The 243,873-nt window shown below is 38.8% G+C and overlaps 2 pseudogenes; one reads left to right on the top strand and one right to left on the bottom strand.

The window, feature by feature from the left end:
- Positions 1–122,267: 122,267 nt before the first annotated feature.
- On the bottom strand, positions 122,268–230,791 carry LOC113890299 (annotated as a pseudogene).
- Positions 230,792–242,542: 11,751 nt separating this feature from the next.
- On the top strand, positions 242,543–243,288 carry LOC113890469 (annotated as a pseudogene).
- The last annotated feature ends 585 nt before the right edge of the window (positions 243,289–243,873 follow it).

Below are 243,873 nucleotides of genomic sequence, written 5' to 3' on the forward strand. Positions count from 1 at the left end.
CTTTGCTCTCCCCTGGACTGTAGTTTGCCAGGCTCCCCTGTCCATGGAATGCTCCAGGAAAGTCCCTTCACTGTTCACCTGAAACTATCACAACATTGTTATCAGCTATACCTCAATACAAAATGCTTTTAGTGTCCAAAAAAAAAAAAGTTAAATTAAAAAATATATAGACTGAAGTGGGTAGCCATTCCTTTCTCCAAGGGATCTTCCCAACCCAGGGATCAAACTTGCTTCTCCCACATTCCAGGCAGATTCTTTACAATCTGAGCTACCAGAGAAGCCCCAATTAAATACATAAGATTGTGAATTTTTAATAAGTTAATTCTTTTATTTGCTCTTCCATAGTTCTTATATATAGCATTTTAAGAATTTCTGTTTTTTTAAAATTATTTGTAAGCTGCATTTCAGTTTTATCTTTTAAGAATTTTTAAAGTAAGTTTTAATTTCTAGGTGATGTTTTTGTGTTCTGATTTGATGTTAATTTCCACTTTTATTATATTTTGCTTAGCGATTGTATTCTGTTAATGCAGGAGACCATACTTAGAGAAGGGAATGGCAACCCATCCCAGTATTCTTGCCTGGAGAATTCCATGGATGGAGGAGTCTGGCAGGCTATAGTCCATGGGGTCTCAAAGAGTTGGACACAACTGAGTGACTAACACACAATTATCTACTTAGGAAATTTTTGAAGTTTTCTTTGTAGTGTCATATTTGGTTAATTTGCTCTGTCACAGTGGAGAGTTAAATAGATGGCTTAATTAGTCTCTTAACTAGTTTGTTTCCACCCATTTCCTCTTTTTATCTTCTATGGTTTTTGCTTTAAGATATTGATGTTTTATTTATTGTAACTGTAACAGTTTTAGTTTTATAGTTAATAGAACATTTAATGTTATGAAGTACTCTTTGTATTCTAATTTTTTAAACTTGAATTTAATCGCGTTAACATTAGACCTTAGTCTTCTTTTTCTTTTTATAATTTTATTTATTTTTGACTGTGTTGGGTCTTCACCACATGGGCTTTGCTCTAGTTGCGGCCAAGTGGCGTCTACTCTCCAGCTGCGGTCGTGAGTTTTTCATTGTGGTGGCTTCCCTTGTTGCAGAGCGTGGGCTCTAGGGCGCCCCGGTTTCAGTAGTTGTGGTGCATGGGCTTAGCAGTTTTGGCTCCTGGGCTCTAGAGCAGAGACTCCGAAACTGTAGCATAATAGGCTTAGTTGTTCCACAGCATGTGGGATCTTCCTGGATCGAGGATCAAACCCGTCCCTCCTACACTGGCAGACAGATTCTTTACCACTGAGCCACCAGGGAAGTCTAATCTTTTTCTTGTTTCTAACTAGTATGTATTTATAGTTCTTTGATCATCTTTTCCAGTAACTTTATTTTAGGTGTATGCCTTGTGTTTAATATAAATATGAGTTTTGCTTTGTCATTCAGTTGGACAGACTCTTTCTTTCATTAGGTAACAACAGCGTATTACATTCACTCATTTATCTTACATGTTTACTTGTACCTATTTACGTAGCAATTTCTGAAATTTTTCCTGTTTAAATAGTTTTTAGAGTACCTTGCCTGTTTCCTTTTTTTTTGTGAATACTGCTTTTAATATTTAGGAATATTTGTTTCTGGATATACTTTATTAGCAGTCTGTAGCCATTCCATTCTCCACATACACATTTTCATGAAATGCAGAAACTAGAAACAAGACTCTCCCTCCACCAGTTTTCATTTCTCTCTTGCTGATAGTTTTGATTATAAGTAAGTTTTCTCTAGAATAAACCAGGAGGCCAGTGGCAAGAACGTGTGTAAACAGGAGAACAGTCTGGCACCAGCAAGGTGGCAAGGGAAACGGGCCATGTATAAGTGTTTCCACCTGCAAGGTTCCTATCCCAGTGGAAAACACTATTGCATGACCCTTTCCAAATGTGGTTGACTCTAAGACACAAAAATTAGACTGCAGCTTTCTCTTTCTTCTTCCACATTACTGATCTGGACTTTAGGCCCATGGGTTATTTCTGGACTAATGGTATTAAATGATGTTCTTTAAAGTCTGGGACCTCTGGCTACGACTTCTCAGACATAAAGAACTTCAATATTATATGGATTGTCAAAGCTATGGTTTTTCCAGTAGTCATGTATGGATGTGAGAGTTGGACCACGAAAAAGGCTGAGTGCCAAAAAATTGATGGTTTCAAACTATTGCTGGAGATGACTCTTGAGAGTCTCTTGGACAGCAAGACCAACCATTTCAATCCTAAAAGAAATCAACCCTGAATATTCATTGGAAGAACTGATGCAGAAGCTGAAGCTATACTCTGGCTATCTGATGTGAAGAGCTGACTCATTAGAAAAGACCCTGATGGTGGGAAAAACTGAGGGCAAGAGGAGAAGGGGCGACAGAGGATGAGATGGTTGGATAGCATCACTGACTCAATGGACATGAATTTGAAGAAACTCAGGGAGATAGTGATGGTCATAGAAGCCTGGCATGCTGGAGTTCATAGAGTCACAAAGAGTCAGACATGACTTAGCGACTGAACAACAATTATATAGATCCCTCATTAACCAGGATCCAACTGTAGTCTTACAGTCTGTCCTCAATTCTTAAACCAAGGATGATAATTCCTAACAAATAATTGAGCAGACATCCTACAGCTTGAAGAGGTTGTAGATCACTTCTAGGATGGTATCCTAAGAGAAACCAGGATATCTGACAAATTATCATAAGCTTTCACATGTAATCAGGAAGAACAAGGTGAATGTCACTGGATATTTCGAGTGCATTTTAGTGCCCAGCTTTGAATGAGAGTAATTTCACAGACTGTTGAGGGGAGAAGCAAAAAAATCAAACCAACTTAAAAGCTAAATGACAGAAGGACATAGGAGCAATAAGTATGTATAACTGTACCCCAAAGTTCGAAATAAAGGGGAAGAAAGAAATAGAGTGGTCACAAGAATAGAATGGGACAAAGGAGTTTTTTTTTTTCAACAGAAATTATTGGAATATTTTCATTCTGATGGGGAAAACTGAGTAAAAGCAAAGATAGTGAAGATATAAAAGTGAGGAGATAAGTGATAGAAATCCTCGAGGTGGATCTAGAGCATGGGTAAGATGAGGAATCTTAGGCATGAGGAGAACATTGCTTCCATCATGTTGGGGAGGTGGAATCAAATCTGGATGAAGTTGCTTAAGTCTGTACCTTTTGTGGCAGAACACTGAGTTCTTATTTGGTTGTTTCTATTTTCTTTGTGACATGGGAGACACGTTGTCAGGTGAGAGAGTAAGAAAAGCAAACTGCAGTTTGCCATCTGAAAAGCTTGGAAATAGCCCCTCCACTCCTCTGTATAATAGGAACAAAACAGATGGGCTGGTAATTTAAAAATCAAGGTTCCTAGCAATAATCCTGACCTGACCCTGGAGGCACTTAGCAAATTTTAGTACACATTATGATGTTAAAGCCTGTTCCCTTTTAAGGCTGCCCAGCCCAACTGTGAGGTCCCAACATCTGACAGATTTGCTCTTGCTTCTAAGACGCTGTCCTCCTATTTATTCAAGTTCTTTTTACTGGCCTCTTGGTTTGTTCCAAAAGCTGAGGTCTTCTGTTTACTGAATTCTTATTCCCTAGTAGTTGGATTAATCAGCCATCTGATGCCCTTGCATGTGGTGGTTTAGTCACTAAGTCGTGTTCAACTCTTGCCACCTCATGGACTATATAGCTTGCCAGGCTTCGCTAACCAAGGGACTTTCTAGGCAAGAATACTGGAGCAGGTTGCCATTTTCTTCTCCAGGGGATCTTTCTGATGCAGGGATTGAACCAGTTTCTCCTGCATTGCAGGCAGTTTCTTTACAGACTGAGCCACCAGGGAAGTCCTGCTGCTGCTGCTGCTAAGTCGCTTCAGTCGTGTCTGACTCTGTGCAACCCCATAGACAGCAGCCCATCAGGCTCCCCCATCCCTGGGATTCTCCAGGCAAGAACACTGGAGTGGGGTGCCATCGCCTTCTTCGAGGGAAGTCCTAGATACCAGTTATTTTTCATGTATAACAAACCACTCACAAACTTAGTGGCTTAAAACAATGATCATTAATTTAGCATGGAATTCTGTGTGTTGGCAATTTGGACTTGGCTTGGCTGGGTGGTTCTTCTGCTGGTTTTTACCAGGCCTATTCATGTGTTTAGACAGTCACTGATCAGTTACATGATTCTACTACTAATGCCGGGCAGAGGTATGCTGGTTTAGGATGTACATCATTCAGTGGGTTAGCCTGGGAATCTTCGAATGGTGGTGATAGTAGGGGCACCAAACACAGGAGAAAAGACAAGTCCTAGTGATTAAGTTATTTTCAAGTATCTACTTGCAACATGTTGGACAAAATAAGATAAGCAGTCAAACAGATTGACAATCAATGGATAGAGGATAGATTTGACATCTTGATGGGATGAACTGCAAAGTTCACACTGCTAAAGAGCTATATTTATAATCAACTACGCTGCACTTTCTGCCGAGTCTGGGGCACACCCTGCCCTTATCAGTCAGCCCCACATCACATGCCAGTGTCTGTGGCTAAGAGCAGTTACTTATCCATTGGCAGATCTCTAAGTTCCTACCTATCTGGACTCCACAATGTTATACACATAGGAGTCCCCATTCTTGTTTGCCCCCTACTAGTACATATCCTTTTACATTATCTTAAATACCCTCCACCACATCCCCATGTCTACTAGGTACATGTCTCCATAACATCTTATGGAAAAAACTGAATGAATTTTTGGGCTAACCCAATACGTGGTGGGTCTCTTGCCTTATATATCAGATCACATTGTTTTTATCAATGGAAGCTAGCTTTCTTAACTTCTCTCTCCATTGCTTCTGCCTCGTTCTTCCCTCAGTGTATCTTGCCAACATCCCTGCTCATTTCATATTTTCTCTCCATTTTCCCTTCTATTTAACATCTGGTCTTATAATCTGATACTCTGGGTGCTTCACTTATGTCTGAATAGCTAGTATGCCTCACCAAGTCTTTCTAAAATGATATAGAATATTAAATTGTCTAGATAATAGACTAAATTCAGTCAAGCCTTGCTAACATTTTTATAAAAACTGAACTAGCTGCTGAATAGGCAATTTTGGTGTGAAACCTTACACAATCTGTAGTTTGCTTTTAGTACAAGTAAAATTTACACCTCTAATCTTTTTGATCTTGAGGTGTATGTATATGCTTGTATGTGAAGATGAGAGGGGACAAAACAAATGAACCAAGAAGTGAAAGAAAAACCAAGAAAGGGGATTCAATGGAGAAAGTATCTGTAGACAGATGCCTCATACCAGAGGCCTGTAAATTTGTGAGCATGTGTGTAAAGTTTTCCATTATACACTTGGGTTTTATCAGTCACTCAGCATGTGTTTATTGGGTGTCTGCTATGAGACCCACACCATTCTAGAGGTTATGAAGTTAACCCCAGGAGCAAGTATTGCACTGTATATAATTCTATCACTGGCCTGGTTCAGCATTTTTAGAGTAAGATTCTGGCATAAGAAAAGGTGAAGGAGAGGAGCCAGGAGGCTCCCACATGCAACCTCAGCTTATTAAAACCATATCCTCTCCCATGAAACCCTCTGTCTGACTTTACTGTCAGGAGATAAAACGTTATTCTTCTCCCTCCTCTCCATGTGGAGATGTTTTTATAGATAATGCTGCTTTTACCAGAGAGACCTTCTCTGCAAGATGGAGTCTCTTCCCAATCCCATCAGGTCACCTGGCTGACTAGAAGAGAAGGGCCAGGAAAGGTTTGATTGGAGGTTACTAAAAATTAGTTCCATTTAAAAGTAAGGAGGCAGAAGTATTAAGTGAAAACCAGGAGATCTTGTTTCTGGTTTTATTTCTGTCACTCTCAGAGCCTAACTCTTTCAACTTCAAAACAGGATTCAGTGACCCACCTCCCATCAAGAAGAGAAGTACAGAAGTGACAAGGAGTCTAGTTCTCTTCTTCCAACTAGAAAACTGGCACTTTCCATGGAAATAGGGAGAAGAAGAAGTTATTTCACTTTCAAACTTCAGGGTTCTTCTTTCACCCAAGTTTTTTGCTTTTTTTTATTATCAAAAGTAACAATATTCAATATCTCCTGTATCACAAGCACTGTATTAGGTAGCTGACATATCATCTTATTTAATGCTCAAAGCAAGTCAACCAGATCTGTGTCTTTATTTCTACTTTGCAGATGAATATGCCGAGGTTACCAAGTGCTATTCACTGTCAAAGCCCATGAGCTGCATTTTAAGGTGATCATCATAGAATCAAAGAATATTAAGTATTTGAAGACAAGTGATAAATCAGCAAATCCAGCTTCCTCTGTAACTCAGAACTTTTTCCTACAAGAGCCCTATAAATGTCTACTGGACTTTGTTTGAATATACCTTATGGTAGAATCTGGTGAGTTGGAAATCCTGGATCTAATGTCAGAGGCTTGGATTCCAATTCCAGCTTTGCTAAGTGCTAATTAACTGTGTACCTACCCTGGCCAGTTTATTTAACATCTTTAAGCATCCATTTTTTCATCTGTAAACCAGAGAGAATACCCAAACACATTGTTACTATGATGATGAAATAAGATGACCCATTTGAACACCCCATTTCAATTATTCAACAAATTTCATTTGTTGCTTTTTCTATGCCAATTACTCTGCTACACATAGTGGATGCAGTTGTGAACAAATTTGCAGTTTAGTGGCAAGCAGATACCCAGGGTTGCTCAAGGGAGAGAGCAGTCAGGGACTTGTCTCTGGTGTCAGAAACTCAGTTATCGAGATCAATACAATTTTAATTCAATATTAAAAAGAATTAATGCAAAAACTCCATGTAGAAAAAAATCAAAACATTAAATTTCAGGATAACCATTATTATTTTTGCTTTGGTCTTAAGTTTCAGTATGGCTCAGCATGGTGCTTCAGACAACAAATGAGTAACCACCACAAATACAAAACCAAAACCAAAGTATATTTAAGAATTATAGCTAGTAAAGAATGGGAGGTAAGCCAAAGTAGAGGGAACCGTATTTGCAAAGGCCCTGAGATGGAAAAATACAATAGTCCAGGGCCTGCAAGGGCGTGGATGTTACTGGACTATAAAGGTCAATGCCTGGGTGTTAAGTTGCTTCAGTTGTGACCAACTCCGTGTGGTCCTATGGACTGCAGCCTGCCAGGCTCCTCTGTCCATGGGATTCTCCTGGCAAGCATATTGGAGTGGGTTGTCGTGACGTCCTCCAGGGGATATTCCCAACCCAGGGATTAAACCCAAATCTCCTGCATTGGCAGGCAGATTCTTTACCACTCATGCCACCTTGAAGATGACGGTCAGGGTGAATTATGCAGAGCTGGGTGGTCCTGGGAAAGGACTTGGAGTGGTGCAGTGAGAAAGCATAGTAAGGTTTTAAGCAAGGAAGTGACCTATGTTTGTTTTAAAAATAGTCTGACTGATGAGCAAAGAAGAGATGGGTAAGGGAGGAACAGAAACACAAAGACCAGCTAAGAAGCTACTGTTCCTGTCCAAGTCAGAGAGGACAGTCTTCCTATGTTAATGTGGTTATCTGTGGATCATGCCAGGTGGTAGGAATACAGTGTGGACTTCTGTCATTCTCTATGTGGCCTTCAGCAAGTTATTGTTCCTCTCTGGTCCTGGTGTCCTCATTTGTAAACTGGAAAAAATAACAGTAATTACTACACATGGTTGTTGTGAAGATTAATTTGAATAATGAGTGTAAAATGCTTAGAATCAGTATCAGTATCAGTTCAGTCGCTCAGTCGTGTCTGACTCTTTGCGACCCCATGAATCACAGCACACCGGGCCTCCCTGTCCATCACCAACTCCCAGAGTTCACCCAGACTCAAGTCCATTGAGTCAGCGATGCTATCCAGCCATCTCATCCTCTGTCGTCTCCTTCTCCTCCTGCCCCCAATCCCTCCCAGCATCAGAGTCTTTTCCAATGAGTCAACTCTTCGCATGAGGTGGCCAAAGTACTGGACTTTCAGCTTTAGCATCATTCCCTCCAAAGAAATCCCAGGGCTGATCTCCTTCAGAATGGACTGGTTGGATCTCCTTGCAGTCCAAGGGACTCTCAAGAGTCTTCTCCAACACCATAGTTCAAAAGCATCAATTCTTTGGCGCTCAGCCTTCTTCACAGTCCAACTCTCACATCCATACATGACCACAGGAAAAACCATAGCCTTGACTAGATGAACCTTTGTTGGCAAAGTAATGTCTCTGCTTTTGAATATGCTATCTAGGTTGGTCATAACTTTCCTTCCAAGGAGTAAGAGTCCTTTAATTTCATGGCTGCAGTCACCATCTGCAGTGATTTTGGAGCCCCCCAAAATAAAGTCTGACACTGTTTCCACTGTTTCCCCATCTATTTCCCATGAAGTGGTGGGACCGGATGCCATGATCTTTCTTTTCTGAATGTTGAGCTTTAAGGCAACTTTTTCACTCTCCTCTTTCACTTTCATCAAGAGGCTTTTGAGTTCCTCCTCACTTTCTGCCATAAGGGTGGTGTCATCTGCATATCTGAGGTTATTGATATTTCTCCCGGCAATCTTGATTCCAGCTTGTGTTTCCCCCAATCCAGCATTTCTCATGATGTACTCTGCATAGAAGTTAAATAAGCAGTGACAATACACAGCCTTGATGTACTCCTTTTCCTATTTGGAACCAGTCTGTTGTTCCATGTCCACTTCTAACTGTTGCTTCCTGACCTGCATATAGATTTCTCAAAAGGCAGGTCAGGTGGTCTGGTATTCCCATCTCTTTCAGAATTTTCCATAGTTGATTGTGATCCACACAGTCAAAGGCTTTGGCATAGTCAATAAAGCAGAAATAGATGTTTTTCTGGAACTCTCTTGCTTTTTCCATGATCCAGAGGATGTTGGCAATTTGATCTCTGGTTCCTCTGCCTTTTCTAAAACCAGCTTGAACATCTGGAAGTTCATGGTTCACATATTGCTGAAGCCTGGCTTTGAGAATTTTGAGCATTATTTTACTAGCGTGTGAGATGAGTGCAATTGTGTGGTAGTTTGAGCATTCTTTGGCATTGCCTTTCTTTGGGATTGGAATGAAAATTGACCTTTTCCAGTCCTGTGGCCACTGCTGAGTTTTCCAAATTTGCTGGCATATTGAGTGCAGCACTTTCACAGCATCATCTTTCAGGATTTGAAATAGCTCAACTGGAATTCCATCACCTCCAATAGCTTTGTTTGTAGTGATGCTTTCTAAGGCCCACTGACTTCACATTCCAGGATGTGTGGCTCTAGGTCAGTGATCACACCATCGTGATTATCTGGGTTGTGAAGATCTTTTTTGTACAGTTCTTCTGTGTATTCTTGCCATCTCTTCTTAATATCTTCTGTTTCTGTTAGGTCCATACCATTTCTGTCCTTTATCGAGCCCATCTTTGCATGAAATGTTCCCTTGGTATCTCTAATTTTCTTGAAGAGATCTCTAGTCTTTCCCATTCTGTTGTTTTCCTCTATTTCTTTGCATTGATCGCTGAGGAAGGCTTTCTTGGCAAATAATAAGTAATGAAAACACTTTGTTTAGAAACTCTTTCATATTTATATATACAGTATCTGTCTTCTAGTAGGTGCTCAATTAAGAGTTGAATTAAAATGTTGTTACGATGTGCTGCCAGCAGCTTTATGTATACATTTTTTTTTTTTCATTAGTTGGAATAGTCCTGTTAATGACATTTCTCAGCATTTCTTAGAGTTACTCCTAGCTCTCCAACTCTACCCTAATTCTGGCTTTCCTGATCTCTTGCATAAACTATTGCAATAACACATATAACTCCTCTTCCTGGCTCCAGACTGTTCTCTCTCCGGTCTATTCTACATATCACTACAAACTTTTGTGTTTCAAAGTATAGGCCAGTTCACATAATTCCCCTTCTCAGAAACCTTCAGGAGCCTCCTAGTAACCAAGGCTGATCTTTCCATCTTCGGCTGCTCATGCCACAGGGTCTCTATCTAGTCCGCTTGCTAGTCACCAAATACACAAACTCTCAGGCCTTTGTGATTTTGCTCAGTTTCTTCTATAAGAAATGTACTCCCACCTCCCACGAGTGTTAAAATTCATCTAACAAGATGCAGCTAAAATGCCACCACCCCTATGGCATACTTTCTAACCCTGCAATAAGAAAAACAAAAAATAAATCTCTCTCACCTGCTCCTGTTGCCATTATGCATTAGATTCCTATCATATGGTATTTTCTTCATTAGCCACGATCCACATCTTTTCTCAGGGTTAAATGAAGAAACATGGCTCCAAATGATGGAACAAATAGTTGCAGGTCATTTAGCGATGAAGAATACATGTCTATGAATCCAGCAAACTTGCCTCAAACCCCAGATATGGACTTACAAATTAATTAATCCTTCTGGAAAAGAATCTGAAAAATATTATATATACATATATGATATAGATATAGATATAGTTATAACTGAATCACTTTGCTTTATACCTGAAACTAACATAGCATTCTAAATCAACTACACTTCAATTAGAAAAATTAGAAAAACAGGATTCTAAAAAGTTGCCCCCTCAAAATGAGCTAACTCTTCTGACCCTCATTTTCCTTATCCATAAACTGGAAATACAAAATCCCAATCGATTGTACCATTGTGAAGAATACATTAAAAATATATATATTTAAAGCTCCTGGTTCAGAAGGAGTATATGATACTGGTGCTACTGTTATTAGTGTAGTATATAGAGCAAGTATGAGACTTGGAACTTACAGTGCTGGTGCTCAGTTGTGTCTGATTCTTTACGACCCCATGGACTGCAGCCCGCCAGGCTCTTCTGTCTGCGTGATTTTTCAGGTGAGAATGCTGGAGTGGATTGCCATTTCCTTCTCCAGGGGCTCTTCCCAACCCAGGCAGGGATTGAACCTGAGTCTCTTACATCTCCTGCTTAGCAGGTGGATTATATACCAGTGTGCCACCTAGGAAGCCCTAGAACTTACAGACTCAGGGTCAAATGTCAGCTTCATTGCAGTGTATTTGTCTTGGACATGCCCCTTACCCTCTCAGTTTCTTCACTGGAGATAACAATATATATTTATCAAAGGGCATAGTTAGGACCAGAAAGTGACAATAATAATTATGACAGTGAACCCATGATGAGCACTCCCCATAAATAAGAAACTTATTCTAAATGTTTTACATGTATCAATTTGTTTCATTCCCAAAATAGTTCTATAAGGCAAATGTTATTACTACCTCCTTTCTATAGGTTAGGGAACTGAGATACAGAAAAGTCAAGTAACTTCCTCAAAGTAAAACACTAAACAAATTATAATAATGCCATTTAAAGTCAAACAGTCTAGATTCAGAGACTAAGCTACAATAACAAATAGAGAATGGAATGGAGGGCTGAGCATCTGGCACACTCTTTTTTTTAAATTTTTATTTTATTTTTAAACTTTACATAATTGTATTAGTTTTGCCAAATATCAAAATGCACACTCTTGATAAATGTTTTCATAAATGTTAAGAGGCCCCTTCTTCCTTTCTCATTCCCTGTGTCAGGAGACGGACCATGTTCTACTTGTCTCTATAGCCTTGGCACACATCACCGTCTTAGCATATAGGCAGAAGTGTGCTGGACTTGGTTCAAAATGGTTTTCAAAAGTGAACTCTGCACTTTTCTTCCCAGCTTTACAATTGGTAATGTCACATTAGTAGCTTGAAATTGATTAGGAAGCAGTATTTATATCACAGGAATAAGCCAATGCCAAAATTTGTCCTGGACTTCACAACTGAGTCAATAAATTCCCTTTTTTTACTCAAGCTGCTTTGAGTCAAGTTCCCATCATTTGCAATCCAAAGAGAGCCTAAGAAACCTGTTATTTCAGATATTCCCAGGAAAGCTAAGTGTGAGAAAATATGTCATATAGCAATATCCATAAGAATTCAATGATTATTATAATAACCATTAGGCCATTTTAATTAGAGGGGAAGGTGGTATTTGTTCTATAAGCTCTGATTCACTATATTATTTATTTAAATACTCAGATATGCTGTTCCTTATGGAGAAGGCAATGGCACCCCACTCCAGTACTCTTGCCTGGAAAATCCCAGGGATGGAGGAGCCTGGAAGGCTGCAGTCCATGGGGTTGCTGAGGGTCGGACACGACTGAGCAACTTCACTTTCACTTTCACTTCATGGTTAGTACAAACTCTGAGGTAAGTAAGGGAGAACCAATCACATGGATTTTTTTTTTTTTTTTTTTGGAGTATAAACTAAGATCGTGGTATCTGGTCACATCACTTCATGGCAAGTAGATGAGGAAACAATGAAAACAGTGACAGACTTTATTTTTTAGGGCTCCAAAATCACTGCAGATGGTGACTGCAGCCATGAAATTAAAAGACGCTTGCTCCTTGGAAGAAAAATTATGACCAACCTAGTGAAGTGAAGTCACTCAGTCATGTCCAACTCTTTGTGACCCCGTGGACTGTAGCCCACCAGGCTCCTCCACCCATGGGATTCTCCAGGCAAGAATACTGGAGTGGGTTGCCATTTCCTTCTTCAGGGGATTTTCCCGACCCAGGGATCAAACCCAGGTCTCCCGCATTGCAGGCAGACGCTTTAACCTCTGAGCCACCAGGGAAGCCTAACCAAGACCAACCTAGACAACATATTAAAAAGCAGGGACATTACTTTGCTGACAAAGGTCTATCTAGTCAAAGCTATGGTTCTTCCAGATCCATAGGTATGAGAGTTGGACTCTGAAGAAAGCTGAGTGCCGAAGAATTGATTCTTTTCAACTGTGGTGTTGGAGAACACTCTTGAGAGTCCCTTGGACTGCAAGAAGATCCAACCAGTCAATTCTAAAGGAGATCAGTCCTGAATATGCATTGTAAAGACTGATGCTGAAGCTGAAACTCCAATACTTTGGCCTGGCTGATTGGAAAAGACCCTGATGCTGGGCAAGATTGAAGGCAGGAGCAGAAAGGGACAACAGAGGATGAGATAGGTGGATGGCATCACTGACTCGATAGACATGAATTTGAGTAAGCTCTGGGAGTTGGTGATGGACAGGGAAGTCTAGCGGACTGCAGTCCATGGGGTCTCAAAGAGTCAGACACAACTGAGTGATGAACTGACTGACAATCACTTTACAACGTCCTGTTAGTTTCTCCTGTATAAACAAAGTGAATCAGCTACATGTACACATATATCCCCTCCCTATTAGACTTCCCTCCCACTGCCCCCCAACTCACCCCTCTCCCTCTAGAGCATCACAGTGCACAAAGTTAGCTATACCTGTGCTGTACCACAGGCTCCCATTAGCGATCTACTTTAAACAGAGTAGTGTATATATGTCAATGCTACCCACCCTCAATTGGACCACTCTCCCCTTCCTCCCATGTCCACCTGTCTGTTCTCTACGTCTGCACCTCCTTTCCTATGCTGCAAATATGTTCATCTGTACCATTTTTCTAGATTCCATGTGCACGTGTTAACATACAATATTTGTTTTTCCCTTTCTGACTTACTTCACTCTGTGTGACAGACTCTAGGTCCATCCACACCTCTACAAATGATCCAATTTCATTCCTTTTTATGGCTGAGTAATATTCTGTTATATATACATACCACAACTTCTTTATCCATTCATCTATCAATGCACACAGGTTGTTTCCATGTCCTGGCTATTGTAAATACTGCTGCAGTGAAAATATGTCTCTCTTAAATAATGGTTTTCTCTGGTTTATGCCCACTGGTGGAATCGCAGGGTCATATGGTACTTCTATTTTTAGTTTTTTAAGGAACCTCCATACACTTATCCACAGTGGCTGTATCAATGTACATTCCCACCAACAGTGCAAGAGGGTTCCCTTTTTTCCACATCTCCAACATTTATTGTTTGTAGATTTTTTTGGATGATGGCTATTCTGACTGGTGTGAGGTACTATGTTATTATAGTTTTGATTTGCATTTCTATAAAAATTAGTGATGTTGAGTATTTTTCATGTACCTCTTGGCCATCTGTGTGTCATTTTTTGACTGCCTTTTTTAATATTGAACTGGACAGCTGTTTGCATATTTTGAAATTACCTTTGATGATTCACTTAAAAATATTTTCTCCCACTCTGAAGGTTGTGTTTTCATCTTGTTTATGGTTTCCTTTGCTGTGCAAAAGCCTTTAAATTTAATTAGATCCCATTTGTTTATTTTGGTTTTTATTTTCATTACTCTAGGAGGTGGATCAAAAAAGATCTTGCTGTAATTTATGTCAAAGAGCATTCTGCCTATATTTTTCTGTAAGAGTTTTATAGTGTCCAGTCTTACATTTAGGTCTTTAATCCATTTTGGGTTTACTTTTGTGTATGGTGTTACATAATGTTCTAATTTCATTATTTTACATGTAGCTGTCTAGTTTTTGGATCATCATTTATTGAAGAGACTATCTGTTCTCTATTGTATGTTATTGCTTCCTTTGTCATAGATAAGGTGACCAAAGGTGCATGGGTTTATCTCTGCCCTTTCTGTCTAATACCACTGATCTCTATTTCTGTTTTTGTTCCAATGCCATATTGGCTTGATTATTATAGCCTTATAGTATAATTGTAAAATTCTGTGTTCTAATTCTGTGAAAAATGCCACTGATAATTAATTTGATAGGAATTGCATTGAATCTGTAGATTGCTTTGGGTAGTACAGTCATTTTCACAGTATTGATTCTTTCATTCAAGAACATGGTATATTTCTCCACGTATTTTTGTCATCTTTGACTTCTTTCATCAGTGTTTATAGTGTTCTGAGTACAGGTTCTTTTGCCTCCTTCAGTTCAGTTCAGTTCAGTTCAGTCGTTCAGTCGTGTCCGACTCTTTGCGACCCCATGAATCACAGCATGCCAGGCTCCTTAGGTGCATTTATTCCTAGGTATTTTATTCTGTCTGTTGTGATAGTGAATGGCATTATTTCCTTAATTTCTTTCTGATCTTTCATTGTTAGAGTACAGGAATGCAAGAAATTTCTGTGTATTAATTTTATATCATGCAACTTTACCAAATTAATTGATTGGCTCTAATATCAATAGTTTTCTTATGGCATCATTAGGGTTTTCTATCATCTGCAATTAGTGACAGTTTTACTACTTCCTTTCCAATTTGCTTTCCTTTTATTTCCTTTTCTCCTCTGATTGTTATGGGTAAGATTTCCAAAACTATTTGAACAGTAGGATGTGAGAGTGGCATCCTTGTGACCCAAGATGTGATCCATCCAGGAGAATGTATCCTTGAGAAGAAACTGTATTCTGCCTCTTTCAGGTGGAATGTCCTATAAATAGAAATTAAATCTGTTTTACTGTGTCATTTAAAGTCTATGTTTCCTTATTCATTTTCTGTCTGGATGATCTGTCCATTGGTGTTAAGGAGGATTTTTTTTATGTGAGAATTTAACTGTGGGTCACTGGAGGTATTAGGTATTTTAAAGATATGGATAGCTTATTGCAAAATGAGGGCTACCGCTACTATTATTTCTTCTATTATGGCTCCAGCAGTTAGACAAGTTTTCTCTTTTACCAAAGAATGCAGCAACAAAATAAAACAAAACAAAGAACTCCTTTCCTTCCCAGGTGGCAATGTGGGTGGTCACAAGGACCGTAAGATTTCATTTTATTTGTAAGACTTCACTTTATAAGTGGGTTTCCTGGTGGCTCAGATGGTAAAGCGTCTGCCTGCAATGTGGGAGACCCGGGTTTGATCCCTGGGTGGGGAAGATCCCCTGGAGAAGGAAATGGCAACTCACTCCAGTATGCTTGCCTGGAAAATTCCATGCACTGAGGAGACTGGTAGGCTACAGTCCATGGGGTCGCAGAGTCGGACACTGAGCGACTTCACTTTCACTTTGTAAAAAGTTTGTAACAGTGCTTTATGCTTTTATTACATTTTATAATTTTCAAAGTACAATGTTTTTGAAACGTATGATTTCTTTTGAGCATCATAATACTCCTAGCTAGGCAAGTAAGGTACAGGGAGGTTAAGGGAGCTGTTCAATGTTACAGCCAGGTAATGGAATCATAACTTAAGACTACAGTGAAACCCATTGATCTTATACTACCATGAGCTGCTGGTAGATTTCAGATAGTGACCCTCTGGGTGGTCCACAGTAGTCCTCCAGGTGTTTGTTTGATAAAGTGATCAAAATAAAAAACAGATTAAACAAAACCCAGCATTTTTCTTTTGCAAATCTGAATCTATCCTAAAATGATAAGTTAGTCAGAATGGAGAAAAGGAGAAATGACAAATTAAGTATCACAAATGCCCAGTTACCTAAAGAAAAGAACTAGAAGGGTTTATTTTCTTTTTTTCCCCTATGTGGTAGAAGGAAAAATAAGAAGATGGCCTAGGAAATCTTTGGTGCTGCCAAGTGGATTTTGGAAATTAGTTAATTTGTACTTAAAAATATCAAACCAGATCAGAAAAATCGCCAGGACATATCACATGTATCTTGACTAGGTACTTGTTCCCTTATTTCAATATTTACTGAAACTGCATCTCTGTAAGGTATTACGTACAGTGCTGAGAAGAATTCAAAGGTGTATAAAATGGAAACTTTCTTCTAACAATTAACTAAGATAAAGCTACAAACAACAGGATTCTAGCTGAGTTGATCTGTTGGTAACATTCATCAAGAATTTGGAGTCTTAATTTGATTGTGAAACAGGAGAATATGAGATGTCTGCGGAGAAACAAACAACTAATTGATGTTCAGGGTTGTTTAGCAAATTTAAATTCTTTTAATTCTGCCTTAAAGGTTTTTGTCTCCATTTCTTCAATCTCCATATACCTTAAAAGCAACTAAATTTGCCTTTCCTCATCCCTGATTAAATTCACTATTTGGGGAGTAATTGATGTCCAATAATCATTAGATATGGAAGGAAAGCTGAAACGTCTAAGAAGGGGCTCCAGCCTATAACCATGCAAATCAGTGGCTTTGAGGCCTGTTGTGTGCAAGGGCACTCAGAAAGAACAAGAGCAGGTAGTGAATGGAAGTCCCTACTACATCTGGACATGTTCTGGGAGCTGAGACGACACAGCCAATTGAGTGATCCCTGGGAACTAGGATTCTCATGAAAACAACATTGGAAGTATTTTCAAGGGCACTGGCAAACATTTGCCTCTTAAAAGTGAATACAGGAAAAAAGGCCAATCAAATTAATGAAATTAAAGAGCAACATGATGAAGTATAAATCAAAGTACTGGGAAAATGTATATTCCATCTGTTGTCCTGCCTTTTATTACTGTGATAAAATATGTATAAAATAAAATTTAGCATGTTAACAATTTTTAATTTTTTTATAGTTCAATAGTAGTTAAGTGCATTTGTTTTATAACCATCACGACCATCTATTTCCAGAACTCTTCTCATCTTGCAAAACTGAAAATTATACCCATTAAAAAATAACACTTCATTCTCCCCACCCCTAGTCTCTGGCAACCACTATCCTTTCTGTTCCTGATTCTGAGTATTCTGTGTGTGTTAAGTTGCTTCAGTCATGTCCGATTCTTTGTGACCCCATGGAATGTAGCCCACCAGGCTCCTCTGTCTGTGGGATTCTCCAGATAAGAATAGTGGAGTGGGTTGCCATTTCCTCCTCCAGTGGATCTTCCCAACTCAGGAACTGAACCCAATTCTATTTGAGTCTCCTGCACTGCAGGCAGATTCTTTACCACTAGCGCCACCTGGGAAGCCCTCTGAGTATTCTAGATACCTCATATAAATGGAATTACATAGTATTTACCTTTCTGTGACTTACTTCCCTGAGTAAAATGTCCTCAAGGTTTATGCAAAATGTAGCATGTATCAGAATTTCTTTTCCTTTCTTCAACCTGAGTAATATCCCACTGTATGCAAATACCACATTTTGCTTATTAATATGTTGATGGACACTGACTGCTTTCACATTTAAAATACTGTGAATAAGGCTGTTATAAATATAGGTATACATATGTATCTTCAAAACACTGCTCTCAATTCTTTTGTGTACATACATGTAAGTGAAATCAATGGATAATATGATAAATCTATTGTTTTGTGTGTGGAACCACCATACTATTTTCCTATTTCATTTTACATTCCCACCAACAGAGCACAAGGGTCTAGTTTCTCCCCATCTTCACCAATACCTACTATTTACTTTTTGTGACAAGTAACCATCCTGATGCATGTGAGGTGATATCTCACTGTGATTTCGATATGCATCTCCCTAATAGTTAGTGACGTTGAGCATCTTTTCAATGTGCTTACTGGCTACTCATGTATATTCTTTGAAGAAGTCTGTGCAAGTCCTTTGCTTATTTTTGAATTGGTTTGTTTATTAGTTTTCACTGCTATGACATTTTAGGAGTTCTCTGTATATTCTGGATATGAATATCTCATCACATATTTGGTTTTCAAATATTTCATTCCTTGAACTCTGTTGACAGTGTCCTTTGAGCACAGAAAATTTTAATTTGCAGGATGTCTAATTTTTAATTTTTTTTGTTGCCTATGCCTTTGGTGCTATATCTATATGTAAGAAATAATTGTCAAATTCAATGTTACAAAACTTGTGTCCTATGTTTTCTTCTAAGAGCTTTAGCTTTCATAATTATTTCTCTATTTAATTTTAGTATGCAATGTGAGGTCCAACTTTATTCTTTAATGTAAGGATATCCAGTTGTCTCAGCACCAGTTGTTGAAAAGACTATCTTTTTCCCATTGAATGGTCTTGGCACTATTGTCAAAAGGCACTTGACCATATCCATGAGGGTTATATCTGAGCTCTCTATTCTATTCCATTGGTCTATATGTTTGTCTTTATGGCAAGAACACACCAACACACTCTTTTGATTACTGTAGCTTTGTTATAAGTTTTGAAATTAGAACATTGAGTTCTTCAGCTTTGTTCTTATTTTGAAAGATTATTTTCACTATTTCATGTCACTTGAGATCCATATGAATTTTAGGATGGGTTTTTCTATTTCTGCAAAGAATGTCATGGGAAGTTAAACAGGAATTGCACTGAATCTATAGATTGCTTTGACAATATAGAAAACTTAATGATACCAAGTTTTCAAAACCATGAAAATGGATATTCATCATTTAATTTATGCCTTCTTTAATATTTTCAGCAATGCTTTGAAGTTAATATTGTATATCCTTGGGAAAGTTAATTCCTAAGCATTTTATTCTTTTTTGATGCTACTGTAAATAGAATTATTTTCTTAATTTCCTTTTTAGATTATTTATTATCATGTAAAAATGCAACTGACTTTTGTATATTGATGTTTTATCCTGATACTTTACTAAGTTTATTAGATCTAGAAGACCCATCTAAAGATAATTTTTAAAATTAGTATTTATTAGAGTATAGTATATATGTATGATAATATATATGATTTACAATAATATGTATGATTTACAATATTATGTTAGTTTCAGCAAATTATACCTCTACAGACATCCACTCATTTTCAGATTATTTTCTCATATAGGTCATTACAGGGTATTGAGTAGAGTTCCCTGTGCCATACATTCACATAGATAATTTTACTTCTTTTCCTTTCTTTGTGGCTAGGATTGCTGCAGCTAGGACTTTCAATATTGTGTGGAATAAAAGTGGTGATAGTAGCCATCTGTGTTTTGTTCCCGACATTAGAGGAAATGCTTTCAGCTTTTCACCACTGAGTAGGATATTGGCTGTAAGTTTGTCATATATGGCCTTTATTACATTGAGGTATGTTCCCTCTCCACCCACTTTGTTGACCAGTTTTATCAGAAATAGATCTTTAATTTTGTCAGCATCTGCCATCTATTGAAATGACTGAATTATTTTATACTTTTTTCTTATTGTTGTGTACCATGTTGATTGACTTTTGAATACTGAAATATCCTTGCATCCTTGGAATAAATCCCACTTGATCATGATGTATGATTCCTTTGATGAATTCTTGAATTTGGAGTGCTAATATTTGTTAAAAATATCTGCATATGTTTATCAGGGATATTGATGGATATTTTCTTTTTTGGCAATATCTTTATCTGGGCTTATCAGGGCTTCCCTGATAGCTCAGTTGGTAAAGAATCTGCCTGAAATGCAGGAGACCTCAGTTCGATTCCTGGGTTGGGAAGATTCCCTGAAGAAGAGAAAGGCTACCCACTCCAGTATTCTGGCCTGGAGAATTCCATGGACTGTATAGTCCATTGGGTTGCAAAGAGTCGGACACGATTGAGTGACTTTCACTTATTTGAGTTTCATATCAGGGTTTTACTGGCCTCAAAGAAAGGAAGTGTTCTCTCCTCTTCCATTTTTTTTTTTTTTTTGGAATAGTTTAAGAAAGAAAGGTATTAACTTTCCTTTAAATGTTTGGTAGAATTCACCTGTGAAATCATCTGGCCCTAGAATTCTGTTTGTTGGGAGTTTTTAAATTACTGTGCTATATTTAGCCATTCAGCAGTGTCTGACTCTTTGTGACCCCATGGACTGTAGCCCACCAGTGTCCTCTGTCTACAGGGATTCTCCAGGCAAGAATACTAGAGTGGGTTGCCATGCCCTCCTCCAAGGGATCTCCCCAACCTAGAATTGAACCCAGTTCTCCCATATTGCAGGCAGATTTTTTTTTTACTGTGTGAGCCACCAGGGAAGACCACTGGTTCAGTTTTATTACTATTGAGCAGTCTGTGCAGATTTTCTGTTTCTCCCTGATTAAGTCTTAGAAGATTGTATGTTTCTAGGAATTTACCTGTTTCTTCCAGGTTGTCCAATTCTTTGGCATATACCTGTTCATAGTAGCCTCTTAAAATCTTTTATATTTCTGTGTCAGTTGTAACTTGTCTTTAATTTCTGATTTTATTTGGGTTGCTTTTTTTGATGAAAAGTAAGTCATGATTAATGAGGTAGAACTTCTGTCATTCTGTTTCTATATGACTTACAGTTTCTTTGTCCTCATTTCCTGTCTTACTATCTTATATTTAGCAGATATTTTTTATAACACAATATTTTTATTGTATTTCCTTTTGTGTATATTCTATAACTATTTACTTTGTGGTTAAACTTATATACTCTAAATCTGCGACCCCATGGACTGTAGCATACAAGGCTCCTCTGTCCATGGAATTTTCCAGGAAAGAGTACTGGAGTAGGTTGCCATTTCCTTCTCCAGAAATCTAATTTACACCTGACTAATTTTAATAACATAGAAACCTGAGAAGAAAACAAAATGGTGGAGTACAAAGACCCTAAGCTCACCTCCTCTCATGAACACATCAAAATCACAATGATCAGCAGAACAACCATTGATGAGAAAGAGTGGAAACTACCAGAAAATATATTTTACAACTAAAGACAAAAGAACCACAATGAGATAGGTAGGAGTGGCAGATTCATGATATAATCAAATCTCATACCTCCAGGTGAATGATCCACAAGAAAAACAACTATATTTCAGAGGTTCTCCCACAAAAAAGAGTTAAGTTCCCCAGCCTGGGAGTCCATCACCAGGGTAATGAACCCCCAGAGCATGCTGAACGCCAGCAGGGCTTAACTGTAGAAGCTCCCCTGGGGGTGAGGGAGGGAAGACCCTTCACTCTTAAAGAGTACACACAAAACCTTACAGGCACCTGGACCCTAGGCAAAAGCAGTAATTAGATAGGAGCCTGGACCAGGACTATCTGCTAGTGTTGGAGAGGCTCTTGGAGAGGTGATGGATGGGTAGCTGCAGCTCACTCAGGGGAATATAGACAATCCTGAAGCCTGAAGAACTAGTCTGACAGCACAAATCTAATGCTACCCTGGGACCAGCTGGGCCCTGGTCCTGCCCACTAGCAGCTAAATGCAACCTTTGGGACAGCCCAGACTCCAGAGGAACCAGACTCTGTCACAAAATATCAGACAGTCTTGGAAGGCGCACTGGGGAGGCAAGGGTAGGCTGTAGATCACTGTGGGGCTAAGGACACTAGTAGCAGAGATCCCAGGGAATATTGATCAGTGTGAGCTCTCCAGAAGTCAGCATATCAGCACCAAGACCTGTCCCCCTCCCCCACCCCCCAATAACTTGCAAGATCCAGTACTGGAAAACCTTAGGCCAAACAACCAGCAGCATAAGAACACACACCCACCCATCAGCAGACAGGGGGCTTAAAGCCACACTGAGCTCACAGGCACCTACAAACATACCCCTGCCTAGCAGAGGAACAAGGCCAAATTCCACCCACCAGAGGCCAGTCACCAGTCCCTCCAACCAGTATGTCTACATAGCCCCTGGACCAATCTCACTCAATAGGGAGAAGACACCAAAAGCAAGAGGAATGACAATCCTGCAGCCTGCAGAAAAAAATACCACAAACACAGAAAGTTAGACAAAACAAGATAACAGAAAAATATGGCCCAGATGAAGGAATGAGAAACACCCAAGAACAATTAAGAGAAGAAAGGCAATCTACCTGAAAAAGAATTCAGAGTAATCATAGTAAAGATGATTCAAGATCTCAGTAAAAGAATGGAGGCAAGACAAAGACAATACAGGAAATGTTTAATAAAAAGAGATAAAAGACTTAAAGAAGAGACACATGTACCCCAATGTTCATCACAGCACTGTTTATAATAGCCAGGACATGGAAGCAACCTAGATGTCCATCAGCAGATGAATGGATAAGAAAGCTGTGGTACATATACACAATGGAGTATTACTCAGCCATTAAAAAGAATACATTTGAATCAGTTCTAATGAGGTGGATGAAACTGGAGCCTATTATACAGAGTGAAGTAAGACAGAAAGAAAAACACCAATACAGTATACTAACACATATATATGGAATTTAGAAAGATGGTAACAATAACCCTGTATATGAGACAGCAAAAGAGACACTGATGTATAGAACAGTCTTTTGGATTCTGTGGGAGAGGGCGAGGGTGGGATGATTTGGGAGAATGGCATTGAAATATGTATAATATCATATATGAAATGAGTCACCAGTCCAGGTTCTATGCATGATACTGGATGCTTGGGGCTGGTGCACTGGGATGACCCAGAGGGATGGTATGGGGAGGGAGGAGGGAGGAGGGTTCAGAATGGGGAATACATGTATGCCTGTGGCGGATTCATTTCGATATATGGCAGAACCAATACAATATTGTAAAGTTTAAAAATAAAATAAAATTTAAAAAAAAAGACTTAAAGAAAAAATAGAGAGGAAAAACATAATAACTGCAATGAAAAGTTCAACCAGAGAGAATCTATAGCAGGGCCTCCCTGGTGGCTCAGATGGCAAAGAGTCTGCATGCACCACAGGAGACCTGGGTTCCATCCCTGAGTCAGGATGATTCCCTAGAGAAGGAAATGACAACCAATTCCAGTATTCTTGCCTGGAAAATCCCATGGATGGAGGAATCTGGTGGGCAAAATTCATGGGATAGCAAACAGTCAGACATGACTAAGCGACTAACACACACACAAACACAGCAGAATAATTGAGGCAGAAAAAGGAATAAGTGAGCTTGAAGACCAAGCAGTGGAAATCACTGCCACATAACAGAATAAAGAAAGAATTAAAAGAAATGAAGAGAGCCTCAGAGAACTCTGGAACAACATTAAATGCAACACCATTCATGTTATGGGAGTCCCAGAAGAAAAAGAGAAAGGGAAAAGGACTGAGAAAATAAAAAGACTATAACCAAAAATTTACCTAATATATAAAAGGAAACAGTTACCAGAGTCCAAGAAATACAGACAGGCCCATACAGAATAAACCCAAGGAGGAACAAGCCAAGACACATATTAATCAAACTGAAAAAAATTAAACCCAAATTAAAAATATTAAAAACAACAAGGGAAAAGCAACAAATAACAACCAAGGGAATTACCATAAGGTTATTAGCTGATTTTTCAGCAGAAGCTGTACATGCCAGAGGAAGAAGCACAATACATTTAAAGTCATCAAAGGGAAAAATCTACAATCAAGCATACACTACACCCACTGAGGCTCTCATTTAGATTTGACAGAGAAATCAAAAGCTTTACAGATAAGCAAAGAGAATTTAGCCCCACCAAACCAGCCTTACAACAAATGCTAAAGGAACTTATCTAGGTAGGGGAAAAAAGAAAAAGAGGTCACAATTAGAAACAAGAAAATCACTAACAGGAAAGATCACTAGTAAAGGCAAACACAAAGTAGGAAGCCATCCAGACACAAATATGATATTAAAACCAGCAAACATGAGAGTACAAATGCAGGAAATGGTATCGAATTTGATATTAAGAAATAAGTAATTTTAAAACAATGTTGTACATATACAGAGTCACGTATGCAGAGTACATCATGAGAAATGCTGGGCTGGATGAAGCACAAGCTGGAATCAAGATTGCCAGGAGAAATATCAATAACCTCAGATATGCAGATGACACCACTCTTATGGCAGAAAGTGAAGAAGAACTAAAAAGCTTCTTGATGAAAGTAAAAGAGGAGAGTGAAAAAGTTGGCTTAAAACTCAACATTCAGAAAACAAAGATCATGGCATCTGGTCCCATCACTTCATGGCAAATAGATGGGGAAATAGTGGAAACAGTGACAGACTTTATTATTTTGGGCTCCAAAATCACTGCAGATGGTGACTGCAGCCATGAAATTAAAGATGCTTGCTCCTTGGAAGAAAAATTATGACTAACCTAGATAGCATATTAAAAAGCAGAGACATTACTTTGCCAACAAAGGTCCATCTAGTCAAAGCTATGGTTTTTTCAGTAGTCATGTATGGATGTGAGAGTTGGACTATAAAGAAAGCGCAGTGCAGAAGAATTGATGCTTTTGAACTGTGGTGTTGGAGAAGACTCTTGAGAGTCCCTTGGACTGCAAGGAGACCCAACCTGTCCATCCTAAAGGAGATCAGTCCTGAATATTCATTGAAAGGACTGATGCTCACACTGGAACTCCAATACTTTGGCCACCTGATGTGAAGAATTGACTCATTTGAAAGTACCCTGATGCTGGGAAAGATTGAAGGCAGGAGCAGAAGGGAATGACAGAGGATGAGATGTTTGGATGGCATCACCGACTCAACGGTCATGAGATTGGGTAAACTCCAGGAGCTGGCGATGGACAGAGAGGCCTGGAGTGCTGCAGTACATGGGGTCACAAAGAGTCAGACATGACTGAGTGACTGAACTGAACCGACTAAACCGTACATATACAGACTGCTATATCAAAACTTCATGGGACTCAAAATGGATTAAAGACCTAATGTAAGACCAGAAACTATTAAACTCTTAGAGGAGAACATAGGCAGAACACTTGATGACATAAATCAAAGCAAGATCTATGACCCACCTCCTACAGTAATGGAAATATAAACAAAAATAAACATGTGGGACCTAATTAAACTTAAAAGCTTCGCACAGCAAAGGAAACTACAAACAAGGTGAAAAGACAACCCTCAGAATGGGAGAAAGTAATATCAAAGGAAACAACTGATAAAGAATTAATTTCTAAAATATATAAGCAGCATATACAACTCAATACCAGAAAAGCAAACAACCCAATCAAAAAGAGGGAAAGGGACCTGAAGATACATTTCTCCAAAGAAGACATACAGATGGCTAACAAGCACATGAAAAGATGCTCAGCATCACTCACTATTAGAGAAATGCAAATCAAAACTTCAATGAGATACCACATCACACCAGTCAGAATGACTATCATCAAAAATTCTACCAACAATAAATGTTGGAAAGGGTGTGGAGAAAAGGGAACACTCTTGCATTGCTAGTGGGAATGGTAAACTGATACAGCCACTATGGAAGGTTGTATGGAGACTCCTTAAAAAGCTAGGAATAAAACCACCATATGACCCAGCAATCCCACTCCTAGGCATATACCCTGAGGAAACCAAAACTGAAAAAGACACATGTACCCCAATGTTCACTGCAGCACTATTTACAATAGCTAGAACATGGAAGCAACCTAGATGTCCATTGACAGATGAATGGATAAAGAAGCTGTGGTACATATATACAATGGAATACTACTCAGCCATAAAAGGAACACATTTGAATCTGTTCTAATGAGGTGGATGAAACTAGAGCCCATTATGCAGAATGAAGTAAGTCAGAAAGATAAATATAAATATTGTATACTGACACATTTATATATGGAATCTGAAGAGATGGCACTGATATATTTATTTTCAGGGCAGCAATGGAGAAACAGACATAGAGAACAGACCTATGGACAAGGTGGGAGGAGAGGATGGAGAAGGGGAGATGTATGGAGAGAGTAACATAGAAATTTACAATACCACGTGTAAAACAGATAGCCAATGGGAATTTTCTATATTACCCCAAGGAACTCAAACAGGGGCTCTGGGACAGGTTGAAGGGTAAGGTGGGGAGGGAGATGGGAAGGAGGTCTGGGTGGGAGGGGACATGGGTATACTTATGGCTGATTCTTGTTGATGTATGACAGAAAAGCACAAAATTCTGTAAAGCAATTATCCTTCAATTAAAAACTTGGAAAAAACAAAAACTTCATGGGAAGTGCAAAACAAAAAACTACAATAGATACACACAAAAACCCAAAAAGCAACCTAAACACACCAAAGATAGTCAAACCATAAGAGAAGAGAACAAAAGAAGGGAAGAAAGAAGACCAACAAAAACAAATCCAAAACAATTTAAGAAAATGGCAATAGGAGCATACATATCAATAACCACCTTAAATATAAGTGGATTAAATGCTCCAACCAAAAAGAATAGACTGGCTGAATGGATACAAAAAAAGGCCCATGTATATGCTATCTACAAGAGACCCACTTCAGATCTAGGGACACATACAAACTGAAAGTGATGGGATGGAAAAAGATATTTCATGCAAACAGAAATCAAAAGAAAGCTGGAGTAGCGATACTCACATCAGATAACAAAGACTTTAAAGTAATGACTTCTAGAAGAGACAAAGGACACTACATAGTGATCAAGGAGTCAATCCAAAAAGACGATGTAACTAATATAAATATATATGCCCTCAACACAGTGGCACCTCAAGATGTAAGGCAAATGCTAACAGCCATAAATGGGGAAATCAACAGCAATACAATAATACTGGGGGACTTCACACCAATGGACAGATCATTCAGACAGAAAATAAATAAGGAAACAAGGGCCTTAATGACAATTAGACCACATGGATGTGATTGACATTTATACGGCATTCCATCCAAAGGAAACAGAGTACACTTTTTTCTCAAATGCACATGGAACATTCTCCAAAATAGATCACATCTTGTGTCACAAATAAAGCCTTGGTAAATTTAAGAAAATTGATATCTTATCAAGCATCTTTTAGACCACAATGCTATGAGATTAGAGGTCAACTATAAGAAAAAAAAAAACAAACACACAAACATGTGGAGGCTAAACAGCATGCTACTAAACAATCAATGAAGAAATCAAAGAAGTAATTAAAAAATACCTGGAGGCAAATAAAAATGAAAACACAATAATCCAAAACTTATGGGGACACAACAAAAGTGGTTCTAAGAGGGAAGTTCATAGCAATATAATCGAAATTCATGAAACAAGAAAAATCCCATATAAACAACCTAACCTTACACTTTAAGCAACTAGAGAAAGAAGAACAAACAAAACACAAAGTTAGTAGAAGGAAAGTAATTATAAAGATCAGAGCAGAAATACATGAAATACAGACAAAGAAAACAACAGAAAAGATTAATGACATTGAAAGTCAATTCTTTGAAAACATAAACAAAACTAATAAACCTTATGCCAGACTCATTAAGACAAAAAAAGTGAAAGGCCCAAATCAATAAAATTAGAAATTAAAAAGAAGAACTTACAATGAACACTACAGAAATATTTACAAAGGATCAGAGACTATGGTATGAGTAACTATATAAGCCAATAAAATAGACAGCCTAGAAGAAATGTAAAAATTCTTAGAAAGGTACCATCACTCAAGACTGAACTAGAGTGAAGTAAGCCAGAAGGAAAAACACCAATACAGTATACTAACGCATATATATGGAATTTAGAAAGATGGTAACAATAACCCTGTATACGAAACAGCAAAAGAGACACTGATGTATAGAACAGTCTTATGGACTCTGTGGGAGAGGGAGAGGGTGGGAAGATTTGGGAGAATGGTATTGAAACATGTATAATATCATGTATGAAACGAGTCACCAGTCCAGGTTTGATGCAGGATACTGGATACTTGGGGCTGGTGCACTGGGACGACCAGAGGGATGGTATGGGGAGGGAGGAGGGAGGAGGGTTCAGGATGGGGAACACATGTATACCTGTGGTGGATTCATTTCGATATTTGGCAGAACCAATACAATATTGTAAAGTTTAAAAATAAAATAAAATTAAAAAAAAAAAAGACTGAACTAGGAAGAAAGGGAAAATATTAACAGATCAGTTGCCAGTATTGAAATTGAGCCTGAAACTTAAATTTTCTTCCAAAAACAAAAGTTCACAGGCAAATTCAATCAAACATTTAGAGAAGAGATAACACCTATACTTCTGACATTCTTCCGAAAATTTCAGAGTAAGGAACACCCCCAAGCTCAATCTATTAGACTACCATCACCCTGATAACCAAACCAGACGAAGGTACCACAAAAAGAAAACTAGAAGCCAATATCACTGATGAACACAGACAACAGAATACTTAACAAAATACTAGCAAGTTGAATCTAATAATACACTAAAAGGATCACACACTATGATCAAAGTGGGATTTATCCCAGGGATGCATGGATTTTTTTCAATATCTGCAAATCAATATGATATCAACAAATTGAAGAATAAAAAATATATGGTTATTTCAAGAGATGCAGAAAAAGCTTTTGATAAAATTCAACACCCATGTATGACAAAACCCTTCCCAAAAGTGGGCATTGATGGAACATATCTCAACATAATAAAGGCTATATAAAACAAACCCACAGCTAACATTATACTCATTGGTGAAAAGCTCAAAAGATTCCATCTAAGATTAGGAACAAGATAAAAATGCCCACTCTTGCCACTTTAATTCAACTTAAAAAGCAATTTTTTTTGGATCCATCTCTTAGAGTAATGGAGAAGGAAATGGCAACCCACTCCGGTATTCTTGCTTAGAGAATCCCGTGGACAGAGGAGCCTGGTGGGCTGCTCTCCATGGGGTCGCACAGAGTCGGACATGACTAAAGCAACTTAGCATACATGCATTCATTGGAGAAGGAAATGGCAACCCACTCCAGTATTCTTGCCTGGAGAATCCCAGGGACGGGGGAGCCTGGTGGGCTGCCGTCTATGGGGTCGCACAGAGTTGGACACGACTGAAGTGACTTAGCAGCAGCAGCATACTGAGCTCTTTATTTCTTCATATGGCTTTGAGTTACTTTCTGGTGTTCTTTCATTTCAACCGACAAGACTCTGCTTAGTATTAAGGACAAGTCTAATGAACTATTTTTCATTTATCTGGGAATATGTCAATTTGTTCCTTACTTTTGAAGCTGTTTTGCCAGATAAATAGTTTAAAAAAATTTTTTTCCTTTTAATTCTGAATATATTGGTCTGCTGTCTCCTAGGTACCACAGTTTCTTATGAGAAATGTTGGCAATCTTACTGAGGGTCTCTTGTATGTAAGAAGTCACTTCTCTCTTGCTGCTTTCAAGGTTCCCTTTGTCTCTGGTTATTGATAGATTGAATATAATGAGTCCTGATCTGGATATGACCAGGACTGACCCCTTAGAAGTAAACTTAAGTTTTCTGAGGCCTTTTCTGAGCCTGCACACTTCCCTAAGCATGTGCAGTGACTTTCTAATTTCTCCTGTGTATGCAGTTGCTTTTGAATATTCCTAGTCTTTAATGTCAGGCTTCCAAAGGGGGGGGGGGAAAGGTGGAAAAAATGTACTAGCCCTTTTCAATCCTCTGTAAATAACTTCATTTGGAGAGGGAGGGGCTTGTAACAAAGGCGGGGGGCGGGGCTTACAAAATAGCTGTCTGCCTCTGTGTCTCCACCTTTATGATCAGAAGCAGCACTCAGCAGTCAGAACACAGATCTTCAATATTTGGAAACAGGATCCTTATTATCTACCACGGTTCCTGCAAGTTGCGTCAGGTACACATACACAGTTGCCTGCCATGAGGCTGATGGTGCAGGGAAAGGGTGGGCAGAATGAGTAGCCTCTTCTGAGGTAAGATCTTAAACTGACGGAAACTAACGGCAATTTGCTGCCCAAGTCTTCCCCTGGAAACTACAAATGTTCAATAGGTTTCTGAGTTGCAAAACAGTTACATTAGACAAATTCTGCTAGTTCAGTTGCCTATGTGTGAAGACAGGTTTCTGGTGCTCACTCCTCATCTGTCTTCCTAGAATCTTCCCCTCTATCTGTTGCCCTTTAAAGGGGTCAGTTTAGTAGAATATACTGAATTGCCTTACCACTGAACTCAGAAATTTTGCTATTAGAAATTAGTCGTTTAGAAAATATTCACAAGCATATATTCACACACAAAGTTATACATACCAGAAAGTTCCCTGCCAGCATTATTGGTAACAATGACAAGTTGAAAATAATCTAAATGTTCATCAATAGGTGGATGATTAAATATATATATAAAAAATTGTTTTATAAGTTAATAAATATATATAAATTTTATCATATAATTATATACTTATCAGTTCAGTTCAGTTCAGTTGCTCAGTCATGTCCGACTCTTTGAGACCCCATGAATCACAGCACACCAGGCCTCCCTGTCCATCACCAACTCCCGGAGTTCACCCAAACTCATATGCGTTGAGTCCGTGATGCCATCCAGCCATCTCAGCCTCTGTCGTCCCCTTCTCCTCCTGCCCCCAATCCCTCCCAGCATCAGGGTCTTTTCCAATGAGTCAACTCTTCGCACGAGATGGCCAAAGTATTGGAGTTTCAGCCTCAGCATCAGTCCTTCCAATGAACACCCAGGACTTATAATACATTATAAATATATGATATATGCACACACTGCTTTACTAGGTACTCATGAAAAGACTGGAATAGGTAAAATAAACTGGCATAGTAGGATTCTAAATTCCAGTATTTGGTTACAAAAATCAAGTTGTAGAAAAATGTAACATGATTCCATTTGTGTATAAGAAATCCACATATATGCAATCATGAAAAAAAAGTTCTGAAAGAATAAACAAGTATTTATTAATAATTTTATATCTAGGAGAGACATGGAGAGGGTGGAAAAGAAAAATTTAACTTTTTACTCCTTATCCTTCTTTAGTATTTGATTTTTTTTAAAGCAAGGAACATGGATTCCTGTGGTAAAGACAATTTTTTTAATAATAAAGAAAATAATCCTCCATGAATATTTTCATATTTATGCATGGCCAGTACATACTACTGAAAAGAAACTTCTGGAAACTTGGGTTAAAGAATTATTGCATGCCAAAGAAGCCTTAGAGGGTGGAAAATATGTATTGTTTCAGAGGGATTTAAAGTCATCCTTACCACAGAGCAAATTATTTACATCTCAGGATGGTGAAGGGAAGCTAGAGACCTCCTTTCATCGCCCTGAGGGAGATCAGTTTATATTGTAAGCCTGGAGCAAATTTCTCTCTCTTTCTCTCTCTCTCTCAGAGGGTCATATGTGTTAACAACTCCTGTATAAACTCCAAGTTTCATAATTTCAGTATTCTTTTTCTTTGGTGCATACTCTGCTGCATATGTAAGTACATTTGACTCTCAATACATCACCACGTGACAAATTGTGGTATGAGAGACTAATGCAAGATGTTCTTTGAGCAGATAAAAGGTCTGTTTCCTGATATATGGATTTGGTGTTACTGGAAATCTGTGTATTTGTATAACTATGCAGGCTAACTTGTTAGCTTTCAAGTAGGAAAATATCTCATACTCTTCGCAGTTTTGGACTTAACATCAGGCACAGCTGAGCTTAGTTGACTTGTTTAGTGCATTCTGCTCCTCCACAAATTAAGGATGGAGAGACTCTAGTCATGGACTATTCAGTTCAGTCGCTCAGTCATATCTGACTCTTTGCGACCCCATGAATTGCAGCACGCCAGGCCTCCCTGTCCATCACCAACTCCTGGACTTCACTCAGACTCACATCCATCGAGTCAGTGATGCCATCCAGCCATCTCACCCTCTGTCATCCCCTTCTCCTCCTGCCCCCAATCCCTCCCAACATCAGAGTCTTTTCCAATGAGTCAACTCTTCCCATGAGGTGGCCAAAGTACTGGAGTTTCAGCTTTAGCATCATTCCTTCCAAAGAAATCCCAGGGCTGATCTCCTTCAGAATGGACTGGTTGGATCTCCTTGCAGTCCAAGGGACTCTCAAGAGTCTTCTCCAACACCACAGTTCAAAAGCACCAATTCTTCGGAGCTCAGCTTTCTTCACAGTCCAACTCTCACATCCATACACGACCACAGGAAAAATCATAGCCTTGACTAGATGGACCTTTGTTGGCAAAGTAATGTCTCTGTTTTTGAATATGCTATCTAGGTTGGTCATAACTTTCCTTCCAAGGAGTAAGCGTCTTTTAATTTCATGGCTGCAATCACCATCTGCAATGATTTTGCAACCCCCCAAAAATAAAGTCTGACACTGTTTCCACTGTTCCCCATCTATTTTCCATGAAGTGATGGACCAGATGCCATGATCTTCGTTTTCTGAATATTGAGCTTTAAGCCAACTTTTTCACTCTCCTCTTTCACTTTCCTCAAGAGGCTTTTTAGTTCCTCTTCACTTTCTGCCATAACGGTGGTGTCATCTGCTTATCTGAGGTTACTGATATTTCTCCCAGCAATCTTGATTCCAGCTTGTGCTTCTTCCAGCCCAGTGTTTCTCATGAGGTACTCTGCATATAAGTTAAATAAGCAGGATGACAATATACAGCCTTGATGTACTCCTTTTCCTATTTGGAACCAGTCTGTTGTTCCATGTCCAGTTCTAACTGTTGCTTCCTGACCTGCATACAAATTTCTCAAGAGGCAGATTAGATGGTCTGGTATTCCCATCTCTTTCAGAATTTTCCACAGCTTATTGTGATACACACAGTCAAAGGCTTTGGCATAGTCAATAAAGCAGAAATAGATGTTTTACTGGAACTCTCTTGCTTTTTTGATGATCCAGAGGATGTTGGCAATTTTATCTCTGGTTTCTCTGCCTTTTCTAAAATCAGCTTGAACATCTGGAATTTCACGGTTCACGTATTGCTGAAGCCTGGCTTTGAGAATTTTGAGCATTATTTTACCAGCGTGTGAGATGAGTGCAAATGTGCAGTAGTTTGAGCATTCTTTGGCATTGCCTTTCTTTGGGATTGGAATGAAAACTGACCTTTTCCAGTCCTGTGGCCACTGCTGAGTTTTCCAAACTTGCTAACATACTGAGTGCAGCACTTTCACAGCATCATCTTTCAGGATTATAAAGAACTTCACTGGAATTCCATCACCTCCACTAGCTTTGTTCATAGTGATGCTTTCTAAGGCCCACTTGACTTCACATTCCAGGATGTCTGGCTCTAGCGAGTGATCATACCATCATGATTATCTGGGTCATGAAGATCTTTTTTGTACAGTTCTTCTGTGTATTCTTGCCATCTCTTCTTAATATCTTCTGCTTCTGTTAGGTCCATACCATTTCTGTCCTTTATCGAGCCCATCTTTACATGAAATGTTCCCTTGGTATCTCTGATTTTCTTGAAGAGATCTCTAGTCTTTCCCATTCCGTTGTTTTCCTCTATTTTTTGCATTGATTGCTGAGGAAGTCTTTCTTATCTCTTCTTGCTATTCTTCGGAACTCTGCATTCAGATGCTTATATCTTTCCTTTTCTCCTTTGCTTTTCGCTTCTCTTCTTTTCACAGCTATTTGTAAGGCCTCCCCAGACAGCCATTTAGCTTTTTTGCATTTCTTTTCCATGAGGATGGTCTTGATCCCTGTGTCCTGTACAATGTCACGAACCTCCGTCCATAGTTCATCAGGCACTCTATCTATCATATCTATTCCCTTAAATCTGTTTCTCACTTCCATTGTATAATCATAAGGGATTTGATTTAGGTCATACCTGAATGGTCTAGTGGTTTTCCCTACTTTCTTCAATTTAAGTCTGAATTGGGCAATAAGGAGCTCATGATCTGAGCCACAGTCAGCTCCCTGTCTTGTTTTTGCTGGCTGTATAGAGCGTCTCCATCTTTGGCTGCAAAGAATATAATCAATGTGATTTCGGTGTTGACCATCTGGTGATATCCATGTATAGAGTCTTCTCTTGTGTTGTTGAAAGAGGGTGTTTACTATGACCAGTGCGTTCTCTTGGCAAAACTCTATTAAACTTTGCCCTGCTTCATTCCGTATTCCAAGGCCAAATTTGCCTGTTACTCCAGGTGTTTCTTGACTTCCTACTTTTGCATTCCAGTCCCCTATAATGAAAAGGACATCTTTTTTTGGGTGTTATTTCTAAAAGGTCTTGTAGGTCTTCATAGAACCGTTCAACTTCAGCTTCTTCAGCGTTACTGGTTGGGGCATAGACTTGGATTACTGTGATATTGAGTGGTTTGCCTTGGAAACGAACAGAGATCATTCTCTCGTTTTTGAGATTGCATCCAAGTACTGCATTTCAGACTCTTTTGTTGACCATGATGGCCACTCCATTTCTTCTAAGGGATTCCTGCCTGCAGTAGTAGATATAATGGTCATCTGAGTTAAATTCACCCATTGCAGTCCATTTTAATTCGCTGATTCCTAGAATGTCAATGTTCACTCTTGCCATCTCTTGTTTGACCACTTCCAATTTGCCTTGATTCATGGACCTGACATTCCAGGTTCCTATGCAATATTGCCCTTTACAGCATTGGCTCTTGCTTCTATCACCAGTCACATCCACAACTGGGTATTGTTTTTGCTTTGGCTCCATCCCTTCATTCTTTCTGGAGTTATTTCTCCACTGATCTCCAGTGGCATATTGGGTACCTACTGACCTGGGGAGTTCCTCTTTCAGTATCCTATCATTTTTCCTTTTCATAGTGTTCATGGGGTTCTCAAGGCAAGAATACTGAAGTGGTTTGCCAGTCCCTTCTCCAGTGGACCACATTCTGTCAGACCTCTCCACCATGACCCGCCCATCTTGGGTGGCCCCACAGAGCATGGCTTAGTTTTATTGAGTTAGACAAGGCTGTGGTCCTAGTGTGATTAGATTGACTAGTTTTCTGTGAGTATGGTTTCAGTGCGTCTGCCCTTTGATGCCCTCTTGCAACACCTACCGTCTTACTTGGGTTTCTCTTACCTTGGACGTGGGGTATCTCTTTACGGCTGCTCCAGCAAAGCGCAGCCGCTGCTCCTTACCTTGGACGAGGGGTATCTCCTCACCGCTGCCCCTCCTGATCTTGAACGTGGAGTAGCTCCTCTAGGACTACTAGGGATGGACTATTAGGGATGAACTATTATTAGGGATGGACAGTGCTGAGTTTGTAGTTCTGAGGCAGCTCTGGAATAAAAACCTGGATTATGTATTCTGCCGAGGGGAGAAGGTATTTCTGTTACAGTAGGGATCCCACTTACATGAAGGAGACCTGAGCTAACTGACATACAACTGGATCCCATCTGGGTCTGTAGAAGGGGATTAGTCTGATTTCTGTCTTTCCACCATCTCAGCCTTTTCCAAAAGAAAGAAAATTATTAATATCATTTTAGAAAGGAATTTGCTGCTCCGAATGTATGCACATCCAAGTGCTTACTGAGCTCTCTTCCAAGCTGCTCTTAGAACACACCCAAGTAGACACTTCCCAGCCCACCCCCTCACACCCAAAAGGAAATTACTATGCTGACATCTCACTTTTCTAGGATAGTCATCTCAAAACTTTCTATTTCTTGACCGTCTCTGTTGTCTATTAAGAATATCCCTTAAAGATTACAATCCTAGAACATTGGGTAAGGAAGGGACTACAGAAAACATCTTCACGTGACCATGATGCAACTGAGGAGTTTGAAGCCCCACTATCTTCTGATAACTATCATTCCTTTGTTATCAATTATATTGGATTTCAAGGCTTATCACATTTTTTCTGTCACATGGATTTGGTCTTAATCATTTTGCACCTCTAAGGTCACTTTTCTTTAAGATTTGTTCTGTGCTTATCATACTGGCCTTTATCTGCAGGCTCTGGTTAATAACTACATTTCCTCCAATCTTTTATTTATTCAAAGATTACGGTCTGTATTAGTATTATCAATACAATTTTCTGTAATGAAGGACATGTTTTATAATCTGCATTGTTCAGTATAATAGCCATTAGCTAAGGAGCCTAGTGGGCTACTGTCCATGGGGCTGCAAAGTCAGACACAACAGAGCACAGCTACATGTAGCTACTGAGTACTTGAAATGTGACTTGTATGACTGAGAAACGTAATTTTTAATATTATTTGATTTTAACTAATTTAACCACATATGGGTAGTGGCTACCATGTTGGAAAGCAAAGCTCTATACAATTATTAATTTCCTTCCTTCCACAGCCATTTCTAGGTTAAAAATAGTCAGTTCAGAGATAATTTGGATAATAAAACTATCTAGACAACCTGCTATCATGGCCCACACTCCAAAGACCCTGTTATATTTATTTTTCCTAAGACAGAAGTGACTTGGCAGCTTTACAGTAGGATGTAATCAGATGAAGACTAAGAACATCTGGGCCATGAAAAACATGGGAAGACCAGAACAGTGATGTAAGAGGATGCTTTTAGATGGCCGTGTTTTGCCTCATGAATATAAGAACAAGATAAAATGCTCTGGAAATAGAAGTAATTGATGAAATGCAAAGAAAAAACACACAGTAGACAGAATATCCAAATGGATACTAAGCCTAATATTTTATGAGGACTTCCTGTGCTGCAAAGAAGCTATGCACATGCACTATTTCATTTAATCTTTGCAAGTCCATGAAGTAGATATTATTATATTCCCCCTTTTATAGACAAAGAATCAAAATGTCATACAACTACTAAGTGGAGGATTCCAGACCCCAAGTCATGTATACCTGGGTCCAGAACTTTGTATATTTGCATTTATGTACTTGGAAGTGAAATTCCAACTCTATTACCACCTTCCATGAAATTAAAAGATGCTTACTCTTTGGAAGGAAAGTTATGACCAACCTAGATAGCATATTCAAAAGCAGAGACATTACTTTGCCAACAAAGGTTCTTCTAGTCAAGGCTATGGTTTTTCCTGTGGTCATGTATGGATGTGAGAGTTGGACTGTGAAGAAGGCTGAGGGCCGAAGAATTGATGCTTTTGAACTGTGGTGTTGGAGAAGACTCTTGAGAGTCCCTTGGACTGCAAGGAGATCCAACCAGTCTATTCTGAAGGTGATCAGCCCTGGGATTTCTTTGGAAGGAATGATGCTAAAGCTGAAACTCCAGTACTTTGGCCACCTCATGTGAAGCGTTGATTCATTGGAAAAGACCCTGATGCTGGGAGGGATTGGGGGCAGGAGGAGAAGGGGACGACAGAGGGTGAGATGGCTGGATGGCATCACTGACTCAATGGACGTGAGTCTCAGTGAACTCCGGGAGTTGGTGAGGGACAGGGAGGCCTGGTGTGCTGTGATTCATGGGGTCGCAAAGAGTCAGACACGACTGAGTGACTGATCTGATCTGATCTGTGGGATCTTATGCAAATAATCTCACTTCTCTGGGCTTCAGTTTGTGTGTAAAATATAGGGGTTGGACTTAATGGTTTCTAAGTTCTAATTTAGCTTTGACATCCTAACACTCTGATAATCAAATTGCCCCTAATTTCCTTGAAGATTTCAATATACCAAATGGTACTGGAAAAAAATATGATGGGCTGCTTTCTTTTGTTTTGTTTTCCCCTCTCTTTTGTTCCATGAGCCACAAAGGGATTTGATTTGGATAGCAATAACATTCCCAGATTTTCTCTGTGGGTCAAACGTTAAAAAGGATAGTTTAACATTCTTCTAAAAACGTTAAAGAGACATATTCTTTTGAAACATAATGCACACATGATCCCAGTGATAGCTTGCCAACAACATGAAATGTCATAAATTTCTCTCTTAGAGTGGGGGTTCACTACTGCAGAGGGCTCTCTGTGGTGACAGGGAGTGGTACTAGGTTCGAGGAAGGTTTTTTTGAAAAAGCACATTTGACAGTACAATAAAAGTGTGCTACTTGGAAAAGTATATGGGGAAGGGGCATTATAGTTTACTAATACTAAATAAACCACTATGAAAAATCTGCTTAGCTGATGAAGAGTATATGGATACAGAGATTATGTGGGAAGAGAGGAAGAGGCATAATACCAGAGGAGGAAGATGAAGGGTGGTCAGTATTTGGTGGACATGGTGTAAAATCAAGATTTTTTTAGAGTTAAGGTCATTATTTCCTTCCTACATTATTATTAATTACAAAAAATAATGCTTATAGTAAATAGTCAAACTATACAGAAATTTACAAAGAAAAAGGCAGATTCTTGTTCATAAAAACCCATTTGTACACACATATATTCAATTTATTATTATAAACAGCTGTATAATATTTTATAACAGGCATGCACACATTCCTATATTGGTAGGCATTCATTTTCTAAGATATTTTATGTATATTGAAAAAATATACATATCCTGCCTCAAGGATAGACAGATCACATGGCAGAAACTGAATTAAGTCATAACATCATAAAGTCAGAGGATGACATAGCTGAAAAATGAAAGTGAAAGTCACTCAGTCATGTCTGACTCTTTGCGACTCCGTGGATTGTGCAGTCCATGGAATTCTCCAGGCCAGAATACTGGAGTGGGTAGCCTTTCCCTTCTCCAGGAGATCTTCCCAACCCAGGGATTGAACCCAGGTCTCCCAAATTGCAGGCAGATTCTTTATCAGCTGAGCCATAAGGGAAGCCATAACTTTAAATAAATCTAGTCACCTAATTTAACCAATGAGGAAACTGAGGCCCAGAGAGGTTGTCTCTTCAATGTCACGTAACTTGTAAAGTGTCACAGTCATGATGAAAAATTGATGGGTCCATCCTAGCCTTAGAGAAAGAAGTTAAAAAGAAAAAGGATGTTATAAGTCCATCTATAATCAGATGCTACAATGTTTCTTTCTCAGAGTGGTTTGAGTTATATATAGTCAAGTTTTAAAGTCCTACACAGCTCAGGCCCCATCCTTCTTATATTCCAGAAACACTTTCCCATTTATTTAACACATACATATAATTCCCATATTAATGAAAGCAAAGACTGAGCCTCCTCTATTACTTGAGGAGGGAGCAGAGTGTAATGGTTTATAAGCCCAAGTTACAGTCCCTGCTCTACCTCTTACTAGTAATACAACTTTGCTAAGTTAATTGATCTAAGCTTCAGTTCAGTGAAGTGAAAGTCACTCAATCGTGTCCAACTCTTTGCGAGCCCATGGACTATACAGTCCATGGAATTCTCTAGGCCAGAATACTGGAGTGGGTAGCTGTTCCCTTCTCCAGATCCAGGGGATCTTCCAAACCCAGGGATTGAACCTAGGTCTCCCGCATTGCAGGCGGATTCTTTACCAGCTGAGGCACAAGGGAAGCCCTAAGCTTCTGTAATAGGGGAGAATAAAATTTTGCCTTATATTACCATTAGGAGAATTAAAAAAATAAAACAAGTAAAATGGCTGTTAAATAATAAGTAAATTTCAACTATCACTATAACATGTCAGACATTGTGCTAGGTCCCAAAGATAAACAATTAACAAGACACACACATTGTGCCAATTCTTAAAGGGCTGATACTTGAAATTCTCTAACTTAATATTTTCACTAGTTGGGACATTCTACAAGATTCAGTTCCTTGTTTTGGATCCTTCTTTATCTATTCAGTATTAATTTTGTGCCATCAAGACACATTTATCTTTTAAGACCCAATGGAAATCCTACTTCTACCATAAATTCCTTCCTGATTATTTCAGCAGGAAGTCATTTCTCTCTTTTTTTATACTCCTATAATCTTATAGCATATGGTTTTATAGCATTTTCACTATCTTCCCTGTGTCAGAATTAACTATGTCTTCTTTAATCTTTGTAGTCTTCATACAGATGGCCAAGAGTCACATGCAAAAATGCTCAACATCACTAATTATTTTTTTTTCTAATTTTATTTTATTTTTAAACTTTACATAATTGTATTAGTTTTGCCAAATATCAAAATGAATCCGCCACAGGTATACATGTGTTCCCCATCCTGAACCCTCCTCCCTCCTCCCTCCCCATACCATCCCTCTGGGTCGTCCCAGTGCACTAGCCCCAAGCATCCAGTATCGTGCATCGAACCTGGACTGGCAACTCGTTTCTTACATGATATTTTACATGTTTCAATGCCATTCTCCCAAATCTTCCCACCCTCTCCCTCTCCCACAGAGTCCATAAGCCTGTTCTATACATCAGTGTCACTTTTGCTGTCTCGTACACCGGGTTATTGTTACCATCTTTCTAAATTCCATATATATGCGTTAGTATACTGTATTGGTGTTTTTCCTTCTGGCTTACTTCACTCTGTATAATAGGCTCCAGTTTCATCCACCTCATTAGAACTGATTCAAATGTATTCTTTTTAATGGCTGAGTAATACTCCATTGTGTATATATACCACAGCTTTCTTATCCATTCATCTGCTGATGGACATCCAGGTTGCTTCCATGTCCTGGCTATTATAAACAGTGCTGCGATGAACATTGGGGTACACGTGTCTCTTTCCCTTCTGGTTTCTTCAGTGTGTATGCCCAGCAGTGGGATTGCTGGATCATAAGGCAGTTCTATTTCCAGTTTTTTAAGGAATCTCCACACCGTTCTCTATAGTGGCTGTACTAGTTTGCATTCCCACCAACAGTGTAAGAGGGTTCCCTTTTCTCCACACCCTCTCCAGCATTTATTATTTGTAGACTTTTGGATCACAGCCATTCTGACTGGTGTGAAATGGTACCTCATAGTGGTTTTGATTTGCATTTCTCTGATAACGAGTGATGTTGAGCATCTTTTCATGTGTTTGTTAGCCATCTGTATGTCTTCTTTGGAGAAATGTCTATTTAGTTCTTTGGCCCATTTTTTGATTGGGTCGTTTATTTTTCTGGAGTTGCGCTGTAGGAGTTGCTTGTATATTTTTCAGATTAGTTGTTTGTCGGTTGCTTCATTTGCTATTATTTTCTCCCATTCTGAAGGCTGTCTTTTCACCTTGCTAATAGTTTCCTTTGTTGTACAGAAGCTTTTAAGGTTAATTAGGTCCCATTTGTTTATTTTTGCTTTTATTTCCAATATTCTGGGAGGTGGGTCATAGAGGATCCTGCTGTGATGTATGTCGGAGAGTGTTTTGCCTATGTTCTCCTCTAGGAGTTTTATAGTTTCTGGTCTTACGTTTAGATCTTTAATCCATTTTGAGTTTATTTTTGTGTATGGTGTTAGAAAGTGGTCTAGTTTCATTCTTTTACAAGTTGTTGACCAGATTTCCCAGCACCACTTGTTAAACAGATTGTCTTTAATCCATTGTATATTCTTGCCTCCTTTGTCAAAGATAAGGTGTCCATATGTGCATGGATTTATCTCTGGGCTTTCTATTTTATTCCATTGATCAATATTTCTGTCTTTGTGCCAGTACCATACTGTCTTGATAACTGTGGCTTTGTAGTAGAGCCTGAAGTCAGGTAGGTTGATTCCTCCAGTTCCATTCTTCTTTCTCAAGATCGCTTTGGCTATTCGAGGTTTTTTGTATTTCCATGCAAATTGTGAAATTATTTGTTCTAGCTCTGTGAAGAATACTGTTGGTAGCTTGATAGGGATTGCGTTGAATCTATAAATTGCTTTGGGTAGTATACTCATTTTCACTATATTGATTCTTCCAATCCATGAACATGGTATGTTTCTCCATCTATTAGTGTCCTCTTTGATTTCTTTCACCAGTGTTTTATAGTTTTCTATATATAGGTCTTTAGTTTCTTTAGGTAGATATATTCCTAAGTATTTTATTCTTTCCGTTGCAATGGTGAATGGAATTGTTTCCTTAATTTTTCTTTCTGTTTTCTCATTATTAGTGTATAGGAATGCAAGGGATTTCTGTGTGTTGATTTTATATCCTGCAACTTTACTATAGTCATTGATTATTTCTAGTAATTTTCTGGTGGAATCTTTAGGGTTTTCTATGTAGAGGATCATGTCATCTGCAAATAGTGAGAGTTTTACTTCTTGTTTTCCAATTTGGATTCCTTTTATTTCTTTTTCTGCTCTGATTGCTGTGGCCAAAACTTCCAAAACTATGTTGAATAGTAATGGTGAAAGTGGGCACCCTTGTCTTGTTCCTGACTTTAGAGGAAATGCTTTCAATTTTTCACCATTGAGGATAATGTTTGCTGTGGGTCTGTCATATATAGCTTTTATTATGTTGAGGTATGTTCCTTCTATTCCTGCTTAAGGAAAGTTTTTATCATAAATGGGTGTTGAATTTTGTCAAAGGCTTTCTCTGCATCTATTGAGATAATCATATGGTTTTTATTTTTCAATTTGTTAATGTGGTGTATTACATTGATTGATTTGCGGATATTGAAGAATCCTTGCATCCCTGGGATAAAGCCCACTTGGTCATGGTGTATGATCTTTTTAATGTGTTGTTGGATTCTGATTGCTAGAATTTTGTTAAGGATTTTTGCATCTATGTTCATCAGTGATATTGGCCTGTAGTTTTCTTTTTTTGTGGGATCTTTGTCAGGTTTTGGTATTAGGGTGATGGTGGCCTCATAGAATGAGTTTGGAAGTTTACCCTCCTCTGCAATTTTCTGGAAGAGTTTGAGCAGGATAGGTGTTAGCTCTTCTCTAAATTTTTGGTAGAATTCAGCTGTGAAGCTGTCTGGACCGGGGCTTTTGTTTGCTGGAAGATTTTTGATTACAGTTTCAATTTCCGTGCTTGTGATGGGTCTGTTAAGATTTTCTATTTCTTCCTGGTCCAGTTTTGGAAAGTTGTACTTTTCTAAGAATTTGTCCATTTCTTCCACGTTGTCCATTTTATTGGCATATAATTGTTGATAGTAGTCTCTTATGATCCTTTGCATTTCTGTGTTGTCTGTTGTGATCTCTCCATTTTCGTTTCTAATTTTGTTGATTTGATTTTTCTCCCTTTGTTTCTTGATGAGTCTGGCTAATGGTTTGTCAATTTTATTTATCCTTTCAAAGAACCAGCTTTTGGTTTTGTTGATTTTTGCTATGGTCTCTTTTGTTTCTTTTGCATTTATTTCCGCTCTAATTTTTAAGATTTCTTTCCTTCTACTCACCCTGGGGTTCTTCATTTCTTCCTTTTCTAGTTGCTTTAGGTGTAGAGTTAGGTTATTTATTTGACTTTTTTCTTGTTTCTTGAGGTGTGCCTGTATTGCTATGAACTTTCCCCTTAGGACTGCTTTTACCGTGTCCCACAGGTTTTGGGTTGTTGTGTTTTCATTTTCATTCGTTTCTATGCAAATTTTGACTTCTTTTTTGATTTCTTCTGTGATTTGTTGGTTATTCAGCAGCGTGTTGTTCAGCCTCCATATGTTGGAGTTTTTAATAGTTTTTCTCCTGTAATTGAGATCTAATCTTACTGCATTGTGATCAGAAAAAATGCTTGGAATGATTTCTATTTTTTTGAATTTACCAAGGCTAGCTTTATGGCCCAGGATGTGATCTATCCTGGAGAAGGTTCCATGTGGGCTTGAGAAAAAGGTGAAATTCATTGTTTTGGGATGAAATGTCCTATAGATATCAATTAGGTCTAACTGGTCTATTGTATCGTTTAAAGTTTGTGTTTCCTTGTTAATTTTCTGTTTAGTTGATCTATCCATAGGTGTAAGTGGGGTATTAAAGTCTCCCACTATTATTGTGTTATTGTTAATTTCTCCTTTCATACTTGTTAGCATTTGTCTTACGTACTGTGGTGCTCCCGTGTTGGGTGCATATATATTTATAATTGTTATATCTTCTTCTTGGATTGATCCTTTGATCATTAGGTAGTGACCTTCTTTGTCTCTTTTCACAGCCTTTGTTTTAAAGTCTATTTTATCTGATATGAGTATTGCTACTCCTGCTTTCTTTTGGTCCCTGTTTGCATGGAAAATCTTTTTCCAGCCCTTCACTTTCAGTCTGTATGTGTCCCCTGTTTTGAGGTGGGTCTCTTGTAGACAACATATGTAGGGGTCTTGTTTTTGTATCCATTCAGCCAGTCTTTGTCTTTTGGTTGGGGCATTCAACCCATTTATGTTTAAGGTAATTACTGATAAGTATGATCCCGTTGCCATTTACTTTATTGTTTTGGGTTCGAGTTTATACACCGTTTTTGTGTTTCCTGTCTAGAGAATATCCTTTAGTATTTGTTGGAGAGCTGGTTTGGTGGTGCAGAATTCTCTCAGCTTTTGCTTGTCTGAAAAGCTTTTGATTTCTCCTTCATACTTGAATGAGATCCTTGCTGGGTACAATAATCTGGGCTGTAGGTTATTTTCTTTCATCACTTTAAGTATGTCTTGCCATTCCCTCCTGGCTTGAAGAGTTTCTATTGAAAGATCAGCTGTTATCCTTATGGGAATTCCCTTGTGTGTTATTTGTTGTTTTTCCCTTGCTGCTTTTAATATTTGTTCTTTGTGTTTAATCTTTGTTAATTTGATTAATATGTGTCTTGGGGTGTTTCTCCTTGGGTTTATCCTGTTTGGGACTCTCTGGGTTTCTTGGACTTGGGTGATTATTTCCTTCCCCATTTTAGGGAAGTTTTCCACTATTATCTCCTCAAGTATTTTCTCATGGTCTTTCTTTTTGTCTTCTTCTTCTGGAACCCCTATGATTCGAATGTTGTAGTGTTTAATATTGTCCTGGAGGTCTCTGAGGTTGTCCTCATTTCTTTTAATTCGTTTTTCTTTTATCCTCTCTGATTCATTTATTTCTACCATTCTATCTTCTAATTCACTAATCCTATCTTCTGCCTCTGTTATTCTACTATTTGTTGCCTCCAGAGTGTTTTTAATTTCATTTATTGCATTATTCATTATATATTGACTCTTTTTTATTTCTTCTAGGTCCTTGTTAAACCTTTCTTGCGTCTTCTCAATCCTTGTCTCCAGGCTATTTATCTGTGATTCCATTTTAATTTCAAGATTTTGGATCAATTTCACTATCATTATTCGGAATTCTTTATCAGGTAGATTCCCTATCTCTTCCTCTTTTGTTTGGTTTGGTGGGCATTTATCCTGTTCCTTTATCTGCTGAGTATTCCTCTGTCTCTTCATCTTGTTTAAATTGTTGAGTTTGGGGTGTCCTTTCTGTATTCTGGCAGTTTGTGGAGTTCTCTTTATTGTGGGTTCTCTTTATTCCTCACTGTGTGTGGGTTTGTACAGGTGGCTTGTCCAAGTTTCCTGGTTAGGGAAGCTTGTGTCGGTGTTCTGGTGGGTGGAGCTGTATTTCTTCTCTCTGGAGTGCAATGAAATGTCCAGTAATGAGTTATGAGATGTCTACAGTTTTGGGGTGACTTTTGGCAGCCTGTATCTTGATGCTCAGGGCTGTGTTCCTTTGTTGCTGGAGAATTTGCTTGGTATGTCTTGCCCTGGAACTTATTGGCCCTTGTGTGGTGCTTGGTTTCAGTGTCGGTATGGAGGCATTTGATGAACTCCTGTCAATTAATGTTCCTTGGAGTCAGGAGTTCCCTGGAGTCAGGGTTTGGACTTAAGTCTCCTGCTTCTGGTTATCGGTCTTATTTTTACAGTAGTTTCAAAACTTCTCCTTCTATACAGCACCATTGATAAAACATCTACATTAAAGATGAAAAGTTTCTCTACGATGAGGGTCACTCAGAGAGGTTCACAGGGTTACATGGAGAAGAGAAGAGGGAGGAGGGAGTTAGAGGTGACCCAAATGAGATGAGGTGAATCAACAGTGGAGAGAGTGGGCTAGCCAGTAGTCACTTCCTTATGTGCACTCCACAACTGGACCACTCAGAGATGTTCACGGAGTTATACAGAGAAGAGAAGAAGGAGGAAGGTGACAGAGGTGGCCAGAAGGATAAAAGGGGGGGATGAAAAGGAGGGAGACAGATCCAGCCAGTAATCAGTTCCCTAAGTGTTCTCCACCGTCTGGAACACACAGAAATTCACAGAGTTGGGTAGAGTAGAGAGGGGTTAGGGAGGAGACACAGGCGACCTGGTGGAGAAAAAGGAGACTCCAAAGGGAGAGAGACAGTCAAGCCAGTAATCTCGCTCCCTAGTAAAAAATGGGTCCTGAAGATTGGGTCCTTAAAGGTACAAAATTGGTAACAAATACATAAAAGCAAAAATTAAAAATCTAGAGTAGAGTTTGGAATTTCAAAAATACGATGTTAAAGAAAAGAAGAAGGAAAAGAAAGAGAGAAAAAATGAACAAACAAAAACAAACAAGGTCGCGAAAATTATAAAGAAAGTACAGGTACAAAATTGATAACTAATACCAAAAAGCAAAAATTAAAAATCTAGAGTAGAGTTTGGAATTTCAAAAATACGATGTTAAAGAAAAGAAGAAGGAAAAGAAAGAGAGAAAAAACGAACAAACAAAAACAAACAAGGTCGCGAAAATTATAAAGAAAGTACAGGTACAAAATTGATAACTAATACCAGAAAGCAAAAATTAAAAATCTAGAGTAGAGTTTGGAATTTCAAAAATACAATGTTAAAAAAAAAAAAGAAGAAGAAGAAGAAAAATAAAGAGAGAAAACAAACAAACAAATACAAACAATGTCACAAAAATTATAAAGAAAATACAGGTACAAAATTGATATCAAATACCAAAAAGCATAAATTAAAAATCTAGAGTAAAGTTTGGAATTTCAGATATACAATGTTATATAAAAGAAGAAGAGAAAGAAACAGAGCAGAAGAAGAAAAAAAAAGTCACAGAAATTATAGAAAAAAAACTATAGGTACAAAATTGATAACATATACCAAAAAGCGAAAATTAAAAATCTAGAGTAGAGTTTGGAATTTCAAAAATACAATGTTAAAGAAAAGAAGAAAAAAACAAAAACAAAAAACAAACAAACAAAAAGGTCAAAAAATTATAAAATATATATATATGAAGTTTGCTGAAGAAGAAAAAAATAGGGTCTTTTTTTTTTTTTTTTTTGAAAAGTAATAGGTTATAAAAGTGAAAATTAAAGGAACAATAGAGGACTTAAAATTTTTTTTTAATTAAAAAAAAAGAAAGAATGATCGTAAAAATAATAAAAATATATCTAGGACTTTCTTGGTTTTTTTGTGGGTGTTGTGGGTTCAGTTCATTTTTGGCTAGTTCCTTGGTCAGACTTATATTTCTCAAGATCTATAGGCCCCTTCCTATGTAGTCCGTAGTAACCACAGGGTTTTGATCTATTGCCTGTAGCTTCCAAGGCATTTCCCTCTGTTATATCTTCTTCTGTTTGCTAGTCTCTTCAGTATCTGGTTTCCGCCCTGACACAAAGAGCACGGTGGAGGACACTTTTTTTTTTTTTTTTTTTAGGCTTACTTGTTCAGTCGTGCTGTGGGGAGGGAGGGAGGGATGCTGCAAACAAATAACACTGGCGTGGGCTCGCAGTGCCTCAGCCACCCTGGGTCTGCCCCCGCTCACGGCGCGTGTAGCCTCCCTGTCCACACTGCTCGGACTCTAGGTTGTTCCGCCGGGAACAATCCGAGGCCGGCCCTGGGCTGCATGCACCTCCCAGGTCCAAGCTGCTCAGGTTCAGGCACTCGGGTAGTCCTCAGAGGCGCAGACTCAGTTGGGCCTGCGTTTTGTGCTCTTCCCAGGTCCGAGCAGCTCAGGTGATGAGGTGTTTGGCGAGCGCCAATGCTGCGACTTATCGCCTCCCCGCCACTCGGTTATCTGGGTGTAAAACTGGCGCACCTTCTCAGGCAGATGTTGACCGTCCAGACCCCCAAGAAGTTTTAGTTAGCAAAGAAGCCTGCTTACAGTTTTATAGATAATGTCTCTCTGGGGCTGCGATTGCCCCCTTCCGGCTCTGGCTGCCTGTCACCGGAGGGGGAAGGTCTGCAGCCGGCTATCTCTGTTTAGTCCTTTGTTCCATGCGCGGGCCTGGTGGTCTTAGGTTAGGGCTGGCTTTTCGCGTGGTAGATATCCCACAGTCTGGTTTGCTAGCCCAAATTATTTCGCTCAGATAGCGCTCAGGGTATTCAGGCCAGATTCTTACTCTCAGCGATGCAGCCCACACCGCGCCTCCCTGCCCAGCCCCCGCTTGCTAATGGCGGATGCAGGCATCTGCGCTGCTTCTCCACTGGGGGAGTTACCGTAGGGCTCGCAATCTGCGAGTTTTAATTGTTTATTTATTTTTTCTCCCTGTTATGTTGCCCTCTGTGCTTCCAAAGCTCGGCACAGATTCGGCAGTGAGAAGGTTTCCTGGTGTTTGGAAACTTCTCTCTTTTTAAGATTCCCTTCCCGGGACGGAACTCCGTCCCTCCCTCTTTTGTCTCTATTTTTTTGTCTTTAATATTTTTCCCTACCTCCTTTCGAAGAGTTGGGTTGCTTTTCTGGGTGTCTGATGTCCTCTGCCGGCATTCAGAAGTTGTTTTGTGGAATTTACTCGACGTTTAAATGCTCTTTTGATGAACTTGTGGGGGAGAAAGTGTTCTCCCCGTCCTACTCCTCCGCCATCTTGGCTCCTCCCAACATCACTAATTATTAGAGAAGTGCAAATCAAAACTACACTGAGGTATCGCATCACACTCTTCAGAATGGCCATCATCAAAAAATCTACAAAAAATAAATGCTGGAGAGGGTGTAGGGAAGAGATCTCTCACACTGTTGGTGGGAATGTAAACTGATACAGCCACTACTATAGAGAACAGTACGGTGGTTCCTTAAAAAACTAAAAATAGAACTATCACGTGTGTCTTAGTCACTCGGTCATGTCTAACTCTTTGAGACCCATGGACTACAGCCCAGCAGGCTCCTCTGTCCATAAGATTTCCCAGGCAATAATATCAGAGTGGGTTGCCACTGCCTCCTCCAGGGGATTTCCTGACCCAGGGATCCAACCCACATCTCCTGTGTCTCCTGCATTATTGGCAGATTATTTACCCACTGGACCATGATAGAAGCCCCTAGAACTTCTTTATGACCCAGCAATTCCACTATTTGGCATCAGATCAGATCAGATCAGTTGCTCAGTCGTGTCCAACTCTTTGCGACCTCATGAATCACAGGAAGCCAGGCCTCCCTGTCCATCACCAACTCCCGGAGTTCACTCAGACTCATGTCCATCGAGTCAGTGATGCCATCCAGCCATCTCATCCTCTGTCGTCCTCTTGCCCCCAATCCCTCCCAGCACCAGAGTCTTTTCCAATGAGTCAACTCTTCGCATGAGATGGCCAAAGTACTGGAGTTTCAGCTTTAGCATCATTCCCTCCAGAGAGATCCCAGGGCTGATCTCCTTCAGAATGGACTGGTTGGATCTCCTTGCCGTCCAAGGGACTCTCAAGGGTCTTCTCCAACACCACAGTTCAAAAGCATCAATTCTTCGGCGCTCAGCCTTCTTCACAGTCCAACTCTCACATCCATACATGACCACAGGAAAAACCATAGCATTTTTATAGCCTATTACAATTACTCTTCAAAAAAAATTTTTTTAAACAAATTCCATATATATTTTTTAATTTTTGTAATTATGTTTTGTATTTTCTATATTGTAGTTTTGAGAGTATAACCTTTATTCTAGGTTTTTAATCTTTGCTTTTGATATTTGCTATCAATTTTGTACCTCTAAGAATATAATCTTCAGTATCCATTTTCACTTAGGGATTTGATTACCAGTTTGATTGCTCTCTCTCCTTTTGACTCTGGTTTTCTCCTCCAGGTCACCTCTATCTCCTTCCTCCTTCTTCTCTTCTCTACATAACTCTGTGAATCTCTCTAGGTGTTCCAGGCTGTGGAAAGCACTTAGGGATTTGATTACTGGCTACACTGCTCTCTCCCCTTTTGACTCCTCCTTTTCTTCTCCTGATCACCCCAACTCCCTCTTCCTTCTTATCTTCTCTATATATCTCTGTGAATCTCTCTGGGTGTTCCTGGCTACGGAAAATTGTTTCACCAATAACATGGGGGTTTTATATTGGGTTTTATCTTCTATGCTGTCTTGAGAAGTCCTGAGGCATCTTGAGAATTGTTTCACCAATAACATGGGGGGTTTATCTTGGGTTTTATCTTCTATGCTGTCTTGAGAAGTCTTGAGGCTACTGTAAGAGAAGGACCTAAAGTCAGAGGCAGGAGGCTTAACTCCAAAACTTTAAAACATCAGAAAAGTCCTGACTCCAGGGAATATTAATAGACAAGAGCTCACCCAGAAGTCTCCACACCTACACTGCAACCAAGCTCCATGCAAGAGCCAACAAATTTCAGTGGAAGACACACCACACTAATTCTCCAGCAAAACAGGAACACAACCCTTAACATTAAAAGATGGGCTGATCAGAGTCATGCCAAAGCCACAGACACCCCAAAACTCACTGCTGGACACTTCACTGCACTCCAGAGAGAAGTGATCCAGCTCCACCCACCAGAACACAGACACAAACTCCCCCAAACAGAAAAGCTTGCAAGCCATTAGTCCAACCCCACCCACAGGGAGCAGACTCCACCAATTAAAAGGAACCACGAACTTCCAGCCTGCAGAAATGGCACCCCAAACACAGCAATATAAACAAAATGAAAGGGCAGAGAAATATTCAGCAGGTGAAGGAATGCGATAAAAACCCCAAAAAACAAACAAAAGAGGAGGAGATAGCCTACCTGAAAAATATTCAGAATAATGATAGTAAAAATGCCCCAAAATCTTTAACAATGGAGTTACAGATAAACAGACTAGAGACAAAGACTGAGAAGATGCAAGAAATGTTTAACAGGGACCTAGAAGAAATAACGAAGAATCAGTCAATAATGAATAATGAAATAACTGAGATCAAAAGCACTCTGGAGGTTACCAACAGTAGAATGACTGAGGCAGAAGAGAGGATAAGTGAGGTGGAAGATAAAATAGTGGAAATAAATGAAGCATAGAGGAAAAAAGAAAAAAAAATTCAAAGAAACGAGGACAACCTCAGAGACCTCTAAGACAATGTTAAGCACCTCAACATTCTAATCATAAGTGTCCCAGGAGAAGGAGACAAAAAGAAAGGGTATAAGAAAATATTTTAGGAGATAATAGTCAAAAACTTCCCTAATATGGGGAAGGAAATAGCTTCCCAAGTCCAGGAAACCCAGAGAGTCCCAAACAGGATAAACCCAAGGCAAAACACCCCAAGACACATATTAATCAAACTAACGAAGATCAAACACAAAGAACGAATATTAAAAGCCACAAGGGAAAAGCAACAAATAACAGACAAGGGTATCCCCATAAGGATAACAGCTGATCTTTGAACAGAAACTCTTCAGGCCAAAAGGGAATGGCTGGACATACTTAAAATGATGAAAGAGAAAAACCTACAACCATGATTACTCTATCCAGCACGGATTTCATTCAGATATGAAGGAGAAATCAAAAGCTTTACAAACAAGCAAAAGCTGAGAGAATTCAGCATCACCAAACCAGCTCTAGGTTTAGCAACCAGCTTTAACAACAAATGCTAAAGGATCTTCTCTAGATAGGAAACACAGTAAAGGTTTATAAAAATGAACCCAAAACAACAAAGTAAATGGTAAAGGAATCATACTTATCAATAATTACCTTAAATGTAAATGGGTTAAATGCTCCAACCAAAAGACAAAGACCAGCAGAATGGATATAAAATAAGACCCTTATATATGCTGTCTAAAAGAGACCCATCTCAAACCTAGGGACACATACAGACTGAAAGTGAAGGGCTGGAAAATGATATTTCATGCAAATGGGGACCAAAAGAAAACAGGAGTAGCAATACTCATATCAGTTAAAATAGACTTTGAAATAAAGACTGTGATAAGAGACAAAGAAAGACACTACATAATGATCAAAGGATCAATCCAAGAAGATTTAACAATTATAAATATATATGCATCCAACGTAGGAGCACCTCAATACATAAGACAAATGCTAACAGTATGAAAGGGGAAATTAACAGTAATAATAGTAGGGGACTTAAATATCCCACTCACACCTATGGATAGATCAACCAAACAGAAAATTAGCAAGGAAACACAAGCTCTAAATAATACAATGGACCAGTTAAACCTAATTAATATCTATAGGGCATTTCACCCCAAAACAATGGAATTCACCTTTTTCTCAAGTGCACATGAAACATCCTCCAGAATAGACCACATCCTGGGTCATAAATCTAGCCTGGGTAAATTTTTTAAAAGTTGAAATCACTTCAAGCATCTTTTTCAATCACAATGTAGTAAGATTAGATGTAAACTATAGTAAAAAATGAGAAGGTAATGGCACCCCACTCCAGTACTCTTGCCTGGAAAATCCCAGGGACGGAGGAGCCTGGTGGGCTGCAGTCCATGGGGTCGCTAAGAGTCGGACACGACTGAGTGACTTCACTTTCACTTTTCACTTTCATGCATTGGAGAAGGAAATGGCAACCCACTCCAGTTTTCTTGCCTGGAGAATCCCAGGGATGGGGGAGCCTGGTGGGCTGCCATCTATGGGGTCGCACAGAGTCGGACATGACTGAAGCGACTTAGCAGCAGCAGCATAGTAAAAAAAAAAAAAAAACTATTAAAAATACAAACATATAGAGGCTAAACAACACGCTTCTGAATAACGAACAGATTATGGAAGAAATAAAAAAACAAAATTAAAATATGCATAGAAACAAATGAAAATGAAAACACGACAACCCCAAACCTATGGGATTCAATAAAAGTGCTAAGAGGGAGGTTCATAGCAATACAAGCCTACTTCAACAAACAAGAGAAACATCACATAAAAACCTAACTTTACACCTAAAGCAAATAGAAAAAGAAGAAAAACAGAAACTCAAAGTTAGTAGAAGGAAGGAAATCATAAAAATCAGAGAAGAAATAAATGAAAAAGAAATGAAGGAGACTGGAGCAAAAATCAACAAAACTAAAAGCTGGTTCTTTGAGAAGATAAATAAAATAGACAAATCGTTAGCCAGACTCATCAAGAATAAAAGGGAGAACAATCAAATCAATAAAATTAGAAATGAAAATGGAGAAATCACAACAGACAACACAGAAATACAAAAGATCATAAGAGACTACTATGAGTAATTATATGCCAATAAAATGGACAACTTGAAGAAATGGACAAATTCTTACAAAAGTATAACCTTCCAAAACTGAACCAGGAATAAATAGAAAATCTTAACAGACACATCACAAGCAGAGAAATTGAAGCTATAATAAAAAATCTTCCAACAAACAAAAGCCAAGGATCCGATGACTTCACAGGTGAATTCAACCAAAAATTTAGATAACAACTAACACCTATCCTACTCAAACTCTTCCAGAAAACTGCAGAGGAAGGTAAACTCCCAAACTCATTCTATGAGGCCACCATCACCCAAATACCAAAACCAGACAAAGATGCCACAAAAAAAGAAAACTACAGAGCAATATCACCAATGAACACAGATGCAAAAATCCTAAACAAAATTCTATCAAACAGATTCCAACAACATATTAAAAGGTCATACATACTCATGACCAAGTGGGCTTTATTTCAGGGATGCAAGGACTTTTCAATATTCATAAATCAATCAACCAATGTGATACACCATATTAACACATTGAAAGATAAACACCATATGATTATCTCTATAGATGCAGAGAATGCTTTTGACAAAATTCAATACCCATTTATGATAAAAACTCTCCAGAAAGCAGGCACAGAAGGAAAATACCTCAACATAATAAAAGCCATATATGACAAACCCATGGCAAACATTATCCTCAATGGTGAAAAATTGAAAGAATTACCTCTAAAATCAGGAACAAGACAAGGGTGTCCACTCTCACCACTACTATTCAACATAGTTTTGGAAGTCATAGCCATAGCAATCAGAGGAGAAAGAGAAATAAAAGGAATCCAGATTGGAAAAGAAGAAGTAAAACTCTCATGTTTGCAGATGACATGATCCTCTACATAGAAAACCCTAAAGACACCACCAGAAAATTATGAGACCTAATCAATGAATATAGTAAAGTTTCAAGATAGAAAATTAATACACAGAAATCTCTTGCATTCCTATACACTAACAATGAGAAAACACAAAGAGAAATTAAGGAAACAAATCCCATTCACCATTGCAATGAAAATAAAATACTAAGGAATAAATTGACCTAAAGAAACAAAGACCTATATATAGAAAACTATAAAACACTGATGAAAGAAATCAAAGATGACACAAATAGATGAAGAAATACACCATGTTCATAGATTGGAAGAATCAATATAGTGAAAATGAACATACTACCCAAAGCAATCTATAGATTCAATGCAATCCCTATCAAGCAACCAATGTTATTTTTCACAGAACTAGAACAAATAATTTCACAATTTGTATGGAAATACAAAAACCTGAATAGCCAAAGCAGTCTTGAGAAAGAAGAATGGAACTGGAGGAATCAACTTGCCTGACTTCAGTCTATACTACAAAGCTATAGTCATCAAGATGGTATGGTATTGGCACAAAGAAAGATATATAAATCAATATAACAAAATAGAAAGCCCAGAGATAAACCCATGCACCTATGGACACCTTATCTTTGACAAAGAAGGCAAAAATATACAATGGAAAAAAAGGCAATCTTTTTAACTAGTGGTGCTGGGAAAACTGGTCAACCTCCTGTAAAAGAATGAAACTAGAACACTTTCTAACACCACACAAAAATAAACTCAAAATGGATTAAATATCTAAAAGTAAGACAGAAAGTATAGAACTCTTAGAGAAAAACATAGGCAGAACACTCTCTGACATAAATCACAGCAAGATCCTCTATGACCCACCTCCCAGAGTAATGGAAATATAAACAAAACAAACAAATGGGACCCAATTAAACTTAAAAGGTTTTGCACAATGAAGGAAACTATAAGCAAAATGAAAAGGCAGCCTTCAGAATGGGAGAAAATAATAGCAAATGAAACAACTGACAAAGAATCAATCTCCAAAATATATAAGCAGCTCATGCAGCTCAATACTGGAAAAATAAACTCAATCAAGAAGTGGGCCAAAGAACTAAACAGCCACTTCTGCAAAGAAGACATATAGATAGCTAACTAGCACATGAAAAGATTATCAGCATCACTCATTATCAGAGAAATGCAAATCAAAACCACAATGAGGTACCATCTCATGCGGGTAGAATGGCTGCCATCAAAAAGTCTACAAACAACAAATGCTGGACAGAGTGTGGAGAAAAGGGAACCCTCCTACACAGTTGGTAGAAATGCAAACTAGTACAGCCAATATGGAGAACAGTGTGGAGATTCCTTAAAAACCTGGAAACAGAACTGCCATATGACCCAGCAACCCCACTGCTGGGCATACACACCAAGGAAACCAGAACTGAAAGAGACACAAGTACCGCAGTGTTCATTGTAGCACTGTTTACAATAGCTTGGACATGGAAGCAACCTAGATGTCCATCGGCAGATGAATGGGTAAGGAAGTTGTGGTACATATACACAATGGAATATTATTCAGCTATAAAAAAGAACTGATTTGAGTCAGTTCTAATGAGGTGGATGAAACTGGAGCCTATTATACAGAGTGAAGTTAAGTCAAAAAGTAAAACACCAATATAGTATATGAATCCATATATGTGGAATTTAGAAAGACAGTAACGATGACCCTGCATGCAAGACAGCAAAAGAGACATAGATGTAAAGAACAGACTTTTGGACAATGTGGGAGAAAGCCAGTGTGGGACAATTTGAGAGAATAGCACTGAAACATGTATATTACAATATGTAAAACAGATGACCAGTGCAAGTCTGATGCATGAAGCAGGCACTCAAAGCTGGTGCTCTGGGACAACCCACATGGATGGGGTGAGACGGGAGGTGGCAGTGGGATTCAGGATGTGGGGACATCCTGAACTGTGGCTGATTCATGTCAACGTATGGCAAAATACAAAATATTGTGAAGTAACTAGCCTCCAATTAAAATAAATTAATTAAGTTTTTTAAAAAGCACATGTTAGCCAGGTACACTGGCATCTCAGATAAACAACAAATATGTTTTTAGTATAAGTTCTAAAAATGCATGGGGCACATTTATCCTGTAAAAAATGATTGATTGGGAATTTCCTGGCAGTCCAGCAGTTAGGACTTTGTGCTTGCACTGCCGGGGTCTAGGTTTAATCCCTGGTCAGAAAACTAAGATCCTGCAAGCTATGAGGGGTGGCCAAAAGTAATAAAATAAAAATGGTCGCTTGTCTGAGAGTACAAAAATTAAAAAAAAAAAAAAAAAGAGTCAAACACGACTGAGAGACTGAACAATAACAATTCCAGAAAGTAGGAATAGAAGGAACTTACCACACATAATAAAATCCATATATGACAAACCCACAGCTAACATCATGCTGAATGGTGAAAAGATGAAATCGTTTCCTCTAAGATTAGGAAGAGGTCAAGAATGTCCACTGTCACCACTTTTATTCAACAGAATTTTGGAAGTCATAGCCACAACAATCAGAGGAGAAAGAGAAACAAAAGGAATCCAAATTGGAAATGAAGAAGTAAAACTGTTACTATTTACAGATGATATAGTACTATACATAGAAAATACTAAAGGCTACCAGAAAACTTCTAGAGCTCATAAGTGAACTTGCTTAAGTAGCAGGATACAAAATTAATACATGGAAATTGGCAGCATAGTTCTTTACACTAACAACAAAAGATCTGAAAGAGAAATCAAGAAAATAATTCCATTTACCATTGCATCAGAAAGACTTAAAGATCTAGGAAGAAACCTACCTAAGGAGGCAAAATACATCTACTTTGAAAATTTTAAGACACCAATAAAAGAAATTGCTGATGGAAGTGTCACAAGCAGATAGAAAGATATAGCATGCTCTTGGATTGCAAGAATCAATACTGTCAAAATGACTATAGTACCCAAAGTAATTACAAATTCAATGTAATTCCTTTCATATTAAGGTCATTTTTGCAAATGTAGAACAAAAATCTCAAAATTTGTATGGAAACGCAAAAAACTTTGAATAGCCAAAGCAATCCTGAGAAAGAAAAATGTAGCTAAAACAATCAAACTCTCTAACTTTAGATTATACTATCAGGCTGCTGCTGCTACTGCTGCCAAGTCACTTCAGTCGTGTCTGACTCTGTGTGATCCCACAGACGGCAGCCACCAGGCTCCCGCGTCCCTGGGATTCTCCAGGCAAGAACACTGGAGTGGGTTGCCATTTCCTTCTCCAATGCGTGAAAATGAAAAGTGAAAGGGAAGTCACTCAGTCGTGTCCCACTCTTAGCGACCCCATGGACTGCAGCCTACCAGGCTCCTCCATCCATAGGATTTTCCAGGCAAAGTACTAGCGTGGGGTGCCACTATCAGGCTACAGTCATCAAAACAGTATGGCACTAGCACAAAAACTGACTTATAGATCAATGGAACAGAAAGGAAAACCCAGAAGTAAATTCATGCACTGATGATCAGGTAATCTACTACAAAGCAGACAAGTATACACAATGAGAAAAAGACAGTCCTTTTACCAAGTGTTAAGAAGTTGGACAGTTCAGTTCAGTTCAGTCGCTCAGCCGTGTCCAACTTTTGCGACCCCATGTATCGCAGCACGCCAGGCTTCCCTGTCCATCACCAACTCCCAGAGTTTACTCAAACTCATGTCCATAGAGTCAGTGATGCCATCCAGCCATCTCATCCTCTGTTGTCCCCTTATCCTCCTGCCCCCACCATCAGGGACTTTTCCAATGAGTCAACTCTTTGCATGAGGTGGCCAAAGTATTGGAGTCTCAGCTTTAGCATCAGTCCTTCCAGTGAACACCCAGGACTGATCTCCTTTAGAATGGACTGGTTGGATCTCCTTGCAGTCCAAGGGACTCTCAAGAGTCTTCTCCAACATCACAGTTCAAAAGCATCAATTCTTCGGCGCTCAGCCTTCTTCACAGTCCAACTCTCACATCCATACATGCATGACCACTGGAAAAACCATAGCCTTGACTAGACAGACCTTTGTTGGCAAGGTAATGTCTCTACTTTTGAATATGCTATCTAGGCTGGTCATAACTTTTCTTCCAAGGAGTAAGTGTCTTTTAATTTCATGGCTGTAATCACCATCTGCAGTGATTTTGGAGCCCAAAAAACTAAAGTCAGCCACTGTTTCCCCATCTATTTCCCATGAAGTGATGGGACCAGATGCCATGATCTTCGTTTTCTGAATGTTGAGATTTAAGCCAACTTTTTTCACTCTCCTCTTTCACTTTGAACAAATTGTGCACACACATACACACACACACAGAAGTCGCTCAGTCGTGTCCGACTCTGCAACCCCATGGACATCTGCATGTAAATCGAAGTTAGAACACACCCTCTCACCATACATAAAAATAAACTTAAAATGGGTTAGACCTAAATGTAAGACCAGATACTATAAAACTCAGAGGAAAACACAGGCAGAACACTGATATAAATCGCAGCAATATTTTTTTGGATCCACCTTCTAGAGAGATGAAAATAAAAATAAACAAATGGGATCTAATTAAACTTAAAAGCTTCTGCACAGCAAAGGAAACCATAAACAAAATGAAAAGAAAACCCACAGAACGGAAGAAAATATTTGCAAATTGTGAGACTGGCAACAGATTAATCTGGAGTACATTAGGGAGGTTCCTTAAAAATCTAAAAATAGAATTACCCTATGATACAGCAACTTCACTCTTGGGCATATATCCACAGAAAACTATACTTCAAAAAACACATGCACCCCAATGTTCATTGAAGCACTAACTACAATAGTGAAGACACAGAAGCAGTCTAAATGTCCATTAACAGGTGAATGGATAAAGAAGTTGTGCTACATATATACAATGGAATATTCAGTTCAGTTCAGTTCAGTCACTCAGTCATGTGCAACTGTTTGCTACCCCACAGACTGCAGCACTCCAGGCTTCCCTCTCCATCACCAACTCCCAGAGCTTGCTCAAACTCATGTCCATCGAGTCAGTGATGCCATCCGACCATCTCATCCTCTGTCATACCCTTCTTCTCCTGCCTTCAATCTTTCCCAGAATCAGGGTCTTTTCCAATGAGTCAGTTCTTCCCATCAGGTGGCCAAAATATTGGAGTTTCACCTTCAGTATTAGTCCTTCCAATGAATATTCAGGACAGATTTCCTTTAAGATGGACTGGTTTGATTTCCTTGCAGTCCAAGGGTCTCTCAAGAGTCTTCTCCAACACAACCATTTAAAAGCATCAATTCTTTGGTGCTCAACTCTCTTTAGAATACAACTCTCACGTCCATACAAGATTACTGGAAAAAACATAGCTTTGACTAGACAGACCTTTGTTGGCAAAGTAACGCCTCTGCTTTTTAATATGCTAAGTTTGTCATAACTTTTCTTCCAAGGAGTAAGTGTCTTTTAATTTCATGGCTACAGTCACCATCTGCAGTGATTTTGGAGCCACTAAAAATAAAATCTGTCACTGTTTCCACTGTTTCTCCATCTAGTTGCCATTGTGATGGGACCAGATGCCATGATCTTAGTTTCCTGAATGTTGAGTTTTAAGCCAACTTTTTCACTCTCCTCTTTCACTTTCATCAAGAGGCCTTTTAGTTCCTCTTCACTTTCTGCCATAAGGGTGGTATCATCTGCATATCTGAGGTTATTTATATTTCTCCTGGCAATCTTGATCCCAGCTTATGTTTCATCTGGCCTGGCATTTTGTGTGATGTACTCTGCATATAAGTTAAATAAGCAGGGTGACAATATACAGCCTTGAAGTACTCCTTTCCTGATTTGGAACCAGTTTGTTGTTCCATGTCCAGTTTTAACTGTTGCATCTTGACCTGCCTACAGATATCTAAGGAGGCAGGTAAGGTGGTTTGGTATTCCCATCTCTTGAAGAATTCTCCACAGTTTGTTGTGATTTACACAGTCAAAGGCTTTGGCATAATCAATAAAGCAGAAGTAGTTGTTTTTCTGCAATTCTCTTGCTTTTTCTATGATCCAATACACGTTGGCTGTTTGATTTCTGGTTCCTTGCCTTTTCTAAATCCAGCTTGAACATGTGGAAGTTCTTAGTTCACGTACTGTTGAGCCTGTCTTAGAGAATTTTCAGCATTACTTTGCTAGTGTGTGAGATGAGTGCAATTGTGTGGTGGTTTGAACAATGGAATATTACTCTGCTACAAAAAAGAAGGAAATAATGCCATCTACAGCAACATGGATGAACCTAGAAATTATCATATTAGGTGAAGTAAGTTACAGAAACATAAATATATATCACTCTCATGTAGAATCTGATTTTGAAAAAGAAAAGGAACAAATGAACTAATGTACAAAACAGAAACAGACTTACCGAAAACAAAAGCATGGTTACCAAAGGGGAAACATAGTTGGGAGGGATAAATCAGAAGCCTGGGGTGAACACACGCACTACTATATATAAGATATAAAATAACTGAGGACATACTATATAGCACTGGAAACTCTACTCAATATTCTGTGATAACCTACATGTAAAAAGATTCTTAAAAAAGAATATATGTATATGCATAACTAAATCACTTAGCTGTATAATTCAAACTAACAGAACATTGCGAATGAAATATACACCAATGATGAATGAATAAAATCTAAGGATATAAAAAAAAATTACACAAATACTATTTAAGGGTGTATATATCTATTTATAAGTCGATTTTTTTACTGAGCATTATACTTTTCTATCCCAGATTAATAAATATTATGCAATGTTTACATCACTTAGGCAATCATCTAATATTTCATTATATTGATATATTCAGTATCTGGGGTGACTACACAGTTTATTATCGAATGCAGGCCTCTTTTGCAAAATTAAAATAGGGTCAATTAATTACACCACAGATTGGGACAAGATGGCAGAATAAAGGACATGCACTCATCTCGTCTTGTGAGAGCACTGAAATTACAACTAGCTGTTGAAGAACCATCAACCAGAGGATGCTGGAACCCACCAAAAAAATGAACCCCATGTGCAAAGACAAAGTAGAAGCCACAATGAAACAGCAGGAGGGGCACAATCATGATAAAAATCTAATCCCATACCCACCAGATGGGCAACCCACAAACTTGAGAACAATGATACCAAAGAAGTTTTCCCACTGCTGCAAAGGTTCAGGTTTCCTGGCCTTGGGATCCAGCAAAGTGACTAAGAATCCCCAGGGAATGTGACTTTGAAGGTCAGTGGGATTTGGCTGCAGGACTTACATCAGACTAGAGGATACAGAGACTCCACTCTTGGATGGCATACACAAAATCTTGTGTGCACTAGAAGACAGGGGAAAGAAGCAGTGATCCCACAGGAGACTGAACCAGACCTACCTGCTAGTGCTGGAGAATCTCCTGTAGAGGCATGGGGTGGCAGTGGCTCATTATGGGGACAAGGAAACTGGCAGCAGCATCAGTTCTAAGAAGCTCATTGGCATGAACCCCCTGGAGGACACTATTATCCCTACCATAGAGCCTAAGGGCTCCAAGGCTAGCTCTTCTCAGGCAAAACAACTAATAAGGAGGGAGGGCAGCCCCACCCTTCAGCAGACAATTGGATTAAAAGTTTACTGAGCATGACCCTGCCCACCAGACAAAGATCCAGTTTTCCCCACCACCAGTCCCTCCCATCAGACAGCCTGCACAAGTCTCTTTTTATAGCATCATCTACCATAAGGCAGACAGAAGAAGCAAGAAGAACTACAATTCTGCAGCCTGCAGAATGAAAACGACAATCACAGAAAGTTAAACAAAAGGTAGAGGATTAAGTCCCAGATGAAGGAACAAGATAAAACCCCAGAAAAACAAGTAAATGAAGTGGAGATAGGCAACCTTCCAGAAAAAGAATTCAAAATAATGATGGTGAAGATGATCCAGGATCTCAGAAAAAGAATGGAGAAGATGCTAGAAATGTTTACCAAAGACCTGGAAGAACTAAAGAACAAACAGAGATGAATGATAAAATAACTAAAATGAACAATACACTAGAAAGAATCAATAACAACTGAGGGAGAAGAATGGATGAGTGACCTGGAAAAGAAATGAATACAGTCTAAGAGACCTCTGGTACAACAGAACACACACCAACATTTGCATTACAGGGGTCCCAAAAGGACAAGAGAGAGACAAAGGACTCAAGAAAATATTTGAAGAGAGAATGGCTCAAAACTTCCCTAACATGGGAAAAGAAATAGTCAGCCAAGTCCAGGGAAGACAAACAGTCCCAGGTAGGGTAAACCCAAGGGGGAACACACCGAGAAAGAGTAATCAAACTGACAAAAATTAAAGACAAAATATTAAAAGTAACAAGGAAAAACTGAAAAATAACATACAAGGGAACTCTCATAAAGGTATCAGCTGATTTCTCAAGAGAAATTCTCTAAGTCAGAAGGGAGTTGCATGATATATTTAAAGTGATGATAGGGAAGAATCTGCAACCAAGAATACTCTGCTTACTGAGACTCTCATTCAGATTTAATGGAGAAATCAAAAGCTTCACAGACAATTTGAAGAGAATTCAGCACCATCAAACCACCTTTACAACAAATGCTAAAGGAACTTCTCTAGGCAGGAAAAACAAGAGAGGGAAAAGACCTATAAAAATAAATCCCAAACTATTAAGAAAATGGAAGTAAGAACATACACATCCATAATTACCTTAAATGTACATGGATTAAATGCATCAACCAAAAGACAGATTGGCTGGATGGATAATAAGACAAAACCCATATGTAGGCTGTCTACAAGAGACTCACCTCAAATCTAGGGACACTTACACACTGAAAGTAAGGGGAGCAGAAGGTATTCCACTAAAATGGAAGTCAAAAACAAGCTGGAGTTGCAATACTGTTATCAGACAAAATAAGACTATAAAAGATGGTTATAAGAGACAAAGAAGGACACTACATTAATGAAAGGATCTAAACCAAGAAGAAGATATATATATATGCACTCAACATGGGACCATGCCCAATAGAAGGCCAGTACCAACAATCATAAAGGGAGAAATTGACAGCAACACAATTATCATGAGGAACTTTAACACCCCACTTTCATCAATGGACAGATCATCCAGACAGAAAGTTAATGAGGAAACACAGATCTTAAATAACACATTAGACCAGATGGACCCAACTGACATTTACAGAGCATAATATCTAAAAGCAGCAGACTACACACTATTTTCAAGTGCACAGGGAACATTCTCCAGGATTGACCACATGCTGGACCACAAGGTGAGCCTCAGTAATTTAAGAAAATTGAAGTCACATCATACATCTTTCCTGATCACAATGCTATGAGATTATAAATAAACTACAAGAGAAAAAAATTATAAAAAATACAAACATATGCTAAGTACTGAATAGATTACTGACGAAATCAAAATGGAAATAAATAAAATACCTAGAGACAAATGAAAATGAAAGTACAGTAGTCCAAAACCTGTGGGATGAAGCAAAAGCAGTTTTAAGAGGGAAGTTTACAGCAATACAACCTTATCTCAAGAAATAAGAAAAACCTCAAATAAACAACCTACCCATAAACCTAACACAACTAGAGAAAGAAGAAAAAACAAAACCTCAAGTTAGTAGAAGGAAAGAAATAAAAAAGATCAGAGTAGAAATAAATGAAATTGAGACAAAGGAAACAACTGCAAAGATCTATGAAATGAAAAACAGGTTCTTTGAAAAGATAAACAAAATTGATAAACCTTAAGCCAGATTCATCAAGAAAAAAGGTATATGACTCAAATCAATAAAATTAACAATGAAAAAAAAAGAAGTTACAACTGAATCCACAGAAATAGAAATCCGTAAGAGACTACTACATGTAACTGGATGCCAATAAAATGGTCAACCTAGAAGAAATGGACAAGTTCTTAAAAAGGTTTAGTCTCCCAAGATTGAACCAAGAAGAAACAGAAAATATTAACAGACCAATCATAAGCACTGAAATTGAAACTTTGATTTAAAAACTCTCAACAAACAAAAGTCGAGGAGTTGATGTCTTCATAGGCAAATTCTATCAAACATTTAGAAAACAGTTAACACCTATCTTTCTGAAACTGTTTCAGAATATTGCAGAGGAAGGTAAACCAAAACTCATTCTATGAGTCCACCATCATTCTGATACCAAAACCAAAGATACCATAAAAATACCACAAAAATATTACAGGCCAATATCACTGATGAATAGAGATGTAAGAATCTTCAACAAAATACTAGCAATCTGAATCTAATAAACACATTAAAAAGATCATACACAATGATCACATGGAATTCACCCCACTGATGCAAGGACTTTTTAATATCTGTAAATCAATCAATGTGGTATACCACCATGAAGAAATTGAAGAATAAAGATCATATGATCATCTCAATAGATGCAGAAAAAGCTTTGGACAAAATTCAGTACCCATTAATGATAAAAATTCTCCAGAAAGTTGGCATAGAAGGAACATGCCTCAACATAATAAAGGCTATATACAACACACCTACAGCAAACTTCATAATGGGGAAAAGCTGAAAGCATTTCCTCTAAGATCATGGACAAGATAAGGATCTCCACTCTCACCACTTTTATCCAACATAGTTTCAGTAGTCATAGCAATGGCAATAAGAGAAGAAAAAGAAATAAATGTAATCCCAATTGGAAAAGAATTTAGAATGTCACTGTTTGCAGATGACATGATACTATTTACAGAAGATGCTAAAGATGCTACTGGAAAACTACTAAAGCTAATCAGTTTGGTAAAGTTGCAAAATTAACACACAGAAAACTTGCATTTCTATACATTAACAACAGAAAATCAGAAAGAGAAATTCAAGAAACAATTTCATTTACCATCACATGAAAAAAATTAAAATACTCAGGAATGAGTCTACCTAAGGAGACAAAAACCTGTACTCTGAAAACTATAAGACACTGATGAAAGAAATCTAAGAAGACACAAACAGATGGAAAGATATACCAAGTCTGTGGGTTGGAAGAGTCAGTATTGTCAAAATGACAACACTATCCAAGGCAATCTACAGATTCAATACAATCCCTATCAAGTTACCAATGGAATTTTTCACAGAACTAGAACAAAAAAAATCTTAAAATTTGTATGGAGACACAAAAAACCCTGAATAGGGAAAGCAATGTTGAGAAACAAAAATAGAGCTGGAGGAATCTGGCGCCTTGTCTCCAAACTATACTACAAAGCTAAATTAATCAAAACAGTATGGTACTGGCACAAAAACAGAAATATAGATAAATGGATCAGAAAAGAAAACCCAGAAATAAACCCATACACCTGTGGTCAATTAATCTATGACAAAGAAGGCAAGACTACATGATGTTGGAAAGAGAATCTCTTTAATAAGTGGTGTTGGGAAAACTGGACAGCTACATGTAAGAAAATGAAATTAGATCATCCTTTAACACCATGGACAAAAGTAAACTCAAAATGGATTAAAGACCTAAATGTGTGACCAACTCTACAAAATTCCTAGAGGAAAACATAGGCAGAACACTCTCTGACATAAATTGCAGCAGTATCATTTTTGATCCACTCCCCAGAACAATGGAAATAAAAACAAAAATAAACAAATAGAAGCTACTTAAACTCAAAAGCTTTTGCACACCAAAGGAAACAATAAACAAAACAAAAAAGACAGTCCACAGATTTGGCAAAGATATTTGCAAATAATGTGACCAACAAAGGGTTAATCTCCAGAATTTACAAACAGTTCCAGATGCTTAACAGCATTATACAAACATCCCAATCGACAAATTGACAGAAGACCTAAACAGACATTTCTCCAAAGATATAGTGATGGACAAGAGGCACATGAAAAGATATTAAACATCACTTATTATTCAGTTCAGTTCAGTTCAGTCACTCAGTCGTGTCCGACTTTTTGCGACCCCATGAATCACAGCACGCCAGGCCTCCCTATCCATCACCAACTCCTGGAGTTCACTCAAACTCATGTCTATCAAGTCGGTGATGCCATCCAGCCATCTTATCCTCTGCAAATCAAAACTACGAGATATCACCTCACATTAGTCAAATGGCTATCAGCAAAAAACAGACAAACAATAAATGCTGGAGATAGTGTGGAGAGAAGGGAACCCTCCTACACTGTTGGTGGGAATGTAAATGGCTACAGAAACTATGGAGAACAGTATGGATATTCTTTTAAAAATTAAAAGTAGAGCTAACCATATGACCCTGTAATCCCACTCCTGGGGCATGTATTAAGTCCAGAGAAACACATGGTTTAAAAGGATACATGCACCCCAATGTTCACTGCAGCCCTGTTTACAACAGCCAGGACAAGGAAGCACCCTAAATGTCCATCTTCAGGGAAATGGATAAAGAAGATGTGGTACATATATACAAGGGAGTGTTACTCAGTCATTAAGAAGAATGAAATAATGCCATCTGTTGTAACATGGATGGACCTAGAGATTGTCATCCTGAGAAAGCAAGTCAGACAGAGAAGGAGAAATATCCTATGACATCCCTTATAGGTGGAACCTAAAAAGAAATGATAGAAATAAACTTACTTACAAAAGAGAAACAGTCTCATAGACTTAGAAAACAAACTTATTGTTGCCAGTGGGAAGGATGGAGGGAAGAGATAACTGTTAGTGAGTTTAGGACAGACATATACACACTGGTATATTTAAAATGGATAAGCAAAAAGTACCTATTGTACTGCACATGGAACCCTGCTTAATGTTATATGGCAGCCTGAATGGGAACGGAGATTGGGAGAGAATGGATACATGTATATGTATGGCTGGATCCCTTTGCTGTTCACCTGAAACTATCACATTGCTTGTTTGTACAACACTGTTGGTTAATTGCTATGTTCCAATATAAACTAAAAAGTTAAAAATAATCACATTAATATAATAGGCATATCCTAGGACTGCTCAAGGCAAATCAGGAGGTAGGGTCATCCTGAGTATACTAACATTTTAACTATGTGTTCTGGTACACAAGTGCAATAGTTTTCTTTAACATTATAGTATAAATTTTGAGCCTTACATGCTTATGTTCACTCTACTACATACTGACATATTTATTTGAAGTACTAGTTATCCTTAGTACTTAAATATTTCCCCTCATATCTTTACAGAAGCACTTGAGGTGGCATTTCATTATTGTCTTAGTTTGCATTTCCCTGATTAACAGTGAGATTGTACAACCTTCCAAATGTCCAACGGCCATCTGGATTTCCTCTTTTGGTAAGTATCTGTCATTTTTGTATCATTATATTTGGATTAATCTCAAGTAAACAAAATATGACTGTTAATTTTTAATCTTATTTAACAATCTCTTTTAGGTAAGTGTAGGCAACTTATATGTTCTGTGATTATAAATGTATCCCAGTATTTTCTTTCTTGATTAAACACTGCAAGGAGTTATCAATGTTATTAATATTTTAAAATAAATATGTTATTGTTCTTGTTCATTTGCCCAGTGATGTACAACTCTTTGCATCCTCATGGACTGCAGCATGCCAGGCCTCCTTGTCCCGCACCATCTCCAAAGGTTTGCCCAAGTTCATGTCCATTGCATTGGTGATACAACCCAGCCATCTCATCAACAATTATATGTTGGTTATAGACAAATTTGGTGAAAGTTGGTAACTTAAAAACATCAGTCTTTCAATTCATGAATATAGGATATCTTCCCATTTATTTTGACCTCAGTAATGTTTTGTTGATGAGGATGTCCTGAGAAATCTGTATGCAGGTCAAGAAGCAACAGTTAGAACCAGACATGGAACAATAGGCTGGTTCCAAATTGGGAAAGGAGTACATCAAGGCTGTATATTGTTGCCCTGTTTATTTAACTTATCTGCAGAGTACATAAAATGCCGAGCTAGATAAAGCATAATCCAGAATCAAGATTGCCAGGAGAAATATCAATAACCTCAGATATGCAGATGACACCACACTTATGACACAAAGCAAAAAAGAACTTAAGAGCCTCTTGATGAAAGTGAAAGAGGAGAGTGAAAACCTGGCTTCAAACTCAACATTTCAAAAACTAAGACCATGGCATTTGATACCATCACTTCATGGCAAATAGATGGAAAAACAATGGAAACAGTGACACACTTTATTTTCTTGGGCTCCAAAATCACTGCAGATGATGACTGTAGCCATAGAATTAAAAGATGCTTGGAAGAAAGCTGTAACAAAGACACATTACTTTGCCAACAAAGGTCCATCTAGTCAAAGCTATCATTTTTCCATTAGTCATGTATGAATGTGAGAGTTGGACTATAAAGAAAGCTGAGCACCGAAGAATTGATGCTTTTGAACTGTGGTGTTGGAGAAAACTCCTGAGAGTCCCTTGGACTGCAAGGAGATCAAACCATTCATTCATAAAGGAAATCCATCCTGAATTCTCATTGGAAGGACTGATGCTAAAGCTGAAACTCCAATATTTTGACCACCTGATGCGAAGAACTAACTTATTGGAAAAGACCCTGATGCTGGAGAAGATTGAAGATGGGAGGAGAAGGTGACAACAGAGGATGAGATGGTTGGATGGCATCACCAACTTGATGGACATGAGTTTGAACATGCTCTGGGAGATGGTGAAGGACAGGGAAGCCTGGCGTGATGCAGTCCATGGGGTTGCAAAGAATCAGACATGACTGAGCGACTGAACTGAATGTTTTGTTAGCTTTGTGCCCAGTATTTATTTATTTTTTATTTATTTGGCTGTGCCGGGTCTTCATTTCAGCACATGGGATGTTCATTGCAGCACGCAGGATCTAGTTCTTCAACCAGAAACCAAGCGAGGGCCCCTTGCATTTGGAGCACAGAGTTTTAACCACTGGAACACCAAGGAAGTTACCAACCCAGTGCTTATTTCTGATGCTATTGTAGATGATATTTTACAGTTTTTACCCAAATAATCACAATGGTATAATCACTCACCTAGAGCCAAACATCCTAGAATGTGAAGTCAAGTAGGCCTTAGGAAGCATCTCTACGAACAAAGCTAGTGGAGGTGATGGAATTCCAGTTGAACTATTTCAAATCCTAAAAGATGATGCTGTGAAAGTGCTGCACTCAATATGACAGCAAATTTGGAAAACTCAGCAGTGGCCACAGGACTGGAAAAGGTCAGTTTTCATTCCAATCCCAAAGAAAGGCAATACCAAAGAATGCTCAAACTACTGCACAATTGCACTCATCTCACATGCTAGTAAAGTAATGCTCAAAATTCTCCAAGCCATGCTTCAACAATAAGTGAACCATGAACTTCCAGATGTTCAAGCTGGTTTTAGAAAAGGCAGAGGAACCAGAGATCAAATTGCCAACATCCTCTGGATCATGGAAAAAGCAAGAGAGTTCCAGAAAAACATCTATTTCTGCTTTATTGACTATGCCAAAGCCTTTGACTGTGTGGATCACAATAAACTGTGGAAAATTCTTCAAGAGATGGGAATACCAGACCACCTGACCTGCCTCTTGAGAAATCTGTATGCAGGTCAGGAAGCAACAGTTAGAACTGGACATGGAACAACAGACTGGTTCCAAATAGGAAAAGGAGTACGTCAAGGCTGTACATTGTCACCGTGCTTATTTAACTTCTATGCAGAGTACATCATGAGAAACGCTGGGCTGGATGAAGCACAAACTGGAATCAGGATTTCTGGGAGAAATATCAACAACCTCAGATATGCAGATGACACCACCCTTTTGGCAGAAAGTGAAGAGGAACTAAAGAGCCTCGTGATGAAGTTGAAAGAAGAGAGTGAAAAAGTTGGCTTAAAGCTCAACATTCAGAAAACTAAGATCATGGCATCTAGTCCCATCAATTCATGGCAAATACATCGAGAAACAGTGGAAACAGTAGCAGACTTAATTTTGGGGGGCTCCAAAATCACTGCAGATGGTGATTGCAGGCATGAAATTAAAAGATGCTTGCTCCTTTGAAGAAAAGTTATGACCAACCTAGACAGCATATTAAAAAGCAGAGAAATTATTTTGCCAACAAAGGTCCCTCTAGTCAAGGCTATGGTTTTTCCAGTAGTCATGTCTGGATGTGAGAGTTGGACTATAAAGAAAGCTGAGTGCCAAAGAATTGATGCTTTTGAACTGTTATGTTGGAGAAGACTCTTGAGAGTCACTTGGACTGCAAGGAGATCCAACCAGTCCATCCTAAAGTAAATCAGTCCTGAATATTCATTGGAAGGACTGATGCTGAAGATGAAACTCCAATACTTTGGCCACTTGATGTGAAGAGCTGACTCATTTGAACAGACCCTGATGCTGGAAAGATTGAAGGTGGGAGGAGAAGGGGAAGACATAAGATAAGATGGTTGGATGGCATCACTGACTCAATGGGCATGAGTTTGAGTAAATTCCGGGAGTTGGTGATGGACAGGGAGGCCTGGTGTGATGCAGTCCATGGGGTAGCAAAAAGTTGGACATAACTGAGCGACTGAACTGAACTGAACTGAATTGCTCTTAGGAGCTAGAAGTAAGTGCAGTTGACATCTACATAGTCATCTTACAGGAATTCCTTTACTAGTAATGGCTTTCCTTAAATTAACTCATTGATTCAAACTATAGGTTTGCTAAAAATATAAAACAGCATCACTTATGAATAAAAGCAGTTTTGATTCTTTCTTTCCACCTTCATCCCTTTACTTCTTTTTCTTATTACACTGGAGTACAATGGTGAATGGTAGTAGTGAGAGATATTGTTGCTTTGTTTTTGACTTCAGGGTGAAATTCTCAAAGTCAGAACATTAAGAATACTAATTTAACATAAACATAAGTTGAGTTTTATGAAATGCTTGCATCTATTGAGATAAATAAGTCCTTACCCTTGCTTTCTTCTGTTATTAGTTGATTTTTCTGAGTATTAAGACAAGCTTGGATTAAACAAATCCCACTTGGTTATAATGTATTATGCTTCTTGTATATTGCTTTTTTACTGACTGCCTGATGAGTTTGGGCCCTAAAATACTATGTGAGATTCAGTTTTACCCTGAAGAGATTTCAAAGCTATCTTTTGAGACAGTTACCCCATGCAGTTTCAAAAGATGGCAATAATTTTGAGTCTTCCACTCTGATAGAACTTAATGTCCTAAGTCCTTAAAGACAACAGAGATTTCATTATGAAAGTTTGTAGCCCACATCCCTAGCTTCCTCTGCTGTTTCAGAACTCAAGTATCTTGCTGGAAAAACTGGTCATGTGTTTCAATCCTTTTGAAATTGTAGAGTTTAAATTTATAATTCAGGTAGGCGATTTGCAACTGAGGAGAATACATAAATTATGTGGAAAGGAATCATTCTATCAGACAGTGCAGAGATATTCCTGACCAATGTATAGCTTGTAAACTCTGTCTTTAAGCCAGAGAAATAAAAGGAGGGGCTGAAGGATGCCAATCCAGGTACTAGATTAATTTAAATGCTATTGTATCTCCAGCACTTGTTCTAACAGTCTCCTCCTAAACACTCAATACCTGCATTCATAATGGCTGGCCCTAGGGACTCAAAACAGCTCACTGTCCCCACTGAAAGGAAATGAAAAATCGACTGATGCTAAACAGACCTCCTTTAGCAACTACAGCCATCTAATAAGCACTGTATCCAGCAGTGTGATTAATGATTTTTTTCCCTTTACATTTAAGAGCAACGTGTTTCAGAAAGTAGGGGAGAGAAAAAGAATGGATAAGGGGGATGAACAAGAGAGAGGGCAGAGATGTAAAAGTGAAAAAAATAAAGAGAAAGGAAAACCAAAAGAGGCTCTGTATCAGCCTACAATACTTTTGTTTTTATCTGTTCCTAATCTCAAAAATGAATGAAGCTTCACTACTACACTTTATAATTGCACATTAATGGCTTTAAAATTTAAATTCATTGGGAGGGGCCAGGAATTGAAAGAAGTGCTATTTGGCACATTGATATTCCTCTAAGCTTTCTATTTCATATATACATACATATATTAATATATATTGCATCATATATGTTATATATATGATATATGATGCATGTATATTTATCTAGCTAGTTAGCTAGCTGTGTATAAATAGATATAAATGTATCATGAGGAATATGAGATTGTAATATCCACCTCCTCATTTATTGACATCGTTAATTTTCCAAATCTGATTGCTTAGGCCAATGTCTGCTCTCTCCTTCACTTCCTCAAATATGTCAAGTAGTTCTACAACATGGAAAAAAATTCTGCCAGGGAAGAAGTTTATGCATTATGCATTATGAAGTTTTTTTTTTTTTTAATCAACCTCAGCCTAGGTTAAAGATATAAAAGCTATTTCCCTTCTTCATTTTAAGTGCCTACTCTGGCACTGAATTCTCAACAGCTTCCCATAATGCTGTAGATATCCCATTAATATGAACTCCATACACTGGGGCCTGAGTGTTGAGTCATGTATGACGACAAGAGAACATTTTGCAGAGGAACCTGGTGGAAAGAGAGGGGGAAGCTATTTAGGGGTGTTTTGTGTAATTAAGGTTTGAAGCAGCCTGCAGCCAAGAGTCAAACACTTGTGCACATGAGAGAACAAGCCGGTTTGCTTGGCTGAGGCAAAAAGTAATTGTGGGTTAAAGATCAATCATAAATAAGAACCAGAATGCTGAGAGATGTTGATGGACAATCTTAAAGGCCCATTTGAAGCATTTGTAATTGATTTTTTAAAAAAAAAGACAAAAGAAAACCATGTAAATTTCTGAAAGCCTAACAATAGATCAAAGATAAGATTCATGCTTACCAGTCAAAGCCCTGGCGTATAACTTGATCAAAATGTTTGAGAAGGAAGAGTCTTTCTACTGTATAAATGGCAGACAGAAGGGGCAGACAGCTGGCAAGAGGGATGATTTGTAATATTCTAGGTGTCATATGATTAGAGAAGATTCAGACTAGAATATAGACTAGAATGAGTTGGAAACAATGGCTCTGAAAGGTTTTTCACATAAAGAAGCAGGAGGTCTTAGAGACACACTAGTCACGGAGGTGCTGGAGGAAGTAAGCTGTAACACTCCAGGTGATGCACCAGGAGAACAGGATGGTAGAATGCCACTGATGGGGACAGAATGTTGCGAAGGAATCAGAGTCCTGTCTAAGCTGCAGTATCAGTTTCCTTGCCACCTCTTTATTAATGCAGGTTTTATGACACAGGTGTAATAATTAATCCAAATGGCTAGCAGATGTGGCTATCCATCTTTGGGCATACTGGCCTCCAGTCCCCCAATCAGCAAATTCTCAAGCTAGGCCAAAGAAAATTAAAGAAAATAAATTCTGTTGAGATATTTATGGAGGCCACCTGGATTGAAATTTGATGGCTAAGAACTTGCCTGGGTGCCAGGCAACTAAGGAAAGGTCAGAGCCCCTGGAGCAATAGGGCTTGGGGAGCCAAAGAACAGAAATAGAAGGGGGGTGTTCAGTCACATTTCTTTCCAAAAAGATTAAAACTGGAGTTTTACTTTTCAGGAAGAAGCACTGCTAAAATCTTTCCCTGGATGCACTGCAGAAACCTGCCTCGTCGCATGACAAGGGTCCCCCCATTTTCTTGAATTGCTCTCTCTACTCTAGCTGAACCGATCAATCAGGGTTCATGTTTACATAAATGGGTTTTGTTTACATAAATAGATCTCATCACTTCTTTGATTCATGCTCTTAAATATAGTTCCTTCAATATAGTTTCTAACTAGTCTCCCTGCCTTCAATCTCTTCCTGCTCATCATAGTAATTATTCTAAATTATAGCTTTGAACATATACTTTGCCTGTTTTAAACTTTTATCACTTCCTCTTTGCCTACTGAATAAAATCTAAATCCCTTTGCCTGCTATTACAGTCTCTATATAAGTTAGATTCAGTTTATCTTTCTGGTCTCACTACATACTACCAATATCTCTTCTACTTCAGTCTTTTGCTTCCGATAAATTTATTAGTCTCTACTCTTCAAAATAATTCTTGCTCCTCCTATGCTGTTTACACAATGCTTGAATGACTGGGAACTCCTTTTTTTTCCTCTGCTGTTGCTGTTGCTGCTAAGTCGCTTCAGTCATGTCCGACTCTGTGCGACCCCATTGACGGCAGCCCACCAGGCTCCACCGTCCCTGGGTCTCCAGGCAAGAAAACTGGAGTGGGTTGCCATTTCCTTCTCCAATGTATGAAAGTGAAAAGTGAAAGGGAAGTCGCTGAGTTGTGTCCAACTCTTCGAGACCCCATGGACTGCAGCCCACCAGGCTCCTCCGTTCATGAGACTTTCCAGGCAAGAGTACTGGAGTGGGGTGCCATTGCCTCTACACAGGTTCAAAACCATAATCTCACACTTTATGGTCAACTTACAGCCTACTTCCACCCTGTCATGAAAAAAAACAGTGTAAAAGAATGAAGTTAGTGGAAGCATTCTTTGACAGAAATAGAATTAAACCAGAAACTAATACTAATTAAACAAGAAACTAAAACTAATACAAAAAGATAACAGAAAAATCCAACCACTTGAAAGCCAAACAACTTTCTTTTGAAATCTCAAAAGAAAATTTTAAATGTTGAACATAATAAAATTAAAAATCCATCATATACAAAGTTGTGGGATATAATTAAAGCAACACTTTTAGGAAAACTTATAGTATTAAAAGCTAAAAAGAAAGACTTCAAGTCACACTGAATTTCCATCTGAAAAAATTAGAAAAAAAAAAAAGTGTTAACTCAAAGCAAGCAGAAGAAAAAAATATAGACCAGAAATCCACAAAACTGTAAATATAAAAACAATGGGAAAAAAATCAATAAAAGCAAAGTCTGGTTCTTCAAAAAGAACAATAAACTGATAATGAAAGTGAAAGTCGCTCAGTCATGTCTGATTCTTTGTGGTCCCATGGACTATACAGTCTGTAAAATTCTCTAGGCCAGAATACTAGAGTGGGTAGCCTTTCCCTTCTCCAGGGGCTCTTCCTGACCCAGGAATTGAAGTGGGGTCTCCTGCATTGCAGGTGGATTCTTTACCAACTGAGCCATCAGGAAAGCCCTGATAAACTGATAAACCTCTAGCAAAAATGAGAACACAAATTATCCATATCACAAATTAAAGAGGGGATGTCTCTGTGACAGGTGGGAAGGGGGCAGCATATAACCTTTAAAGAATGACATAATGACAAAAACTGGTTAGAACCAATTAGGTCCAAGATCCTAGAAGATTCAACTTCCAGTAGATCTTGAATCTTATTATACACTCACTGTAATACATTAGGATTCTAAATAACTCACCCACAGACACCAAGACAGTTCCAAGGCTGACCAAAAAAGGCCAAAAGGGGGGTGGTGGCCCAATCCCTGAAAATCCCCACCCCTTTCTCCCAAATAACTAAAATAATCCTCACATTTGTCAGCCTATGAAATTACCCAGCCCATAAAAAACCACCTCATATTTCATGGCCACTCTCACCATAAAGCAGACACATTACTTTGTCAACAAAGGTCTGTCTAGTCAAGGCTATGGTTTTTCCAGTGGTCATGTATGGATATGAGAGTTGGACTGTGAAGAAAGCTGAGCACAGAAGAATTGATGCTTCTGAACTGTGGTGTTGGAGACGACTCTTGAGAGTCCCTTGGACTGCAAGGAGATCCAACCAGTCCATTCTAAAGGAGATCAGCCCTGGGATTTCTTTGGAAGGAATGATGCTAAAGCTGAAACTCCAGTACTTTGGCCACCTCATGTGAAGAGCTGACTCAATGGAAAAGACTCTGATGCTGGGAGGGATTGGGGGCAGGAGGAGAAGGGGATGACAGAGGATGAGATGGCTGGATGGCATCACCGACTCGATGGACGTGAGTTTGAGTGAACTCCGGGAGTTGGTGATGGACAGGGAGGCCTGGTGTGCTGCAATTCATGGGGTTGCAAAGAGTCGGACACGACTGAGTGACTGAACTGAACTGAACTGTACACTCTGTCTATGGAGTGTGTAACTCTAAATAAATCTGCTTTCCTACGTAGTTCTTAGGGCAGAGCCCCCTTACTTGCCTACTTGTTTCCCTTACAGATGTCCTATACTAATAAATCTATTTCTTTCCTATTACTTTTCCTCTTGCTGAATTCCTTCTGTACTGAGTCATGAAGAACCTGAGCTTCAGTAAGTCCTGATACCAGGTGAGTGATTTTTAACTAAAAGACAGTAGGTTCAAACCCCATCTGAGGTGTGACTGGGTTAGAGTCCTAATTCCAAGGTGTGTGGTTTCATCACCATACACTCCACAGACTTAAAAAAAAAATCCTACAAATTTATGCACATAAATTCAACAGCACAGAAGAAATGAACCAATTCCTTAAAAACTACTATATTAGTTTTCTGTCGTTTTGTAACAAATTACAGAAAAACTAGCAGCAAAAAACAATATAACATCATCTGGCTGGCTTCTCTGCTTATGGTCTCACAAGGCTACAATCGAAGTGTTTTGGGTTGGTCTCCCCTACTGATAGTCATGGTATAAGCTAGAAATGCCTGAAGGATCCTACCTGAGTCTGTACTATTTGTGATGAGTCATCACAGATACTTCCCTTTTCAGAGTAAATTTTGTGGTTGGACCAGCCCTTGAGGTCCTTATGATTGTAAGACATACTGCAGCAACAATCATCTGGGAACTTTGAAAAAACAACATTCATTACTCACAAGTCCTGGAGGGTATATGGCACACTTGGGGTCCAAGAGCAAGGTTGAGTAGAAAAAAGGATAAAGAGAGAGGACACAGACTAGAATTCTGCCTTACTGGGATCTAAGTTAGGATGCATAGAATTTCACAGGTTCACTATTTACTGGTGAATTTAAAACATTAAACGTGTGTGCTCAGTTGTATCTGACAATTTGCGACCCCACGGATTGTATTCTACCTGGCTGCTCTGTCCATGGAATCTTCCAGGCAAGAATACTGGAGTGGGTTGCCATTTCCTATTCCAGGGGATCTTCCTGACCCAGGGATCAAACCCATGTCTTTTGTGTCTCCTGCATTGGCAGGCAGATTCTTTACCAAATGTGCTACCTGGGAAGCCCAAAACATTAAGAACAGGAATTAAAGCATAGCAAAGGGAAAGCAAGCAGCCAGTCAGTTGGTCAGCTATCTAAATCTGATAACTGAGGTCCTTAAGACTGCAGAGCTATCTAAAAGGGGGAACTTTATGTGTAGAATGGCATGGCTCTTTATCTAGGTGGGTAACTGTGCAAAGTACATCATGTGAAATGCCAAGCTGGATGAGGCACAAGCTGGAATCAAGACTGCTGGGAGGAATATCAATAATCTCAGATATGCAGATGACAGCACCCTTATGGCAGAAATCAAAGAGGAACTGAAGAGCCTCTTGATGAACATGAAAGAGGAGAGTGAAAAAGTTGGCTGAAAACTCAGCATTCAAAAAATTAAGATCATGGCATCTGGTCCCATCTTCATGGCAAATAGATGGGGAAATAGTGACAGACTTTATTTTCTTGGGCTCCAAAATCACTGCAGGTAGTGACTGCAGCCATGAAATTAAAAGGATGCTTTATCCTTGAAAAAAAGGACATACCTGGACAGCATATTAAAAAGCAGATATATTACCTTGCCAACAAAGGTCCATATAGTCAAAGCTATGGTTTTCCAGTAGTCATGTATGGATGTGAAAGTTGGACTATAAAGAAAGCTGAGCCTTGAAGAATTGATGCTTCTGAACTGTGCTGTTGGGGAAGACTCTTTAGAGTCGCTTGGACTGCAAGAAGATCCAACCAGTCAATCCTAAAAGAAATCAGTCCTGAATACTCATTGGAAGGACTGATGCTGAAGCTCAAGTTCCAATACTCTGGCTACCTGGTGCAAAGAGCTGACTCATTAGAAAAGACCCCAATGCTGGGAAAGATTGAAGGCAGGAGGAGAAGGGGATGAGAGAGGATAAGCTTGCTGGACAGCATCACTGACTCAATGGACATGAGTTTAAGCAAGCCCTGGGGGCTGGTGATGGACAGGGAAGCTTGGCGAGGTTCAGTCCATGGGGTTGCAAAGAATTGGACACATTGAGCGACTGAACTGACTGAACTGTCAACGTGTTCATTTGAGATGGATGTCTTTGAAGTGGATGCCTCAGCAAATAAAAGCTTAATCAGGCCTTTAATTACAATCCAAACAGCTAATTTTCAGGCACTTACATCACACAAAATGTCAAGCGGGCATTATTCTCATCTGGATGCTTGAATAAGGAAGGAAGACTATGCTTCCATGCTCATTCAAGCTGTTGCCACAATTCATTTCCTTGTACCTAAATGACTGATGGCTCTGGGTTTTGATGACTGTTGGCTAGTGGCCACCTTTGGGTCAGACATGTCACTACAATTCCTAGGGGCTACCTGCTGTCCCATGCCACAGAGGTTTCTCCAACATGAATATGTACATAATTCAGCCCATATGGAGAATCTCTAGAAAAAGCCTACTAAGATGATGTTATATAACAATGCCATTACAGGACTGACAACCTTTGCCTCGTAAGGCAACTTAATTATGGGAGTGATACCTTATTGTGTTTACCATATTCTACTGGGTAGATGCAAGACACAGGGACTGTCCACACTTGAAGGGAGTAGATAGCCTAAAGGTGTGAACACCAGGAGGCAAGCAGAATTGGGGGCCACGTTATGGTCTGTGCATGAGTGCGTGTGTGTCTGACTCTCTGTGACCTCATGGACTGTAGCCCCCTAGGCTCTTCTGTCCATGAGATTTCTCAGGCAAGAATACCAGAGTGGGTTGCCATTTCCTCCTCCAAGAGATGTTCCGAACCCAGGGATCGAACCCCCATCTCCTGTATTGGCAGGTGGATTCTTTACCACTGCGCCACCTGGGTATGTCTTATGGTCTGTTTGACACAACAGTTACAAGTTACTAAAATTCACTGAAGAGAAAATAACCTAAATAGCCCTATAGCTGTTTTTAAAATGGACTTTGTAGTTTAAAATCTTTTAATAAAGAAACCTCCAGGTCCCCAGGCCCAGATAATTTTACTGCATTGAGTAAACATTATGAAACACTGATATTAAACATTAAAAAGAAAACTGCAGCAAACTGGGAACAGAAGAAACTTGCTCAATGTGAGAAAGAACATCTAAGAAGAAACCCCTTCAGTTAACATTAAAATTAATGGTGGAAAACAGAACGCTTTCCCCCTAAAGTCAGGAAAAAGTTTGGCATGCCTGCACTCACTACTCCTATTCAATACGTACTAGAAGTCCTAGCCATATAAAAAGGCAAGAAAAATAAATTAAGAAGACATAGAGATTGAAAATGAAAAAACAAAAATGCTCTTATTCATAGACAACATGATTGTCTTTACAGAAAAATCTTGATTCTATCAAAAACAAAACAACCTCCTAGAATCAATAAATGAGTTTAGCAAGGTGATATTTCTACATTCTAAAATAAACAAATTAGAAAACTAAATGTTTAAAAAATACCATTAACAATAGCTCTAAAAAACCTGAAATATTTATGTGTAAATCTAACATGACGTACAGGATCTGTTTGCTAAAAACTATAAAACATTAATAAGAGAGACTTTAAAAGATCTAATTAAATGGAGAGTTATATTGTTTCTGGAAGATTCACCAGAGTAAAAAAGTAAGTTCTCTCCAAATTTATCTATAATTTTAACACAATTACAACAAAAATCCTAGCAGGATTTTTGTAGATACAGACAAGTAAATCTTAAAATGTATATAGAAAGACAAAGATACTAGAATAGCTGAAACAATTTGGAGACGAAAGAATAAAGTTTGGAGAATTACACTACCTCACTTTAAGACTTAGTATAAAGCTATAGCATACAAAGAGAGTCGTGCTAGCAAAGGGATAGATACACAGATCAATGGAAGAGGGTACAACTTCTACGATTAGACTTACACAGATATGATCATTTTTTTTGAAACTAAAAAATAATTCAGTGGAGAAAGGATAGTTTTATAACAAATTGTTTAGAAACAATTGCACATCCATTGGCAAAAAATAAACCTCAGCCCATACCTCATATAAAAATTAAGACAGCTGAATGATAGATCTAAATGTAAAACTATAAGGCATTAGAAGGAAACAAAGGAGATAAGTCCAAAAGTTAGGTAAAGAATTCTTCAACATGACACCAAAACATGATACACAAAGGAAAAATTGATAAATATGAGTCCATCAAAATTTAAAACTTTTGCTCTGACAAAGTTCCTGTTACAAGCTACAAGCTAGGATAAATATTTACAAATTACATATCTGAAGAAAGGCCTTGCATTCAGAATATATAAAGGAATCTCAACATTCAGCAATAAAGAAACAAACTTGAATATATCCTTCAAAAATGAGAATATGTGGATGACAGTAATTATATACATAAAAAGATGTTCAGCATCATCAGCCATCAGGGAAATGCAAATTAAAATCATGATGAAATACGCCATCCCTCTATTTAGAATGGCTTTAAAAAAAAAACAAACTGACAATGCCAAGTCAGTACTAGTGAAGAATGCAGGGCAACTGGAACTCTCATGCGTTTCTGGTAGGAATGCAGTATTGTACAACCATTCTGGAAACAATTTGGTAGCTTCTCATAAAGTTAAACAAATGACCCAGCAATCCCCAATCCTGAGTATTTTCCTTAGAGAAATGAAGACTTATGTTCACACAAAAACCTATGCAGGATTGTTTATATCAGTTCTATTCATAATAACCAAATAAAACAATCCAAATGTCCTTCAACATATGGGTGGATAAACAAACTGCAGTATACCTGTACAGTGGAATGCTATTCAACAATTAAAATGAATGAGCTATTGATATGAACAACTTGGCTGAATCTACAAGGCATTAGGCTGAGAAGTTTCAAAAGGTTATATACTGAATGTATTATTCTATTTTATGACATTCTCTAAAAGACAGAACTATAGCTAGTTCACCGGTTGCCAGGGCATAGCAGTAGAGTGAACTTAATACTCTTTAGGAGTAACATAGGGAGCATTTTCTGGAGGTAACAGAGCCATTCGTGTCCTAATAGTGGTGATTATGGTGGGTTGCCATTTTCTACTCCAAGGGATCTTTCTGACCCAGGGATCAAACCCACATCTCTTGTGTCTCCTGCATTGGCAGGTGGATTCTTTACCAACTGTGCCACCTGGGAAGCCCATGAGCTGTACATGTATCAACATCAAGAATCAAAGAACTACCCCCCATAAAAGTTAATTTGACTACATTATCATTTTAAAAATTAAAAACACTCTGTGTTTAGAGTGTGACAGCATCTCTTTACATTGGCAATCAAGGAGAAGTTAACTTAAAAATTTGAGCAAAAGGTCTAAATAATGAAAAATGTTCAAAAAAAAGGTCTAACCATCAGCTTCACTTGAGACGTGATGTACACAGTAGCTTTCCAATAAATGTTCCTGGGATGACTAAAAACTGGATTAATGAATTCCAATAAATGAGTTTTAGAAACCGTGTCTTTGTTTACATTAATAGTATAGATGCCACACATACGGTCATTCCCTGGTGGCTCAGTGGTAAAGAATCTGCTTGCCAATGCAGGAAATGAGGGTTTGAACCCTGAGTTAGGAAGATCCCCTGGAGAAGGAAATGGCAACGCACACCAGTATTCTTGCCTGAGAAATACCATGGACAGAGGAGCGTGGTGAACTACAGTCCATGGGATCACAAAAGGGTGGACATGATTCAGCAACTAAACAGCAACATACATATTAGCAGTCCCATGAGGGAACAGAATGTACCTTTCTTATAGGTTCCTACTTCTTTATATATTCAGGTGAATCTGGCAAGGAATCATCTAGAAGAACCTTAGAATATAATCCTAGGGAACAAATGATAAACAGGAAAAAAAAAAAGTGCCTCTGTATTATACCAAGCAACAAGATAAAACCTGAAAATGTTGGATGTTTATAAACTTCCTGCAAGTATACAGTAAATATCTGCTACTCTATAGATACAGCCCAGTGCATGATGGCCGGGAAGAGACTGTATGTACAATCTTTGGACCAAAACAAGCCTAAAGGAGATTGACTGAACTGTGTTCCGTGTTCAGCTTAATAAGATAAATGTGGGTTCAACCATCACCCATGTTCCAAATCAATATTCCATTGCCCTTTCACAAGAGTTCAGAACCTAAAAATACAACTTTCTCATTTACCTAAACATGGTCTTTATTCATTCACCTATATCATCCCAATCTTGTGTTCAATAAACTAATTTGCCCCACCAGGCTGAAAGTATTCAATTCAGCTTAAGAACTTAGCTTCTATAGAACATAAATGATACAACTGCTTGGAGAAGCCATGCCTCTCTAGTAGGTGAGTCCTTGCTTTTCATGAGTAAGAATTCCTCTCTTCCTTCCTACTCAATGTTCTATTTTTTTAATTTTATTTTTTTATTTTAATTGGAAGATAATTACTTTACAATATTGTGGTGGTTTTTGCCATATATCAACAGGAATGAGCCACAGGTGCACATGTGCCCCCCATCCTGAACACCCCCCCACTTCCCTCCCCACCCCTTCCCTCTGGGTTGTCCCAGAGCACTGGCTGTGAGTGCCCTGCTTCGTGCATCGAACTTGCACTGGTCATCTATTTTACATATGATAATATACATGTTTCAATGCTATTCTCTTAAATCATCCCACCCTCGCCTTCTCCCACCGAGTCCAAAAGTCTGTTCTTTACATCAGTGTGTCATTTGCTGTCTTGGGCATTGGATCATCATTATCATCTTTCTAAATTCCATATACATAATTAAGAGAATTCATTTCAGGATCAGCCTGGTAACTTGAGATATGTAATTAGCTTTGTAGTTTAAGAGAAAAACAATGACAAAACCTGCCCTCTTCCTTAGAATATAATAAAAGATCCTAAGAGAAAAGGGGATGGAAAGGAGTGTGGACAAATAATTCTGCCTACCATTATGACTACAAACGTAAGCTATGAAATAACAGGGACACCCACAGAAGTATTCATGTGGGAATCTCTGCCATTTATTCGTTCATTAATTCCATGTGTAATTATCAAACTAGTGCTATGTACAACTATTATCAATGTTAAGTTAAATAGGCTGATGCTAAAGAACAAGTAAAATGGAATTTCAAATTCTTGACTAATATTATATACAAAAATATCTCACTCTCCTATCCATCTATCCATTAATGGATACTCTCACTGTATTTCAGAGGCACTCTCCTTTTATGGGCTCACAAGCCCACTGATGACGCTTGGGTGACAGAATCAGTAGTTCACAAAGCCAGAGTTCAGGGATCTTATAAGTACATCCTTCTCCTTTTAGGAATGAAAAATCTCGAGTTTGAGAATGGGAACTTGGTCGGGCCAAACAGCCTGTTAGTAGTAGCACCATATGAAAAACCAGGTCTCTTAAGTGACATCTATTGTTTTTTTCTCCTCTGATCCACCTTCTAGCAAAGTTCAAGGAGATGGAGAAAAATATCTCCCTGCAAATTTAGCTGTCTGAGGTCAAATTTGAGTTGATTTCTCTCTTCTTGAACTTCATCTTACTTAAAGATTTTGGTGGTCTTTTTCTTAGACTTTTTTCTTTTCAAGTCTTCAGTTACCCTGTAAGTCTCCAGGGCTTGGCCTGGCCTGACTTACGCGGATCACTATGCCTTGGTTTGCCCCTACTCAGCCTGGCCATTCCTGCCCTCTGAAACATGCCTTCCTGATAACTCCAAGGCAAACCACCTTTTCCACATCTGTGTTACCTCTGGGAAACTGCTGCTATTTATTTACCTGTCAATTATCTGGCTATATGTGTAATTCAAAATACAATTTAGAACTGGTGTGTTTGACAGTGATCTGTAAGTGGAATGGCCTAGGTGCTATTAGGTCTAGGACTACATTATTTGACTGGATTTTAGCACTCCCCTCCAAAAGAAAAAAAAGATAGTCTACACTCTCCTGAACATTCATTCAGAGTAGAGTTGAAAGGCAAATTTGAGGTTTCTAAGGGAAACAGGGAAGCCTGCAAAAACTGAAGGTTGGATGTACACCAAAATAAGGCAGCCTTGACAGGCTTTGCAAACTCCAAGACACCTACAAAGACACTTCCTAAACACTGGGTTGGCAAAAAAAATTTCATGTGGATTTTTCCATAAGAGCTTATGGAAAAACCCAAACGAACTTTTTGGCCAACTCAAAATATTTGAAGAAAGATAAATATAATGGTTATGGTGATGCTCATTAATAAAATCAAAGTGGTAAAACAACTGAATGACATCTTTATCTTAGTGTTTATTGAAAAATTTTTTAGCAAATTTACAGTCCAAATCATTTTCTGAAATGGTCATTCAGGAATACTAAATCAGAGTGCCCCCCCATGCCAGTGATCCTTGCTCATACCCCAGCCCCATCCCTCGACCATGTAACAGTGAATAAAGAGTGGGCACACAGGCCTGTTATCTGGAATTAAGAAATAAAATACAAAGCTGGAAAGGTAAAAATAATGAAGAAACTCCAACACACTATAGTAATAAAGGATATGGATAACTTTTAAGTCTAAACTTGATGAATTTTATATATAGTACTGCCCTAAAATTCACTGGACTAATTCAAATGTCTACTTACCATAATAGAGTATTGATAATTTACAGTTTGAAAGCAGCCCTCACATACCCCATTTGACATATATGTGTTTACCAAGGACTATGATGATAAACCTGCTAACCTGCTTTCCATTAAGCCCTGCATAGGCCAATTTGCTTTAATGATCATCTTGACTATAATCCCCATTACAGGATAAAGTATTACTCTTAGAGTAAAAAAAAAAAGAAAGAAAAAAACCCAACTAGTAGCTGCTGCTGCTGCTGCTGCTGCTGCTGCTAAGTCACTTCAGTCGTGTCCGACTGTGTGTGACCCCACAGATGGCAGCCCACCAGGCTCCCCCGTCCCTGGGATTCTCCAGGCAAGAACACTGGAGTGGGTTGCCATTTCCTTCTCCAATGCATGAAAGTGAAAAGTGAAAGTGAAGCCGCTCAGTTGTGTCCGACTCTTAGCAATCCCATGGACTGCAGCCTACCAGGCTCCTCCCATGGGATTTTCCAGGCAAGAGTACTGGAGTGGGGTGCCATTGCCCAACTAGTAGAGTCCACTTCAATTCAAAAGCACAAGACCACTGGATGAAAAACAAATGCTGTTATGTTTGTTACATTAAAATAACCAGCAAAATTGGTGTCAAAGTACTGTTAGAGGGTAGGGAGGAGTAGAAGCACCACTTTGGAGAGTTCAAAGAAGAGAAGCTCTATTGGAAAATGAATCAGTCTTACTCTTTCTGACATTTCCTACTTGGAGGGTGAAAATTGATTTGCTTCTCCTTGGTCTCTCCTGTCACATTTGGGCTTCTGTTCTAATTAGTTACTATTTGGCCATCCACTTGCAACCTCTCCAAAGTTTGTTAACATCTCTTATTCATTATCTCTTTTCACATTTATTCATGGTTATGAGTTTAAGCTTAAGAGAATTCTAGTATTATCTTTATACTGGGATCTCAAAAGGAAGATATATGCACCCCAATGTTCACTGCAGAACTATTTACAATAGCCAAGACATGGAAGCAACCTAAATGTCCAGCAACAGATGAATGAATAAAGAAGATGTAGTATATATAGAGAATGGAACATCAATAAGCCATAAAAAAGAATGAAATAATGCCATATGCAGGAACACAGATGGACCTACAGATTATCATAATAAGTGAAGCAAGTCAGAGAAAAGACAAATATTATATGATATCACTTATATGTGGGTTGAAACTCAACATTAAAAAACTAAGATCATGGTATCCTGTCCCATCACATCATGGCAAATAGGGGAAAATGTGGAAGAAGTGACAGATTTGATTTTCTTGGAATACAAATCACTGGGGACAGTGACTAAAGCCATAAAATTAAAAGATATTTGTTCCTTGGAAGAAAAGCTATTACAAACCTAGACCACATATTAAAAAGCAGAGACATCACCTTGCTGACAATGGTCTGTAGAGTCAAAGCTATGGTTTTTCCAGTAGTCATGTATGAATGTGAGAGATGGACCACAAAGAAGGCTGAGCACAGAAAAATCAATGTTTTCAAACGTAGTGCTGGAGAAGAAGCTTGAGAGTCCAGTGGACTGCAAGGAGATCAAACCAGTCAATCCTAAAGAAAATCAACCCTGAACATACACTGGAAGGACTGGTGCTGAAGTTCCAATACTTTGGCCATCTGATGTGAACAGCCAACTCAGAAGGGGGCAACAGAGAATGAGATAGTTGGATAGCATCACCGACTCGATGGACATGAATTTGAACAAACTCTAGGAGATAGTGAAAGACAGAGGAGCTTGGCATGCTGCAGTCCATGGGGTTGCAAAGAGTCAGAAATAACTTAGTGACTGAAAACAACCACCAAGGACACTTTTCCTTCTGATTAGCTCAAAGCTAATGATTTTTTCAAATCATCTTTACAAAGTTATATTTGCAAGTTCCTTTCACCTCTGTCATATCACTACAGGAGTGAACTACACAATATTCAAGGTGAGAGGTGTATAAATGGCACACGTACAGTGGGACAGAAATCACGGGAATCACAAATAAACTACATGACGGTTTTATAGATGTAAAGTTGTTCTACCAAACAACCAACAGTTGTTCTACCAAAACAAGAGAGCAGATATAAAGTGGATGGACATTTTTGAAGAGCTAGGAACTGATTCCTAAAAATTGGAATTTCTATTGTTAATAAGGAAAATTCTAAGTGTACCATCCAACAAGTATTCTTGAGGAGATATAACAGATTGATACCATCACACTGGACTGACACAAAAATCAATGTAATATAGGTTTGATAAGAACACAACTATAAGTCAAAATAAACTTACATCTGACTCTATTAAATTTACCACCATATAAAAGATGTCCAAAAGGCTGAAAGCAGTTCAAAGAAATACTATTAGAAAAGAAAGCAGAAAGAGTAAACAGCAGAGTAAGCTAGAACTAATCATCAACTCCTGAGAAAACAAGAAGTGGTACAAGAATGGAAATAAAATCATTGTCTTACCTTTAGCTTACTTGTGAATAATATTTCAACAGTCCCAATAGCAAACAATTAGCATTTTATGAGAATTGGAGACGGCAAATGCATTCATGTCAGGGAAAAAGATACATTAGAAGTTAAGCTTCATTTTACATTATGAAATTCAGTAGAAGACGACCAACTAAAACTGAAAAACCAACAACTAGCAGTATAAGGATGGTTATTAGTAATATGGTATCAAATACAAGCAATATGTCAAAGAGTTGCAAGTTATTGCCACTTGGTGTATACTGGGAGATAGGGTGACAAGGAATCTTCCTCTTGTAAGCTCCGTAGTGCTATTTGCTTTTTCCTTTAAATTGCATACGGATAAAAGTAAAAACTAAAGAAAAAGACTAAAGTATTTCTTAAGAGACACAGAGGCAGAAACAGGACTTTTTGAAAAGAACAGGTACTAATAGAAGGGTATGCATTATCTCACTCAATTCTTAATTCATTCTACGAGATACGGTATTTTTTACTCAAGAAATCAAAATTTCAAGAAAATAATTACCGTGGCCAAAGCCACAAAATTGCTAAGTGGAAGTCAGTTTTCAAACTGAAATCTTTAAAGTCATGACTCCTAGATAGAAAGAAGAATATAATACTGGTAGGAAAAGCTGACATTTTAGATGCAACATGAAATGTTGACAGTATTTGAACATATAAAAGCATAAAAGAATAATATTATGAGCATAGTAAATAGCTTTTAAAAACCAGAGTTGAAAAGGAAGGAAGGATTATAGCAAAGGACTCATCTGACTAAAATAGTGGGAGATGAAATTCAAGGTCAGGTCAGGATTTTTATACAATATTTATTATCATTATAGCCCACATTCATTTTTTCTGTTCTATTTATCTTTATTGAAATGTAGTTTATATACAGTATTACACTACTTTGATGTGTACTATTGAATATATAGTAAGTTGATATTTGCATACATTATGAAATGATCACCATAAGTCTAGCAACCAACTGTCCCCATACAAAGTTACAACAATATTTTTGACCACATTCCTTATTGTGTATATTACATCCACATGCCATTTATTTTATACTTCTTAACCCCCTTCACCTACTTCACTCATCCACTCTCCTCTGGCAACCATGCATTTATTCTCAGTATTTATGTCTATTTTGTTTTGTTTTGTAGATTCTACATATAAGTGAGATTACATGGTATTTGTCTGTCTGACTTATTACACATAGTACACTCTAGATCAATTCAAAGTGTTGCAAACAGTAAGATTTAATTTTTTATGGCTGAGTAATATTCAATTGTGTATGTGTATCCATCTGATAGATGTCCCTTTGACATCTATCTATCTATCTAGATATATAGACTGATTGATATTAAAGGGTGTACTGCCTGTGTTTTCTTCCAGGAATTAAATTTAAATTTTTCATACATTTTGACTTCATTTTTATAATATATAGCATGAGAAAGTTTCCAGTTTCATTCCTTCATACATAGCTGTCCAGTTTTCCCAACACCATTTACTGAAGAAACTGTCTTTTCCACATTGTATAATCTTGCTTCTCTTGTCTTCCTTAGATTAATTAATCATAGAACTGGGTTTATTTCTGAAGTCTCTATTCTGTTCCATTGATTTATGTGTCTGTTTAGCTACATACACAATACTGTTTTCTTCACTGTAGTTTTGTAGTATAGTTTGAAATTAGGGAGCACAATACTTCCAGCTTTGTTGTTTATCAATATTGCTTTGGCTATCCAGGATCTTTTGTGCCCATGTACAAATTTTCTAATTATTTTTTCTAGTTCTGTAAAAAATGACATTGGTATTTTGATAGAGATTGCACTGAAAATGTAAACCTTCATGGGTAGTATGATCTTTTTAACAATATTAATTCTTCTAAGCAATGAGCAGGATATTTCTTTCCATTTGTTTGTGTCAATTTCTTTCATCAGTGTCTAATAGTTTTCTGGGCACAAGTCTTTACCTCCTTGGTTAGATTTATTCCTAAATGTTTAATTCTTTTTGATGTAATTGTAAATGGGATTTTTCTTAATTTCTCTCATAGTTCATTTCTATTGTATAGGAAGACAACAGATTTCTGTATATTAATTATGTACACTGCAATATACAAAATTCACTTATTCTCAGTTTATTTTTTGCTGGTATTTTTAGAATTTTCTATATCATAGTCTCATGTCATTTGCAAATGAAATTTGTTTCTTCCTTTCCAATGTTGATTCCTTTTGTGACAGTGGACATCCTTCTCTTGTTCCTGACCTTAGAGGAAATAGTTTCAACTTCTTAACATTGAGTGTAATGTTGACTGTAGGCTTGTCATAAATGGCCTTTATGATGTTGAGGTACACTCCTTCGATATCCATTTGTGAGAGTCTTTTTTAAATCATAAATAGCTATTTTTTGTCAAAGGTTTCTGCAACTATTGAAATGATCATATAATTTTTATTCACCATTTTGTTAATGTGGTATATCATGCTGATTGAGCTGCAGATCCTGAACTATCTTTGTACTCCTGGGGTAAATCCTAACTGAGACATGGGCAACCCCATACGGACGGGTTGCAGTGGAAAGTTCTGACAAAGCATGGTCCATTGGAGAAGGGAATGGCAACCCACTTCAGCATTCTTGCTTTGACAACCTCATGAACAGTATGAAAAGGCAAAAAGATATTAACACTGAAAATAACCCCGTAGGTCAGTATGTGTCCAATATGTTACTGGAGAAGAGTGGAGAAACAGCTCCAGAAGGAATGTATAGGCTGTGCCAAAGCAGAAACAACACCCAGTTGTGGATGTGACTGGTGATAAAAGTAAAAGTTCAATGCTATAAAAAAAAATTGCATAGAAACCTGGAATGTTAGGTCCATGAATGAAGGCAAATTGGAAGAAGAAAGACAGGAGATGGCAAGAGTGAACACCGACATTTTAGGAATGAGTTCAGTTCAGTTGTGCAGTCGTGTCTGACTCTTTGCAACTCCATGAACTGCAGCACGCCAGGCCTCCCTCTCCATCACCATCTCCCAGAGCCTACTCAAACTCATGTCCATTGAGCTGGTGATGCCATCCAACAATCTCATCCTCTGTTGTTCCCATCTCTTACCACCTTCAATCTTTCCCAGAATCAGGGTCTTTTCAAATGAGTCAGCTCTTCGCATCAGGTGGCCAAAGTATTGGAGTTTCAGCTTCAATATCAGTCTTTCCAATGAACATTTAGGACTAATTTCCTTTAGGATGGACTGGTTGAATATCCTTTCAGTCCAAGGAACTCTCAAGAGTCTTCTCCAACACCACAGTTCAAAAGCATCAATTCTCCGGTGCTCGGCTTTCTTTATAGTCCAACTCTCATATCCATATATGACTAACGGAAAAACCATAGCTTTGACTAGACAGATCTTTGTTGGCAAAGTAATGTCTCTGCTTTTTAATATGCTGTTTAGGTTGGTCATAACTTTTCTTCCAAGGAGCAAGCATCTTTTTATTTCATGGCTGCAATCACCATCTGCAGTGATTTTGGAGCTCAAAATAATAAAGTCTGTCACTGTTTCCACTGTCTCCCCATCTATTTGCCATGAAGTGATGGGACCAGATGCCATGATCTTTGTTTTCTGAATGCTGAGTTTTAAGCCAACTTTTTCACTCTCCTCTTTCACTTTCATCAAGAGGCTTTTTAGTTCTTCTTCGCTTTCTGCCATAAGGGTGGTGTCATCTGCATATCTGAGGTTATTGATATTTCTCCCGGCAATCTTGATTCCAGCTTGTGCTTCTAGTCCAGCGTTTATCATGATGGACTCTGCATATAAGTTAAATAAGCAGGGTGACAATATACAGCCCTGACGTACTCCTTTCCTGATTTGGAACCAGTCTGTTGTTCCATGTCCAGTTCTAACTGTTGCTTCTTGACCTGTTTACAGATTCTCAGAAGGTAGGTCAGGTGAACTGGTATTCCCATCTCTTTCAGAATTTTCCACAGTTTGTGATCCAGGCAGTCAAAGGCTTTGGCATAGTCAATAAAGCAGAAATAGATGTTTTTCTGGAACTCTCTTACTTTTTCGATGATCCAGTGGATGTTGGCAATTTGATCTTTGGTTCTTCTGCCTTTTCTAAATCCAGCTTGAACATCTGGAAGTTCATGGTTCACATACTGTTGAAGCCTAGCTTGGAGAATTTTGAGAATTACTTTGCTAGCATGTGAGATGAGTGAAACTGTGCGGTAGTTTGAGCATTCTTTGGCATTGCCTTTTTTAGAGACTGGAATGAAAACTGACCTTTTCCAGTCCTGTGGCCACTGCTGAGTTTTCCAAATTTGCTGGCATATTGAGTGCAGCACTTTCACAGCATCATCTTTTAGGATTTGAAATAGCTCAACTGGAATTCCATCACCTTCACTAGCTTTGTTCATAGTGATGCTTCCTAAGGCTCATTTGACTTCGCATTCCAGGATGTGTGGCTCTAGGTGCGTGATCACACTATCTTGATTATCTGGGTCATGAGGATCTTTTTTGTATAGTTCTTCTGTGCACTCTTGCTACCTCTTCTTAATATCTTTTGCTTCTGTTAGGTCCCTACAACTTTTGTCCTTTATTGTGCCCATCCTTGCATGAAAATTTCCCTTGGTATCTCTAAGTTTCTTGAAGAGATCTCTAGTCTTTCCCATTCTATTGGTTTCCTCTATTTCTTTGCACTAATCACTGAGGAAGGATTTCTTATCTCTCCTTGCTATTCTTTGGAACTCTGCATTCAAGTGGGTATATTTCCTTTTCTCTTTTGCCTTTAGCTTTTCTTATTTTCTCAGTTATTTGTAAGTCCTCCTCAGACAACCATTTTGCCTTTTTACATTTCTTTTTCTTGGGGATGGTCTTGATCACTGCTTCCTGTACAATATCATGAACCTCTCCCCCATAGTTCTTCAGGCATTCTATCAGATTTAATCCCTTGAATCTATTTGTCACTTCCCCTGTAAAATCGTAAGGGATTTGATTTAGGTCATAACTGAATGGTCTAGTGGTTTTTCCTACTTTCTTCAATTTAAGTCTGAATTTGGCAGTAAGGAGTTCATGATCGGAGCCACAGTCAGTTCTCAGTCTTGTTCTTGCTGACTGTATAGAGCTTCTCCATCTCTGGCTGCAAAGAATGTATCAGTCTGAAATTAGTATTGACTATCTCATGATGTCCATTTGTAGAGTCTTGTCTTGTGTTTTTGGAAGAGAGTGTTTGCTATGACTAGTGCATTCTCTTGGCAAAACTCTGTTAGCCTTTGTCCTGCTTCATTTTGTACTCCAAGGCCAAATTCACCTGTTACTCCAGTTATTTCTTGACTTCCTACTTTTGCATTCCAGTCCCCCCTAATGAAGAGGACATCTTTTCTGAGTGTTAATTCTAGAAAGTCTTGTAGGTCTTCATAGAACCATTCAACTTCAGCTTCTTCAGTATTAATGGTCGGGGTATAGACTTATTAGACTTATCAGATTACTGTGATACTGAATGGTTTACCTTGGAAACAAGCTGAGATCATTCTGACATTTTTGAGATTGCATCCAAATACTGCATTTCTGACTCTTTCATTGACTATTATGGCTACTCTATTTCTTCTAAGGGATTCTTGCCTACAGCAGTAGATATAATGGTCATCTGAGTTAAATTCACCCATTCCAGTCCATTTTAGTTAGCTGATTCCTAAAATGTCAATGTTCACTCTTGCCATCTCTTTTTTGACTACTTCCAATTGCCTTGATTCATGGACCTAACATTCCAGGTTCCTATGTAATATTGCTCTTTACAGCACTGGACTTAGCTTCCATCACCAGTCACAGATGACCATCATATCTACTACTGTGGGAAAGAATCCCTTAGAAGAAATGGAGTAGCCCTCATAGTCAACAAGAGTCTGAAATGCAATACTTGGGTGCAATCTCAACCGAATACAAAAACAACAGAATGCTCTCAGTTTGTTTCCAAGGCAAATCATTAAACATTACAGTAATCCAAATCTATGCCCCACCACTAATGCTGAAGAAGATGAAGTTGGATGGTCCTATGAAGACCAACAAGACTGTCTAGAACTAACACCAAAAGAGAAGTCTTTTTCATCATAGGGGACTGGAATGTAAAAAGGGGAAGTCAAGAGATACCTAGAGTAACAGGCAAGTTTTGCCTTGGAGTACCAAATGAATGAGGGCAAAGGCTAACCAGTTCTTGCCAAGAGAACACATTGGTCATAGCAAACACCCTCTTCCAACAACAGAAGAGATGACTCTACACGTGGACATCACCAGATAGTCAATACCGATATCAGACTGATACTCTCTGCTGCCAAAGATGGAGAAAATCTATACAGTCAGCAAAAACAAGGCCAGGAGTTGACTAAGAGCTTCTTATTGTCAAATTCAGACTTAAACTGAAGAAAGCAGGGGGACTTCCACTTCAAGATGGTGGAGTAGAAGCACATGCACTCATATCCTCCTGCAACAGCACCAAATCACAACTAGCTATTGAACAGAAGGATGCTGGAACCTACCATAAAAGATATCCCACATCCAAAGTCAAAGAAGAAGCTACAGCAAGACAGCTGGAGGGGCACAATCACAATAAAATCATATCCGATACGCGCTGGGTGGGTGACCTACAACCTGGAGAACAATAATGCCAAAGAAGTTCTCCCACTGTTGTGAAGGTTTGGAACCCCACATCAGGCTTCATAGTCTGGGACCTGACAAAAGCAGTGGGAATCCCCACGGGATCTGACCTTGAAGGCCAGAAGGATTTGATTATAAGACTTCCACAAGGCTGGGGGAAACAAAGACTTCAGGCTGAAAGAGCACCAAAAAAACCATGTACACACCAAGACTCAGAGGAAAGGGGCAGTGATTATACAGGAAACTGAACCAAAACTACCTGCTAGTATTGGGGTGTCTCCTGTGGAGGTGTGGGTTGGCAGGACTCACCAAAGGGGTGGGGGACTGGCAGCAGCTATCTGGGAAGATCCTGCTTGGCATAAACCCTCTTGGAGATTCACCATCAGGAAGCTTACACAAGCCTTTTAGCCTCCTCCATCAGAGGACAGACAGATGCAGCAAGAACAACCACCCCACAGGGACTAAAACAAAACCACATTTCAGAAAGTCAATCAGCATGAAAAAGCAGAAAGTTATATCCCAGCTGATGGGACAAGATAAAACTCCAGAAGAACAACTAAATGAAGTAGAGATAGGCAACCTTACAGAAAAAGAATTCAGAATAATGACAGTGAATATGTTTCAGGATCTTGGAAAAAGAAGGGAGGCAACATTCAAGGAGATGCAAGAAATGTTTACCAAAGACAAACAAGAACTAAAGAACAACCAAACAGAGATGAATAATACACTAGAAGGAATTCATAGTGGAATAGCTGAAGCAGAAGTACAGATAAATGACCTGGAGGGCAGAATGGTGGAAATCACTGCTGCAGAACAGAATATAGATAAAACAATGAAAAGAAAGGAAGACAGCCTAAGAGACCTCTGGGATAACACTAAACACATGAACATTTGCATTATAGGCATCCCAGAAGGAGAAGATAGAGATAAAGGACCAGAGAAAATATTTGAAGAAATAATAGCTGAAAACTTACCTAACCTGGAAAAGGAAATAATCAACCAAATCCAGGAAGCAAAGAGAGTCCCAGACAGGATAAACCCAGGGAGGAACACACCAAGATATAGTAATCAAACTGACAAAAATTAAAGACAGATAAAATATTAAAAGCAACAAGGGGAAAGCAACAAATTACATATAAGGGAACTCCCATCAGACTATCAGCTTATTTCTCAACAGAAACTCTACAAGCCAGAACAGAATGGGATGACATATTTAAAGTGATGAAAGGGAAGAATCTACAACCAAGCATACTCTACCCAATAAGACTCTCTTTTAGATTTTATGGAGAAATCAAAAGCTTTTCAGACAAGCAAAAGTTAAGAGAATTCAGCACCACCAAAGCAGTTTTACAACAAATGCTAAAGGAACTTCTCTAGGGAGAAAACAAGAGAAGGAAAAGCCCTCAGTTCAGTTCAGTTCAGTTCAGTCACTTAGTCGTGTCTGACTCTTTGCGACCCTATGGGTTGCAGGACTCCAGGCTTCCCTGTCCATCACCAACTCCAGGGAGTTTACTAAAATTCACGTCTGTTGAGTCAGTGATGCCATCCAACCATTTCATCCTCTGTCATCCCCCTTTCCTCCCACCTTCAATCTTTCCCAGCATCAGGGTCTCTTCCAGTAAGTCAGTTCTTCCCATCAGGTAGCCAAAGTATTGGAGTTTCAGCTTCAGTATTAGTCCTTCCAATGAGTATTCAGGACTGATTTCCTTAAGGATTGACTGGTTTTATCTCTTTTCAGTCCAAGGAACTCTCAAAAGTCTTCTCCAACACCACAGTTAAAGAGTATCAATTCTTTGGCACTCAACTTTCTTTATAGTCCAACTCTCACATCCACACAAGACTACTGGAAAAACCCTAGCTTTGACTAGACAGACATTTGCTGAAAAAGCCCTGCCTACAGAAAATAAACTCCAAACAATTAAGAATATTGTAGTAGGATCATACCTATGGATAATTACCTTAAATGTAAATAGATTAAATGAACCAACCAAAAGATATAGACTGGCTGAGCAGATGAAAACATGTGCATGTATGCACTTCCACTTACCACATCACTCTGCTTGACCCTTCAAATTGTACACAATTATTTTATACTGTTAGGTTAATCGTGTTTCCATTATAGCTTGTAATTGTAATTATTTTTTATTTTTTGATTATGAAAACTGATAAACATCTTTTACTATTGCAATTATTAACTATTACTCACTTAATACTTTGGTATCATGATTGGTCAACAGAAAAATTATAGATTTCTATATCACCAAAACTACCATTTAATAGAAAAATGTGTAATCACTTTAAAAAAATCTATATGCACATCAGAATTATCTTAGAGAGTTTTGAAAAACACAAATGCCCAGGTACTGCTTTTTTTTTTGGCCTGAATTCTAGATATGTTTCTAATAAGTAGTCATGTTTACAAACAACGGGACTATATGAGGATCTTTTACTTTTATCTAGTTTCACTTTTTCTATTTCATATTCAGTGCTCCCATTTCATTCAGTTATGTTTTCCAATTTCCTCATCTCCTCTTTATTTTGATGTTCTTTCTCAAGCCTTTATCAAGTGTAGTATAAAGCTTTTGTATACATATATATATATAAACAATATGTATAACACATAAATATTTTAGAAAACATGAATTTTTGCTTAGCTAAAAAATTATGGCATTTTGATTCCATTTGTTTGACTTAGTATGAATAGAATGCTAGATTTCTAATTAAAAAAACAGATATGCAACAAGCAACAAAGGTTTACTGTGTAGCACACAGAACTATAGTCAATATCTTGCAGTATAACAGAAAATAATTGCAAAAATAACATATGTGTATAACTGAATCACATACACAAAAAAGACTTCTACTTTTTGAAATTTAGTAATGTTAATCTTTTTGCCAGTTGTTTTAAAGGTCCTGCTGCTGCTGCTGCTAAGTTGCTTCAGTCGTGTCCGACTCTGTGTGACCCCACAGATGGCAGCTCACCAGGCTCCCCCATCCCTGGGATTCTCCAGGCAAGAACACTGGAGTGGGTTGCCATTTCCTTCTCCAATGCATGAAAGTGAAAAGTGAAAGTGAAGTCGCTCAGTCGTGTCCGACTCCAGTGACCCCATGGACTGCAGCCTACCAGGCTCCTCCATCCTTGAGATTCTCCAGGCAAAAGCACTGGAGTGGGGTGCCATTGCCTTCTCCTTTAAATGTCCTAGGGACATCTAGTAACAAAGTATGAGATACAAAAATTTAAATATATTTGTTTAGGATATGATTAATATAAATTAATTAAATGTAAATATATTTGAATTATTAATGACATCACTCAAGATGCTTCTATCCTTATTTTTTCTGCATTTGATAAAACATTCTCAGAGAAATGTTAATAAGTCTCACTATGATTATATTTTTTCTTTTCCCTTATATTTCTTCTGATGTTTGCTTTATGTATCTTTGTTTCTTTGTTGTTAAGATGTCTAATGCTTTATGATGTCTTCTTTGTGAACTGTACCTTTTATCATTAAAAATATTCATCTTTGTTTCATTTAAAATAAATTTTAAAAAAAGAAGGTAGGGAAAACTTCTAGGCCATTCAGGTATGACCTAAATCAAATCCCTTATAATTATACAGTATAAGTGACAAATAGATTCAAGGGATTAGATCTGATAGACAGAGTGCCTGAAGAACTATGACAGAGACTGCAACATTGTACAGGAGGTGGTAATCAAAACCATCCCCAAGAAAAAGAAAGGCAAAATGGTTGTCTGAGGAGGCCTTAGAAAGAGCTGAGAAAAGAAGAGAAGTGAAAGGCCAAGGAGAAAAATAAAGATACACCCATCTGAATGCAGAGTTCCAGAGAACACCAAGGAGAGATAAGAAAGTCTTCTTAAGTGAACAATGCAAAGAAATAGAGAAAAACAATAGAATGGGAAAGACTAGAGACTGCTTCAAGAAAATTAGAGATACCAAGGGGACATTTCACACAAAGACAGGCACAATAAAGAAAAGAAATGGCAAAGACCTAACAGAACCAGAAGATATTAAGAAGAGAAGGCAAGAACACACAGAAGAACTATACAAAAAAGGTCTTAATGATCCAGATAACCACAATGGTGTGGTAACTCACCTGGAGCCAGATATCCTGGAGTGTGAAGTCAAGTTGAACTTAGGAAGCTTGCTACGAACAAAGCTAGTGGAGGTGATGAAATTCCAGCTGAGCTATTTCAAATCCTAAAAGATGATGCTGTTGGAGTGTTGCAGTCAAGTAGAGAACAGTCTTAGGGACATGAGGTGGGAGCTGAGAAAGTACAGGTTGAGATGTATGGAGAGAGTAACATGGAAACTTACATTACCATATGTAAAACAGATAGCCAATGGAAATTTTCTGTATGATTCAGAGAACTCAAACAGGAGTTCCGTAACAAACTAGAGGTGTGGGATAGGGAGGGAAATGCAAGGGAGGTTCAAAAACAAGGGGACATATGTATACCTATGGCTGATTCATGGTGATATTTGGCAGAAAACAACAAAATTCTGTAGAGTAATTATTGTTCAATTTAAAAAATAAATACTTTTTTTTTAAGTGCTGCAGTGAATATGCCAACAAATTTGGAAAACTCAGCAGTGGCCACAGGACTGGAAAAGGTCAGTTTTCATTCAAGACCAAAGAATGGAAATGCCAAACAATGTTCAAATTGCCATACAATTGCACTCATTTCACATTCTAGCAAGATGATACTCAAAATCCTTCAAGCTAGGCTTCAGCATTACGTGAACTGAGAACTTCCAGATGTACAAGCTGGATTTAGAAAAGGCAGAGGAACCAGAGATCAAATTGCCAACATATGCTGGATCACAGAAAAAGCAAGGGGATTCTTCTGCTTCATGGACTACTCCAAAGGCTTTGACTATGTGCATCCCAACAAATTGTGGAAAATTCTTCAAGAGATGGGAATACCAGACCACCTGACATGCTTCCTGAGAAACCTGTATGCAGGACAAGAAGCAACAGTTAGGGCCACACATGGAACACCAGACAGATTCAAAACTGGGAAAGGAGTATATCAAGGCTGTATATTGTTTACCCTGCTTATTTAACTTATATGCAGAGAACATCATGCGAAATGCCAGCCTGATGAAACACAATCTGGAATCAAAATCGCCAGGAGAAATACTAACAACCTCAGATGATACCACTCTAATGGCAGAAAGTGAAGAGGAACTAAAAAGCCTCTTGATGAAGTGAAAAGAGGAGCGTGAAAAAGCTGGCTTAAAAGTCAACATTCAAGCCACTAAGATCATGGGCTACAGTCCCATCACTTCATGGCAAATAGATGCGGAAACAGTGGAAACAGTGACAGACTTTATTTTGGGGGGCTCCAAAATCACTGCATATGGTGACTGCAGCCATGAAATTAAAAGACACTTGCTCCTTGGAAGAAAAATTATGGCCAACCTAGATAGCATATTAAAAAGTAAAGACATGACTTTGCCAACAAAAGTCCATCTAGTCAAAGGTCTGGTTTTTTCCAGTAGTCACGTATGGATGTGAGAGTTGGACTATAAAGAAAGCTGAGCACCGAAGAACTGATGCTTTGGAACTGTGGTGTTGGAGAAGACTCTTGAGAGTCCCTTGGACTGCAAGGAGATTCAACCAGTCCATCCTAAAGGAAATCAGTCCTGGGTGTTCACTGGAAGGATGGATGCTGACGCTGAAACTCCAATACTTTGGCCACCTGATGTGAAGAACTGACTCACTGGAAAGACCCTGATGCTGGGAAAGACTGAAGGCAGGAGGAGAAGGGGACGACAGAGGATGAGATGATTAGATGGCATCACCGACTCAATGGGCATGAGTTTGAGTAAGCTCCAGGAGTTGGTGATGGGCAGGGAGGCCTAGCATGCTGCAGTCCATGGGGTTGCAAAGGGTCGGACACGACTGAGTGACTGAACTAAACTGTTAGAGTATTCTAGCTGTTAGCTTTTTCTCTCTTCGTCACTTTAAACATCTGTGCCACTTCCTTCTAGTCAGCAAAATTTCTGCTGAAATGTTGGCTTATGTTGTTATGGAAGTTCCTGTCTATGTAACTGTTGCTCTTTTGCTGCTGCTTTTAAGATTCTCTATGCATCTTTAATTTGCTATTGTAATTATAATGTATGTTGGTGTGCACCTCTTTGGATTCATCTTACTTGAGCTTCTCTGTGATTCCTTTACCTGGATGCCTGTTTTCTTTCCCAAGTTAGGGAAGTTTTCAACTATTATTTCTTAAATTATTTCTGTGCCCCTTTCTCTCTTTCTTCTTCTTATGGGACCCCTATGATAGAAATCTGACACATGCTGTTGATCTGTCATAGTTCTCTTCAGTTCAGTTCAGTTCAGTCGCTCAGTCATGTCCAACTCTTGAGACCCCATGGACTGTAGCACGCCAGGCCTCCCTGTCCATCACCAACTCCAAGAGTCTACTCAAACTCATGTCCATCGAGTCAGTGATGCCATCCAGCCATCTCATCCTCTGTTGTCCCCTTCTCATCCTGCCCCCAATCCCTCCCAGCATCAGGGTCTTTTCCAATGAGACAACTCTTCGCATGAGGTGGCCAAAGTATTAGAGTTTCAGCTTTAGTATCAGTCCTTCCAATGAACAGCCAGGACTGATCTCCTTTAGAACAGACTGGTTGGATCTCCTTGCAGTCCAAGGGACTCTCAAGAGTCTTCTCCAACACCACAGTTCAAAAGCATCAATTCTTCAGCACCCAGCTTTCTTCACAGTCCGACCCTCATATCCATACATGACCACTGGAAAAACCATAGCCTTGACTAGACGGACCTTTGTTGGCAAAGTAATGTCTCTGCTTTTTAATATGCTATCTAGGTTGGTCATAACTTTCCTTCCAAGGAGTAAGCATCTTTTAATGTCATGGCTGCAATCACCATCTTCGGACTTTCCTAATTTCTTTTAATTCTTTTTTTTATTTTTTTCTGTTCACCTTGAGTGATTTTCACTACTTTGTTTTCAAGACTGCTGGTCTATTCCTCTATATTACCTAACTTACTGTTGATTCCTTCTGATGTATTTTGTATTTCAGTTATTTTATTCTTCAGCTCTGTTTGGGTCCTCTCTATATTTTCTAACTCTTTTGAAATTCTCACGATTGTCAACTACAAATTGGCACTTTCCAAGAGCACTGCCAATGACTGAACAACAAGGGCATTTGCAACTGCCTTTGCAGAGACTGAACCCTGTGCTGTTGCAGGTGTGAATTCAGGGTGGACTGAGGCACTCTGTGCTCCAGGGAATCTGGTGGGACAAAGTGAAGTGAAAGTGAAGTCACTCAGTCATGTCCAACTCTTTGTGACTCCATGGACTGTATCCTACCAGTTTCCTCTGTCCATGGGATTTTCCAGGCAAGAATACTGGACTAGGTTGCCATTTCCTTCTCCAGATCTTCCTGACCCAGGGATTGAACCCAGGTATCCTGCATTGTAGGCAGACACTTTACCATCTGAGCCACCAGGGAAGTCTGGTGGGACAAGTATTTAGATAGGTATTTTTAGGAACGAATTTTATGATCTCAATCCTTGTATCTCCTCATATCTAGAAAAACACTAAATTCCTTCATGGTGACATCAGATCTTCCTGACTAGCAGAAAACCTTTTGTAAAATGAGTGCTTAATGGTACTCAACTACCCTCTTCACCAAAATCTTGTCTATATTGACCTTCCACTATTGCCTGTTTGGAGCAGTCTCTCAGAGCTATCTGGGGTGCTGCTTCCTCGGCTGCAGTCCTCATTTTGCCCCAAATAAAACTTAACTCTCAACTCCCAAGTTGTACATCTTTTTAGTTGATACTGTGTCCATCCATTCTTTCCTTAACTTCAATTAGCATCTTTGGGATCACTGCTTTGAACTCTTTGTCAGCTCAAGTGTTTATATCCACTTTGTTTAGTTCTTTTTCTGAGATTTTGTCTTGTTTCTTCATTTTTTCAAACATAGTCCTCTGTTTTCTCATTTTACCTAATTTTCTGTTTTTATTTCTCCTTTCACACGACTGCCTCTGTGCAAGGACTCCGAGAATGAGAGCCTTTGTGTACTCCCTTTCCAGGGCTCTGTAACAACCCAGAAGGGTGGGATGGGGTCAAGAGGGAGGGGACATAGTACAACTATGGCTAATGTATGTTGATGTATGGCAGAAATCAAACCAATATTGTAAATCAATCATCAATCAATTAAAAATAAATAAATATAATTTTTTTTTTTTTTTAAAGAGTGGAGTTATCTGTTTCCTATAGCCCTCCGGCTCTCTGGACTATAAGCCCAGCTGGTTTTTAAGAGCCAGATGTCTTCCTAGTGCAGGTCCCCTGACCAGGACATCCCAGTGTGGGGCTCAAAGCCTCGCTCTTTGTGTGATTGTGATATTCTTTCTATTTGTGGGTCAGCAACCTGCAGGTGTGTGTCTTGACTATGTTGCATCACCCTTTTACTTGGTTCATTTGGTTCTTTATTTCTATCTTTAATTGTGAAAACTCTTTTGTACTGGTCTTCAGGTTGTTCTCATAAATAAATTCTCTGTAAGCAGCTATAACTTTGGTATGCCTATGGGAAGAGATGAGTTCAGGGTCTACCAACTCTCTGACCTTGGCCACACTTTCTATTTTTTCTGTTTTAAATCTCTGCTTTTCCAATGCTTTTAAAATTCCTCATATTGACACAAACCTGTGCAGATACAGTACTAATTATGCCCATCTATATGGAAATAGAAACAAGAGCATTCATATCTAACATAGGCATATTTTGCTGTTTAGTCGTGAGGCATATATACACACACATAAATATACACAGTTAACAAAAATGTTCACATTTCATATCTCATTAGATTATCACAATAAACCTCAAGTCTGGAGGTCAGTTATTATTATTACTACATTTATTTCATAGCAGACAAACTACTATTAAGATATTAATATAGCTGCCCAATGTTATAGAGTTAGTAAGTCAGGGTTTGAACTTTGGACTTTTGATCTGCATTTATTCACAGTGTTCTGCCAATTATCATCCACTGTCTTCTCCTCTGCTGCTGCTGCTGCTGGTAAGTCGCTTCAGTCGTGTCTGACTCCGTGAGACCCCATAGACAGTAGCCCACCAAGCTCCCCCATCCCTGGGATTCTCCAGGCAATAACACTGGAGTGGGTTGCCATTTCCTTCTCCAATGCATGAAAGTGAAAAGTGAAAGTGAAGTTGCTCAGTCATGTCCAACTCTTAGCGACCCCATGGACTGCAGCCCACCAGGCTCCTCTGTCCATGGGATTCTCTAGGCAAGAGTACTGGAGTGGGCCGCCAGTGCCTTCTCCACTAAACACCTACACATACTTTCATATTCTTGCTCAATACAACAAAGTAAACTGAAAAAGAGGAACACTACTTGACTGTTAAGCGAGGTGAGATAGTTTGGACACTGACTTAGGAGTTCTATTCTTAAGCCTGTTCTCAGCTGATCAGTCTCAAACCAGACCAATGACACAGATACAAAAATTCAACTCAGTATTTTAAAAATTCAGCAACATTCAGACCAAGCAACTGGAAAATTATCTTTTGCAGTTGTCAAATACCTACTCAAGACTGAACATCTGGATAAACATTCAATTACCCAGATGTTTTTAAATGGCTAAATACTTTGCAACATGACTACCAAATATATAATTGATAGAATGTTTTATAAACATCCAGATGTTTTAAACTTCAAATGCAGTCTTTAAGCAATTATGGATGAGTTATCTCCTTCCTTTATTACACCTGTAATATTCAATCACTCTCATAAGATGCTTAAATATGATGAGGTCCATTGAGATACTTCACAGACTCAGAGATGAAAATATATTAATTTTCCAGCTGGATATTCATATGGTCAAAATAATATATTACTCACCATCATGGGGCGGGTTATGAAGAACCCTAACATTTCATTTGTAAGTAATTAACACTGGCTCACCCACCGGAACCATGGGGGATGATTTTGTTTTCCAAAGTCTTCCTGTTCAAGCAGTATCCATTTTTTTGCCCTGCAAATAATTATATTCTTCTAGAAGTTACATCCTGTCTTCTACCCTTTAGCAATAAAAAAGCACACAAAAAAGAGGAGGAAAACTAAAGCAATATATCAGTCCACATTCTTCACTGTCCTCTGCCTAATTCATGCCTTTTTCAGGAGAAAATCAACTGCCAGTTCTCTTATTATGGCCCTGTGAGTAGTTTATTATCCTCTAACATCAATCAATTCATTAATTTTTTTTTTCTTATATTGAGGACTGAGTTCCAGTGAATGAAACATTGCACAAGATTTTATAGTAAAGAGTAAAAAAGAGACATAATATCATAATGATTTGAAGTTTATATTCTCCTATTCATTCAATATTTATAATAATTTTGAGAGACGGAGACTATAATGACCATTTTATCTATGAAGGCACTGCAGCTCAGAGACGTTAAACAACTTAAGGAAAAGGGTCTTTGGGTCAGACCTCATTCCAAATCCAGTGGTCTATAGGTTTTCTAATATTGTGCTCAGTGGAAATCTTAGGTCTTGAGATGTTAAATATCTTGTGAAAAGGACTGCTGTGACTGAATGGTTGTGTCCCCAGACTCCAGATTCCTATGTTGAAATCTAATCCTTAATGTGATGGTGTTTGGAGGTGGGTCATTTGGAAGGTGATTAGGTCATGAAGGTAGGGCTTTCACAAATGGAATTAAGACCTTTATACAAGAGGCTTCTGAGAAGTCCCTTCCTACTTGCACTGGTAGAAGCCAAGAAAATAATGGAAGATGGTCATCTATGAGCAAGAAAGCTGAACCCTTATCAGACACTGAATCTATGGGCACCTTGATCTTGGACTTCTCAGGCTCCAGGACTTCTTTATCCAGGACAGAGAAATAAAATGACTGTTGCTTGTAAGCCCCCTAGTATCTGATATTTTTATCATAGCAACCCAGAAAGACTAAAACAAGAATGTTCCTTAGAAAAACACTTTATAGAATCAGTTTAACTTTATTTAACATTTCCCACACTTATTGGGCTATGAAGGCTTTCTACCAAAAACACTTACTAAATTCCTATAGTTCTAGCATTCTATAGAATAATTTGGATAATGATACACTAGCTATTATAGACTTGTTCTCAATTAAAGCTTACAGTCATAACTGTCAGTACATTCTCCATCATTTCCTTTTAGAAATGTTTTTTCTAATCTCCTTGCTATCAGCTAAGATCAGGTACTCCCATATTCTTTTCCTGATATGCCTCTTTAATCTTTTCTTGTTCTTCTTTCTTATTGTTTGCCTGAATTTTATTTCTCTAAAGCTATCTCCCTCTTTATTCTATATCCCATCCTTTATTTTATGCCCCATCCCCATTTTTTTTTTTTCATTAACATACTGTATTTTTTCTGAGATAATGTCTTGCTCCTTTTCTGGTACCTTGCTACTTAAAAGTGTAGTTTGAGAACCAGCAGTATAGTATCACCATCACTTGGGAGTTTGTTGGAAATGCTGAATCTAAGACCCTACTGCACACCTAATCAGTCAGAATACACTTTTAGAAAGAATTTGCAGGCAATCTCATGAACATGGGAGACTGAGGAACCTGCTTTATCATAGTATTTACACCCCTCCTTGGCTCAATAATAACTATGTCCTCAAAGCAGTGAAAAGATTACTTGTGAAGGGTGGGTCCCATGATGAGGAATGAATTACATATAGACTATTAAACATGCATGTTTACAAATACACTTATATAACTACAATTATTATATCATTCAGCTACTACATATCTTTCAAAATTCCCCACGAATTCATGATAAAGTCTAAGCTCCACAGCATAAAAACCCCTCGTGATCTATTCCTACATAGCCTGTCAGCCTCATCTTTCCCATCTTGCCCCAAAATTCCACTGTTATTTATCTTCTAGCCATAATGAATGACTGTAATTTGTTAAACAGTCTGTGTTTTTTTTCTCTTGTCCTTGTTACTTTGCCCATTAACCCCTCGCTGTCTGGTATGCTTTGTCTTTCTTCACCTGGCCTATGCCTACTTGTCTTTAAGCTCCTATCATAAGTGGCAATGCATCTGAATGTCATTACCTGCTCTCTTCACACCCATATATATTCACTTATTTCCTCAATAAATACTGATTACATGCCCATCAGCTACCAACTACCTCTATTATAGCACTCAACATGCGTTACAATTGTATGACATATTGTCCTCACCAGATGAGAAATTCTCTGAGGACAAAATTATCTTCATTCATTCAATAAATATTTGCTAAGTACCTTAACTGGGCTTCCCTGGGAGCTCAGCTGGTAAAGAATCCACCTGTAATGCAGGATACCCCAGCTCAATTCCTAGGTCAGGAAGATCCTGAAGAAGTACTTTAACTACATGTTTTATAAATGGTGCCACATACTGAGATGTACACATGAAAGTCATTCATTAAAGGGATAAGGAAGAGGAACTGACTGATATCCTCACTCTATCCTCTATGGGATATGAGAAACTTCATCTTAGTCTTTTTTGGAAGAGCTCCAACTCAAAATTCTTACTTCTATATCCCCCAAAGTTTCCTAACTTTTAGTTTAAAAGATGTACCCACCATAATAATCAAATACAGTATTCTCATCTTGAAAAATTAAACAAGGACTTAAATCTGGGTATGCTGTGTTATAGGAGAGATTAGAGATGATAAGAGGGGACATGGGTTATAGCAAAAAAGAATATGGCTCTACAGCTAGACTTTCCTGATACAGACTACCATTCTAATGCTTACTTGTTTGACTTTAGCTGACTTATTTCAACTTTCCAAGAATCCACATACTCATCTATAAGGTGAGAATAATAACAGTACCTTCAACTTTTATATTTATTGAGGGATTAAATGACAAAATGCACACAGAGCACTTAGGGCAGGGACTAGAATAAAATAAATGTTCAATAAATGTTTACTACTATTACTATTTGTGCATGGGATTTACATTTGGACTACGTTTTCAAAACAACATTATACCACCACCAAAAGGAATTGCTAAGTGGAAGAAAATTTGGGGTTTCTTGCCATATACTTGAGACAATGATTTATCCTCTTTCCTTCTCCAAGAAAATGAATGGAAACAAGAGTTTTTCTAGTTATAGTCCACTCAGTTTACCCAAAGAGTCCCCCCAGACCAGTTGAAACAAACTGAAGGCAGTCAACTGCAAGGTTGTAAGCAAACTCCCTTTACTGCACAAACCATGGGAAATGCCAAAAAATTGTGAAAAAGTACAAGAAGACGTAAAAGAATCTCACTTGACACTCCAGTCCTTGGCTTGGGACAGCAACAAAAATGTTCTCAATGACAGCAGAGACCTTTTCCATTGTTCAACTCAGCATTCTACTTAGGACTTAATGACAGAAGGCGTTGCAGTTCTAATTATTTTCCTCTGGGTCCCACCCAGGCCACCCTCCAGCAGTTCCTCTGCAGCCCTGCCCAAGCCGTGTAGAAGAGAAAAGGCACAAAGCGGGATGTTTGTGGCCAGACTGTCTCCAATTAGTGGGAATGAGAACAATGATTGGCCTTTCCTCTGGGCCAGCCTGGAAAAAACATCCTACATTGTTGGGTGGGATGGGGAAAAAGTTTTTGGCCAATGGATCAAATTCCAACCTGGAGTCTTCAGGGATCCAAACTGACTGTGACCCATTTAAACTGATTAGTCAGAGCCTCAGAAACTCAGAAGTATATGGTAATAGCCCTAGAAAGGATGGTGGTGTGGCTATTAAACCATGTCTATTAAGTCTAGAGCACTTAAAATCACCAGCTTGCTTGTTTTAAAAAGGCAAGTTCCCATTCTAAGTAAGCTGAGTCAGTAGGCTTGGGATAGGGCCCAAGAATCTGAAATCTTAACAACCATCTCTCCTCCCCCAGAACCATTCTGTTCCAGGTGACCTGTCCATCAGTGTTTTAGGGGGTAAAAAACTGCCCTGAATGGATCTGAGGACTGGCTTTAAACAGTCTGATGCCCAGGTCATAAGAAGGTGACATTTCAGATCATACATAATACAATTATGAAAAGACAGTAATGATTAATAGTTAGCATTGAGTCTAAGAAATAATGACCAGAATTAGTCAAATATAAGATTCAAATTCTAGCTCCTATACTTCAGGACCAAAAACATACTTTTCTGAGACTCCTGATTCTTCTAATATGGTGAGGAAAAATATGGTTGTTGTCTTGGGTAAGTGAGTCATTGTATGTAAATACACTTGTAAATTGCAGAAAGCTCAACAAATATTTATGGTGATTAATATGATTCTCTCATAACTAAATGTATTTAACAGTGAGATTGTAACAATTTTAAGAACTAAGCCATAGAAACAACATTTGAGTAGTGGAGAGAGATTTTAAAGCCACTAATAAATAGATTTCAGAGCAAGTAAGGGGCTATTCAGGATGTCCAAATCTCATTATATAGATTATGAGCATATATTACTAACATGTAATACATATTTATGCATATGCATCTAAGTATACTGAAACACAAATGCAGCATATATGACAGCATTTCTAGGCTCCAGCGCCATCAGTGACCTTGGCTCACTCATTATTTTCTCAAGTCCAGTAAGCACAATCCAATAAAAAGAACTCCTGTGACAAACTTTTCCACTTTGTTTTAAACCCATCCACTCACTCGTCAACTGCTATAATTCTCTTAAGCTGTGGAGAATTTTCTAGCTAGCTCTAAGTCTAAAGAAACACCTCTGTTACTGGGGCCAGCTCACCCTAGAATGCTGTAAGCTCCTGGAAAAATACCTCAGCACCCAGCACTAAGACTAGGATTCACAGGAGCTTCTTCTCTGTACCTTGATGCTGACACAATTTGGCTATAGCTTACGTGAGAGGAAAAAAAAAATGAGGATTAAAAACTGGGGGCAGAGAGAGTAATAATGTAAAGAAAAGGCTTGAGAAAAAAGAATCCCCAAGAAACTCTAGCCAAATACATATAATAATTTTTACATCTGGTGGGGAAATAGCCAGGAAAGAACCCCTATGTAGGTGGTGGGTCCTGAGGGAATGTCAAGTTGATGAAGCTATCATTCACATGCTCCAGGTTTGGCTTCCCTCAGCCCCCTCCCCAACTCCCCTACACACAAGCTGTTCCTTAGATCAGCAGAGGGTCTCCTCTCTGCAAATGTACCCTTAAAAATCTAGATCCTCTGTAGTCCCAGTGCCTCAGTCTTTAGGAGAACAGGAGGCTTAAGTCAAATGACCGCTCAGGGGAAGAAATTCAGAGGAAATGCATACTTAACCTCCACTGTACCCAGCATATCGCACCTCCCTCACAGCACAGAGGTGGCCCCCGAAGAGTCAGGCAAGTTGAGAGCTTGTAAGCCTGAGTGCTGGCAGTGCTGGAAATTGGTGGCAATACTGTGCAAAGACACACAGAGGAAAGCTGCTGCTGCTGCTAAGTCACTCCAGTCATGTCCGACTCTGTGCGACCCCATAGACGGCAGCCCACCAGGCTCCCCTGCTGGTGGGGGTAAAGGGAAGTCTGGAGTGGCTTTCACCTTTATTAGTTGTGTGCCCTAAAGCAATCTGCTTTAACCTCTCTACACCCAGTTTCTTGATCTATCCAGTAAAATGAACAATATCTGCTCCTACTCTAACAGCAGAGGACTGCTGAGAACATCAAAGTCAAAATTCAGTAAAAAATAGCATTTAGCCATTTACTCGGGATGTGTTCTCTTCCTCATTTCTACAAAAAAATCTAAGAAGGCATAGAACAATAACTCTGTATACGAGACAGCAAAAGAGTCACTGATGTATAGAACAGTCTTTTGGACTCTGTGGGAGAGGGCGAGGGTGGGATGATTTGGGAGAATGGCAGTGAAACATGTATAATATCATATATGAAACGAGTCGTCAGTCCAGGTTCGATGCACGATACTGGATGCTTGGGGCTGGTGCACTGGGACGACCCAGAGGGATGGTACGGGGAGGGAGGAAGGAGGAGGGTTCAGGATGGGGAACACATGTATACTTGTGGCGGATGCATGTTGATATATGGCAAAACCAGTACAATATTGTAAAGTTAAAAAATAAAATAATAATAAAAAAAAGAACAAAAATGGAGATCAAAATCCAAAAATGTATTCTTGCAGTTTACATTAGATAAATTAGGAAGAAGCAAGCTCATTTGTTACACTAAAAAGTTTAAATATTGATTTGCATGAGGTTGATTCAAAATGTGCAAAATATGGACTTAAGACTATTTTTGCACATAACATTTTGTTTAGTTACAAATGAGGAAAAGATAATGAATACAATAATGATTGTCTATATTAATCGCACATACACATATTTTAAATAACCAATTTATGGATATTTTGTAGTCATTTTTCTATGCAATATTTCTTGTGGTTATACTTATCGAAATTTGATTTTATGTTCATTAAATCTAAGCATCTTGTTTAGTCTGTGTTTGCATTTTGGATGTCTTTGCCTTTTCACTTTATTTTTGTTGTTAATTCATTTTTTAAATATTGGTACCTGAGGTACTGGGTATAAAATAATAACCAAAACCTGGTTCTTTACCACAGTTATTTTGAAATATATTGTTCTGAACAGGAAATATACTTCTTTTGTCCAAATTATTCTTGGTATTGCTTTATATCTAAAAATAATTCATTACTGTATTATACTAAATACATTATTTCTGGTTGAGGGATTATGATAAACTTATGAAATTAATTTAAAAATGTCAAGTACTAATGATGCTCTCAGCATAACATCATTTAAACTAAAATTGTTTAATAAAAATTGTAACAAAAAAAAAGAAGGCATAGAACAAAATAAAATTTTAATGATAACACTGAAAACTAGAACACATTATTAGCTATCCCTCCCTATTTTTCTCTATCAGTATTCTAGTGCAGCATCAGCTGCTGCTGGACAATTGGAACAATAGAGCTGATTTCCTGGCTTCTGCTCTTGGTCCCCAATAGGGCGGAGCCTGGTGGGCTGCCGTCTATGGGGTCTCACAAAGTCGGACACGACTGAAGCGACTTAACAGCAGCAGCAGGGCATTTTTTATAGATAGCACGCAGGATTTATAAACGGTTTTTTATGAACTATATCATACATACAAAAGAGTAGGTATAATGATATATAGAGCAAACATCCAATTTAATAAATAGGTTTTCACCAATTCCTACAGCTTCCTGTGAGTCTCTTTCTGATTATATCCCCCCTGCCTTTTCCTGAACGCTAATCATGCACAATACTATATTTTGTCATTTCCTTACTTTTTTCTTTGTATCATTACCATAAAGGTGTGCACGTGCTTAGTCACTTCAGCCATGTTTGACTCTTTGCGACCCTATGGACCACAGCCCACCAGGCTCCTCCGTCTATGGGATTCTCCAGGCAAGAATACTGGAGTCGGTTGCCATGCCTTCCTCCAGGGGATCTTCCCAACCCAAGGATCAAACCCATGACTCTCAAGTCTCCTGCATCAGCAGGTGGGTTCTTTACCACTAGTGCCACCCGGGAAGCCCACAAAGGTATATGTCCTCAAATAATAAACCGATTAGCTTTGCCTCTTCAACTTTATTTAATGGAATCATCCTAAGTACTCTTTGGTTACTTGCTTTTTATTTTTCAATGTTATGTTCCTGAGATTCATCCAAGTTGATGAATGTGCGTGCATGCTCAGTCATGTCCCACTGAGCCACATGGAAAGCCCATATTGATGCATACACTAGCCCTTTAAATTTCACTATTGTATAATATCTCACTGTATGGATCAACAATTTGTTATCTTTTCTTCTAGTCATGTACATATGGGTTATTTTCAGTAATTTACTATTATAAGCAATACTGCTATGGATTTGCCTATACATGTTCTCTGGTACACATTTTAGAGTTTTTCAAGGAATGTTTCCAGGAGTGCAATTGCTAGTCTTGAGGTACACACATCTTCAACTTTATCAAATAATGCAAAAGTGTTTACTAACGGAGGGATTAATTTACCAATTTATGATTTCACCACAAGTTCCTTTTGCTCCATATCCCTATCAGCAATTGGAATTGTCAGATTTTATAGTTCTAGCTAATCTTTCAGTTTTAATTTGCATTTCCTGATTATTAGTGAGGTTGTATATGGTCAGATATGATTAGTAGTCACTCACATATTTTCTTTTATAAGTTACCTGCTTATATCTTTTGTCTCTTTTCATTTTGGGTTGTTTCATTTTGTTATTTATCTATTTTGCATGCTAATCCTTTTTCAGTTACGTGTTACAAATATCTCTGTTATCTTTTCATTTTATTTATGACATCTTTTGATGAAAAATAATTCTAATTTTTTTTTCTTCTGCCAAGACAGCTTTTTCCATTTATTTATATAGGTACAGGGCACAGATCAGCAAGCACATTGTATGAACAGAACCCAAACTAAGAAATAAAATCTCAGTAAGACACTCTGAAAGTTTCCACTTGAAGTCCTTTTTACAACATAGGGATTTGAACAAAAGCAGCTTCCCTTTTCTCTCCCGGGGGAAAGGAGGAAAAAGCCACAGTGCCTGCATCCTTCAGCAGCACCCCGCTCTCAGGTTTCTCCTTTCTCTCCCTAATCTTCTGATAGAATCTGGATGTAGAAGGACATGTGGGGCAGAACCTGATGGTTCCAGAGTCCACTTGGCCTCTTCTTAAGAACCCTGGAAGAACTGCCACTTGGTCTTGTTTCTCTTTCAAATCTGGGGCATTTCATACCTCCTTTTTCTCTGAGCACTTGGTCATGTCCCATCAACATGCTATTACACCCATTCCCTGGATATTCTTGTAATCTCTGGACAATTGTTCACATTCCATTTAGCAGTCTATTATATCCATTCCATGGCTCAGCTGGTAGAGAATCCACCTGCAGTGTGGGAGACCTGGGTTCAATCCCTGTGTTAAGAAGATCCCCTGGAGAAGGAAAAGGCTACCCACTCCAGTATCCTGGCCTGGAGAATTGCATGGACTGTATAGTCCATGGGGTTGCAAAGAGTCGGACATAACTGAGAGATTTCCCCTTTCACTTTTCACTTTCACCTGAATATTTTTCCTCAAATTATTTCTTTGATTTTTTTTCATATTCATTTTCTCTGTTTTCTCTTTCCCAAACTCTCAATATTCAAATATTGGCCTTCCTCTTTTGCTTTATACAATGCTTTATAAAATAATGTAAGGCTTTATATTTTCTATATAAAATTATACATATACAAATATAGATTTAATTCTAATTTTAGTGTAAAGTTTATCAGGCATTTTCCTTTATTGTTTGTATATTTTGAGTCTGTACAATAAGTCTTTCCATATCCCAAAGTCATAAAGAATTCCACAGGAGTGACTTAAGTTTTGCCTCCCAAATTTGCCCTAATTCTATCTGGGTATTTTAAAGACTTTTTTTTTTTTTATTTCAAAGTGTACTCATATATAGAAATGTACATAAACTGTAAATATATAGGTTAATTATCATAGAGTGATCATCTGTGTAACTACCACCCAGGTCAAGAAATAGCAAGTATGCCAGTCCTCCAGAACTGCCCCTGCAGCTCTTTCAATTACTATTCCCTGCCTACCACATCAAGTATAACGACTATTTTAACTTGTAACAAAGGAGTCCGATTTTGCCTGCCTGTTTTCAAAGTTCATATAATGGAACCTTCTTCATATAGTGCAATCTTCTGTACTTGGTTTCTTTCATTCGACATTATATTTTTCATATTAACCTATGTTGTTGCATTTATGAGTAGTTTGTTTTCACTGATATAAAATATACTGTTAAATGAATTATACTATAATTTACTTATCCACTTACTGCTGATGGACACTTGCATTGTTTCCAGTTTGAGTTATTACCAATAATAATCATCAATATGAACATTCTTAAACATATCTCTTGGAAAACATCTGTCACAATTTTGGTGGGTACATACCTAACAAGTGTGGAGTTGAATTGCTGAGTATGCAATTGTTGGATATGCACAGTGTCAGTAAATATTGTCCAAGAGTTCTCTGAAATACTTGCACCAATATATAATTCCATTCACAGGGTATGGGGGCTGTGGTTGTGTCACATCCACACCATCAAATGGCACTGTTAGTCTTTTTAACTTTAGCCATTCTGATGGCTATGTAACAGTACCCTGTTTTGCTTTATTCTGAAAATTTCCATTTTATTAGTAAGTATGAACATCTCTTTATATGTTTATTGGTCAGATGGACATCCTGTTTCATGAAATGTCTATTCAAACATCTTGTCCAGTTTTCTATTCAACTGTTTTCTTTTCATGTTGAATGAAATTTTTGTATATTGGGTATACAATATTTATACTATACTGGATATTTATTACAAATTAATACAATTCTTTGTTAGTTATATATGTTACATATATATATTTTCTTCCCATCTGTGTTTAAAGCCTTTGACTGTGTGGATCACAACAAATCATGGAAAATTTTTAAAGAGATGGAAATACCAGGCCACCTTACCTGTCTCCTGAGAAACCTTTATATAGGTCAATAAGCAATAGCTAGATCTACACATGGAACAATGGACTGGTTCAAAATTAAGAAAGGAGTATGTTAAGGCTATATATCTTCACCCTGCTTATTTAACTTATATTCAGAGTACATCATGCAAAATGCCAGGTCAGATGAATCACAAGCTGGAATCAAGACTGCTGGGACCTATGGGATGAAGCAAAAGCAGTTCTAAGAGGGAAGTTTATAGCAATACATAATAGCCATACATGTAGCAATACAATCCTACCTCAAGAAACAAGAAAAACACCAGACAACTTAACTTTACACCAAAAATAACTGGAAAATGAAGAACAAACCCCCCCCCAAAAAATTAGTAGAAGGAAAGAAATCATAAAGATCCAAGCAGAAATAAATGAAAAAGAAATGAAAGAAACAATAGTAAAGATTAATAAAACTAAAAGTTGGCTCCTTGAGAAGACAAAAAAACAAAAAACTGACAAGCCTTTAGCCAGACTCATCAAGGAAAAAAGAGAGAAGAATCATATCAACAAAATTAGAAATGAAAAAAGAGAGGTTACAACAGACAATGCATAAATACAAAGGATTAGAAGAGATTATTATGAACAACTATATGGCAATAAAATGGATAACCTGGAAGAAATGGACAGATTCTTAGAAAAGTTCAATTTTCCAAGACTGAACCAGGAAGAAATAGAAATTATGAACAACTCAATTACAAGAATTGAAATTGAAGCTGTGATAAAAAAAAAAAAAATCTAAAAAACAAAAGCCCGGGACCAGATGGCTTCACAGGAGAATTCTACCAAACATTTAGAAAAGAGTTAACGCCTATCCTTCTAAAACTCTTTCAAAAAATTGCAGAGGAAAGAACACTTCCAAACTCATTCTACAGGGCTACCATCAGCCTGAACCAAAACCAAACAAAGATAACACACAAAAAAAGAAAACTACAGACCAATACCACTGATGAACTTAGATGCAAAAATTCTCAACAAAATTTTAGCAAACAGAATTCATCAACACATCAAAAAGCTCATACACCATGATCAAGTTGGGTTTATTCCAGGGATGCAAGTATTCTTCAATATATGCATATCAATCTATGTGATATACCACATTAAATTGAAAGATAAAAACCATATGATAATCTCAATAGATGCAGAAAAAGCCTTTGACAAAATTCAGCAACCATTTATGATTCAGTTCAGTTCAGTTCAGTTGTTGAGTCATGTCCGACTCTTTGCGACCCCATGAATTGCAGCATGCCAGGCCTCCCTGTCCATCACCAACTCCTGGAGTTCACCCAAATTCATGTCCATCGAGTTGGTGATGCCATCTAGCCATCCCATCCTCTGTTGTCCCCTTCTCCTCCTACCCCCAATCCCTTCCAGCATCAGCATCTTTTCCAATGAATCAACTCTTCTCATGAGGTGGCCAAAGTAGTGGACTTTCAGCTTTAGCATCAGTCCTTCCAAAGAATAACCACGACTGATCTCCTTTAGAATGGATTGGTTGGATCTCCTTGCAGTCAAAGGGACTCTCAAGAGTCTTCTCCAACACTACAGTTCAAAAGCATCAATTCTTCAGTGCTCAGCCTTCTTCATGGTCCAACTTTTACATCCATACATGACCACTGGAAAAACCATAGCCTTGACTAGACGGACTTTTGTTGGCAAAGTAATGTCTCTGCTTTTGAATGTTCTATCTAGGTTGGTCATAACTTTCCTTTCAAAGAGTAAGCATCTTAATTTCATGGCTGCAATCACCATCTACAGTGATTTTGGAGCCCCAAAAAATAAAGTCTGACACTGTTTCCACTGTTTCCCCATCTATTTCCCATTAAGTGACGGGACCAGATTCCATGATCTTAGCTTTCTGATTTAAACTTATTTTTATGATTAAAACTCTTCAAAAAATAGGCATAGAAGGAATCTACCTCAACATAGTAAAGGCCATTTATAAGCCTACAGCAAACATTAGTCTCAATGGTGAAAAACTGAAAGCATTCCCCCTAAGATCAGGAACAAGACAAGGGTGTCCACTTTCACCACTATTATGCAACATAATTCTGGAAGACCTAGCTACAGCAGTCAGAGAAGAAAAAGAAATGACAGGAATCTGGATTGGAAAAGAAGAAGTAAAGCTCTCACTGTTTGCAGATGACATGATATTGTACATAGAAAATCCTAAAGATAGTTTCAGAAATTTACTAGAGCTAATCAGTGAATTTAGCAAAGTTGCAGGATACAAAATCAATACACAGAAATCACTTGCATTTGTATACTAAAAGTCAAAAATCAAAAATAGAAATTAAGGAATCAATCCCATTCACCATTGCAACAAAAGAATAACTAAGAATAAACTTACCTAAGGAGACAAAGGTTCGTCTAGTCAAGGCTATGGTTTTTCCTGTGGTCATGTATGGATGTGAGAGTTGGACTGTGAAGAAGGCTGAGCGCCAAAGAATTGATGCTTTTGAACTGTGGTGTTGGAGAAGACTCTTAAGAGTCCCTTGCACTGCAAGGAGATTCAAACAGTCCGTTTTAAAGCAGATCAGCCCTGGGATTTCTTTGGAAGGAATGATGCAAAAGCTGAAACTCCAGTACTTTGGCCACCTCATGCGAAGAGCTGACTCATTGGAAAAGACTCTGATGCTGGGAGGGATTGGGGGCAGGAGGAGAAGGGGACGACAGAGGATGGGATGGCTGGATGGCATAACTGACTCAATGGACGTGAGTCTGGGTGAACTCTGGGAGTTGGTGATGGGCAGGGAGGCCTGGCGTGCTGCGATTCATGGGGTCTCAAAGAGTTGGATATGACTGAGTGACTGAACTGAACTGAACTGAAGGAGACAAAAGAACTGTGCACAGAAAATTATAAGACACAAAGAAATCAAAGACAACATAAACAGATGGAGAGATAGTCCATGATCCTGGGTAGGAAGAATCAATATTGTGAAAATGACTATACTACCAAATGCAATCTACAGATTCAATGCAATCTCTATCAAATTACCAATGGCATTTTTTTTTTTTTACAGAACTAGAACAAAAAATGTCATGATTCATATGGAAACACAAAAGAACCCGAATAGCCAAAACAGTCTTGAGAAAGAAGAATGGAGCTGGAGGAATCAACCTTCCTGACTTCAGATTATACTACAAAGTGACAGTCATCAAGACAGAATGGTCCTGGAAGAAAAACTGAAATATAGACCAATGGAACAAGATAGAAAGCCCATAAATAAACCCATGCACCAATGGGTACCTTATTTTTTACAAAGGAGGCAAGACTACACAATGGGGCAAAGAAAGCCTCTTCAATAAATGGTTCCTGGAAAACTGGACAGTTACATGTAAAAGAATGAAATTAGAACACTTCCTAACACCATACACAAAGATAAACTCAAAATGGATTAAAGACCTAAATGTAAGACCAGAAACTATAAAACTTTTAGAAGAAAACATAGGCAGAACACTCAATGACATAAATCAAAGCAAAATCCTCTATGACCCACGTCCTAGAGTGTGGAACCTGATTAAACTTAAAAGCTTTTGCACAGCAAAGGAAACTATAGGCAAGGTAAAAAGACAGCCCTCAGAATGGGAGAAAATAATAGCAAATGAAACAACTGACAAAGGATTAATTTCCAAAATATACAAGCAGCTCATACAACTCAATACCAGAAAAACCAACAACCCAACCCAAAAGTGGGAAAAAGAGTGAAACAGACATTTCTCCAAAGACATATGGATGGCTAACAAACACATGAAAAAATGCTCGACATCGCTCATTATTAGAGAAATGAAAATCAAAACTACAATGAGAGATCACCTCACATTGGTCAGAATTGCCATCATCAAAAAGTCTACAAACAATAAATCTTGGAGAGGGTGTGGAGAAAAGGGAACGCTCTTGCACTGTTGGTAGGAATGTAAATTGATTCAACCACTGTGGAAGATAGTATGGAGATTCCTTAAAGAACTAGGAATAAAACCACCATATAACCCAGCAATCTTACTCATAGGCATATACCCTGAGGAAACCAAAATTGAAAAAGACACATGTATCCCATTGTTCATTGCAGCACTATTTACAATAGCTAAAACATGGAAGCAACCTAGTTGTCCATTGACAAATGAATGAATAAAAAAGTTGCACTACAAAAAAAAAAAAAAGAAGTTGCACTACATATACACAATGGAATATTACTCAGTCATAAAAAAGAAAGCATTTGAGTCAGTTCTGATGAGGTGGATGAACCTAGAACCTATTATACAAAGTGAAGTGAGTCAGAAAGAGAAAGATAAATATCATATTCTAACGCATATATACAGAATCTAGAAAAATGGTACTGAAGAATTTATGGGGCAGCAATGGGAAAACAGACATAGAGAATAGACTTATGGACATGGGGAGAGGGGAGGAGAGGGTGAGATGTATGGAGAGAGTAACATGGAAACTTAACATTACCACAGTAAAACAGATAGCCAATGGGAATTTGCTGTATGGCTCAGAAAACTCAAACAGGGACTCAGGATCATTCTAGAGGGGTGGGATGGGGCAGGAGATGGGAGGGAGGTTCAAAGGGAGGGGATATATGTATACCTATGGCTGATTCACGTTGAGGTTTGACAGGAAACAACAAAATTCTGTAAAGCAATTATCCTTCAAGAAAAAAATAAATAAATAAAAAGACTGCTGGGAGAAATAACAACCTCGGATATGCAGATGATACCACTCTAATGGCAGAAAGTGAAGAGGAACTAAAGAGCCTCTTGATGAGGATGCAAGTGGAGAGTGAAAAACCTAGCTTAGAACTCAACATTAAGAAAACTTTAGATCATGGAATCTGGTCCCATCACTTCACTGCAAATAGAAGGGGAAAAAGTGGAAGCAGTGATATCTTAGGCTCCACAGTCACTGCTGATGGTGACTGCAGCCATGACATTAAAAGATGCTTGCTCCTTGGAAAGGAAGCTATGACAAAACTAGACAGCATATTAAAAAGCAGAGACACTTTGTCAACAAAGGTCCGTCTAGTCAAAGCTATGGTTTTTCCAGTAGTCATGTATGGATGTTAGAGTTGGACCATAAAGAAGGCTAAGTGCTGCAGAACTGATGCTTTTGAATTGTGGTATTGGAGAAGACTCTTGAGTGTCCCTTGGACTACAAGGAGATCAAACCAGTCAATCCTAAAGGAAATCGTTCCTGAATATTCATTGGAAGGACTAATGTTGAAGCTCCAATACTTTGGCCATTTGATGTGAAGAACCAACTCACTGGAAAAGACTCTGATTCTGGGAAAGACTGAAGGCAGGAGGAGAATGGGGCAAGAGAGGATGAGAAGGTTAGCATCACTGACTCAATGTACATGAATTTGAGCAAACTCCAGGAGATAGTGAAGGACAGGGAAGCCTGGTGTGCTGCAGTCCATGGGGTCCCAAAGAGTCAGACATGACTTAGGGACTGAACAATAGCAACAACATCTGTGGTTTCCTTTTCATTCTCTACATGCTATTTTTTGATTATCAGAAGTTCTTAAATTTAACATCATCCAGTTTATCAATATATTCCTTGACAGTTGGTGCATCTATGTTATTTTCTATTAATAGTTCTGCTTTTTTATTCTTCTTGTTTAGATTTATAATCCACATAAAACTGATTTCTTTGTAAGACAGGTGCTATTATAGATAGCTAGATAATGACCAAGCATGATTTTTGAAAACATAATCATTTTTCACTTATCTACAAAACAGAAATAGTCACAGATGTAGAAGACAAACTTATGGTTACTACAGGGTAAGTTGCGGAAGGGATAAATTGGGAGGTTGGGAATGATAAACATATTCTACTATATGTAAAACAGATAACTAATAAAGACCTACTGTATAGCACAGGGAACTCTATTCAATACTCTGCAAAGACCTATATAGGGAAAAAAACCTTTTAAAAAAGTTGATATGTGTAAATGGTAACACGTATACTTAATTCAGCGCTGTACAACAGAAATTAATAGAACATTGCAAATCAACTATATGCCAATAATTATTTTAAAAAAGAAAAACAAGAAAAGTTAATCATTTTTCATGTGTGAAGTCCATAAACACAAGGCTTGGCTTCTTGGCTCTCTGTTCTATTTCACTGGCCTATTTGCTTCCCTCTGTATCAAAACCATGTGCTTTTAATTACTCTAAGTTTATAATTTGTCTTTTTATCTGTAGAGAAAATCTACTCTTGTTCAAACATGACATTGCCATTCTTAGCTTTTTGCTATACCATGTAAATTATGGAATCAATTTGCTAAATTCATAAAAAAACTATTGGGATTTTTATCAGTTTAATTCAGTTCATTTCAGTCACTCAGTCGTGTCCGACTCTTTGTGACCCCATGGAAGGCAGCATGCAGGGCTCCCTCTCCATCACCAACTACTGCAGCCTACTAAAACTCATGTTCATTGAGTTGGTGATGTGATCCAACCATCTCATCCTCTGTTGTCCCCTTCTCTTCCTGCCTTCAATCTTTCCCAGCATCAGGGTCTTTTCAAATGAGTCAGCTCTTCACATTAGGTTGCCAAAGTATTGGAGTTTCAGCTTTAACCTCACTCCTTTCAATAAACATTCTGGACTGATTTCCTTTAGGATGGATTGGTTGGATCTCCTTGCAGTCCCAGGGACTCTCAAGAGTCTTCTCCCACACCACAATTCAAAAGCATCAATTCTTTGGCACTCAGCTTTCTTCATAGTCCAACTCTCACATCCATACATGACTACTGGAAAAACCATACCATTGACCAGATGGACCTTTGTTGGCAAAGTAATGTGTCTGCTTTTTAATATGCTATCTAGGCTGGTCATAACTTTTCTTCCAAGGAATAAGCGTCTTTTAATTATATGGCTGCAGTCACCATCTGCAGTGATTTTGCAGCCCCCCAAAATTAAGTCTGCCTCTGTTTCCACTGTTTCTCCATCTATTTGCCATGAAGTGATGGGGCCGGGTGCCATGATCTTTGTTTTCTGAATGTTAAGCTTTAAGCCAACTTTTCCACTCTCCTCTTTTACTTTCATCAAGAGGCTCTTTAGTACTTCTTCACTTTATCTGCCATAAGGGTGGTGTTCTCTGCATATTTGAGGTTATTGATATTTCTCTTGGCAATCTTGATTCCAACTTTTTTTTTCTGTATACAGAGATTTTATTCAATTTTAAAAGAAAACGAGAACTTTAGACAATGCTTTGACCCTATTACAAAGCAAATCTGTCCAGCTTTGAACCAAATTCCAAGAGTAGCCAGCTATTTTTCAGCAGCTGGCAAGAGCACCCTTAATGAGCTCTACTGACATTTCTATCTTCTTCATCCATATGGTAAAAAACCAATCTAGACTCCTTGATAAGCTTTATGTGGCCATTTGAGTTTTACAAATGGTTTCTCTAATGGTATGCCAAAATCATTTTTGTGTTCTCTCGAGACAGCTTTACTATACAATGGCACCCCACTCCAGCACTCTTGCCTGGAAAATCCCATGTATGGAGGAGCCTGGTGGGCCGCAGTCCATGGGGTCGCTAAGAGTCGGACAAGACTCAGCGACTTCACTTTGACTTTTCACTTTCATGCATTGGAGAAGGAAATGGCAACCCACTCCAGTGTTCTTGCCTGGAGAATCCCAGGGATGGGGGAGCCTCATGGGCTGCCGTCTATGGGGTTGCACAGAGTCCGACATGACTGAAGCAACTTAGCAGCAGCAGCAGCAACAGCAATGTTTATCTTGGTAGTGAGTCTTCTGTAAACAGTCAACCAACACTCTATGTTATGGAAACCAATCTATATGCAATTGAAACAATCCACAGGTTCTAACCTGGAAACACTAGAAAAAGAATCTGAATGCATTAATCACAGCACTATGAAGACTATATCTACCCTATGAAGAATGATGTGAACAGCTACCCTAATACAAGCTTTACTTTCCTAGAGCCAATAGGTCTGTCATTTAAGTCAATGACAGCAGCTGTGGCTTCATCCCGAGATCCAAAAGCCACCATAGCTTCACTGGTGGGCATATCTTTTTCATTGTACTTTAAACAAACTGAGCCTGGGATCACTTGATAACTGTAAAAGAAATCTAAAATCTCATCAATAGACACAGTGAAGGGCATGTTCTGTACTTTAATTATTGTTGGTCCTGGTTTTCCAGAACTAGATCCAAAGCCAGGAGGACCACCAATGTGGATTGGGCCAGAGCCAGGGCCAGAGCCAGAGCCAGGGCCAAAGCCTGGAGGCCCAAATGCCCGGGGGCATTTCCAAGGCCAGGGAGCCCACTTCCAAAGCCAGAGGGGCCACCTAAGCTACCAGGGCTATTTCCAAAATTCTAAGGGCCCCCTCCAAATCCTGGTCCACTTAAATTATTTGGTCCACTTCCAGAACCTGGAACATCCAGTCCTAGACCAGGCAAACCACTATTTCCAACTGAAGGCATTCCAGGCCTAGCATCACCAAAGGCCCTTCCTAATCCTGGAGGAGGGAGTGGTGTTCCAAAGGCATTTGACCCACCAAAATTACCAGGAAAGTTAAATGGAGGCCCACTGTTGGCCTCCTTAGATCCTACAGCCAAGAAGGCATGCTTTTCACCTCCTGCACTAGGCATTCCCGCACCAGGCATTCCCACACCAGGCACTCCTGCACTGGGAATTCCTGCATTGGGCATTCCTGCAGCAGGCATTCCTGCATTGGGCATTCCCGCAGCAGGCAGTCCCGTACTGGGCATTCCTGAACTGGGCAATCCCGCATTGGGCATTCCCACATTGGGAATTCCTGGAACTGCAGGATTACCTGGCACAGACCTCTTTAACCCCTTTTTTCCTTGGGCAGGAGGATTTTTCTCAGTCTCTCTCATATCTTCTAAAGTAACTACATGAACAAAAGCTTCTCTCCCATTAAGTTTTTTACGGTGTAAGTGTTCAGACTTACATGTATCATCTTCATTTTTAAACTGAACCAATGCCTGTCCTAGACCTTGCCCATTGTTATCAACAAGAACATGTACAGCATTTTCATCCACTGGGATTCCTTCTAGGAACTGAAGAACACCCATCTGGTAATGCTGAAGGGAATATTTGTTATATGGGCACAGACTTTGGCAGAGGTGACATCCCCCTCCGGATTTAAGATCATTTCCCTCTGGTCATAGCTGAAGTTCTGCAGTCTTTTTCGAATCATATCTATCTTTTCTAGCATACCTTTCTTGGTAATTGGATGAACTTGAATAAAGCAATTACCCATGTATTGTTTATGATGACACAGAGCAGCCTTATAGTCAGCCTCATTCCTGAACTCTACGAAGCCTTCACCCGTTGCTTTCCCATTGGGTCCATAAGCAATATAAATACTATCTTCCACAATATCCAACTTTTTAAAAAAATCAGTGACATGTTTGTTTTCTGCTTCAAATGGCAGCCCTTTCAAGTAAACACAAAAACCAGCCTCATGTGGTGATCTTGACCTTGACCTTTTCTGCCCACTGGGCGATTCTGACCTGGGAAGTGGCTAAGGAGGGGGATGGGTTTGTCCAGAAGGTCCTAAACTTTGCTTAAAAGTGATATGGCCTCCAGCAGCTACCCACTGTCTCTCTGTGGCAGGACTAACTTCCACATAGCACTAAATCATCAGCATTCTGTTTCGTTTCAAAGCTTCAAATGTATCTTGAGGGGAGAGAAACTTAACCAATCCATTCCTGTTATTTCGACCTATATGATCTTTCAACAAATGCACCGCATCAACACGGAGCCCATGGAAAAAATCTCGGACATCACTTTCCATTGCAGAAAAGGGCATTCCATGCACACTGACATACAGATAGATCATCAGGGTTGATGGGAAGTGGTTCCACATTGCTTTGCGAGTTCATCTGGACAGGGTTAATAGGATTCAACGGACCCAGAAACACAGGGTTCAGGTTATTGTTCAGATTCACAGGTGCTCCAGAGCCATTCATTCCAGGAGGTAGAGGTGCCACAGGTGGTGGGTTCAAAGGTAGCATACCTGACATGGGTGGCAGTGGGGTCATGGGTGACCCAGAAGGGACTGGGGGAATTGAGGGCACAGGAGGCATTGTAGGTACCAGAGGAGGAACTGGAATTGGGGGAATAGACGGAATTGGCGGCAAAGATGGCATCGCTGGGATTGGAGGAATTGGTGGAGATGGGACCGTGTTCATCGGAGAGGCTGTGCTCGGAATAGTTGAGCTAAACGTTGGGCTCCCAAAGGAAGCCCCCATGTTTGAAAGAGCTGTTCCTATGCTGGCTGTGGAAAATGTCTGTACATTTTTGCTGCTTTCATGAACAGAAGTGGTGGCAGTAACTACACTGGATGAAGGATTATTAAAGTTGGGGACTGTTGTAGGCAAGTTCACCCTGCCACTCATTCCTGAGCTAGGTGGTGGTCCTGATCTACTAGCATTTGCTGGTGGTATATCTAGGTTGGCAGTTTCAAAACGCCTACGACTCAGTTCAATCATATTCTGCATTTCCGTTTTACTACTCAACAACAGTGTTACTTTTGATCCTTTAGTTGTACCACCTGTGCACATCACACCAAGCCTTGCATCTTCATCAGTGGCAAAAACGATGAAAGCCTCACCCAGTTCACCCCCTACAATATGCACACCCCCATCAGGAATGGTCAATCCAGAGAAGAAGCAGCGAATGTCCATAGTCCCCGCCACAATTGGGAGACCTTGCAAACGGATGACCACAGCTATGCTGTGCTGAAACCACACATACCTCCTTCTTCTCTGCTTCACCCAGCTTGTGCTTCTTCCAGGCCAGAGTTTCTCATGATGTATTCTGCATATAAATTAAATAAGCAGGGTGACAATATACAGCCTTGACATACTCCTTTTCCTATTTGGAACCAGTCTGTTCTTCCATGTCCAGTTCTAACTGTTGCTTCCTGACCTGCATACAGATTTCTCAAGAGGCAGATCAGGTGGTCTGGTATTCCCATCTCTTTCAGAATTTTCCACAGTTTACTGTGATCCACATGGTCAAAGGCTTTGGCATAGTCAATAAAGCAGAAATAGATATTTTTCTGGAACTCTCATGCTTTTTCAGATACAGCAAATGTTGGTGTTTTGATCTCTGTTTCCTCTGCCTTTTCTCAAACCAGCTTGAACATATGGAATTTCACAGTTCACATATTATTGAAGCCTGCTGCTGCTGCTGCTGCTGCTGCTGCTGCTGCTGCTGCGTTGCTTCAGTCATGTCCAACTCTGTGAGACCTGAGACGGCAGCCCACCAGGTTTCCCTGTCCCTGGGATTGTCCAGGCAAGAACACTGGAGTGAGTTGTCATTTCCTTCTCCAATGCATGAAAGTGAAAAGTGAAAGTAAAGTCGATCAGTCGTGTCCGACTCCTAGTGACCCCATGGACTACAGCCTACCAGCTCCTCCGTCCATGGGATTTGCCAGGCAAGAGTACTAGAATGGGTTGCCATTGCTTTCTCCGATTGAAGCCTGGCTTGGAGAATTTTGAGCATTACTTTACTAGTGTGTGAGATGAGTGCAATTGTGCAGTAGTTTGACTATTCTTTGGCATTGCCTTTCTTGGGGATTGGAATGAAAACTGACCTTTTCCAGTCCTGTGGCCAATGCTGAGTTTTCCAATTTACTGGTATATTGAGTGCAGCACTTTCACAGCATCATCTTTCAGGATTTGAAATAGCTCAACTGGAATTCCATCACCTCCACTAGCTTTGTTAAGCTAATGCTTCCTAAGGCCACTTGATTTCACATTCCAGGATGTCTGGCTCTAGGTGAGTGATCATACCTTTGTGACTATCTTGGTTGTGAAGATTTTTGTTGTACAGTTCTTCTGTTTATTCTTGCCTCTTCTTAACATCTTCTGCTTTTGTTAGGTCCATACCATTTCTGTCATTTATTGTGCCCAGCTTTGCATGAAATGTTCCTTTGGTATCTCTAATTTTCTTGAAGAGATCTCTAGTCTTTCCCATTCTATTGTTTTCCTCTATTTCTTTGCATTGATCGCTGAGGAAGGCTTTCTTATCTCTCCTTGCTATTCTTTGGAACTCTGTATTCAGATGCTTATATCTTTCCTTTTCTCCTTTGCTTTTCATTTCTCTTCTTTTCACAGCTATTTGTAAGGCCTCCCCAGACAGCCATTTTGCTTTTTTGCATTTCTTTTTCTTTGGGATGGTCTTGATCCCTGTCTCCTGTACAGTATCATGAACCACCATCCATAGTTCATCAGGCACTCTATCAGATCTAGTCCCTTTAACCTATTTCTCACTTCCACTGTATAATCATTAGGGATTTGATTTAGGTCATACCTGAATGGTCTAGTGGTTTTCCCTACTTTCTTCAATTTAAGTCTGAATTTGGAAATAAGGATTTCATGATCTGAGCCACAGTCAGCTCCTGGTCTTGTTTTTGCTGACTGTATAAAGCTTCTCCACCTTTGGCTGCAAAGAATATAATCAATCTGATTTTGGTGTGGACCATCTGGTGACGACATGTGTAGATCTTCTCTTGTGTTCTTGGAAGAGGGTGTTTGTTATGACCAGTGCATTCTCTTGGCAGAACTCTAGTAGCCTTTGCCCTGCTTCATTCTGTATTCCAAGGCCAAATTTGCCTGTTATTCCAGGTGTTCCTTGACTTCCTACTTTTGCATTCCAGTCCCCTATAATGAAAAGGACATCTTTTTTGGGTGTTAATTCTAGAAGGTCTTGTAGGTCTTCATAGAACCATTCAACTTCAGCTTCTTCAACCCCAGCCTTACTGGTTGGGCATAGACTTGGATTTCTGTGATATTGAATGGTTTGCCTTGGAAACGAAGAGAGATCATTCTGTCATTTTTGACATTGTATCCAAGTACTGCATTTCAGACTCTTTTGTTGACTATGATGGCTACTCCATTTCTTCCCCGGAATTCTTACCCACAGTAATAGATATAATGGTCATCTTAGTTAAATTCACCCGTTCCAGTCCATTTTAGTTCATTGATTCCTAAAATGTTGACATCCGCCTCAGTCAGTATATCCTATCAAGAAGCTTTCATAGGCCTCTTATCCTTCTCCACCAGAGGGCTGCTGCTGCTGCTGCTAAATCGCTTTCAGTCATGTCCGACTCTGTGCGACCCCACAGACAGCAGCCCACCAGGCTCCCCTGTTCCTGGGATTCTCCAGGCAAGAATACTGGAGTGGGTTGCCATTTCCTTCTCCAATGCATGAAGGTGAAAAGTGAAAGCGAAGCTGCTCGGTCATGTCCAACTCTGAGCGACCCCATGGACTGCAGCCTACCAGGCTCCTCTGTCCATGGGATTTTCCAGGTAAGAGTACTGGAGTGGGGTGCCATTGCCTTCTCAGGGCACAGAGACTGAAAACCACAATCACAGAAAACTAACCAATCTAATCACATGGACCACAGCCTTGTCTAACTCAATGCAACTATGAGCCATGCCATGTAGGGCCACCCAAGACAGATGGGTCATGGTGGAGAGTTCTGACAAAATGTGGTCCACTGGAGAAAGAAATGGAAAACCACTTCAGTATTTTTGCCTTGAGAACACCATGAACAGTATGAAAAAGCAAAAAGATAGGACACTGAAAGATGAACTCCCCAGCTTGGTTGTTGCCCATTTTGCTACCGGCAATCAGTGGAGAAATAACTCCAGAAAGAATGAAAAGCCGGAGCCAAAGCAAAAACAACACCCAGTTGTGGATGTGACTTCTGATGGAAGCAAGGTCCAATGCTATAAAGAGCAATATTGCATAGGAACCTGGAATGTTAGGTCCATGAATCCATGCAAATTGGAAGTGATCAAACAGGAGATGGCAAGAGTGAGCTCTGACATTTTAGGAATCAGCAACTAAAATGGACTGGGATTCTGATCAAATCTTTACTAAATCTGACAAGAATTAACTTCTTTTTTTTTTCTATTTATTTTCAATTTATTTATTTTAATTGGAGGCTAATTACTTTACAATATTGTGGTGGTTTTCACCATACATTGACATGAATCAGCCACAGGTGTACATGTGTCCCCCCGTGCCAAACCCTACTCCCACCTCCCTCCCCATTCCACCCCTCTGGGTTGTCCCAGTGCATTGGCTTTGAGTGTCCTGTTTCACAAATCAAAGTTGGACTGGTCATCTATTTCACATATTACTTAGGTCTTTCCCTCCACGAATTTAGTATATTTCTCTCTCTCTCTCTCTGTATATTATATTTTGTTTTGCATATAAATAATTACATTACTTGCTACCACTAGCACTTTTGTGCTTTTCCTCTACATTTCTTATGCCTTCATTTTTTTTCTTACATTTTTTTCTGTATCTGTTGAACAAAAATCATATAATTTTCTTGCTTGAGAGGCATTACTCAATACATTTTTTTCCCCTAATTCTGAACTAAACTGACTTCTGGAATATTCACTACTTGGTCATAGTGTATTTTTTCCCACACACTGCTAAGTTCAGTTGCTAATATTTGTTTAAGATTTTATAATACTTGTTCATGAGTGATTCTGACCTGTACTATTTCTCATTCTTTAAACTGTTCTCATCTGGTTTTGTTATTACAATTATACAAGACCATTATGGTTTCCCTCTTTCCCTCTATGATCTGAAAGACGTTTTGTACTGTTTGCATTTTCTAATCCACGGATGTTTGGTAAAAGTTACCTACAAAATTAGGCTTGTTATTTTCATCATAGGATGTTTTTTAAAACAGTATTTAAATTCTTCAATAGTTACAGAACTATTCAGTTTTTCTGTTTCTTATTGAATACAGTTAACTTTATATTTCTTCTAGGAATTAAATATTTCATAAGCTTTCAAATGTGTTAAATAAAGTTAATCATAATTTTATTTTACCTTTTTACCCCTGTTAAAACTGAAGTTAGAGCATACCCTTTCAAAGTCTGATGTTTATGCCTTCTCTTTTTCCCCTTATTTTAACAAGATTATTTCTTTCTTTCTACTTGACAGGTATATTCTTTTTTATTTTTCTCACTTAAGTTGTATGCTGCTGCTGCTGCTGCTAAGTCTCTTCAGTCATGTCCAACTCTGTGCGACCCCATAGACAGCAGACCACCAGGCTCCCACATCCCTGGGATTCTCCAGGCAAGAACACTGGAGTAGGCTGCCATTTCCTTCTTCAATAAGTTGTATGCATGGTACATCAATTTTCAGGCTTTATTCTCTTCCAATATAAGTAGGCAAATCTATAAATTATCTCTTAAGCACTACTGTAGCTATATCCCACACACTTTTATATATGCTGCTTTTCTTAGCATGCAGTTATACAAATTTAGTAAGGGATATAGAAGTGTGTTTTAAAATTTCTAATGTGAAAATAAACAAAAAGATTCTCCCACTGAAAAATTTTAAAAATAAATAAAAATAAATTTTAAATTAAATTTAAAAACTATTTTAAAATATATAACATAATACTAACCAAAAAATCAGTTGTGTTTCTTCCTGTACATTAACAATTGAACAATATGAAAAGGAAATTGAGAAAATTCTATTTACAACAGCATCAAAAAAGATAATACACTTTGGAATAAATTTAATTCAGGAGGTGATTTATATACTGAAAACTATAAAACACTGTGAAAAGAAATTAGAGAGAATACAAATAAATGGGAAAACATCTGTGTTCATGGCATTGGAAGACTTAATATTGCTAAAATAATATTGCTAAAATGTTAATATTACCCAAAGAAATCTACAGAGTTAATACAATCACTATCAGAAATCTAGTTGCATTTTTTGCCAAAAAAAAAAAAAATCCTAAAATTCACTTGGAATCTCAAGGAAACTGTACATCCAAAATATTCTTGAAAAAGAACAGAGTTAGAAGTCTCACACTTCCTACTTTTAAGGCTTCTCTGGTGGCTCAGAGGGTAAAGAATCTGCCTGCAGTATGGGAGATGCAGGATTTGATCCCTAGGTTGGGAAGATCTCCTGGAGAAGGTAGTGACTACCCGCTCCAGTATTCTTGCCTGGAGAATTCCATGGACAGAAGAGCCTGGTGGCTACAGTCCACGGGGTCGCAGAGTCAGACACGACTGAGCAACTAATGAGCATCACAAAACTATAATAATCAAAACAATGTAATACTGGCATAAAGACAAACATACACCAATAGAATAGATTAGAGAACCCAGGAATAAATTCTTGTATATATGGTCAAATGATTCTTGACAAGGGTGTCAGGACCACTCAGCAAGGAAAGGACAATCTCTTCAAAAACCTACATTGGGAAAATTAGATATCCACATGGAAAATTATGAAGCTGGTCCTTATCTTATAACATATACAAAAATGGATCAAAGACTCAAGAGCTAAAACTGTAAAAAACATACAAAAACACAGGCTTAAAGCTGTATGACACTGAATTTAGCAGTGATTTCTTGGATATGATACCTAAAGCATGGACAATAAAAGTAAAAATAAGTTAATGAGACTCCATTGAAATGAAAAACTCATGTGCACCCATGTACAACTGTGTAATTACAACCAACAGCATGAAAATGCAATTAATAGAATGCAAAAGAGTATTTGAAAACTACACACACACACATATATACGTGAATGTATGTGTATATATATATATATATAAAACACTAGAATATATTTTTAAAAAACCCTATACCTCAACAAGGGTGTCCCAGTAGTAAAGAAACCATTTCCCAATGCAGGAGATTCAGGGGACATGGGTTCCATCCATGGGTCAGGACAATACCCTAGAGTAAGAAATGCCAACCTGTTCCAGTATTCTTGCCTGGAAAATTCCATGCACAGAGGAGCCTGGCGGGCTACAGTCCATGGGGTCGCAAAGAGTCAGATACAACTGAGTGACTGAACACGCATGCACAGCTCAACAACAACCAAAATATACCCCATTTAAAACATGTGCAAAGGACTTAAATAGACATTTTACCAAAGAAGATATACAAATGGCCAATGGGCATATGAAAAGATGTTCAACATCAGTAACCATTCAGTTCAGTTCAGTTCATTTCAGTTGCTCAGTCGTGTCCGACTCTCTGCGACCCCATGAATCGCAACATGCCAGGCCTCCCTGTCCATCACCAACTCCTGGAGTTCATCCAAACCCATGTCCATCGATTCGATGATGCCATCCAACCATCTAATCCTCTGTCGTCCCCTTCTCCTCCAGACCCCAATCCTTCCCAGCATCAGGGTCTTTTCCAATGAGTCAACTCTTTGCATGAGGTGGCCAAAGTATTGGAGTTTCAGCTTCAACATCAGTCCTTCCAATGAACACCCAGGACTGATCTCCTTTAGGATGGACTGGTTGGATCTCCTTGCAGTCCAAGGGACTCTTAAGAGTCTTCTCCAACACCACAATTTAAAAGCATCAATTCTTCGGCGCTCAGCTTTCTTCACCGTCCAACTCTCATATCCATACATGACTACTGGAAAAACCATAGCCTTGACTAGACGGACCTTTGTTGGCAAAGAAATGTCTCTGCTTTTAAATATGATGTCTATCTATCTAGGTTGGTCATAACTTTCCTTCCAAGGAGTAAGCATCTTTTAATTTCATGTCAGCAATCACCATCTGCACTGATTTTGGAGCCCCAAAAAATAAAGTCTGACACTGTTTCCAATGTTTCCCCATCTATTTCCCATGAAGTGGTGGGACCGGATGCCATGATCTTCATTTTCTGAATGTTGAGCTTTAAGCCAACTTTTTCACTCTCCTCTTTCACTTTCATCAAGAGGCTTTTTAGTTCCTCTTCACTTTCTGCCAGAAGGGTGGTGTCATCTGCATATCTGAGGTTATTGATATTTCTCCCGGCAATCTTGATTCCAGCTTGTGCTTCTTCCAGCCCAGCGTTTCCCATGATGTACTCTGCATAGAAGTTAAATAAGCAGGATGACAATATACAGCGTTGACGTACTCCTTTTCCTATTTGGAACCAGTCTGTTGTTCCACGCCCAGTTCTAACATTAGAGAGATGCAAATCAAAACTACAATGCAGTATCAGTTTACATCCATCAGGATAGCTACTATCAAAAACAAACAGAATATAGCCAGGAAGAATGTGGAGAAACTGGAATCTTTGCACCCTGTTGGTGGAATGTAAAATGCTGTAGCTGCTATGGAAAAATATATGGCAATTCCTCAAAAAAACACAAACCAAAAAAAAGAAAAACATCACTATGTGATACAGCAATTTCATTTCTCAGTATACATCCAAAATAACTGAAACTAGTATCCCGAAGAAATATTTGTACACCTCTGTTTATAGCAGTATTATTCATAAAACCAAGAAGTAGAAGAAACCCAAGTATTCACGGGCAGATAAATGAATATACAAAATGTGGTACATAGAAGGAAGGAAATTCTAACATGTGCTGCAACATGTATATACACTGAGGATATTATATTTAGTGAAAAAAGCCAGTCACAAAATAACCAACACTGATTTCATCTGTACAAAGTATCTAAAGTAGTCAAATTTACAAAACAGAAAAGTAAAATTGTGATTTCCAGGGGCCCTAGGGAAGGAGAAATAGGTAGTTGTTTAATTGGTATAGAGTCTCAGCTTTGCACTATGAAAAACTTCTGGAGACTGGCTGCACCAGCAATGTGAATACTTAACAAAGAACTGTACACTTAAAGGTGGTAAGATGTTTTATGTATTTGCAATTTTTAAAAAACCTAAAGTTGTTCTCTAACTTAAAAATTTTATGACTATGGTTAAGCCAATAAAAATGTGTGATGGACCCAAATGCAAAACAAAACAAAAACTACAAGTGAGATATCATTTCAAAAATGAGAAAAACATGAGAAAACATTCTGCCTGCAGGGCTTTGGGGAAACAAGCATATTCATACATTGCTGACAGGGATCCAAATTAGCATAAACCTTTTTGGTGAGAAATGGAGAAATATCTGGGACTTCCCTGGTGGTTCAGATCATAAAGAATCTGCCTGCAATGCAGGATATCCAGATTCAATCCCTGGGTCGGGAAGATCCCCTGGAGAAAGGAATGGCTACACATGCCAGTGTTTTTGCCTGGAAAATTCCATGGACAGAGGAGTCTGGTGAGCTACAGTCCATGGGGTCATAAAAAAGTCAGACACAACTGCGCACTGGTACCCAGGTAGAACTATCTAACACAATTAGGAATGTGCTTACCTTTTGACTAAGTTTCACCTCTAGAAATTTACCTTAAAATACTCCTCCAAAAAAAAAAAAAAATGCTCCTCCAACAATATGAAAGTAAAGCTGCACAGTACAGCTTTGTTTTGTAACTGCAAAATGTTGGAAATACTCTAAATTCCCAAATATAGGTAAGTAGAATAAACTATGGCATATCTGTATATTTTATACAGAAATTTATACAAGCAATGTTTTACATATATATTCATGTGTGTGTGTGTGTATATTCTCCAAGGTGTATAAGATTTCAGATTCCTGGGCCTAATATGTGGACATTTCACTAGTTTTTTTTTTCTATTTGTTTTCATGTTGGTGTCCAAAGTTTCACTGCTATCAGCACTATATAGATGTGCTAGTCTTACTTGTGCTAAGTATTATAACAATAATCTGAAAATCTGATTTCATATATGTAAGATGACACCATTAGGTTGCTTTAATTTACACTTCTCTAATACAAAGGATAAGTAATTTTTTATATTTGTATATTATTTGTTGGGTTTCCCTGGTGGCTCAGTGGTAAAGAATCTGCCTGAGAAGCTGGAGATGTGGGTTTGACCCCTGGGTTGGGAAGATCCCCTGGAGAAGGAAAAGGCAATCCACTTCAGTATTCTTGCCTGGCAAATCCCATGGACAGAGGAGCCTGGTGGGCTACAGTACATGGGGTCACAGAGAGTTGTATATAATTTAGTGACTAAACAGCAACAACATACTAATTGTTGCTCATCTGTGGATTTTTTGAAATCTAAGAGAGTCATCAAAAGTATGACTTCAACAAGTCACTCATCAGTTCAGTTCAGTTCAGTCCAGTCGCTCAGTCGTGTCCGACTCTTTGCGACCCCATGAATCGCAGCACACCAGGCCTCCCTGTCCATCACCAACTCCCGGAGTTCACTCAGACTCATGTCCATCGAGTCAGTGATGCCATCCAGCCATCTCATCCTCTGTTGTCCCCTTCTCCTCCTGCCCCCAGTCCCTCCCAGCATCAGAGTCTTTTCCAAGGAGTCAACTCTTCGCATGAGGTGGCCAAAGTATTGGAGTTTCAGCTTTAGCATCATTCCTTCCAAAGAAATCCCAGGGCTGGTCTCCACTCATATCTATCATCAAAATGATTGCTTTAGAAGAATTATTGATATTATTAATGAACAATGACATAGTCATCAATTTGATACCTTTAGTGAATCCTTTTTTTGATATCCCCTCTTTGACATGACAAACTTTTCAGTAATAGTCATTAAATAAAATTAATAATGGTTAAAAACAGCAGGAGAGGTATTGTTCAGATATCTCCCAGACCTCAGATTTTAATTTCTACCAGGTTTAAAGTCAGTTACAAGATTGGATGTTCATTTTTTTGTCCCAACATCCAAAGTCTACAGACAAAAACAATTATTTCAATTGGAGAACACTGGCATCTTTTTTTTTTTTTTTCAGTGTTTGGTAAGGATTTATAAAATCATGAAGTTGTCAAGTATTGACTGCTTCCTTTGCTCTTTTCTCCTCTTCTTTGAACTGTAGAGAAAGGTTCATATTTATTCTAAAAAGATTCACTTCCTTTCTTAACTGGATTAACTCTCTTCATCTGGAAATAGTATTGACCAAGCAGAAATATCAAAATAGATTAAAATATCATTCACTGTCTCTTCTTCATCAAAGTCTTGGCTTTACTAGTATAATTTTCTTCTCCATTAAAAAAAAAAAATGCTGTCAGTGTTGACGCTTACTAACATTTCCTTTCTCTTCCGCATTGTCAGTGCTTATAGTAAATGATTCATTATTGTCTTTCATCCCTTTGTCATCTGAATCTTGTGTTGTTTCTCGTATGCATGCTTTGGATGTGCCAACTTGCACTCCTCACAATTTTTATAAAGTCTGGGCAATGTTGAAGGCATTACACATTTCAAAACAGATCCAGACACTGCTGAAATTGCCTCTTTTGCTTCTTGAGCTCCACTGAGTTGTTACCCTTTCATGTTGGCATTGGTTTTGACTTCAAATTACTTTATGAAATTCACAAAAAATTATTAAGCAGTTTCTAATTTTAGAACAATTTTCCAAATGACTGAAAGGTACTTCAAATTCCTGTAGGACAAAAGTGTAGAATTCAGTAACTTTTATATCAACCTAGTAGTTTTAATTTTGATGTCTTTTATCAGAATCTTATGCAAAATACTTTATGGAAATAACTGTCTAATAATTAGTTAGTGAAATTTAATATGACCAAAATATCAGAGGAAGGGTCAATTTATACAATGACTAAATTGTACCACTAGAACAATATTTTCTTGATTTGTTCTTTAGCTTAAAAACAAAAAGTTAAAGTGGAATATATTTCAATTTTTAAAATATTTTCCAGGATCATTAAAAATTTAACATATTAACTAAAATTTGTACTTTGGAAAGAAAAATATCTCACCTCAGTTTTCACTCTGTTCCACTGTTTAAATTTTAAACAAATAACAACTCCATGTAGTATTACAGAATAACAAAATTGAAGTAACTATACTGTTTCTTCATTTTTACAATTACAATGCTATTATTGCTTATTTCAAATACAGTTTAAATGCAGGAATGTATTGTTCTACAAGGATTGCAGGTGAAATAGTACACAGAGTACACACTCAAATTATTCAAATTTTATTAAGTTATGCTTGGAATGAATACATATACCTGAGTCTGACTGTGTTCAAGCTTAAGCATACAACTGGAAGTACTCAATATTAACTTCTTTATGGAATATAGTATTTATTAAAAATTAAGTTTAAAATGTGCTAATTAAAAGCTAAAATATAAATTATTGAAAAATCAACATTAACCATGGCAGTTATCTAGCTGGACAAACAAGGAATTCTGGGAGAAATATTTACCATGGATGTTCTTTAAAATTGCTAGCACATGGTGATAATATAAAGCAGATAAACTTTGAATGAGTTTATTTCAGTTACAAATTGTCTTTAGAACAATGTACCCAGGGTGGACTGTTCTCCATGCCCCATCCCAAGAATGCCACTAATAACAAGTAACACATGAATCACTAATTGAACTCATGTTTCTATTTCTTCAACTATGGCTTTCTGCACCCCTGTCTCTCTGCTATCCACCTAGATTCCAGGTACATGTATGTTTTACTTCCAAATATTATTCCACAGGCCCCCGCAGATCTCTTCATCCCTCTCCCTTCCAAAAAAACTTCTCTATGTTCTTCAACTGGATACTTCATCTTCAAGTTCACTGACTCTTGTATCAGCTCCATTAAAACCCATCTAGAGAATTTTTAATATTTCAAGTACTGCCTTTTTCAGTTCTATTTAGTTCCCCTTTTGTTCCTCTGCTAAGGATTTTCTATCATTGCATTCACTATGAGAAGATTTTCATTTACTTTTTTAAGTAGAGTTATAATCATTGCTATAAAACTGTCTATTAATTCTGACATCTGGGTCCTATCAGAATTGGTCTCCCCTAATTGCTTTTCTCCTCGAGAATTGGTCAGGTTTTCCTGTTTCTTCTTTGTTTATCAATTTTACCTTATATCATGGACACTGAAAATATGTTGTAGACATTAGATTCTTTCATATTCCTCTGAAGACCCTGACTTTGGATTTGTGTGTTTTAGCAGACATTTCTCGACTGGACTTCTACTGGAAACTCTGTGGTAAATGGTACCTCAAATAATCTCAACTCAGCTCTTTTTCCTTTCACTGGCTGCTTCAAATCTACCCTCAAATGTGTATCTCAAGGAGGAGCCACCAGAGATTAAGCTAGAAATTATCCATAGCTTTAGCAATACTCTATTTTTGGATTTCTCTTTTTCAGAATGTCTGCCCTCACTTTCCAATTACTGTGATTATTTCAAATTCTGTACTCTGGTTAGTTATTCAAGCCAATAAAATTGTAGATTTTTTCCATCAGAGTTCTAGATGTCCTGCACAGTGCTGCTTGGGGCCTGTCTTTGCAAAAGTCATAAAAATATGAAACTCACTTAGCACCATCTCTTTCTTCCAAGCATCGTATCCTCTGTAGAGTCTGTCTGTTTTTGGTCCATCTTTAGAGCGTTTAGATAGATTTTACAATTATTTTTTTTTTCCAGAGCTTATATGTACTATCTCTGAGAGAATTTTTCCAATAGGAGCTACCTGGCCACAAAAACTCATATTTTTCATTGAGGATTTCTATTTTCTTCTTTCCTTACTCTCCTCTTATAGCATCATTTTACTTTTTTGCTATCCTGTGCCAGAAAATGCTTTGGCTTAAGTTATGCACTTGAATTAGAGATAGCTTCATCATTGGTGCTAGGGTACCAAGGCTGGTGTATTAGTTTGTTAGGGCTGCTATAACAAAATATCACAGACTTATTTTTGCACAGTTCTCAAGTCTAAAATCAGGTGTCAGCAGGTTTGGTTTCTTCTGAGGACTGTCTCCTCAACTTGCATACGGTCACCTTCTCACTTCACTTGCAGACAGCCCCTCACATGGCCTTTCTTCTGTGTATATGCATCCTTGACATTTACGTGTTCTAATCTCTTTTCATAAGGACACCAGTATACCTGGAGTAGAGCCCACCCCAATGGCCTCATTTTTAACTTAATTATTACCCTTTAAAGACCTTAATTCTGTATCTGGTTACATTCTGAGGTGCTGGGGTTAGGGTTTCAACATATGAATTGGGTAAAATGGGGAGGGACACAAATTCAGCTCATAATAGCCTGCCATCTCTTCTTCATATAATTTTTATTTTGGGTGTGCTTTCCAAAAAATACTTTGACATAGTATGTTTAACCACATAGTGTACATTTTACCTAGAAGAGGTCCACAGCCAGTTGGTTTCCTTACTGCAGGAGGACCTCCAAGTAGTTCTTGACACGTCTCCATTGTACCTTTGCCTACTTTTTCTTTTCTCATCTTCCTTTCAAACCTATTCCATTACTATTGTAAGTTTTACTAAAGGCAAAAGCCTCAAACTAGATATTTTCAATCTAAGGGGCTTGGCTCAATGCATCATTAATTCTCTGATAATAGCTTGAACACGGTTTCCAAATCATGAAACAGATACCATGAGACATTAAACCCTGATAGTCAAAATTTGACCAAGAGTTAAGAACCTTTGTTCTGGTCAATTGGGCCAGAAGTTAACCTCCTTGCTCTATGGAATTAAGCTAGAAATGGTAATAAAGAAGAGGAAGAACAACAACATAATATTTCAGGTTATTCCAATTTTAAATTATTGAGATTCAATGTCACTCTGCTTCCTATAAGACAAACTCTAAACCCCTTGAGCTTGGTATTTAAGTCTTACTACAAATTAAACTATATTTATTTTTCATATGTTATCTTTAAACTGAAAAACTCAACTCAAGCTAGTCTAGATTATTGCTTCCTCAGATTTACTTCATCCTTGCTTATACTGTGTCTTCAGTCTCTAATATTCCTCTTTATTCTCTCCATATACTGGAAATCCTCCTTCATGCTTCATCAGATCAGATCAGATCACTCACTCAGTCATGTCTGACTCTTTGCAACCCCATGAATCACAGTACGCCAGGCTTCCCTGTCCATCACCAACTCCCGGAGTTCACCCAGACTCATGTCCATCGAGTCAATGATGCCATCCAGCTATCTCATCCTCTGTCGTCCCCTTCTCCTCCTGCCCCAATCCCTCCCAGCATCAGACTCTTTTCCAATGAGTCAACTCTTCGAATCAGGTGGCCAAAGTACTGGAGTTTCAGCCCCAGCATCATTCCTTCCAAAGAAATCCCAGGGCCGATCTCCTTCAGAATGGACTGGTTGAATCTCTTTGCAGTCCAAGGGACTCTCAAGAGTCTTCTCCAACACCACAGTTCAAAAGCATCAATTCTTCGGCACTCTTCACAGTCCAACTCTCACATCCATACATGACCACAGGAAAAACCATAGCCTTGACTAGACGAAACTTTGTTGGCAAAGTAATGTCTTTGCTTTTGAATATACTACCTAGGTTGGTCATAACTTATAGTACCCATAAAATCCTATATCATCCACTGTGATTTTTCTGATTATTTCGGTCCACAGTAGAATGTACCTCACTCCATCACTTACTACACCTCTATGAAGCTGAGGTCTTCATTTACATAAGAGGGATTACTGAATGAAGTTCACAGCACAGTGGACATGGCCCTGGAGTCCTGAGCTCATCCTGTTCCAGTCTCCAGGGGCAACCAGCAGTGATGGCAGCAGCAGGAGGCAGAGGGGAAGCAGGAGCCACTGAGACGAGGAGGTGCACATATGTCTGTAGACTGTGGACCTAACAGGAGAGTTCCCAGACAAGATGGTAGAGTACAAGGACCTGAACTAACTTCTTTTCACAAAAACACCAAACTCACAACTAACCACTGAACAACAATTGACATAAAAAAAAAAAAAAGATATTCTACTTTCAAAAACAAAGAAGCCATGAGATGTTAGGAGGTGTACATTCATGATATCAAATTCCAGACCCACAAACTGGAAAATAATTGTATCTCAGAGGTTCTCCCACAGGAGAATTCTGAACCCCAGGTCAAGCTCCCTAGTTTGTGGGTATGGCATCAGGAGGAATCCCCAGAGCACTTAGCTTTGAAGGGGTTTGATCACAGGAACTTCACAGGACTGAGGGAAATAGAAACACCACTACTGGAGGGCACACAGCGGTTTCAGGCACACTGGGAGGGACCCCGGGGTAAAAGCAGTGACTTCATAAGAGCCAAACCTGTCCAAACCTACCTGCAGGTCTTAGAGGGTCTTCTGGAGATGTAGGGAGTGGCTGTGGATCACTTCAGGGACAAAAACACTTGTGGTGGATGTACTGGGGAGCACTCATTGGCAAAAGCAATCCTGGAGGCTGACATTTTGAAGCCAAGACCTGGTCCCAACCAACAGCCCAGAGGCTCCAGTGCTGTGATCTCTCAGGCCAAACAACCAATAAGGCAGGAACACAGATCCACCCATCTGGAGACAGGCTACCTGAAGTATTCCTGAGCCCACAGCTGCCTCTAAACACACACCTTGACACAGTCCTGTCCACCAAAGGGACAAAACCCAGTTCCATCCACCAATGGCAAGTATCAGGCCCTCCCAACAGGAAGCCTGCACTAGCCTTTTAGACCAGCCTCACCCACCAGGGGGCAGACACTAGAAGCAAGAGGAACTTGCTATCTGCTACCATAATTCCGCTACCTGTGTGACCTCAAACACAGAAAATTAACAAAAACAAGACAGCAGAGGAATATATTCTAGATAAAGAAACAGGATAAAATCCCAGAAGAAGAACTAAGTGAAGTGGAGATAGGCAATATAGCTAAAAAAGAATCCAGAGTAATGACAATAAAGATGATCCAAGATCTCAGAAAAAGAATGGAGGTACAGACCAAGGAGATACAAGAAATGTTTAACAAACAGCTAGAAAATTCAAAGAACAGAGATGAAAAAGGCAATAACTGAAATGAAAAATACACTGGAAGCAATCAGCATGACAATAAACGAGGCAGAAGAACAGATAAGTGAGTAGTCTCAGAATGGTGGACACAGAATGGTAGAAATCACTGCAAAATAACAGAATAAAGGAAACAAAAGAAATGAGGACAATGTAACAGACCTCTTGGACAACATTAAAAGGATCTACATTTGCATTATAGGAGTCCCAGAAGGAAAAGAGAGAGAGAAAGGACCTGAGAAAATATTTGAAGAGGTAATAGCTGAAAACTTCCTTACAGTCCCATACAGGATAAACCCAAGGAGGAACATGCTGAGACACATATTAATAAAATTTACAAAAGTTAAAGACAAAGAAAAAATATTAAGAGCAACAAGGGAACAGCAACAAGTAATACACAAGGGAATCCTTACAGGTTATCAGCTGATTTTTCAGCAGAAACTCTGCAGGCCAGAGGGAGTGGCATTAGATATTTAAAGTGATGAAAGGGAAAAACTTACAACCAAGAACATTCTACCCAACAAGACTCAGGCTCAGAAGCAACAGAGAAATCGAAAGCTTTATAGACAAGCAAAAACTGATACAATTCAGCACCACTAAACCATCTTTACAACAAATGCTTACAGGAATTTCTCAAGAAGGAAGAGAAAAGGCCACAACTAGAAATAAAAAAATTACAAATGAGAAAGCTCACCAGTAAAGGCAAACATACAGTAAAGGTGGGAAATCATCCATATACAAATTAGACATGGAAACCAACAACTGTAAAAACAGAAGACTACAAACTGAGGATATTGGAAATGCATCTGAAATTAAGAGACCAGCAACTTAAAACAACCTTGTACATATACAGACTGCTAAATCAAAATCTCATGGTAACTGCAAACCAAAAATCTACAATTGATACACACACAAAAAAAGAATAAAAATCCAAACACAATACTAAAGATAGTCATCAAATCACAAGAGAAAAGAACAAAAAGGAAAGGAATGAAAAGTATCTACAAAAACAATCCCCATGCATATTGGTAATTACCTTAATTTTAAATGGATTAAATGCTCCAACCAAAAGACACAGACTGGATGAATAGATACAAAAACAAGATCCATAAATATGCTGTCTACAAGAAACCCACTTCAGACATAGGGACACATACAGAGTAAAACTGCAGGGATGGGAAAAGATATACCATGCAAATGGGAATCAAAAGAAAAAGAAAGCTGGAACAGCACTACTTGTATCAGACAAAACAGACGTTAAAATAAAGACTGTTAAAAGAGACAAAGAAGGACACTACGTAATGATCAAGGGATGAATTCAAGATGATATAACAATTATAAAATAATTGAACATCATTAAATATAACATGTAAATATTGTAGGACCAAAATAGGAGTACCGTAATATATAAGGCAAATGCTAATAGCCATAAAAATAGAAATAAACGATAACACAGTAATAGTGGGGGATTTTAACACCTCACACAGGTCAATAGATAGATCATCCAGACAGAAAATCAATAAGGAAACAAAGATTTTAAATGATACATTAGACTAGATGGACTAATTGATATTTATAGGTCATTCCATCAACAAACAGAAAAACATACATTCTTCTCAACAGCATATATAGAACATTCTCCAGGATAGATCAGATGCTGGGTCATAAAGCAAGCCTAGAAAAACTTAAGGAATCTGAAACCACATCAAGTTTCTATTCTGACCACAGCATTCCTGGAAAGTCCCATGGATGGTGGGCTGCAGTCCATGGGGTCGCTGAGGGTTGGACATGACTGAGCGACTTCACTTTCACTTTTCACTTTCATGCATTGGAGAAGGAAATGGCAACCCACTCCAGTATTCTTGCCTGGAGAATCCCAGGGATGAGGAGCCTGGTGGGCTGCCGTCTATGGGGTCACACAGAGTCGGACATGACTGAAGTGACTTAGCAGTAGCAGCACAAGAAAAAAAACTGTAAAAATTATAAACATGTGGAGCCTAAAGAATATGCTACTAAACAACCAATAGATCACTGAAGAAATCAAAGAAAATCAAAAGATACCTAGGGAAAAATGAAAACACAACAAACCAAAACCTTTGGGATATCGTAAAGCCAGTTCTAAGAGGGAAGTTTACAACAATAAAATCTTACCTCAGGAAACAAGAAAAATCCCAAATAAACAACCTAATCTTACACCTAAAGTAACTAGAGAAAGAACAAACAAGACCAAAACTTAGCAGAAGAAAATAAAGATCAGAGCAGATATAAATGAAATAAAGATGAAGAAAACAACAACAAAAAAATCAGTGAAACTAAAAGTGGGTTCTTTGAAAAGATAAACAAAATGGATAAACCTTTAGACAGACTCACCAAGAAAAAAAGGGAGAGGACTTAAATTAATGAAATCAGAAATGAAAAAGGAAGTTACAACTGAGACCACATAATACAAAGGCTCACAGGAGACTACTAAAAGCAACTATATGGAAATAAAACAAACAACCCAGAAGAAATGGACAAATTCTAGAAAGCTACCATCTCCCAAACTGAACCAGGAAGAAATAGAAAATACAAACAGACCAATCACAAGTATTGAAATTGAAACTGATTTTAAAATGTGCAATAAGCAAAAGTTCAGGACCAGATGGTTTCACGGGAGAATTCTATCCAGCATTTAGAGAAGAGTTAACAGCTATCCTTCTGAAACTACTCCAAGAAATTGCAGAGGAAGAAATACTCCCAAACTCATCCTATAAGGCCACTATCAACCTGATACCAAAACCAGACTGAGATACCACCAAAAAAAAAAAAAGAAAGAAAATTACAGACCTATATCACTGATGAACAGTCACAAGAATTCTGAACAAAATACTAACCTGAATACAACAATACATTAAAAGGATCATACACCATGATTAAGTGGGATTTATCCCAGGAATGCAAGGATTCTTTAATATTCACAAGTCAGTTTACCATACCACATTAACAAACTAAATAATAAAAACCATATGATCATCTCAATAGATTCAAGAAAAGCTTTTGACAAAATTCAATACCTATTTATGATTTTTAAAAAATCTTCAGAAATTGGGCAAAAAGAAAACCTACCTCAACATAATAAAGGCTATATTTGAGAAACCTGGGCTTCCCGGGTAGCTCAGCTGGTAAAGAATCTGCCTGCAATGCAGGAGGACTCAGTTCAATTCCTGGGTTGGGAAGATCCCCTGGAGAAGGGATAGGCTACTCATTCCAATATTCTCAGGCTTCCCTGGCAGCTCAGACGGTAAAGAATCCACCTGCAACGCAGGAGACCTGGTTTGGGAAGATCCCCTGGAGGAGGGCATGGCAACCGACTCCAGTATTCTTGCCTGGAGAATCCCCATGGACAGAGGAGCCTGGATGGCTATAGTCCACGGGGTTGCAAAGACTTGGACATGACTGAGCAACTAAACAGACTTGAGAAATCCACAGCTAACACAGCACTCAATGGTGACAAGTTCAAAGCATTTCATCTAAGAAACAAGACAAAGATGCCCACTCTTGCCATTTTAATTAAACATAAAAGCAGTTTTTTATCCATGATCAACAGGCACATGAAAATATATTCCAACATTGCTAATTATTAGAGAAATGCAAATACCTACAATGAGATAGCACCTCACATCAGTCAAAAAGTCTATGCACAAGAAATGCTGGAGAGGGTGTGGGGAAAATGGAACCCTCCTACACTGTGGGTGGGAATTTAAATTGGGACAGCCACTATGGAGAACGGTACAGAAGTTTTTTTAAAACATTAAAAATAGAGCTAGCATAAGACCCAGCAATCCCACTCCTGGCCAAGTATTCAGAGAAAAGCACATTTCAAAAAATACAGGCACCCAAATGTTCATTGCTACACTATTACAATAGTCAATATACGGAAGCAACATAAATGTCCATTGATAGGTGAATGGATAAAGAAGATAGGGTACATATACACAATAGAATATTATTCAGTCATAAAAAAAATGAATGAAATAATGCCATGCACAGCAATATGAAATGATCTAGAGATCATGATGGGAGAAGGCAATGGCACCCAACTCCAGTACTCTTGCCTGGAAAATCCCATGGACAGAGGAGCCTGGTAGGCTCCAGTCCATGGGGTCGCGAAGAGTCGGACACGACTGAGCGACTTCACTTTCACTTTTCACTTTCATGCATTGGAGGAGGAAATGGCAACCCACTCCAGTGTTCTTGCCTGGAGAATCCCAGGGACGGCAGGGCCTGGTGGGCTGCCGTCTATGGGGTCGCACAGAGTCAGACACGACTGAAGCAACTTAGCAGCAGCAGCAGCAGAGATTATCATACTCAGTAAAATCAGAGAAAGATAAATATCTTATTAAATCATTCATATGCATAATCTAAAAAATGATACAAATTAATTTACAAAACAAAAACAGACTTACAAACTTAGAAAACAAATTTAGGCTTACCAAAGGGGAAGGTGGGGAGTGGGACAAAATAAGAGGTTGGGATTAACATGTACTCACCGATACACATAAAATAAACAATCAGCAAGGATCTATAGCACAGAGAACTATACTCAATATGCTAATAACCTATATGAGAAACAAATCTGAAAAAGAATAGAAATTTGTATCAGTTCGGTTCAGTTGCTCAATCCTGTCTGACTCTTTGCGACCCCATGAATTGCAGCATGCCAGGCCTCCTTGTCCATCACCAACTCCCGGAGTTCACTCAGACTCAGGTCCATCGAGTCGGTGATGCCATCCAGCCATCTCATCCTCTGTCGTCCCCTTCTCCTCCTGCCCCCAATCCCTGCCAGCATCAGAGTCTTTTCCAATGAGACAACTCTTCACATGAGGTGGCCAAAGTATTGGAGTTTCAGCCTCAGCATCAGTCCTTCCAATGAACACCCAGGACTGATCTTGTTTAGGATGGACTGGTTGGACCGCCTTGTAGTCCAAGGGACTCTCAAGAGTCTTCTCCAACACCACAGTTCAAAAGCATCAATTCTTCTGTGCTCAGCTTTCTTCACAGTCCAACTCTCACATCCACACATGACTACTGGAAAAACCATAGCCTTGACTAGACAGACCTTTGTTGGCAAAGTAGTGTCTCTGCTTTTTAATATGCTATTTAGGTTGGTCATAACTTTCCTTCCAAGGAGTAAGCATCTTTTAATTTCATGGCTGAAATCACCATCTGCAGTGATTTTGGAGTCCCAAAAAATATAGTCTGACACTGTTTCCAATGTTTCCCCATCTATTTCCCATGAAGTGATGGGACCAGATGCCATGATCTTTGTTTTCTGAATATTGAGCTTTAAGTCAACTCTCCTCTTTCACTTTCATCAAGAGGCTTTTTAGTTCTTCTTCCACTTTCTGCCATAAGGGTGGTGTCATCTGCATATCTGAGGTTATTGATATTTCTCCCAGCAATCTTGATTCCAGCTTGTGCTTCTTCCAGCCCAGTGTTTCTCATGATGTACTCTGCATAGAAGTTAAATAAGCAGGGTGACAATATATAGCATTGATGTACTCCTTTTCCTATTTGGAACCAGTCTGTTGTTCCATGTCCAATTCTAACTGTTGCTTCCTGACCTGCATATAGGTTTCTCAAGAGGCAGGTCAGGTGGTCTGGTATTCCCATCTCTTTCAGAATTTTCCACAGTTAATTGTGATCCACACAGTCAAAGGCTTTGGCATAATCAATAAAGCAGAAATAGATGTTTTTCTGGAACTCTCTTGCTTTTTCGATGATCCAGCAGATGTTGGCAATTTGATCTCTGGTTCCTGTGCCTTTTCTAAAACCAGCTTGAACATCTGGAAGTTCACAGTTCACATATTGCTGAAGCCTGGCTTGGAGAATTTTGAGCATTACTTTACTAGTGTGTGAGATGAGTGCAATTGTGTGGTAGTTTGAGCATTCTTTGGCATTGCCTTTCTTTGGGATTGGAATGAAAACTGACCTTTTCTAGTCCTGTGGCCACTGCTGAGTTTTCCAAATGTGCTGGCATAGCTAAATCACTTTGCTGTACACCTGAAACTAACACAATATTGTAAATCAAATATATTATAAATTTTAAAAATAGGGATTTTTATCCCTGTTTTATAGGATTTCTTAGAGGATCTCAGATAATATTTCTAAAAGAAAACATAATGATAACAAATACTTAAGCACAACTTCTAGGATTTAAACCCAAGAGGCTCCTGAGACTATATATCCTTATATGAAATATACTATTGATATATTAGTAAGCAAAAAGGGCCGCTATTATTAACTTTTACCATGTCTATCTACTGAATTTATCATGAATGCATTTTTTATTTTAATAAAGATTTTTATCTCTTTGAGAACAGGGACACTTTTTCTTTCCCTTCTATAGTATGCGTCTGCATGCTGCTACTGCTAAGTCGCTTCAGTTGTGTCTGACTCTGTGTGACCCCATAGACAGCCGCCCATTAGGCTCCTCTGTTCCTGGGATTCTCAAGGCAAGAACACTGGAATGGGTTGCCATTTCCTTCTCCAATGCATGAAAGTGAAAAGTGAAAGTGAAGTCTTTCAGTCACGCCCGACTCTTAGCAACCCCATGGACTGGAGCCTACCAGGCTCCTCCGTCCATGGGATTTTCCAGGCAAGAGTACGGGAGTGGGGTGCCATTGCCTTCTCCAATGTGTCTGCATAGGAGGCACTTGACTAATATTTGCTGCATAAGTGAATAAATGATTAAACCTATTTCAGAGACATTATTTACCTGGTTAAAATTACTGTTTTACCTCTCACTGCATCCTTCTTGGAAAAAATCATAAAGTGCCTGATTCTTGTTCAAATATAAATTCCCCCAAGAAAGGGAACTTCCTGTGGCTGCTGAGGAGAAGCTGAAACCCCAATCCTGATTGCAGCAAGCAGAGATTCAGAGAGAAAATAAGGTTCTGATGACCACAAAAAATTCAAGACTCTGGATGTGTCTGAAGCATAAACTGCTAAGCCAACAAGCAATAAATGCAGCAAAAACTTGTTGCAAGTTGACTGAAGTTTTTCTTTTCCTCTGTAACATTTTCATTCTGTAACATCTAGAGCTGGCTGGCTATGACCTAACTGGACTAGCAGTGTCAAAGGACTTCTGTGCAATATTTAGCATTTCCAGTGACTTAGGCATTGAGGCTGGATATTTTGTTTCCTAAAAAACAGTTTCCTTTACCTTAACATACTTATCCCAATAATTGTGTCATCTCTGCTTTTCAACCAGAAAATCTCTCAGTTCTGGACATTGTCAGGTTATGTCTCTTACTCACTAAAGACAGACTTCCTTCTGTCTTTATTTGGGGACTTCCTCCTGATTCATACCGGGGCCAAACTATAAAGTCAGGAAGACAGACCCAATCCTTTATGTGGGAAGTTAGAATAATAAGAATCCTGCCTCCTCTCTTAGTCTTGGAATGGTCTCAAACCCCACCATTACTTTGTCAACCTTTGCTCCAAGAGCCAAGGCAGTTTTCCACATGGCATTATGTAAATATATCACACATATTTTCTAAAACTGTGGTGTATTAATCCAGAGAGTTACCTGTATTTTCATGAAAATACCTACATCAATATATATTTTGCCTTTCAAGTTTTAAATGCCATTTTCATATAATTAAGTACAAAGATCTTGAATGTTAAGGTTATAAGAAAGTTTTTCCTTTTATATACTTTTAATCAACTTTATTGAGTTATACTTAATACAAAATATAATTCAACAATTTAAAATGTACATTTCAATGATTTTAGACAAGTGCATATAATCATGAAACCATCACAACAATCACGAAACAGAATATTTCCGTTACTTAGGAGCTCTGTCATACTCTTTTGCACTCAAAACCATTGCTGTCAATTCTGGCATCTAAAAACCACTAACATATTTTGAGACATTATATTTTTGCCTTTTGCAGAAACACGAATAAATGGAATCATATAGCAGTCTTTTGTATCTAATTTATTTCACTTAGTATGATGATTTTGCGCTGAAGAATTGATGCTTTTGAATTGTGGTGTTGGAGAAGACTCTTGAGAGTCCCTTGGACTGCAAGGAGATCCAACCAGTCCATTCTGAAGGAGATCAGCCCTGGGTGTTCTTTGGAAGGACACTGAAACTCCAGTACATTGGCCACCTCATGCGAAGAGTTGACTCATTGGAAAAGACTCTGATGCTGGGAGGGATTGGGGGCAGGGGGAGAAGGGGACGACAGAGGATGAGATGGCTGGATGACATCACCAACTCGATGGACGTGAGTTTGAGTGAACTCTGGGAGTTGGTGATGGACAGGGAGGCCTGGCGTGCTGTGATTCATGGGGTTGCAAAGAGTCGGACACGACTGACCGACTGAACTGAACTGATGATGATTTTTGTATTTATCCACAATTTTTTATATCAATAGTGCACTCTTTGGGACTCTCAGGAGAGAGAGAAAGTATAAATGACAATTTGTTTATCCATTAACTAGGTAACAGACATTTGAGTTGTTTCTGTTTTGACTGTTATGAATAATGCTACAATGGCTACATAAATATAAGTCTTTGTGTGATCATACATGTTTAATCTCTCTTGGGCAAACAGCTAACGGTAAAACTGAAGGTTCAATACAGTAGGTGAATGTTTAACTTTTGAAGAAACCATCCAATTGTTTTCCAAAGTAACTGTACCATTCCGTAATCCCTCCAAAAACATAAAAGAGTTCAGGCTGCTCTACCACATCCTCATAACATTCCAAGATTTGGTACTGCCTATCTTGTTAAACCTAATTCATTACAATGGATGTGTAGTATGTCACAGTGATTTCAATTTGTATTTTTTTTATTTTATTTTTAAACTTTACATAATTGTATTAGTTTTGCCAAATATCAAAATGAATCCGCCACAGGTATACATGTGTTCCCCATCCCGAACCCTCCTCCCTCCTCCCTCCCCATACCATCCCTCTGGGCGGTCCTAGTGCACCAGCCCCAAGCATCCAGTATCGTGCATCGAACCTGGACTGGCAACTCGTTTCCTACATGATATTTTACATGTTTCATTGCCATTCTCCCAAATCTTCCCACCCTCTCCCTCTCCCACAGAGTCCATAAGACTGTTCTATACATCAGTGTCTCTTTTGCTGTCTCGTACACCGGGTTATTGTTACCCTCTTTCTAAATTCCATATATATGCGTTAGTATACTGTATTTATGTTTTTCCTTCTGGCTTACTTCACTCTGTATAATAGGCTCCAGTTTCATCCACCTCATTAGAACTGATTCAAATGTATTCTTTTTAATGGCTGAGTAATACTCCATTGTGTATATGTACCACCGCTTTCTTATCCATTCATCTGCTGATGGACATCTAGGTTGCTTCCATGTCTTGGCTATTATAAACAGTGCTGCGATGAACATTGGGGTACACGTGTCTCTTTCCCTTCTGGTTTCCTCAGTGTGTATGCCCAGCAGTGGGGTTGCTGGATCATAAGGCAGTTCTATTTCCAGTTTTTTAAGGAATCTCCACACTGTTCTCCATAGTGGCTGTACTAGTTTGCATTCCCACCAACAGTGTAAGAGGGTTCCCTTTTCTCCACACCCTCTCCAGCATTTATTATTTGTAGACTTTTGGATTGCAGCCATTCTGACTGGTGTGAAATGGTACCTCATAGTGGTTTTGATTTGCATTTCTCTGATAATGAGTGATGTTGAGCATCTTTTCATGTGTTTGTTAGCCATCTGTATGTCTTCTTTGGAGAAATGTCTATTTAGTTCTTTGGCCCATTTTTTGATTGGGTCATTTATTTTTCTGGAATTGAGCTGCAGGAGTTGCTTGTATATTTTTGAGATTAGTTGTTTGTCGGTTGCTTCATTTGCTATTTTCTCCCATTCTGAAGGCTGTCTTTTCACCTTGCTAATAGTTTCCTTTGATGTGCAGAAGCTTTTAAGGTTAATGAAATAAATATCTTTACATGTGCTTATATGTCATTCATATATCTTCTCTGCAAGTGTCTAGTCAAATCTCTCTTGCCTGTTTTTTAATTGGTTTGTCTCATTAAGTGTAAGGGTTCTTTATATATTCCAGATACAAGCTATAGTTTTTTGTTTTGCAAATATTTTCTTCCTCTCTGTGGCTTACCTTTTGATTTTTTCATAGTATCTTTGGAGAGCAAAGCTTTTGAATTTTGAAGAAATCAAATTCACCCATTTTTTTTTCTTTTTGATTAGTGCTTTTATATCCTATTTAAGAAATCTTTCCCTTACCAAAGGTCACATAGGTTTTCCTCTTATGTTCTCTTCTACTAGTGTTACAGTTTTAGCTATTACATTTAGATAATTGGTTCACTTTTGGGCTAATTATTTCATATGTGGTACAAAGTGATGGTCTAGGTTTATGTTTATACGTCTGGCTATCCAAATATTCCAACAATAATCTGGGCAGCATAGGTAATTTCTCTGCCATTCCCTGAGCTGGAACAATACCTTCTCCAATGAGATCTGAACTCCAGGCTTGAGGAGTGATTCCCCCCTCAAAGTTTATCTTTAATTAGAAAGTTTTCCTTAGCTCTTAGGGTGCTATCCAGCACTCCCTGTACATCATATATTTGCTATTTTCTTGTGGCCTAATAGTTCTTTATACTAAACCAAAGCAATAGACTGAAATCAACCAAGAATTATACCTAATTTTGTTGGACTGTTTTTTTTCCTGATGGAACTTACCCTTTTACCATTATGAAATATTCCTGAAATATTCCTCTAATAATACTATCTAAGTCCATTTAGTGTAACACAAACACAGCCATGCCACACCATATTTCTTATGTGTAATGATTGCATGCTACATCTTCTTCAACTGCATTACTTTTAATTGTCATCCTTAAGTGTCTCACTTATAAAAAGTACGTATTTGGTTTACTTTCAAATACAGTTACCAATATGGTTAGTTTTAGTTTTATTTTCTATTTATGACATTTATTAGTTATTACAGTCATTCCTTTTTAATCTTTTCTCTACTTTTCAATATTCTATGGATTGTATATTTTTTGGTATTTATTACCTTCTCTACAGTCCTGTTAACTATAGCTTTGTGTGTTTTTTTAAGTGATTTCTCAGGGTTTTCAATCTTTCATAATCTCCTAGTAGTTAATATCAAATCACTTCGGGTACAATGTAAGGTCCTTAACAACAGTATGCAATAATTATCCTTCTCTCATTACTTTTGCTATTCTTATATATTTTACTTCTAAACATGTTGTATATCCCACAATACATTGTTATTATTTTTGCTTTCATTAGACAACACTCTTGAGAAATTAGGAAATGAAAAAATATATCTTCTCTATTTACCCACATACTTGTCATTCTCAGTACTCTCTGTAGATGTGAATTTCCATGTTGTATCATTTTTCTTCACTCTGAGGAGCTTCCATTAATGATTTGAATACTGCAGGTCTCCTGAAAAGTAAATCCCTCCACTGTTTAACCAAAACTGTTTTTATTTCACTCTAATTTTGAGAAATATTTTCATTGGAACTGAAATTCTAGGTTGGCTCTTTTCCTAGCAATTTAAAGATCTCATTCCATTATCTTCTGGCTTCCATAATTTCTGATGAGAAGTTATTAGTAAGCCTTTTGGTTCTTCTGCTATATTTGTCTTTTTCTCTGCTCTTAAGATCTTCCCTTTATCGTTGGTTTTCAGCAATTTTGTTGTGCATGTCTATCTGTATGTCTGTTTACAGTGCTTGGGGTCCACAGAGCATCTTTGATCTGTCAGCTTATATTTTTGACAAATGTGGAAAAAATTCTACTATTAACTTTTTTAATATTCTTTTCCATGCCAGTCTCTTTTCCTTCTAGCTCTCTAATTACAGGTATGTTTAAGATACTTTAATATTTCCCACAAGTCACTAATGGCTCTGTTCTCTGTTTCTGCTTCAAATCCACTAATATGTTCTTCTATAGTGTCTAATGTGATAACAAGCCCATTAAGCAAATTTTCACTGTAGATATTGCTTCTACAGTTCTAAAATTTCCATTTGGTTCCTTTGGTTAATTGTCATTTCTCTATTGAGATTTTTATTTCATTCCTATTTATGACCAAAATTTTCTTTTAAATCCCTGTATTTATTTATAATAGATATTTAGTCTTTGTATATTAATTCCATCAATTCTTTTTTCTTTTCTTATACAGAGTACTTCCCTTGTGGCTCAGCTGGTAAAGAATCTGCCTGCAATGCAGGAGACCTGGGTTTGATCCCTGGGTCAGGAAGATCCCCTGGGGAAGGGAAAGGCTACCCACTCCCGTATTCTGGTCTGGAGAATTCCATGGACTGTATAGTCCATGGGGTCACAAAGAGTCAGATACAACTGAGCAACTTTCGCTTTCACTTTCTAGAGAATGCTAGTTTCAACTCTATTTGTGGATGTCTAAGGAATGACTACATCAGAAAGGGATAGCTAATGTCCATAAACAAATTCCCTACCAACCGTCTTGGGGCAGATGGCACTTATGTCTCCTATTTTTCTGCAGAAAGGAATGAAAGCTGAGATTACCACACAGGCCCTGATGCTCTCTCAGAAACCTCCTTAGACCTAAACTTTGCTCCATTATAATGAGCTACAGAAACAATCATTAGTATTATTTTCCATCATTATACTTGACATAAATAGGAATAAGCTTTTTCTTGTAAAGCACTTAATTAGATCTGAAATCCTCCCAATGGCCTGGAAAGAAGGGTATCATTACCCTTACTTCTTAAAAAACTATCTCCTATCTCAGGTTCACAGAAGTTCCAAACATGCATATTTGTCTGTAAATATTATGCATTTGGCATTAAGTAAACTGCATCTTGTCTCTGGGTGGTGTGTCTATGAATGTTCACTTAAGACCCACTATATGCACTGAAACATGTATATTATCATATGTGAAATAGATGGCTAGTCCAGGTTCAATGCATGAGACAGGGTGCTCAGGGCTGGTGCACTGGGATGACCCTGAGGGATGGGATGGGGAGGGAGGTGGGAGGGAAGTTCAGGACGGGGAACACATGTACACCCGTGGCTGATTCATATCAATGTATAGCAAAAACCACTACAATATTGTAAACTAATTAGCCTCCAATTAAAATAAATAAAATTTTTAAAGGAAATAAAAGACCCACTATGTAACATGAGTGAAAGTCTCTCAGTCATATCTGACTCTTTGCAACCCCATGGGCTATATATAGCTCACCAGGCTTCTCTGTCCATGGCATTCTTCAGGCAAGAATATGGGAGTAGGTTGCCATTTCCTTCTCCAAGACCCACTATGTGGTCCTGATGTAATGCATGATCAATGTCTTTTATAAACTTAGGTATCCCTGGATCAGATGAGTAACACTGATTTCTGTTGGACTCGTCAGGCATCTTGTATAAGCCACTTAATTGTTACATATATTTTTCTGATTCTATTTATGATAATCATCTCTCCCCTCAATTACTCTTTCTTATTTATTCAGAAAGTATACTGAAAGAAGGCCTGGACTCACAAGGCTCTCTACTTCTACATGGCACCCTTACAATCAAGAAGAAGAAAAACTCCCTGAAGGTTTTATAATTCTAGGCATAATTTATGCAGATATAAATGCAGAGATCCACCTCTAATTTAGAAGAATAAAAGCTACCCAAAATGCATTTGGTCTCTGATGTCAACAATTCTTTCTACACATTTCTATACAGCCATGTAGCAACTTTAATGTAGGTCAGTTATCATATAGTCTTTCTTAATGGAGAAAGAAAATAAGTCCAGTTTCCCAGGCCATGAAATACATGTTTCTCTGGAAGTATTTCTTCAGAAAAGGGTCCTTCTCACCCAAGACCTCCCATGGGATTCAGTTCTTACATTGTCTTACACACACGTGTACCTGATTCAGTCTGACTAGATAAAGCTCAAGGGCCCACTACCGAGAGTTCCAACTCCCCTAGAAAGGCTGTAAAACACATACACTTTAAACCATGCTCTTCCTGGCTGTGAAATCTTCCCCACACAAATTAGAAAGGTTTTTTAAGAAATCCTTACACACATAAATCAGTTGATGCCTCAACCTTAGCAAGACCTGGAAGGTTGTAGGTTAGAGTCCATTCTGTAAGACTGGCTCTTGCTTTGCAGTGAGGTTAGGCCATTAGATATTCTAATGAGTGCCCAACTTGTACATTCCCATTAAAGATTAATTTGGCTGCCTTGCAACGTCTGTGTTCTGCTGACTCCTATCTGTTCCCCAGACTGCAGGGCCAAACTCATCCATCATCACAGACAGACACTTGGAAGCCACCCCTTGCTGTTGCTTCAAAATATCAAAGAATGAGTCATCTCAGGCAAGGGAGATTCCTAGAGTGGCCTGCCCCAGGGGCTTCTCCTCAAAAGCCTTTCTCAGGTCCCCCACTTGCCTTTTGGGGTTGAATCTTATGAAGACACCATCACAGCTGAGTCCTTGAAAGCACAGCAAATGGAGCATGCTGAAAGGTGGCTTTAAGGAGGCATTACAGCCACCTGGAATCTGGAAACATTTCTGCCATAGTTCCCTACCCAAAATAGCAATTGGTGAAATTTAACCTGAGAACTGTTGTCAAAAACAAGTGTGAGTATTTTAGTTAATGGAAGCCATCCCAACTGTGGGTGTGGGTTCACCCCGAGGCCCAAGGGATTTGAAGAACTTAACTTCTCTCTGTTTGCTGAAAGAGTACTGCAGGTGAGCAGGAAGCTACTCTGAGTGTGCAGTTTAGAAAGTCTCCCAGGAAGCTGAGAGAAACCCATAAGGACTAGCAGTCTTCAGCATCAGAGACTCACACACTAGGTATACAGACCCCAAGAGGGCTCTTTGCATAGGGAGAGAGGATCGGTCTGGGTACAACTTGCTTGTGATGCCCAGATTCTCATAGAAAGAACACTGACTGCTATCATTTACACATGCCATAGACAGGACCCCACCTCTGATATAGGCAGCTATGAAATATATCCACATGTGTAACACACAGATCAAGAGAAGAAATACAACTGAAGATGAGATAGGCAATTTGGAAAGTTAGGAAGCTTCCTGACAACTGAGGTATTCAAGTCAAGGCTGGTAAACACTAGGATAAGAAAGTCATACAGAGGGTTCAAGCATCAAATGAGTCATTTTTTAAAAAGATTGTCTTTGTGGACCCTTCCAACTCAGATTCCACAGTCTACAAATTCTCCAATTAACAGGACATACCAAGCGACATAAGCTACCTGCAAATGTGTACATCAAACCATTTACAAATATATACCACACATATGCTGTCTGCTTGCCTAAATATAAATGGGGCAATCTGCAATATAAACAAGCCTCAGAGTCATTTATACACTTTTACATAAGCGAACTTGCTTGTGTACAAAGGTGTGCACATAGACAGGCTAGGATGACAAACGAGGCTGTAGAGACAATGTAACAGCTTGATCTGATAACTCCTAAAACTAAAATACAAAAAATTAAGTTTACAGCTCTTTTCCTTCTTCATTTTGTCAATGTTGAACTAAAATGAAGAATATCTCCCAAATAAAACCCTTGGGAAAAAATGAGAAAAAATGTAGTTGAAGACTATGAAAGGTTGGGTAAGTACAGAGCATGGAAGAGCATGCTTCACTTCTCAGAAACATCACTGTATTTGTGAAAACACAGCAGGAGGCAGAGAAGGGGGCAAGAGCAGGAAATTGTGTTCAGTCGCTCAGTCATGGCTGACTCTTTGCGACCCCATGGACTGCAGCATTCCAGGCTTCCCTGTCCTTCCCCATCTCCTGGAGCTTGCTTGGAGGAAAGCCCTTCTCCAATTGCAACTGTCTTTTACACAAGGTAAAGGTGTTGAGTAGCCTTATGGATACAAGCATACAAGCTTATCCAGTCTTCCAGTACATCTGCTTCTGCTAGGCACCAAGTGATTTAATGTCCAGTCCACTCATTTTATTTACTGCCTCTTAATCTCTTTAAGTGGACCTCAGGGCTTTTGCACAAGCACGGATCAATGAAGGAGCATTCACTCCTCTCCTGCATCAGATGGAGAAGAAAGTTATGGGAAAGTAAAAAACAAAACAAAGAGATAACACAGTGAACAAAGCTTCAGTTTTCCCAGTATGACCTTGTTGAGAGAGCTAAGGAAAGCACCAGGATGTCCTTCTTACCTTTGAAAACTTTGGGGGAAATTAAATAAGGCAGAACTAATGGGGCAGACACCCTTGTGGACTATGCTATGCCTCCAAATCTGATTAGGAAGCGTTATGGACGGAGGAGCCTGGTAGGCTGCAGTCCACGGGTTGCAAAGAGTGGGATACGACTGAGCGACTTCACTTTCACTTTTCACTTTCATTCATTGGAGAAGGAAATGGCAACCCACTCCAGTGTTCTTGCCTGGAGAATCCCAGGGACGGGGGAGCCTGGTGGGCTGCCATCTATGGGGTCGCACAGAGTTGGACATGACTGAAGCAACTTAGCAGCAGCAGCAACAGCAGCATGCCAGCTGCCATGAGTTCTGTTTATTTCCTATGCTTGGAAAGCAAGGAGATCAAACCAGTAAATTCTATAGGAAATCAACCCTGAATGTTCATCAGAAGAACTGTTGCTGAAGCTCCAATACTTTGGCCACCTGATACAAGGAGCTACCTCACTGGAAAAGACCCTGATGCTGGGAAAGATTGAAGGCAAAAGGAGAAGGGGGTTACAGGGGATGAGATTGTTAGATAGCATCACTGATTCAATAGACAGAATTTGAGAAACTCTGAGAGATACTGGAGGACAGAGGAGGCTGGTGTGCTGCATAACCATGGGGTTCTAAAGAGTCAGACATGACTTAGCAACTGAACAACAACTTTAAAATGTGTTTTGAGAAGGGGCTAAAATGCCCATCAAATAACCTTTACCTATTTTCATCTGGTAAGAGTGTTAGAAGCATATTTTAGAAACACATTCACCAATTACAAAACACAATTATATGAACTACTTTTATTGGTTATCATTCAACTTTAATGTGGCTTTTTAAAGCCTTGGTCAATATCGATATATTATATTGAATGATCTTAAATGCAATTGTAATGAGAGCACTGACACAATAAACTATTTAAGTTTCAATACCAGAATTCACTATCTTTATTCTAGCCAGATCTATACAGTGAATTAGATCTGAATAACAAACAGGTTCACCACTGTCCCCAGTTATCTTGGACAATTGTATCAGGTATGCTGAATGACAAATATAACTAATGTCAAGAGTAATACCTACCATTCATTCTAGCAGGTCCTCTAAAATTATCTCTAATTCTTATAACAACCCTGCAAATTTCTATTACCCATTTTACAGAGAAGAGTACTGAAACACAGACATGTGGGGCTCCTTGACCAAAGCTTGTAAACTTTCTATATTACTCTCATCATCTCCTACTAAAATATCCTGGATAAAATCATAACCTAAACAGGATTTGTGTACACGCATCATTAGGTAGAGCTGGTGATCTAAAATACAGCATAAGCTCTGACTTCATCACCCTTGGGTAAGTTGAGGATCCATCAGCTGCACCATTATGGCTCAGCAGAAATATAGATAAGGAGGTGGCAAAACTTTGGCAGCTGAGACCTTTTCTAAAGCACTAAACATATATAAAGCAAAGTCCAAAGAGAAATATACTTAAGTTCTAAGATTACGGTTTCATAGGCTCTGATGATCTTACAGATTCTTTAAAAAATTCTCCCGAAGCAAGCAAGACCATAGGCTACCATCTCTCCAATCTATAAAGAGATCTTAAGGTCCATATTGTCATGAAAGCTCACAGGAACACTTATCATGACGTGTGTAATTTGAGATACAAGTTGATCCAAATGCTTAGTTATCTAAGACTTAGCTATTACACTTAAAGTATGGTCAGTAGACCAGCAGCCTCAGCATCACCTAGGAACTTACTAGAAATGCAGAAATCTTAAGGCCTATCCTGGACCCACTGAATCAGAACCTATATTTTAAAAAGATCTTCAGTTCATTTACAGGTACATTAAAGTTTGAGAAGCATTACTCTTAGAGGCACTACTTACATGAAGAGCCTAAAATGCTGAATTCTGAACTAGACAGTTTATCTGGCAGGAAAGTGCAGTTGAAATGTTTTTTATCATATAGGTACAGGAACTGCTAAAAGGGAAAAAAGATATTTTTATTAAATTTAATCCCTAAAGAGTGTCCTGATTCACATTTTGTAAGGATCAAAACATCTTTAAATAATCCAGGCATTAGAAGGTCTAAATTTTACAGCCTAAATATAGTCTCAAAATGATTTGTAGAGTATTCATGGAAGGGCAATAAGTCTTGCTTCATTGGTCTCATGTCTGACCCTCAATTTTCTGATTTTCTTGGGATTTAAATTTCATTAGCAGTGTTACAGTTAAAAATATATTCAGGTCTTTGCATGACCTTTTCTCAAAGAATATAAATTTACCCTAAGAAGTACAGAATCTAACCAGCACCAAGAAATCATGTTTTATGGATTAAAGTGATGTGATAGCTTCAAAACACCAAAAATCCATGTTGTATGGATTAAGTAAAGTGATGCAATAACTATAAGTTGAACAAGGCAGTAAAAAAGATGAGCTCTTTCACAGAATCTACCTGTCTATAAGTATGAACAGCTGTCAAAATCATTAAGGCCAGCCCAGTCATAGCACTAACCTAGGAATGACCATCCTCGGGACCCTTGATGAGGCAATGCAGAGATGATCAAACAGAAGTAATTGTTCAATCCTCTAACAGCTCACCAACTACAGGAGATGAAATCACACATATGAATCTTTTGGGAAAAAATGGTATAAGACAGTAAAAATCTTCACCACATTATAAAAAGATAAAAGTATGATGGGAAGACCAGAAGTAGGGAAAAAAGGGAAAGAAGTGAAGAGAAAAAAAAAGAGAGAGAAAGATAGGAAGAGGAAGGAAGGAGAAAACAAAGGAATAAAGATACATGTGATTACTTTGAGCCAGATACTGTGGTGGGCCCTTCATTACATCTCAGATAACTACAGATGATACAATTGAGACCTAGAGTTTTAATTATTTTCCCAAGGTCAAACAGCTAATGTGTCCTAGTAGAGAATAGCTACTGAGTTCTAGTATTTTAACCTAAATTTGAAATCGTACCTTGACAGCATGGTTCTAAATGTGTACTGATTATAGAGCTACAGAAACCCTGCATTTTCAAACTGAAAAGAACCTTAGAGCAGAGCATTAAAAATACGAGGCTTCTACAGTTCAAGTGACTAGTGGAATTAAAATGACCAACTGGTAGGGATGTGACTGAGACTGAGCAGTAGGCAGGCAGAAAAGAAAGCAAGCAAGAAAGAATGAGAGCTTTTCTAGAATATATCATTATGCACAGCAGGAGGTTATTTGCAAAGAGCTTAACTGTTGAGCAACATGGTCACCACTCCGAGGGTCTGAGAGTTTGCTCTGAAGTTCAAAACCTGGTTTCTGCATGACTGAAACCAACTTAGGATTTGCAAGTGTCCAAAACTTAGCCATTCCTAAAACTTGTCCAGAGGAAATGGCTTAGCCAAAGTCAAATATGACTTCCTGTTTTAAAGAAATAAGGCTTAAACCGCTTGTTTAAAAGACTCATTGGATTTCTTGGCCAAGATACCACTTAAAAAAAAAAAAGAATCTATTTTGATGATATAAGTCTAATTGAATCAGAACCATATGGACTGCATTCCCCCTTTTAAACTACACATGAACTAGAAATTAAGTGTTCATGCTTCTCAAAGTAATTAATGATTCAATTGATTAAATATGATACTGGCCTTAAGTACCATGCTGAGCTCACACTGGCTCCATTTTGCAGGAATCAAGATACTTGCTGAATCCCAGACTCAGCTCACACACATTCCTATTTTGTCTCATGCAAGTTTTCTTTTGTTTGCTCTAAATAAAACCTACTCTTTACTAAGAAGCATGGGCAGCCTATTCACAATGCAACTGTTGTTTAGTTGCTAAGTCATGTCAGACTCTTTTGCGACCCCATGGACTGTAGCTTGCCAGGCTCCTCTGTCCATGGGGTTTTCCCGGAGAGAAAACAAGAAAAAAGCCCTGGAGTGGGCTGCCATTTCCTTTTCCATTACAATGCAAAGCTTCTGCTCAAATCCCTTTTCTTTTAGGTGTGCCCTAAAAGTGGGGGAGGAAGCACAGACTTTCCACTCCAACTCCTGACTGGGTTGAGTTCTGGCAATAAAGGCAGAAGGTTGGATCCTGGGAAGCTTCAGGGAGGTGGGCACAGCATAACTAAAGTACCTCTCCACTCTCTACCATGCACAGGGCTATGGTCCCTGGAAAATAATATTCTCAGCCAACCTGGCTTAATGTATTTTTTAATCACCTCCCAGCCAACCCAGCTCAGAATCTTCACACCTGGCTTCATACCTAGCTGATCTCAGAGGAATGAAAAGTGAGCACTTCTCTTTCAGGGCCATTACTTGATATTTTGATCACTTCTTTTGATAAGGGCAACACTATTTCCTGAACTCTGACCTCTTTGCCAGACACCATACAGAGCATTTTACTAACAACCACCCTGAAAGGTGAAGTAGGTGTTATTAACCTCATTGAATAGATGAGGAAACTAAGACTTGAAGAAGTGGAGTCAGGTACTCATAGCCACACAGCTGGGAAGCAGCAGAGCTGTGATTTAGACCCAGATTCAAAACGACTTGAAAGCCTGCTTCCCTCTCTTTTAGGCATTGTTAAAGACTCACCTCAGCCTTCAGTCCTAACGGTCACTAGTTGAAGTGCTTTCTCACTGTCATTAACTCATTTTAGAAGTACAAGGAGGAACAAAGAGATGGGCTCGGTCACTGTCGCACATGTAGGACAAGAGTCATCAATTCTTACAGAACACCCTGCCCAAATCCCACCCAAAGAATCAAGATGCTATGGAAGTCATTCTTTTGGCACCTTCTCTAGCTTCTATAATTTCTGTGTATGATACTTTCTGCAAAATTCACAATTTGGAAAGAAAAGAAAGCAAAGATTTATGCATACATTATTGTATAGGTATAATATCTATTACTTCTAAAAGTTGTTCATTCATAAATCCTTGAGATAATTAATACATGTTGAAATTTAATATAATTATAGACTGATCTGTTTATAAATATGCTTTCAAAATTTACAATATCTCACAGTTCAGTCACTCAGTCATGTTCAACTCTTTGGGACTCCATGGACTGCAGCATGTCAGGACTCCCTGTCCATCATCAACTCCTGAAGCTTGCTCAAACTCATGTCTATCGAATCGGTGATGCCATCCAATCATCTCATCCTCTGTCATCCCTTTCTCCTCCTGCCTTCAATCTTTCCCAGCATCAGGGTCTTTTCAAGGAGTCAGTTCTTCGCATCACGTAGCCAAAGTATTGGAGTTTCAGCTTCAACATCAGTCCTTCCAATGAATATTCAGGACTGATTTCTTTTAGTATTGACTGGTTGGATCTCTTTGCAGTCCAAGGGACTCTCAAGAATCTTCTCCAGCACCACAGTTCAAAAGCAGCAATTCTTTGGTGCTCAGCTTTCTTTATAGTTCAACTCTCACATCCATACATGACTACTGGAAAAACCATAGCTTTGACTCAGTTCAGTTCAGTCGCTCAGTCGTGTCTGACTCCTTGCGACCCCATGAACTGCAGCAATACCAGGCCTCCCTGTCTATCACCAACTCCCGGCGTTCACTCAGACTCACGTCCATCAGGTTGGTGATGCCATCCAGCCATCTCATCCTCTATCATCCCCCTTTTCTCCTGCCCCCAATCCCTCCCAGCATCAGAGTCTTTTCGAATGAGTCAACTCTTCGCATGAGGTGGCCAAAGTACTGGAGTTTCAGCTTTAGCATCATTCCTTCCAAAGAACACACAGGGCTGATCTCCCTCAGAATGGACTGGTTGTATCTCCTTGCAGTCCATGGGACTCTCAAGAGTCTTCTCCAACACCACAGTTCAAAAGCATCAATTCTTCGGTGCTCAGCCCTCTTCACAGTCCAACTCTCACATCCATACATGATGACCAGCTTTGATTAGACAGACCTTTGTTGGTAAAGTAACGCTCTGCTTTTTAATATGCTGTCTAGGTTGGTCATAGTTTTTCTTCCAAGTAGCAAATGTTTTTTAATTTCAAGGCTGCAGTTACTATATGCAGTGATTTTAGAGTCTAATTGGTCTACTACCTACATGCACATATACACATTACTCTATTGAATTATTTCTCACAGGAAAACCAAACATTTTTATATAGTTCACTCCCACATAAAATAAACACACCCACATAAACACAAGGAAACAATATGCAAAATCATAATACAGAAGAGATTTGCAAATATACTCACAAGTCTGTTAAAAGTGGAAAAATCACATGCTAATTCATACTTTACTTTCTCCCTCTCTCTTTCCCTCCCCTCCCCACTCTCTTTGATAAACACACATGCACATCAAAATCTTCAAACAAATAACTTTTTCAAATTGAAGTACTGAGCAGGGGAAACTCTTTTGACTGAAAATACCTCCTCTTACAGTTCTGAGAAATAAGAAGTCTCTATACAAACCAACAGGCACGCCATAGTGCGGCCAAGAGGAGCCACCCCACGTCCAAGATCAGGGGCAGAAGCCGGAAGGACCCCATGCCCAAAGGGCGGTGGCCAAGAGGAGTTACCCCACGTCCAAGGTCAGAGGCAGTGTCGGAGAGTACTAGACTGCGACGGCACAGGAACAGCCGAGAGGAGCTACCCGGCGTTCGAGGCCGGGGGGGCGGCCGGGAGGAGCAACCCATGCCCGAGGCCAGGGGCAGCGATGAGAGGAGTTACCCGGAACCATGGCTGTGCGGGCGCAGGAAGGCCTAGGGGAGCTATCCCACATTGAAGGTCAGGAAGGGCGGCGGTGAGGAGATACCCCTCGTCCAAGGTAAGGAGCAATGGCTGCGCTTTGCTGGAGCAGCCGTGAAGAGATATCCCAGACCCAAGGTAAGAGAAACCCAAGTAAGACAGTAGGTATTGCAAGAGGGCATCAGAGGGCAAACACACTGAAACCATACTCACAGAAAACTAGTCAATCTAATCACACTAGGACCACAGCCTTGTCTAACTCAGTGAAACTAAGCCATGCCCGTGGGGCAACCCAAGATGGGCGGGTCATGGTGGAGAGATTTGACAGAATGTGGTCCACTGGAGAAGGGAATGGCAAACCACTTCAGTATTCTTGGCTTGAGAACCCCATGAACAGTATGAAAAGGCAAAATGATAGGATACTGAAAGAGGAACTCCCCAGGCCAGTAGGTGCCCAATATGCTACTGAAGATCAGTGGAGAAATAACTCCAGAAAGAATGAAGGGATGGAGCCAAAGCAAAAACAATACCCAGCTGTGGATGTGACTGGTGATAGAAGCAAGGTCCGATGCTGTAAACAGCAATATTGCATAGGAACCTGGAATGTCAGGTCCATGAAAAAAGGTAAATTGGAAGTGGTCAAACAAGACATGGCAAGAGTGAACACCGATATTCTAGGACTCAGTGAACTGAAATGGACTGGAATGGGTGAATTTAACACAGATGACCATTATATCTACTACTGCGGGCAGGAATCCCTCAGAAGAAATGGAGTGGCCATCATGGACAACAAAACAGTCCGAAATGCAGTACTTGGATGCAATCTCAAAAACGACAAAATGATCTCTGTTCGTTTCCAAGGCAAACCATTCAATATCACAGTAATCCAAGTCAAGGCAATGGTACCCCACTCCAGTACTCTTGCCTGGAAAATCCCGTGGATGGAGGAGCCTGGTAAGGTGCAGTTCATGGGGTCGCTAGGAGTTGGACACTACTGAGCGACTTCACTTTCACTTTTCACTTTCATTCATTGGAGAAGGAAATGGCAACCCACTCCAGTGTTCTTGCCTGGAGAATCCCAAGGACAGGGGAGCCTGGTGGGCTGCCATCGATGGGGTCCCACAGAGTCAGACACGTCTGAAGCGACTTAGCAGCAGCAGCATGCCCCAACCAGTAATGCTGAAGAAGCTGAAGTTGAATGGTTCTATGAAGACCTACAAGACCTTTTAGAACTAACACCCAAAAAAGATGCCCTTTTCATTATAGGGGACTGGAATGCAAAAGTAGGAAGTCAAGAAACACCTGGAGTAACAGGCAAATTTGGCCTTGGAATACGGAATGAAGCAGGGCAAAGACTAATAGACTTTTGCCAAGAAAATGCACTGGTCATAACAAACACCCTCTTCCAAAAACACAAGAGAAGACTCTATACATGGACATCACCAGATGGTCAACACCGAAATCACATTGATTATATTCTTTGCAGCCAAAGATGGAGAAGCTCGATACAGTCAGTAAAAACAAGACCAGGAGCTGACTGTGGCTCAGACCATGAACTCCTTATTGCCAAATTCAGACTTAAATTGAAGAGTAGGGAAAACCACTAGACCATTCAGGTATGACCTAAATCAAATCCCTTATGATTATACAGTGGAAGTGAGAAGTAGATTTAAGGGCCTAGACCTGATAGATAGAGTGCCTGATGAACTATGGAATGAGGTTCGTGACATTGTACAGGAGACAGGGATCAAGACCATTCCCATAGAAAAGAAATGCAAAAAAGCAAAATGGCTGTCTGGGGAGGCCTTACAAATAGCTGTGAAAAGAAGAGAAGCAAAAAGCAAAGGAGAAAAGGACAGATATAAACATCTGAATGCAGAGTTCCAAAGAATAGCAAGAAGAGATAAGAAAGCCTTCTTCAGCGATCAATGCAAAGAGATACCAAAGGAACATTTCATGCAAAGATGAGCTCAATAAAGGACAGAAATGGTATGGACCTAACAGAAGCAGAAGATATTAAGAAGAGATGGCAAGAATACACAGAAGAACTGTACAAAAAAGATCTTCACGACCCAGATAATCACGATGGTGTGATCACTGACCTAGAGCCAGACATCTTGGAATGTGAAGTCAAGTGGGCCTTACTACGAACAAAGCTAGTGGAAGTGATAGAATTCCAGTTGAGCTATTCCAAATCCTGAAAGATGATGCTGTGAAAGTGCTGCACTCAATATGCCAGAAAATTTGGAAAACTCAGCAGTGGCCACAGGACTGGAAAAGGTCAGTTTTCATTCCAATCTCAAAGAAAGGCAATGCCAAAGAATGCTCAAACTACCGCACAATTGCACTCATCTCATACGCTAGTAAAGTAATGCTCAAAATTCTCCAAGCCAGGCTTTAGCAATACGTGAACCATGAACTTCCTCATGTTCAAGCTGGTTTTAGAAAAGGCAGAGGAACCAGAGATCAAATTGCCAACATCTGCTGGATCATGGAAAAAGCAAGAGAGTTCCAGAAAAAAACATCTATTTCTGCTTTATTGACTATGCCAAAGCCTTTGACTGTGTGGATCACAATAAACTGTGGAAAATTCTTCAAGAGATGGGAATACCAGACCACCTGACCTGCCTCTTGAGAAATTTGTATGCAGGTCAGGAAGCAACAGTTAGAACTGGACATGGAACAACAGACTGGTTCCAAATAGGAAAACGAGTTCATCAAGGCTGTATATTGTCACCCTGTTCATTTAACTTATATGCAGAGTACAGCATGAGAAACGCTGGACTGGAAGAAACACAAGCTGGAGTCAAGATTGCCAGGAGAAATATCAATAACCTCAGATATGCAGATGACACCACCCTTATGGCAGAAAGTGAAGAGGAACTCAAAAGCCTCTTGATGAAAGTGAAAGTGGAGAGTGAAAAAGTTGGCTTAAAGCTCAACATTCAGAAAATGAAGATCATGGCATCCGGTCCCACCACTTCATGGGAAATAGATGGGGAAACAGTGGAAGCAGTGTCAGACTTTATTTTTCTGGGCTCCAAAATCACTACAGATGGTGACTGCAGCCATGAAATGAAAAGACGCTTACTCCTTGGAAGGAAAGTTATGACCAACCTAGATATCATATTCAAAAGCAGAGACATTACTTTGCCAACAAAGGTTCTAGTCAAGGCTATGGTTTTTTCTGTGGTCATGTATGGATGTGAGAGTTGGACTGTGAAGAAGGCTGAGCGCCGAAGAATTGATGCTTTTGAACTGTGGTGTTGGAGAGGACTCTTGAGAGTCCCTTGGACTGCAAGGAGATCCAACCAGTCCATTCTGAAAATCAGCCCTGGGATTTCTTTGGAAGGAAGGATGCTAAAACTGAAACTCCAATACTTTGGCCACCTCATGCGAAGAGTTGATTAATTGGAAAAGACCCTGATGCTGGGAGGGATTGGGGGCAGGTGGAGAAGGGGACGACAGAGGATGAGATGGCTGGATGGCATCACTGACTCGATGGACGTGAGTCTGAGTGAACTCCGGGAGTTGGTGATGGACAGGGAGGCCTGGCCTGCTCGATTCATGGGGTCGTAAAGAGTCGACACGACTGAGCGACTGATCTGATCTCATCTGATACAAACCAACTCTCTAATCACTCCAGACATGCTACAGTGGTCCCCATTTGTAATATTCAGGCTTTCATAAGGAAACGTTGTTCAATCTAGACCTTAAAAAAATCTTTCCCCAGTTTTTGAGCCTCCTACCTGTTCTCCAATGTGATGTTTAGCCAAAGGAAAATCCTGCTTTTCTGCTGCTTCTCTTCTCCCTCTTTTTTTAGTGGTGATAGTGGGTAACCACAGAAAAGAAAATTCTGAGGGTACAATTCTTAAATTAACTAAAAAAAACTTTATGAAGTACCTTCTATAAAGCATGATAAGGATATATAACTGAACACCTTGGTGCTCAAAAAATTTAAGTAATGAATAAAGTAAAGAGGAAGATTTCAGAGACATTTATGAGGTACACTTCATAGGTCTTATTGCCTAAACAGATGGGCTGGAGTGGGCGGAGGAGGAAGATATTTCTACCTCTAAAGACTAATGTTTGATCTCTAAAGGAGAGTGAGACACGGTCTGCATTGGGAAAAAGCGGATATTAAATTTCTGTGCATTTGAATTTGCATACTTGTGGGACATCCAGATGAAGATTTCTATTGGTTGTCAAAGGTTCAGAACTTGGTAACAGTCAAAATGTACATATGTTCTCCCAGAAAAACCATGTAGAACAAGAAAATGAGGCCAAACTTGAATCCAGAGAGTAAACATTTCCTTTAGAAGGTTCAGGACTGAACTGTTAACCCTTGCTAGGCCCCAGGTGCAGTAATGTTTTTAAACACGCAGGCTAATTGTGTTCAATTAACAGGATACCACAAAAGGCAGAACCAAAAATCCAGACTAAACCTGCTATGATTTGACCACAGGAACCACATATGAAACCTGTTGGCATCTAAAGGTACCCCTAATTCCCACCATGCTAAGACCTCTGCCAAAAAGGGGGGACTTGTACTCTGCTAGGCATAATCTGTGCCTGGTGCAAAGGAGCCTGAGGCACCGCTCTTGGCCAGCTGCTCCTGGCCCTCTCGGCCCTCTTTCCCACTTTCTGGTGACGCACACTTTCCTCCCTTCCAGAAGGTGCCTTTAGAGTATAAACTCCCCTTCTCCATTCTCTGACCATTGAATAAAAGCCTGTCCCACTGACACCAAACTCAATTTTCCTTACTGGCATCACAAACCTGGGCCCTAAGTCCCTTGGAAACCCTTCCTGGGGCACATCAATTCAGTATGGACCCCAAGAAGAAGACCCTGAAGTCTAGTGTCTAATTTGGAAACAAACTTACCAGCTGGTATTCAGCACACAGCCTGCAATTGTGGCTCGGGAGGCCCCCTGCTCTGAGAGTTAGAGGTCCACGCTTAAACTCCATGAGGTTCTGATGGCTCCATAAATGAATTATTCATATGCTACGTCTGATAAAGTTCCAATTCATACCTCCCCAAACCTTTAAAACGCTGGAGTGCACACACCGGGGCTGTAGCAGACACAGCTTCTGATGGGAGACTGCCCTCGGGCACCTTGCTTGGAGCATCCACGGGCCAAAGTATTGAAGGCCGCAGCCCTACCGGAAATACCTGACTTCCCATGAGTCATAGTGTTCTAAGTTCCTGGATGCAGAAAGGCTGAACCTGGAGGTTCCTAAATGCACACGTTTGTGTTTCCAAAATTTCTCAGTGCCTTATCCAGAGCAGGTGATGCAAGGAATTTTGAAACTTAAGAGGAGTTAAAGATCTATCTAAGGTAAGGCATATCTCAATGTATCTTTATACCATTAAAAACTGTTAAATGCGTAAAATTGAGGTCAGGATTGAATACACGTGGACCACAAGGCTGGTTGTTTGGAGGAAGGGTGTGACGTTTTCAGCAGCCCCTCCCCTCCCCCGTATCTTTTCTGGCATGATGTCTGAAATTTCATTACAAATTTTTTGTTCGTGTATTTTTTTTCTTATTAAAATCTAAATATCCCAAGGATGTGCTAACGTAGTGGTAACAAACAGAGCCAGAAGATGTTAGAGGCCAGCTATTCCAATAGTTTTTTTTTTTTTTTTTTTCAGATTCATAATTAGATTTTAATTTGTGTGCTTTTTTTTTTTTCTTTCCTCTTTTAACTTTGGAATCCTTGTTCAAATTATAGCTTACTCCTGAAGTTCAAAGTGAATAAAGGAAAACAGCAAAGCTGTTCTAGTATGTAGCAAAAGCAAAACAAAATACCACTGGTTTACTTGGAGTCCATTTTTAATAACCATTATTCTACTCCAACACTTCATATTTAAAGAAGCTCTTTTGTATAACTCTCTTTACTCTAGACTTGGATGGTATTAATGCTGCTTGTGGGGCTTCCCTGGTGGCTCTGCTGGTAAAGAATCCACCTGCGATGCAGGAGACCCTGGTTCCATTCCTGGGTGGGGAAGATCCCCTGGAGAAGGGATAGGCTGCTACTGCTGCTGCTAAGCTGCTCCAGTTGTGTCCGACTCTGTGCGACCCCAGAGATGGAAGCCCACCAGGCTCCCCCATCCCTGGGACTCTCCAGGCAAGAACACTGGAGTGGGTTGCCATCTCCTTCTCCAATGCATGAAAGCGAAAAATGAAAGCGAAGTCAGTCAGTCGTGCCTGACTCCTCGCGACCCCATGGACTGCAGCCCACCAGGCTCCCCCGACCATGGGGTTCTCCAGGCAAGAGTACTGGAGTAGGGTGCCACCGCCCTCTCTGAAGGGATAGGCTACCCACCTCAGTATTCTTAGGCTTCCCTGGTGGCTCAGACTTTAAAAATCTGCTTGCAATTCGGGAGACCAGGGCTCGATTCCTGGGTCGGGAAGATCCCCTGGAGGAGGACATGGCAACCCACTCCAGTATTCTTGCCTGGAGAATCCCCATAGACGGAGAGTCCATGGGTTCACAAAGAGTTGAACACGACTGTGCAACTAAGCATAGCACAATGCTGCTTGTGTTTCCTAGTCAGAATTGAAAATTAGTACCACTGCACCTCAACTTCAAGCTTCGTTTCAGTTTGACACCTAGGAGCTTGGATTCCTTATTTAATTCCCTTCCTTCTCCCCACCCCATTGCATTTCTTTGTTTTATTTGTATAACATCCACTTCCTTCACTAGATCATGTCTTTATTGTCTTTACCCCAATTTATTGATTTTTATATTTTTCACACGTATTAACTACTCTTTATACCAGATGTAATGCTTTGCACAGTGTAGTTGTTTCAAAAGTGTTAAATAAATAGATTTTACAGAATTAAATACAGGCCTGCAGAAATTAAGCAGTATTTTCTATTTGGTAAGATATAGGGGCAAGATTCAACTCTTGGCACACATTTGGTGTCTGGTAAATATATGAGGTAGGAATGCATGAATGGATGAATGAACAAATGAACTAGGTGATAATGTATGTGAATGTACCTTGTAAACTGTAAACTACTTCACAAATATGAGTTCTTGTCCAGGTTATTTGATTATTTTCTAGCTCTCCCAATCTGTTGCACATTTACGAAATTTTGGCCAATTCAAGTAAAGCCCAGGAGGAAATCTGTGGCATGTGCCTCAGGGGGAGCTGTGAAGCAAAGCATAGACAGATAAACCTAAGGGGGTGTACAGAGCCCACGGGCCTGGAACAGAGGGCTCCCTGACTACTAACAATCCGGTTCTCACCCTTGAATTTCCAATGATCAGCAGTAAGTAAACATGAATGTCTTAAGCAGCTCATAAATCTTCCCAGAGCCTGGGTGCTGAATAAGTCCTAGGAAAGTGGTAATGGTGGAAATAGGATCTCCTCCCTGGAAGTAGTTCCTTTCAGTGCCAGTTTTTGCCCCTGTTAGCTGCTAACACACATACCCCAGCTGCCTCAGTGAGTCTCCTATTCCCATAAAACAGGGCAAATGGAGGAATAGAAACCAGGAAAGGATTCTGTCGTCCCTGAGTTTCCCAACTGAGGACCCCTCAGTGAGTGATGCCACCCCCTTCAAGAGTTTCCATGTTGGATATCTGTCCCTTAGGTCTGGCAACCCTGAAGGACTGGGTTTTCAGGCTGAAAGAACAGACTGGAGCTAGTCAGCTTCTGCTCAATAACCCAAAATAAAGAAGAGAGGGGGGAAAAAAAACAACACACACAGAAAGGTTACAGTATATCTGACTGTGGAATCTAATGTGCACTGACATTAAGGAGATTTCTTTTACCATACTTTGATGAGAGGGGAAAACACCAAAATCTTGTTTAAAACATTTTCCTGGTTTGTAATTGTGCCTAGGAGATGACAAATCTCAGAGTGGCATAGAGCCAGAGGGTCACATCCTAAGCAGAGCTAGACCACTCTGCCGCTGCTGCTGCCTGCTAGCTTTCCATGTATTGTAATTATTTCTCTACATGAATGTCTAGGATGGAAGGGACTACATCTCATTTATCCTTTATTGACTCAATGATAGCCACTGATAAACAAGTTTTTAATAAGGACTTTCCCCAGTAATGTTTCTTGGGTTTTTTGGTTTGTTTTTTTCACTCTTTTTTAAAAATTGAAGTATAGTTGATATACTGTATTATGTAAGTTGGGCTTCCCTGGTGGCTCACACGGTAAGGAATCTGCCTGCAGTGCAGGAGACCTGGGTTCGATCCTTGGGTTAGGAAGATCCCCTGGAGAAGGGAATGGCTACCTACTCCAATATTCTTGCCTAGAGAATTCCACGGACAGAGAAGTCTGGCAGGCTATAGTAAGTTATGTAAGTTACAGGTGTACAATATGGTGATTCACAATTACTAAAGGTTATACTCCTATTATAGTTATAAAATAAAATATTGGCTATATATGATAGTAATAATATAAAATATTGATTATATAAAATATTGGCTATATTCCCCATGTGATACAATATATCCTAGTAGCTTATTTTATCCATAATAGTTTATACCTCTTAACCTCCTATCCCTTTATTTTCCCTCCCCCTCCCGTTTCCCCACTGCTAACCACTGTTCTGTGCTCAGTCCCTCCATCGTGTCCAACTCTTTACAACTCCATAGACTGTAGCCCACCAGGCTCCTCTGTCCATGGGGATTCTCCAGGCAAGAATACTGGAGTGGGTTGCCATGCCCTCCTCCAGGGGATATTCCTAACCCAGGGATCAACCCAGGTCTCCTGCATTGCAGGCGGCTTCTTTACCAACTGAGCCACCCGGGAAGCCCTAGTGCTAACGACTAGTTTGTTCTTTATATCTGTGGGTCTGTTTCTATTTTGTAAATTCATTCATTTGTTTGATTTTTTAGATCCCACAGATAAGTGAAACCAAACAGTACTGGTCTTTATCTGACTTATTCCACTTACCATAATAGCCTCCCAATCCATGCATATTGCTGCAAGTGGCAAAATTTCATTCTTCTTTATGAATCAATAGTATTCCATTATATGTGTGTATATACAATATAATATTGATGTGTGTATATATAAATACACACACAAACACATATATAATATATATATATATATACCACATTTTATTTATCCATTCATCTGTTGATGAACACTTAACTTGCTTCCATATCTTGGCAGTTGTAAAGAATGCCACTAGAAACGTTGGGGTGTGTGTATCTTTTCTAATTAGTATTTTTGGCTTTTTTAGATATATACTCAGGAGTGGAATTGCTGGGTTGTATGGTAGTACTATTTTTAGTTTTTTTAGAAATCCCCATACTATTTTCTACAGTGGCTGCACCAACCCCTTTTTTCCACATCCTTGTCAGTATTTGTCATTTGTGTTCTTTGTGATGAAAGCCATTCTGAAAAGTTTTGATTTATATTTGATTTGATTTGTATTTCCTTGATGACTAGCAGTGTTGAACATCTTTTCATGTGCCTGTTGGTCATCTGCATATCCTCTTTGAAAAATTTCTATTCAGGTCTTCTGCCCATTTTTTGATGTTGAGCTATATGAACTGTTTATATATTTTGGATATTAATCCATTACTTGTCATATTATTTGCAAGTATTTTTTCCCATTCAGTAAGTTGTCAATTTGTCAATGGGTTCCTTTGCTATGCAAAAGCTTTTAAGTTTAATTAGGCCCCATTTATTTATTTTTGCTTTTAATTCCTTTTCTCTGCTTTATTGACTATGCCAAAAACTTTGACCATGTGGATCACAATAAACTGTGGAAAATCCTGAAAGAGATGGGAACACCAGACCACCTGACCTGCCTCTTGAGAAATCTGTATGCAGGTCAGGAAGCAACACTTAGAACTGGACATGGAACAACAGACTGGTTCCAAATTGGGAAAGGAATACATCAAGGCTTTATATTGTCACCCTGCTTATTTAACTTCTATGCAGAGTACATCATGAGAAATGCTAGGCTGGATAAAACACGAGCTGAAATCAGGATTTCCGGGAGAAATATCAATAACTTCAGATATGCAGATGATACCACCGTTACAGCAGAAAGTGAAGAAGAACTAAAGAGCCTCTTGAGGAAAGTGAAAGAGGAGAGTGAAAAAGTTCGCTTAAAGCTCAACATTCAGAAAACTAAAATCACGGCATCTGGTCCCATCACTTCATGGCAAACAGATGGGGAAACAGTGGAAACAGTGGCTGACTTTATTTTGGGGGGCTCCAAAATCACTGCAGATGGTGACTGCAGCAATGAAATAAGAAGACACTTACTCCTTGGAAGAAAAGTTATGAACAAGCTAGACAGCTTATTAAAAAGCAGAGACGTTACTTTGCCAACAAAGGTCCGTCTAGTCAAGGCTATGGTTTTTCCAGTGGTCATGTATGGATGTGAGAGTTGGACTATAAAGAAAGCTGAGCTCTGAAGAATTGATGCTTTTGAACTGTGGTGTTGGAGAAGGCTCTTGAGAGTCCCTTGGACTGCAAGGAGATCCAACCAGTCCATTCTAAAGGAGATCAGTCCTGAATATTCATCGGAAGGACTGATGTTGAAGCTGAAACTCCAATACTTTGGCCACCTAATGTGAAGAACTGACTCATTTGAAAAGACCCTGATGCTGGGAAAGATTGAAGGCCGGAGGAGAAGGGGACGACAGAGGATGAGATGGTTGGATGGTATCACCAACTCAATGGACGTGAGTTTGGGTGAACTCCAGGAGTTGGTGATGGACGGGGAGGCCTGGTGTTCTACAGTCCATGGGGTCTCAAAGAGTCAGACATCACTGCGTGACCAAACTGAACTGAACTTTAGGAGACAGAGCCAAAAAAACTATTGCTGCAATGTATGCGAAAGAGTGTTCTGCCTTGTTTTCCTTTACGAGTTTTATGGTTTCTGTTCTCACGTTTAGGTCTTTAATCCATTTTGAGTTTATTTTTGTATGTGGTGTTAGAGAATGTTCTAATTTCATTCTTTTAATTGTAGCTGTCCAGTTTTCCCAGCAGCACTTGTTGAAGAGACCATCTTTTCTCCATTGCATATTCTTGCTTCCTTTGTCATAAATTAATTGACCATAAGTATATTGACACAGTAAGTTTTGATATTGGTCTTATTGACTTATTTAACAAAGTTCATTTCCAGGGTGTGATTTTTTATTCAGTACAGGTTTAATGCTATGCATACAGTGGTTGTACCTAGAGTAGCATAAGATGAGAAGTATTGGTAGGTATGACGGATCCAACGCAACACAACATTTGCAACTCCCTGTTGGATTAGTCCACCTTGAGGTAGATCCTTCTCCTGGGTTAGTCACCTACTGCTAAATGATGGGGTCAGAAGTAACAAATATGGTCTGAAGTGGGAGTCAAGTAGAACTTTCTAGAAAAGGATAGTAGAGGGCTCTTCAGACAACTTAAAAATATGTCAAATGTAGACCTCAAGTTTCTATGTATAAATAGGTGCATTTTAGGATTGGAAGTTCGTGCATTTGATTAGCTAAGATAGTGTGTATGTGTAAAACTGTGATGCTTTATTAAATCTTGAAACAAAATAAGTTTCTTCCCTCCTCTTTGTTTCCATAATGCCTTGTACACACGTTTAACATAACCATTAGCAAGTTGTATTTCAAACATTTATTTAGGGAATACTGTCCTCCATTACAGTATGATCTTAAGAATGAATGCATCTTTATTTTATCTTATATCCTTTGTTCCTAGCACAGTGCCTTGGAGATACACTAGCAAATGATACAGAATCCTTTCCTCAAATTGCTTAGAATCTAGTGGAGAGGTCAGATTTGTTAAAAAGTAAAATATAAGTATAATCTCTGTGAACTAAAATAAAGGAAGCAAATACAATGGGATTTCAGAAAAGGGCAGTCAATTCAGACTTGTTCAATCGAGGAAAGAGGTAGCCTTTAATCTGGGTTTGTAAGGAAGAATAGGATTTCAACAGACTTAGAGCCCTTTAAGTCTTTAAAAGATCCATTCATTTTAGCCAAGGAAACGTGCTCTCCTGAGGAGTGTCCTGGCCTGCCCTGATGGCTCCTGTACTGAGGCAGTGTTACCAGTAGGAGAAACTGTTCATTAAGGGTGAATTAAACCCAGCTACCTTTCCCTAAGCTCCCTGTTGGGAATTACCTTTATATGCTATTGCCTTTAAAGGGATCTTGTCAGATTGTTTAGGCCTTTCGCATGACTGATCTTTATAGTTGTGTTTTTAAGCAGGAAATGACCAGACCCCACCCTGAGCACTCTGTCTTTTTTAACAAAAAGTAAAATCCATCATTTCAACAATGAATCTCTTTTCTTGGTTTAAAGAAACATTTGAAAACAGAAAATCCATATAAGAAGCTTTTTAAAAAGTTACTTGCAAAAATTTGGCTTTACTGAAAGTTAGTCATAAGGAAAACAGCCCAATTTAAACTTGAATTCTAAAAATTAATGGAAAGCATTATACTTATGGCTAAAAAAGTTGGGACTAGCCTGGTCTATGAAACTGAATTTAATTCTAGAAGCAAAAAGGAATTTTATGCTTCAGGACATGGACCTTCTTGATTGAGAAGGGATAAGGCCAGGAGTGCTAGGATTCTGAAAAAAACTAAATAGAAACATTTTTTCCATAATGTGATTATATGTTCTCTATTGCAGCATTCTGGCTGAATGTAGCCTGGAAAGTAAGATTACACATTCATTAAAATAGATTTCTTGAAGGAACTGAGGATATAATAAGTTTTCTGAGAATTTATCTCCAGCATAACCTGCCACTTATCTTTCATAGGCTCTTAAACAAATAGATTATTCCCCTTTCCCCTGTGCCACCCTTAAGGGAGTCAAGGAAAGAAGCTTGACACAAGCTGCAAAAGAAGTATAATATCCTTCTATGGAAGTACCACAATTTTAGAAAAGTAGAAAATGTCACATTTTGAGAAACTGAATAATGATATCAGTATACATATTATGGTGACATTTTGAATGAAACTGGACTTCAAAAATTGTTTAATCTCTTTTTTTTTCCTTCCCAGTAGTATATCCTCTAAGAAGATTTACTTGCCTAAATAATTTGACTGTTTTATTTCCACTGCCTTAGAAACAAAATGTGAATTTCACCTCAATTAAAAAAAAAAAAGTACCAGTAGTAGTAGATTTTCTATGCTACTATAAAAGTTTGCCCAGTATATCCCTGTCTTATTGGTTATATAATTCTATAATGTAATGAAAGAGTATTAAAATCAATGGAATATAAATGCAAAGAAATGCAATGGAATATAAATGCAAAGTTGTTTGGGTTTTTCTGCAAGAAATTATATTGAATGCTTTGGAAAGATTCAGTAAAATCATTTTAAAAGTTGCTGTAGGCAAGACAGTGTGGAAGGTGAAGGAAATTTTTTTTAGAAACACAGGCTTCTGCACTCGGATTGCTTTAAAAACGTACTTAAATTCTCATTACATTTTATAGAAACTATAAATGGAAATGAGAGATGTTGCTTTTTGGTGACACAGAACTCATACTCAAGGATTCATACTCAAAGAAAAAGTGTTGGCCTTGCATCAAAAGATTGGCACATAAATAGTCATTCACATGTTTTAAATTATAATAAAATGCATAAGCTATGTGTATATCATTTTTTATGATTTCTCACTTTAACTGGCTTTTTTGACCAACACATTAACTACTGGTCCCGACCACATTGGATAAAGATGACTTTCAGTGAACTACTTTATATAGCAGTTAATAAAGTTGGGGGTGCTCTTCCTTTCTTAAGGTGGTACAAACCAGACTTTGAAAGTATATATATATTTTTTTAAAAAGGCCACTCAGAAGCAATCAGTATTTATGCTTTAAGTTAAGTATGGTACATGAAATTTCCTACAACTTTTTCTGGCACATAAAACACTGAAATAGATGGATAAGGCAATGCACATCAACGTCTACCAGTATCTCAACTGCCTTCTACTTAAGATAAAGATCCTTACCACCATTCTTCTGTCTTTCCTTGTTCTCCTCTCTCTCCATCTTCGGTCTTGCATGCCTGCCTTCATTTAAAAAAAAAAATTCCTTCACCCATTTTCTCACCCTCCACTCCATATGCCTTTTTTTTAACAATGAAAAATTGTTAAAATTTACATTCTGATCTATAAATATTAAATATTTGATATATCACCTATAGAGCAATTCTAAAAGTTGAGAACCAACAAATAATAGTATTACAAATGATGTGACTGATGCTCCCTATAGCAAATAAAATTAGAGGATGCCCAATTTGAATCTCAGGTAACAAATTTTTTTTAGTATAAATATATTCTCTGTAATATTTGGGACATACTTATACTAAAAGAGTGTTGTTTATCTGAAATTTGAATTTAGCTTGATACCTTGTGATTTATTTGGTGAACTACCTACAAGGTATTGCCCTGAGCAAGGATTATATTTTCTCCATGGATCTAATGCCATGACTCCTGGGCCATTCCAAGGAGAATATTCCTGGATTAAAAGTCAAATAGATAATCTTTTCTTAAATAATATCAATTATTTAAACCCCAGTAGATTCCTTATTTAATATCAATCCAAATAAAAACTTGTTTCAAGAAATCTTAGTTGCTCAGTCGTGTCTGACTCTCTGCGACCCCATGAACTATAGCCCACCAGGCTTCTCTGTCCATGGGATTTTCCAGGCAAGAATACTGGAGTGGGTTGCCATTCCCTTCTCCAGAGGACCTTCCTGACCCAGGGATCGAACCCAGGTCTCCTGACTGCAGGCAGATTCTTTACCAGCTGAGCCACCAAGGAAGCCCATTTCACAACTCAGCATGATCGTACTCTTATTCTCTTCAGTCATTCTGAAATCATGTGATAGGTTTTATGACTTCTCATAATAAAAATGAAGAAATGAGACTATTTGTGTGTTTTTTTTTTTCCACAAACACACTTTCTGTGCATTTTTTCACAGAAACATCTTATGAAATACCCGTCAAAATGATGTTTTACACACATATTTAATAGGCATTCCTCTGCTGAAAGCCCTTCTCTGGCTGCCCTGTTCACTTCAGATAATGTTCAAAATACATTAAATGGTCTGCTACCCATCCTTTCTTCCTTTTAGCTCTACCTGGCTGTGCTATTTTCATTTTGTTCATGTTCTTTGTGTTGTTTTTGTTGTTTATGAAAACTTACTCATTCCTCTGGAGAAGGCAATAGCAACCCACTCCAGTACTCTTGCCTAGAAAATCCCATGGATGGAGGAGCCTGGTAGGCTGTAGTCCATGGGGTCGTGAAGAGTTGGACACAACTGAGCAACTTCACTTTCACTTTTCACTTTCATGCATTAGAGAAGGAAATGGCAACCCACTCCAGTTCTTGCCTGGAAAATCCCAGGGACGGGGGAGCCTGGTGGGCTGCCGTCTATGGGGTCGCACAAAGTCGGACACGACTGAAGTGACTTAGCAACAGCAGCAGAAGTCATCCCTCAGCACCGTCAAACAGATTGTTCCCTCTACCCAAAGTAGACAAATCTACCACTTTGTCCCATTGCTACTGTACTTCACTACTGTACTTCACTACACTAATTCCTACTCATCCTTTGTATCTCAGCCCTAATACTACTACCCCAGAGATCCTTTTGACTTCACATCACATTTATTAATTTATTCATGTGATTCATCATTGATATCTGCCTTCTCCAGCAGAGACACTGTAAGCTTCATGAAGCTAAGAACCATGTGAAGCCAAGAACTATACCTTGGGTCTCTACTGTATGTACTGGACACGTCATATGTTGATGTCCGGTTCATCGTAAGCACTATATAGATATATGTTAAATGAACAGATAGATGGATGAATGTATAAAGAATAAGAGTTATATTGTTTTCATCACCATTTTACAAATTAGGAAAACTGAGTTTTGGAGAAATTAACTAACTTGTTTATTTAGCTCATGAGTGGGAGTCAGAATTGAAATTCACATCTGACCATTATCCCTTTTTTCTATGACACTCCTCTCTCAAGTTCCTTCATGGGCCAACAGCTCATGATTATGTAATCTAAAATCCTCTTCATGAGACAATAGGTAGGGAAAATAATATTAGTTGGTTTTGCTAGAAAACGTCTTTCGGACTTTAAGTTATGTGTCTTGGAGGAGTTGCAGAGGAGTAGGAATGGCTTGTGGTTTGGGTAAAGGGAGGGGCAGACCGAGCCGCACAGCCACCAGAGACGGCACCTGGAACCGAAGAGGGTTTTTGCCCACACACTGAGTATCTGGCTTCCAGATGGATCCCGGGCACACATTTGTTTTTTTAATCTTCCCCCTCCTCCTCATCTCTTCATTCGCCACCCTCCTTTCAGAGGAATTTAAGGATGGGCTTTGTGCTGCATTGCCTCTTTTTTTCCTTCTTCAACCCCACCCTCTCTTTCTTTTGCACAAACAGCAGTGACAGACCTTTCCTGTGCTTGGAATCAAAGGGGAAACGAAATCCAACTGATTCACTCAGCACCCTTCATCTAGACACCTGGCTGTTTGTGCAGCTTTGAGGTAGTGCCTGATGTGTTTAATCAGGACAGTGGCAGCTCAATTCATCTACTCCAGCTAACTAGAAATTCTCTCTGCTGAACAGTGCTTACCTGTCGGGTGATCTGCATTCTGTAGGGACTACCTAGAGGATGCAGTACTGACCAGTTCTGTTATGACAGAGCAGAGGGCAGCTGTCTTGTTAGCAGAGCCACTTCCATGACTTAGGAAGCACGTCTCTAGGCATTTTACAGTCTCCTGTTCTGACTTTTCAAGAATAAGGAAGATTTCCATAATGTTTTAATACACTTTATTTTTTAGAGCAGTTTTAGGTTCACAGAAAAATTGAATAGACGGTAGAAAGATTTCCCATTTGCCCTCTGTCCCCAACACATGTATAGCCTCTTCCATTGTCAGCAGCCCCCCACCACCAGAGTGGGATACATTATTGGTGTGTCTGGTGAACCAACATTGAAACATCATTATCAAACAGAGTCCATAGTGTGCCTTAGGGTTCACCCTTGGTGTTGTAATTTCTATGAATTTGGACAAATTTATGATAACCTATATCCACCATTATATTAATAATATCATACAAAGTATTTTTATTGCCCTAAAAATCCTTTGTGTTCTTTCTATTTGTCCTTCCCTCCTCAGGTTTTTTTTTTCCCCTCAAAAGCGATCTTTAGACATTTTTAGAAAATAGTAAATGGCTCATTCATTCTGTAAGTGGAGGGCAGAGTCTAGGATGGTCTGTCTTCTATTATCTTTATTATTCTTCATACAACATACCTGTGCTCAATGAGGATAGTTCTATAAATGGATCCAGGTACATCAGTGAACGCATGCCCATTTCCATCAACCAGATGCTTTGAGAAAGACACCTACCTCCATCTTTCCACATTATGTGGGGGTGTGGGAGAGAAGACTCTGGAAAGGTCAAAGGAAGGTTGTAACAAAGATAGTTTCTGTTCAACTAATGTCTAGTTCGTGTTCTCACCCTAATTGTTCAGGCTAAAAATATAAGAATTTAAATCAAAAGTAGAAAAATATGGAATGTGATTATTATCCTCATTTGTTTATAAATTAATAGAGGGAGGGATCGTGTCCTTTTCCTTTCAGTGTTACTGCTATGGTAAGTTATTGCTACAAATACTCTTTTCCCACATGTAGGGATTATGTATCCTTTCCCTGTTGATGTTGGGCTTGGTTATGTTGCTTGCTCTGGCCACTTAAATATGAACAGACGTGATATGTGCCATTTCTGAGAAGAAAGCCATAACACAATATTCTCTCTTCTTTCTACCACAAGACTAGGAATGTCCCTGAAAAATATCATTCCTTCAGCTAGGGTCCTAGATAGAAGATGAGGTTCAGCAGAGCCATAGATGATGTATAATGAATATAGTTTGAACAAAAACAAATGCTGGAGTGGGTTGCCATTTCCTTCTCCAGGGGATCCTCCCAACCCAGGAATCGAACCCAGGTTTCCTGCATTGTAGGCACACGCTTTACTGTTTGAGCCACCAAGGAAGTCCGCTTATTACAAAAGTCAGTGAGATTTGGAGGTTATTTGTCATCACAACATAATTCATTCTTTATTACCTGACCAAACTGACTTCTCTGAGCGTGGCCTAAAGTTAGGTATAGTTGTATCAGCCTCCAAGGTAACACATAACACTCATAAACATTGAAGCCCCAGTTCAAAAGCTACTGAAAGTAGCCCGGCTACACATATAAATGGCAATATCTATAGCATTACAGTCAGTTCAGTTGCTTAGTTGTGCCCGACTCTTTGCGACCCCATTGACTGCAGCACACCAGGCTTCCTTGTGCATCACCAACTCCCTGAGCTTGTTAAAACTCATGTCCATCGAGTTGGTGATGTCATCCAACCAACACATCCATCCTCTGTCATCCCCTTCTCCTCCTGCCTCCAATCATTCCCAGCTTCAGGGCTTTTCCAGTAAGTAAGTCAGCTTTTCGCATCAGATAGCCAAAGTATTGGAACTTCAGCTTCAGCATCAGTCCTTCCAATGAATATTCAGGACTGATTTCCTTTAGGATTGACTGGTTTGATCTCCTTGTAGCATTTAAGTGTACTTAAACATTTTTCTGTTTGGGGGCTGAACAGCATGTGACTAGTATGATTTCTAGATACACTACAAGCTTCTGTGCCAATAAATTTTCTTCTTTCACATTTTCCCAATTAATTTGTCCAACCTAGGTTATTAGAGAATAGTCCTAATCCTACAATTTGTCAAAGTCTAACACCAAAAGGAGAAAGTTGAAGTATCAAAAATAGCAACCAGAATGTGAGTAGGGACACCATGGAGTTAGTCTGGCTTGGAATAAGTTACAAAATTTTCCAAGGATATTGTACTAAGTGGATAAAGGATAAATTACAGAATCAAATACATGCCAGATTCCAAAAAGTGGGATTTCAGTGGGGACTGGAATACTTGAAATGTAGAGGAGGAATAGCAAATAAGTAAAGCAAACATATTTCTGTTGTGTTTCCATCACTGGCCTAATTCTAAAGGACATTCAATGAAATAGAAACATGATTCCAAAAACTGGAGAAGTTCACTATCTGCTTAAGGAGATGAGTAAACCAAACTGGTAAAAAAAAAAAAAAAAAAAGTGATGCTGAAATATAATGCAGAGAAATACTTACATCATTAGACTACCAGATGAAGATTTTTACAAACTCAGTACAGTCTGGGTGACACTGAGCGTCTTATCAAAAAACAGATATTATCCATCCCCCGGAAACCACCCTCATGATTCTAATTTCCTCCCAAGGGTAACAGCTATCCTGGTTTCTAGTAACACAGATTCATTTTGCATGGTTTTAATCTATATATAAATAGAATCCTACAATATATATTATTTCATTTTTGGCTTCTTTGGTTCAGCGTTATGTTAGTAAGGATCATTTATGTTATCCACCATACTTGTAGAACTTTCATTTTCATTGCTGTATGGTAGTCACCCATTTTGTAAAGATACCATGCTGATTTATTCAAAATACTGTTGATGAGTATTTGGTAGTTTTTTCTCTGTGAGGCTGTTACAAACAGTGTTGATGTAATAAGTCTAGTATATGTCTTTGGTTAACATATATATGCATTTGTATTGTATACATGATGGGGTTACAACCCCTGCACCATAGGTGTTGGTAGTGGTTATGTGGAGTCTCCCTATGTTGATAGCTGTAAGGTCACATGAGCCTAGAAAAAATTATAAGATAATCAGTGTCTTCCATGGGCAAGGGACAGAGATGATATGCATACCAGTTTTTTTGGCATTCCTGGTATTGGATCTTAGCTGAGTCAGTTTGTAAAACAGGTGGTTCCAAGTATAAAGTTAAGGAACCAAAGAGGAATTCTGAGAGTCTTGGAGAAAAAGCCACCAAAAAAATGGTGATTTTGTTCTCCCTCATTCTCCCTTAGTTCTTTTGTTTATTTAGGGCAAATGGCTATATGACTGTTGTGAGAAACTGACAGTAATGGGACATGACTGCTAGTGTAAGCCACATTTCTCCAAGTGACATCAGCCTGGATGACTTGCAGTACAGGGTATCGATGAAGAGGATAGCTGGGATAATACTAAAAGTAGACAATATTAATATAAACTATTAATACTAGTATTAAAAGTAGACAATAATACATAGAATATAAACAATAGAGGAAATCAACTAATCATGTTTTTCTTTAAGAAAATAAACAAAATTGACAGATACTTAGCTAGATTGACCCAGAAAAAAAAATTACTAAAAATCAAGAATGAAAGAAGGGACATCACAAACAACCTTAAAGAAATGAAAAATATTGTTAAGAGTATACTCTGAATAAATGTATGCCGATGAATTAGATAACTTAGAAGAAATGGACAGTTCTTAGAAGAACACAAATTAAGAAAACTGACTCAAGAAGAAAGAGAAAGTGTGAACAGATCTATAAAAATGAAGATATTTAGCCAGGAATTTTAAAACTTCCCACAAAGGAAAGCCCAGGCTTTATTCACTTCACTGGGGAATTTTATCAAATATTCAAAGAAGAATTAATACACCTGCTAATAAACTCTTAGAAAAACAGAAGAGAAGGAAACTTCCTAACTCATCTTATGAGGTCACTATTGCACTGATAATAGAAATACCAAAGATATCACAAGACAATAAAACTATACACAAATATCACTTATGTATATGGGCTCAAGTATCTCCAACAAAGTACCAGCAAACCAAATCTAGCGTGATTCAGAAAGGACTATACACCATGATTTATTCCATGAATGCAGAAATCAGTGTCACATCATATTGATAGGAAAAGGATGAAACCACATGGTAAAGACAAAGCCTTGGACAAAGACAATGCTTTCCTTATAAAATCACTCAAGAAAAAACTTAGGATAGAAGGGAACTTCTTCCAAATGATGACATGCCTCTGTGAAAAATACGCAACAAAGATCAGGAACAAGATAAGACGTCTGCTCTTACCACTTCTGTTCATCATTGTACTGAAGATTCTACTCAGGGTAAATAGGTAAGAAAAAGAAATGAAAAAACAGTAATGACAGTCACCCAACTGTAGGAATGGCCAAAATGCTTTCACTCCTTAGTTTTTCCAGCTCATTGCCGAACAGCATCCCAGAACCCTTAACATTCCAGCCACCAGATCTGTACTCCAGAGCTGCCTCTTGCTTCAGAATCCATGACAGAGATGTGTGCACAGCTGGCAATGCCTTGAGCACCTCTCTCCGCCCCTTGCCTGGTCTTCCTCAAGGGCTAGAGGCAGACTGGGGTTAGATGCCATGACTAAGCTACTTTTTCCCCCAGAGAAAATATGGACCAGATATGTTCTCACCCCGTCCCAGACAACCTTTTATGGAAAGTATCTTCTCTGTTGCCTGGCTAGAGCTGCAAAGAAAGACCCTACTTTGGTAAAAGACTACAAGGAAAAGCCATAAACAAAGACAGACTTGTAGTTTATTTTGCTTTTTTTAAAAAAATAAATACACTTTACATTAAAGAAAGAAAGATGTCCAGATTGGAAAGAAAAAAGTAAAACTACCTCTGATAGATGATGAGGCATATGGAAAAAATCTTAAGGAATTCACTAAAAAAAATGTATTTTCTCTAAGAAACGTGTCCAACAAAACTCCAAGATATTGGATTATTATACAGAATCAATTGTATTTCCATGCAGAAACAATACACAAGTCAAAATGAAATTAAGAAAGCAATTGCATTTATAATAAAGCATCAAAAGGAAGAAAATACTTAGTAAATTTATGGAAAGAAGTTCAAAACTTGTACTAAAAACTATAAAACTTTCATCATCAAAGAAAGTTAAAAGACATAAAACTGAAATATATCCTATGTTCATGGATTGGAAGAACTAATAATGTTGAAATGGCAGTGCCTCTAAAATTGATCTGCATATTTTGAATGATGTCTATAACTATCTCAGCTTCCCTATTTACAGAAACTGGTAAACTTATCCCAGAATTCACATGGAAATTCTAGGCACCCAGAATGGCCAAATAGAAAAGGGAGGACTAAGTTAAAGGACTCACAGTTTATGTTTTCCAAATTTCCTGTAGCTATGATTTCCTGTAGCTATAGGACCCAGAAATGTGGTACTGGCCTAACAATAGATATACAGGTCAATGGAATGGATTTAGAGTACAGAAATAAACGTTTATCTTTTTTCAATAGTCAGTTAATTTTCAATAAGGGTACAAAAAAAATCCAAGGAGGAAAAAATAATCTTTTCAACAAATAGTGGTAGGAGAGCTAGCTTCCTACATGCAAAAGAATGAAGTTGGACCCCTTCTAATCAAATACAAAATTAACTCAACATGGATCGTAGACATAAACATTACCATTAAAACCATAAAACTCTTGGAGGAAAATATAAGAATAAATCTCTATGACCTTGAATCTTAAATGATACCCAAAGCGTGAGAGATAAAAGAAAAAATAGGTAAATGGAATTTCATCAAAATTGGAAACGTATGTACTGCAAATGATACCATCAAGAATGTGAAAAGATAGCTCACAGAATGGGAGAAAATATTTGGAACTTATGATAAAGGAGTGACATCTAGAATATGTAAAGAATTCTTGCAGTCAGCAATAAAAAGACAAGGAAACCTGATTTCAAAATGGGCAATGGATTTGAATAAGCATCTATACGAAGAAGGAATTCAAATGACTGATGAGCAAGTGAAAAACTGCTCATTAGTTGTTAAGGAAAGACAAAGTCACAGTGAGACTACTCACATCTGCTGGGATAACTGTTATCACAAAGACAGATGATAACAATGTCTTGAGGACACATAAAGAAATTTGAACCCTCATACACTGATGGTGTGAATGTAAAGTGAGAGAAGCACCTCCTCAAAATACTAAACATGGAGTTACCAAATGATCCAGCAATTTGACTACTCCCAAAATTGAAAACACATATCCACACAGAAACTTGAATGTCACAGCAGCATTATTTGTAATAGCCAAAAAGTAGAAAAAACCCAAGTGTCCTACAATTGATGAACGGATAAATGTAGTATATCCATACAATGAAGTATTATTTGACTATAAAAAATGAATGAAATACTGATCTATGCAACAGCATGGGTGACCCTTGAAAACATTATGCTAATTTAAAGAAACCTGTGACAGAAAGCCATATGTCATATGGTGCAGTTTATATGAAATGTCCAGAATAAGCAGATCTATTGAGATGGGAGATGAGTGTTTGCCTTGGGTTGCGATTGGGTGGGAGGTGGGGTGGTAGAGGAGGAATGCGGAGTGACTGCTAATGTATTAAGGTGTTTTGTGGGGGTTTTTTTTTAGGATTAAGACAATGTTCTAAACTTAGATTCTGATGATGTTTGCACAACTTTCCAATTATCCTGAAACTATGGATTGCACACTTTCCATGGGTGAATTTTACAGTACATTAATTATATCTCAGTATAATTTTGAGTTTTTAAAAAGTGAAGCTTAATTATGATGACGATTTTTAAAGTTGTTTACATGGAGGAGAAACAAAAGTACGATCACAGATAAAAGTGGAAGCAAGTACATTTTGTGTTAGAAACAGCTAATCTGATTTAATAGGGTCACATGGTTTCCAACTCACAGTACATAAATGGGGCCTTTGGTAAGGAGGGGTAAAGCATATACAGAACAAGGTATATAGTTTTTTGCTGAGTGCAGATCTAATCTTTGAACTCATTTCCAGGACTTCTGAAAGTCTTAAAGAGCTATTAACGTTATTTTAAAAAACTTTTCGTGAATAAGCAGTTTGCTACCCAAATCTGTCAAAGCCGCTTCTCTCCAGAGAAGGCTGGGCTAGGAAGGAAGCCTGGACAGGAATCTATGCAGGCAGCAGGCTGGGCTGAGTTGATTCTACAGCCTTTAGAAACGCCTTTCTCTCTGCCCTTTACCACCTACACATCTTCCCAGAGCTGTGCACTACTCCTAGCCCCACAGCAAGGTCTCTATTTATGTCAGCCAGGCCCCAACCAGCTTCCCTGTTTATGGACAGACTAGGTTACACTTGCACCTTAATTGGAGAGAGGTTGCAGGAAACCAGGAAAAAGTCTTCATTGTGGGCCTGTGTTTCCTGAAGATGCTGAAGTTCAAGGCAGTAGGGTGAAAATATCAATGTTTCCATGCTACCCTAAGAAGAAACCTTCTTTCCCTTCCCCAGCCTCCTTCTCTCACTTTTTTCCCCTTTTCTCTTTCATATTTTGGCCTGAGATACCTTGTTAATTTTTCAAGATTAACAGGCCGTTTAGCACAAGATGAATGTGATGCAGGTCGCAGATGAATAAATTAATACCAAAACTCCACACTAAGATGAAAATCAAAGCTGTCTGTTTTATTGCTTAAAGTATCTGTGAGTGCTGGACAGGAGGAAATTGGTATCTCATTAAAAAAATGAGGGGGTGTGGTAGAGAGGAAACTGAAAGCTCGTTAAAAGTGGTGGAAAAGCTGTCTTAATTATACCTTTCCATTTGCTAACAAGAGGACATTTGTTATGAGTTCAGGACACTTTATCCCAAGCAAAATAAACACAGTTAACTACATTATTTTTGTCTTTTTAGCCAGTGGTGGCTCTGGAGTCCTGTTTCAAAATAAAGGTTTCACTGCGGGAAGTCAATTAGACCAGAGAGTGCTGGCAAAGGGTCAACTGCTTTCACTTTCAAAGATTGATTTGAGAGCTGCTACCCAACCTTTCACCTTGCCCCCATGTAAGGGGGAAGGTGGGCAAGGGTTCCTTATTAGTGCAAGAATCTGTGGGCCTGGAGAAGTATTTGAAGGCTGTGCTGATGGTCATTCAAAAACAGTTGCTGAAAGTATACTGCTCTTGTAAAGCATCAGTTGTCTCTTCTGGAAAATGGAGATACAAATGACTTTGTAGCCGTGGTGGTGATTAAATAAGATGTTATATATGAAAATGCCTCCAAAGAACTTTAATGACACTGGCTACAACTTACTGATGATTACTGAGAGTCAGGTACATCGTCTTAATTTTTACTATAAATATATGTAGTACTGTGGTCTCTACTCGATGAGTGGAAAATTTTGGAAAGGTTATATGGTTTTGTACAAGATCATCCAGGAAGTGAGAGAGTGGGATTTAGACCCAAGTCTCTTTTACAGTTTCTCATGAAAGGTCATGAAAAAAAAAAAAAAAGGATATGGCCCCTGACTTCAAGACCCGTAGAGGAATAGAAACACACTTTGATAATGAAGCCGAGTATGATTAATGGCCAAAAGGATTTAATGTGCTAAGGGAATTCAAAGAAAAAAGAAATTTTGGTTGGAGAGTTATGCCAAGAGGCTGTAACATAATGTGCAAGAGCATATATAGAATATTCTTGGTTCAAATCCCAGATTTCTTAGTTTCTAAACTGTGTAGTATTGGACATATTAGTTTTTCTCTCTAAGCTGACTTCAGCTATGACATGAACATTGAAATACTACCTCCCTTTCAGGTTGTTGTGAGGGTTGGAAAAAAAAAATGATGTCTGTTAAACACATATCAGTGCCTGGTGAATGGATTTTTAAAAAATCAAGGTTTATTTCATATAAGAAGTGGTAGATTAAAAGCTTTGAAGGACAGCAATAAAGTTTCGGCATAGACATGTAAGTTTTGGGAGAATAAAGTATCCTCAAGATTAAATATGCTGCAGTAGAATTGTTATTTTATGTACTGAATTTATTTAAGAATCCATCGGAAGCATACCATTTTCTAAGTATGTCAAGCTTAAGAACTGATTTCGGGTTTGAGTAATGGTGGAGTAGTTTGCATCAGACTAACCTTCCTGCCAATAACAAGTATAAACTCTGCACAAAATATAAAAATCAACTGTTAAAAAGCACTGGAGGGGGACCAAAGGTAATCAAAAACGGAAAGGGCTTTGACACTTGATTGGAGGGGATCACACTAGATGAGATTCATATTTATAAGACTTTTCTTCTGAGGGTAGTCCCAAATCTATATGGTGCTGAGGAGCTCGAACACAAAACTGCAGTCTAAGTGTCCTGAGGAGACAGAGAGTAGAAATCTAAAAACTAATGTGCCACAGTGGAAGGATCCCTCACATCTACAGATCAGCTCTCCTCGAACTCTTGACTGACTGCTGAATTGTCTTTGCATAAGGAAAGACTACAAAGGAAAAAAACAACAGCTGTAAGGCTGATGGTGCTGAGCAGATGTTTTAATGCCTTTCCATTGCAGGGGAGTCAAAGGCTTAGTGTTTGAATCCAGTTAGAGAGGCTTGGACTTTGCATTGAAACCACAGAATGATCATTCGTTAAGCATGATGATTATGTCTCATGACTAAAATATTGACCTTAAGACTAAGAGGGGCTTCCCTTGTGGCTCAGCTGGTAAAGAATCTGCCTGCAATGCGGTAGACCTAGATTCTATCCCTAGGTTGGGAAAATCGGATGGAGAAGGGAAAAGCTACCCACTCCAGTATTCTGGCCTGGAGAATTCCATGGACTGTATAGTCCATTGGGTAGCAAAGAGTCAGACACGACTGAGCGACTTTCACTTTCACTTCACTTTAAGACTAAGGGGAAAACCTTATAAAGGCCAACCTTTATGGAGTCTAAAATCAAGTGATCACACAGTAAAAGTAATCCACCCGTAGTTTAACTGACTTCTAGGACAAAGTAGATTTAATGAGGAAAAGTAACTGAATCCAAATTGGGCAATGTGGAGGTCTTTACGGTTTCTTTGCTTTCTATTTCATTGATGTATGTTCTTTATTAAACTTTCTTCTGTCTTTGGTTTTATTCTGTCATTCCTTTTTTGACTTCTTAAATTGTATGTTGCTACTGCTGCTAAGTCGCTTCAGTCGTGTCCGACTCTGTGCGACCCCATAGACAGCAGCTCACCAGGCTCCCCTGTCCCTGGGATTCTCCAGGCAAGAACACTGGAGCGGGTTGCCATTTCCTTCTCCAATGCATGAAAGTGAAAAGTGAAAGTGAAGGCGCTCAGTCGTGTCCAACCCTCAGCGACCCCATGGACTGCAGCCTTCCAGGCTCCTCCGTCCATGGGATTTTCCAGGCAGGAGTACTGGAGTGGGATGCCATTGCCTTCTCTGAATTGTATGCTAGCCCTTTGCTTTTCAGTGTTTTTTACTTTCTAATATAAGCATTAACATTAAAGCTTATAAATTTGCCTATAAATCACTACTTTAGCTGTATTCCAAAATTTTTTCACAGGTAGTATTGTAATTCCCCTTTACTTCTACTTATTTCCAAGATTCTGTTATATCTTTTTTAATTTATTTGATTGGTGGTTAGAATGTGAGGTCTATAGTACACTCATTCTTGGAAATTGTTGAGACTTGCTTTATGGACTAAACTACAGTCAGTTCTTTTAAAAAATCCTCTATGTATGCTTTTAAAAATGGAAAATATACTTAGATTTGATAGAAAATCCAAGAGTATTTCATCTGTTATTCTGGGGTGGGTGGATAACTGAGAGCCTGTGATTTTAAAACTTGACAGTTTATAATTTTAAAAAATTACATAGTGTTGAGTTTTAAATCATGGTTGCTGTCACATTATACCAATAAATGTAATCCTTAGTTAGCAAGTTAGACAGGCAGAATGGTGGTGAACAGGCAGACACCCTGGCCTGGTGCTTCCTTAAGTAGGATAATGAAAAATCCAGAAATTTGTGATATGGATAACAGGGATAAAGGTGTAATTGACAACTCTCTGTAGCCCTGTCCTCAGGCCTGACTTTCACGCACCTTTATAATCAGTGCTTAACTCCTCTTCTTCCGAGGGTGTTCCTAGTAATTCTACATGTGAGGACTTCCAGCAACTCTCCATTGCATCTAAAATCCTGATGACAGCAATTAACGTATTCCATTACACTGATGTTTTGCGTGTAAAACATATAGCAGCTTTTGTCTGAAATCTGCTAAGTTCAAAAGTCAAAACACTACTGCTTTTCCACAGGCCCCCTGCCTCATCTTTCCTCTCAACCCCCTTCCTCCTTTGTCTGGAGTAACTTTTACTTAATGATTAGTGACTTTGCTCAGTTCATCAATACTGGTCAGAATTACATCAGGCTCTTGGGCATTCAACAAAAATCTGACCTGGTAGAAAACAGCCCTCCAAAGGAAATTCACAATCTGAAGACTGGAAAAAGAGACAAAAGGGACAGGAAAAAGGACAGATTGAAGGTTGAGGCTGAGGGATAGAAGAGCCTTTGGAAGAAGAAACTTCAGATCAGTTCCAGTGTATTGTCACAGTATGAAATAAAACTTTTAACACCAAAGAATATGTGATTCAGAGCTAGCTGTCAAAGAAAAAAACTGTGCTTGTTTTTTTACAGAGGTCATATCTTTTTTTTTTTAACCTATCCTTTCCCTTACTTGATGCTGAAAAGGTTTTTCTTGAGCCAGGGACTCATTTGTACATTTTTCTCTTTATCATGTTTTTTTAAAAACCAGGGATTATGTTACACCTCCAGATACATGGACAGCCTAAAAGTGGATAGCAAACTCAGTGCTTTATGGGAGTAACTAGGGACCTTATTACCCTTGGAACTAAGGGCTGGAAAAGCAATAAGATGTGATATCTTTCCCAGGTTGGCAACCTTGAGATGTTAAGAAAGTTGAGGGGAATGAGAGTTCAGCATCATCAAACAGATTTGGCATTCAGCTTTTCACATAGCCTACAGTATAGGGAATTATACAGGATGTGGGCAAGAAGAAACATGATTTCCATTTCCTTGGGGCTCCAAGTTCACAGAGTATAATTAATCTATGTCTTTGACTACTATTTCTAATGGGACTTTTATCCAATGCAGTTAAACTGTGTTCGTGTTCATCTTTGGTCTTTTGACACTAAAGTGCCTATCATTGTGATTCCTGACTTGACTGAAGATGTTGTCTCCTCTGCCTTCAGAATGCCAGTGTGTTCTGGGTATATGGTGGTAATAAAAATGCCCTGGCTATCAATTTATCAAGTTGTATCCTGTCACCCAGCCAAAAACACAGCCTCCAAAGAATGAAAAGCTGAGCTGTTTAGCACTGGTGAAGACCAGAAGTATATGGTATGGATGTCAAAATGAAGAACAAGATAGAGAAGTGCTCTCGGTATGGGAGCAAGCAGCAGCTCTGAGAAGGCTGTAAAAGCCTGGCAGGTCTTGGGCTAATGAGAGATTCAAGTTAAATTTAGGAAGACACCATGGAAGGCACATTTTGATGCCTTCTTGAAAGTTCACTTAAAATGTGGTCAGTAAAAAGAGCTTTAGAGAATTTTGTTTCCTCCCCAGTTTCCTCATTGAGTGAGTTTGTGATGTTAGGCAAGGATATTAGAACTCAGTTTTCACCTGTGTGAAATAGAATAAAATCTGTCAGCCTACCTCACAGGGTTGTGTTGAGAGTTCACTACGATTGTGTAAGTCAAGGAGATTTGGAAACTGAAAATTCATGTACAGGAGGAACATATTTAGGGACTGTTTATTTCCTCAAGCTTTGTTCCTTTTTAAAGATGTCTCTTTGAATAGGGAAATTAGGATTGTAGAATAGGAAATAACTGACCAAGAATGGTGAGACTCAAAAAAAAAGATGCAAGCAGGATGTGAAAAAAAAAAAAAAGTGGTCAGTGCCAGGTTTATGTCCTATGTCAATAAGTGGAACAGGAACAGTCATTATCTGTTGCCTTTGTTTTGTTCAGTTCAGTTCAGTCGCTCAGTCGTGTCCGACTCTTTGCGACCCCATGAATTGCAGCACGCCAGGCCTCCCTGTCCATCACCAACTCCCAGAGTTCACTCAGACTCACGTCCATCGAGTCAGTGATGCCATCCAGCCATCTCATCCTCTTCAGAAATGTAAATCAGACACAACTGAACATGAGCACTTTGTCTAAATGAAGCACATTCAGTTCAAAGAAATAGATCCTGTAATTTAAATACATATTTCTCATCACTGAAGAAAAGAGACACAACTGTTTCTCTTGGGAAGTGTGTGATGTTTGAAATAATTCTGTGTAAAAGAGAAACTCTCCCCAGTCATTTTGCTTTCATGTAAATTGTGCTGCAGTAATAAATACTTAAAAAGAGAATTAATACAGGAGACTTCAACTGTATGTGTATGTTTAAAATTCACAATAAAGATTTAAATCAAATGTAGCAAAATGTTAAGATTTTAGAGTTTCCCTGGTGGCTCAGCTGGTAAAGAATCTGCCTACAATGCAGCAGACCTGGGTTCAATCCCTGAGTTGGGAAGATCATCTGGAGAAGGGAATGGCTACCTTCCCTATTAACTGTATGCTTGAAATGTCTCAAAGCAAAAACTATAATTAAAAACAAAATAGACCAATTCTAAATTTTTACCAATAATTTCATAGAGGGGAAAACTTTTAAAAATGAGAATTATTAATCCCCCCCCCAAAAAAAGAGAAAAAGAAACACAGAATTTACAAAGCTAGTAGAAAACAAATTTTGTAAGGTATAGACTGAAGCCCAAATATATTAGTAATTATGTCAAGTGCAAGGAAACAAAATATTTCCTAATAAAATATTAAGATTATCAGACAACTTAAAAATAACAAGCTATATGTTCTTTATCAAACGTACCTTTTAAATGACAGAAGGGTTTAAAGTGAAAGAATGGAAAATACAAAAGTGTAAACACTAACCGATAAACAGACAAGCTGATTTTATTTGTAGGGTGAAAAGATTAGGGGGCTTCCCAGGTGGCACTAGTGGTAAAGAATCAGCCTGCCAGTGCAGAAGACACAGGAGACACGCGTTTAATCCCTGGGTTGGGAAGATGCCCTGAAGGAGGAAATGGCAACCCTCTCTAGTATTCTTGCCTAGAAAATTCCATGGACAGAGGACCCTGGCGCGCTATAGGCCATGGTGTTGCAAAGAGTTGAACATGACGGAGCCCAGCAAGGCTGTAAGATGATTAGAAATAAAGAGGCACATTCCATAATGATTATACAGTCAATTCATTGGTTATACACATACTCACATGTAACATGTATATTTATACAATGTGTATAATACGTATAGCCTAACTATAATAGCCTCAAAAAATAAAAAACAAATGTTGAAAAATAGTAAACTTACAATTATGAGAGATTGGTTTATATTGTTTTTTTGAAGGCATGATTAGCATCCAGTGAAATGTACAATCTTAAATTGTGAGTTTAAATATTTACAAATGTATGTACCCATGTAACCCCCTCTCCTATCAAAGGTGGGATATTTCAGTCATGTTAGAAGGTTCACGCCTGTCCCACTCTCAAGTCTGACCTGCTAGAGGCAAGCACTGTTCAGATTTCTTTCACAGTGTATTAGTTTTGTCTTCTGCTGCTAAGTGGCTTCAGTCATGTCTGACTCTGCGACCCCATAGACGGCAGCCCACCAGGCTCCCCCGTCCCTGAGATTCTCCAGGCAAGAACACTGGAGTGGGTTGCCATTTCCCTCTCCAATGCATGAAAGAGAAAAGTGAAAGTGAAGTCGCTCAGTCGTGTCCGACTCTTAAGCGACCCCATGGACTGCAGCCTATCAGACTCCTCAGTCCATGGGATTTTCCAGGCAAGAGTACTGGAGTGGGGTGCCATTGCCTTCTCCAGTTTTTGTCTTCTAGTTTCTTGTAAATGAAATCATGCAATATGCACTCTTTGACTTCTTTTTTTTAATTGCTGAGTAGTATTCCATTACATGAATATACCATAATTGCTTATATATTCTGTCCTTATTGGATATATGGGCAGTTTTCAGTTCGGCTATTATGAATAAAGCTGCTATGACATGTTTGTACAAGAATTTTTATGATTATATGTTTTCATTACATTTGGATAAATACCCACAAGTGTAATTACTGACTTCAGGTAGGTATATACTTTAATATACAAGAAACTGCCCCATGTTTTTTTTCAAAGTGGTATTGCTGTTAATAATGTATAAGAGTTCTTTTTCTACAGACTTTCCACTGTTTGGTGTTGTAAATAATTTTTCATTTTAGCAATACTAGGTGTCTGTAGTAATATTTCTTTTTGCATTAACATTTAATTGAATTTCTATGTTCACCAATAATGAGGAGCATTTTTTACATGTGAGTTGAAAGTGCTGCACTCAGTATGTCAGCAAATTTGGAAAACTCAGCAGTGGCCACAGGACTGGAAAAGGTCAGTTTTCATTCCAATCCCAGAGAAAGGCAATGCCAAAGAATGCTCAAACTACCGCACAATTGCACTCATCTCACACGCTAGTAAAGTAAATCTCACTTAAAATTCTCCAAGCCAGGCTTCGGCAATACGTGAACTGTGAAATTCCAGATGTTCAAGCTAGTTTTAGAAAAGGCAGAGAAACCAGAGATCAAATTGCCAAAATCTGCTGGATCATTGATAAAGCAAGAGAGTTCCAGAAAAACATCTATTTCTGCTTTATTGACTATGCCAAACATTTGACTGTATGGATCACAATAAACTGTAGAAAATTCTGAAAGAGATGGGAATACCAGACCACCTGACCTGCCTCTTGAGAAACCTGTATGCAAGTCAGGAAGCAACAGTTAGTACTGGACATAAAACAACAGACTGGTTCCAAATCCGGAAAGGAGTATGTCAAGGCTGTATATTGTCACCCTGCTTATTTAACTTATATGCAGAGTACATCATAAGAAACGCTGGGCTGGAGGAAGCACAAGCTGGAATCAAGATTGCCGGGAGAAATATCAATAACCTCAGATATTGATATTTGAGGTGTCACCAAATACGACACCACCCTTTTGGCTGAAAGTGAAGAAGAACTAAGGAGCCTCTTGATGAAAGTGAAAGAGGAGAGTGAGAGTGAAAAAGTTAGCATAAGGCTCAACATTCAGAAAACTAAGATCATGGCATCTGGTCCCATCACTTCACGGCAAATAGATGGGGAAACAGTGGAAACAGTGTCAGACTTTTTGGGGGCTCCAAAATCACTGCAGATGGTGGTTGAAGCCATGAAATTAAAAGATGCTTACTTCTTGGAAGGAAAGTTACGACCAACCTAGATAGCATATTAAAAAGCAGAGACATTGCTTTGTCAACAAAGGTTCGTCTAATCAAGGCTATGGTTTTTCCGTTAGTCATGTATGGATGTGAGAGTTGGAATATAAAGAAAGCTGAGCGCTGAAGAATTGATGGTTTTGAACTGTGGTGTTGGAGAAAACTTGAGAGTGCCTTGGACTGCAAGGAGATCCAACCAGTCCATCCTAAAGGAGATCAGTCCTGGGTGTTCATTGGGAGGACTGATGTTGAAGAGGAAACTCCAGTACTTTGGCCACCTGATGCGAAGTGCTGACTCATTTGAAAAGACCCTGATGCTGGGAAAGATTGAGGGCAGTAGGAAAAGGGGACGACAGAAGATGAGATGGTTGGATGGCATCACCGACTCAATGGACATGGGTTTGGGAAGAGTCTGGAAGTTGGTCATGGACAGGGAGGCCTGGCGTGCTGTGGTTCATGGGGTCGCAAAGAGTCAGACATGACTGAGGGACTGAACTGAACTGACCATTTCTATGTCTCTTTTTGTGAAGTGCCTGTTTAAAAATTTTACCCATTTTAGGGGTTATCATATTATTGAAAAAATGACCTTTATAATATATATCTTGAAACATTTTCTCCTAGTTTGTGGCTTGACTGTCATTTTTCCTGAGGGTGAATTTTGATAGTCAAAAGTTTTGGATTTTGAAAAGGTTCAATTTATTCATTTTTGTTTCTTCTACAGTTAGTCCTTTCTAGACTGATCTAAAAATGTTTTAAAAAGATGAAAGTCTTGAATCTATTTTTCAATATTTCTTCTAGAAGCTTTAGAGTTGTAGTTTTTAATCTTTAGGGCAATGATATATCTGGAATAAATTTTTTGTGTGGTGTAAAGAAAAAGGGCGGGTGAGTTTCTTTTTTAATGGACATCCTGTTGTTTCAATGCCATTTGTTGAAATAGCTTTCCTTTATCCATTGAATTGCTTTGTTGACTATAACAGAATCATAGTTAACATAGTTAACATCATAGTTAACACACCCTGTGTTAAGTGTAGGTCTTTCCGTAGACTCTCTGTTGTGTTTCACTAACCAGTTTTTCTATCTTTGCATTAGTAGTAATTATTTTCATTTTATTAGAAAACTTAAAGACAGTTAGTATATAGGTCCTCCAGTTTTTTGTTCTTATTTGGTATTTTATTTTGGCTAGTCTAGGTCATTTATGTTCCATATAAATGTTTTAATTAGCTTGGACATTTTATAGAAAAAAATAGCTGAGATTTTTATTGTTTTTGTAATTGAGTTGAATCTATAGATCACTTGTGGAGAATAGAAATCTTAATATTTAATCTTTTGATGCATGAACATGCCATTTTATTCACTAATATGGATCCTCTTTAATTTTATCTTTAGTATATTTCTATGAATAGATTTTAAATATTTTTTAGTTTATCATATTTTATGACTTTTAACATACTATAAATGATACTGATTTATACTACATATTCTAAGTTTTTATTAATATTATAGAAAAAAATGTTTGATTGTTATTGACTTTATATGTTGTGATCCTGTTAAATTTACTCATTAGTTCCAGTAGCTTTTCTCATATATTCCTTAGAATTTCCTATATACCTGATTATCTCATCTATAAATAAAGATAGATTTACTTCTTTCTTTCCATTTTGTTTGTCTATTACTTCTTTCTCATCTTATTGTACTGGCTAGGACCCATCCAGTAAAGTTTTGAATAAGAGTAGAGAGCAGGTCTTCTTGCCTTTTTCACCGTATTAAAGGGAAAGTGCTCATTTCATCATTAAATGTAACATTGGCATTTAGATTTTTTAAAAGATGTTTTTTACCATTGTAGAGGGAGATTGCATCGATTACAAGTCTGGGTGTTGAATTCTGTCAGATGGTTTTCCAGCACCTATTTGGAAGATCATATGGCTTTTCTCCTTTATTCTGATAAATCTTACTCCATCATATTATGTTCTTCTTTCATATTTTGGTGAATTTGTTTTGCTAATATTTTGTTAAGATTTTTGAGTATATGTTAATAAAGCATATTTTAATATTTTTGTTTGTTGTGGAAAGAGGGTAGAGTTGAACTGGTGTTCCCTCTTCTCCTACTTTATTAAGGTGATGGTAGGAATAGGCTATTTCTTAAATAAATGTTGACAGAATTCACCAGTTAAGTATTTTGTGTATATATTTAATTATGAAGGTGTTTCATTATGAGTTCAATGTTTAGTAGTAGTTAAGGTTTTCCATTTTTTCTCTTTTAGTTTTGATTTTTTACATTTTAAGGAATTTGTTGTTCTCTTTATCCATGGTATTGGCATATAATTATTCACAATATTTATTCATTTTATTTTTCAGCCCCTTCTAATACTGATAATTTGTGACTTCTTTCTCTTTTAGCGAACAGCCTTGCTAATATTTTATAAATTTTATTGACCTTTACAAAGTTTCCATTAACTTTCTCTATTGTTTGTCCATTTTTAATGCCATAGATATCCACTCTTATGTGTTTTATTTCCTTCTTTCTATTCATAATGAGTTTAATTTGTTTTTATTCCTCCTTGTTTATAGAGAAGTTTATTCTAAAGTATTTTCTCTTTTCTTTGTGCAAGTGTTTTAAAATTGTAAAATTTCCCCCCAAGCTCTGCTTTAAACTTCCCAGGTGGCTCATTTTAATTTTATTTATATTTGGCCACACTATACAGCATCTGGGGTCTTCCCAGATGGTGCTGGAAAGTTTTTTCCAGTAGTCATGTATGGATGTGACAGTTGGACCATAAAGAAAGCTGAGTGCCAAAGAATTGATGCTTTTGAACTGTGGTGTGGGAGAAGACTCTTGAGAGTCCCTTGGACTACAAGGAGATCCAACCTGTCAATCCTAAAGGAAATAAGTCCTGAATATTCATTGGAAGGACTGATGCTGAAGCTGAAACTCCAATACTTCGGCCACCCCATGAGAAGAACTGACTCATTGGAAAAGACCCTGATGCTGGGAAAGATTGAAGGCAGGAAGAGAAGGGGACAACAAAGGATGAGATGGCTGGATGGCATACCAACTCAATGGACATGAGTTTAAGCAAGCTCCAGGAGTTGGTGATGAACAGGAAAGCCTGGCATACTGCGGTCCAAGGGAGTCGCAAAGAGTTGGACACAACTGAGCGACTGAACTGAACAGGTGGCGCTAGTGGTAAAGAATCCGCCTGCTAATGCAGGAGACACGGGAGACACAGGTTTGATCCCTGGGTCAGGAAGATCCCCTGGAGGAGGAAATGGCAACCCATTCTAGTATTCTTGCTGGGGAAACCCCAAGGACAGAGGAGCCTAGCAGGCTACAGTCCATGGAGTCACAAAGAGTCAGACATGACTGAGCATGCATGCAAGCACTGCTTTTGTTGCAATGTACAGGTTTTGATAACATTGTATTTTAATTATCCTTCAGATTGAAATGTTTTCTGATTTCAATTAGTTTTCATTAGTTTTTATTTTAGCTTGTGAGTTTTCTAGAAATGTGTTGCTTAATTTCTGGCCATTTCCCAGATAATTTTACTATTGTTGATTTGTGATTTCATATCATTTTTGTCAGAAAACAAACAAGCATAACAAGCATAATTTCACTTGTTTTAAATTTATTGAGCTTTGACCTCGAATATAATATAACCTTGGTTCATGTTCCACTGGCACTTTAAAATAATGTATTTTCTACATTTTGTGGTCTAAAGTTTTATACGTAACAAATGGTTGATGATAATGTTTAAAGTATCTACATCCTTATTGAATTTTGTCTCTTTGTCTATAAGTTACTTAGAAAATAGAGCTAAAATTATCTACTCTAACTGTGGATTTTTCTCTTCATACCTTTGATTTCATCAGTTTTGACTGTATACATTTTGAAGCTATGTAATTAGTTGTACATACATTTATGTTTATTACATATTTTTGGTAAATTAATCCTTTTCTCATTATGAAAATCTCCTTTGCCTGAAATCTGCTTTGTTTCATATTACTATAGCCACTCCAGCTTTCTGACAATTAGAATTTGCACAGTGTTTATTTTCTGTTCCTTTTACTTTTAATGTATGTGTGTCTTTGTTTAAAGTACAGTTTTTATAAATGTCAGGTAGCTGGGTCTTGCTTGTTTATTCAGTCTAACAATTTCTGCCCTTTGGTGTAGTGTTTAGTTCACACACATTTCATATAATTATTTATAGTGTCTTAAGTTTACTAAAGTTTTACTGAATGTCTTTTATTTCTCTTATCTCTTCTTTTTTCCTTTCCTTTATTTCTTGCCCTTTTTTCCATTAATGGAGCAATAAAAGGTATAAGATTTTATATCTTATATTGGATTTTTAATTATACCTCTCTTTTCATTTTTAATATTTGATCCAAGACTTACTATCTGTACCTTTATCTAATAGCATTTTATTTTGAATGAATATATCATTTCACATAGAATGTAAAACAAACAACAGTGTATATCTGCTCCCTTCCCATCTTTCTACAATTGCTTACTAGAATATATAAGCAATTGCTTGCTTCTACAATTGCTTACTTCTCTAGAATATATTAATTTTGCTTTAAAGAATCAATTACCTTTTCAAGCAATTCAAGAAGGTGAAACATAAAGTTATTCTGGACTTATTTATATGTTTTATCTTTTGAGAAATGTTTTGTGTAGATTTGAGTTCCCATTTACTACCATTGGCTTCTCCCTAAAGAACTTCCTGTAACACTTATTATAGTGTGGGCCAGATGGCCACAAATTCTTTCAGAATTTATTTGTCTGAGTATGTCTTTGTTCTGCCCTCATTTCTGAAAACTTTTTTCACTGGTTATGCAATTCTGGGTTTTTAACCATTTTAAAGAGGTCTTCTCACTCTCTTTGACTTTTATTGTTTCTTTTGAGAATGTTGCAGTAATTCTTATTATTTTCCTGCTTTTAATATCTTTTTGGAGGAAAAGGGTACTTTTAATATTTTCTTGTTTATTTTGGCAACTTAATTATGATGTGCCTACATGTGATATTCCTTGCATTTCTGCTGCTTGGGGAGTAGCAGATGTCTTAGACTTGTGAGCTTATATTTCTCATGAAATTTGAAAAACATTTGGCCATTATTTACTTCAATATTTTTGCCCCAAACTCTCCTCTCCTTCTTTTCTTCAGCGTGACTAAAATTTTCAGTTGTAGAACAACTGAATGTCTCTTATTAATGGTAGGAGTTTAAATTGGTACAACCATGTAGGAAAATTGGTTTCGCTATCTGCTAATGTTGATACATGTACTTAATTATACAAAAATTACATTCCTCGTATATATCCAAGAGTATGTCCATATATGCACCAGAAGATGTGTTCAAGAGTGTAAAAACACATATCTGGAAATAAATAAATGTAGTATAATCAATAACTATATACAATTGTCACCATTACACGCAGCAATGAAAAGAAACTGCTACCTGCAATACCGTGGACATTGATCACAAACATGATGTTGAGCCGAAGAGAGAAGAATTCATACAGTGTGAGTTTATTTGTATAAAATATGAAAATAGACAAGATCAACCTATGATGTTAGAAATTGGGATAGTGGTTTTCCTTTGGGTAGAAGGACAGTGAATGAAGCAGGCATAAGAGAACTTTCTAGATGTGTTAAGTTTGTGAAACTTCTTTGGGCTATACCTGTTTCTATGTATTTCTATATGTAAAATGCAATGTGATTTTATCTCTATATATTATAGATCAATAAAAAGGTTAAAAAAGAAAAACTAAATTAAAATTAAGTTAAACAAGAAATGATTTATTTTTGCTAGTAAGCCAATACTGCTTTGGAAATAAAAATTATATAATTCAAAACAAGTATTAAATGGTTATAATGCATACTTTGGGTCTTTCTTCACAAGTTGTTTTCATTTAGCCTGCTTTTCTTTTATAATGTGGAAAATAAAACACAAAGGCAAATATTTGTCTCATTTAGGTACCAAATTCTAGAGTCATGAGACTCAACTTGCTCAACTTTACACTTTGTTTCCTGTCTGCATGTTCTGTAGTGTGCTTCTCCTACTCTCCAACTCCAGATACTTTCTCTATTTTTTGAGCACAGATGTAAGTGGAATTTTTTTATGCCAAGGAAAGATTCAGGCAGAAGCTCTTCAGATGGTTAAAATGAAGAAATTAAGCTCTTTCTCTCCCTGCTTCCCACCCACTCCACCCTCCCCCACCATATGTTTCAGAAGGGCCAGGAGGAACTTGCTGCTGACTATGGAGAGAGAATGTGAAGGAAACATACGAAAAAGATGTTTTGTACTTGGTGAAGCAAGTGTATGGATAATGAAGATCTTTGTGGTGGTTGGGGTTGGTGGGGGCGCAGTGGTGGTAAACTAATGAATACTGTTTGTTTGGACTTCCAAGTATCTCTTCACAAGTTTCTATATGTTCATGAAACCACTTTAAATCTGTGCTCAAAATTAATTTTTAGGTGTATTTGAACTATTTTATTCTAGATAATATATGAATCACTTTCAGTTCAGCGCAGTTCTGTCGCTCAGTCATGTCCGACTCTTTGCGACCCCATGAATCGCAGCACGCCAGGCCTCCCTGTCCATCACCAACTCCCGGAGTTTACCCAAACTCATGTCCATCGAGCCGTGATGCCATCCAGCCATCTGATCCTATCATCCCCTTCTCCTCCTGCACCCAATCCCTCCCAGCATCAGGGTCTTTTCCAATGAATCAACTCTTCACATGAGGTGGCCAGAGTATTGGAGTTTCAGATTCAGCATCAGTCCTTCCAATAAACACCCAGGGCTGATCTCCTTTAGAATGGACTGGTTGGATCTCCTTGCAGTCCAAGGGACCCTCAAGAGTCTTCTCGAATACCACAGTTCAAAAGCATCAATTCTTCGGCGCTCAGCTTTCTTCACAGTCCAGCTCTCACATCCATACATGACCATTGGAAAAACCATAGCCTTGACTAGACTGATCTTTGTTGGCAAAGTAGTGTCTCTGCTTTTTAATATGCTGTCTAGGTTGGTCTTAACTTTCCTTCCAAGGAGTAAGCGTCTTTTAATTTCATGGCTGCAATCACCATCTGCAGTGATTTTGGAGCCCAAAACAATAAAGTCTGACACTGTTTCCACTGTTTCCCCATCTATTTCCCATGAAGTGGTGGGACTGGATGCCATGATCTTCGTTTTCTGAATATTGAGCTTTAAGCCAACTTTTTCACTCTCCTCTTTCACTTTCCTCAAGAGGCTTTTGAGTTCCTCTTCACTTTCTGCCGTAAGGGTGATGTCATCTGCATATCTGAGGTAACTGATATTTCTCCTGGCAATTTTGATTCCAGCTTGTGCTTCTTCCAGCCCAGCGTTTCTCATGATGTACTCTGCATAGAAGTTAAACAAGCAGGGTAACAATATACAGCCTTGACGTACTCCTTTCCCTATTTGGAACCAGTCTGTTGTTCCATGTCTAGTTCTAACTGTTGCTTCCTGACCTGCATATAGGTTTCTCAAGAGGCAGGTCAGGTGGTACTGGTATTCCCATCTCTTTCAGAATTTTCCACAGTTTATTGTGATCCACACAGTCAAAGGCTTTGGCATAGTCAATAAAGCAGAAATAGATGTTTTTCTGGAACTCTCTTGCTTTTTTGATGATCCAGTGGATGTTGGCAATTTGATCTCTGGTTCCTCTGCCTTTTCTAAAACCAGCTTGAACATCTGGAAGTTCACGGTTCACGTATTGCTGAAGCGTGGCTTGGAGAATTTTGAGCATTACTTTACTAGCGTGTGAGATGAGTGCAATTGTGCGGTAGTTTGAGCATTCTTTGGCATTGCCTTTCTTTGGGATTGGAATGAAAACTGACCTTTTCCAGTCCCGTGGCCACTGCTGAGTTTTCCAAATTTGCTGACATATTGAGTGCAGCACTTCCACAGCATCATCTTTCAGGATTTGAAATAGTTCAACTGGAATTCCATCACATCCACTATTAGAGCAAGCATAACAAAGTTTCTGTGTTGATTGGAAAATGATACAATGTGGGCAGACTTTTTGTTCAAGAGAAAATAAGAGTGAAAATGACAGAGAAAGACTATTGCTTCTTGCTTTCTGAGCAGAAGAGAAAACTAGAAAAGAATGTGCTAACAGTTTCTCTCACTGAGAGTTTCCCCTGGATAGCTGAGAAAGAGGGAATCAAGCAGAGAGAGAAAACAAGAGCACTGGAAATTCCAGGGCTAAGCATGAAGTGGTAAGTTGAGACACTTCTCACTAGTGAGCCAGAAGCTATACTGCTCTTGAAATATTAGGTCTCTTTATCCAAACTCATCCAAACTAATGTAAAGTTCCTAAAATGTAACACGCTACAGAAGAGCTGAGACAAGGATTTTACTCAAGTCTGTTAGAGGTTTGGAATGTTAGTTACTTGATTCTCTTAGACCTTAATTAAGTTCATCATAAACATAAAACAAATGATGATCAAAGTATCAGCTCTAAAGCTGGAAGTGAGTGCTCAATGACTCCCACAGGACAAGATTCCCAGGTAACCTTCACTTGGAAAATGAAGGTGAGTCCTCAGGACTCAGTAGGTTCCTGCTACTTCTCCAGGTTACACCTTGGGACTTATCTTGGCAAGTACGAAGTTTGAACTTGATGATTTTGAGTACATTTATCCAAGAAGATTGTAGATCTGTATTACAAATACAGTTACAAGAAGAATGCAGGTTGAGAGAGAGCTTGGGCTTCCAGGCAAATCTCTAATGGGTACAAGGAAGCAGGAAGCAGAAGAGAGGCTACCTCCCTTCTTATCCGTTAAGTTCTCTGGGAAGCAGACATTGAGATGGAATGAGGAGTAAAGAAGATTTATGTGGAAGTAACACTTATGAAAGAAAAAAGAAGGAGGCAAGCAGCGTCAGGCAAGGAAATTGTCAGACCACAATGTAAACCTGGCAAAAGTCTCCGCCAACCTAACAGAGAGACCTGGAGCAAAGATGGACCCTTGCAGCAGCGCTGTTTTGGGGCAGGAAAGGTTAGGATCATGTACTACCAACTTGTTCAGTCATTGGCTGTGTGACTAGCTTGTTCTTGGCTCAAGACTTACACAGATCCTAAAGAAGTGAAGAGCTAGAAGCTCCTGATGACCGTACTCCTGGAAGCTGGTGGTACTTTCTCAAAGGAGGATCTGAGCTGCTTATCTCTATGTCTGCTACAATCCACGCCCTGTGTCCGCATATCCGCTTCTCTGTATGTACATGGGAAGCAGCAGCTCCTTCAGGGTTCTGAGAGGAAACCCAGAAGAGGGAGGCGAGAAGAGTAAACTGAAGGCCGCACGACTGCAGTTAGTCTCGGAGCTGCAACTGGGATTTGTTTTCCTCTTCCTCTCTGCATTCACTTTCTCCTTACTCTCAACTGCCACCTCTGCTTACCTGATGAAAGTGAAAGTGTTAGTCACTCAGTTGTGTCTTGACTCTTTGCGAGGCCATGGACTGTGGCCCCCAGGCTCCTCTGTCCATGGGATGGTCCAGGCAAGAATACTGGAGTGGGTTGCCATTTCCCCCTTCCAAGGGATTTTCCCTATCCAGGGATTGAACCCACGTCTTCTGAGCCTTCTGCACTGGCAGGTGGATTCTTTACCACTGAGCCACCTGGGGAGCCCAGCTTGATCGTACATATGTATAAAATAAATAAGCAACAAGGAAATACAGCCATTATCGGGGGAAGAGCACCATATAAAAGACTTCGATTTAATGTATTTTATGCATTGTGAAGAATAGTACCCCCATCCTCTCAGGGTATGAGGTCTGACCTGGCCCATCAGCAACATCTTTAGTAAGCTATTCCACTGATCTTTCAGGCTGGCAGCTTCTAGGTAGTTCAGTATGTGAAAAGACTGGTGGAACTGTGGTCACAGGCTCAAATCTTCAATGGGAGATGTATTCCTCAGTCAGATGGGATATTGTGTGGGATTCCAAACCTGAGGACCAGGCATGTGTGAGTCCCACATAGTGATGTTGGTTGAGCCAACAAAACTCAGACCAAGGAGTGAGTTAACAAGTGAGAATTCTGACTCTTGCTTCTTCCTCTCTCTTCTCTTGCCAGCCTTTACTGGAAAAAAATTTCCTTCCTTTCTATATTATTGATAATGGCAAAAGTCAACATTCCAACCTTTCAGATTCATTTTTTAACTATATAGGTAATTTTTAAAGTTGCTACTGCTGCTGCTGCTGCTGCTGCTGCTGCTAAGACGCTTCAGTCGTGTCCAACTCTATGCGACCCCATAGACAGCAGCCCACCAGGCTCCCCCATCCCGAAAACTTCTTTATTCTCAATGCCTTACTCTCCAGAGTATATATTCCCCATGAACAAGAATCAGCTTTGAGAACCAGAGCAGAAGGATGGCCCGTTTCTATTTGCTTCTCTGCTTTAACAGTCTGCTTCTGGTTGGAAAAGGAATTAACCACATTCAGTAAAGTGGAAAGATAAAAATCACATTAATAACTGCAATATTGAGACTATAAGGAAATTTGAAGTTTGTAGAAATTTAGAAGAAATATCTGATGAATGAAAGGCACTTCCCCTAAATATTTGGTCTTCCTCTACAGTTTCAGATTTCCAGCTCCCCAGATTCTTGGAATTTGCTAAATGTTGAGAGTGATCGTTTAGTCAAGGCTATGGTTTTTCAGTAGTCATGCATGGATGTGAGAGTTGGACTATAGAGGAAACTGAGCACCAAAGAATTGATGCTTTTGAACTGTGGTGTTGGAGAAGACCCTTGAGAGTCCCTTGGACTGCAAGGAGATCCAACCAGTCCATTCTGAAGGAGATCAGTCCTGGGTGTTCATTGGAAGGACTGATGCTGAAGCTGAAACTCCAGTACTTTGGCCACCTCATGTGAAGAGTTGACTCGGAAAAGACCCTGATGCTGGGAGGGATTGGGGGCAGGAGGAGAAGGGGACGATAGAGGATGAGATGGTTGGATGGCATCACTGACTCAATGAGCATGAGTTTGAGTAAGCTCTAGGAGTTGGTGATGGACAGGGAGGCCTGAGTCCATGGGGTTGCAAAGAGTTGGACATGTCTGAGCTGAGCGATTGAACTGAACTGAGAGTAATAATGGTGTTTTGATATGTTAATGAGGTGACTTTTGAAAAGCATCCAGGGATAAGAGCCACTAGTATCTGAAGTTGGGTGGTGAGGGGGATGAAGAGTGAGGAGGATTCTTGTGTGACTGAACTTGTGGAATCTGATATTATGTCTAGATAGTAAGTGTCAGAACTGAGTTGAATTTTCAGACACTCTGCTGGTGTCTGAGAATTACTTTTTGGTGTGAGGGAAACTGCGCCCCCCCGCCCCAACATTGGAAATTGAGTCTCAGAACACTGAAAAAATAACATATTATGCCCCCTTTGCTAAATACTTATGATTTTCCTCATATGATGCAGTCTTCATCCTTCTCTGCCCTATATTATGCCCAGAACAATAACTTTATATTCTGCCTTGACCTGCCCTGCCTTTTGTCTTCAGGTTGGGAGCCAGTCAGTGGTTGACACAAGTGAGAAATCAGAGGTTGGAGTTGAAGTAAGGCAAGGTTTTCATTTTCCCATCTCCCCAGCTACCTCTGCCAGAGGTCACAGCTCCTGTCTAGCAGCCCTCCTGTGCAATCAAAGCTGCTGCTTACTATTCTAGTAACTTCTCCCTCCTTGTGTGTCTTCACATCTAGGGATGGTGACATTCTCATATCCTGCCACCTCTCCAGTGGCACACCATCCCTTGTTTCCCTTAACTTAAAAAAAAAAATAATCCCTTAATTAAAGTTTCTTCAGTTGTCCTGGTAAGTATGGCATTTACTTTTCTTCAGACCATTACTGATAAACTCATTATATCTGTATGATTTTGTATCTGCATGAAGTATTTTTTGATTAGATTAGAACTCCTTAAAATCAGGGATTCTAATTCTTAAAATTCTCTTATCCTTTTCCTCCACTACAAAGCACAATACACTATATACAGAGATGGACGTGAAATGCTTTCTGAAATTCTTCATTTAACCATTGAGCTGTTATGTGCCGGGCATTGTTTTAGGCACTGTGGATACCATGATGAACAAGATGGAAGTGTTCTTGTCCTTAGAATCTATACTCTCCTGACTCTAACAAGTTCCCCATTGTAGGTTGCAGTTTTTAATGAACAAAGTGTGTTGTAGTTGTTGACTCTCCCGGTCACATCCTTTTCAGGCATATCTATTCTACCTGCATACCAGGTGGCAAGGATAAGGCAGAATCATGTTTAAGCTGAAATTTGAGGACCCAAAGCTATAAATAAGCAGTGCAAGTATAAGGAGAGATCTGGAAATAGAAATAAATAGGCATAGAAAGAAATATAGGTGTCATGATGATTTGAGAGACCATTTTGTTTTGGCACTGATTAGATTGCCTATAAAGACTTTACAGCAGTTTCTCTTCTTAACATCTCAGGAGTTCATTGTTGAAACTTTAGAAGCAAAACCTTCTTTGCTTGGAACAGTTTGAACAGCTCCTAGTTCCTGAAATGTGGCTGAAGATATGACTCCCATGGGAAGGGGGTAAAGAGAAATAAAAGCGCTCTGTAGGTTTTGTGTTTGGTATTGCTGCTGCTGGTGGCATCCCTGAGGCATCTGGGGGAGCAGGCTGAACCAGTGAGCAAACTGCTGTGCTTTCCTGTTTTCAGAGAAGACTGCATTGCTTCTCAAGCTGGGCTTTCAGGCCACCTTGCTTCATGAATCATGGCCCCACAGCTTGTTTCTCTTTCTCTGACCCCCATACTCCACACCCCCTCTCATCAGTAATTTTGTTTTTCTAGATGATGAGAAACTGCCAGATGGATCCCTTGCTTTGCTCGATCCCTGGATCATTGGTCTACCTGCTGCCTCTGCCGGTACTTGCTGCTGGGACTCCACTGTCTAAAAGGACTGCCAAGGTGCATTTGTCAGAGCATGGCTCATTATCTTACAAACTAAAGGCAGGTTTATGTCCTAAAACCTAAGCGTTGAAACTGCCTTTATGAGTCCTGTTGAGCTAAAAAACACTCATGGAATCTGTCTGCAACATCTCATTATTCAAGAAGAATTTATAATGATCTACTGGTTACCCTTTTCCTGTGATTCTTCAGTCTCATTGCTGAGAAATCATTTTTGCAGTCTCAGTCTGAGTCCATTTTCTGGGACCAGCCTTGTCAACGTAGGGAGAGAGTAACCGAGCTCAAGAAACCCATCCCTTGCATTTTCTGCTCTGACCTTACAGTTGAGTTCTAGCATCTAGACTCATGCTTTGTTCTGAGAACCAGTCCCCACCATATGCTCCTGATTCAATGGCATCGTAAGCATAGGATTCACTTTTGACCTCAATGCCATGTGCCTTTGGGCATGTTCTTCTTTAGAATTCCCTTACATATACCCTTTTTCTCACTTGATTCACAGAATAGTCTCATTGAAATCAATTATTTTACACTTAAAATCCATTTTCAATGTAGCTGGGACTTGAACAAAGCCCTTATAACTCCATAATCAATGCTTTTTAAGCAACATGTCTTTTCTGTTTTAGCATAAACCTGTTCTGAAACATGTGGAAATAGAGATTAATATGAAGAAGATCTAAATAAGCTTTACTGGTATTTTAGAATTTTTAGTCTACACATATAGTTTTTTTTCATTGTTGATACCATTCTATAAAAAAATTTCATAACCTGAAAATTTGCATTCAGTGAATTTGAATGGTCTTTTGGTTCTGTTTTCTTTTTTTAAATACTGCCACTGTTGATTTTGATCATCATATTAAATCGGTCCTAAGACTATACCAAAAAAAAAAAAAAGGAGGAAAGAAAGGGAAGGAGGGAGGAAGGAAGGGAAGGAGAAAGAGAGGAAGAGAGGGAGGAAGGCAATAGACTCTCCCAGATATAATAGAAAGGAACTATCAGAGCAGGATATTCCTGAGCCAGGTTTCTTGAGCCGGACACTGCAGACTAGAGGAAACTTTGTAGAAAATTTGTAGATAGGCAGACTAGAGGAAAATCTGTAGATAGGCACACAAACAAAACATTACAATGGTTCCCTGGGCTTGGTTTAGAAACTATCTGATTCCCTCCTTAAGCTATGTAAAATTCGAATACCTCTTTCACAGTAGCCAGTGCAAGGAAACATCTCTAGTACAATCCCAGTGCCTACTCTGAGACAGTGTATAGTATGGTACATGAAACAACCAAATGAAGCAAGGCATTACTTCCTGAGCAGGTATGCTCATGTTAGGGAAACCTGTGCCCAAGAATAGCAGCAGAGTTCTTCTTCATCAATCTCATTTACCTAAAATGCCAACCTAAAAGGTGAGAAGAACAGCCAATTTTTGTGGTTTAATTGGAAAGGTCTTCAAACTGCCCCCCAATCCCAAGCCTACAAGTCTCCACATTCTTTGTTCCAGAATCCCCACTCTTTATCATTCTTTCTGATTAAGTGTTAAAGAACTTTGTTATAATATAAACGTATCATTGGAATGAACCATTACCCACTTTGAGCTTCTAGTTTGAATTAATGCCTAATGCATGATGATCTAGTTCATCACCATAGGGCAGTGATGTAGACTTAGCTGTAAGACCAGGTTCTGGACACCTAGATGTAGAAGAAGAGACAGAAGGGAACAGAGCGTGAGTACTGCCAGGAGGCTCTGCTGGGAAGCCAGGGCTCTGCATACACACAGGGTGCCCAGGAGTGCTGGAAGAGCGCGGGAAGCACCGTGAGGGAGCACTGACCCCAAGAACGGTCTTCACCACTGTGAATCGTCAGGAATAAGGATGTAGCTTACAGGCCTGTGAAGAGCTAGGCCGTTCCATGCTTAGGAAAACTAATTTAGTAAATATGCATTCTCAACATTATAGCAGTTCCATCTGTGGGTGAAACAGAAAACTTTCCTTGGGAACAGCAGTAAGGTTCTGCAGTGGCCCAGGGCCCAGACCACTGGGCTGAGGCCCTTTCTGTTGGGAGAAAAAGTCACATTTCCTTGTTATTTGCGACAACTTCAGGACCCACAGGCTGCTTGCCATGTGCACACTGCAGAATTCAGCATGAAGGTTGCCAACAGTTTTTGGCCTCCGCTTTTTAACTGGTTTTCATTTAGCAACAATTTTCCATTTTTCCAGGACCTTTTGTGTGTTGATGAAGAAAAATTAGATGACCTTTAATCAACTTCGCAAAAGAGAAGGTGGGTGACAGTGGTCCAGAATAGTAATTATAGGGCTTACTATTCCCATTAAAAACCCCAGAGCAACCATCAGCAGTTCACTCTCATGGAGTCTGAAAGAGAGGCGGTCTTGTTCTTAAGAAATGACAGTTTGTACTTATCAAGCCATGAAGCTATACAGCCATCTGTGAATTTGGAAGCAATTTGTTGAAATAGAGAGCAGCATTGACCGCTGAGTGAATTGAGGACAAAAAAACGCCACACAGCTTCTGCCACCATCTCTCACAGGACATATAAATAGCAGGTAGAGCTGCCACCTAATCAAGTATATGAATAAACTATAAATTGACTCAACTTATCTCATTATACATGTGACAAGACCGTAACTTTCTTAGGACAGATAGTGCTACACAAGCCTCCTACCCATCACACTTCTAACAGAAGACCTGTACCAGCCTCTGGGGGAAGTGGCCTACCACCCCACATAAGGGCTTATTCATTGATCTAGCGGAAGTTTTCACTGGACAACAAAATTTTCCCAGGCTGACAAGGGGGCTGCTCTATTCTTACAATGGAGCTTCCAGCCCAAGGCAGTGACCAGGACAGGGTTCCCCCAGGTCTATGGTATGGCACTGGTCTGGAGCCAGAAGGAAATGTTCAGTCTTATTTCAGCATTTTGTTCCTCAAAACTCCATTGAGGAAATGGTCCCCCACCCTCTGCATTTGATGTACCAGATGTACAACGGCTGTGAAGACTGGTTCTCAGCTCAAGTGAGAATGTGGGGGCCACCACGAAGGACTGCTCAGATTTTGCTCCATCACCCACATCTGCCAGAAATGGACTTTTTGGCACTTGGCATTTTTTAGTTCTCTACGTTCAGTATGTGTAATTCTGACTTGGACCTCTTTGCCCTATGCTTTGGTCCATTCTCTTGGCAGTTTCACTTGAAAGAAAAACACAAACTTAAAAGGCAGAGGCTTTTAAGTTTCTTTTACAGCTTTATATTTATAACCTAGGACTCTCAATGCTTTGAAAAGATGTATGAAGTCTTTTGATCATATGTGATGAAGCTAGTATTACCAAAAGGCTGTGCATCTCTATAGCCCCTTATTCTTAGAAGATAGCATAGCCTGGAAACCACAGAGTAAGCATTCAGAGAACTATTTTAATGAATGCATGGTTCACATAACCTAGAAATAAGGTGGTGAATTATAATTAGCTTGAGTGTGTATAAGGCTGTGCTACGGTGATAGTTATTGACAGAAAAGAGATGTTAATACTTTTGGCTCTCCATTCGAGTACGTTGAAGATTTTGACCAGTAAAATATGAGTAGAATAATGTTGCTTCCCTGGTGGCTTGGTAAAGAATCTGCCTGCAATATGGGAGGCCTGGGTTCAATCCCTGGGTTGGGAAGATCCCCTAGAGGAGGGTATGGTAACCCACTCCAGAATTCTTGCCTGGAGAATCCCATGGACAGAGGAGCCTGGCAGGCTGCAGTCCATGGGGTTGCAAAGAGTCGGACATGACTGAGCGCCTAAGCACAGTACAGTGTTACTTCTGGGGAGGGTTTTTAAGATTTGGATGCAGTATTCCACCTCTGTCTATCCATCTCTCATGGGTAAAAGCAACACTCCAGATAGAGGTTGTTCCATTATTCTTGAACTGGAGTAAAGAGAATGCAGAGGGGGCTAGCCAACATGTGACAGATATATCATGAGAAAGAGAATGAACCTTTATAATTTTAAGTCTTTGGGATTTTGGAATTGTTGCAGAAGCATAATCTAGCTTATCCCAACTAGCTATGAGATAACTACTTCAATTCTATTTTTTAGGTGTGAGCATAGAACAGGTGAGAAGAGAGAGAGAGGTAGAGCTTCTGGATTTAGATTTCTGTTGGAATCTTAAAGACATACACTTTCAATAAAGAACATATGGTGATCTACCCACCCCGTTGTTGGCTCAGCAGCCAACTCAAAGAATCTCTTAAGCTAAGCTGGCTGTGACAATGACAGAGGAGAAGTGATTTAGCAGTACTTCTTATTTCCTAGAGTCATTGTTTTGGTCTGATATCAAGTCACTGCATGTGTGGGAGAAAATGGAAAATGTGTTGGATTGTACTAAATGTTGTCATGCTAAATATATATTATTATGAGAAAAACACTATCATTTATAGCATCAAAAATATTGAGAGTTATAAAAGAGAAGGAAATGATTTTAATTGTTTTATGGAAAATAGTGCTAATTTAAAGGTTCATATACCTAGAAGAGTATAAAAAGAAAGTAGTGTAATTACTTAAAACCAGAGATAGCCTTGCTTATGTAATAGGCACACGTTTTATATAAATGGAAATATGCTATTAAAATTGCATCCATTTAATTAAATCTAATATGCACAGGTCTAAGAACTGAGATGCAGGTATAAGCCATCCCTATCCAAAACTTACTAAATGTAAAGACAGGTATTCAACAAGATTTTTCAAGAAAAGTTAGTGTTGTCATATGGAAGTCCAGGGCACTAGGCATATTGCAAGGAATTTAACTTAGCCTAAGAGTAAGGGATGAACTTCCAGAGGAAGTGATTTTTTTTTTTTAATAAAAAGACTTATTTTATTCTACAGCATGTCAAATAACTCTACCTTATAATTTTCAGTGGTGGCATAATATTTCTTGTATGAAAGTATGAATGTATCATAATTTGTTTGCAAGTGTTTATTAGCAGACATTCAGTTTGTCTCCTTTTTAAAAAATCTCTTACATACAGTGCTGCAGTAGCAGTTCTTTTGTATGAATTATTTTGCCCTTACTTACATTTCTTTAGGATAAAGAAAGAGAAATGAGATCATTGGATCTGAAGTTGTAAAGATTTTATATTTATGTTTTATACGTATTTATACACACATTATATATAGTAAATATATCAAAATATAGAAATATATATTACCTTTGCATATAAGTGTGTATACATATCATAGACATCAAATATAGATATTGCTTTACTGCCTACAGAAATGAACAGTTTATGTTCTCATTATTGACCCTTAGGAGTTACAAGTCCCCATTCTTGAAAACTCAGGAAATCCAAGCCATTAAATCATTTTGTAAACTTTGCCAGCATTGTAGCTGAGAAAATCTTCATTTTGTTTGCATTTCATTAACCACCATGAGGCTAAAATTGAATATAGTGAGCAGGATGTAGATTCCATAAGAAGGCACATATAAACCAGAGAGTTGGAGATAGCCTCACAAAAATTCAGGAGCCTTTGCGTTAATGAAGTTATTCTGAGATATCCTCTTTATGGTAAAGTATCAGTTTTTGCATCTTGAACCCTCCAGCACTGAGAATGAGGCACAGTGTTCGACAGTCCTCTTTCAAATTAGAGCGTAACACATATCATACTTGGGAATAAAGTTTTAATCCATTTATCAGGTGACTCAGAAGGATGTAAGTCTTGAGTACACCCCAGATCAAGAAAAGGCTCTGTAACAGGTCAGCTTACAGCTTGGGCCATATGCCCCAACAGAGACAACAGTGCCAGAGGCATTTGAGGTGGTTAGGGTGCTGGGTAAGGACGCTATGTGAAACCTCCAGCAAGTGGCACTAGGAGATGTTCAGGACACATACCTAGAATTCTAAAATAAACCATGTCCCTGCAGCAGACATTATCCGCCATTTGATAAACTCCTATGGGTCCTAGCAGAGACTGGAAGCCTGACTACAGGACAGCCGTCTATGTGACCAGAACTTTTTGCCACAACCTAGGTGTTTTCAGATCCACCAGATTAATGAAGAGACAGTAGCAGCAAGCCATTGTACAAAGGAAACAGAACATCCAACACTGGGCCTGAGAGGGTCAAGAAGGTTCAAGTAAAGTGCGTGAATAAACGGTTCAACACTCCCAGGAGCCCATGGACCCCTCTGCGTCAGCTTTGGGCCTGCATGGTGATGCAGATCTCTACAACCAATAGGAAAAGGAGGGGAAATCTCAGGCTCAAAGATGACTTGTCATAATACCAAAAATGAACTACTGTCACACTATGGCTACACTCAAACAAGTTTCCAAAAGACAGTGGTGAAGAGAAATTCCCCAGTACGGAAATCTACTTTTGGTGATTTAATTTGTGTGGAAGGAGAAGTGGACTGAGATAAAGTTTTCATGAATTCTTGAGCTGTGACGAGGAGTTTCAGTGGTTGGTCCGGAGTCTGGAAGGAGCAAAATTTTTAAAATGTAAGACAAAGAACTTTGGGGAAGAGGCATGTAATTGGGCTTTTGGGAGTGGACATGAGAAGCAGTAATTCTCCCAGGATAAGTCCTGAAGGTTGGAGTAGAAGTCGCTAAGGAGGAGAATATCTGCTTCCAGCAGCCTTTCTCATCAGCGAGGCTGTGGCACTGACCTGATTGTCCTTGTTGCCCCAGGACTGACTGAGAGGGGGTGAGGCAGGCATTCTCTCAGAGCAGCGCTGAAGAGAGGGAAGGGGAGATTTGAAGTATTTCCCAGCGCTGCCTCTTCCCAAGGCTTCTGCCTCAGGGATTTCTAATAATTTTAAGTCAGTTCCTATAATCTACCTCCCTTGGGTTTTCTGTGATTTCTATAGCGTTGATTTAGGAGCAAAGAGCAGAGCCTTTTCTAGTGTACTATCTACCTGAATCACTCTTTTCAGCTTTGCTAGCAGTGGGATTGGGGTGAAATAAAGTGCATAGAAAAAAAGAAATGTTGGCACAGAGAAAACAAAGGAAGCTGGGAGGGCTATGGGGAAAAGAAAAAGGATGCTGAAAGAAGAGAGAAAATACATGTAGTTCCAGGACGTTTCATATATTTGTGGTTCAAGTTCAAATCATTGTCTGACTTCATTGGAACAAATTAGATCCATTTTCCCAAACCCAGTCTCCATGGTCATATGAATGACAAGTAATCGCCGGATCATTTCTTCTACAACCACTGGGGCATTAATCTTGAAATTCTCGACTAGACTCAGAAATGTGTGAAATAGTGGGGAGGGGAAGTTCCCTGCATAATTTCAAGGTCTGAGATTTCCCAGAAGGTACAGAATACACTTTCTATTATTCCCATAACTTGAAGTTGATACTTTCAGGTATTTTTTTGATAAGTGGAGCCCTAGTTGTTGTCATATAATTAGATATTTCAAATATTTTGCTTTTCTCTCTTTCCTTCCCTGTGTGTAGTCATGGGAGGCTCACATCAGGCAAGTGTTTTGATTTCACCGTCAGTGTGAAGGATTTCATTGTTGTCATTACTATGTTTATCACATTCCTCCCGGTTATGGGCCATTAGCATTCCACCAAAAAAAAAAATATAAATTCTGAAATGTAAGGTAATTCAGTGGCTAGATATCCTGGAAGCCCCTGTCCCCATCCCAGCCCACATGGGAGGCCTCTCCCATCTGGCCAGACCTAGCAGCTGAACTTCACCCCTGGGGCTTCTCAGTCCTGTCAATCACAGCATCCTGCTGTGAACACCATGCAGCCATTCCTCTCACACTGGCTCTCAAGCTGGCAGAACAAGTAACCACATGGGCTCTGGTCCACACTGCTAAGGCCCATGACATTCCTGGAGATAGCAATGAATCAAGGCACGTCACCACTACAGCATCTCTGTTCTGCCCAGAGTCCTTCATCCCAGAGGGTTCCCAAATATTTTGCAAGCTGATACTTTGTCCAAGCTGTGCATAAGCCTCTTGCTTCATCCACCACTGGAACCCATGCACAGTACCTCAGTGGTGGAATGCAGCAGCTGTTCTACAGCCGCACCACAATCCCATGGACCTCAGTTTGGGACAGGAAGCCAAGAGGAATACCATATCCAATTGAAAGGACAGGAGGGAATTTCAGGAGGTAAAATTCACTAAGCCCAACTTGGAAGCTGGCCAGGGCACCTGGCTAACACCCTTCCTCTCCTCAGAAAGCATGGGTCCCTGTGACCACCAACAGCCTGACTCTAAGCTCCGCTGGCCCCCAGCACCTAGCAGTGTCATCCTAAGACGAACACTAAACTCTAAATAACTCAAGGAAGTAACAGTAAGATATTATAAAAGCTAAGGGCAACTCATCTCACACCTGCTGAGCTTGGTTAATGTCGCCTTAGAAGGAATAGAAATATCCCTGAGGTACATTGAAGGTATGGAAAGTGACCAGAGTGTCTAGTCTTACTACCTTCTTGACGTTAGAGAGACACCCAGACTGAAGGAAGTATCCAGTGTTTGGAGTTGAAGATAAGGATCATAGCCAGAAAAGTGGCTTTGAGCCACGATGTCAGCTTTGAAGACTCTGTTTAAGTGAGGTATACGTAATTCCCCAAGCCAGTGATTTTACCCCACAGTAATGAAAGAAGTCTTTACTGGAGTCTGCTTGAAGAAGCATTTAATTAAACAACAGTAAAAGCTGTAAACAACAACTGCTGCTCACGACCACCACCATGACCACCACCAACACCACCACTACTACTAATAATGGTGATACCTAACAGTATTACCATGTGTGATGTGCTCTACCAGGCACTTGACGTGGATTCTCCTGTAGTCCTTCCAGTAACTCTGTAAGATAAGTACTGTCATTGTCCCCATTTTACACATGCATGAACTAAAGAACTAAGAAGTTGAGTAATTTGTCCAGAATCAGACAGGAAGTGGTGGCGCCGGGATGTGGCCTGAGGCCGTCCAGCCACTGCACATGCCGTCACTGTACCTGTACAGTCTTCCCCTCACCACCCTGCATTGCTCTTTTGAAAAAGCCAGGAGACACCACAACAGTCATATACTCTGTGACCCCAGAGAAGCACCATATGCAGATTATAACAGATAAAACCAATTTAAATTGGTTATTTATTCCTTTCACAAACATCCGTTAAACATCCACAAAGTACCTGATGCTGTGCTGGAGATAATGGGGAGTAAAGTAGACACGGTTTGGGGTTTGTTGGCACTTACAGATTAGTGGGTATCCATAATACCTCCTATGGCCTCCAACAACTTTCTTCTAAGGTGCTTTTGAAACAAACTGGCCATAATACCTAGAAAGCAACTTCTGAAATGTTATTTGCAACTCTGTTTTGAATTGTCTACTCAGTTATTTACATGTGAACAGGAGTTACTTTTATCATAATCAAAGTTCTTTATAATGTACCTATATATGTATTACTATAAAAAGCATCTTTGAGGAAAATAAAAAGTAACAGAAAGTTCTTGAAGAGCTTTTACTGCTTTAAATAGGAACAATATAATTTATATAGAAAATATTTGCATGATGGGTTACCCCTTCCATGTGACATTTATACCATTTGTGATGGTTAATTGTATATGCCAACTTGGCTATGCCATAGTACCCATTCTAGATGTCTGTGAAAGTATTTTTAGATGATATTAACATTTACATCAGTAGCCTTTCAATTAAAAAAGAAATCGCTTTCCATAATAAGAGAAGGCCTCATTCTATTGGTTGAAGGCCTTAATAGAGAAAGGTTGACCTCGCCCAAGGAAGAAGGAAGTTTGCCAGCAGGCTGTCTATGGACTTGAGCTACAGTGTTAACTCTTCCAGGGTCTTCAGTCTGTTGGCTTACCTTGTATCTTTAGATTTGGCAGCTTCTACAATGATGGAAGCCAATTTCTTAAATCTCTTTGTCTTTCTTTCTATATCTCTTTGTCTCTACCTTTCTGCCTCCAACTTTTATCTCTTTCTCTCTCCCAACCCCCTCTCTCCACACACACACACACACACACACTAATGGTTCAACTTCTCTGGAGAAACTTGACTAAGACACCTTTTATCAGCCTCTAACTGTCTTCCTCCCTTCCACCTCTCCCCGAAAGACTTTCTGTGAGACTTTCAGGCAGCAGAGCAGGCTGACACATCTTTAGCATCTTCAGTTAAGAGGCTTTATTGAATCACTCTTAAATGATTTAATTTAGGCTACTGCCTAACTTTTTCAGATCAGCCTTGAAGTACTCTGGGGCTCAGTAAAAGGCAGAAGGCAGTGTGGGGAGCAACTGAGCAACCACCAGTTTAAGCAAGTCCCTGGATGAATGGAAAAGTATTAAGTCCTATTTCCAGGCTGTAAGAGTATTTGAGGCAGTTCAAATATCAGAGAGCAGCTGATGTGTAGAATTGGGAAATGAGAAATGGGTTAGATGTCAGGCTATAATGGGAACTTTGAAGGCTCTGAGAGGTGAAGCAGGCTGGAAAAAGTGTCAAGTCTAGGCCAAGAGCTGGCCTTGCCAGGTAAACTGGGAAGGCCTCAGTCTCTGGGTACACAAAGATAAGACTTTCTACTAGCAACGTGTTTATCTTATTTCTAGCCGTGGTTTTTAAACTGAATCATAACTAGGGCTACCACACTTTGGCAGCTGTGTGGACAGTTGATCTTAAGGGAAGAAGAACAAAGTTGGAAGACAGTTTAGGAGTTCCTACAATCCTCTGGACAGGGAGTCATGGTGACTTGGAACCAACTTACAGTGTTTGAGATGGTGAGAGATGGAAGGAGTCAGGGAACGTTTGAAAGGCAAAGCAAGCAGACTTGCTGATGGATTAGAAATGGAATGTGAGGGGGAAATCGTAACTAAGTATGACTCCTGGGTTCAGGGCCTGAGTGAGTAGATGATGCTATTTATTAAGATGGGGAACACTGGGAGAGAAACAGGTGTGCAGGAGAAACCAGAAATGCTATTATGAACGTGCCATTTTGAAATACCTGTTAGAAATGAAAATATCAAACAGTAAATGTATATTTGTTTGAACACAGGAAAGCAGTTGAGGCTGGAGGTATGAAATTAGAAATCCTTAGTTTACAATGTCACTCAGATTGGTGGGATTGGACATGATCACCTAAGGTTCTCAACACTGGCTGCACATTAAAATGCTCTGCAGACACCTGAAGGATTGTTGTTGTCCTGGGGCCCATCCAGAGTCCAGAAATCAGAATCTCATATCTAAGGCACTAATTTCATTGTTTGTTCTTTGTTTAAGTTCTCCTTGTGATTCTAATGAACACCCATGGTTAGGGACAAATGAATAAGTGTAGAAAAGGAAGGCAGCAGGTTCAAATATGTTCAAAGAAGTGGGGGCAGCCTTATAAGAATTTGGGTAGAATTCTCAAGGTGAAAATTTGAAATTTGGTTTGTCATTATTCAAAGATATTAACAAAATCAGGTAATATTTAAGAAGCAGAAAATACTTTCTTCCCAGACTCTTCTGTGGATTCTTTTACCTCCACACTGTCCAATGCCTGTTCCTCCCACAGCTCTGCCCTCTACCTTCTTCTGTTCACACTCTACAGACAAGCCCTGGCATGGGCATCCACACTATATCAAATACCAAAGGCAAGCTAACGTTACCAAATCTAAACCTCCAGGCCAAATCTTTCCAATCACATATGCAAACTGCTACTAGACTTTTCTATCTGAATATCCTCCAGATCCTCATACTCAGTAGTCAAGACTGATCATAGAAGATGGTCTACGTGAAATAGATAATCAATGAAAACCTACTATATAGCACAGAAGACTCTACTCAGTACTGTGTAATGACCTGAATGGGAATAGAATCTAAAAAAGAGGGGCTATATATATATATATATATATCATTCATTTTCCTGTACAGCAGGAATTAACGTGACATTGTAAATCAATCATATCCAATAAAAATTAATTTTAAAGGAAAGAAAAGAAGGAAGATAGTCTTCTCCCTGCCCAAACCTTTCCTCCTCTCCTATGGCTGTGGCATTCAGCTATCTACCTGAGACAAGTGGGAATCAAATGTGGGAATCAACCTAGATCCTTTCTTATCTGCTTAGCTAATCAACCAAAAAGTTATATTTATCCTTCTCTTAATTTTCTTTTTCTTTTCTTTTCTTGATATCTTCTTTTACATTTATTATGAATTTGCATATTAATTTATAAGCAAAAACCACATTTTATTTTTCTCTTTAAAAATGCTTCTTTATATAACTTGCCATGTTAGAAGTATGAACATTTACTCTATTGATTGGGATGAGCACTTAGAATATTATTTATTGCCTTCCTTTTTCCATTGTTTGTATATAAAACACTTTCTCTCTTTTCAATTCTCTCATTTCCATCCCTGAGTTCATATCATCATTATTTATCACTCTTACTCCAGCGCTGTCCCACTCTGCTCCATCCTTGACAAGTCTATAAAATAGACTTGACAAGTCAAAATAAAAATCTAATGCCTGAATCAAGTCTTCAGTCAATCCCTACTGCCTAAAAGACCACATCTACACTCCTTAATATCTTCCCCTTATTTAGCCTCTGACCACCTCCTTGTTTTAACCTGGTTTTTCGTCATTCCACCATCCTATCCAGATACAAAGTCTCAGTCTCAGATAGAGTGAGTTGCTTGTAGTCCTCCAGCGATGCCCTGTCTCTGGCATATCTCTTAAGGCTTATCTAGTAGTTTCCTCTGCCAGAATGGCCTCCTACCTTTCTGTCTCTAGCCAGCCTCTATTCAGGCTTCATGATCAGCTCCAATGTGAAAACTTCTGGAATCCCCCCAGGGCTGCTTCCTCCTAACTTTTCATGGTATATTTTATGGATCTCCATCAAATGCTTTATCATATATATTATTGTTTTATCTGTTCTTTTTTTCTTAAAGATGGTCTCCAAGTTGAATAAGTTTCCAGACACCATAAAACTTGACAGGGGCCATTTCTTTTTCATTTTCATACTTAAATAAGCTAGCATGGTGTCTTGTCCATATTAGATGCTTAATATGTATTTGTTGGGTTTTCAGTGAATTTGATTATTGAAAAAATCCAGCTTGATTTCTGCCTCCTGAGAAATCTGTGTGCAGGTCAAGAAGCAACAGTTAGAACTGCACATGGAACAATTAGACTGGTTCCAAATTGGGAAAGGAGTACATCAAGGCTGTATATTTCACTCTGCTTATTTAACTTATATGCAGAGTACATCATGCGAAATGCCAGGATAAATGAAGCACAAGCTAGAATTAAGATTGCCACGAGAAATATCAATAACCTCAGATACGCAGATGACACCACCCCTATGGCAGAAAGCAAAGAACTAAAGAGCCCCTTGATGAAAGTGAAAGAGGAAAGTGAAAAGGTCAGCTTAAAGCTCAACATTCAGAAAGTGAAGATCATGGCATCCAGTCCCATCACTTCATGGCAGATAGATGGGGAAACAGTGGAAACAGTGGCTGACTTTATTTTTCTGGGCTCCAAAATCACTGCAGATGGTTACTGCGGCCATGAAATTAAAAGACGCTTACTCCTTGGAAGAAAAGCTATCACCAACTTAGACAGCATATTAAAAAGTAGAGACATTACTTTGCCAACAAAGGTCCATCTAGTCAAAGCTATGGTTTTTCCAGTGGTCACGTATGGATGTGAGAGTTGGACTACAAAGAAAGCTGAGTGCCAAAGAATTGATGCTTTTGAACCGTGGTGTTGGAAAAGACTCTTGGGAGTCTCTTGGACTGCAAGGAGATGCAACCAGTCAATCCTAAAGGAAATCAGTTCTGAATATTCATTGGAAGGACTGATGCTGAAGCTGAAACTCCAATACTTTGGCCACCTAATGCAAAGAATTGACTCATTGGAAAAGACCCTAATGCTGGGAAAGATTAAAGACAGAAGGAGAAAGGGGACAACAGAGGATGAGATGGTTGGATGGCATCACCGACTCAATGGACATGAGTTTAAGTAAGCTCTGGGAGTTGGTGATGAACAGGGAAGCCTGGTGTGCTGCAGTCCTGGGGTCACAAAGAGTTGGACACGACTGAGCAACTGAACATAACTGAGAACTCAGTGTGGCCTAGTGAAAATAAGGGCTTTGGATCTAGAGAAATATGAATTTGAGTCAGGGCTCTGCCATTCCCTAGCTATGTGATCTTGAGGACTATTGTTAGCCTTAGCTTGTAAAATGAGGCTAACAATAGTACTTAACTCATAGAAATACTCCTGGCAATACTCTTGGCATTTGAGTTACATATTTAAGACTCAGTAAATTTACTTATATTGGAAAAGGATTAACCGAATAACTAAAATAGAAAATGTCTAGACTTGTAATATGGCTTTAATTATCATAATATAATACTTTTAATTAAAAATGAGAGTGCTTTTCCCCCCACCTTTGTAGACATTGTTTAGAAAGTACTGACATAGTAGGGCTGTGGCTTTCTTAGTGTTTTATTACAGTTAATGCCAAGGCTAGAACTTTGCCTGCCATGAAAATTTGATAAATATTAACTTGTGATTATGGTAAACTTCGAAATTAATAGAAAAGGATGGGTGAAAACTCAATTCATAGTCTTTTTCCTAAAGCAGTCAAGCCATGTTCTCTGTCTCACATGGATGATTGCATTTAGTAGCAATTAGAATTTGTTCTGACATTAATTGAGTTTGTTTCACTTCTACCACAAATAATATTTCAGTGAAATATACGTTCAAAGAAATTGTTTTCCATAAACCTAACAGCTTTAATTACCTGATACATGCAGAACCGATGATTGACTACCTAAGACTCCAAAGACAAACTTCATGAGGACTTGAATAGAGCAGAGCTTCCAACCATTTCTAGTTATGAGTTGTAACACTTACATTATCCTTTTCTATGTGTGTCTTGATATGAATAGGAGTGAAAAGCGCTTGTGTAGATGGAGACCGCATTAATCATGAGTTAGTGGCTCGTTTTCACAGTTCTGCCTAGTCTGGTTTGGTCCCTTAGGGTACCTGCTCCCAAACTGTGTGTGAATGGTTCTCAATGGGAATCTGACTCTTTTAGCTTCTGAACTAGTCCTTTTTATCTGTATATGGTCAGCTTTGTCCCTTGAATTCCTGCTTTCATCTTCTTAAAATAGATCCATTCATTGCTACCAAACCAGCTTTTCTTGAATGCTGCCTCTTTAAGTACTAAGTTCTTGATACCCCCATCCCTAGCTAAATGTGCACATTTGTAATTTAGACATTCTTTACCTGTATTTGTCCTACAAGAAGTAACATAGGTCATAGCCAGTCCTCAAGGAAGAATCTAAGAAACTTTTCTTCTCACACCTTTCATCCATTTTTTGGTCATACCAGAAATCAGAGCAAGGAAGAATCTTATTTAAAAATTCACCCTGTGTGTATGATTTCCACACATTCCCCATCCAATAATTTATTCCACAAGCATATTTTGACATGTCATCATATTTTAGGGTCAGGCACTGTGCAAGAATCTTAGTATAAAAATGAATAATATCATGTTCCTACCCTAAAATTGTTTAAATTATTAAAGATACAGACATGTATATGTGTATACCCTGGCGTGCTGCAATTCATGGGGTCGCAAAGAGTTGGACACGACTGAGCTACTGAACTGAACTGAACTGAATACACACAAACACATACACACACATATCTATGGGCTTCCCAGGTGGCTCAGTGGTATACATATACACATATACATGTCTGTATCTTTAATAATTTAAACAATTCTTAGGGTAGGAACAGATATTATTCATTTTTATACTAAGATTCTTGCACAGTGCCTGACCCTAAAATATGATGACATTCAAAATATGCTTGTGGAATAAATTATTGGATGGGGAATGTGTGGAAATCATACACACAGGGTGAATTTTTAAATAAGATTCTTCCTTGCTCTGATTTCTGGTATGACCAAAAAATGGATGAAAGATGTGAGAAGAATCCACCCGCCAAGCAGGAGATGCAGGTTCCATCCTTGGGTCGGAAAGATACCCTGGAGAAGGAAATGACTACCCACTCCAGTATTCTTGCTTGGGAAATCCCATAGACAGCAGAGTCTGGTGGACTATAGTCCATGGGGTCACAAAGAGTCAGACATAACTTAGTGACTAAAAATTATACATACATGCATACTGTTTCCTTCAAGGTCTTCATAAGATAAAGGTATATTTTTTAAAATGTCATCACTGCTGCCAATATTCATTTCACTCTCTAGTTGAGATATTTCCAGACAGGGCAAGGGAAAACAAGGGAAGAAGCCAGACCAGGCATACTTCTGGCTGGCATACCTGACTTATTGCTTTGATTAAAATGGGATAAATCACCTCTGATAAAATCACTGCATTAACCCTACTATCCCAACCAAAAGATGGTACTACTTCCCAAATCTTTGCTTGATATGTGTCTTCTTATCTTAGAAGATCTTAGTTGTTCGTATCATTTGACACGCATCCTGTCTCTCCCATCCCCAACTCTACCAAGCCTTAAGCTGATCTTGCTTTGTGTTGGTTGTGCTTCTATTGTGGCACTTACTACATAATATTATAGACATATAGTCATTAGACTTACGACATAATATTATAGACATATAGTCATGGATCAGCAATTGGAGCAAGGTAGGAACTGCTTTTAGACTTGGTCGCAAGGGTAGGATTTGTCCCTTCTGTGCCTAAAACTTCCATGCATTCATTTATTAGAAGGATTAGATAAGTTATTCTTTCTGAATCAATCCAGTTTTAACTCACTTTCAAATGACATTTCCAACAAACCCTTCCAAGGCACAAGGAGTCCCATGGGTCTGCTTGGATTATTCACAACTTAAATGAGAAGATTGCAGGTCATGCTCTCAGCTTTGGGGGTTGGATCCAAACTAGGTACAGTGAGCTAGAATGAAATTACTGAAACGCTCCCTGTTCCTTTGTGACAAATGTCAGTTCCTCCTTTGAAAAAGAAAAGTTAACTGTCAAATGCTGTAGCAGCATGAACATTTTTACTTCAGAGGACTCTGGTGAAATGATACAAGCCCAAAAGGTGGAACTGATTTTAGACTCTATTACCATATCAAAGAAATTTTCTGCTTCTTGACAAACATCATACCAAAAATATTTTAGATTCATCAGCCAAGGGTTTAGGACACCCTAGTGTGCGGGGACTATGTTTTCATGGCCAGGTGTATCTTGAGAATTTATGGGTCAGAAAATTGGAAAGGATGCAAAAGAGAAAACTCTAATTTTAAATGATGGACTCAAAATAATTTTCAGATTGATTTTCCATTCATAGTGTGCAGACTAGATTGACCGGAAGATCTGGTGACATAAATCAGCCTATGAGGTCTGACAAAAATGAAAGGATGCTGTTGCTCACACAGCAGTGTTCACAGGACTCCAGTTGGAGCCCACACAAAATCATTCCGTCAGGCAAATTCGAGCTAAGTGAATATATGCAGTGTTCAGTTCAGTCGCTCATTCGTGTCCAACCCTTTGCGACCCCATGAATTACAGCAGCACACCAGGCCTCCCTGTCCATCACCAACTCCCAGAGTTCACTCAAACTCACGTCCATCGAGTCAGTGATGCCATCCAGCCATCTCATCCTCTGTCGTCCCCTTCTCCTCCTGACCCCAATCCCTCCCAGCATCAGAGTCTTCTCTAATGAGTCAACTCTTCGCATGAGGTGGCCAAAGTACTGGAGTTTCAGCTTTAGCATCATTCCCTCCAAAGAAATCCCAGCACTGATCTCCTTCAGAATGGACTGGTTGGATCTCCTTGCAGTCCAAGGGACTCTCAAGAGTCTTCTCCAACACCACAGTTCAAAAGCATCAATTCTTCGGTGCTCAGCTTTCTTCATAGTCCAACTCTATGCAGTGTTAATAGTTTATTTAACACTTGTTGGGATCCCATGAAGTTTTGTTCAGTGTGCTCAGAAGGCCTGTACATGGAGGAACATAATTTGAGTTGACAGGCAAGAAAGCAGACAATTTGATGTGACAGCAAAGGTGCTAGAATGAGTTATGGAGTGATGCAGCAGGAGCACAGAGAGAAGGGACAACTAACTTCAGAGGCCCATGGGAAAGTTCTAAAGGTGAAAGAAAAAATTGTTTTCCAAGGCAGTTGAAGGAACCAGAAAAGGACTGGTGTAAATTTCTATTGCCTGTACCATAGAATGATGGCAGATACAGCCAGAGAGATTTTAAGTTAAACTGTAAAAAAAAGCTTCTATTCAACCATTTTTGATTTATGTTAACTTGGATTCTGAGAATGAAAGGTCATATATGCTTTCTCTATAGAAAAGTTAAGCTTTATCCTATGGAAAATGCAGAGCAAACCAAAGCTTTTAAGTCCGAATGACATGCATGGAATTGTTTCATAGTAGGATAGCCTTGGAGGAGCTCTTAAGTAGGTACTACAGTAGGAAGAAGCTGATGCTGGGAAAGCCACTGAGGAGACTATACACACAGTCTAGGCACAGGTCCGACAGTGTAAACAAGGGCAGGAGAGAGACTGAGAGGGAGCTGATGGGGCTCAATAACTGTCCCTTCCTCTTGGCCAAGACTATATGGAATCTAGTCACAAAGAGACCAGGAAGGAAGTTAGTTCCTTGTAATGTAAAGCAATCCTGAATATTCATTGGGAGGACTGATGCTGAAGCTAAAACTCCAAAACTTTGGCCACCTGATGTGAAGAACTGACTCACTGGCAAAGACCCTGATGCTGGGAAAGATTGAAGGCAGAAGGAGAAAGGGGACGACAGAGGATGAGATGGTTGGATGGCATCACTGACTCAATGGACATGAGTTTGAGCAAGCTCTGAGAGTTGGTGATAGACAGGGAAGTGTGACGTGCTGCACTCTATGGGGTTGCAAAGAGTTGGACGTGACTAAGCAACTGAACTGAACTGACTGGACATAAACCAGAGGTACTGGAGAAAAACGGAAAGCAGAGGTACTGGAGAGGCACTAGAGGAAAACTGGAGATTGAGAGGAGGAGAAAGCCAGGGCTGTCCCATTGTCTGTCTAGCCCTATAAGTGACTGGTTTTCTACTCTTGTTAAATGTTGAACGTCTCTGTTTTTCCTCTCAGCTCTTCCATTACCTACTGAAACCAATTAGCTAAATAATAGCCTCTCTGATAGATATACAACTGTAGCAGTGTCTATTTTCCTGACTGGAAATAGGAGAATTAACACAAGAGATAGAATCAATACAAAGGAGAATGTATAAGGATTAATGACCATGGATTATAGAGGTAAAGAAGGGAGTGGTAGTAAGGACAACTCTGACACTTTGAAGTCTTGAGGCTGAGTAAGAAAAATAATGCCAGTAAATACTCACTCTCTGGGAGTTAGAATGTGCCAGGAACCATTCTACATGCTTTACATATAATAACTCATTTAATCCTTACAACCACTCTATGGGGTAGAAACTTAATGTTATATAACTTTACAGATAAGAAAAACCAAAGTTAGGGAGTTTAAATCATTTATCCACAATCACAAATTAGTGAATAGCAGAGAGCTTAGTGGCCAAGAACGTAGGGAAAGGTTTGAGGAGAAGGACGAGACAGTGAGCTCATATCTGGACATGTGGTATACTTGCCGAACGTCCAAGTCTAGATGCTCTGTAGTTGGAAGTACAGCCTGTAATTTAAGAGACAGATTAAGCTGGGGATGTGCGTCATTGTTGTATAACTATATGTTGAAGCTAGTATAATGTCAGGTAGAAAAAAAAAACTGGGGAAAAAAAGGTTTAAAACTTTAGTAGTGGATGTTATTGAATAAATGAGGCAGATGAACTGGCCTGTTCTCTTGAATACAGTCTATGGACAAAATGACTGCCAGTAAGATGCCTCCCAAATTACCATGCTATGCTGCTATGATATAATCCCCGATTTTCCCTATTGTACCACTAACTTGTCACTACTTAATAAATTAGTATGGGAGTTTCTTGGCAGCACTGACTGTGTATATTTCAAACAGTCAATCGAACACCAAGTATCTACTGAGCTCTTAGTAAATAGTTAGCTATATATTAGGTTCTGTAGAGGATTTAAGAGAAACCCAAGATACTGTCTCCTCCCTGAAGTACTTTACACAAGCAGATTTGTCAAATATTCTGTACCTCTATCTTATGACTTCATTGGAAGCACTACACACACTGAGAGGCTCAGTCAGTACTCAGAGAACAGGTTTTTAATGACAAGGGGGTGATTGGAAATTCTTTCACATTTGAAAAACTCTCAGTTTGATAATTTAGGGTGCTTTAAAGATGTCTAAAATTTCCCATACAGTTCTTATGGAACTTCTTTGTTGCAAAAGGGTGTAAGTCATAAGATGAGGTCATACATTCAAATTTTTTTGAGCATTCTCCACATTAACCCAATGGGATAAGTCCTAAGGATACAAAAAGGGGTAAAACTTCCCCCCTGAAAATGATGCAGAATAAAAGTAATGACTGTAAAACAGTGTATTAAGGGCCACAGTAGGACTGTTCGTTGGCTAGAACTGTTCATTGGCTGAGTTAGATTCAAAAAGGCATCTAACTCAGGCAGGGAGGGGATATTAGGTCATGCCTGCAGGAGAAGATGGAGCTGGAGTTAAGTCTCAGGAGACAAGTCAGAATTAACCGGAGAGGGATAAGGCATCCTGGACAAAAGTAAGTCTACTTGACAGCATGGAGGTGTCAGCTAGGGACATTCGGAGGTTGTAAACCAGAACAACTAGAATGAAAGGAGTGTGAGCAGATGTCACTTACTGTAAGTCTGAAAGGTTATAGTAAGATCGAAGCTGAAGGGCCATGTTAGTCATACGCAGGGGGTTTCATTACAGCCCCACAGGAGTGAGAGGAGCCACTGAGGGTTTTAATGAGGGGAATGAAATGATGACATTTACCTCTAAATGAAATCAAGTCAGTGATAGATGGGGAATGTATTTGCTGGTGGTTGCAAGGAGTGGGAAGGAGTGGAATGTGGGGCTGAGACAGCACTTGGGAGGCTATTGCAGAAACCCAGGCAAAAAATTATGAGGGTAACTAACGTCTTTCTCAAATCAGCCAAGAAGCCCATTCACAATGACCTTTGGTTCCGATGTGTAAACAGAAGGAATTTATTTTCCCTATCTTTCTTTTTTAATGATTATTATTTAATGTAGGTTATAACCCTTCCTGGAACAGTTCACTAAGACCCCCGGAAAGAGGCAGCCATTAAAATTAAGCTGAGTGAGATGGAAAGTGGGGCTGTAAAAACTCCACCGCAGCCACCTGGAAACAGAAAATGTTAGGTTTGTGAGTCCTGGCAGGCTTCATGGGAAGGAACCCTGTACTTTCAGTCAAAAAGGAGGACCAGGAGCTGGATTTTCTTTTGAGTTTTCAATTTTAAACTTAAAGCGAAATGAGTTACTAGGGTATAGAAAGGGTCAACATCTGTCTTTTCTAATTCTAGGAATATAAACATTAAAACTCCTTTGTACTCACTAAAAGCAATGAATGGTAACAGAGTTGGAAAGAAATTGTCAAAGCCAATGGTATTAAAGTATAATTTTTGAAAAGATATAAACTCATAACTTCCAGACAAATATAAAATGAACATATGTCAAAGATTTTATTTAATTCATTAGTTAACAAGGGAACAGTAAGATCCTAAAATTGGGCTTATGCTTATTTAAGAATCTGAGTATATATAGGCAATTTAATAAGTTGATGGGTTAGATATAAAATGGTTAATGTCTAACAGGTCTATAAACCTTTTAGTCATGTATTCTACTAGTCAGTAATTATTTGCATCTCTACTGGGCAAAAGTTTTCATGGTTACCCTTGCTCCTGGAGAGTTGTAAAACAGACAATCAGTAGAAAGTCATACCCAGCACTTTCTTGTAATCAAAGGCCTGTCCCAATTGTTAGATAATTTTTCTGACAAAAGAGCTGTTGGTGAGAATGCAACTTTATATCTAGCATGGAGGAGACTACCAAGGATAACAAATTCCGATTTGGACATAGCAATACCATGGTAAGAACAGTAGAAAAAGGGGGTAAGCGTATGAACTGACAAGTCAAAAAAGAAGAAATAAAAATGACCAATAGACATACTAAAAATGTTCACTCTCACAAGGGTGTTTAAGAAATGTTAGTTAAAACAATAAGGTTCCAGTGCCCCGCCCCCCGACCCCAAGCTAAGAAAAGCAAGCTTAGATGGGGATATCCAGTGCTAGCAATACTATAGGGAAATAAACACTGCCATAATCAGCATATGGCAGTATAAACCGAAAGCAGCTCTCTGGCTCCGACTCCAGTCCTTAGGGCTCCGCTGCACTGTGCTTCACATCCCTGCATGAATAGAACCCAGGGAAGCTCACCTCTTCCCTCGAACCTTCTGGTTGTGCCAGGGTCACGATTGCACTACTCCCAAGTCTAGTAAGGCAGAGAGGCCCCCAGAGCATCCACAGTTGGCTTCCAATAGAGAAAAAAATCTTCCATTTATATCACTTGTTGGCAGAGGGGTTGTGGGTGCTGTGAAGACGATCACAGAAGGGAGAAGATGTGCCATTCCTTGGAGTCAGGAGGATAGTGCTGTTGCCTGCTCCCCTCCCATCACATCTCTCTTTCTCTTACACACACACACACACACACACACACACACACATGCACATCACATTACCCTAACAAGGCTTCTTTATCTAAAAAAGAGATATGGTAAACTTATTCACAAGATCAGTTCAGTTCAGTCACTCAGTCGTGTCCCACTCTTTGCGACCCCATGGGCTGCAGCACTCCAGGCTTTCCTGTGCATCACCAGCTCCCAGAGCTTGCTCAAACTCATGTCCATCAAGTCAGTGATGCCATCCAACCCTCTCATCCTCTGTCATCCCCTTCTCCTTCCACCTTCAGTCTTTCCCAGCATCAGAGTCTTTTCCAATCAATCAATTCTTCACATCAGGTGGCCAAAGTATTAGAATTTCAGCTTCAGCATCAGTCCTTCCAATGAATACTCAGGACTGATTTCCTTCAGGATTGACTGGTTTGACCTCCTTGCAATTCAAGGGACTCTCAAGAGTCTTCAACACCACAGTTCAAAAGCAGCAATTCTTTGACGCTCAGCTTTCTTTATAGTCCAACTCTCACATCCATACATGACCACTGGAAAAACCATAGCTTTGGCTAGATGGACCTTTGTTAGCAAAGTAATGTCTCTGCTTTTTAATATGCTGCCTAGGTTGATCATAGCTTTTTTTCCAAGAAGCAAGTGTCCTTTGATTTCATGGCTGCAGTCACCATCTGCAGTGATTTTGGAGCCCAAGAAAATAAAGTGTGTCACTTCTTCCATTGTTTCCCCATCTATTTGCCATGAAGTGATGGGGCTGGATGCAATGATCTTAATTTTCTGAATGTCGAGTTTTAAGCCAACTTTTTCACTCTCCTTTTTCACTTTCATCAAGGGGGTCTTTAGTTCTTTGCTTTCTGCCATAGGGGTGGTGTCATCTGCATATCTGAGGTTATTGATATTTCTCCCAGCAATCTCGATTCCAGCTTGTGCTTCATCCAGCCTGCATTTTGGCATTTTGCATGATGTACTCTACATATAAGTTAAATAAGCAGGGCGACAATATACAGCTTTTATATACTCTTATCCCAATTTCGAACTTGTCTGTTGTTTCATGTCCAGTTCTAACTGTTGCTTCTTGAGCTGCATACAGATTTCTCAGGAGGCAGGTCAGCTGGTGTGGTATTCCTGTCTTTTTAAGAATTTTCCACAATTTGTTGTGACACATAATCAAAGGCTTTGGAATAGTCAATAAAGCAGAAGTAGATGTTTTTCTGGAACTCTCTTGCTTTTTCAATGATCCAACGGATGTTGGGAATTTGATCTCTGGTTCCTCTGCCTCTTCTAAATCCACCTTGAACATCTGGAAGTTCACGATTCACGTATTGTTGAAGCCTGGCTTGGAGAATTTTGAGCATTACTTTGCTAGCCTGTGAAAGTAAAAGTGAAGTCACTCAGTCATGTCCAGCTCTTTGCAACCACATGGACTGTAGCCTACCAGGCTTCTCCATCCATGGGATTTTCCAGACAAGAGTACCGGCATGGGTTGCCCATTTCCTTCTCCAGGGGATCTTCCCAACTCAGGGATCGAACCCAGGTCTCCCACATTGCAGGCAGATGCTTACCCGCTAGCATGTGAGATGAGTGCAATTGTGCGGTAGTTTGAACATTCTTTGGCATTGTCTTGCTTTGGGATTGGAATGAAAACTGACCTTTTCCAGTCCTGGTGGCCACTGCTAGTCCTGTGGCCTTTTCTAGTCCTGTGGCCACATTCACATGATACTTCCTGATGTTTGGTGTTACTACTTGCAAAAGTATTTGCATTTCAAAAGAAAATTTCTATGTAATCTATATTTGGTCTATATGTATCCCAAGTCTGTGCTGATAGAATTCCAAAGCTTTCTTTGGATGGGAAGGAAAAAAAAATCAGACTGACAGAGGAAATAAATGCTTTGAAGGGGCCAAGCACATAAGTGATGTGTTTTCAGAAAATATGGGATAGAGTTGAGGAATGTAAACAACTGAAAACTTGTCTTTGGAATGCTTTACTCCTTAGTTTTGGCAGATAATAATGTTTATCTGACCAAATAGTGAAAGAAGTTTGTGTATCACAGGCAAATATAATCCCTTAAGCATAGCACTAGGGAGGAACTTACTGTTTTACATTATCATGTTCAGTAATGAGAATACCCAGTTGAGTAAGTCATGGTCCTTTGAACTCAAATGCTATGAAATCTAAAAGTGTCAGTTAATTTAAACAATAACAGTAAACATAACAAAGATAATACCTATTAAGTGCTTACTGTGTTCTGGATACTGTTCTAACTAATTTTCAAATATGAACTCATTCCTAGCTTGGACCAAATTGAAACAACATTTTAAACCATACATTATTAGTATTCCTATTTTTCAGTAGAGAAAATTGAAATGAAGAAACCCTAAGTGACTTGCCCAAGGTCATCACACAACTGGCAAATGGCAACACATTCTATTAACAGAAATCTATTTTGAATTCTATCTATCTATCTGGGCTTCCCACGAGGCTCAGTAGTAAAGGATCCACCTGCCAAAGCAAGAAATGTAGGAGACATGGGTTCAATTCTTGGATCATGAAGATTCCCTGGAGTAGAAAATGGCAACCCACTCCAGTATTCTTGCATGGAAAATCCCATGGACAGAGGAACCTGGTGGGCTGCAGCCCATGGGGTCACAAAGAGTTGAATACGACTGAGCAACTGAGCAGGTATCTGTCTATCTTGTATCTGTATATCTACCCCTAGTCCATCAGGTAAAGGGAGGTGTTCCACACTGAGCAATGCAGGGGAATCTGCAGATGGCAGTGCTACAATAATGGTCCATAGACTCATAAATTCAGACAGAAACTTTTCTGCTTCACTCTGTCTTCTCACCGAGAGGCTTGGCACAAATATGTTGCCATTGCTGAGTTTATTTTTATCCTCCACATTTGCCTACAACTGCAGTCTGGGGGTGAGTACCTCTGGAGTGACAGTGCCCAAGGTTACCCTTTGTGAGAGGACTGCTGGGCTCACCTCTGCCTTCCCTCTGCACACCCTGGGCTCCGGGCATAACTGAAGAGCACAAACACCACCAGTCTTGCCGCCAGCCCCTCCCAGGCAACATCTGGGAAGTGGGATCCAGTGGTTGGTAAACCTCCCCGGAGCATCCCAGCAGATTCTCCACCAATAAATTGTGGTCCTCTGGCAAGTCAAATGACTGCCAGATCAGCTGGGAGTGGGAAGAGACAGATACGTTTAACCTTTCAGACTGAAAAAGGGGAAACTCTGATTCACGAGGAGTCAGGCTTCAGAAGAGCAGACCAGTTGTCTGGTTGATGCTTCCTGGTGTTTTGTAGTTGCCATTTGTTCTATTCCCAGAATTGTGAATCTCTTTAAAGAACACACACATACAACCTAGTCATGTGGATTTCCACTGAGTCCAAAGTCCAGAACCTGGGACAATAATTTTTACAAGTTGATCACTGAGCAAGTCTTGAAACTTGTTTCTCTTGTGGCAAAAAGAAGAAGGAAAAAAAAAGGGGGGGGGGGTTAGGTGCAGCTTGCTACAATTTCTTCAAGAGAATAGCCATTTTAGCCTGTGAATATTTTCATTCTTAAAAGTTTTGACAATGAGGGTACAAGTGAAAGGAAGAGACAGAGAAAGAATGGTGATCAGTATAAAAGTGATTTCATTACTTTGATTACAGTTTCTATGAGGGTAGTGTTCTTTGGGCTTACCTACCAAGCAGTAAAGATTAGAAATAATTAGGGCACCAGAGATTCTTGTGGAACAGGAAAAAGAAATTCTAATCTGGATACTGGAGTAACTTAAAGAAAGAGATTTTAGACTCTTCATAGATCTTTAAAGAGAAAAAAGAAAATCATCCATCTTGATGATTTAGACATTCCTTAGCATGGAATTTTTTTCTCCAGATATACCCCCAAGGTTTTTATTCTGCAATTCCAAGTCTCCTATTGCCTGTTTGCTTGTCTGTTTCTTTCCCTATAGGAAAGCTTCCTCTGTTCTAGCTTTTTTATTCTTATTTCCATATTGAAACTATTACTCTGCAAAGTTGAATAAACTCTTACTTCTACCAAAATATGCCTCCCTTTATTTATAATGCATAATTATCTCCTTGAAATTTCATTTTCTTGCATTTTCTGTGAACTCGCCTGTAGGAAGAAGCACTGGCTTTCTCTAAGCTTAATATCCTATATGCATGTGTCCTCAATCATGTTTGACTCCTTGTGACCCCAGGCTCTGCTGTCTATGGGATTTTCCAGGAACAATACTGGAGTGTGATGCTTTTTCCTACTCCAGGAGATCTTCCTGACCCAGAAATAAAACCTGTGTCTTCTGCATCTCCTGCATTGGCAGGCCGATTCTTTACTACTGTGCCACCTGAAAAGTCCTAGTATCCTATGAATTCACCTCAATTTAAAATGAAGTGACCATGATGACTCATTTTTTCCATTCTTTATATTCACACCTCCACTGAAATACTAGATCTTGTATTATGATAATATAAAGCTTTAAGCTACTTCCAACACTCAAGAAATGCAACTAGAGATGATGGTGAAGATTTTCAAGTAGTTTGTCAAAATCAATAAAAATCTAAGACTAACATCTCTTATCTATTAATATTAGCACTTAGCATCATTTCCAAAAATCAAAATTTTGCATTGAATGTTCTATTTTCTAGAGTTAGAGAGCAAAGACACTTGCTCCTTGGAAGAAAAGTTATGACAAACCTAGACAGCATATTAAAAGGCAAAGACATTACTTTGCCAGCAAAGATCCATCTAGTCAAAGCTATCAGTAGTCACGTATGGATGTGAGAGTTGGACTATAAAGAAAGCTGAGCACCAAAGAATTGATGCTTTTGAACTGTGGTGTTGGAGAAGACTCTTGAGAGTCCCATGGACTGCAAGGAGATCAAACCAGTCAATCCTAAAGGAAATCAATCCTGAATATTCATTGGAAGGACTGATGCTGAAGCTGAAACTCCAATACTTTGGCCACCCAATGCAAAAAACTGACTCATTTGAAAAGACCCTGATGCTGGGAAAGATTGAAGGTGGAAGAAGACGGGGACGACAGAGGATGGTTGGATGGCATCACCTACTCGATGGACATAAGTTTGAGTAAACTCCGGGAGTTGGTGTTGGACAGGGAAGCCTGGACTGCCGCAGTCCATGGGGTTACAAAGAGTCAGACACAACTGAGTGACTGAACTGAGAGAGCAAAGTTCTGATTAATCAGATATACTGATGGAAAGAAATTGTATTGTACAGCATATGAATGACTGATCTTCAGGAAATTGCAATACAGCCAGATATTTTTAACACCAAAATTTTACTGAAATGTTTAATTTTTATTATTTGCTATGGCAAGGGTACTGTGGAATCCTATGGTATCTCAAGGTTATTAAAAATGTAGTTGTCATTCCTCTGGCTAATAGATAGAACATCATTGTCAGTCAGAGCACCAGAGTTCTAGACCTAAGTTGGTCAACTAACAGTATGATTGAGTGAGCCATGCTTCTTCTTGGCCTTCACCTCCTATAAAGTGGGATGATTATACTAGATGATCCCTTAGGTCCACTCTAGCTCTAACAGTCTGTGCCTGTGTTAGCACATATTGAGGGAAGTAATTATTTAACCTATATGCAACTGATGGAATGCCATATTACCTAAGTAACCCCAAAGATCATAACACATGTAATCTCTTAACGTGTAAATAATTAACAATAATAGTGAAAAAATCTAGGTAGTTAAAACCGAAATGCTTTTGAAAATGCTTTGACTCAGAGAATGTGTCCACATAATATTCAGATTTCTGTTTGAAGAAAAAGTAAATTCTGTCCAACTTCTAGTATTTACATACACAATTGAAAATTAGATTTACTAGAATCCAAAGTAAACTGGATTGTTGAGTCATATTAATGAGAGATGCTGTTATGATTACCCCTGGAGAAGTAGGTCAGTAGATTCCCATTTGGACTACTTATGATGGTGAACAAAAGACTGAAGCACTTAAAACATGAAGAGAATCTTCAGGATCACCAAACCCAGCCCTAACTTTAACAGATTTTGGTGACTGAAGTCTAGTTTTAATTCATTTTATTTAATGAACACACATGTAGAAAGCATCATTCCAGTGCTTTACAAATTCCAAATCATTTTTAGAGCAACCCTATAGATACATACTACCATTATCTTCATGGTACAGCTAAGAAAACTCAGGCATAGAAAGGCTAAGCAACTTGCCCAAGATCACATAGCTAGTAAGCAGGCAAAGCCAGAATTTGAATATAGTACTGGCTTTGTTTATGATCATGGGTAATGTATGTTGATAGAGGGAAAATAAAGTCTGCAGTATTTTTCCAATATACTTCAAAGTTGCTGCTGCTAAGTCGCTTTAGTCATGTCCAACTCTGTGTGACCCCATAGACGGCAGCCCACTAGGCTCCTCTGTCCCTGGGATTCTCCAGGCGAGAAACTGGAGTGGGTTGCCATTTCCTTCTCCAATGCATGAAAGTGAAAAGTAAAAGTGAAGTGGCTCAGTCGTGTCCAACTCTTCACAACTCTATGGACTGCAGCCTACCAGGCTCCCCCATCCCTGGGATTCTCCAGGCAAGAAACTGGAGTGGGTTGCCATTTCCTTCTCCAATGCATGAAAGTGAAAAGTAAAAGTGAAGTGGCTCGGTCATGTCCGACTCTTCGCAACCCTATGGACTGCAGCCTACCAGGCTCCTCCGTCCGTGGGATTTTCCAGGCAAGAGTACTGGAGTGGGGTGCCATTGCCTTCTCCAACTTCAAAGTTAAGAGGTTATAAAAATATCTTAAGACCTCTGGTGGTCATGACCTTTTGTTCCATTCAGATATAGTTGATTTACAATATTAGTCTCAGGTGTACAACATAATGATTCAATTTTTTAAAGATAATACTCCATTTAAAGATACTATAAAATACAATTGTTTATAGTATCTTTGTTCCCTGTGCTGTACAATATATCCTTGTAGCTTATTTATTTTGTACAATTTGTACCTCCACTCATATCCCTATCTTGTCCTTTCTCACTTCCCTCTTCCCATTGATGTAGAAAGTGATTCTCTATGTCACTGAGTCTGCTTCTATTGTGTTCTATTCATTCTTCTGTTTTATTTTTTAGACTTCAAATATAAGTGATAACATACAGTATTTGCATTACTTATTTCACTAAACATAACATAATACCTTCCAGGTTCATCCATGTTGTTGCAAATGGCAAAATTTCATTCTTTTTTTTATGACTGAGTAGTATTGTATAGTATATATAAACCATGTCTTCTTTATCCATCTGTTGATGGACACTTAGGTTGCTTTTATATCTTCACTATTGTAAATAATGCTACTATGAACATTGGGGTGCATGTATCTTTTCAAATTAGTGTTTTCATTTTCTCTGGATATATATCCAGGAGTGGAATTGCTGGATCATAGGTGGCTTTGTTTTCAGCTTTTTGAGGAAAGTTCTCTACAGTGGCTACATCAATTTACATTCTTACCAATAGGATAGAAGAATTCTCTTTTCTCCACATCCATGCTAACATTTGTTATTTGTGGTCTTTTTGATGATAGCCATTTTGACAGGTGTGAGGTGATATCTCCTTGTGATTCAATCTGCATTTCTGTGATGATTAATGATGTTGAACATCTTTTCATGTGTCTGGTCGCCATCTGTATATCTTCTTTGGAAAAATGTCAGTTCAAGTTTTCTGTCCATTTTTTTAATCAAGTTGCTCTTTTTTGGGGGGGATATTATATTGTATGAGCTGTTTACATGGTTGAGATATTAACCCCTCATTGGTCATATTATTTGCAGAAATATTTTCTCCCATTCAGTAGACTGTCTTTTCATTTTGTCTGTGGCTTCCTTTGCTGTGCAAAAGCTTTTAAGTCTAACTGTGTCCCATTTATTTATTTTTGCTTTTGTTTCCTTTGCCTTATGAGACAGATACAAAAAAATATTGCTATGATTTATGTCAGAGAGTATTCTGCCTGTGTTTTTCTTTTAGAATTTTTATGATTTCTGCTCTTACATTTAGGTTTTTAATACATTTTAAGTTTATTTTTGTATATAGTGTGAGAAAATCTTTTAAGATCTTTGCAGGGGAGTAAACAGCAAACATTAGCTGATTGAGTGTATGCATTGACTCTTAACCAAAAGGGTAGGTAAATAAAATGGGCACTTCCAGTTCAAAATTGTGTATTGAAAAAGAGAGACTAATTGTAATGATACAAAAGATGATTTTAAAAAATAGAAAAGTGAGAAAACAGAATGGTTCTAACAGGGTCAGAATAGAAGTATAGACATTAATGTAATTATTTTCTGGAAACTGAGTTTTAACTCTCAAACTTGGTGTGTATAAAAAACAGCACAGAAAATAGGGGCAAAGTGATAAAAAAAATTACTTTGGGAAGGGAGCTGGGTGATAAAAGACGCACAGAGTACTTTGCAGTTCTGCCTTTTTGTTAACAATGGGCCCTTATACAGTCACCTGAACTGTCTGGACCTTTGTTTTCACAGGTATGTACTCTGAGGACAATGGTATTTACTTTTTTTTTTTCTATCAGAAATAGTTTAAAGCTTTATCTCTCATCTATAAATGAGATTAAAAGTAATTTATAGTGTCCAGCACATTGACGTTTGCTTGATGAGTAAATGCTTTACACAAATACGAGATGATAATTACAATAACAGAATTATTGAAGTTTTTCTCAAATAAGATTAATAGACACTCTCTTTGTGTTTTGGATGCCATTTATAATCTTAATTATGTCAACATTTTGTGAAAGGATCCTCTCCAGTCTCTCATTCTCAAGCTCATCTTCACCATGCCATTCTTTTCTTTCCCCAACACTGATAAAGTCCTTTGAATGCTAAACCACTAAGTTCAGGACAAATAATTATATACTTTTGTGACTATGTTATTGAACACTATTATCCCAAGAGTCTAAATTTGCTGGCATACTAAATTATTTTCATATTAAAAATAAAAAAGAATTTCTGAATTTAAAACCTTGTTGTGATAACACATGGATTCTATAAAATAGGTATAGTCCACTCTGTTTTACATTTGAAGAATGTGATGTGCACAGAAATTAAGTAATTTGTCCAAACTTTTCATCAGTCAGGCAGACTGAGATGAAAAATCTCTCCCACATCAAACTCATCAAATTCCCCACTCCTCAAATACAGCAAGGGTGATTAAATATAGTCAAGAAATGAAAATCCCCAGTTTCAGAAGGTATGAAAACATTTCTTAAAGAAAAGTCACAAATGCTGTGGGGCTCACAGGAAATTCACAAAGAAGGGAATGGAAGAGGAGAGTTTAAGAGTCTGGCCCAGGGAGGGAAAGAGCAACAGGGAAGTTTAGAATCCACTTAGAACCATAAGTAGAAAATATATGAGAACTGGAAACCCAGGCTTATATAGTAGGTGGGTATGAAGTTCATGGAACCATATGGTTAAAGTTACTCAAAATGAGAAATGAACTTGAAAACTGGAATGAGTCCAGGGAAATCATAGGGTTCCTGCAGAATAGTTTAGAGAAGCATTTCCACATCCCCAAACATACTGAACTCCAGTAGAAAGTATTATGTGCCTGAAAATGATGTTAAAGTATAATTGTAAATCTCATTATTAAATAAACTAGCATTCAGGAGAGACAGTAGACCCTACAAGAAAAGAAATCTGCACACCAAAAATGAGATAATTTAACAATCTAAAGGGAACTATAAATACATCTGAAATGGTCACAGATATTAAGGAATTGATGCAACATAAAGTAGAAACAGAATATTTTTAAAAGAAAGAAAAAATTAATATGAGAAATAAATCATTTTCTATAAATGGGAAATATAGTCATTGATATGAAAAGCTGAATATATGGCTTAAATAACAACTCTACTCTTTATCATGGTGCCTTGGAGGCTATCAGCCACTTCAGAATGAAGCTGAAGGTCTTTTTCCTGGCCACTGGCTGCCAGAAGCTCATTGAAGTGGATGATTAATGAAAACTTCGTACTTTCTACGAGAAGAATATGGACACAGAAGTTGCTGCTGATGTACTGGCTGAAGAATGGAAGGGTTATGTGGTCCAGATCAGTGATAGGAATGATAAGTAGGGTTTCCCCATGAAGCAGGGTGTCTTGACCCATGGCCGAGTTGCCTTCTGCTGAGTAAGGGGCATTCCTGTTACAGACCAAGGAGGACCAGAGAGAGAAAGTGCAAATCTGTACAGGGTTGCATTGTGGATGCCAATCTGAGTGTTCTCAATTTGGTATCATGAAAAAAGGGGAGAAGAATATTCCAGGACCCACTTATACTACAGTGCCTCATTGCCTTGATCCCAAAAGAGCTAGCAGAATCTGCAAGCTTTTCAATCTCTAAAGAAGATGATGTCTGCCAGTATGTTGTGAGAAAGCCCCTAAAAAAAAGAAGGTAAGAAACCTAGGACTAAAGCACCCAAGATTCAGTGTCTCATGACTCCAAGATTTCTGCAACACAAATGCGGGAGGAATTGCTCTTAAGAAACAGCGTACTAAGAAAAATGAAGAAGAGGCTGCAGAATATACTAAACTTTTGGCCAAGAGAATGAAGGAAGCCAAAGAAAAAGCAGGAACAGATTGCTAAGAGACGGAGGCTGTCCTCTCTGACGGCTTCTACGTCTAAGTCTGAATCCAGTCAAAAATGAGATGTTCTAAGAGTAACAAATAGATAAGTTCAGGCATTAAAACAAAACAAAACAAAAAAACTCTATACAGATAAAGATAAAAACCAGTGCTTTAGAAAGCAAATCTAAGGGCATCACACAGAAAATCAGGAGGGAAAAGATAATGGGATAGAGGAAATTAAGAGATAATGAAGAAAGAAGAATTGAAATTTTGTTTTGTTTTGTTTTTTCAAATTTCAGAAGGAAACAACAGAAAGAGTAAAGAGAAAACTTTGGAAAAGACAATGGATATAATTTTCCAGAACTAAAGAAAGATATGATTCCATAAACTGAAGAATCACAGAGTTTTGAACAGGATAAATAGCAATAAATCCACACCTAGCTAGGCGTAGAGCATTAAAACCCTCAAAAACCTACTAAACAACAGGTTACTTACAAAGGAACAGCAGTAGGAAGGTAGAATTCTCATCAACAGATGCCAGTTTAAAGTGGAATAAACATCTCAAAAGGGCTGAATTCTATAAGCAGCTAAAACATCCTTAAAGAGTGAGCACAGAAATTACATTTTCAGACATAAAAAGACTGCAGTTACAATTTCCATATCTG

Source organism: Bos indicus x Bos taurus, chromosome 3 (genome assembly GCF_003369695.1).
Source record: "Bos indicus x Bos taurus breed Angus x Brahman F1 hybrid chromosome 3, Bos_hybrid_MaternalHap_v2.0, whole genome shotgun sequence".
Lineage (NCBI taxonomy): Eukaryota > Metazoa > Chordata > Mammalia > Artiodactyla > Bovidae > Bos > Bos indicus x Bos taurus.